This window comes from Chiloscyllium plagiosum, unplaced genomic scaffold (genome assembly GCF_037043375.1).
Source record: "Chiloscyllium plagiosum isolate Xiang-an unplaced genomic scaffold, Cpla_swu_hap1 HiC_scaffold_29, whole genome shotgun sequence".
Lineage (NCBI taxonomy): Eukaryota > Metazoa > Chordata > Chondrichthyes > Orectolobiformes > Hemiscylliidae > Chiloscyllium > Chiloscyllium plagiosum.
Window position 1 is genome coordinate 42,607,552 of NW_028270167.1, and position 225,237 is coordinate 42,832,788.

Below are 225,237 nucleotides of genomic sequence, written 5' to 3' on the forward strand. Positions count from 1 at the left end.
AGGGTCATGTCGTTTTATGGCTAGTTGGTGTTCATGTATTTTGGTGGCTAGTTTTCTGCCTGTTTGTCCAATGTAGTGTTTGTTACAGTTCTTGCATGGTATTTTGTAAATGACATTAGTTTTGCTTGTTGTCTGTATAGGGTCTTTCAAGTTCATTAGCTGCTATTTTAGTGCATTGGTGGGTTTGTGGACTATCATGATGCTAAGGGGTCTGGGTAGTCTGGCAGTCATTTCTGAAATGTAAGGGCGAATGGCTAGGGTTTCTGGAAATGTTTTGTCTGATTGTTATTTCAATGAGCCACCACAAACTGCAGAACAGAAGAACTATGCAGAGCAGAGGAAAATCACCTAAACAGTATATTCAAAAAGAATGGGTACCCAATGAACACAGTCCGCCGATTTCTCAGCAACAAACCCAAACAAGCAGACAAAACATGGTGCCATTATTTAAGGAAGGTGGTAAGGAAAAGCCAGGCAACTATAAACCAGTGAACCTGACATCAGTGGTGGATAAGTTATTGAAGGACATTCTGAGGAACAGGATTTGCCTGTGTTTGGAAAGTCAAGAACTGATTAAGGATAGTCAACATAGCTTTGTGCATGGGAAATCACATCTCACTAACTTGATTGAATTATTTGAAGAAGTGTTAAAACAGACTGATGAAGGCAGAGTGGTGGACTTTGTCTATATGGACTTCAATAAGGTTCGACAAGGTTTCATATGATAGTTTGGTTAGAAAGGTTAGAAAATATGGAATACAAGGGAGAACTGGCTATTTGGATACAAAATTGGCTCAAGGTAGAAGACAGTGGATGGTGGTGGAAGGTTGTTTTTCAGACTGGAGGCCAGTCACCAATGGTATGCCATAAGGATCAGTGCTGGTTCTACTACTTTTTGTCATTTATATAAGTGGTTTGGATGTGAATATTGGAGGTATGGTTAGTAAGTTTGCAGAATGGCACCAAAATTGTAGTGGATATGGAAGAATGTTACCTTAGAGTATAACAGGATCTTGATCAGATGGGCAAATAGGCCGAGGAGTGGCAGATGGAGTTTAATTTAGATAAATATGAGGTGCTGCATTTGGTAAGGTAAAACAAGGCAGAACTTATACACTTACTAGTAAGTTCAGGAGATTGTTGTCAAACAAAGGGACCTTGGAGTGCAGGTTCATAGTTCCTTGAAAGTAAGAGTCACAGGGAGACAGGATAGTGAAGAAGGCATTTGGTATGCTTGCCTTCATTGGTCAGTGCATTGAGTACATGGCTTGAGAGGTCATGTTGCAGCTGTGCAGGATATTGGTTAAGCCACTTTTGGAATACTACATTCAATTCTGGTCTGGAATGATCTGCTAGAGAAGCTGGTGGAGGCTGGTACAATTACAACATTTACAAGACATCCGGATGTGTATATGAATAGGAAAGGTTTCAAGGGATATGGGCCAAATGCTGGCAAAATTGGACTAGATTAATTCAGACTATCTGGTTGGCATGGATGAATTGGACCAAAGGGTCTGTCTCCATCTCCATTACTCTATGACTCCCAAAGAGAAAAAGAAATCAGATAACCTGTGGGCGGCACGGTGGCACAGTGGTTAGTACTGCTGCCTCACAGCGCCAGAGACCTGGGTTCAATTCCCGCCTCAGGTGACTGACTGTGTGGAGTTTGCACGTTCTCCCCGTGTCTGCGTGGGTTTCCTCCGGGTACTCCGATTTCCTCCCACAGTCCAAAGATGTGCAGGTCAGGTGAATTGGCCAGTCTAAATTGCCCGTAGTGTTAGGTAAGGGGTAAACGTAGGGGTATGGGTGGGATACGCTTCGGCGGGTCGGTTTGGACTTGTTGGGCCGAAGGGCCTGTTTCCACACTGTAATGTAATCTAATCTAAAAAAAAACCTAACTTGCTAGAGTAAAGAAAGAATATGTAGTAGCTGAGAGTATGATTCTGATTTCAGAGGAATTTAGTTTAAACAGACTCCATACTTTGTTTCCAAATTTACAAAGCATGGAGTTAAAAGATGTTTCACCTCATTTGAAAAGGTAGCTGGGCAGATGAACTGTCCAAAAGTTGTTTGGATCATAATATTATTAAGAGCTTTCACATTTATAGCTGTATGCCAATTTGTCAGAAGAGCAATCTGCTACTAAGATGTAAAAGCAGTGCTCAATGTTTTATGATATCTCCAGCTCAACTTCCTTATTTCTTAAGTTTACCAACTACAGCCTACAACAACAAGAAAGAAATTGAATAAGCTATATGTAGAACTTGCAAAAAAGATGTGCTATAAGATCCATGATGAAAATCACTTAAGTTAGAGAAAACTTTTGACAACAAACCTGAAATCGTGATTTTAGAAAAATCAGAAATAGCATTCCTGATGCTTAAAACCTTAAAATTTATTTAGATGTGTATTAAGTATCAAATATCCCAGGAGCCACAGTTCTGGTAGAGAGCCAATTCAAACAGTTACATGTGGGGAAATGGTCAAATAAGAATCCACAAGAAACTTGGAAAAATGGAAAATCTGCAGATGAAAGAGACACTAGTTTTAGAAAACAAATAAAAGGATTTCTAAACAATTAAGGAGAAAGGCTAGAATCTAAAAATGATATTGATAAATGTTTACAAGAAAGCCATACACACTGACCTGATACTCAACTACAGGAGCAATCATCCCAACACCCACATGCGGAGCTGCATCAGAACATTATTTAAACAAGCCACAACATACTGCACGTATTCAGGAACATTGGGTACCTGATAAATGCAGTCCGCCGATTCCTACACAACAAACCTAAACAAGGAGATACACACGCCCAGAAACTGTAGCCACCCTGCCATACATTAAAGACATCTCGGAGATGATGACCAGACTACTCTGGCCCTTAGGCATCATGGTAGCCCTCAAACCTACCACCGCACTGAAACAGCTCCTAATGAATTTACAGGACCCTGTACCAATAATCAGCAGAACCAATGTCATATACAAATATTAGGAAAGGATCGACAGGCTGGCTCTCTTCCATCTTGCAAAGGGTGATATATTGAAGTTCTTTAAAATTATGGAAGGTTCTGAGAAAGTGGATTCAGAGGGAATGTTTCCTCCTTTGGGGCAGCACAGTGGCTCAGGAGTTAGCACTGCTGCCTCACAGCGCAAGGGACCCAAGTTCGATTCCATTTTCAGGAGTCTGGATATAAGTTTGCTTGCTGAGCTGGAAGGTTTGTTTTCAGGCATTTTGTTGCCATGCTCGGTAACATCATCAGTGAGCCTCCCGATGAAACACTGGTGTTATGTCCTGTTACGTGTTTTGGATTTCCTTGGGTTGGTGATGTCATTTCTGGTTCTTTTTCTCACGGGGTGGTCGATGGGGTCTAACTCAATGTGTTTGTTGATAGAGTTCTGGTTAGATTGCCATGCTTCTAGGAATTCTCGTGTATGTCTGTTTGGCTTGTGCTAGGGTGGATGTGTTGTCCCAGTGTGGTATCCTTCCTCATGTATGTAAGGATACGAGTGAGAGTGGGCCATGTTAGCGAGGTTTGAGATGTTTTGTAGCTCAGGTTGAGGTTTTGGATGTAGGTTTGCTCGCTGAGCTGGAAGGTTCACTTCCAGATGTTTCGTCACCTTACAAGGTAACATCTTCAGTGGGCTTCCGGGCGAAGCACTGCTGATGATCCCTGCTTTCTATTTATATCTTTGGATTGGTGATGCCATTTCCGGTGATGATGTCATTTCCTGTTGTTTTGCTCAGGGAGTGGTAGATGGGGTCTAACTCGATGTGTTTGTTGATAGAGTTCTGGTTGGAATGCCATGCTTGTAGGAATTCTCGTGCATGTCTCTGTTTGGCTTGTCCGAGGATGGATGTGGGTCATGTCTTTTTGTGGCTAGTTGATGTTCATGTATCCTGGTGGCTAGTTTTCTGCCTGTTTGTCACAGTTCTTGCAACTTATTTTGTAAATGATATTTGTTTTGTGTTGGTTTCCTGTATACGCTGATTTGAATTTCCCCAATAAAGACCTTCAAGACCATGAACAATACTCTTACTGGCATAAAATGCACTAAAGAGGAGGAAAACAACAACAAACTGCCATTCCTAGATGTCACAGTAGGACAATCAGCCAATGGGAAACTTCAAACCAGTGTCTACAGAAAAGCAACACATACAGATCAAATATTGAACTACAAAAGCAATCATCTCAACAACCATAAATGAAGCTGCATTAGAACATTATTTCAATGAGCCACCACGCACTGCAGCACAGAGGAACTACAAAGAGCAGAGGAAAATCACCTATACAGCATATTCAAAAAGAAGGGGTACCCAATGAACACAGTCTGCCAATTTCTCAGCAACAAACCCAAACAAGTAGACAAAACACATCCAGAAACCCTAGCCACTCTCCCCTACATCAAAGATATCTTGGAAATGACTGCCAGACTACTCAGACCCCTTGGCATCATGGTAGCCCACAAACCCACCAACACAGTAAAACAACAGCTAATGAACTTAAAAGACCCTATACAGACAACAAGCAAAATGAACATCATTTACAAAATACCATGCAAGAACTGTAATAAACACTACATTGGACAAACAGGCAGAAAACTAGCCACCAGGATATATGAACATCAGCTAGCCACAAATAGACATGACCCTCTCTCATTAGTATCCTTACATTCAGATAAGGAAGGACACCACTTTGACTGGGACAACACATCCACCTGAGGCCAAGCCAAACAGAGACACGCATGAAAATTCCTAGAAGCATGGCATTCCAACCGGAACTCTGTCAACAAACATATGGATTTGGACCCCCATCTACCACGCTCTGAGAAAAACAACTGGAAATGACTTCACCACAGGAAATGACATCACCAACCCAAGAAAACCTGAACACATAAGTAGAAAACAGAACATAGCACCAGCGCTTCACCAGAGGCTCACTGATGATGTTAACTAGTATGGTGATGAAACATCCGAAAATGAACCTTCCAGCTCAGCGAGCAAACTTACATCCAGAACCTCAACCTGAGCGACAAATCTTCTCAAAACTCGCTAGCTGTGTGGCGTTTGCATATTCTCCCCATGTCTGCACGGGTTTTCTCCTCTAGTACAAAAATATGACTTTTGGCGGGATGTTACTCATGTCCCCCCGACATATTAACAGCACAGAGGTGGAACGAGTGGAGAATGTCAAGCTCCTGGGAGTGGTCATCAACAACAACCTTTCTTGGACTCTTCATGTGGACGCACTGGTTACAAAGGCCCAACAAAGCCTCTTCTTCCTCAGGCAGCTGAGAAAATTTGGCATGATGGCGAATACCCTTTCCAACTTTTATAGGTGCGCCATTGAGAGCATTCTGTCTGGTTGTATCACTACCTGGTATGGCAACTGTACCATTCAAGATCAGAGACAGTTACAGAGTGGTGAGCTCAGCCTGGATGATCACAAAGGCCAACCTTCCATCTATAGGATCCATCTACCAGGCCCGGTGTCAAGGAAAGGCTGCCAGCATTCTCAAAGATCCATCCCACACTGGCAATGATTTTCTACAACTTTTACCATTGGGGAGAAGGTACAGAAGCCTGAACACACGCGTCAGCTGGTTTTAGAACAGTTTCGAGCCTACTGTTGTTAGAATATTGAATGGACTCACAAACTCTGAGCATTCGCCTATACCTGTGTTTTAATTTTGCCGCTGTTTACCTGTTATTTACTTATGTGGGCAGCATGGTGGCACAGTGGTTAGCACTGCTGCCTCACAGCGCCAGAGACCTGGGTTCAATTCCCACCTCAGGCAACTGACTATGTGGAGTTTACACGTTCTCCCCGTGTCTGCGTGGGTTTCCTCCGGGTGCTCCGGTTTCCTCCCACAGTCCAAAGATGTGCAGGTCAGGTGAATTGACCATGCTAAAATTGCCCATAGTGTTAGGTAAGGGGTAAATGTAGGGGTATGGGTGGGTTGCGCTTCGGCGGGTCGGTGTGGACTTGTTGGGCCGAAAGGCCTGTTTCCACACTGTAAAGTAATCTAATCTTATCTATGTTATTTAACTCTGTGATCTACCTGTATTGCTCACAAGACAAAAGTTTTCATTGTGCATCTGTACACGGGACAATGAATTCAATTCAATTCAATGCGCAGCTTAGATGAATTGGCCATGGGAAATGCAGTTACACAGATAGAGTAGGATGATCTTTAGACTTGATGGGCTGAATGGCCTGCTTCCACACTATAGGGATTCTATGAATGTGGGAAAGAGCACATCTTGAAACCAATAATATAAGACAGTCACCTCAAAACTGAATGGGGAATTCAGGAGAAGCCCAGAAAGCGAGAATGTGTAAGTTACTGCAGCTGGAGTGCTGGAAGCAAATAGTTTTAAGGGGAAGCAGAATTTCAAAGGAGAAGGAATATGGTTATGAAGCTCGATTCAGATCAGGAAAGGTGGAAAGAGGCTGGTTGGGCTGAATGGTCTTTTTCTGTAGTGTATATCCAAGACTATCCTGTTCACCCAACTTCTCAGGTTGTTCAAGACAGTGCCAATGCGTTAGTTCGGGAAGCAGCACAATTGGTGTCCAAGTCCCTTGTTAGAATCACAGGCAGGCTTTCCTCAGGACTCACTGGAGAAAAATCTGCAATCTTGGCTCCCCATCCACCCATCACATTGCCACAGAAAGCTCTTCAACATGAAGTCTCTGGTCTGCTTCCATTGAGAAAAGGAATGATCAGCCAGCCCAGAAAAACAGGGTGCACAAAGGAACCTCTGGGCCGCTTCCCCTCCTCCCACCGAGCGCAGCTTCCACATGCAATGGGACAGCACCCGGGTAATGTCTGCCCATTCAGTGTCCAGGTGGGAGCAAGCAGTACCCGGGTAATGTCTGTACGGTCCCTGTCCCAGGTTAGCAAGCAGTACCCGGGTAATGTCTGTACGCTCCCTGTCCCAGGTGAACAGGTAGTACCCAGGTAATGTCTGTACGGTCCCTGTCCCAGGTGAACAGGCAGTACCCGGGTAATGTATGTATGCTCCCTGTCCCAGGTTAGCAACCAGTACCCGGGTAATGTCTGTACTCTCCCTGCCCCGGGTGAACAGGCAGTACCCAGGTAATGTCTGTACGGTCCCTGTCCCAGGTGAACAGGCAGTACCCAGGTAATGTCTGTACGCTCCCTGTCCCAGGTGAACAGGGAACATCCGGGTAATGTCTGTATGTTCCCTGTCCCAGGTGAGCAGGCAGTACCAGGGTAATATATGTACACTGCTGAAAATGTGTTGCTGGAAAAGCGCAGCAGGTCAGGCAGCATCCAAGGAACAGGAGAATCGACGTTCGGGCTTGAAGAAGGGTTATGCCCGAAACTTTGATTCTCCTGTTCCTTGGATGCTGCCTGACCTGCTGCGCTTTCCCTGCAACACATTTTCAGCTCTGATCTCCAGCATCTGCAGTCCTCACTTTCTCCTCGAAGATAATGTCTGTACACGCCATGCCCCAAGTGAACTGGCAGTACTCGGGTAATATCTGTATGCTCCCTGTCCCAGGTGAGCAGGAGTACCCGGGTAATGTCTATACGCTCCCTGTCCCAGGTGAACAGGCAGTACCAGGGTAATGTCTGTATGCTCCCTGTCCCAGATGAACAGGTGGTACCCGTCTAATGTCAGTACTCTCCCGGTCCCAGGTGAACAGGCAGTACCGGGGTAATGTCTGTACGCTCCCTGTCCCAGGTGAACAGCCAACACCCAGGTAATGTCTGTACACTCCCCGTCCCAGGTGAACAGGCGGTACCAGGGTAATCTCTGTACACCCCCGGTCCTAGGTGAACAGGCAGTACCCGGGTAATGTCTGTACGCTCCCTGTCCCAGGTGAACAGGCAGTACCTGGGTAATGTCTGTATGCTGCCTGTCCCAGGTGTACCGGCAGTACTAGGGTAATGACTGTACGCTCCCTGTCCCAGGTGAGCAGGAGTACCCGGGTAATGTCTGTACGCTCCCTGTCCCAGGTGAACAGGCAGTACCAGGGTAATGTCAGTATGCTCCCTGTCCCAGGTGAACAGGCAGTACTAGGGTAATGACTGTACGCTCCCTGTCCCAGGTGAACAGGCAGTACCAGGGTAATAGAACATAGAACATAGAAGAATACAGCGCAGTACAGGCCCTTGGGCCCTCGATGTTGCGCCGATCCAAGCCCACCTAAACTACACTAACCCACTATCCTCCATATACCTATCCAATGCCCTCTTAAATGCCCATAAAGAGGGAGAGTCCACCACTGTTACTGGCAGGGCATTCCATGAACTAACGACTCGCTGAGTGAAGAACCTACCCCTAACATCAGTCCTATATCTACCCGCCCTTAATTTAAAGCTATGCCCCCTTGTAATACCCGACTCAATACGCGGGAAAAGGTTCATACTGTCGACCCTATCTAACCCCCTAATCATCTTGTACACCTCAATCAAGTCACCCCTAAACCTTCTTTTCTCTAGTGAAAACAGCCCCAAGTGCCTCAGTCTTTCCTCATACGATTTTCCTTCCATACCAGGCAACATCCTGGTAAACCTCCTCTGCACCCGTTCCAATGCCTCCATATCCTTCCTATAGTATGGCGACCAAAACTGCACACAATATTCCAGATGCGGCCGTACCAGAGTCTTATACAACTGCATCATGACCTCAGGACTCCGGAACTCAATTCCTCTACCAATAAAAGCCAGTACGCCATATGCCTTCCTCACCGCACTATTTACCTGGGTGGCAACTTTCAGAGATCTGTGTACATGGACACCAAGATCCCTCTGCTCATCCACACTACCAAGTATCCGACCATTAGCCCAGTACCCCATCTTTTTGTTATTCTTCCCAAAGTGAATCACCTCGCACTTAGCTACATTGAATTCCATTTGCCACCTTTCTGCCCAGCTCTGCAGCTTCTCTATATCCTGCTGTAACCTGCCACATGCTTCCTCACTGTCAACAACTCCTCCGACTTTCGTATCATCCGCAAACTTGCTCACCCAACCTTCTAACCCCTCTTCCAGGTCATTTATAAAAATGACAAACAGCAATGGTCCCAAAACAGATCCTTGCGGAACACCGCTAGTGACGGCACTCCATGAAGAAACTTTGCCATCAACTACTACCCTCTGTCTTCTTCCATCCAGCCAATTCCTAATCCAAACCTCCAACTCACCCTCAATGCCATATCTCCGTATTTTCTGCAGTAGCCTACCATGGGGAACCTTATCAAACGCCTTACTAAAATCCATATATACCACATCTACCGCTTTCCCCTCATCAACCTCCTTCGTCACCTTTTCAAAGAATTCAGTAAGGTTTGTGAGGCACGACTTGCCCTTCACAAAACCATGCTGACTATCCTTGATCACATTATTCCTATCCAGATGTGCATAAATCCTATCCCTAACAATTCTCTCTAAGACTTTGCCCACAACAGAAGTGAGACTCACCGGCCTATAGTTACTAGGGCTATCCCTACTCCCCTTTTTGAACAAGGGAACCACATTTGCTATCCTCCAGTCTTCTGGGACTACTCCTGTAGACAAAGAGGACATAAAAATCAAGGCCAATGGCTCTGCAATCTCCTCCCTTGCTTCCCAGAGAATCCTAGGATAAATGCCATCAGGCCCAGGGGACTTATCTATTTTCACCTTTTCCAGGATTTCCAACACCTCTTCTCTACATACCTCAAAGCCATCCATTCTACTTATTTGTGCCTCAGTATTCTCATCGACAACAATGCCCTGTTCCTGAGTGAATACTGAAGAAAAGTATTCATTCAGTGTCTCCCCAATCTCTTCCGCCTCCACACGCAACTTCCCCCTACTATCCTTGACTGGACCTATTCCTACCCTAGTCATTCTTTTATTCCTAACATACCTATAGAAAGCCTTAGGGTTTTCCCTAATCCTATCTACTAAGGACCTTTCATGTCCCCTCCTTGCTGCTTTTAGCTCTCTCTTCAGGTCCTTCCTGGCTACCCTATAACTCTCAATCGCCCCAATTGAACCTTCACGTCTCATCTTGAGATAGGCCGCCCTCTTCCATCTAACAAGGGATTCCAATTCCTTATTAAACCACGGCTCCCTCGCACGGCCCTTTCCTTCCTGCCTGACAGGTACATAATTATCAAGGACACTCAATAGTTGCCCCTTGAACAAGTTCCACATATCATTTACACTCTTGCCTTGGAGTCTACTTTTCCAAGCCACACATCCTAAGTCATGCCTCACCGCATCATAATTTCCCTTACCCCAGCTATAATTCTTGCCCTGTAGTACACACTTATCCCTCTCCATCACGAGTGTAAAAATCACCGAATTATGGTCACTATCCCCAAAGTGCTCACCTACCTCTAATTCTAACACCTGGCCTGGTTCGTTACCCAGAACCAAATCCAGTATGGCCTCACCTCTTGTTGGCCTGTCTACATATTGTGTCAGGAAACTCTCCTGCACACATTGAACAAACACTGACCCATCTAACGAACTTGAGCTATAGCTTTCCCAATCAATATCAGGAAAGTTAAAGTCCCCCATAACAACCACCCTATTACTGTCACTCATCTCCTGAATCACCTTCCCAATCCTTTCTTCAATGATTCTAGGACTATTAGGAGGCCTGTAAAAGACTCCTAACAGGGTGACCTCACCTTTCCTATTCCTAACCTCAGCCCAAACTACCTCAGATGGCAAGTCCTCATCCATCGTCCTTTCCACCGCTGTAATACTATCTTTGACAAGCAATGCCACACCTCCCCCTCTTTTACCCCCACCTCTGACCCGACTAAAACATTTAAATCCCGGAACCTGCAACAGCCAATCCTGTCCCTGTTCTAGGTAATGTCAGAATGCTCCCTGTCCCAGGTGAACAGGCAGTACTAGGGTAATGACTGTACGCTCCCTGTCCCAGGTGAACAGGCAGTACCAGGGTAATGTCAGTATGCTCCCTGTCCCAGGTGAACAGGCAGTACTAGGGTAGTGACTGTACGCTCCCTGTCCCAGGTGAACAGGCAGTACCAGGGTAATGTCTGTATGCTCCCTGTCCCAGGTGAACAGGCAGTACCCGAGTAATGTCTGTATGCTCCCTGTCACAGGTGAACTGGCAGTACCAGGGTAATGTCTGTACTCTCCCTGTCCCAGGTGAGCAGGCAGTACCCGAGTAATGTCTGTACACTCCCTGTCCAGGTGAACAGGCAGTACCAGGTAATGTCTGTATGCCCTGTGTCCCAGGTGAACAGGCAGTACCCAGGTAATGTCCGTATGCTCCCTGTCCCAGGTGAGCAGGCAGTACCCGGGTAATGTCTGTATGCGCCCTGTCCCAGGTGAACAGGCGGTACCTGGGTAATGTCTGTATGCTCCCTGTCCCAGGTGAGCAGGCAGTACCCAGGTAATGTCTGTACACTACCTGTCCCAGGTGAACTGGCAGTACCGCAGTAATGTATGTATGCCTCATGTCCCAGGTGAACAGGCAGTACCCGGGTAATGTCTGTATGCTCCCTGTCCCAGGTGAATAGGCAGTACTAAGGTAATGTTTGTATGCTCCCTGTCCCAGGTGAGCAGGCAGTACCCAGGTAATGTCCGTACACTCCCTGCCCCAGGTGAACAGGCAGTAGCTGGGTAATGTCTGTACGCTCCCTGACCCAGGGGAACAGGCAGTACCCAGGTAATGTCAGAACTCTCCCTGTCCCAGGTGAACAGGCGGTACGAGGGTAAGGTCTGTACACTCCCTGCCCCATGTGAACAGACAGTACCAGGGTAATGTCTGTATGCTCCCTGTCCCAGGTGAACAGGCAACACCCAGGTAATGTCTGTACACTCCCTGTCCCAGGTGAACAATCGGTACCAGGGTAATGTCTCTACACTCCCTGTCCCAGGTGAACAGGCAGTACCCAGGTAATGTCTGTATGCTCCCTGTGCCAGGTGTACCGGCAGTATCGCAGTAATGTATGTATGCTGCCTGTGCCAGGTGAACAGGCAGTACCAGGGTAATGTCAGTACACTCCCTGTCCCAGTTGAACAGGCAGTACCCGAGTAATGTCTGTACACTCCCTGTCCCAGGTGAATAGGCAGTACCAATGTAATGTCTGTACACTCCCTGTCCCAGGTGAACAGGCAGTACCCAAGTAATGTCTGTATGCTCCCTGTTCCAGGTGAACTGGCAGTACCGCAGTAATGTATGTATGCCCCCTGTCCCAGGTGAGCAGGCAGTACCCAGGTAATGTCTGTCCACTCCCTGTCCCAGGTGAACAGGCATACCAGGGTAATGTCTGTATGCCCCGTGTCCCAGATGAACAGGCAGTACCCAGGTAATGTCTGTACTCTCCCTGTCCCAGGTGAGCAGGCAGTACCCGGGTAATATCTGTACGCTCCCTGTCCCAGGTGAACAGGCAGTACCAGGGTAATGTCTGTATGCCCCCTGTCCCAGATGAACAGGCAGTATCCAGGTAATGTCTGTACTCTCCCTGTCCCAGGTGAGCAGGCAGTACCCGGGTAATATCTGTACGCTCCCTGTCCCAGGTGAGCAGGCAGTACCCAGGTAATGTCTGTCCACTCCCTGTCCCAGGTGAACAGGCATACCAGGGTAATGTCTGTATGCCCCCTGTCCCAGATGAACAGGCAGTATCCAGGTCATGTCTGTACTCTCCCTGTCCCAGGTGAGCAGGCAGTACCCGGGTAATATCTGTACGCTCCCTGTCCCAGGTGAACAGGCAGTACCCAGGTAAGGAGGTGGACTACTTCAAAAAATACGGAGGTATGGCATTGAGGGTGAGTTGGAGGTTTGGATTAGGAATTGGCTGGCTGGAAGAAGACAGAGGGTAATAGTTGATGGTAAAGGTTCATCTTGGAGCGCCTTTACTAGCGGTGTTCCGCAAGGATCTGTTTTGGGACCATTGCTGTTTGTCATTTTTATCAATGACCTGGAGGAGGGGCTAGAAAGTTGGGTGAGCAAGTTTGCGGATGATACAAAAGTCGGAGGAGTTGTTGACAGTGAGGAAGGATGTGGCAGGTTACAGCGGGATATAGATAAGCTGCAGAACTGGGCAGAAAGGTGGCAAATAGAGTTCAATGTAGCTAAGTGTGAGGTGATTCACTTTGGTAAGAGTAACAAAAAGATGGGGTACTGGGTTAATGGTCGGATACTTGGTAGTGTGGATGAGCAGAGGGATCTTGGTGTCCATGTACACAGATCTTTGAAAGTTGCCACCCAGGTAAATAGTGCGGTGAAGAAGGCATATGGCGTACTGGCTTTTATTGGTAGAGGAATTGAGTTCCGGAGTCCTGAGGTCATGTTGCAGTTGTATAAGACTCTGGTGCAGCCGCATCTGGAGTATTGTGTGCAGTTTTGGTGGCCATACTATAGGAAGGTGGCACTGGAACGGGTGCAGAGGAGGTTTACCAGGATGTTGCCTGGTATGGTAGGAAGATCGTGTGAGGAAAGGCTGAGGCACTTGGGGTTGTTTTCATTGGAGAAAAGAAGGTTTAGGGGTGACTTGATAGAGGTGTACAAGATGATTAGGGGTTTAGATAGGGTTGACCGTGAGAACCTTTTTCCACGTATGGAGTCAGCTATTACGAGGGGGCATAGCTTTAAATTAAGGGGTGATAGGTATAGGACAGATGTTAGGGGTAGGTTCTTTACTCAGCGAGTCGTGAGTTCATGGAATGACCTGCCAGTAGCAGTGGTAGACTTTCTCTCATTATGGGCATTTAAGTGGGCATTGGATAGGCATATGGAGGATAGTGGGCTAGTGTAGGTTAGGTGGGCTTGGTTCGGCGCAACATAGAGGGCCAAAGGGCCTGTACTGCGCTGTATTCTTCTATGTTCTATGTTCTATGTAATGTCTGTATGCTCCCTGTCCCAGGTGAACAGGCAGTACCCGGGTAATGTCTGTACACTCCCTGTCCCAGGTGAACAGTCAGTACCAGGATAATGTGTGTACACTCCCTGTCCCAGGTGAACAGGCAGTACCCGAGTAATGTCTGTATGGTCCCTGTCCCAGGTGAGCAGGCAGTACCGAGGTAATGTCTGTACACTCTCTGTCCCAGGTGAATAGGCAGTCCCAAGTTAATGTCTGTATGCTCCCTGTCCCATGTGAACAGGATGTACCCGGGTAATGTCTGTATGCTCCCTGTCCCAGGAGAACAGGCAGTACCAGGGTAATATATGTACGCTCCCTGTCCCAGATGAACAGGCAGTACCCAGATAATGTCTGTATGCTCCCTGTCCCAGATGAACAGGCAGTACCCAGGTAATGTCTGTATGCTCCCTGTCCCAGGTGAACAGGCAGTACCGAGGTAATGTCTGTATGCTCCCTGTCCCAGATGAACAGGCAGTACCAAGGTAATTTCTGTATGCTCCCTGTCCGAGGTGAACAGGCAGTACTCAGGTAATGTCTTTTAGATTACATTACATTACAGTGTGGAAAGAGGCCCTTCGGCCCAACAAGTCCACACCGACCCGCCAAAGCGCAACCCACCCATACCCCTACATTTACCCCTTACCTAACACTATGGGCAATTTTAGCATGGCCAATTAACCTGACCTGCACATCTTTGGACTGTGGGAGGAAACCGGAGAACCCGGAGGAAACCCACGCAGACACGGGGAGAACGTGCAAACTCCACACAGTCAGTCGCCTGAGGTGGGAATTGAACCCGGGTCTTTATGCTCCCTGTCACAGGTGAACAGGCAGTACCAGGGTAATGTCTGTACGCTCCCTGTCCCAGGTGAACAGGCAGTACCAGGATAATGTCTGTGCACTCCCTGTCCCAGGTGAACAGGCAGTACCCGAGTAATGTCTGTACACTCCCTGTCCCAGGTGAACAGGCAGTACCCGAGTAATGTCTGTATGCTCCCCGTCCCAGGTGAACAGGCGGTACCAGGGTAAGGTCTGTACATTCCTGCCCCATGTGAACAGGCAGTACCACGGTAATGTTTGTACGCTCCCTGTGCCAGGTGAACAGGCAGTACCAGGGTAATGTCAGTACACTCCCTGTCCCAGGTGAACAATCGGTACCAGGGTAATGTCTCTACACTCCCTGTCCCAGGTGAACAGGCAGTATCAGGGTAATGTCTGTACACTCCCTGTCCCAGGTGAACAGGCAGTACCCAGGTAATGTCTGTATGCTCCCTGTCCCAGGTGTACCGGCAGTATCAGGGTAATGTCTGTACACTGCCTGACCCAGGTGTACCGGCAGTATCGCAGTAATGTATGTATGCTCCCTGTGCCAGGTGAACAGGCAGTACCAGGGTAATGTCAGTACACTCCCTGTCCCAGTTGAACAGGCAGTACCCGAGTAATGTCTGTACACTCGCTGTCCCAGGTGAACTGGCAGTACTGCAGTAATGTATGTATGCCCCCTGTCCCAGGTGAGCAGGCAGTACCCAGGTAATGTCTGTACACTCCCTGTCCCAGGTGAATAGGCAGTACCAATGTAATGTCTGTACGCTCCCTGTCCCAGGTGAACAGGCAGTACCCAGGTAATGTCTGTATGCTCCCTGTTCCAGGTGAACTGGCTGTACCGCAGTAATGTATGTATGCCCCCTGTCCCAGGTGAGCAGGCAGTACCCAGGTAATGTCTGTACTCTCCCTGTCCCAGGTGAGCAGGCAGTACCCAGGTAATGTCTGTCCACTCCCTGTCCCAGGTGAACAGGCATACCAGGGTAATGTCTGTATGCCCCCTGTCCCAGATGAACAGGCAGTACCCAGGTAATGTCTGTACTCTCCCTGTCCCAGGTGAGCAGGCAGTACCCAGGTAATGTCTGTCCACTCCCTGTCCCAGGTGAACAGGCATACCAGGGTAATGTCTGTATGCCCCCTGTCCCAGATGAACAGGCAGTATCCAGGTCATGTCTGTACTCTCCCTGTCCCAGGTGAGCAGGCAGTACCCGGGTAATATCTGTACGCTCCCTGTCCCAGGTGAACAGGCAGTACCCAGGTAAGGAGGTGGACTACTTCAAAAAATACGGAGGTATTGCATTGAGGGTGAGTTGGAGGTTTGGATTAGGAATTGGCTGGATGGAAGAAGACAGAGGGTAGTAGTTGATGGTAAAGGTTCATCTTGGAGCGCCTTTACTAGCGGTGTTCCGCAAGGATCTGTTTTGGGACCATTGCTGTTTGTCATTTTTATCAATGACCTGGAGGAGGGGCTAGAAGGTTGGGTGAGCAAGTTTGCGGATGATACAAAAGTCGGAGGAGTTGTTGACAGTGAGGAAGGATGTGGCAGGTTACAGCGGGATATAGATAAGCTGCAGAACTGGGCAGAAAGGTGGCAAATAGAGTTCAATGTAGCTAAGTGTGAGGTGATTCACTTTGGTAAGAGTAACAAAAAGATGGGGTACTGGGTTAATGGTCGGATACTTGGTAGTGTGGATGAGCAGAGGGATCTTGGTGTCCATGTACACAGATCTTTGAAAGTTGCCACCCAGGTAAATAGTGCGGTGAAGAAGGCATATGGCGTACTGGCTTTTATTGGTAGAGGAATTGAGTTCCGGAGTCCTGAGGTCATGTTGCAGTTGTGTAAGACTCTGGTGCGGCCACATCTGGAGTATTGTGTGCAGTTTTGGTGGCCATACTATAGGAAGGTGGCACTGGAACGGGTGCAGAGGAGGTTTACCAGGATGTTGCCTGGTATGGTAGGAAGATCGTGTGAGGAAAGGCTGAGGCACTTGGGGTTGTTTTCATTGGAGAAAAGAAGGTTTAGGGGTGACTTGATAGAGGTGTACAAGATGATTAGGGGTTTAGATAGGGTTGACCGTGAGAACCTTTTTCCACGTATGGAGTCAGCTATTACGAGGGGGCATAGCTTTAAATTAAGGGGTGATAGGTATAGGACAGATGTTAGGGGTAGGTTCTTTACTCAGCGAGTCGTGAGTTCATGGAATGACCTGCCAGTAGCAGTGGTAGACTTTCTCTCATTATGGGCATTTAAGTGGGCATTGGATAGGCATATGGAGGATAGTGGGCTAGTGTAGGTTAGGTGGGCTTGGTTCGGCGCAACATAGAGGGCCAAAGGGCCTGTACTGCGCTGTATTCTTCTATGTTCTATGTTCTATGTAATGTCTGTATGCTCCCTGTCCCAGGTGAACAGGCAGTACCCGGGTAATGTCTGTATGCTCCCTGTCCCAGGTGAACAGGCAGTACCAAGGTAATGTCTGTATGCTCCCTGTCTGAGGTGAACAGGCAGTACTCAGGTAATGTCTTTATGCTCCCTGTCCCAGGTGAACAGGCAGTACCAGGGTAATGTCTGTACACTCCCTGTCCCAGGTGAACAGTCAGTACCAGGATAATGTGTGTACACTCCCTGTCCCAGGTGAACAGGCAGTACCCGAGTAATGTCTGTATGGTCCCTGTCCCAGGTGAGCAGGCAGTACCGAGGTAATGTCTGGACACTCTCTGTCCCAGGTGAATAGGCAGTCCCAAGTTAATGTCTGTATGCTCCCTGTCCCATGTGAACAGGATGTACCCGGGTAATGTCTGTATGCTCCCTGTCCCAGGAGAACAGGCAGTACCAGGGTAATATATGTACGCTCCCTGTCCCAGGTGAATAGGCAGTACCAGGGTAATATATGTACGCTCCCTGTCCCAGATGAACAGGCAGTACCTAGATAATGTCTGTACGCTCCCTGTCCCAGATGAACAGGCAGTACCCGGATAATGTCTGTATGCTCCCTGTCCCAGGTGAACAGGCAGTACCCAGGTAATGTCTGTATGCTCCCTGTCCCAGGTGAACAGGCAGTACCGAGGTAATGTCTGTATGCTCCCTGTCCCAGATGAACAGGCAGTACCAAGGCAATTTCTGTATGCTCCCTGTCCGAGGTGAACAGGCAGTACTCAGGTAATGTCTTTTAGATTACATTACATTACAGTGTGGAAAAAGGCCCTTCGGCCCAACAAGTCCACACCGACCCGCCAAAGCGCAACCCACCCATACCCCTACATTTACCCCTTACCTAACACTATGGGCAATTTTAGCATGGCCAATTAACCTGACCTGCACATCTTTGGACTGTGGGAGGAAACCGGAGAACCCGGAGGAAACCCACGCAGACACGGGGAGAACGTGCAAACTCCACACAGTCAGTCGCCTGAGGTGGGAATTGAACCCGGGTCTTTATGCTCCCTGCCGCAGGTGAACAGGCAGTACCCGAGTAATGTCTGTATGCTCCCCGTCCCAGGTGAACAGGCAGTACCAGGGTAATGTCTGTACGCTCCCTGTCCCAGGTGAACAGGCAGTACCAGGATAATGTCTGTGCACTCCCTGTCCCAGGTGAACAGGCAGTACCCGAGTAATGTCTGTACACTCCCTGTCCCAGGTGAACAGGCAGTACCCGAGTAATGTCTGTATGCTCCCCGTCCCAGGTGAACAGGCGGTACCAGGGTAAGGTCTGTACACTCCCTGCCCCATGTGAACAGGCAGTACCACGGTAATGTCTGTACGCTCCCTGTCCCAGGTGAACAGGCAACACCCAGGTAATGTCTGTACACTCCCTGTCCCAGGTGAACAATCGGTACCAGGGTAATGTCTCTACACTCCCTGTCCCAGGTGAACAGGCAGTATCAGGGTAATGTCTGTACACTCCCTGTCCCAGGTGAACAGGCAGTACCCAGGTAATGTCTGTATGCTCCCTGTCCCAGGTGTACCGGCAGTATCAGGGTAATGTCTGTACACTGCCTGACCCAGGTGTACCGGCAGTATCGCAGTAATGTATGTATGCTCCCTGTGCCAGGTGAACAGGCAGTACCAGGGTAATGTCAGTACACTCCCTGTCCCAGTTGAACAGGCAGTACCCGAGTAATGTCTGTACACTCGCTGTCCCAGGTGAACTGGCAGTACTGCAGTAATGTATGTATGCCCCCTGTCCCAGGTGAGCAGGCAGTACCCAGGTAATGTCTGTACACTCCCTGTCCCAGGTGAATAGGCAGTACCAATGTAATGTCTGTACGCTCCCTGTCCCAGGTGAACAGGCAGTACCAGGGTAATGTCTGTACACTCCCTGTCCCAGGTGAACAGGCAGTACCCAAGTAATGTCTGTATGCTCCCTGTTCCAGGTGAACTGGCAGTACCGCAGTAATGTATGTATGCTCCCTGTGCCAGGTGAATAGGCAGTACCAAGGTAATGTCAGTACACTCCCTGTCCAGTTGAACAGGCAGTACCCGAGTAATGTCTGTACACTCGCTGTCCCAGGTGAACTGGCAGTACTGCAGTAATGTATGTATGCCCCCTGTCCCAGGTGAGCAGGCAGTACCCAGGTAATGTCTGTACACTCCCTGTCCCAGGTGAATAGGCAGTACCAATGTAATGTCTGTACGCTCCCTGTCCCAGGTGAACAGGCAGTACCAGGGTAATGTCTGTACACTCCCTGTCCCAGGTGAACAGGCAGTACCCAGGTAATGTCTGTATGCTCCCTGTTCCAGGTGAACTGGCTGTACCGCAGTAATGTATGTATGCCCCCTGTCCCAGGTGAGCAGGCAGTACCCAGGTAATGTCTGTACTCTCCCTGTCCCAGGTCAGCAGGCAGTACCCAGGTAATGTCTGTCCACTCCCTGTCCCAGGTGAACAGGCATACCAGGGTAATGTCTGTATGCCCCCTGTCCCAGATGAACAGGCAGTATCCAGGTCATGTCTGTACTCTCCCTGTCCCAGGTGAGCAGGCAGTACCCGGGTAATATCTGTACGCTCCCTGTCCCAGGTGAACAGGCAGTACCCAGGTAAGGAGGTGGACTACTTCAAAAAATACGGAGGTATGGCATTGAGGGTGAGTTGGAGGTTTGGATTAGGAATTGGCTGGATGGAAGAAGACAGAGGGTAGTAGTTGATGGTAAAGGTTCATCTTGGAGCGCCTTTACTAGCGGTGTTCCGCAAGGATCTGTTTTGGGACCATTGCTGTTTGTCATTTTTATCAATGACCTGGAGGAGGGGCTAGAAGGTTGGGTGAGCAAGTTTGCGGATGATACAAAAGTCGGAGGAGTTGTTGACAGTGAGGAAGGATGTGGCAGGTTACAGCGGGATATAGATAAGCTGCAGAACTGGGCAGAAAGGTGGCAAATAGAGTTCAATGTAGCTAAGTGTGAGGTGATTCACTTTGGTAAGAGTAACAAAAAGATGGGGTACTGGGTTAATGGTCGGATACTTGGTAGTGTGGATGAGCAGAGGGATCTTGGTGTCCATGTACACAGATCTTTGAAAGTTGCCACCCAGGTAAATAGTGCGGTGAAGAAGGCATATGGCGTACTGGCTTTTATTGGTAGAGGAATTGAGTTCCGGAGTCCTGAGGTCATGTTGCAGTTGTATAAGACTCTGGTGCAGCCGCATCTGGAGTATTGTGTGCAGTTTTGGTGGCCATACTATAGGAAGGTGGCACTGGAACGGGTGCAGAGGAGGTTTACCAGGATGTTGCCTGGTATGGTAGGAAGATCGTGTGAGGAAAGGCTGAGGCACTTGGGGTTGTTTTCATTGGAGAAAAGAAGGTTTAGGGGTGACTTGATAGAGGTGTACAAGATGATTAGGGGTTTAGATAGGGTTGACCGTGAGAACCTTTTTCCACGTATGGAGTCAGCTATTACGAGGGGGCATAGCTTTAAATTAAGGGGTGATAGGTATAGGACAGATGTTAGGGGTAGGTTCTTTACTCAGCAAGTCGTGAGTTCATGGAATATCCTGCCAGTAGCAGTGGTGGACTTTCTCTCATTATGGGCATTTAAGTGGGCATTGGATAGGCATATGGAGGATAGTGGGCTAGTGTAGGTTAGGTGGGCTTGGTTCGGCGCAACATTGAGGGCCAAAGGGCCTGTACTGCGCTGTATTCTTCTATGTTCTATGTTCTATGTAATGTCTGTATGCTCCCTGTCCCAGGTGAACAGGTAGTACCCGGGTAATGTCTGTATGCTCCCTGTCCCAGATGAACAGGCGGTACCCGGGTAATGTCTGTACTCTCCATATCCCAGGTGAGCAGGCGGTACCAGGGTAATGTCTGTATGCTCCCTGTCCCAGGTGAACAGGCAATACCAGGGTAATGTCTGTACACTCCCTGTCCCAGGTGAACAGGCAACACCCGGGTAATATATGTACGCTCCCTGTCCCAGGTGAACAGGCGGTACCCAGTTAATGTCTGTACGCTCCCTGTCCCAGGTGAACAGGCAGTACCAAGGTAAAGTCTGTATGCTCCCTGTCTGAGGTGAACAGGCAGTATTCAGATAATGTCTTTATGCTCCCTGTCCCAGGTGAACAGGCAGTACTAGGGTAATGTCTGTACACTCCCTGTCCCAGGTGAACAGTCAGTACCAGGATAATGTGTGTACACTCCCTGTTCCAGATGAACAGGCAGTACCCGAGTAATGTCTGTATGGTCCCTGTCCCAGGTGAGCAGGCAGTACCCGAGGTAATGTCTGTACACTCTCTGTCCCAGGTGAATAGGCAGTCCCAAGTTAATGTCTGTATACTCCCTGTCCCATGTGAACAGGATGTACCCGGGTAATGTCTGTATGCTCCCTGTCCCAGGAGAACAGGCAGTACCAGGGTAATATATGTACGCTCCCTGTCCCAGATGAACAGGCAGTACCCAGATAATGTCTGTATGCTCCCTGTCCCAGGTGAGCAGGCAGTACCCGGGTAATGTCTGTACACTCCCTGTCCCAGGTGAACAGTCAGTACCAGGATAATGTGTGTACACTCCATGTTCCAGATGAACAGGCAGTACCCGAGTAATGTCTGTATGCTCCCTGTCTGAGGTGAACAGGCAGTACTCAGGTAATGTCTTTATGCTCCCTGTCCCAGCTGAACAGGCAGTACCAGGGTAATGTCTGTACACTCCCTGTCCCAGGTGAACAGTCAGTACCAGGATAATGTGTGTACACTCCCTGTTCCAGATGAACAGGCAGTACCGGGTAATGTCTGTATGCTCCCTGTCTGAGGTGAACAGGCAGTACTCAGGTAATGTCTTTATGCTCCCTGTCCCAGCTGAACAGGCAGTACCAGGGTAATGTCTGTACACTCCCTGTCCCAGGTGAACAGTCAGTACCAGGATAATGTGTGTACACTCCCTGTTCCAGATGAACAGGCGGTACCCGGGTAATGTTTGTACTCTCCATATCCCAGGTGAACAGGCAATCCCAGGGTAATGACTGTACGCTCCCTGTCCCAGGTGAACAGGCGGTACCCAGTTAATGTCTGTACGCTCTCTGTCCCAGGTGAACAGGCAGTACCAGGGTAATGTCTGTATGCTCCCTGTCCCAGGTGAACAGGCAGTACCAGGGTAATGTCTGTATGCTCCCTGTCTGAGATGAACAGGCAGTACTGAGGTAATGTCTTTATGCTCCCTGTCCCAGGTGAACAGGCAGTACCCGAGTAATGTCTGTATGCTCCCTGTCCCAGGTGAGCAGGCAGTACCGAGGTAATGTCTGTACACTCTCTGTCCCAGGTGAACAGTCAGTACCAGGATAATGCGTGTACACTCTCTGTTCCAGATGAACAGGCAGTACCCGAGTAATGTCTGTATGCTCCCTGTCCCAGGTGAGCAGGCAGTACCGAGGTAATGTCTGTACACTCTCTGTCCCAGGTGAATAGGCAGTACCAGGGTAATATATGTACGCTCCCTGTCCCAGATGAACAGGCAGTACCCAGATAATGTCTGTATGCTCCCTGTCCCAGGTGAACAGGCAGTACCGAGGTAATGTCTGTATGCTCCCTGTCCCAGATGAACAGGCAGTACCCAGTTAATGTCTGTACGCTCCCTGTCCCAGGTGAACAGGCAGTACCCAGGTAATGTCTGTACGCTCCCTGCCGCAGGTGAACAGGCAGTACCAAGGTAATGTCTGTATGCTCCCTGTCCCAGGTGAACAGGCAGTACCAAGGTAATGTCTGTACGCTCCCTGTCCCAGGTGAACAGGCAGTACCAGGGTAATGTCTGTATGCTCCCTGTCCCAGGTGAACAGGCAGTACTAGGGTAATGTCTGTACGCTCCCTGTCCCACGTGAACAGGCAGTACCAGGACAATGTCTGTCCACTCCCTGTCCCAGGTGAACAGGCAGTACCCGAGTAATGTCTGTATGCTCCCTGTCCCAGGTGAGCAGGCAGTACCGAGGTAATGTCTGTACACTCTCTGTCCCAGGTGAACAGTCAGTACCAGGATAATGCGTGTACACTCTCTGTTCCAGATGAACAGGCAGTACCCGAGTAATGTCTGTATGCTCCCTGTCCCAGGTGAGCAGGCAGTACCGAGGTAATGTCTGTACACTCTCTGTCCCAGGTGAATAGGCAGTACCAGGGTAATATATGTACGCTCCCTGTCCCAGATGAACAGGCAGTACCCAGATAATGTCTGTATGCTCCCTGTCCCAGGTGAACAGGCAGTACCGAGGTAATGTCTGTATGCTCCCTGTCCCAGATGAACAGGCAGTACCCAGTTAATGTCTGTACGCTCCCTGTCCCAGGTGAACAGGCAGTACCCAGGTAATGTCTGTATGCTCCCTGTCCCAGATGAACAGGCAGTACCAAGGCAATTTCTGTATGCTCCCTGCCGCAGGTGAACAGGCAGTACCAAGGTAATGTCTGTATGCTCCCTGTCCCAGGTGAACAGGCAGTACCAGGGTAATGTCTGTACGCTCCCTGTCCCAGGTGAACAGGCAGTACCAGGGTAATGTCTGTATGCTCCCTGTCCCAGGTGAACAGGCAGTACTAGGGTAATGTCTGTACGCTCCCTGTCCCACGTGAACAGGCAGTACCAGGACAATGTCTGTCCACTCCCTGTCCCAGGTGAACAGGCAGTACCCGAGTAATGTCTGTACACTCCCTGTCCCAGGTGAACAGGCAGTACCAAGGCAATTTCTGTATGCTCCCTGTCCGAGGTGAACAGGCAGTACTCAGGTAATGTCTTTTAGATTACATTACATTACATTACAGTGTGGAAAGAGGCCCTTCGGCCCAACAAGTCCACACCGACCCGCCAAAGCGCAACCCACCCATACCCCTACATTTACCCCTTACCTAACACTACGGGCAATTTTAGCATAGCCAATTAACCTGACCTGAACATCTTTGGACTGTGGGAGGAAACCGGAGCACCCGGAGGAAACCCAGGCAGACACGGGGAGAACGTGCAAACTCCACACAGTCAGTCGCCTGAGGCGGGAATTGAACCCGGGTCTTTATGCTCCCTGCCGCAGGTGAACAGGCAGTACCAAGGTAATGTCTGTATGCTCCCTGTCCCAGGTGAACAGGCAGTACCAGGGTAATGTCTGTACGCTCCCTGTCCCAGGTGAACAGGCAGTACCAGGGTAATGTCTGTCCACTCCCTGTCACAGGTGAACAGGCAGTACCAGGGTAATGTCTGTCCACTCCCTGTCCCAGGTGAACAGGCAGTACCAGGGTAATGTCTGTCCACTCCCTGTCCCAGGTGAGCAGGCAGTACCAGGGTAATGTCTGTACACTCCCTGTCCCAGGTGAGCAGGCAGTACCCAGATAATGTCTGCATGCTCCCCCTGTCCCAGGTGAGCATTTGGGAGGAGCGTCAAGTACTTCCTGTCACGTGAGGCCCATACCTGATGGACAGAGAGAGCCGCACCCCCCAGATACCGAGACACCGTCAGAGAGCCGCACCCCCAGATACTGACAGAGACAGAGACAGAGACAGAGCTGTATCTCCAGGGATCGAGCGCTGGTATCTCCGCCTGACAATGATCGAATCCAGCCTGAAGTTCGACCCGAAAAGAGATGTAAGTTTCCGGATTGTAGTCCACACTTTCTCTCCGTTCCCTTTCTGTTTCTGAGTCGGTTTAAAAGAACTGAGCTCCACAGATTAATATTTAACCAAGGTCTTCCGTGCCAGGTTGGTGCTCAGGATTGGAGAGTGCAGAATTCGGTTTGGCGCTGAGCACTCGGAAACTTCCTCGAGGCTCTGGACTGGGCACAAGTTTCACCTTGGAATTAAAAAAAGTTCAAATCGGCAGTAGCACACCGCTGGGGAGTCAGGCAGCAGGCTGACTAACAGCCAAATCGAGATTACCTTGTAAAAGCAAAGTATTAGGGATGCTGGAAATCTGAAATAAAAACAGCAAGTGCTCGGGATACTCAGCAGGTCTGCTGCATCTGTGGAGAGAGACTTAAGAGTTGATGTCTCGAGTTCCCTATTATTCTGCTTCAAAACTAAAATATAATGGAAAACAATGTCCCTCTTGCCCTGTCAACAGCATAAAAAAACGAGTGGAGGGTGCTCAGAGTCAAAAAAGTGGTGGTGGTAAAGGAGTAATTCAAAGGTGTAAATGTTAGGTTTGAGAAGGAGAAAATTTGTCCACTTTGCTGACAACAAAACCAACAACGTACAAACCAGACATGGCTGGAGGTTGTAATCAAAATGGAGGACAGAGGTCATTCTATGAAGTTATTGCACTTCAGTTGAGGACTGGAGGCTGTAAGTTGACCAAGCAGAAACTGAGGTGGTATTGTGTTGAGCGTTACAGGAGCAGTGTAGCAGACACAGTACAGAGATGTTAGCAGCATGTGAACAAGGTAGTTCATTAAAATGGCAAGCAACTTAATGATGTCCATATTGTATATTGAAATATTGTAAACTCTAAACTCAGAACAATGCCTGGTTTAAAGGTTCCTGTTTGAGGTCACATGGAAAATATACAAAATGAATTTTGAATCTTGTTGGAATCAGATTGGGAGGAGACATGTTTCGTAGGAGATATCCAACGCCTGTAATGCAACTAATGTTTACTGTTGCACTTTGGTTCTGATGGAAAGAATAATTTTGGAATTATAGAACTGGTTATTCAGCTTTGACTCATGAGAGAGAATATTTTCCTCTGTCAGAAAATTGTGGATTTAACTTATGCCAGAGACTTGAATAAATAATCCAGGCTGACACTCCCAGTGCAATACGGAGGAAAAACTGCACTGTATCGTCTTAAAGATGAGATGTCTGCCCTTGGAGCTTAATATAAAAAGTCTGATGGCACTTTTAAGAACTGTCACTTTTCCTACATTATATCAATGACACTATTTCTGCATTGGAGCACTGGTTGTGAAAAAAAAATTCAAGGAATGTAGGTTGAAACACAAAACTCAGAGTAGGAGATTTTATTTAATCACATGCATGACCTCACTGAATGAGCGATTAATGCAGGCAGTCATTGCTGTGCAGGACTTGTATCTATGGAACATAGTGTCCATACCAGTCATGGTTCTGAATTTTTGTTCTCTGACCCCAACAAGATGAAAAAAATCTTGTTATTCCACTACTTAAGGTTACCGGATACTCTCCATTATTCCCAAATGTTATGAATTATAAACAATCACAGAATGCTGGAGAAACTTGGGTCTCTCAGCATCTGTGGCGAAAGAAACAGCATTTTCAGACCTGTTAAGTTCCTTCAGCATTCTGTTCCAGATTTCTAACATCTGCAGTATTTTGTCTTTATTACAAATTTTAGGATGGGCAGAATCTCCAGTAACACCATGCTGTTTCTCAGTTCCAGTGGGCAAATGTAGAGCAACGTGCTGGATTTATAATAGCTGCTATATTATGGCAGTCATTGTGCCATTTGATATTAGTTTCCTGTCTCGTGTATTTTTAGGGAAGGAATAAAGTGGAGAGAATTCTGCCTTGGCTGGGTGGTATAAAACCTGTCATAGTTCTGTGCAAATTTTAAAAGTGAGGGGTTTGTTTTTGAGTGAGATGCATCACTTCAAATGGATAGTTTACTCATGTATTCCATAATAGTTTTGAGTTAGGGTAGAAGAGATTTTGAACCGTGGAACCATATTTGTTCTGTAGTCTGTGAGCGGCACAGTGGTGGCTGAGTGGTTAGCACTGCTGCTCCACAGCGCCAGGGACCTGAGTTCGATTCCATCTTCAGGCGACTGTCTGTGTGGAGTTTGCACATTGTCCCTATGTCTGTTTGGGTTTCCTTCCACAAACCAAAGATGTGCAGGTTAGGAGAATTGACTGTGCTAAATTGCCCATAGTAGTTAGGTGCATTAGTCAAGGTTAAATAACAGGTAGGGGAATGGGTCTGGGTGGATTACTCTTTGGAGGGTCAATGTGGACTTGTTGGGCCAAAGGGCTTGTTTCCATACTGTAGGGATTCTAATTCTAAATTCTGTACTCTCATTTTGTGTATCACCCAAGTATCGAAGTTCTCTAACTGCTGAAAGGATGGGAGAACATCGGTGATCTAATTTGCAAGAGTTCAGAGAATAAATCCAGATTTATACTATTTGAATAGAAAGTGATGTAAATCTGAAGCTTGAATGTGAGAATTTTGTTTAGCATTTGGCATTCATTAATGTTATTAGCTTCTCCTGGTTGTGGATATTGTTGCTAGCTTTAAGTTGTTTTGTGTTTATTACTCAGGATAGGTTTCAGGCTTTCTGGATTTAGGAAGCCTGGGGAATTTTTCTCGAACTGCTGAACAAGGTCCTGTTTCGATACAGTTACTATTGTTGAGAATACAAGATACAGGGCATAACTGAGGCCTCATAAGGTACAGCAGAAAATGGTTGCTAACTTAACTGAGATTTGATTTTTAGAAGTGGGAGATTATAGGAGGGAAACTGAGCAAAGCAGAGAAGGTTACAGCATTCTGGGAATGAATGAATTATATTGCAATATAATTAAAGGACAGAGCATTTGTAACTTAAGAAAAAAAAAACTCCCAAGATGTCCCAAATTGTTGTGTGCTTAATTGAGTTCAATTTTAAAGAGAACATAGTAACCTATCTGCATATAGCAGGGTCCCATAGACATCAATGAGATGATTGAGCAGTTTTGAGGTAGTGTGTGGAATAGTGGGATTGAAGAAATGGACAGTGAGCTTTTCAAATTAAACTTGTGCATTCTTAGAAATCATTCAGTTTCAAATATTTGAAATCTGAAACCATAGAGGTCCAGCACCAATTCTTGTGTTAAAGATCAACAGTCTACTTCCCAACCTGACTGCTTCTAATAATTAAGTCAATGCTCATTTAAGAGGCAACAGCAGTCTTAAAAGATTGTGGACGAGTGATTCTATACTTTAACATAGTTTAATTTGTCCTTGTTCCTCCCCTGTTGTGATGACTCAGGACATGACGGAATGGATGCGCTGTAGATACTCACCAGTTTTGCCTGTGTTGCTTTGAACTGATTAGTCATGGCTGTGAATTTATTCGAGTTTATTTTAAGATGTGGGCGGGTATTACGTTTCTCTGAAAGTAAATGAGTAATCAGAAACTCCTAGATATGACCGGGACTCATCCATCATTCGCAAAAAGCAACTAAAAAAAGATGCAACGTTGAAAGATTTATTTTCCCCATTTGGATAGATTAGGATTCAGTTGTTGCTGCTCTTACTGTGGTTATAGTCCGAGGTAAATGGTCAGTGTCTTCTCACTGGTAAAACGGTCTCAAACAGAGGCAAAAAATGGTAGAAAAGTTGAGTCAGCTCCAACATTGTGTTATATATGTTCTGAGGAAGCTTCACTTGAACTGAAACATTAACTCTGATTTCTCTCCACATATGCTGCCAGATCTGATGAGCTTTTCCAGCATTTTGTTTTTATTTCTGATTTACAGCATCTGCAGTTCTTTTGTTTTTTTATTTTGTTATATTTGTGTCAGTGGTAGCTCAGTGACTAGCAGTTTTGGTGCTAAATCAGTTGGTTGTATTCAATCCTGACTTCAGAGTCCTGAATACACAGCCCAGGCTGGATATTTGCTGCTGTACAGCAGGAGTGTTGCACTGTCTTTTGGACAAGATATTAATCTGAAGCCTTATTAAGTGAAAGTTACACTTCAGCTGTGATTGGACTTTGTAAGTACTTCACTCATAGCAAAGCTTTTGGGGTTGGTCTGAGCTTGTAAAAATCACCCCCTCCTCTTCCTCCAGGACCTGACATCAACGCTCCTACCCTGCCAAACGTGATCTCCCAATCCTCCCTAAAAATCACCTTCCTTCTAGTAAGGAGCTCCTTTTGCAATTATTGTTTGTAGTGTTTAATAATTTTACTTTAGAACTCTTTGGTATGTAGCTCTATAGATGACTGCATCTTGCGTGTATCCAGACATTCCTTATAGTGCATTGAGGGTTTCTGGCTCTACTATTTTTTTTTTCAAGCATGAGGATGAGATCCCCACTATCCTGTGGATGAAAGCATTCCTCCTTGATACCTCTCCAATATTTCTGACCACTACCTTGCCAGTATTTCTGACCATTACTTCAAATCTGTATACGCTAGTTATTCATCTTTCTGGTAAGGGAAATGGGTTCTTCGTATCCGTCTATTCAGGCTTCTCATAGTTTCTCTACTACAATTAAATCTCCTTGCAACCTCCTCTGTTCCATTTAAAAATAAATGCCCCACTTATCTAGTCTTTCCACATAACTGAAATTTTCCTCGTGTGGTTACATCCTCCTAAATATCCCATTTCTCTTTTGTGACTGGATCTTTCCTGGAACGTGGATCCGGATTTTCCTTTGGCCAGATAGATGTTTCTGCAGCATAGATGGTATTATCTATCAGGATCCCGCAGAGTTCCCTGTGAAATTGCTTGGGAAATTGAAGATTCTCATGGGCAATTTACTTAAACCTGGAACCCTCTGAATCCATTTAAATCTGAAAATTCAGAGGGCTTTTCTGCAGCTAAGTAAGTAGTTACCCAAGAAATGCAAAATGATTTAAAAATCTAGTGTAACCCTTGGATAACTATTATACTGTACCCCCACCTCACTTTGTGACACTGCAACACCTTTTCTTGAGGCCCCACTGCCTTGGGACTGAAAGCCCCTTCCCAACCTGGCAGTCCTCCCCCTCCTCTTCCTCCAGGACCTGACATCAACACTCCTACCCTGCCAAACGTGATATCCTAATCCTCCCTAAACAGTGGAATACTTATTTGGCCTCATTTCCACATGGCACCCTACCCTCCTGGAACTTGCCCTTTATGGGATCTGTTAAAGTTCATCTGTTTAATGATGAACTATAAAATCACAAAAGCTGGCAACCAATGTTGTGATGTGGTTTGACTTCCCCTAACTGTCCTACACTTTGAGGATCCTATCAGATTTAAAGTGTGGTTCCTCATTTCCGAAGGAGTTCTGATTGAGAAAGAACTTCACACTTCAGTTCAATGTAAAACGCAGAAGTAGAATAGCAGTCTGACTGTGATTGTTACTCTTCAGAAAATCCTGCCCGTGGTGACCCGAATTGTATGCAGTCATGTAGCTGTATCTAACTACTGTTATATATTTCTAGTATAACCTCAGCAAATAAAGAAAAGCATTTCAAATGCTGTCTTAACTACCTTATCTATCTGTCCAGCCATTGACTTGTATCTGTGGACATGCACTGTGTGATTTCTGTACACATTTCAATATCTTACCATTTATTATCCATTCCATTGCCTTGTTTTGTTCCCCAAATGCATTACTTCTGAACTGAATTTTATTTGCCTTTTTTCTGTTGACCTAGTTAGCCCAATGGTATCTTTTCCAGTCTACAACTTTCTTCCTTATTCTTAACCACAATCAATTTTTTTCAACTGTGAACTTATTGATCTCAGGCTTTTACATTTAGGTGGCATAGTGGCTCAGTGGTTAGCACTGCTGCCTCATAGCACCAGGGACCTGGGTTTGATTCCAGCCTCGGGTGACTGTCTGTGTGGAGTTTGCACATTCTCCCCGTTTCTGCGTGGGTTTCCTCTGGGCGCTCCGGTTTCTTCCCTAATCCAAAAATGTGCAGGTTAGGTGAATTGGCCATGCTAAATTGCCCTTAGTGTTCAGGGGTAAATATAGGATAATAGAGTACGGAAATGGATTACTCTTCAGAGGATCGTTGTGGACTTGTGGGCCAAAGGGCCTGTTTTCGCACTGTAGTGATTCTGTAAGTGTAAGTCATTGATATAAGCCTCCTTAGATTCCATCCTTTGATTTCAACCACTGAGCTAATTATAGATCCAAATTGTACCTTTCTGCTGGATTCAGTATGTTTTTACTTTCTGACCAATGTATTTGTGGGACTTCATGCAACATCTTGCTGAAATACACATGGACTATATAAATAAACATTAACCGACATCTTATTTCCTTCTCAAAACATTCAACCAATGTCGTCAGAAACAATCGTCTGCTAACAAATCCATCCTGGCTGTTCGCAATTAATTGATGCTTTCCTAAATGATCATTAATGCTGTCCCTCAGAGTTTTTCCAGTAATTTTCCAATCGCTACAACTGAACTGATTGGGCTATTGTTTCTTGATTATTCCTCGCTTAATCTTCACTCCTTCCACCACCGCCACGCAGTGTACCAGATACGAGAGACACTGGGAACTCAGCTTGGCTCCTTTAACAGCATCTTCCAAACCCACGAGCTCAACCACTTGAAAGGATAATGGCAGGAAATGCATGTATGATCCCTATGTTACAGCTTCCCTTGGGCATCCCGTTGCCTTCGTGATAGAACTCAAAGGGCAGTGATGTTAAAAATAGATATGTGCATTTATATTGCACCTTTTACAACTTGAGGACAATTTTGTATTTAAGTAGTAGTTACTGTTAGTGACTAGTAAATGAAAGCTTGTCGAGAGTTGCACAATGGTTTACATGCCATTCATTTCTGCACTGTAAGTTTCTATGACTTCTATGTATTTCTGTTATTGGTCAGATTTGAGAGATGTTTATCATTTTGATTGAATTGTGAATTTAGATCATGTGATGTAATCTTGATTATAGTATCCTATGGCAACGATCAGCTTTTACAGCAATTTAATGACGTGGAAATTCTGGCACACCTTGCCCTTAAGCAGGTCGCTGCTGGGAAATGCAGGAGCTGTACTTTTACATAAAATAGTCACAGCAATTGCTGCTGCTTCAAGTGAAACTAAGAAATCATAACTATAGTCAGCCAAGTAATGTCCTTTGAAAATGTTGTTGCCGCTATGGCACAGCTAGAACCTCCTAACGAAAGCCTTTCAGTTTGGAAAGCTCTGGATTCAAAGCTGATTCCAGGACTTCAGCACAGGATTGCTACTTTATTGTATCAATCTGGAGGACATGCTGCTTTGTGGAAGGTCCTTTGAACAAAGAACAATGAAAATTTACAGCCCAGGAACAGGCCCTTCGGCCCTCCAAGCCTGAGCCGATCCAAATCTATTGTCTAAACCTGTCGGTCAATTCCTAAGCATCGTAAATGAATCTTCCGTGCCTGCCTCTACCACCTCTACTGGTAACGTGTTCCAAATACCCACCACCCTCTGTGTGAAGTACTTACCATGTGTATCCCCCTTTAAATTTTCCACCTCTCACCTTGAAAGCGTGACCTCTCATTATTGAATCCTTCACCCTGGGAAAAAGCTTGTCTCTATCCACACTGTCTATACCCTTCATGATTTTGTAAACCTCAATCAGGTCCCCCCTCAATCTCCTTTTCTCTAATGAAAAAATCCTAACCAACTCAACCTCTCTTCATAGCTAACACCTTCCATACCAGGCAACATCCTCGCAAACCTTCTCTGCACCCTCTCCAAAGTGTCCACATCCTTTTGATAATGTGGTGGCCAGAACAGTACACAGTATTCTAAGTGCGGCCGAACCAATGTCTTGTACAATTTTAACATGACTTGCCAGCTCTTATACTCAATACCCTGGCCAATGAAGGCAAGCATACTATATGCCTTCTTAACCACTCTATCCACCTGTGCAGCAACCTTCAGGGTACAATGGACCTGCACTCCCAGATCTCTCTGCCCATCAACTTTTCCCAAGGCTCTTCTGTTCATTGTATAATTCGTTTTAGAATTAGACTTGCCTAAATGCATCACCTCACGTTTGTCTGGATTGAAAACCATCTGCCACTTTTCTGCCCAACTCTCCAGTCTATCTATATCCTCCTGTATTCTCTGACAGTCCGTTATGCTTTCTCCTATTCCACCAATCTTCGTGTCATCTGCAAACTTGCTGATCATACCAGCAGTGCCCTCTTCCAGATCATTTATGTATATCACAAACAACAGTGGCCCCGATACTGATCCCTGTGGAACACCACTGGGCATCTTTCTCCATTTCAAGAAACTCCCTTCAACTACTACTCTCTGTCTCCTGTTGCTTAACCAGTTCTTTATCCACCTAGCTAGAACACCCTGCACACCATGTGACTTCACTTTCTCTTAGTTTATCATGGGGAACCTTATCAAATGCCTTACTAAAGTCCAAGACTTTGAGACCTAGTATTTAATCTGCATGGATCTCTGAAGGTGACAGGATATACTGAGAGAGTAGTCAGCAAAGTATCTTAGATTTCGTAAAAGTATTGAGAATCAAATCAGTGACATTATGCTGCACCTTTCTGAAACTCTGGTTAGGTCACAGCTAAAGTATTGTGTCCAGTTCTGTCATCAAACTTGAAGGATGTGAGGGTCCTTGAGGGAGTGCAGAGGAGAGGTAAGGGCGGTAAGAGAGTGGTAAGGGCATGGTAAGGCTGTGGAATGCTCTACCTGCTAATGTAGTCAACTCAGCCACATTCGGGAGATTTAAACAATCCTTAGATAAGCACATGGATGATTTTGAGATAGTGTAGGGGGACGGGCTGAGAATAGTTCACAGGTTGGCGCAACATCGAGGGCCGAAGGGCCTGTTCTGCGCTGTATTGTTCTATGTTCTGTGAGATGACTCCAGGGTTGAGAGATTTCAATTAAAGGTTAGATTGGAAATGCTGGGATGGTTGTTCTTGGGGCAAAGAAGTTAGAAGGTAGATTTGCCAGAGGGCTCTTTATTATCCACTCTAAACCTTTGCAGGTTAGTGTAACCTTCGGGATTTCTCCACTTCCATGCAAGTAAGATTAATTTTGTTGGTAACCCCATGAATATTGCACTAACCATTTCCTCACTGTAAGCTTGATGCTGATAAAGGGCAGACCAAAACTATTCTGTGTGGTAATGGCCAATCTGATCAAAACATACCACACAAACTCAGAAAGAGCCGATGGTTACAACTTTTGACTCTGAGTCTACCTCAGATGACCCTGGAGTGGTAGGTTTTTCAAAAATATGAACAGTGGGTGGAGCTAGGTCCTTCAAGCTCTTAGTTTGCAAATGGCTTTTTTTATAGATATTTTTATTGGAAATTTAACATTTTTACAAGTTTACAAAAATAAAAAGAATCCCAAGTGCACACATTGATCTACAATTAAATCTTAAATAAATAATAACCAAAATTTAACAAAAGAAAAATACCGAGGGAAAAAACAAAACTCAACTAACTACTAATCCAACCTACAGCTAACCAGAGTGTATAATTAAGTCTCTTATGTTATTCAAATAAGAGAAAGAAAAAAAAACAACAGATAACACAGAAATTGGATAGTGAGATACATGCTCGGAATGTATTAACATCAAATGTAACAAAACCCGTATTCGTGCAGGATTCCTCTCCCAAGGGGCCCCGGATCAGCTACGTTCGCAATCTCAATTAAATAAAAGCCCTTGTTAGGATAGCCGAAATATCTGTATTTATGTAATTCAAGAAGGGCTGCCATATTTTATGAAATAATTCGGTCTTTTGGTGCACCATATTTGTAAGGAAGACAAGGGGAATACATTCCATAATTAATCTGTGCCAATTTGAAAGTCCAGGGGGGCCCTCAGCTCCCAGTTTACCAAAATATGTTTCCTTGCACAGAAAGAGAGAATAGAAAATAATCTCTTCCCGTGCATATCCAGGGAGGGTAAGTTCGAAAAGCCCAAAAGGAGAGATACAGGGTCCATTCTAATTTCCGTTCCTAAGATTTCTGTCAGGGTATTTGCTATTTTAGTCCAATATCTACAGATCTTATGACAGGTCCATAGGCAATATACAAGAGTGCCCACCTCTATTTTACATTTGGGACACATTGGAGATGCTCTTGCCTTGAATTTTGCCAATCGATCTGGTGCTATATGGGCCCTATGAAGTATCTTCAGTTGGATAGCCTGAGTTCTGTTACACGTGATTCTTCTGGCGTTTTCCCAAATGTAATTCCACATTTCTATAGAGATTTCTAGTCCCAATTCCTGATCCCATGTTTTAAGCAGATTGTCCATATCTCCCGATACTTCATCATGTAGTAAATGATAAATAGTACTGATGGAAGATACCCCCATTGGTCGTAGTACTCTACATTCTCTATCTAATTTATAAAGACTATCTAAAAACGTAGTCTTCTTCTGTATGTAATCTTGAATTTGGAAGTATCGAAAGAGGTCTCCATTAGGTAATCCAAAATTTCTGACGCAGCTGTTCAAAAGACATCAGGACTCCTTTAAATAGGTCCCCTAAACATGAGATACCCCTGGATCTCCAGAGTTTAAAAGTGGCATCTGTAAACCCCGGTTGGAATCCCCATGCTCCCACTATCGGAGCATAGGGGGATGTTTTATGTGAGTTGCCCTCATTTTGCTGCATTATATTCCAAGCTTTAATTGTGTTTAGGGTTTTTACAGTAATCCGTAATGATTTTCCTTTGTCTGAAAATAAAAGGTTAATAAGTGGGCATTTTACTTGAGAAGCCTCGATGTCCAGCCAAATTGATTGCGGGTCAGACAAGACCCAATCAGCTATGTAACTTAATAGGGAACTTCCCAGATTTTAGGAAATATCAGTTAAGTCCAATCCTCCCCTTGCCTGTGAAAGCTGTAGTTTCCTCAGCTTAATGAGGGGCCGTCTATGATTCCAGATAAAGGAACCCAACCAGCCATATAATTTATGTAGTGCCAGCCTCGGCAACATCACCGGAAGCATTCTCATAGGGTATAGGAGATGGGGCAGGACATTCAATTTAATTAGTGCTATTCTACCCAGCCAGGAAATTGGAAGGTCTCCCCATTGCTGGAGGTCCTGCCTTATCCTTTCCAGTAAATGCACAAAGTTAGCCTTGTATAACTGACCAAATACTGGGGTAATAAAAATGCCTAAATATAAGAAACCCTCCAGGGACCACCGAAAGGGAAAGTGGGATCCGTCCACTAAGTGGGGTATCATAGCAAGGCCATTGGCATAGCCTCCGATTTTGAGAAATTAATTTTATAGCTAAATGTATTAATAACTTGGATTAAGCGAGGTACGGACATCAGAAGATTACTGAGGAATAGAAGAACATCATCTGCATAAAGAGTAATTTTATGTTTACCTGTACCAATCCTCGGGGCCGTTATATTAGGGTCAGCCCGCATTCTGCTAGTGGCTCAATTATTAGCGTAAATAACAGTGGCGAGAGAGTACATCCCTGACGGCAGCCCCTACCCACACTGAAGCTATCCGAACCTAATCCATTGGTAACCACAACTGCTTTGGGATTACTATACAATGTTGAGATCCATTTGGTAAACACCTTTCCAACGCCAAACCTTTCCATTGTGTAAAACAAATATGACCATGCAACCCTATCGAATGCCTTTTCTGCGTCTAATGAGACTACTACTCCTGGTATCTTTCTTTGATGGCAGGCTTGGATCATATTCAAAACCCTTCTAATATTATTGGATGATCTATGGCCCTTAATAAACCCCGTCTGATCCTCCTTTATAATATGTGGCAGTACCCTTTCTAGTCTCATTGCTAATGTTTTAGAAAGGATTTTTAAATCTACATTTAGCAAGGATATTGGTCTGTATGACGCACAATCTTCTGGGTCCTTTCCTTTTTTAAGGATAGGAGAGATATTTGCCTCTTCCAACGAAGGCGGGAGACAGCCCTGACTGTATGTGTAGTTATACATGTCCATAAGTGGACCAGCCAATATTCCTGTAAATTCTTTATAGAATTCAGCTTGAAAGCCATCTAACTGTTCTAATCCTGTTTTCCAGCACTTGGGCCAAAACCTTTTTGTTTTAGTATCCCAACTGCACCTTGTAGTGAATTCCAGATTCCCACCACTCTTGGTGAAAAGTGCATCACCTCACATTTATTTGGTTTGAATTTCATTTGAAACTGATTACCATTCTACATATTATTGAATCATCTGCAAACATAATTGTCAACTCTCCTATATTCAATTCTAAATCATTTATGTAAACCCCAAGTAACAAGCACTCTAACATTGACAGCTGGACACAGATTTCTGGTTGGAGATACACCCTTCAACCATCATTCTCTTTTTCCAGCTGCCCAGCCAATTGTGGTTATGAATTTTCTCAATTTCCTTGAATCCCACAAAGGACTGGATTACTGTCTTACTGAAAGGCAAAGTGGTAAGAATGGAGGTTGACATGAATGCTGCTCTCATTAATGCCTGGAAGTGTACATCAGAAACAGCTGAGTGACATTGCAATCCTCAAAGATTCTACTAAACACATCTACAGACGAAGTGGTGTTTTGAAGGAGTTGTATCAGTTTGAATGTTCAGCAATGCTATCACACTCACACATTATCAAAGGAAATGTTTGTGCTTCTTGGGAAGAATGTGGTTGGGGAAAATCAAACTCAACTGGACTGAAGTAAACTGCTTGTCAGGTTCTGAGACTGAACTATCATAAATTCTAAAGAAATGTCATTGTTTTCATGGGGATTTGGGAACATGAAATAGATTTCTGTTAAATCAAGGATGAGGATCGAGCAAAATGTTGCAAGACTAGATCAATGCATTATGCAATCAGATTAAAGGTCAAGGCAGAATTAGATGCTAGTCAAAACTCATATCCTTGAAACGATAAATGAATTTAATTGGGTCACACCTATCATACTAGTGATGAAAAAAAGTTTGAATTGGCATGTATACACTGATTTTAAAGTCACTATTAATCTGGTAGTGTGCGCCTCATTCCCCAATGAATCATCATTTCACCACAATTAAGAAAATGTCCATTAAATCAACCACATGATGGTCACTGTACTAATCTCAGAATGAAGGAGATAGCTAGGGTTTGACTTCAAAATTGAGAAGATGGAAATATGTACAGCTTGCACAAGTGTTCTCAAACTATCTCCATGACTGCCAACACAGTGGGAATGGTCAGAAAGGCTAGATGAAGAATCCATATTGACTATGCTGAAACGTTTGAAGGGAGAATGTTTTTCAGTGTTTGACATGCATACTAAACAGCCTGAATTTGCCATTGTGAAGACAGTGTCTTTGGAGAAAACTATTGGGAGCTTAGGGAAGATTGAGGTTTGGTTATCTAGAACAACTTGTTAGTGATAATGGTCCACAGTTATTATATCACAAGAGATTATGGACTATCTAATGCAGAATAGAATTCAACATATCCACCTATCAGCTCCTTATCAGCCAACCACTAATGGTTTAGTAGCAAGGTTTGTTTAGGTATTGAAACATTCCTTGAAGGTAACTAGTGCCAAGGATCATTATCCAAAAGACTGAACCAGTGTTTGTTTACGTACTAGAGTTTTCCGGCATTGCTCGTGGTAAAGCGCACAGCATTTGATTTGTTGAAAACACCCATGACAAAGGACATATTGACAAGAAACAACAGATTTGGGTTTTTGAACATGAGAACAAGGCCAAATGCAATGTTTTCCAAAGATGTCAAGGCACATTGGTGAAGAATTACATTGCTGATAAGGAGTGAGTGCTAGCCATTGTTGTAGCATAGACTGGGCCAGTCAGTTACCATATAGACAAGTGAAGATTTAGTACAGAGAAGAAATGCACATCAGCTGTTAGAAACCAGATGGCTGCATTAATTCAAGATCCATAAATAACTCTGGACAAACCTAAAGACAGAACAGAAACTGGAGCATCTGAGGATACCTTATTGTACATTAATGGAGAACACTGTGAGAGCCTCTGAACATTCAGTTATCTCAGGAAAAGGCAATAATGGATAATTTTCCTAGCACTGTACACCCTAAAGTTAAAGATAGAAATAGATGCCTGAGGTCCACCTGAAGCCACATAGGAATCTACTGACCATTGTATACGTGATTGTAAATATTTTCATTGTGGATGTAGGTTTGCTTGCTGAGCTGGAAGGTTTGTTTCCAGACATTTCGTCACCTTACTAGGTAACATCTTCAGTGGGCCTCTGGGCGAAGCACTGCTGATAATTCCTGCTTTCTGTTTATATGTTTGGGTTTCTTTGGGTTGGTGCTGTCATGTCCTGTTCTTTTTCTCAGGGGATGGGAGATGTGTTTGTTGATAGAGTTCCGATTGGAATGCCATGCTTCTAGGAATTCTTGTGCGTGTCTCTGTTTGGTTATCCTAGGATGGATGTGTTGTCCCAGTCGAAGTGGTGTCCTTCCTCATCCATATGTAAGGATACTAGTGGGAGAAGGTCATGTCGTTTTGTGGCTAGTTGATGTTCATGTATCCTGGTGGCTAGTTTTCTGCCTGTTTGGCCAATGTAGTGTTTGTTACAGTTCTTGCATGGTATTTTGGTTGTGAAATAGTTTTGTCTAACCTTGCTGCCTGCGGAATGAACACTACCTTAAAGCTCCTGCTGGACCTTCTTGGAATGTAACAGTATATTTCAAGTTTCATCTGCTTTTGCTGGCTTTTTGCTAAAATACCTTTATACTTTATTATGTTCTTTGCCACATTTAATACTTTCTCAATCTAAAACTATACTTACTTTCCTTCACAAGCCATGGATATGTCTTTCTTACTAAATCTTGTTTTTCAGTAGTATGTGTTTGTGTTGAATATTTTGAAATGTTTCCTACTGTTCATTGCCATCCAAACACTCTTGGGCAGCTCTTCCCTCATTGATGTATAATTACCTTTAAAATTCCATTTCAGTTTTATGATGCTCACTTTTTTACAGAAAAATTACAAGATTTTCTACGACCTCCACCCCACCCACCCCCATAGCCCTGTACATCTTTTTCCAATGACATTCAATTCCCCTTGATAATTTCAATTGAATCTGCCTCTATCATGCTCTCAGCACATTCTAGATCTTAACCACTGTGCAAAAGTTTTCTCATGTACCTATTCATTCTTTTGCTGATTTAACTTAAATCTTTGCCTACTAGTTCTCAATTCTTCCGCCAATGCCTCAACCCCTTGCAGTTTTAAATAGCTCAATCAAATCTTTCAAAGATCTTTTCTCAAAATGATTTTGTTTTCCAATTGGTCCATATGACTACAATTCCTGAGTCCAGGACTATTCTTGTGCATTTCTATTTAATCTTTTCAAACTTAATCTTTAGTGCACTTGCTAGTGCCTTCACATCTTTTCTGAAGTGTGGCACCCAGTACTGGACACAGTACTCCAGTTCAGGCAGAACCAGTGTTATTCGCAAGTTTAACCTGCTTACTTATTTATAAACCATGCAGCAATTTAAGGTTTATTAACTATTCTCTGAACTTGCCGTGCAGCCTTCAGTGAAGTTCTGCATTATCTTTCTCATAGTCCAAAGTTCCGTTTTGTTCAGAAACCTTGAGATTGTGCCCTTTATACTTAGATTCAAGTCATGAATAGAAATCAGGAAGATTGACTTTGACCACAGGGGAACTCCTCCATGAACCTTCACCCACTGCCTGAGAAACATGAGCTCCTCACTGTTTCTTTTCACTCAGCCAATTCCGTGTCCATGTTGCTACTGCTCATTTTATTTCATGAGCTCTGACTTTGCTTATATGAAGCGATATCTTTTCTCCCAGTGGATCTTTTACAGTAAAATTACTTATTAATCCTGGTTTGTTGCACAATACTTGATCTAAAATACTTTAGTAATTTCTATCATATTGTCTTGGGTACTTGTCACAAAACAATTTAGTACAAGAAAGGATGAGATTGAAGAGAGACACTTATTTACAAATGTTTGTAGACTTATACTTAAATTATAATTCATGCATGATAATCTCATGGAACTGTGTAATAATACACACAGAACCCCTTCACTGAATATTTCGAAGGTTGCCCAATTAATTCTCTCTCTCGCCTCCTTCCCTACAGTCCTGAAATTTCCCTTTTCAAGTATTTGACCAATTCAATTTTGAAGGTTATAATTTTATCTGCTACTCGCATACTTCCAGTCAGAGTGAATTTTAAATCATAGCAACTTGCTGCATTAGAATGTTGCCAAGTCTTGATTCAGTTCTTTTCTCAGTTATTTGTTCTCTTGTTCTATTGTTTTCTTGTTTTCTTGTTCTCTTGACCCTTAGTTTTCTCTTATTTTGTGACACCCTTCATGATTTTGAACACTGTTACATGTTTCTTTAATTCTTTTTGCTCCATGGAGAACAATCCTAATTTCTCTAGTCACCACGCAACTGAAGTTTCAAATCCCTTGTACGATTCTCTAAGGCCTTGACATCTTCTTGAATGCAGTGTCCAGTATTCAATATAATACTGCAGTTTGGGGCCTAAGCAATGGTTTATAAAGAGTTATGAAGGTAAACAACTCACTTGCTTTATTAACTTGTCCAGCTACTTCCAAATGTTTAGACAAATATAGTCGCAGGTCCCTCTGTTCAATTGTTCAATTTAATTTGTCTCATTTCGATTGCCTTTCTTCACTCTTCCTTACCATATGCGTTGTTTTTTTCCTTCACAGCATAGGATTGCATCTTTTCCAATCTTCGAGGAGAAAGTGAGGACTGCAGATGCTGGAGATCAGAGCTGAAAATGCGTTGCTGGAAAAGCGCAGCAGGTCCGGCAGCATCCAAGGAGCAGGAGAATCGACGTTTTGGGCATGAGCCCTTCAGGAGCTGAAGAAGGGCTCATGCCCAAAGATTGGTTCCCTGAAGAAGGGCTCATGCCCGAAACGTCGATTCTCCTGCTCCTTGGATGCTGCCTGACCTGCTGCGCTCTTCCAACAACACATTTTCAGATCTTTTCCAATCTGAAATCTACTGCTATTATCCTCAATCTTTACTACATTGTGTTTCACCTGTATTTGACTTTATGCTGTTGTGTCCAGGTATCATTTATTAATATATTGAAAAAGAACACTGATCGTGGTACCAACTCCAAAAGAAACCCTTGTACATAGGCCTCCCACCTGCATCATGAGCTCCAACATTTTGTCCCTCAGCCAATTTTGTATCACAGTTACAATTTTATCGTCAGACTTTGTTTTGGAAACAAGCCTGATATTTGTTACTTTGCAAAAAAATCTTTAAACATCACTTGTGCAATTTCACCATGCCTTCATTAATTCTTAGATGAAGTCAGAAGTCACATGACACCAAGTTATTGTCCAACAGTTATGTGAAATCACAAACTTTTGGACTGCTACTCAATGGTTAGGTGAAACTTCACCTGACTAAGGAGCAGCACTCTGAAAGCTTGTGATTTCGGATAAACCTGTTGGATTATAACCTGATATTGTGTGGCTTCTACTTTGTCCCACTCCAGTCTAATATTGGCGAAGCCACATTGCAGCTTCCATGAGATGGGTCCGATTAGAGTTGTCATTAGGAGAAAGTGAGGACAGCAGATGCTGGAGATCAGAGTCAAAAGGTGTGGTGCTGGAAAAGCATAGCAGGTCAGGCAGAGTCCAAAGAGCAGGAGAGTTGGCTTTTTGGGCATCAGCCCTTCATCAGGAATGATTGCAGCTGGTTGTCAGATGTTAGATGCGTTGTTGTCATACTTTATTTGTTAGTAAGAAGTCTTGCCTTTGCATTGTGTTTGACATGATTACCAGACAATCTATAGCAGCTTACAACTAATAAATTATTTTTAAAGTGGAGTCACTGTGATAATATAGGAAATGAAGTGGCCTTTTCTGCACAGAAAGCTCCCACAAGCGTCAATATGATATGACCAATAATTTGTTTTTGTGATGTTGATTCAGGGATAACTTCATTGCTTGTTCGGGTATCAAGATTCTGAGCGTTTGATTTTGCTCTTCAGTTATGAATGTGCTGACTTGATGCGTTGAATCGCCTTTTGTGCTGTGCTACTCTGACTGATTAGGGATAGTCAACATGGCTTTGTGTGTGGGAAATCATGCCTCACTATGTAGAGGTTTTTGAAGAAGTAACAAAGAGGATGAGAGCAGAGTGATCTATATGGACTTCAGTAAGGTGTTCAACAAGGTTCCACATGGTAGACTGGTTAGTAAGGTTAAGTTACATGCAATACAGGGAGAATTAGCCATTTGGATACAGAACTGGCTTGAAGGTCGGAGGCAGAAGGTGATGGTGGAGGGTGCTTTTCAGACTCACTGGGCCTATGACCAATGGTGTGCTACAATGATCGGTGTTGGGTCCACTGCCTTTTGTCATTTATATAAATGACATGGATGTGAATATGGAGGCATGGTAAATAGGTTTGCAGATGACACCAAAATTGGAGGTGAATGGTAAAGGTTACCTCAGAGTACAGTGGGATCTAGATGAGATTGGCCAATAGGCAGAGAAGGCCAAATGGATTTTAATTTAGATATATGTGAAGGGCAGCATTTTGGAAAGGTAAATCAGGACAGGACAATTTCACTTAATGGTCAGGTAAGGACTTCTACACTTCATGATAAGGTCCTGGGGAGTGTTACTGAACAAAGAGACCTTGTTGGGGGGGATGGCCTAGCAGGGGTAAGCTGCAGTGACCGGGTCTCTGGCACAAGGTCCGGCTCTGAGGCCCAGAAGGGTAAGGGGGAGAGGTGGAGAGCACTCTATAGTTAGAGGGACAGACAGGTGGTTCTGTGGACATGGGCAAGACTCTCGGATGGTTTGTTGCCTCCCGGATGCCAGGGTCCGAGACGTCTCGGACCGTGTGTTCAGAATCCTTAAGGGGGAGGGTGTGCAGCCAGAAGTCAGGTTGCGCATTGGCACCAACGACATAGGTAGGAAGAGGGGTGGGGAGGTCATTCAGGAGCTCAGGGAGTTAGGCTGGAAGCTAAAAGCTAGGATGGACAGAGTCATCATCTCTGGGTTGTTGCCAGTGCCACGTGACAGTGAGGCAAGGAATAGGGAGAGAATAGGCAGTTGAACACATGGCTGCAAGGATGGCATAGGAGGGAGGGCTTCAGGTATTTGGACGATTGGACTGCATTCTGGGGAAGGTACATTCTGTACAAGCAGGAAGGGTTGCACCTGAACCAGAAGGGCACCAATATCCTGGGCGATAGGTTTGCTAGCACTCTTCAGGGGGGCAGAGTTTAAACTAATTTGGCAGGGGGATAGGATCCGGACTTGTAGTCCAGCAAGTAGGTTAGCTGTTTTTCAGGATGTCCAAGAATATAGGGAGACTGTGGAGAAGGTAGCACTGACAGGGAATACTTGTGGACACAGAGATGGGCTCAAGTGTGTATATTTCAACGCAAGGAGTATCAGAAATAAGGTGGGTGAGCTTAAGGCGTGGATAGGTACTTGGGACTACGATGTTGGTGGAGTTGTGGATAGTGAGGAGGGCTGTTGTCTGCTGCAAAGGGGCTTAGATATGATGCAGAGCTGGGCTGAGGAGTGGCAGATGGAGTTCAACCCTGTCAAGTGTGAGGTTCTCGACCTCGACACGGTCCTGTCCCCCTTAGTCCAAGAACTCCCCACGTATGTTCGGGACACCACCCACGCCCTCCACCTCCTCCATGATTTTCGCTTCCCCGGTCCCCAACGCCTTATCTTCACCATGGACATCCAGTCCCTGTACACCTCCATCCCCCATCACAAAGGACTCAAAGCCCTCCGCTTCTTCCTTTCCCGCCGTACCAGTACCCTTCCACTGACACCCTCCTTTGACTGACTGAACTGGTCCTCACCCTGAACAAATTCTCTTTCCAATCCTCCCTCTTCCTCCAAACCAAAGGAGTAGCCATGGGCACCCACATGGGCCCCAGCTATGCCTGCCTCTTCGTAGGATATGTGGAACAGTCCATTTTCCGCAGCTACACTGGCACTACCCCCCACCTTTTCCTTCGCTACATCGATGACTGTATCTGCGCTGCCTCGTGCTCCCACGAGGAGGTTGAACAGTTCATCCACTTTACCAACACCTTCCACCCCGACCACAAATTCACCTGGACCATCTCAGACTCCTCCGTCCCCTTCCTAGACCTTTCCATTTCTATCTCGGGCGACCGAATCAACACGGACATTTACTATCAACCGACCGACTCCCACTGCTACCTAGACTACACCACACCCCACCCTGCCCCCTGTAAAAACGCCATCCCATATTCCCAATTCCTTCGTCTCCACTGCATCTGCTCCCAGGAGGACCAGTTCCAATACCGTACAACCCAGATGGCCTCCTCCAAGGACCGCAATTTCCCCCCAGATGTGATCGACGATGCCCTCCACTGCATCTCCTCCACTTCCCGCCCCTCCACCCTTGAGCCCCGCCCCTCCAAGCGCCACCAGGACAGAACCCCACTGGTCCTCACCTACCACTCCACCAACTCCATAGACATCGTATCATCTGTCGTCATTTCCGCCACCTCCAAACGGACCCCACCACCAGGGATATATTTCCCTCCCCTCTCCTATCAGCGTTCCGAAAAGGCCACTCCCTCCGTGACTCCCTCGTCAGGTCCACACCCGCCACCAACCCAACCTCCACTCCCGGCACCTTCCCCTACAACCGCAAGAAATGCAAAACTTGCACCCACACCTCCCCCCTTACTTCCCTCCAAGGCCCCAAGGGATACTTCCATATCCGCCACAAATTCACCTGCACCTCCACACACATCGAGTGCAGCGGATGCAATAAATGATGTGGCCTCCTCTATATTGGGGAGACAGGCCGCCTACTTGCGGAACGTTTCAGAGAACACCTCTGGGACACCCAGACCAACCAACCGAACTACCCCGTGGCTCAACACTTCAACTCCCCCTCCCACTCCACCATGGACATGCAGGTCCTTGGACTCCTCCATCGCCAGACCATGGCAACACGACGGTTGGATGAAGAGTGCCTCATCTTCTGCCTAGGACACCTCCCACCACAAGGGATGAACTCCGATTTCTCCAGTTTCCTCATTTCCCCTCCCCCCACCTTGTCTCAGTCAAATCCCTCGAACTTAGCACAGCCTTCCTAACCTGCAATCTTCTTCCTGACCTCTCCGGCCCCACCCCCACTCCGGCCTATCACCCTCACCTTGACCTCCTTCCACCTATCGCATTTCCAACACCCCTCCCCCAAGTCCCTCCTCCCTACCTTTTATCTTAGCCTACTGGACACACTTTCCTCATTCCTGAAGAAGGGCTCATGCCTGAAACGTCGATTCTCCTGCTCCTTGGATGCTGCCTGACCTGCTGCGCTTTTCCAGCAACACATTTTCAGCTCAAGTGTGAGGTTGTCCATTTTGGAAGGACAAATAAGAATGCGGAATACAGGGTTCTTAGTAAGGTGGAGGAGCAGAGGGATCTTGGGGTCTATGTTCATAGATCTTTGAAAGTTGCCACTCAGGTGGATAGAGCTTGTAAGATGGCCTATGGTGTATTAGCATTCATTAGCAGAGGGATTGAATTCAAGAGTCGCGGGGTGATGTTGCAGCTGTATAGGACCTTGGTAAGGCCACATTTGGAGTACTGTGTGCAGTTCTGGTCGCCTCATTTTAGGAAAGATGTGGAAGCTTTGGAGAGGGTGCAGAGAAGATTTACCAGGATGTTGCCTGGAATGGAGAATACGTCGTACGAGGATAGGTTGAGAGTGCTAGGCCTTTTCTCATTGGAACGGCGAAGGATGAGGGGTGACTTGATAGAGGTTTATAAGATGATCAGGGGAATAGATAGAGTAGACAATCAGAGACTTTTTCCCTGGGTACAACAGAGGACATGGTACAACAAGGGGACATAAATTTAAGGTGAAGGGTGGAAGGTATGGGGGGATGTCAGGGGTAGGTTCTTTACCCAGAGAGTGGTGGGGGCATGGAATGCGCTGCCTATGGTAGTGGCAGAGTCAGAATCATTGGTGACCTTTAAGCGGCAATTGGATAGGTACATGGATGGGTGCTTAAGCTAGGATAAATGTTCGGCACAACATCGTGGGCCGAAGGGCCTGTTCTGTGCTGTACTGTCCTATGTTGGAGTGCAGATTCATGGTTCCTTGAAAGTGGAGGCACAGGTGGGCAGAATAGTGAAGAAGACGGCCACTGCACTTCACTACTTCTCTTTACCATTTCAAAATGCTCCTTAAAATCAACCTCTTTGACTCCAACCTTTTGTTCATTCACCCTAATATCTCCTTATGCGGCTTGGTGTCAGAATTTGTGTGACAATCACATCTGGGATACAACTTAGTATGTTTTATGTGAGCATTAAAGGTTCTATATAAATATATATTGGTGAGAGTGATTCTGTGTACGATTTCTGAACAAGATATCGAATGAGATGAGAAACTGCATATTGTAGCTTGGACTCTGAATCTGAGTCCCGCCCTCTCACCGTGATCAAATGTGAGACTGTACAAAGTTACTGGAAAGACTTCACCCCTTTTTGTGAAACTAACCGATTTGTTCAGATGCTCTTAACAGGCTGTAGTTGTGGGAAGATGTGCCACTGTGGGACAGAATGAAACACTTTTGGAACACTGGAAAAGAAAATTTGGGTATTGTAGACTGCAAATGTAGTGCAATTTTAACAGTGTTCAGTGACCAGAATCCATCACTGAACACTTGCTTCCTTGTTGTTACACCAACATAACATCATTTCCAGCACGCAGCAGATCCTGGCTTGGAAAGCTGATTGAGTTTTCTTGTTGGGTGTGAGCAAGTGTGGTGTAATGAGTTTTGGTGTAATGCAAGTGTGGGAGCTGTGCTTTACTCATGACCCAAGTTATTTTTATCATGTCCTCTGGTGACTCACTGTCTGCAGGGAACAATATCTTTGTAAGATTCCCTGGATCAGGAACTGAGGACTCATCCTGAACACTTATAATTTTCAGCAAACGCAGGTCATCTCGTGACTTCCTTGGCATTGCTACAGTGCAGCCCAGGGATAATAGTTCTTCGGGGTGTATATGATAGCTGCAATAGGTTCCCTGTTCAATCAGTGTGCAAGTCATTCTGTTTTGTTATTTAAAGAGTCATGCCTGTTTTTACTCACTAAACCCAAGGTGCTCAGGCTTGCCACGACTCACTGCCTCATCAAACCACAATTTGATTTTGTATTGTTCTTGTTCACCAGTTCAGTGTTTGAACCTGGTATACTTGTCAAGCCACTTCATAAACCAAGTCCTTACAGGTCTGGTCTCGATATTCATGAATCAACCTGTGCAGAGTTATTACACACCTTTTGCAGCAGGTGGGACTAGATCCCAGGTATGTAAATAAAGTGTAGAACTGCAGATGCTGAAGATCTGAAACCAAAAGGGGCGGCACGGTGGCACAGTGGTTAGCACTGCTGCCTCACAGCACCAGAGACCCGGGTTCGCTTCCCACCTCAGGCGATTGACTGTGTGGAGTTTGCACATTCTCCCTGTGTCTGCATGGGTGTGCTCCGGTTTCCTCCCACAATCCAAAAATGTGCAGGTTAGGTAAATTGGCTATGCTAAATTGCCTGTAGTGTTAGGTGTAGGGGTAAATGTGGAAAAATGGGTCTGGGTGGATTGCTCTTCGGAGGGTCGGTGTGGACTTGTTGGGCCGAAGGGCCTGTTTCCATACTGTAAGTAATCTAATCAAAATGAAAATTACCAGAGAAAGCAGAGTTAACGTCCAGGAGAAAGTGAGGACTGCAGATGCTGGAGATCAGAGCTAAAAAATGTGTTGCTGGAAAAGCGCAGCAGGTCAGGCAGCATCCAAGAAGCAGGCGAATCAATGTTTCAGGCATAAGCCCTTTTTCAGGAAAGAAGGGCTTGTGCCCGAAACGTTGATTCTCCTGCTCCTTGGATGCTGCCTGACCTGCTGCGCTTTTCCAGCAACACATTTTCCAGAGTTAACGTCCAACCTTCTTCAGTACTGCATTTTGAAAACAAAAGTAATGATGGTGAGCAAGAAGAAAGGTTAGAATAGAAATCCTGTTGGAGAGAGGAGCAGAATTTCAAGGTGGCATACCTGGAAGAGATGTGGCAGTAAATTAAACACTAAACTAAAATAAAGAAGTTCCGATGCTGGAGATCTGAAACAAATCCATGGTCTCCTGGTTCAGATATAGAGACAATACCACTATGCTGCAAGAGCATTCAGGTCTGGCGTATACTGAAATTAGGATGGAGAGAGTTAATGGGAAACAGCTGTTTCTGGCCTGTCGCTGAATGATAATCGTATGTTAATTCTTTAAAATTTCAGTAACCTGACCTTCCTCCTTCTGACGTAAGTTATGTTGAGAGTGGATGCGATTTGAGGGTGGGGTGACAGGACAGTTTTGTCCTGCTAGTGGAAACTGTTCCTCCTGAACTACTCTATTGAAGCCATTTTTTTTTCCCAAAGTATTTTGAAATATTGTGTGCAATTCTGGCCTCCCTCCTATAGGAAGGATACTTGAAAGGGTTCAGAAAAGATTTACAAGAATGTTGCCAGGGTCGGAGAGTTTGAGCTATATGGAGAGGCTGAATAGGCTGGAGCTGTTTTCCCTGGAGTGTCGAGGGGTGACCTTCTAGAGATTTACAATATCATGAGGGGCTTGGATAGAATAAGTAGACAAGGTCTTTTGCCTGGGGTGGGGGAGTCCAGAACTAGAGGGCATAGGTTTAGGGTGAGAGGGGATGGAAGGGCCTAATGGGCAACGTTTTCACGCAGAGGGTGGGGCATAAATGGGATGAGCTGCAAGAGGAAATGGTGGGAGACTAGTACAATTACAATATTTAAAAGGCTTCTGGATGGGTTTATGAGTAGGAAGAGTTTCGAGGGATATGGGCTAAATGTTGGCAAATGGGTCTAGATTAATTTAGGATATCTGGTCAGCATGGATGAATTGGACCGAAGGGTCTGTTTCCATGCTGTACATCTCTATGGCTCTGTGACTTTTCTGCACTGAGGCTGACAATTCTAATTCTTCAACTTGTCTTGTTTGCATCTCTATCCAGTAGTTGTTACTAACCCACTGACTCTTAGTTACCTTGATGATATTCCTTCACACCTTGGATTCTGTGAGGACTTTATTTCATTCTCTCAGTTTCTATGTCTCTGCTACGTTGGTTATGATAGTACCAATTCCACTGAGTCCCACCAACATGTTCTCCCTTTTCCTCAACTGAGGATTCCTCCCACTGTAGTTGACAGGGCCCTCAGCCATATCCAACCATTTATTGCACTTCTGTCCTTGTGCCTCTCCTCAGTTCACAAAAAGATTCCCCTTATCCTCAGTCTCACTCCTTCAGTCTCTGCATTCAAAAGATCTTTCCCTGCCATTTCCAAAATATGCAACAGAATCCACCAAAGAACACAGAGTCATATACTCCGAAACTGGCCCTCCAGCCTAACTCGCCCATGCTAACCAGGTTTCCTAAACTAAATGTAGTCTCATTTGCCTGTGTTTGGCCAACATCCCTCCTAAACCTTTCCTATCCATCTACCTGCCCAAATAGCTCTTAAATACTGACCTCTACTGTGTCCTCTGTTTCATATATGCTCCACTCTATGTCTACAAAAGTTTCCCTCTGGTTCTTTTTAAATCTTTGCCCTCTCACCTTAAACCTATGGCCTCTAGTTTTGGACATCCCTATCGTGGGGACAAGACCCTGGCTCTTCACCTTCTCTATGCCCCCCATGATTTTGCATTATATAAGGTCACCCCTTGGCCTCCTATGCTCCAGGGAGAAAGGTCCCAGCTTATTCAGCCCCTCCTCAGGACAACACTGCCCAGGACACTATCATTAATTATGTAAGTCCTGCTCTGGTTGTCTTGCCAAAATGCAACACTGCATATTTATCTGAAGCTCCAGTGATTATAATTCTATTAGTTTTAAAGTGGTTATGGAAAAGAATGGGCCTGCTCCACAAGTTAAAATTCTAAATCAAGGCAAAGCCAATGTTGATGGGATTAGGCAAGAGCTCCACCTCCCATTCCTTTGCCCATTGGCTCAGTTGACCAAGGTCCCATTTTGTTTCTAATTGGCTAGCTCTGCCTGCATCTCATGTGATCTAACCTTACTAACCAGTTTACTTGTGGAACCTTGTTGATGGTCTTGTTAAAGTCTGTGTAGATAGCATCTACCACTCTGCCTTGGTCTACCTTCATTTTCACCTCTGCAGAAAATTTAATGAAATTTGAGAGGCGCAATTTCCCACAGAAACGTCGATTTCGAAGCTCCTTGGATGCTGCCTGAACTGCTGTGCTCTTCCAGCACCACTAATCCAGAATCTGGTTTCCAGCATCTGCAGTCATTGTTTTTACCACCTAGATGAAATCATGCTGACTATCACATGTCTTTCCAAATGCTTCCTACAATGTTCTGGGATATATTTGATCAGGGTCCAGGGATTTATCTACCTCCAGCACCCCAAATTCTGTAATGTAGATTCTTTTCAAGATATCACTATTCATCTCCCCAAGCTCCCTTTCTTCCATGGGAGAAAGTGAGGTCTGCAGACGGGACATTGGTGAGGCCTCTTCTAAATACTGTGTCCAGTTCTGGTCTCCCAGTTATCAGAAGAATATTATCAAGCTGGAGAGGGTTCAGAAGAGATTTACCAGGACGTGGCTGAGTGTGGAAGGTTTGAGTTATAAATAAAGGTTGTGTATGCTTTTTAACTAGAGCATAGGAGGTTGAGAAGTGGATAGAGGTTGGATAAGCTAGGACTTTTTCTTTAGAGCGTAGGAGACTGAGGTGGGATCTTATGGGGGTGTATATGATCATGACAGACATGGATAGGGTGAATGTATTCAGTCTATTTCTCAGGGTTGGGGAATTGAGGACTAGAGGGCATCATTTTAAGATTAGAGGGGAAGGAATAAAAGGGAACTTGAGGGGCAACTTTTTACAATGGTTGTTTTGCATATGGAATGGGCTGCAAGTGGAAGTGGCAGGTGGATACATTAACAACATTCAAAAGGCATTTGGACAAATACGTGGATAGGAAAGGATTAGACAGAAATGGGGTTAGCATGGATGGACATTTTGGTTGGCATGGACAGGTTTGGGCTGAAGGTTCTTGTTGCTGTGCTGTAGGACTGTACAACTCTAAGTGACCTGATAGAAGTTTATGAAGTAATGAGAGGGATCGATAGAGGTAATGGTAGTTGTCTTTTCCCTAGGATGGAGGATTTCAAAACCAAGATTTCCAAATGTGAGAGCAGAGATATTTGGTTAGATGCATGAATCGGAAAAGTTTGAAGGGATATGGGGCAGGTCATAGCAAGTGGGGCTAGTTTAGTTTGGGATTACGTTCAGCGTAGACTGGTTGGACTGAAAGGTGTGTTTTCATGCAGTATGACTCTGTGACTCTACCTGGTGCTAATCAAATGGGCTGCTTTGTCTTGGATGATGTCAAGCTTCTTGGGTGTTGTTAGAATTGCACCCACCGAGGCAAGTAGTGAGTATTCCATCACACCCCTGACTTATGATGTGCAGATAATGGTGTTGGACTGGGGTGGACAAAGTCCGAAGTCGCGTGACACCAGGTTATAGTCCAGCAGGTTAATTTGAAATCATAAGCCTTCTAAGTGGGCTTCACCTAATGAAAGAGCAACGCTTCTGAAAGCTTGTGATCTCAAGTAAACCTGTTGTGTTATAACCTGGTGTCACGTGACTTCTGACTCACTCCTGACTTACGCCATGTCAATGGTGTATGGGCTTTGGGGAGGTGGAAGCTGTTTGCAATATATCTGCGGTTTTGGGATGGAGTTCAAATAAAATGTATCCAAATATACGGATGACACAAAAGTAGGTGGGATCATATGCTCTGGATATAAAATGGCTTCAACTGGATTTGGAACGTTTTACAATCAAATATAGTGTTGAAAATGAGAAGTTGTCCACTTTGGCAGGAGGATTGGATGTGCAGAAAGTTTCTTGATTGGTAAGAGGTTAGAAGGAGATCTACTTGTCCTTGTCAATAAGTCACTGAAGGTATAGCATGCAGGTATAGCAAACTATTAGCAAGAGGATTTGAATACAGGAATAGTAAAACAAAAACAAATAGCTGGCGAAACTCAGCAAGTCTGGCAGCATCTGTGGGAAGAAAGCAGAGTTATCATTTCGAGTCCAGTGACTCTTCATCAGAATTGTTAGCAGTTAGGAAAACTGGGATTTATGCTGAAGTTGGGAGTTGGTAAAGAGAGAGGTGGAGACAGAACCTAGAGAGGAAGAGAGATATGAAAGGAATAGGTGTGCTTGGAGATTATGGATAGCAGGCCATAAGTTCCAAAGATATAGGAGCAGTATTAGGCCATTCGGCCCTTCGACAGACCATGACAGAAGAAAAGCTGAATAAGTGATAAGTGAGCCAAGAAAGCACGAGCCAGTGGCAGTCAGGAAGGTAAATTGGAATATTAACTACTTAACCCGTGAACCTGCAGCCTCCATTTCAGCAGCAGGAGTCAAGAGTGTGTGAGCCAGGGGACAGCCGGGAAGGGAAGTTAGAGTATTAACTACTTACCTGGCGAATCACAGGAGCGGAAACAGACACGGGGTAACTGACTAATGTATTCAGGCAAAACCCGAAACTCTACACATGTAGAGTCTCCCACCCCCTCCCTCTTCAAACCAAATAAAAAGACTCTGTGTGTAGGGTTGGTAAGGTAACATTTTTTTTTAATATCTTTTGGCAATTTAGAACAGAAAGATGGAAGTTGGGACAGTTGCATTCTTCTCTTGCAGGATATGGGAGGTCAGGGTCACCACTGATGTCCCTGCTGACTTCACCTATGTGAAGTACACCCAACTCCAGCTCCTCACAGACCACGTTAGGGAACTGGAGCTGGAGCAGGAGCTGGATGAAATTTGGATCATTTGGGAGGTTGAGGGTGTGTTAGAGAGGAGTAATAGGCAGGTAGTCACACCTAAGCTAAAGGATAAAGTTGCTGGGTGACCATCAGGAGACGGAAAGGAAATAGGCAAACAGTGCAAGGGTCCCCTGTAGCTGTTCCCCCCAATAATAAGTAAACCGCTTTGGATACCGTTGGGGGATTGGGAGGGGAAGACCTAACAGGGGAAAGCCACAGCTGCCAGGTCTCTGGCGTTGAGCCTGGCTCTGTGGTTCAGAAGGGAAGGGGGTGAAAACAGGAGAGCTATAGTGATGGGAGGTTTAAAGGTTGGAGGAACAGACAGGTGATTCTGTGATTGCGAACAAGACTCTCCGATGTAATGTTGCCTCCTGGATGCCAGGATCAGGGATGTCTCGAATCGAGTCTACAGGATTCTTACGGGGGAGGGTGAGCAGCCAGACATTGTGGTATACCAATGACATAACTTGAAAAGGGATGAGAACCTGAAAAGTGAATATAGGGAGTTAGGTTGCAAGCTAGAAGGCAGAGTAGTAATCTCAGGATTGCTACCAGTGCCACCGGCTAGGAACAGAGAGCAAGTGCATCTGAACATATGGCTCAGGGCTGGTGTAACAGGGAGGGCTTCAGATATGTGGCTCATTGGGATACCTTCTGGGGAAAATGAGTCCTGTACAAGAAGGACAGGTTGCACCTGAACTGGAGGGGTACGAATATTCTGGTGGGACATTTGTTAGAGCTCATCAGGAGACTTTAAACTAGTTTGACAGGGGGATGGAAACGAGCTATGGATCTGGAGGAAGGGGAAGATGGCAAACAGGCAGTTACAGCGTGCAGAGTCTGTGAGGCAGGATAGACAGTTGATAGGGCAAAGTTGCAGTCAGTGTGATGGACTGAAGTGTGTTTATTTTAACACAAGAAATGTCAGGAATAGGGTGATGAACTTAGAGCATGGATCAGTACTTGGAGCTACAATGTTATAGCCATTACAGAAACTTGAATGTCATGGGCAGGAATGGTTGTTGGATGTTCCAGGGTTTAGATCTTTCAGAAGTAATAGGGAGGAAGGTAAAAGAGGGGAGGAAGGTAAAAGAGGTGAGGGAGGCGCATTGCTAATCAGGGATAGTATAACAGCTGAAGGAAGGGAGATCACCAAGGAGGGTTTGTCTACAGAATCATTATGAGTAGAAGTCAGAAACAGGAAAGGAACAGTCAATTTATTGGGAGTTTACTATAGATTCTCCAATAGCAATAGAGATATGGAGAAGCAGATTGGGAGACATATTTTGGACAGGTGCAGAAGTAACTGGGTAGTTGTCCTGGGTAACTTCAACTTCCCTAATGTTGATTGGAACCTCCTCGGTGTAAATAGTTTGGAGCAGATTTTGTCAGGTGTCCAGGAAGGATTCCTGACTTGATATTCCTGATGAAGAGCTCATGCTCGAAATGCTGATTCTCCTGCTCCTCAGATGCTGCCTGACCAGCTATGCTTTTCCAGCGCCACACTTTTTGACAATATGTAGGTAGGCCCACTAGAGGGGAGGCCACATTGGATTTGGTGATGGCAACGAATCAACTCAGGTGTCAGATCTCTCGGTGGGAGGCTCCCATGCTAGGCTCATTCAGAAAGTAAGGAGGCATGGGATACAGGGAAATTTGGCTGTCCGGATACAGAATTCACTGGCGTATAGAAGAGAGGGTGGTAGTAGATGGCAAGTATTCAGCCTGGAGCTCAGTGACCAGTGGTGTTCCGCAGGAATCTGTTCAGGGACCTCTGCTCTTTGTGATTTTTATAAATGACTTGGATGAAGTGGAAAGGTGGCTTAGTAACTTGCTGATGACACAAAAAGGTTGGTGGAGTGGTGCATGTGTGGAGGGCTTTTGTCAATTACAGCACAACATTGACAGGTTGCAGGTTGGGCTGATAAGTGGCAGATGGAGTTCAACCTGAAAAAGTGTGAATTGATTCATTTTGGAAATCAAATTTGAATGTAGATTACAGGGTTAAAGACGGGATCCTTGGCCATATGGAGGGATCTTGGAGTCCACATTAATAGATCCTTCAAAGTTGCCACCCAAGTTGATAGGGTTGTTAAGAAGGCACGTGATGTGTTGGCTTTCATTAGCAAGAGATTGAGTTCAAGAGCCGCAAGGTTATGCTGCAGCTCTGTAAAGCCCTGGTTAGAACACACTTGGAATATTGTGTTCAGTTCTTGTCAGGGGAAGGATGTGGAAGCTTTAGAGTGAGTGCAGAGGAGATTTACCAGGATGCTGCCTGGACTGGGGCGCATGTCTTATGAGGAGAGGTTGAGGAAGCGAGGGCTTGTCTCATTGGAGCGAAGAAGGATGAGAGCTGACTTGATAGAGGTATACAAGATGATGAGAGGCTCAGATAGAATGGATAGCCGACCTTTTTTCCGATGGCGGAAATATCTATCATGAGAAACATAATTTTAAGGTGATTGGAGGAAGGTTTTGGGGAGATGCCAGAGGTAGGTTCTTTACTCCCACCGCTGGCAGTGCATTCTATGCACCCACCACTCTCTGTGTAATGTTAGATACATTAGGGACATGTTAGTGAGTTTTGGATAAGCACATGGATAATAGTAAATTGTAGAGTATGTGGGTTAGTATGATGTTAGAGTAGGATAAAAGGTCAACACAACATCAAGGGCCGAAGGGCCTGTACTATGCTATACTGCTCTATCTTCTTCATAAGAGCTAAGCTGTACTGAAAGCAACCTATATAATGTGATACAAAGATAGAAGTTGTTGGAAAATCAGGGCCAAAGGATGAAATCGGGGCCAAAATTGATTGAACTCTGCGTTCAGCCGTTGGAACTGCAGGTTCTTCAAGTGGAAAATGACAAGTCCCTCTTTGAGCTTGCACTGAGGATTGCTGGAATACTGCATCAGGCCTGTGACAGAAATGTTGATGTGGCACTTCTCATTGAAGTGGCAAGCAACTGGAAGCTCAGGGTTCTTTTTGCAAGCAGAATGGAGGTGTTCCACAAGGCAGTCACCCAGTCTCTGTTTGTCTCCCCTGTGTAGCAGAGACCACATTGTGAACTGCAAATACAGTAATCGAGGTTGAATGAAGTACAGGTAAATTGTTGCTTCACCTGGAAGGTCTGCCTGGGGCCTTGCATGATGAGGGTCCCATTTCTGTGGATAGGCTGGTCACCATATACACTGCAAACCCACCGACTCCCACAGTTAACTCAACTACACCTCCTCATACTCTGCTTTCTGTGAAGTCTCCGTTCCATTCTCCCAGTTTCTCCATTTCTGTCACATCTGTTCTGATGATACCACCTTCCGCAAGGAGGCCTCAGAAATGCGCACCTTTTTCCTCAACCAAGGATTCCCTACCAATGTAGTCGATATGGCCATGTTCAACCTATTACTCTTTCCCTTCCACGAAAATGATGTGTCGCTAGTTCCTCTCTTCGTGCTCCACTAGCCTCTGCTTTTAGTGTGATGTCACAATCAGACACACATTCCCCTGTCCACATTCCACAGGGACTATTCGTACCAGGACACCCTGGTCTACACCACCTCCTCCATTCCCAAAGTCTCCTCTCACCACCTTGGCACCTTTCCTAGCAATTGCAGAAGGTGTCTGACTGTCTACTCTATCTATTCCCCTGATCATCTTATAAACCTCTATCAAGTCACCCCTCATCCTTCGCCGTTCCAATGAGAAAAGGCCTAGCACTCTCAACCTATCCTCGTACGACCTATTCTCCATTCCAGGCAACATCCTGGTAAATCTCCTCTGCACCCTCTCCAAAGCTTCCACATCTTTCCTAAAATGAGGCAACCAGAACTGCACACAGTACTCCAAAAGTGGCCTTACCAAGGTCCTATACAGCTGCAACTTCACCTCGCGACTCTTGAATTCAATCCCTCTGCTAATGAATGCTAATACACCATAGGCCTTCTTACAAGCTCTATCCACCTGAATGGCAACTTTCAAAGATCTATAACATAGACCCCAAGATCCTTCTTCTCCTCCACCTCACTAAGAACCCTACCATTAACCCTGTATTCCGCATTCTTATTTGTCCTTCCAAAATGGACAACATCACACTTGACAGGGTTGAACTCCATCTGCCACTCCTCAGCCCAGCTCTGCATCATATCTAAGACCCTTTGCAGCCGATACCAGCCCTCCTCACTATCCACAACTCCACCAATCTTTGTATCGTCTGCAAATTTACTGACCCACCCTTTGACTCCCTCTTCCAAGTCATTAATAAAAATTACAAACAGCAGAGGACCCAGAACTGATCCCTGCGGAACTCCACTTGTAACTGGGCTCCAGGCTGAATATTTACCAATACCACCACTCTCTGACTTTGACCGGTTAGCCAGTTTTCTACCCAACTGGCCAAACTTCCCACTATCCCCTGCCTCCTGACTTTCCGCATAAGCCTACATGGGGAACCTTATCAAAATCCTTACTAAACTCCATGTACACTACATCCAATGCTCTACCCTCATCCACGTGCTTGGTCACCTCACAAATCTGTGCTGGCTGTCCCTAATCAAGCAGTGTCTTTCCAGATATTCATAAATCCTATCCCTCAGTACCCTTTCCATTACTTTGCCTACCGAAGTAAGACTAACTGGCCTGTAATTCCCGGGGTTATCCCTATTCCCTTTTTTGAACAGAGGCACAACATTCGCCACTCTCCAGTCCCCTGGCATTGACAGTGAAGACGAAAAGATCATTGCCAACGGCTCTGCAATTTCCTCTCTTGCTTCCCACATAATCCTAGGATATATCCCGTCAGGCCCGGGGGACTTGTCTATCCTCAAGTTTTTTAAAATGCCCAAAACATCTTCCTTCCTAACAAGCATCTCCTCTCACTTACCAGTCCTTTTCATACTCTCCTCTTCAACAATACGGTCCCTCTCATTTGTAAATACTGAAGAAAAGTACTCATTCAAGACCTCTCCTATCTCTTCCGACTCAATACACAGTCTCCCACTACTGTCCTTGATCGGACCTACCCTCGTTCTCGTCATTCTCATGTTTCTCACATATGCATAAAAGGCCTTGGGATCATCCTTGATCCTACCCGCCAAAGATTTTTCATGCCCTCTCTCAGCTCTCCTAATCCCTTTCTTCAGCTCCCTCCTGGCTATCCTGTATCCCTCTAACGCTCTGTCTGAACCTTGTTTCCTCAACCTTATGTAAGCCTCCTTCTTCCTCCTTACAAGACATTCAACCTCCCTCGTCAACCAAGGTTCCCTCACACGACCATCTCTTTCCTGCCTGACAGGTACATACATATCAAGGACATGTCGTTTCTGTTCCTTGAAAAAGTTCCACATTTCAACAACATCCTTCCCTGACAGCTCCTCAGATCCTGTCTTGCAGCATCGTATTTACCCTTCCCCCAATTGTAAAACCTGCCCTGTTGCACGCACATATCTCTCTCCATAACCAAGGTGAAAGTCACAGAATTGTGGTCACCATCACCAAATGCTCACTCACTAACAAGCCCATCACTTGTCCCAGTTCGTTACCAAGTACCAAATCCAATATGGCCTCCCCTCTGGTTGGACAATCTACATACTGAGTTAGAAAAGCTTCCTGGACACACTGCACAAAGACCGTCCCGTCCAATCTACTTGATCTGCCTTTCCTCTTTGTAGAAATTTACTTGTATTTAACTTTCTCCTCTTTCAAGTCAGCTCATTTTATTTTTAAAACAACCAGTTTAAACATGTTCTAACACCTTCGTGTGGCAGGTAGAACTTGAACCTGGATCTTCTGGCTCAGAGGTACAGACGCTAACACCGTCTTATAAAAGCTGCCTTAACTATTTTTAGTCAACCTGCTTTGATATGCCATCAATCACCTCTGGGGCATTTGGGACTTAAACCTGGATTGCCTAGCCAAAGTAGGGACATTACCAATGTGCCGCAGAACCCACAATGCACACATGGATTATTATGTTCAGCTTTGCTATAGGAAGGATGTTATTAAACTGAAAAGGATGCAGAAGGAACTTACCAAGAATGTTGCCTGCACTCAACAGTCTGAGTTACAGGGAGAGATTAGTCAAGCTAGGACCTCTTTCTTTCGAGCATGGGAGACTGAGCAGGGATGTTATAAAAGTATATACGATCATGAGAGGTATGGATAGGGTGAATGCACTCAGTCTTTTTTGGAGAATCGAGGATTAGAGAATATCAGTTTAAGGTTAGAGAGGAAAGAATAAAAGGGATCCTGAGGGGCAACGTTTTTACACAGAGGATGGTACTCATATGGATGAACAGCCAGTGGAAGTGGCTGATGCAGGTATATCAACAAAGTTTAAAATACATTTGGACAAATACATGGATAGGAAAGATTAGAAGGATATGGGCCAAGTGCAGGGAAATGGGGTTAGCGTGAATGGACATTTTGGTTGGCATGGACCAGTTTGGGCTCAAGGTCATGTCTCTGTGCTGTAGGACTGTATGATTCTAATTTATCTGTTCATAGGCCTCTGAAATTGTGTCCCTTTCACTCAATTAATTAATTTTGCCCTGGAATATTCCTTGTCCTCTTCCACAGTCAACCTAAACCTTTATGATACAATGATCTCTGCCCCTTAAGCTTTCATCCTTTGGTCCATTGCCCCATCTCATTCCCTAGAACCAGATCCAGCAAAGATTCTTCATCCTTTGCACCGGAGAAATATTAAAATCATTCTTAACACACTTTAAAAAACTTTCCGGTCTCTGCCCTTTAACTCAATATCAAACAGACAGTAATAGTATAAAGTCCCCCATTATAATTTTTCACTTTTCTGTATTTTCTTTGCAATATTTTTTGATATATTTTATTTTGTGATATGTAGAATACACCCAGCAGTATAAATAATACTGTTAGTGTTCCTTGGCTCCAATCAAATAGATTCTGCCCTTGACCCTTGCTTTTTCTCCAGCACTACAATATTCTCCTTAATCAAGACTATGATTTCCCCACACCTTGGGTCTTGCCCTTTTTAAGCCAGGTCTCTGTTATAGAACATGGAACAGTACAGCACAGAACAGGCCCTTCAGCCCACGATGTTGTGCTGACCACTGATCTTCATGTATGCACCCTCAAATTTCTGTGACCATATGCATGTCCAGCAGTCTCTTAATTGTCCCCAATGACCTTGCTTCCACAACTGCTGCTGGCATGCTCTCTTTGTGTAAAGAACCCGCCTCTGACATCACCTCTATACTTTCCTCCAACCAGCTTAAAACTATGACCCCTCATGTTAGCCATTTCTGCCCTGGGAAATAGTCTCTGGCTATTGACTCTATCTATGCTTCTCATTATCTTGTATACCTCAATTAGGTCCCCTCTTCTCCTCCTTTTCTCCAATGAAAAACGTCCGTGCTCAGTCAACCTCTCTTCGTAAGATAAGCCCTCCAGTCCAGGCAACATCTTGGTAAACCTCTTCTGAACCCTCTCCAAAGCATCCACATCTTTCCTATAATAGGGCGACCAGAACTGGATGCAATATTCCAAGTGCGGTCTAACCAAAGTTTTATAGAGCTGCAACAAGATCTCACGACTCTTAAACTCAATCCCCCTGTTAATGAAAGCCAAAACACCATATGCTTTCTTAACAACCCTGTCCACTTGGGTGGCCATTTTAAGGGATCTATGTACCTACACACCAAGATTCCGCTGTTCCTCCACACTGCCAAGAATCCTATCCTTAATCCTAACTCCGCTTTCAAATTCGACCTTCCAAAATGCATCACCTCGCATTTATCCAGGTTGAACTCCATCTGCCACCTCTCAGCCCATCTCTGCATCCTGTCAATGTCCCGCTGCAGCCTACAACAGCCCTCTATACTGTCAACGACACCTCCAACCTTTGTGTCATCTGCAAACTTGCTGACCCATCCTTCAATCCCCTCATCCAAGTCATTAATAAAAAATTACAAACAGTAGAGGCCTAAGGACAGAGCCCTGTGGAACACCACTCACCACTGACTTCCAGGCAGAATATTTTCTTTCTAATACCACTCGCTGTCTTCTGTTGGCCAGCCAATTCTGTATCCAGACAGCTAGGTTCCCCTGTATCCCATTCCTCCTGACCTTCTGAATGAGCCTCCCATGGGGAACCATATCAAATGCCTTGCTGAAGTCCAGATACACCACATCCACAGCTCGACCCTCATCAACTTTTCTAGTCACATCCTCAAAGAACTCTATAAGGTTTGTGAGGCATGTCCTGCCCCTCACAAAGCCATGTTGACTGCATTTAATCAAGCCATGCTCTTCCAGATGGTCATAAATGCTATCCCTCAGAATCCTTTATAACACCTTGCAGACGACAGACGTGAAACTTACTGGTCTGTAATTGCTGGGGATTTCCCTATTTCCTTTCTCGAAGAGAGGAATTACGTTTGCAAATCGTATCATATTTCCATGCACTGACCTCATCTGCAGCTCACTAACCTATTTATCATGCTCTGTACTTTCGCATGCTTAGAGGTAAACCCAATTTGTAGTTTACTGTACTGGAATTTACTTTGATCCCACCTAATTCCTTACTGTTTGTTACTACAATACTACCTGTCTCTCCCAGTTCTTTCTTCAGCTTGGTATTAATCTCTGATATTATCTTCTGGTTCTCACCTCTACTGAGTTAGTTTCTATCCTCCGCAGTATTATTAGCAATTTTTCTGCAAGGATGTTGATCCTGGCTTTGTTCAGATACAACCCATCCAGACTATACAGGTTTGTACTCCCCAAACCTAGTTCCAGTACTCCAGGAAACTAACGCCCTCCCTCCTCCACTGTCTTTTCGGACTTAGCGCTCATCTGTTCTAACCTTCTCTTGCTGTACTCGCCACAGCATGACATCAGGATTCATCTGCAGATTATTATCTCTGAGCTCCTGCAACCAATTTGTAACCTCCTGCGTACAGAGCCTTCATCAGCATTTGTCGGTATCAATTTGGACAATGACCTCTGCGTCCATCCTTTCAGAGGAGACAACATGTCACTGTGGATTTAGGAACCACATGGAACATCTGCCTGTTCCCTTCATGATTCCCCCATTACTACTACCTTCCCTATCTGCTCCCTTGTAGAGCTGAGAGGTCAATGAGGCTATAGGTACTCAACAATATTTTAAATTGAATACTGTTTGGAAGGTACGATTCACCTGCTACTCTTACAGTGCATAGCTGGCTCCCCTTGATTGCCTACAGGGTTTCAGTTGTCACATGTGATCTGAAACTTGGAGCTCAAGCTGCTCCGACTGATGAGCCTTCCTGCATATGTGGTTATTCCACATAGTGTGTCAAGGAACAGGATGTGCACTCCATGGTACAAAGATAGTCTGCCATGCCTTTATTCATTAATAATTTAACTGACGTAACTAAAATAAACTTAAATAAATGCAGATCCACCAGCTACTCCACAATCAGCTGTTTTTCGTGTATTGATATCACTTTTCCTGCACTTTTCATTCAGTTTTTAACATTATTATGCATATAAAAGTGTCACTTTTCTATATTGTCATGAGTTTGGTCATTACACGACCATTTTGCACATTTAATAATGTCTTGTATTTTGTTGCATTCCTCCTCAGAACTGACTAAATCCTCTTGCTCTTTTTAGGCCAATTTTGTGCCAATGTTTCTCCCATCTTTCGAAATTTAATTATACTGCAAGATTGACATTTTTCAAAGTTCGTGTTGATGATGTAAAAAGTGGGAGCCTGAGGAATTGTGGAAAAGTAGCATAGTGCCCAGGTCCTGGTTGTATTTAACTTTAATTTCTTGGCTTTTTCAGGAAGTCAATGGTTTGGCTGAGGAAATGGTCTTTCTTCCAGCAAGTAACCAGAAGGAACTGGAGAAACGCAACCCAAAAGAGGTGAAGCTAATCGTGGGGCTGGTAATTGGGGCTGCTCTCCTCTCTCTGATGATTGGACTTCTTGTTTGGCATTTTCACTGTAAGTATAACTCATAGCGCATACAAAACAGAGTTGAATATTCAGAGCATAAACCTCTAAGTATTAAGTTACAAGGAACTCGATCCTAACAACAACCAGTCTGTATTTAATCTCAGCAAACATTCTGAAATGCTTAACTGGGATGTTACCAAACAAATTACGACACCAAGTTTCAGAAGGAGATATTAGGCCAGCTGACCATAAGAAAAGGCAGCTTGGGTATCTCATTGGGAAGCATGTTTAATTGTTGGAGCTCTTGAAGAAGCAACAGAAAGATGCATGGATTTCATAGGTAATCAATACAGTACCACACAGGCTAACGAGAATCTATATAGTTCATGGAAAGAAAAGGACAGTGGCAAATTGGATACATAATTGACTGAGTAATAGGAAACAAAATAATAGTGAATTTTTTGTTTGGCAAGAGGAAAGTTTCTAGGTCTTGAGACTCTTGCTTTTCCTGGTGTACAAATTATCTTGGTGTGCAGGGTACAATTTCAATTTGCTGCTAATACAAAATCTGAAAGCAATATAACTGAGTGGAGAACAATGCACAACTCCAAAAGGACTTTGATAAGTTGGTGGAGTGGGCAGTATGGTGGTATCTGAAATTCAGTGTGGATAAGTGAGGTGCATTTACCAGCATGTTGGTAGGAAGAACAAGGACAGACAAATAAAATTAAGACTTACAGTTCAAAAGTGCTGCAGGAGCTGATATGTATAGAGCAGGATGCATATAAATGTAGATTATTGAAGTATAGGTGGAGAGAGCAGTTAATAGGATGTTTAGTATCTGGGTTTTTTTAATAGTGGCATAGAACAAGAGATTAAGGTTGAATTTATAAGATACTTGTTGGACTTCATAGAATCACCACCGTATGGAAACAAGCCATCTGGCCTAACAGGTCCACACCAACCCTCTGAAGAACATCCCACCCAGACCCATTACCCACCATTCTTCCCTGACTAATGCACCAAACCTGCATATCCTAAAATACTATGGGCAATTTAGCATGGCCAATTCACCTAAACTGCACTTCTTGGGTTGTCGGAGGAAACCGACGCAGACATGGGGAGAATGTGCAAACTCCACACAGACTGAGGCTGGAACCTAACCTGGGTCCCTGATGCTGAGAGGCAGCAGTGCTAACCACTGAGCCACCATACCTTCCTTGAGTATTGTGTATGGTTCTGAACACTGAAGATAAGAATGTAAATACATTGGAGAGACTGCAGTAGTGGTTTGCAAAAATAGTTCCAGAGCTGAGGATGAAGATAGATTGGAGAGGTTGGGACTGTTCTCCTTGAAGAGAAGGTTAACAAGAGATCTGATCCAAGTTTTCAAAATCATGAGTGGTCTGGACAGAATAGATGGGAGGTAACTGTTTGCTCACTTAAATGGATTGGGACATAAGGGCACTGTGACCAATTGTGCGTCTTTTATTTAAGATAACACCCACTGGCATTGGAAGCAATCCAGAGATGTTTAATTATGTTGACTCCAGGTATGGAGGAGTAGCTTTATGAGGTGAGGTTGAATAAGTTGGACCTGAATTCATTGGAGATACAAGATTCTTAGTGGACTTAGAATCACAGATAGAGTCATAGAGATGCACAGCATGGAAACAAACCCTTAGGTCCAACTTGTCTGTGCCGATCAGATATCTCAACCTAATCTCGTCCTACCTGCCAGCACCCACCCCGTATCCCTACAAATCCTTCCTATTCATATATGACTCCGGATGTCTTTTAAATGTTGCAATTGTACTAGCCTTCACCACTTCCTCTGTCAGCTCATGCCATACACATATTACCCTCTGTGTGAAAACGTTGCCCCTTATGTCGCTCTCATATCTTTCCCCTCTCACCCTAAACCCATGCCCTTTGGTTCTGGACTCCCCAACCCCAGGGAAGAGACTTTGTCTATTTATCCTATCCATGCCGCTCATGATTTTATAAACCTCTATAAGGTCACCCTTCAGCCTCCAACGCTCCAGGGAAAACAGCCCTAGCCTATTCAAATCCTCCAACCTTGGCAACATCCTTGTAAATCTTTTCTTGACAGGATTGATGCAAAAATGTCAATACCCTTTGTGGTAACATTAGATGTAATATATTTTTATGCACAACTGTGCAGATTCCACGCAGGAAATATTGCTTATGGGAGAGTCTAGGACCAGAGGCTATAATCTCAGAGTAAGGCTCATCCATTTAAGACAAATGAGGGGAGATTTCTTCTGAGGGTGTTACGTCTGTGGAATTCTTTACAACAGAAGGCTGTCAAGGCTGGGATATTCGGTAAATTCCATGCTGACATACACAGGTTATTACTGTGTAGGTGAACCTTGGGTTATTGGGGGAAAAAGCAGGAAAGTGGTGTTCAGGATTATCAAATCAGCCATGTGGAGCATACTGAGTGGCCTAATTTTGTTGCTATGTCTTGTGGTCTTATGGTGCACACTTAATATGATCTAGGAAAAAGGCTTTCATATAGCGAGTGGGATGGGTCTGGAAGGCACTGTCAGGAAGTGTTAGAGACAAAAAAAACTGCAGATGTTGGAATCCAAAGTAGACAGCAGGCGGCTGGAAGAACACAGTAGACCAGGAATGGAGGCATGAGTCATTCCTCCCATTGTACCTAACCACCTGTGTTCACCTCACCATTCTGTCCCTCTCCCCACCTGAAACTGCAGCACCCCCCCCCCCCCCCCCCCCCCCCGCCCCTATCTGCAGCTCCCCCTATCCCACCTCCATTCCTGAAGAATTATATCTGAAACATTGATTTCTCCACCATCTGATGATGCCTGGCTTGCTGTGTTCCTCCAGCCTCCTGCATGTCTACTGTCTGGAAGTGTGACAGAGGCATGACCAATTAAGGCATTCAAAAGGACATTTGATAATCATTTTAACAAAAACAACATGCAAGTATACACAGAAAAAGTAGGTGAATGATAGAGTCAGTGAAGAAATGAAGGATAGAAATGGCTGAGAAGAAGGCCAAACACTTTTAGGATTGCAAGAAGTTGAGGTCACATGGTGACTGAGTGGTTAGCACTGCATCATGAACCTGGGTTCAGTTACACCCTTGGAAGACTGTATGTGTGGAATTTGCACATTCTCCGTGTCTGCATGGGTTTCCTCCCAGGTGCTCGGGTTTCCTCCCTGTCCAAAGAAGTGCAGATAAGGTGAATTAGGCTTGGGAAATGCAGGGTTATCGGGTAGAGGAATGGGTCCGGGTGGAATGCTGTTTGGAGGGTTGGTGTGGGTCGAATGGTCTGCTTTCGAGCTTCCATGATTTCTATAAAACTCAGTGGTGGCAAGATGAATGTCGATCAGTATGCTGTAGAAAACAGTAGAGGAGAGTTAGAGACTGAAGGAGGAGCAGTTGAGATACCCTGGATATGAATTATTCTTATTGCTAACTATTTGTTTGCATCTCTCAGTTCGCCCAGATAATCGAATTAAGAAAATGTACAGTGGCTATCTTAACATCAGCAACCACCAGTTCACGGAAGAGCTAGAGGATTCAGATTCTAAAGAATTTAAGAAACTTGCAGCCACAGTGGAGGAAATGGTGAGTTTGTGCTTATGTATCAACTACTCGCAGGACAGGAACAGCATGGGATTAGATGCAGGGTAAAGCTCTTTCTACACTGTCCCCATTAAACACCCATGGGACAGAAATGGCATAAATTGCTGTTACACACACAGCCCTTACGTTATGAGTTCCAGTCACCCCACAGCAGTACTCATTGCCTGCCTGTTTAAACGATTTTGGTGTAGATTAAATCTTTGCAGTAAAAATACACAAGGTTCCGGACTCTCGAGCAGCGAGTCCGGACCTTGGAAAATCATATTGACGACCTCGATAATCGAGGTCGTCGAAAAAATATTCGTTTGCTGGGCCTTCCCGAGCAGGAAGAGGAAGGCCAGCTTACAGCATTCCTGGAGCAGTGGCTGCCACAACTTTTAAATCTGCAAGCTGGATCAGGCCAGGTAAGGGTGGAATGGGCCTACCGGGTAGCAATACGCGGGCCCGGCTCGAACCAGCGCCCACGCCCGGTCCTGTTCCGGCTGCAGAGCTACAGGGAGAGGCAGATACTCCTAGAAGCCTCTAGAAATCTCGGAAAAGACCCCCAAGCTATGATCTACAAAGGATCCAAGATCATGCTATTTCAGGACTTTTCCCCGGCTCTGGTTCGAAAGAGGAAGGCATTCGACGAGGCGAAGAAGCGTTTAAGGGACTTAAGTGTTCAGTACTCCTTACGCTACCCAGCGATGTTACGCTTTAACCATGAAGGTTCTGTATATAACTTTGGATCACCAGAAAAGGCTAAGGAATTCTTGGACTCTCTTAGATAAACTGTAGGACATAATGGATGTTGGTCTGCCTTCCCCCCCCCCCCCCCGTTTTGGTTTATATCCCCTCCCTTTTTTTTTTCTTACCTTATTGCTTAATATTATTATGGGGGGAGGGGAGAGGGATTTGATTTTCTCCCCCCCGCCCCCCCCTTGGAGTTGTTTTCTGTTATTATTTTATGTATATATGAGGGGTGTATGTATATGTGTGTGTATGTATGTATGTATATATATATGTATGTGTATGTATATATATGTATATATATATGTATGTGTATGTATATATATGTATATATAAGTTGGGGGATTTGGTTAATGTTGGTGGGGGGAGGTGGTTACCTTATTCGATTTTACCTCTGTCTTTAGGAGCGGGGTTGTTTTTCCCTTCGTTATTTTGTATTATCATATTTAATTATTATTTGTTGAACTGGTAATTTTATAGTTATATGTTTATATATGGTATTAACATTACCAAATATACCCAGGTGTTGGTAGGGGTGGGGTGCTCACTGTTAACTCTAGCTTTGTATTATATTTGAATTTTCCTCACTTTATTGAGGAGTGCCTGGGTCAAGGGTGGGGCATTGGTTGGGAGAGGATATGAGGGATTTTTGGAGAGGAAGTGATGCCCCCTGGGAACAAGGGGGAAAGTCTCCACTTAGATACGTTTTATATTTTTTTTATTTAGAAATAGTTTTTTACTGTATTGTTGTGGGTGTATTAAAGAGGGTTTATTTTTGTAAATTTTACATGTTCCATGCTCGGGATGTTTTGGATAGGGTTCCCCCTCCCGAGGGGTCTCGGATTGGCCCAGAGGATTATGGTTGATCAATCGGTTAAGTGGTGCACCTGGAATGTCAAGGGGAGTAATTCGCCACTTAAAAGGAAGAAAATATTATCAAATCTTAAGAAGGAAAGAGTTGATATAGCTCTCCTACAGGAGACGCATCTGTCAGATAAAGAACACTTGAAATTACGACAGGGCGGATTTGATCAGGCCTTTTTTTCTTCTTTTAGCTCAAAAAGCAGGGGAGTTGTTATTCTTGTTCGGAAGAATTTCCCTTTCAAAATCCTAAAGCAGATAAAAGACGAATCTGGACGATATATCTTGATTAAAGCTCTCATAAATGGAGAGGAATATGGGATTTTAAATTTGTACTGCCCCCGGCACACCCCTTTAAATTTATAACAGAAGCCTTCTCAAAATTGATGGCTTTTGATGCCCGTCATATAATTATAGGGGGAGACTTTAATTGTATTATGGATCCGGAAATAGACAGGATTCCCAAGAGTACTGCAGGAGTATCTCCCAGATCTAGACAATTGATGGATCTGAACAAAGAATTAGGATTAGTAGATGTATGGAGATGTCTTCATCCACAGGGTAGAGATTTTTCTTTCTACTCTAATCCACATAAATGTCATACCAGAATTGATATGTTTTTTGCCCCCTCAATTTTTTTAAATTCCATATCATCCTGTAAAATAGGTAATATAGCAATTTCTGACCACGCTGCTGTATATATGGAAACTAAGGCGAGGAACAGTGGGACATCCCCTCGGCATTGGCGTATGGACCCCTTCTTAATGAAAGATAGTAAATTTGTAAAGTACTTCTCTCAAGAATTTAAAACTTTTTTAGAAATTAATTCAGGTACAGCTAGCAACCCGTCAATGATGTGGGAGACCATCAAAGCTTACACGCGAGGCTTGATCATCTCCTACTCAGCGACCCAGAAGAAATTAAAAGGAGAACAACAGCGTTTGCTTGAAGCCCGCTTAAAAGCGGCTGAAACAGCATACACTGATAGACCCTCTATTATTAAATTGCAAAGGATTACAGCTCTTAGGACAGCTCTAAATACTACACTTACTCAAACGGCTAAGAGGGAAATATTATTTGCAAAGCAAAGATTATATGAATATGGCGACAAACCGGGTAGATACTTAGCATTTCTTGCAAAGAAAAAAAAGGCCCCTCAGACGATTATGTCTATTAAGGAAAGTACGGGTATTTTGACTCATGATCATAAAAAGATTAATGCGACCTTTAGAAAATTCTATTCTGAGTTATATAAATCACAGGATTGTGAAGATAGGGCGAAGAGGATGCAGTCATTTTTTAAAAATTTGACTTTTCCAGACCTAACTCCGGAACAAGTATCGGTCCTAAATGCTCCTCTTACACCCCAAGAAATAGTTGATGCAATTAGGCACCTTCAAAATGGCAAGACGCCGGGCCCAGATGGCTTTCAAGCTGAATTCTATAAAGAATTTACAGAAATACTGGTTGGTCCACTTATGGACATGTATAACTATGCATATAGTCAGGGCTGTCTCCCACCTTCGCTGAAAGAGGCAAATATCTCTCTTATCCTCAAAAAAGGAAAGGACCCAGAAGATTGTACATCATACAGACCAATATCCTTGCTAAATGTAGATTTTAAAATCCTCTCTAAAACGTTAGCACTGAGATTAGAAAGGATACTGCCACATATTATAAAGGAGGATCAGACGGGGTTTATTAAGGGCCGTAGATCATCCAATAATGTTAGAAGGGCTCTGAATATGATTCAAGCTTGTCATCAGGGAAAGATACCAGGAGTAGTGGTTTCATTAGACGCGGAAAAGGCATTTGATAGGGTCGAATGGTCATATTTGTTTTACACATTGGAGAGGTTTGGTGTTGGACAGGTGTTTACCAAATGGATCTCAACATTGTATAGTGATCCCAAAGCAGTTGTGGTTACCAATGGATTAGGCTCGGATAGCTTCAGTGTGGGTAGGGGCTGCCGTCAGGGATGTCCCCTCTCGCCATTGTTATTCACGCTAATAATTGAACCACTAGCAGAAGCTATACGAGCTGATCCTAACATAGTGGCCCCAAGGATTGGTACAGGTAAATATAAAATTACCCTTTATGCAGATGATGTTCTTCTATTCCTCAGTAACCCTTTGATGTCCATACCTCGCTTAATCCAAGTTTTTAATACATTTAGTGCATTCTCAGGCTATAAAATTAATTTTTCAAAATCGGAAGCTATGCCAATGGGTGGCCTTGCTGTGATACCCCGCTTAGCGGACGGTTCCCTTTTTCCCTTTCGCTGGTCCCTGGAGGGTTTCTTATATTTAGGCATTTTTATTACTCCAGTATTTGGTCAGTTGTATAAGGCTAATTTTATGTATTTATTGGAAAGGATAAGGCAGGACCTCCAGCGATGGGGAGACCTGCCAATTTCCTGGCTGGGTAGAATAGCATTAATCAAAATGAATATCCTGCCCCGTCTCCTATATCCTATGAGAATGCTTCCGGTGATGCTGCCGAGGACAGCTTTATGTAAATTATACGGCTGGCTGAGTTCCTTTATCTGGAACCATAGGCGACCCCTCATTAAGCTGAAGAAGCTACAGCTTCCACAGGCAAGGGGTGGATTGGACTTCCCAGATTTTAGGAAATATCAATTAAGTTCCCTATTAAGTTATATAGCTGATTGGGTCTTGTCTGATCCACAATCAATCTGGTTGGACATCGAGGCTTCTCAAGTAAAATACCCACTTATTAACCTTTTATTCTCAGACAAGAGGAAAATCATTACAGATCACTGTAAAAACCCTATAATACTGAATACAATCAAGGCTTGGAATATAATGCGGCAAAATGAGGGTAATTCACATAAAACATCCCCCTATGCACCGATAGTGGGAGCATGGGGATTCCAACCGGGGTTAACAGATGCCACTTTTAAACTCTGGAGAGCCAGGGGTATCTCATGTCTTGGGGATTTATTTAAAGATGGGGTCCTGATGTCTTTCGGACAGCTGCGTCAGAAATTCGGATTACCCAATGGAGACCTCTTTCGATACTTCCAAATTCGAGATTTTATACAGAAGAAGACTACGTTATTAGATAGTCTTTATAAATCCGATAGAGAATGTAGTGTCCTACGACCAGTGGGGGTATCTTCCGTCAGTAATATTTATCATTTGCTACATGATGAAGTATCGGGAGATATGGATAATCTGCTTAAAACATGGGATCAGGATCTGGGACTAGAAATCTCCACAGAAACGTGGAATGATATCTGGGAAAATGCTAGAAGAATTACTATTTGTAACAGAACCCAGGCTATCCAGCTGAAGATACTTCATAGGGCCCATATAGCACCGGTTCGATTGGCAAAATTTAAGGCAGGAGCATCTCCAATGTGTCCTAAATGCAAAATAGAGGTGGGCACTCTTGTACATTGCTTATGGACCTGTCATAAGATCCGTGGATATTGGACTAAAGTAGCAAGTACCCTGACAGAAATTTTAGGAACGGAAATAAAAGTGGACCCCGTATCTCTCCTCTTGGGCTTTTCGAACTTCCCCTCCCTGGACACGTACGGGAAGAGACTATTTTCTATTCTTTCTTTCTGTGCAAGGAAAAATATTCTGATGAACTGGGTGGCGGAGGGCCCCCCTGGACTTTCAAATTGGCACAGACTAATTATGGAATGTATTCCCCTTGACTTCCTTACAAATATGGTGCACCGAAAGACCGAATTATTTTATAAAATATGGCAGCCCTTTTTGAATTACATAAATACAGATATTTCGGCTATCCTAACAAGGGCTTTTATTTAATTGAGACTACGAACCTGGCTGGTCCGCGGCCCCTCGGGGGAGGAATCCCGCACGAATACGGGTTTTATCATATCTGATGTTAACACATCCCGAGCATGTAAGAGACTTAAATATACACCCTGGTTAGTTGTAGGTTAGATTAGTAGATAGTTGAGTTTTGTCTGTTTGTTTTTTTTTGTTGTTTTTTTTTGGGGTTTTTTTTTTTTTGTTGTTGTTTTGTTTTGTTTTGTTTTTTTTTTGTTGTCAAATCTTGGCTATTGTATATTTGAGCTAATTGTATATCAATGTTTATATCTGAGAGTTTTGTTTATTTTTGTAAACTTGTAAAAATGTTAAATTTCTAATAAAAATATCTATAAAAAAAAAAAATACACAAGGTGATTTAATTCAATTTTCTCTTCTATACTTCAGCTTCAGGAAACCTATACGGGAGTAGAAGGAATAGCTCCATACTACGTTCGTTCCACAATCACTGCATTCAGGTATGCTCACGTAGACAGATAATTCCCAGCTGGGTTGGGTGGCTCAGTCACAGAACAGGTTCTTAATGTGTATGGTTGCTGGTCCTGACCCTCTGGGTGTGGTTTGCCAGGCCATTGCCAGTTGGCAGACTCCTGTTTTTAGTGTGACATTACAGGCTAATCTGATGAATTCTGTGCCTTTTGCACCAAGGGCCACTGAATCCTGATGAACAACCTGAACCTGGGTTGATTTCTGTTCTTGGAGAAAGTGAGGAGTATCCTGCTCCTTGGATGCTGCCTGACCTGCTGCGCTTTTCCAGCAACACATTTTCAGCTTTGATTTCTGTTCTTGCCAGCTGGGTGCTGAGGTTATTCAGAATTAAACCTGGGGGCTTTACAATTTGTTGCTGCTCTTCAGTTGGGTTTCTGTTCTCTGTTCTTTGGACTTTGTTTCTTATTATTGCATATTATTAGGATGTCTGAGCTAACTGTTTCTGTTCTTCTCTGCAGCGAAGGCTCTGTGATTGCTTATTACTGGCTTGAATGCCGAGTCCCACCAGAGAATGAGGCTGAATTTGATGCAGGAATTGAAGCTTTATCAAAGCAGAGGAACCGCAGGTTTAAAACAAACATGCATTCTAGTTCATTAAGGATTTCCCAGTTGGTGGTTGATCGTAAGTACTGGGTTTTTTTTTCTAGTGTATTCAGTGGAATGCAAGTGACAGTGTTTGAATGAAGGTCCTGCAACTGGCCCTGCATTTATAACATTTAATTGTAAATTTGCTTGAATAGAAGTGAGGAGCGAAATTGTTAAATTAAAACTGTTTTTTATTTTCTTGTACCAATCTCTCCTTCCAGTAGATCTCTCTGATTTACCATGTTTGCCTTTACTTCACCCCATGTTCTCTCCATCCCTTCTCTTCCTAAATCAAACATTTGGTCTCAGAATCATCAACTTCTGTCATTTCAGTTGTCCATTTCAATTCCTCTTGAACTCTCCTGGGTTCTGTGCTGTCATCGCCTCCCTAAAACTGTATACAAATTAACCTCATGTTCATGGGTACGCCCTGAATTTATCTGATGTGACCTCTCCATTCCCATGATCCAACCACTTCTTGTATCCCACACCTACACTGCAAGCACCCCGAGCCTCTTTTCTTCTGTACTTCCTCTGTTTGCCCATAATATAACTGGCTTCTTCAAGTCACTTTCAAATTCCAGACAGTCTAACCTATGGCTCTGCTTTGACCACAATGCTGCTCCTAAACTGCAATCATATCTGTGCAACCTTTCCCACACCTGAGCATTTTTTTTCTAGTACAGCCCTCAATTTCATTTCCTCATTTGTAAAAGGTGCTGTACTATGTGTCTGGTATATGACTGCTTCAACCATTAATCAGCAGCTCAGGCTGCACAACAGCAATGACCATCAGACTCCTTTGGGAATTATTCACTATTCTACTATGATGGGCTATCGGTTCTCTTTCATTTCTCTTAGTGGTCTGCTACCGCTCTCTCTACCCCTGCATCCTCGTCTCCAACCAAGATCTCATGGAGATTTTTTTCATACTTTTGTGGAATGCAAGCATCACTGGTGATTTGTTGCCATACCTAATAAACTTTGAACTGATTAGCTTGCTAGACCATTTCAAAAAACACTTAAAAATCTGGAGTCCACAGTAGGCCAGACCAAGTAAAGACAGCAGATTTCCTTTCCAAAAGGACAGTTGTGAATCAGATGGTCAATCAGCAACTGATAGTTTAATAGCTGCTATTACAGAAGCTAGCTTACAATTCCAGATTTATTGAATTTAAATTTTCACCAGCTACTGTAGTGTGATGTGAAAACCCATATTTCCAGAGCATTAGCCTAGGCCTCTGGATTATAGTTGGGGACACAGATCTCAAGAAGTTTTCTCATTTGAGTCTTAGATGGCCTATTGTGCTGCTTTCCTCTCTTCTTGCTTACCTCTCCAAGATCACTTAATTCACCTCACTTAATTCATCTCAGCACCGAAACGATATAATCAAATTCTCAAACAACATCTTCTGTGACCAGGGTTGACTGACTCCTCTTTTTATTTCCTGAAAGCCACGATTGACTCTTTGTCTTGTCGTTAGAGTCATATGGCATGGAAACAGACTCGACGGTCCAACCATGTCAATCATGTTCCCAAACTGAAGTAGTCTCACCTGCCAGCGGTTGGCAAATAATCCTTCAAACCTTTTCAAATCATGAAATTATCCAAATGTCTTTTAAACATTGTAACTGTACCTGCAACCACCACTTTCTCTGGCAGTTCAATCCACACATAAACCGTTGTGTGATTAAAAAAGAAGTTGCCCTCATTCTTTTTGAAATCTTTCTCCTCTCACCCTAAAAGTATACCCCCTAGTTTTGAACATCCGACCCTAGGGGAAAGAGTCTTGTTATGCACCTCATGATTTTATAAACCTCAATAAAATCACCCCAAAATTGCCTACACTCCAGTGAAAGAGTCCAAGTCTACTTTTATTTCTCAAACCATCCATTCCTGGCAAATCTTTTCTGAACCTTCTCCAGTTTAATAATGTCCTCCCTATAACTGTGCCATGGTGCCTCACAGTGCCAGGGACATGGGTTCAATGCAGGCGAAGTGGATTGGCTATGGGAAATGCAGGGTTACAGGGATGGGGTGGATCTGGGTGAAATGACTTTTGGTCAGTTGGTTTAGACTCGATGGGCCGAATGACCTGCTTCTACACTGTAGGGATTCTATGGTGATCAGAACTGCCACAGTACTCCAAGAAGAGGCTTCACCAGTGTCCAGTACAACCTCAACATGATGTCCCAACTCCGATACTCAAAAGTTGTGAGCAATAAAGACAAACATGCTAAATGCCTCCTTAACCACCTTGTCTACTTGTGATGCAAGTTTCAAAGAATTCTGTACCTGAAACTCTAGGTCTCTCTGTTGTATAACACTAGAGAGAAACTGAGGGCTGCAGATGCTGAAGATCAGAGCTGAAAATGTGTTGCTGGAAAAGCGCAGCAGGTCAGGCAGCATCCAAGGAACAGGAAAATCGACATTTCGGGCATAAGCCCTTCTTCAGGAAGAAGGGCTTATGCCCGAAACGTCGATTCTCCTGTTCCTTGGCTGCTGCCTGACCTGCTGCGCTTTTCTAGCAACACATTTTCAGCATTGTATAACACTACCCAGGCCCCTAACATTAATTGTATAATCCTGTCCTTGTTTGCAATACCTCCATTTTATCCAAATTAAACTTTATCTGCCACACCTTAGCCCATTAACCAAATTGATCAAGATCTCTTAGTGAAGGTGGCTATCTAAGAGTACTATTTACTTTACCACCAATTTTGGTGTATCTGCAAATTTACTAAATATGCCTCCCAAATCCTTATCCAAATCATTTATATAAATGACAAAAGTGGATCCAGTGGAGCACCCCTGGTAACAGGCCTTCATTCTGATAAATAACTCTTCATGAATACTGTCTGTTTCCCACCATAAAGCCAATTTTGTATCCAGTTGGCAAGCTCACCCTGAATCCCATGTAATTTAACTTTACTAATTAGTCTACAGTGTGGAATTTTGTCAAAGACTTTACTAATGTCCAAGTAAACAAGGTCTACCGTTCTGCTCTTAACAATCTGATTTAATTTAAATTATTTTTTGTCACATGTATCTTGTCACAGAGTACAGTGAAGTGGTGTATAGTGTCGCCACTCTATACGGTGCCATCTTAAAACACAGAAAAATAAACCAGAACACAATATAAAGGCAGAAAAATGAAAAAATGTACAAAGTATCCAACTTTGCAGTCCCTCTTAAGTCCTCTGCCATAGGCCTGATGGCCCTTTGCTGCAACACTGCTGGTGGAATGAAAACCACCCCTCTTCAGCTCCATCTCACCTCCACTGACCTAACCAGTACGAACTTCGTTATACACCTGAGGAGTTCCTGGAGGGATGTCCTGGAGCTGAGATGACTCATCTCCAATAACCACAGCCAGCATCCTATATACATTGTCCTCCACACTAGAAGTATTTTCCCTCCGACTTAAAATATGAAAGACTTTCCTGCCACAGTCAAAGGATGATGATGAAAGGAGAGGCTTTCAGATGTCTGAAGCTTCCTCTCTGAAAATCCTTCCATCTTTCAATCTCTTTGGTTACTTAATTAAAAGAAAACTCAGTCAAGTTTGAGACACATGATTTTCCTTACCCAAAACCATGCTGACTATCCCTAATCAATCCTTGCCCCTCCAAATGCATGTAAATCCAATTTCAGAATCACCTCCAACAACTTACCCTTCACCAATGTCAGACTTAAAGGTCTATAGTTTTGAGGTTTCTCTTTACAGTCTTTCTTAAACAATGGCACAATATTAGCCGTCCTCCAGTACTTCACCTGCATTTATAGACATTACACATATTTCTGCTAGAGGGACTGCAATTTCCTCCCTAACTTTCCATGACATCTTGGAATACACTTGATTAGATTCTGGAGATTTATCTACCTTTGATTTCTAAGATCTCCAGTACTTCCTCTTCTGTAATGTGAGCTGCTTTCACAACATTATTTATTTCCCTGAGTTCTCTAGCCTTCATTTCTTTCTCAACAGTACAAACTGATGCAAAATATTCATTTACCATGTCTGCCATTTTCTGAGGTTCAACACACAGACAACCTCGATGATATTTTCAGGTCTTACTGTCTCCAGTTGCTCTTAATATATTTATAGAATCATGCTGGATTTTCTTTTAACCTTATCTGCCAGGGCTATGTCATATCTCCTCTTTGCTGTCTTGATTTCCTCCTTAAGAACACCTTTACACATTTTACACTCTAGATTTGAATCCAGTTTTCCAAATGAATCTCAAATGTATGATTGGTTCATTTTTGACTAGAACTTTAATAACTTTATTCATTCATTGTTCCCTAATCTTACCAGCCTTGCCTTTCGCTCTGACAGGAACATAATGCTTCCGAACGCTCACTATCACACTTTTGAAGCCTGCCACTTGTCAGTTGTCCCTTTACCTGTGAACAATCTACTCCAATCAACTTTAGAAAGTTCTTGTTTCATAATCTTAAAATTTGCCTTACTCCAACTGAAAACTTTTAACTTTTATGGATGACTTTTTAAAACTATTTTAAAACTAACAGTATTATGATCACTAGTCCCAAAGTGTTCCCCAACTAACACTTCAGTCACTTGCCCTGCCTTATTTCCCAAGAGAAGGTCACATTTTGCTCCTTTTGTAGTAGGAATATTTTCATATCAATAATGAAACTTTTCTTGAATACATTTCACAAATTCTTCACCATCGCAGCTGTTAACACTCTGACAGTCCCAGTCCATGTTTGAAATGTCAAAATCCCCTATTATTGCAACCTTATTATTCTTACATATATTTGAGATCTTTCAACATGGTTGCTTCTCAATTTCCCTCTGACTATTGGGGAGCCTATAGTACAGTCCCATCAAGGTGATCATCCCTTTCTTATTTCTAATTTCAACCCATATAATTTCAGTAAATGATTCCTCAAGAATATCTTCTCTAATTACAGTAGTAAGGTTTTCCTTAATCAACTCCCTCTCATAGAGCCTTAAGAGATATAAAACATGGAAACAGACTCTTCGGTCTATGCCGACCACATATCCTGAATAAATCTAGTCCCATATGACAGCATTTGGCCCATACCCTTTAAACCCTTCCTATTCATATGCACAACCAGATGCCTTTTACATGTTGTAATCGTACCAGCCTTCACCACTTCCTCTGGTAGCTGATTCTATCACCCTCTGTGTGAAAAATTTGGCCCATAGATCCCTTTTAAATCTTTTCCCTCTCACCTTAGACCTATTCTCTCTAATTTTAGACTCCCCCAACACAGGGAAAATACCTTGTCTATTTACCCTATCCATGCCCCACATGATGTTCTCAACCTCAATAACCTCAGCCTCTAATACTCCAGGGAAAATAGCCCCAGTCTATCCAGGCTTTCCCTATAGCTCAAACCTAGCAACACTCTGGTGAAATTTGAAAGCATTCAGAAAAGATTTACAACATCCTTCCGATAGCAATGAGCCCAGAGCAGCATGCGGTATTTCAACAGTGGCCTAACCAATGTCCTGTACAGCCACAACATGACCTCCCAAATCCTGTACTCAATGTACTGACCAATAAAGGCTTCACTATCCTGTCGACCTGCGACTCCACTTTGAAGGAAATATGAACCTGCACTCCAAGGTCTCTTTGTTTAGCAACACTCCCTAGGACCTTATCATTAATGGGCAGCACTGTGGCTCAGTGGTTAGCACTGCTGCCTCACAGCGCCAGGGTCCTGGGTTCGTTTCCACCCTCTGCTGACTATCAGTGTGGAGTTTCTGTGTGAGTTTCCTCTGGGTGCTCCGGTTTCCTCCCACTGTCCAGAGATGTGCAGGTTGGGTGAATTGGCCATGCTAAATTGCCCGTAGTATTCAGGGATGTGTAGATTTGGTGCATTAATCAGGGGAAATGTAGAGTAATAGGGGTAGGAGAATGGATCTTGGTGGGATACTCTTCAGAGGGTCGGTAATGACCTGTTTCCACACTGTAGGGATTCTATGATGATTAAGTGCATGTGTCCTGCACTGATTTTCCATGCCAAAATGCAGCACCTCACATTTATCTAAATTAAACTTCATTTGGCACTCCTCAGCCCGTTGGCCCATCTCATCAAAATCTCATTGTAATCTGAGGTAACCTCCTTCACTGTCCACTACACCTTTAATTTTGGTGTCATCTACAAACCTAGTAACCATACCTCCTATGTTCATATCCAAGCCCTTTATATGTATACATAACAAAAAGCAGTAGACCCAGCACCGATCCTTGTGGCATACCGCTGGTCATAGGCCTAGTGAGTTGGAAAAGTAAGCCTCCACCACCACCCTCTGCCTCCTACCTCTTACCCAAATGATGAGTTATCCCTGTATTCCACGTGATCTAACCTTGATAACAATCTACCATAAGGAACCTTGTTGAATGCCTTACTGAAGATCATGTTCACTGATTTGACCTCATTGACTCTCTTCATTACTCCTTCAAAAAACTCAGTCAAGTTAGTGAAACACAATTCTCTGGCACAAAACCATGTTGACTATCCCTAATCAGTCCTTGCCTTTCCAAATTCGTGTAAGTCCTGTCCCTCAGGAGTCCCTTCAACAACCTGCCCACCACCAATGTCAGGCTCACTGGTGTATAGTTCCCTGGCTTTCCTTATCACCTTGTATTAAATAGTGGCACCACATTAGCCAATCCCCAGTCTTTCAGCACCCCATGTAGCTATTGATGATGATACAAATATCTCAACCAGCAGCCTGGCAATCACTTCCGTAGCTTCCTACAGAGTTCCAAGGTACACTTATCAGGTGCTGTGGATTTATCCACTTTTATGCATTTTAAAACATTCAGCACCACCACCTCTGTAGTTTGGACATTTTGCAAGATATCACCATTTGATTCCCCACTTTTTTTTATGTTCCATATCCTTCTCCACAGTAAACACTAATGCAAAATACTTATTTAGTATTTCTCTCATCTCCTGCAATTCCACACATAGATGGTCTTGCTGATCTTTAATGGGTCCTATTCTCTCCCTAGTTATCTCTTGCCACTTTTTCTATCCTTCCTATAACATCTAAAACTTGGAACATGAGCTGCTGGTCCTGATCTTCCCTCAGCCAAGCTTCGGTAATAGCAATGACAGCCTAGCCCCATAGATGTCGTGAGTTCATCAGCCTTATCTATAAGACCTCTTGCATTGAAATAAATTCAATTTAATTCTTAAGAGTTGCTTTGTTCTCTGACTTGCCATCATCTGCTTTTTTCTGATCAACTTGCTCTTTTCTGAATCAGAACCATCTTTTATCTATCTATCTTTTTATTTTCACTGTGGCTATCTGGGTGGATCAATCTCCTACAGTTTACTGATCTGCTCATTGTCAGATCATCTCCAACAATAGCTTTCATAGAATAGAGTAGAATTGCTACAGTTTGGAAACAGGCTTTTCAGCCCAACAAGTCCACATAGAATCTCCGAAAAGCATCTCACTCAGACTTTTCCCCCATACTCTATCCCTGTAACTTTTCATTTCCCATGGCTAATCCACCTCACCACCTCCACATCCCTGGACACGAAAGGCAATTTTAGCATGGCCAATCTACCTAACTTGCACATCTTTGGATTGTGGGAGGAAACTAGAGCACCTGAAGAAAACCTACGCAAAAACGGGGAGAAACTGCAAACTCCACACAGGGTGGAATAGAACTCAGGTCCCCGTTGCTGTGAGACAGTAGTGCTAACCATTGAGCCACCTTCCCTTCCTACTGGCCTGTCCTGAGACCTGGTCTGTCAAAATCTCCCATTTAAAATGCAGTGATGATATAATGCCTTATCCAATGTGATATTCCAGATGAGAGAGCAGCTGTCAGTGACTCTTCAGAGAAAGAGGTTTGGCAGGATTGCTGCCACAGGGAAGTCAGGACAAAGAAGTAAGTGGGTCAGTCAATACTCTAGTCCTCGATTGTTGGGTATGGACAGTCAGAAGGTTGGCTGGAGGAGAGAAGGTGGTATTGTGGGGCTGGGCAGGGCAAGGATTGTCATGGAGGGGATTTGGGAAGCAGAGAGGATGCATGGATACTATTGCTGATGGGCAATGTGGGGTTTGATGGTTTGGAGAGGAGGGAGGGCAGTAGTGGGGGGAGTGTTTGGACAATGTTGTCTGCGAATATGAAGTGTGGTGGAGGTGGGACAGCTTTATTTCCCAGTGTTGATATTTACACTTTGTATTTTCAGGTGCTGATCCAAGAAAGGTGAAGCCTCCAAAGGACAGTAAGTTCTCCGAACACTAACTCTGAGTAGAAGCTGTAGTTCATGTTATCAATTCTATTGGCAGTGGTTGAGGCGTTGGGTTAGAGATTTTGATGGAGGAGTAGGGAATGTGGGCAGAACTTTTGGTGTTTGGTTGTGGGGACTGGATTTGGATCTAATATCTGCTGTTCTTTGGTGATATGGGAGGAGTGGGCCAGTGCCAGTGTTTTATAATTCTTTCATTTTCTCTGACAGAAAGCTGCTCTTTTGACCTGCATGCAGTACCTGGAAAGATTGGCACATTCACTTCACCGGGTTTTCCAAATTCTCCCTACCCTGCCAACTCCTGGTGTCAGTGGGCAATACGAGCAGATCCTGACCATATCCTGGAACTCAACTTTGTGACCTTTGACCTGGAAAAAACCTGCCAGAATGACTTTGTCACAGTTTATGACTCACTGAGTCCAATTGAAAAACGTGAAATAACAGAGTAAGTATAGAGTTGCAGGCTGCATGGAAGCTCCCCTAGTTAAGACATACCTTTATTGCCTACATGCAGTTTTGAATTTGTATAATCCATTATTTCCTGACTGGTTTTAGACTACAACTCATCCTATATCTCCTTCAATATGGCAAACCTCTCTTGGACTAGAAAAGGATGTCCTTGGTGAGGGACATCCTTCATTGAGTGATTTCCATGCTCATGTTTTCAGGGAATTTTGGACTTAGATTACTATTTGAGAAACTTTTACCGACAATCTGGGTCAGGGGCATCTTTAGCGTCAACATAATCCAGATAAGACACCAGGGTTAGTGTTGCAGATGGGCTGCACTGTTGATCGGTACTGAAGGGAATGCTGCACTGTCAGAGGGTCAGTTCTGAGAGATTTTGCACACTGTTGGAGGGCTGGTGTGGAGGGAGTGCTGCACGGTGGAGGGTGGGTATTGAGGGAGTGTCATACTGTCAGAAGTCCAGTGTTATGGGAGTGCCGCACTATTGGACGGTTGGTACCTTGGGTGCACCACACTGTTGGAGGGTCAGTGCTGATTGATCACAGCACTGTTTGAACTTTGTGTGCAAATTAGCTGTATGATTATTTCCAGCACGTTAGTGACTATTTCAAAAATATTTCAGCATCTGCACAATGCTTTGAGACATCCTGACATCACAGTATAAATCCCATTGATTAATTTCTTGTGAATACCTATGGCTTGTGAGCATACCTGGTGTCATGCTTTATATAAACGAGAGTGTTGGGGTGTGAAACTGACAGTGTGGTGCACCCAAGGTACCAACCATCCAACAGTGCGGCACTCTCATAACACCGGACTTCTGACAGTATGACACTTCCTCAACACCCACCCTCCACCGTGCAGCACTCCCTCCACACCAGCCCTCCAACAGTGTGCCACTCCCTCAGAACTGATCCTCCAACAGTTCAATCTACTGGTGGAGTCTTTTTTTTTTCAAAGCTAGTGTGATAGAAAGCTCCACAGTTGATGTCACTTACAGGCAAAACTGGTGCACGAACTACAAAACAAATGAGATGTATCAGAGACATTAATTAAACCTGTACTTTTATTATTCTTGCTAACAGGCGCTGTGGTATCTATCCTCCAACAAATGCACTCAAGTTGATGTCCTCTCGCAATGTGATGCTTGTAACTCTGATAACTGATGAAGATGAGAATTACCCAGGATTTAAAGCAGAGTTCAAACAGATTCCAGAAACTAAAGGTAAGAAAAATGCCATAATTTAATTGGGGAAGAGGAAACTATGATGCGATTAGACATGAGCTAGGAATTATGGACTGGGAGCGATTGTTCCATGGTAAAGGCACTATAGACATGTGAAGACTGTTTAAGGAACAGTTGTTGCAAGTGATGAATAAATATGTCCCTGTGAGACAGGCAAGAAGTGGTAAGATAAAGGAACCTTGGATGACGAGAGCGGTGGAGCTTCTCGTCAAAAGGAAGAAGGTAGCTTACATAAGGTGGAGGAAGCTAGGGTCAAGCTCGGCTCTAGAGGATTACAGGCAGGCAACGAAGGAGCTCAAAAATGGTCTGAGGAGAGCCAGGAGGGGGCACGAGAAAGGCTTGGCAGAACGGATTAGGGAGAACACAAAGGCATTTTACACTTATGAGAGGAATAAGAGAATGGTCAGAGAAAGAGTAAGGCCGATCAGGAATAGCTTAGGAACTTGTGTGTGGAGTCTGAGGAGGTAGGGGAAGCCCTAAATGAGATTTTTGCTTCTGTCTTTATGAAAGAAATGAACTTTGTTGTGAATGAAACCTTTGAAGAGCAGGTGTGCATGCTGGAATGGATAGAGATAGAGGAAGCTGATGTGCTGAAAATTTTGTCAAACGTTAAGATTGACAAGTCGCCAGGCCCGGACCAGATTTGTTCTCGGCTGCTTTGGGAAACGAGAAATGCAATTGCTTCGCCACTTGCAAAGATCTTTGCATCCTCGCTCTCCACTGGAGTCGTACCTGAGGACTGGAGAGAGGCAAATGTAATTCCTCTCTTCAAGAAAGGAAATAGGGAAATCCCCGGCAATTACAGACCAGTAAGTCTCATGTCTGTTGTCTGGAAGATGTTAGAAAGGATCCTGAGGGATAGGATTTATGACCATCTGGAAGAGCATGGCTTGATTAAATGCAGTCAACACGGCTTTGAGGGGTAGGTCATGCCTCACAAACCTTATAGAGTTCTTTGAGGATGTGACTAGAAAAGTTGATGAGAGTGTAAATGGACTTCAGCAAGGCATTTGATAAGGTTCCCCATGGGAGGCTCATTCAGAAGGTCAGGAGGAATGGGATACAGGGGAACATAGCTGTCTGGATACAGGATTGGCTGGCCAACAGAAGACAGCGAGTGGTATTGGAAGGAAAATATTCTGCCCGGAAGTCAGTGGTGAGTGGTGTTCCACAGGGCTCTGTCCTTGGGCCTCTACTGTTTGTAATTTTTATCAATAACTTGGATGAGGGGATTGAAGGATGGGTCAGCAAGTTTGCAGACGACACAAAGGTTGGAGGTGTCGTTGACCGTATAGAGGGCTGTTGTAGGCTGCAGCAGGACATTGACAGGATGCAGAGATGGGCTGAGAGGTGGCAGATGGAGTTCAACCTGGATAAATGCGAGGTGATGCATTTTGGAAGGTTGAATCTGAAAGCTGAGTACAGGATTAAGGATAGGATTCTTGGCAGTGTGGAGGAACAGCGGAATCTTGGTGTGCAGGTACATAGATCCCTTAAAATGGCCACCCAAGTGGACAGGGTTGTTAAGAAAGCATATGGTGTTTTGGCTTTCATTAACAAGGGAATTGAGTTTAAGAGTCGTGAGAACTTGTTGCAGCTCTATAAAACTTTAGTTAGACTGCACTTGGAATACTGCGTCCAGTTCTGGTCGCCCTATTATAGGACAGATGTGGATGCTTTGGAGAGGGTTCAGAGGATGTTGCCTGGACTGAAAGGCAACATCCTCTGATAAAGAGGATGAGGTTGACTGAGCTCGGACTTTTTTCATTGGAGAAAAGGAGGAGGAGAAGGGACCTAATTGAGGTATACAAGATAATGAGAGGCATAGATAGAGTCAATAGCCAGAGACTATTTCCCAGGGCAGAAATGGCTAACACAAGGGGTCATAGTTTTAAGCTGGTTGGAGGAAAGTATAGAGGGGATGTCAGAGGTGGGTTCTTTGCACAGAGAGTTGTGAGAGCATGGAATGCGTTGCCAGCAGCAGTTGTGGAAGCAAGGTCATTGGGGACAATTAAGAGACTGCTGGACATGCATATGGTCACATAAATTTGAGGGTGCATACATGAAGATCAGTGGTCAGCACAACGTGGGCTGAAGGGCCTGTTCTGTGCTGTACTGTTCTATGTTCTAATCCAAATTCAAGTGTGACCTAGAAATAGGGCAGTGGACTGGGACCTGAGGAAAGACATTTCTCTGAATCTAGAGTTTTTTCGAGTGAGTGCCTAGCTAATGCTATTGCAACTAGGATTCAAATCTAGTTTGTGTTATTTCTCTGTCCCTGAAGTGAATGGTGGATGTATTATAATTTGTGTTGAAAATGAGGGTGAATATTTCACCAATGTATTTTTCCTAGATATGTTCAGCAACATTTGGCACCAGACATCAGAGAGTTCTGTTAAGTAGTTGCTGAGCAGTACTGTTCTGGAGCTACATGATGGCCAATAGTTTTACCTGTGTGGGCATTTACAAAGTATTTTGTGTGTTAGGTGAAACTAGCAGGGGTTTATTCTTCAATTTTCCTGTCATCCTGTCAGATTGTGTATGTTGGAGTGAGATTCCTTCATCTTTCGATTCCCTTTCATCATTGAAGTCTTTCCCTGAGACAGCAGCACTGATTCCACATTCCTGTAACCATTTAATTTGTAAGTTTTGATGTGGTACTTTATTGGTAAAAATATGTTGCATCACATTTGACTGACGAAGTGGAAGCATTCGCAATCATCTTCAGCCAGAAGTGCCGAGTGGATATTCCATCTCTGTCTCCAGCAATGGTCCCCAGTATCACAGATATCAGTCTTCAGCCAATTCAATTCACTCCACAGAATATCAAGTAACAGTTGGTGGCACTGGGTACTCCAAACATTATGGGACCTGACCAGCATTTCCAGCAATAGTATTGAAGACTTGTGTTCCAGTACTTAACACTTCTCTAGTCAAGCTGTTCACAACTACAACGCTGGCTCCTACCTGATGTAAAAGCTTGCTCAGATATGTCTTGCGTGCACACAGCAGAATGAATCCAATCTGGCCAATTACCCCCTCATCAGTCTAATCTCGATCATCAATAAAATGAGGAAGGTGTGGATAATAGTGCTATCAAGCAGCACCTGCTTAGCTATAACTTCACTTAGACCCAATTTGGGTTCTGCCGGAGCCATTCAGCCCCCGACTTCATGACAGCCTTGGTTCAAACATGGTCAAAAGCTCTGAATGCCAGATGGAAAATGAAAATGACAGCCTTAACGTCAAGGCTGCATTTGACCAGATGTGGCATCAAAGAACTTTAGCAAAACTGGAGTGAATGGGAATCAAAGGAAAAAGTAAACTCCACTAGTGGAAGAATTTTTTTACCCCAAACAACCTGTTCAGTGTATTATTACACACCTCTGGAGCAGGAGGGATTTGATGGTTGTTCTTGCAGTTCAGTTATCTCAACTCAAGGAAATCTCTGCAGGAGTTCCTTGGTAGTGTCCCAAGCCCAGCCACCTTCAACTGCTCTATCAATGACATTCCCTCCATCATGAGGTCAGAAACAGAGATGTTCACTGTACACTTTTTAGCACCAGATACTGAAGCAGTCCATGAAGCAGCAAGACCTGGATAATAGCTAAGTTTGGGCTGACAAGTAGGAAGTAACATTCACGCCATACAGGTGCTAGGCAATGACCACCTCCAAAAAGAGACCACTTAATCAATGACTATCTCCAAGATAGACCAGTTTTGTTCTATGTTCTATAGGAATAATGCCAGAAGACTGGAGGATAGCAAATGTTATCCACTTGTTCAAGAAGAAGAGTGGAGACAACCTTGGTAATTATAGACAAGTGAACTTTACATTGGTTGTGGAGGGTTAAGGAAGAGAGGATTTGTAATAGTCTAGAAAGGAATAAGTTGATTAGGGATAGTCAACACGGTTTTGTGAAGGGTAGGTCATGACTTACAAACCTTTCGGGTTCTTTGAGAAGGTGACCAAAAATGTTGATGAGGGTAAAGCAGTTGATGTGGTATATATGGATTTCTGTAAGGTGTTTGATAAAGTTTCCCATGGTAGGCTATTGCACAAAATGCAGAGGCATGGGATTGAGGGTGATTTAGTGGTTTGGATCAGAAGTTGGCTAGCTGAAAGAAGATGGAGGGTGGTGGTTGATGGGAAATGTTCATCCTGGAGTTCAGTTACTAGTGGTGTACCGCAAGGATCTGTTTTGGGTCCACTGCTGTTTGTCATTTTTATAAGTGACTTGGATGAGGGCATAGAAGGATAGGTTAGTCAATTTGTGGATGACACTAAGGTTGATGGAGTTGTGGGTAGTGCAGAAGGATGCTTCAGGTTACAGAAGGACATAGATAAGCTGCAAAGCTGGGCTGAGCGGAGCAAATGGAATTTAATGTGGAAATGTGGGAGGTGACTCACTTTGGAAGGAGCAACAGGAATGCAGAGTACTGGGCTAATGGTAAGATATTTGGTAATGTAGATGAACAGAGAGATCTGTGTCAATGTACATAAATCCCTCAAAGTTGCCACCCAGGTTGATAGGGATGTAAGAAGGCATATGATGTGTTAGCTTTTATTGGCATAGGGACTGAGATTCAGAGCCATGAGGTCATGTTGCAGCTGTACAAAACTCTGGTGGGGCCGCACCTGGAGTGTTGTGTACACTTCTGGTCACTGCATTGTAGGAAGGATGTGGAAGTGTAGGAAAGGGTGCAAAGGAGATTTACTAGGATGTTGCCTGGTATGGAGTGAAAGTCTTATGAGGAAAGGCTGAGGGACTTGAGGCTGTTAGAGAGAAGGAGGTTGAAAGGTGACTTAATTGAGACATAAGATAATCAGAGGGTTAGATAAGGTGGACAGTGAGAGCCTTTTTCCTAGGATGGTGATGGATAGCACAAGGGGACATAGCTTTAAATTGAGAGGAGATAGATATAGGACAGATATCAGAGGTAGTTTCTTTACTTGGAGAGTAGTAGGGGCATAGAATGCCCTACCTGCAACAGTAGTAGACTCGCTAACTTTTGTGGTATTTAAATGGTCATTGGATAAACATATGGATGAAAATGGAATAGTGTAGGTTAGATGGGCTTCAGATTGGTCTTCAAAGTTGCGTCAACCTGTGAAACCAAAGGGCCTGAACTGCACTGTAATGTTTTAACCACCACCCCTTGATATTCAATTAAGTTACCGTCACTGAATCTCCCACTATCAACATCCTGGGATTTACCATTGGTCAGGAACTGAAGTTGATTCTTGATATAAATGCAGTGCTACAACAGCAGGTCAGAAACTAGGAACACTGCAGCAACTAACTCTCCCCCTGACTCCACAAAGCCCATTCACCATCTACAAGACTCAAGTGAAGAGTGTGATGGAATGCACCCCACTTGCCTTGACGTATGCTGATCCAAAAACACTCCAGGAGCTTGACGCTACCTCAGACAAAGAAACCTCGCTTGGTTGGCACCACATCTACCAACGCTGTCCTCACTCTCTGGACTGCCGACACTCTGTAGCAGCAGTGTGTATTATCTCCAAATGCGCTGCAGAAATTCCCCAAAGGTCCTTAGACAGCACCTTCCAAACTCTCAACATTTACTATCTAGAATGACATGGGCATGTTGCCATGACTTGGAAATATTTAACTGATTCTTCAGTGTCATAGAACATAGAGTAGAATAAAAGGTTAACATAACATCAAGGACCAAAGAGCCTGTACTGTTCTAAGATCAAGCTAACCTACATCTCCTTCATTGTACTATCATCCATGTGCCTATCCAAGAGCCACTTAAATGACCTTCATGTATCTGACCCTGTTACCAACACTGGCAGACGCACCCACCATTCTGTGTAAAGAACCAACCTCTGACGTCTCCCATAAACCTTCCTCCAAACCCCTTAAATTATGACCCCCTTGTGATCGGCATTTCTGCCCTGGGAAAAAGTGTCTGACTAATCACTCTATCTGTGCCGCTCATCATGTTGTACACTTCTATCAAGTCGGCACTCCAATTAGTAAAGCTCCAGCTCTGTCAAGCTTTCCTCATAGGACCTGCCCTCCAGCCCAGGCAGCATCCAGGTAAATTCCTCCGCACTCTCTCTAAAGCTTCCACGTCCTTCCCATAATGAGGCAACCAGAACCGGAAATAATATTCCAAGTGTGGTCTAAACAGGGCTCTATAGAGATGCAGCTTAACCTCACGGCTCTTAAACTAATTCCCCTGCTAATGAAAGCCAACACACCATATGCTGCCTTAACAACCCTATTCACTTGGCTGGCAACTTTGAGGCATCTACAGACATGGACCCCAAGATCCCTCTGATCCTCCACACTGCCAAGAATTCTGCCTTTAACGCTGTAATCCGCATTCGAGTTCAACCTTCCAAAATGAATCACTTTGCACTTTTCCAGGTTCAGCTCCATCTGTCACTCTCAGCCCAGTTCTGCATCCTGTCAATGTCCAGTGGCAACCTACGACAGCCCTCCAAACTATTCACAACTCCTCCAACCTTCACGTCATTGGCAAACTTACTAACCTACCCTTCCACTTCCTCATCCAAGTCACTCATAAAATTCACAAAGAGCAGAGGGACCGCAATAGATTCCTGCGGACCACCATTGATCACTGAGCTCCATCAACTACCACCCTCTTGTCTTCTATGGGCCAGCCAATTCTGTATCCAGACAGTCATATCTCCCTGTATCCCATGCCTCCTTTCTGAATGAGCCTACCGTGGGGAACCTTATCAAATGCCTTGCTAAAATCCAAATACGCCACATTCACTACTCTACCTTCTTTAATGTGTTTTGTCACATCCTCAAAGAATTGTTGCTTTATTAAAATTCTGGAATTACCTCCATAATGGCATTGTGGGCCTGCCTGCATCATGTGGACTGCAGCTCTTCATCAGCTCACGCTCGAAACGTTGACTCTCCTGCTCCTCGGATGCTGCCTGACTGGCTGTGCTTTTCCAGCACCACATTCTTCAACTCTGATCTCCAGCATCTGCTGTCCCCATTTTCTCTGAGCAGAAACATAACCAAATTTCAGGAAAGTGTTAGGGGAATTCAACTTCCCCTACATTAACTGGGATAATCATTATGTGAAAGCTTTGAAGAGAATGGAATTCTTAAAATCCAATCTTTTTAGTACATGGAAAAGAGGGTGTGATTCTGGCCTTAAGTTTAGGTAATGAAGCTGGACAAGTGACTGAAGTATCAGTAGGGGAGCATTCTGTATACAGTGATCATGACTCCATTAGATTCAAGATTATTGTGAAAAAAAGGATGAGCCTGAAATTGAAGTTCTAAACTGGACGAAAGCTGATTTCATTAAGATAAAATAAGGTTTGGTCAGAGTGGAATGGGAGCAGTTACTTTCATGTGTGTCTGTCTCAGAATACTGGGATACTTTAAAGAAGGAAATATGGAGAGTACAGTTCCAATATGTTCCAAAAAAGAAAAAGAATGGGAGCATGAAATCCTGGATATCAAGGGCCATACAGCATTGGATAAGAGAAAATTGAGGCATATAGTAGCCATCATGGGCTTAAAATAATAGAACCTCCAGAGGAAGAGAATGTGCACGAGGGAAATTAAACTGGAGATTAGGAGAGCTATAAGGGGTTATAAAAGGATACTGGCAGATAAAATAAAGGAACATTCTAAGTTGTTTTACAGATATATTAAGGGGTAAAAAGGGCCCATAAAGGACCACAATGATAATACGTGTGTGGAGCCAGAGGATATATGTTGTATTCTAAATGATTACTTTGGTTCAGTGCTCACTAGTGAGAGGAATGATATGTGGATAGAAATCAGGGTGAAGATCGATGATATAATTGAAGAAATTAGCATAGATGGAGAGGAGGTGGTGAGTGGTCTGGCAGGTTTAAAGTAAAAATCTTCAAGGCCAGATGAAATGTATCCCAGGTTGTCGATTTATGAAAGGGAGGGAATAGCTGGGGCATAGAACTTAGAACATTACAGCGCAGTACAGGTCCTTCGGCCCTCAATGTTGCGCCGACCTGTCATACCAATCTGAAGCCCATCTAACCTATACTATTCCGTGTACGTCCATATGCTTGTCTTTTTTTTTTAAAGATTTTTATTAGAAATTTAACATTTTTACAAGTTTACAAAAATAAATAAAACTCTCAAATACAAACATTGATATGCAATTAAATCAAATATACAATCGCCAAAATTTAACAAAAGAAAAAATACCGAAAAAGAAAAGAAACCTCAACTGTCTACTAATCTAACCTACAACTAACCAGAGTGTATAGTTAAGTCTCTTACATACTCGGAATGTGTTGACATCAAATGTAATAAAACCCGTATTCGTGCGGGATTCCTCTCCTAAGGGGCCCCGGACCAGCCAGGTTTGTAATCTCAATTAAATAAAAGCCCTTGTTAGGATAGTCGAAATATCTGTATTTGTGTAATTCAAGAAGGGCTGCCATATTTTATAAAATAATTCGGTCTTTCGGTGCACCATATTTGTAAGGAAGTCAAGGGGAATACATTCCATAATTAATCTGTGCCAATTTGAAAGTCCAGGGGGGCCCTCGTTGCACAGAAAGAGAGAATAGAAAATAGTCTCTTCCCAGGGAGGGAAAGTTCGAAAAGCCCAAAAGGAGAGATACAGGGTCCACTTTAATTTCCGTTCCTAAAATTTCTGTCAGGGTACTTGCTACTTTAGTCCAATATCTACGGATCTTATGACAGGTCCATAGGCAATGTACAAGAATGCCCACCTCTATTTTACATTTGAGACATTGGAGATGCTCCTGCCTTAAATTTTGCCAATCGAACCGGTGCTATATGGTCCCTATGAAGTATCTTCAGCTGGATAGCCTGGGTTCTGTTACAGATAGTAATTCTTCTAGCGTTTTCCCCAAATATCATTCCATGTTTCTATACAGATTTCTAGTCCCAAATCCTGATCCCATGTTTTAAGCAGATTGTCCATATCTCCCGATACTTCATCATGTAGTAAATGATAAATAGTACTGACGGAAGATACCCCCATTGGCCGTAGGACACTACATTCTCTATCTGATTTATAAAGACTATCTAATAACGTAGACTTCTTCTGTATATAGTCTCGAATTTGGAAGTATCGAAAGAGGTCTCCATTGGGTAATCCGAATTTCTGACGCAGCTGTTCAAAAGACATCAGGACCCCATCTTTAAATAGGTCCCCTAAACATGAGATACCCTGGATCTCCAGAGTTTAAAAGTGGCATCTGTAAACCCCGGTTGGAATCCCCATGCTCCCACTATTGGTGCATGGGGGATGTTTTATGTTAATTACCCTCATTTTGCCGCATTATATTCCAAGCCTTAATTGTGTTTAATATTATAGGGTTTTTACAGTGATCTGTAATGATTTTCCTCTTGTCTGAAAATAAAAGGTGAATAAGTGGGTATTTTACTTGAGAGGCCTCGATGTCCAGCCAGATTGATTGCGGGTCAGACAAGACGGCACGGTGTTACAGTGGTTAGCACTGCTGCCTCACAGTGCCAGAGACCCAGGTTCAATTCCCGACTCAGGCGACTGACTGTGTGGAGTTTGCACGTTCTCCCCGTGTCTGCGTGGGTTTCCTCCGGGTGCTCCGGTTTCCTCCCACTGTCCAAAGATGTGCAGGTCAGGTGAATTGGCCATGCTAAATTGCCCGTAGTGTTAGGTAAGGGGTAAATGTAGGGGTATGGGTAGGTTGCGCTTCGGCGGGGCAGTGTGGACTTGTTGGGCCGAAGGGCCTGTTTCCACACTGTAAGAAATCTAATCTAATCAATCAGCTATGTAACTTAATAGGGAACTTAACTGATATTTCCTAAAATCTGGGAAGTCCAATCCTCCCCTTGCCTGTGGAAGCTGTAGCTTCTTCAGCTTAATGAGGGGCCGCCTATGATTCCAGATAAAGGAACCCAGCCAGCCATATAATTTACGTAGAGCCATCCTCGGCAGCATCACCGGAAGCATTCTCATTGGGTATAGGAGACGGGGCAGGACATTCATTTTAATTAGTGCTATTCTACCCAACCAGGAAATTGGAAGGTCTCCCCATCGCTGGAGGTCCTGCCTTATCCTTTCCAGTAAATGCACAAAATTAGCCTTAAACAACTAACCAAATACTGGGGTAATAAAAATGCCTAAATATAAGAAGCCCTCCAGGGATCAATGAAAGGGAAAAAGGGATCCATCCACTAAGTGGGGTATCATAGCAAGGCCACCCATTGGCATAGCCTCCGATTTTGAAAAATTAATTTTGTAGCCTGAGAATGCGCTAAATGTATTAATAACTTGGATTAGGCGAGGTACAGACATCAGAGGATTACTGATGAATAGAAGAACATCATCTGCATAAAGGGTAATTTTATGTTTACCTGTACCAATCCTCGGAGCTGTTATATTAGGATCGGCTCGTATAGCTTCTGCTAGTGGTTCAATTATTAGCGTAAATACCAATAGTGAGAGAGGACATCCCTGACGGCAGCCCCTACCCACACTGAAGCTATCCGAACCTAATCCATTGGTAACCACAACTGCTTTGGGATCACTGTACAATGTTGAGACCCATTTGGTAAACACCTGTCCAACGCCAAACCTTTCCAATGTGTAAAACAAATATGACCATTCGACCCTATCAAATGCCTTTTCTGCGTCTAATGAAACTGCTACTCCTGGTATCTTTCCCTGATGACAAGCTTGAATCATATTCAAAACTCTTCTAATATTATTGGATGATCTACGGCCCTTAATAAACCCCGTCTGATCCTCCTTTACAATATGTGGCAATACCCTTTCTAGCCTCCATGCTAACGTTTTAGAAAGGATTTTAAAATCTAGATTTAGCAAGGATATTGGTCTATATGATGTACAATCTTCTGGGTCTTTTCCTTTTTTAAGGATAAGAGAGATATTTGCCTCTTTCAGTGAAGGCGGGAGACAGCCCTGACTATGTCAGACAGCCCTGACATAGTTATACATGTCCATAAGTGGACCAGCCAATATTTCTGTAAATTCTTTATAGAATTCAGCTTGAAAACCATCTGGGCCTGGTGCCTTACCGCTCTGAAGTTGCCTAATTGCATCAAGTATTTCTTGGACTGTTAGAGGAGCATTTAGGACCGATACCTGTTCCGGAGTTAGGCCCGGAAAGGTCAAATTTTTAAAATGACTGCATCCTCCTAGTCCTATCTTCACAATCCTGTGATTTATATAACTCAGAATAAAATTCTTTAAAGATCGCATTAATCTTTTTATGATCATGAGTCAAAATACCCGTACTTTTCTTGATAGACGTAATAGTCTGAGGGGCCTTTTTTTTCTTTGCGAGAAATGCTAAGTATCTATCCGGTTTGTCGCCATATTCATATAACCTTTGTTTTGCAAATAATATTTCCCTCTTAGCCGTTTGAGTAAGCGTAGTGTTTAGAGCTGTCCTAAGGGCCGTAATCCTTTGCAATTTAATAATAGAAGGTCTATCTTTGTATGCTGTTTCAGCTGCTTTTAAGCGAGCTTCAAGCAGATGCTGTTGTTCTCTCTTCAGTTTTTTCTGGGTCACTGAGTAGGAGATGATCAAACCTCACATGTAAGCTTTGATGGTCTCCCACATCATTGACGGATTGCTAGCCGTACCTGAATTAATTTCTAAAAAAGTTTTAAATTCTTGAGAGAAGTACTTTACAAATTTACTACCTTTCATTAGGAAGGGGTCCATACGCCAATGCTGAGGGGATGTCCCATTGTCCCTCGCCTTGATTTCCATATATACAGCAGCGTGGTCGGAAATTGCTATACTACCTATTTTACAGGATGATATGGAATTTTAAAAAATCGAGGGGGCAAAAAACATATCAATTCTGGTATGACATTTATGTGGATTGGAGTAGAAAGAAAAATCTCTGCCCTGTGGATGAAGACATCTCCATACATCTACTAATCCTAATTCTTTGTTCAGATCCACCAATTGTCTCGATCTGGGAGCTACACCTGCAGTACTCTTGGGAATCCTATCTATTTCCAGATCCATAATAAATTAAAATCTCCCCCTATAATTGTATGACGGGCACCAAAAGCCATCAATTTTGAAAATGCTTCCGTTATAAATTAAAGGGGTGTGCCGGGGGGCAGTACAAATCTAAAATCACATATTCCTCTCCATTTATAAGGGCTTTAATCAAAATATATCGTCTAGATTCATCTTTTATCTGATTTAGGATTTTGAAAGGGAAATTCTTCCGAACAAGAATAATAACTCCCCTGCTTTTTGAGCTAAAAGAAGAAAAAAAGGCCTGATCAAATCCACCCTGTCATAATTTCAAGTGTTCTTTATCCGCCAGGTGTGTCTCCTGTAGGAGAGCTATATCAACTCTTTCTTTCTTTAAGATTTGATAATAATTTCTTCCTTTTGACTGGCGAATTACTCCCCTTGACATTCCAGGTGCACCACTTAACCGACTGATCAACCATAATCATCCGGGCAAATCCGGGACTCCTCGGGAGGGGAAACCCTATCCAGAACATCCCGAGCATAGAGCATATAAAATTTACAAAAATAAAGGCTCTCTAATACACTCACAACAGTATAATAATAAATTATTTCTAAATAAAAAAAAAACTTATTTAAGTGGAGATTTTCCCCCTTGTTCCCAGGGGGTGTCACTTCCTTTCCAAAAGTCCATCATATCCTCTCCCAACCAATGCCCCACCCTTGACCCAGGCGCTCCTCAATAAAATGAGGAGAATTCAGATATAGTACAAAGCTAGAGTTAACAGTGAGCACCCTACCCCGACCCATACTAACACCTGGATATATTTGGTAATGTTAATACCATATATAAACATATAACTATAAAATTACAACCTCAACAAATAATAATTAAATATAATAATACAAAATAACAAGGGAGAAACAACTTGTTTCTCTGTCCTAAAGACAGAGGTAAAATAGAATAAGGTAACCACCTCCCCCCACCAACATTAACCAAACCTCCCAGCTTTTATATATACACACACACACACACACACACACACACACACACACAGTTTGGGTGAAGATTTGTAGCTCGGGTGCTCGTTGTTGTGGTTCTGTTCGCCGAGCTGGAACTTTTTGTTGCAAACATTTCGTCCCCTGTCTAGGTGACATCCTCAGTGCTTGGGATCCTCCTATGAAGCGCTTCTGTGGTGTTTCCTCCGGCATTTATAGTGGCCTGTCCCTGCCGCTTCCAGTTGTCAGTTTCAGCTGTCCGCTGCAGTGGCCGGTATATTGGATCCAGGTCGATCTGTTTGTTGATGGAGTTTGTGGATGAGTACCATGCTTCTAGGAATTCCCTGGCTGTTCTTTGTTTGGCTTTCCCTATAATGGTAGTGTTGTCCCAGTCAAATTCATGTTGCTTGTCGTCTGCACGTGTGGCTACTAAGGATAGCTGGTCGTGGCGTTTTGTGGCTAGTTGATGTTCATGGATGTGGATCGTTAGCTGTCTTCCTGTTTGTCCTATATAGTGTTTTGTGCAGTCCTTGCATGGGATTTTGTACACTATATTAGTTTTGCTCATGCTGGGTATCGGGTCCTTCATTCTGGTGAGTTCTTGTCTGAGGGTGGCTGTTGGTTTGTGTGCTGTTATAAGTCCTAGTGGTCGCAGTAATCTGGCTGTCAGTTCTGAAATGCTCCTGATGTATGGTAGTGTGGCTAGTCCTTTGGGTTGCGGCATGTCCTCGTTCCGTTGTCTTTCTCTTAGGCATCTGTTGATGAAATTGCGCGGGTATCTGTTTTTGGCGAATACCTTGTACAGGTGTTCCTCTTTCTCTTTTTGTAGTTCTGGTGTGCTGCAGTGTGTTGTGGCCCGTTTGAACAGTGTCTTGATGCAACTTTGTTTGTGTGTGTTGGGGTAGTTGCTTTCATAGTTCAGGACTTGGTCTGTGTGTGTGGCTTTCCTGTGTACCTTTGTGGTGAATTCTCCGTTCGGTGTTCTCTGTATTCCAGAACTGGGGAAAAGTCCTGGAATAACATGAACTTGGATCCGTTATAGATCATAGCTTGGGGGTCTTTTCCAAGATTTCTGGAAGCTTCTAGGAGTATCTGCCTCTCCCTATAGCTCTGCAGCCGGAACAGGACCGGGTGTGGGCGCTGGTTCGAGCCGGGCCTGTGTATTGCGACCCGCTCGGCCCATTCCACCCTTACCTGGCCTGATCCAGCTTCCAAATTTAAAAGCTGTGGCAGCCACTGTTCGAGGAATGCTGTAAGCTGGCCTTCCTCTTCCCGTTCAGGAAGGCCCAGCAAACGAATATTTTTTCGACAACCTCGATTATCGAGGTCGTCAGTGTGATTCTCTAAGGTCCGGACTCGCTGTTCGAGAGTCCGGACCTGATCTACGGCCATTTGCGCTGTAGTTTCGGAGGTCGCGGCCTTTAACTCCGCCCCTCCAACTCGGCGCTCGATTTCCCGGATGTCTCGGTTGTGCTTCTGCAGTGCGGCCTAGAGTGAGTCCCATCGATTTCGGGATTCTTCAGTAAAAGCATCGATCTTCGCATCCAGTTTGGAGATCATTTCCACAAGGCTTGTCACTGTAGGTAAGTCCCTCGGGGCGGCTGCGGATGCCTCAGCTGCAGCTGGAGAGGGTGGGGGAGGAGTTCCTGCTTGCTGAGAGATGCGGGCTCCCTTCCCTTTGGTCATTTTTACTAAATATTAGATTGTTTAAATTTAATACTAAGCAACTAATTAAATTAAACAGCTATTATAAATGATTTAGTGAGTGTGGTGGGGGTGGGTGACCCACTTTACCCAAGTCTTGGGAGGAGCACTATAGAGTCAGACTTGCTGGGTCGCCGCAATCTTGGATCTAATGGCGACTTAAATGTACTTAAATGTGGCGAATCTACTACCATTGCAGGAAAAGCATTCCATACCCTTACTACTCTCTGAGTAAAGAAACTACCTCTGACATCTGTCCTATATCCATCACCCCTCAATTTAAAGCTATGCCCCCTCAGGCGCGCCATCATCATTCTTGGAAAAAGGCTCTCCCTATCCACCCTATCTAACCCTCTGATTATCTTATATGTCTCTATTAAGTTACCTCTCAACCTTCTTCTCTCTAACGAAAACAGCCTCAAGCCACTCGGCCTTTCCTCGTAAGACCTTCCCTCCATACCAGGCAACATCCTCGTAAATCTCCTCTGCACCCTTTCCAAAACTTCCACATCCTCCTTATAATGCGGTGACCAGACCTGCACACAATACTCCAAGTGCGGCTGCACCAGAGTTTTGCACAGCTGCAGCATAACCTCATGGTTCTGGAACTCGATCCCTCTATTAATAAAAGCTAAAACACTGTATGCCTTCTTAACAACCCTGTCAACCTGGGTGGCAACTTTCAAGGATTTGTGTACATGGACACCGAGATCTCTCAGCTCATCTACACTCCCAAGAATCTTACCATTAGCCCAGTACTTTGCCTTCTGGTTACTCCGACCAAAGTGAATCACCTCTCACTTGTCCGCATTAAACTCCATTTGCCACACCTCAGCCCAGCTCTGCAGCTTATCTAAGTCCCTCTGTAACCTACAACATCCTTCGTCACTATCTACAACTCCACCGACCTTAGTGTCGTCTGCAAATTTACTAACCCACCCTTCTACGCCCTCATCCAGGTTGTTTATAAAGATGACGAACAGCAGTGGATCCAATATCGACCCTTGCGGTCCACCACTAGTAACTGGACTCCAGGATGAACATTTCCCATCAATCACCACCCTCTGTCTTCTCTCAGCAAGCCAATTACTGATCCAAACTGCTATATCTCCCACAATCCCATTCCTCCACATTTTGTACAATAACCTACTGTGGGGAACCTTATCGAACGCCTTGCTGAAATCCATATACACCATGTCAACTGGTTTACACTCATCTACCTGTTTGGTCACCTTCTCGAAGAACTCAATAAGGTTTGTGAGGCATGACCTACTCTTCACAAAACCGTGCTGATTATCCCTAATCAAATTATTCTTTTCTAGATGATTATAAATTCTAGCTCTTATAACCTTTTCCAACACTTTACCAATAATTGAAGTAAGGCTCACTGGTCTACAATTACCAGGGTTGTCTCTGTTCCCCTTCTTGAACAGGGGAACCACATTTGCTATCCTCCAGTCTTCTGGCACTATTCCTGTACACAATGACAATTTAAAGATCAATACCAAAGGCTCGGCAATCTCCTCCCTGGCTTTCCAGAGGATCCTAGGATAATCCTATCTAGCCCAGGGAACTTATCTATTTTCACACTCTGCAGGATTTCTAATACCTCTTCCTTCTGAACCTCAATCACACCCCCAGTCTAGTAGCCTGTATATCCGTATTCTCCTCGACCACATTGTCGTTTTCTAGAGTGAATACTGTCGAAAAATATTCATTTAGTGCCTCCCCTATCTCCTCTGACTCCACACACAACATCCCACTACTATCCTTGATTGGCCCTAATCTTACTCTCGTCATTCATTTATTGCTTAAATACCTATAGAAAGCCTTCGGGTTTATCCTGATCCTATCCGCCAACAACTTCTCATGTCTCCTCCTGGCTCTTCTGAGCTCTCTTTTTAGATCTTCCCTGGCTACCTTGTAACCCTCAAGCGCCCTAACTGAGCCTTCACATCGCATCCTAAGAAAAGCCGTCTTCTTCCTCTTGACCAGAGATTCCACTTCCTTCGTAAACCACCGCTCCACCGCTCCCCCGCTCCACAGCTTCCTCCCTGCCTGACAGGTATATACATATCTAGGACACACAGGAGCTTTTCCTTGAATAAGCTCCACATTTCTAATGTGCCCATCCCCTGCCGTTTCGTTCCCCATCCTATGCTTCCTAAATCTTGCCTAATCGCATCATAATTGCCTTTCCCCCAGCTGTAACTCTTGCCCAGTGGTATACACCTATCCCTTTCTATCACTAAAGTAAACTTAACAGAATTGTGATCGCTATCGCCAAAGTGCTCACCTACTTCCAAGTCTAAAACCTGGCTGGGCTCATTACCCAGTACCAAATCTAATGTGGCTTCGCCCCTTGTTGGCCTGTCTACATACTGTGTCAGGAAGCCCTCTTGCACACACTGGACATAAACTGACCCATCTATAGTACTCAAACTATATTTGGAATATTTGGAAAGTTGAAGTCCACCGTGACAACTACCCTGTCTCTCTCTCTCTCTCCTGTCGAGAATCATCTTTGCTATCCTTTCCTCTACATCTCTGGAACTATTCAGAGGCCTATAGAAAACTCCAAACAGGGTGACCTCTCCTTTCCTGTTTTTAACCTCAGCCCATACTATCTCAATTGACGAGTCCCCAAACATCCTTTCTGCAACTGTAATACTGTCCTTGACCAACAATGCCACACCTCCTCCTCTTGTACCATCTTCTCTGTTCTTTCTGAAACATCTAAATCCTGGAACCTGCACCAATCTTTCCTGCCCCTGCTCCAACCATGTCTCCGAAATGGCCACAACATCGAAGTCTCAGGTACCAACCCATGCTGCAAGTTCACCCACCTTATTCCGGATGCTCCTGGTGTTGAAGTAGACACACTTCAAACCAACGTCTTGCTTGCCATCTTGTGTCCCTGAAACTTGATTTCGGACCTCCCTACTCTCCACCTTTTCTATACTCGAACTACAATTTTGGTTCCCATCCCCCTACTGGATTAGTTTAAACCCACCCCAATAGCCTTAGCGAATCTCCCCCCCCCCCCCCCCCCCCAGGATATTGGTAGCCCTCTGGTTCAGATGAAGACCATCCTGCTTGTAGAGGTCCCACCTACCCCAGAAAGAGCCTCAATTATCAAGAATCCAAAACCCTCCCTCCTGCACCATCCCTGTAGCCACATGTTCAACTCCTCTCTCTCCCTATTCCTCGCCTCGTTAGCATGTGGTGCAGGCAACAAACCAAAGTTTTTCGAATTCTCTATTGGAAACTATTGGAAGCAATTCTGAGGGACAGCATTAAACTTCAAATGGAGCAACAGGGATTAGCCAGGAGTAGTCAGTATGGTTTTATTAAGGGGAGGTCAGGTCTGACCAACATTTGAATTTTGAAGAGGTGACCAGGTGTGTAATGGGAGCACTGCTTTTAATGCCTTCTTGGACTTCAGCAAGGATTTTGATAGAATCTCACATGTAGACAAATAGCAAAAGTAAGAGGCTAGAGGATTCGGCAAAATCTGGCAAATTAGCTTCACAGTTGGCTGAGTGACAGGACGTACATGATGATGGTTGAGGGGTGTTTTCCGATGTGAAGTCTGTATGTAGTGGGATCCCATGGGTCAGTGTTGTGGCCCTTGCTATTTGTGCTTTGCATAACTGACTTAGATTTAAATGTAGGAAGGTTGGCCAGTAAGTTCACACGTAACACACAAAAATTGATGGAATAGTAAATAGTGAGAAGAATATATTTAGATTAGAGGTCTGGGGACTGGTCATATGGGCTTATCAGTAGCAAATAGAATTCATTTCAGATAAACATGAGGTGATGCATTTAGGAAGAACAAACATGGCAAGGGAATACATGATGGATAGTAGTATTATGGGAAGCACCAAAGGGACCTTGGTGTGCATGAAGAAGAATCCCTTAAGGTCTCAAGATGGTTGGAGAAAGTGGTTAAGAAGTCATAAGGGGATATTTGCCATTATTAGTAAAGATACCATAGAGTTTAAGAGGAGGGAGGTTAGGCTGGAACTGTATAAAATGTAGGTTAGGCCATAGCTAGAGGTATTGTGTGCAGTTCTGGAGTCCAGATTGTAGGAGGGGTGTGGTTGCACTGGAGAGGATGCAGAGGAGATTTATCAAGAAGTTATCTGGGCTGGAGAGTTTCTTTCATGAAAAGACATTGAATAGATCAGAGTTCTTTTCTTCAGAACAGAGGAGATTGAGAGGGGACATGATTGAGATTTGTTAAATTATGAGTAGTATTTGTTAAATTATGAGGGTAGACAGGAAGAAGTTTTTTCCTTATGGAGGGAATAATAATTAGTGGCATAGATTTAAGCTAAGGGTCAGAAGGGTTGAAAGGAGATGTGAGATAAAGGCATTCTGACCCAAAAGGTGGTGGGATTTGAAATTCATCACCTGTAAGGGTAGTAGAGGCAGAAACCATCATATATGTGCTGGCATTCTTAAACATTTAAGGCTATGGACCAAGTGTTTGAAAATGGAATTAGAATATTTAGATGTTTGTTTTTGAGCATCAGATACGCAATGGACCAAAGGCCTTTATCTGTGCAATAGTTCTCTATCACTCAAATAGAATATGCACAGTATTCCAAATGTGGTCTCATCTGTATCCTGTATAATTGAAGTATTCAGTCAGTGTTTCTGTTACAAACTCTGCTTTTGATGTTTCTCTCTTGTCCTGTCAATCCCAGAGTGTCTGTGTTTTTACAAATGTTTATCAGCTACCCCGTTGACCAAAAAAGGTGTTTTGTTTCCGATAGAGTGTGGAAAAATTCTGGAAGGATCTGGGAACTTTTCTTCCCCATACTACCCTGCCTATTATCCACCTCGAGCAGACTGTACCTGGACCTTAAAGGTAAGAAAATACCATTTGGTTTGTTCTGTCACATGTTCTTCCTATTGAGATGCATTACTTCACACTTCACTATTACATTTTAGTGATTGTGAACATTTTGCCAGGCAGTTATCTTTTAGCCCTTTGACCATTGTTTCCTAATTTTTTTTGGTTTTGTCATCTACAGTATCTACAATACTGAAACAGCTCTCGTCAAAGTCTCAAATTTCATCCTATGTGATCGTAAGAGAGAGTGACTTTGCTACCTGGGCCTTCTTGACCTGATTGGAGCCTTTGATTGGGTTGATGAAAACATCATCTAGGGACTCTGCTTTGTCATCCAGCTATGTCAGACTGCTCTCACTTGTTCCATTCTTATCTATTCTGATCCCATTTCTTATCTACAAAAACATAGACACTCTGGGATTGACAGGACAAAAGAGAAACAAGTGGGCGGCACAGTGTTTAGCACTGCTGCCTCACAGCGCCAGAGACCCGAGTTCAATTCCCGTCTCAGGCGACTGACTGTGTGGAGTTTGCACATTCTCCCCGTGTCTGCGTGGGTTTCCTCCGGATGCTCCGGTTCCTCCCACAGTCCAAAAATGTGCAGGTTAGGTGAATTGGCCATGCTAAATTGCCCGTAGTGTTAGGTGAAGGGGTAAATGTAGGGGAATGGATCTGGGTGGGTTGCACTTCGGCGAGTCTGTGTGGACTTGTTGGTCCAAAGGACCTGTTTCCACACTAAGTAATCTAAACTTCATATTAACTTAATGGTACTGAAACTAAGTGTGCTTTTATGCAGACAATGCACAGCTTCACCTTCTCACGCACGACTGTTGAAGAGACCTAAACCGTCAGACTGCCTGACTGAGCAGAAATTTACTCCCAACTAAATATCAGGAAGATGAGACCTATTGTTTTTGATGGTGGCTCCTTGCTCTGTTGCCTTTGTACGGGATCCATATCTTTCCCTGACCGCAGTCTGAGACTAAACCAGTCCATTTGATCTTTGGGTTCACTATCACTGAAGTCACCTGTTTCCAGATCCGCAATGTTGTCAGACCTTGCTCCTTTCTCAGCTTATTTCCTGCTGAAATCCTCTTTTGTGAATTTGTCATCTCTCGACTTAACTATTCTAATGCACTTGTGGCCCAACTTCTGCCCTCCTTTTTGACCGAGCTTTTCTAATATCACCTGAGGCCCAGGTCATATTTTGTTTTATAATTACTGCTTGTGAGATGTTTAATTATATAAATGGTGGTATAAACACAAATTGTATTAAAGGTCTCCTCACCATTGACTGCAACCTGACAGGCTTTTAGTTGTTAAATTTATCCCTGTAATATGTTTCAAATGGGATGTGTAACAACTGTTATCCTCCAGTCTTCTGGCTCCACTCATGTCTTATTTTAATTCTTTGACAAACTACAACCATCATTGGCATTTATTACCCATCACCAAAAGTTCAAGGTTGTGGACAGGCTGTTATTCAAACAGGTTGCTGTGTCCTCTTGTTGAGCTGCAATCATCTAGGCAAGTGGAGAATATCCCATCATAGTCCTAACTCCTAACATGCAGATGGTGAACAAGGTTTGGGGAGTCAGGAGGGAAGTTCCACAGGATACTAAATGGAACAGACTTTGAACAGAGCTAACAACTCAGGACTGGGTTTTCCATGAGGTGCAGTGGATAATCAGTGGCAGCAGAATCATACTCCAACAGAACCTGCCACCTCATGGCCCTCCACTCTACCACGGGGCAGCACAGTGACTGCTCTTAGCACTGCTGCCTCACAACGCCAGCAACCTGGGTTCAATTCCACCCTCTGGCAACTGTGCAAACTCTACATAGACATTCTCCCTGTGTGTCTGGTCTGGTTTCCTCCCACAGTCCAAAGATGCGCAGGTTAGGTGGGTGAATGATCAGTGCTCAGTAAAGGTCATCGAATTTGGTGTGTGTTGCACCATTTGAACTTTTCTTCCACCAGTGCCTCCTCGGTGTTTACATTTTCATTCGTGACTCCCATCCACCCGGCGAAGACCCCCTTCCCCAACCTCCAACATACTTGTAGACACCCTTCTTACCCTCCCTCAACCTTTTTATCTTGAACTGCTGTTGTGACATTGACCGTCTCAACCTGTCTACCCATCTCATCCACACCAACCTCTCACACTCGCAATGCGCAGCCCTCCACTCCCTCTGCTCCAACCCCAACCTTGCCATCAAACCAGTGGATGGGGACGGGGACAGTGTGGCGGCGGGGGGGGGGGGGGGGGGGTGTTCAGCGGTAGTGTGGCATACTGAACTCTACCTCACCAAAGCTAGATGCCAAATTGCTGACACCTCCACCTATTGTGCCCCCTCAACCACAACCCCACCCTTCACAAAACCATCATCTCCCAAACTGTCCACAGCCTCATCACATCAGGGGATCTCCCATCCACAGCCTTCAATCCTGTACCACCTGATTCTATCTCTTACCCAAAATCCACAAACCTGATTGACCTATTGTCTCCACCTGCTCCTGTCCCACTGAACCCATCTCCTCATATCTCGACTCCGCCCTGTTCTCCTTGTCCAGGAACTCCCCACGTACATTCAGGACATCACTCATGCCCTCCACTTCCTCCATGACTTTTGATTGCCTGGCTCCCAACACCTCATCTTCACCGTGGACATCCAGTCCCTGTACATGTCCATCCTCCTGGTGGAGGCCCACATGGACTCCGTTTCTTCCTACCGACCTAACCATGCCCCCTCCACTGACACACTCACTCGATTGGCGGAACTGGTCCTCACCCTCATCAACATCTCCTTCAAATCCTCTCACTTCCATCAGACCAAAGGGTAGCTATGGGTACCCGCATGGGCCCCAGCTATGCCTGCCTCTTCGTAGGGTAAGTGGAACTGTACATCTTCTGTAGCTACACCAGCACCTTTTACTCTGCTACATCGATGACTGTATTGGTGCCACCTCGTGCTCCCATGCGGAGGTTGAATGGTTCATCAACACTTTTCATTCTGACCTCAAGTTCACATGGATCATCTCTGACAACTCCCTCCCCTTCCTGGACCTCTGACTCCAATTCTAGCAACCAACTCAACACTGGCAACAATTTCAAACCCGGTAGAAGTGGGTACTGCAGACGCTGGAGATTAGATTCCTGATGAAGAGCTTTTGCCTAAAATGTCTATTTTCCTGCTCCTCGGGTGCTGCTTGACCTGGTGTGCTTTTCCAGCACCACTCTAATCTTAGCTCTGAGAGTCAATGGGTTTGAAATAGAGTTATCTTGACTACACCTCCTCCCAACCAACCCCCCTGATTAAAAACATGATCCCTTGCTCCCAATTCCCCGACCTCCACTATATCTATCCCAGGAGGAACAATTCCAATCCAGAACATCCCAAATATCCTCCTATTTCAGGGACTACAATCTCCCCTCCCACATGATCAATAATGCCCTCCAGTGCATCTCCTCCACTTCCCGCACCTCTGCCCTCGAACCCCACCCCTCCCTCCGCAACAAGGATAGAACCTCCCTGCTCCTCATCTTCCACCCCACTAATCTCCGGACAAACCTCTGCATTTCCATCACCTACAGTCAGATCCCACCCCAAAAAATATATTTCCCTCCCCATCCCTACCTACGTCCCACAGAAAGCATTCCTTCCACGACTCCCTTGTTCGGTCAATAACCCTCACCAACCCACCCTCCACACCAGTGCCTGTCTTTGCCACCGCATGAGGTGTAAAACCTGCACCCTCACCTCCGTCCATGGCCCCAGAGGATCTTTTCACATCTGGTAAAGATTTTCCTGCACATCCACCCACCTCATCCACTTGATGTGGTCCCCTCTACATGGGAAATAGGGTGCTATTGCATGGAGCTTTTCAGGGAATATCTCTGGGACACACACACACCAAACAACCCTATCGCCCTGTAGCTAACCACTTCAACTTCCCCTTCCACTCCAGGAGAAAGTGAGGACTGCAGACCAGAGTCGAGTGTGTGTTGCTGGAAAGCACAGCAGGTCAGGCAGAATCCGAGGAGCAGGAGAATCGACGATTCGGGCATAAGCCCTTTCCTCCCCTCCCACTCCCCCAACAATATGCAAGTCCTGGGCTGCCTCCACCATCAAATCAAATCCATCAATGAAGGAAGAACTTCATCTTCCGCCTTTGGATCCTTCAAGCACGTGGCATCAACATTGGCTTCACCAGTTTCTAATTCTTTCCTCCACCAACTCATCTCAGATCCAACCCTCCAACTTGGCACTACCCTGTTGACTTGTCCTACCTCTTCTTCCCACAGACCTATCAGAATTACCCCCCACCTGTATCCACTTATCATCTATCAGGAATTCCTGATAAAAGGCTTATGCCCGAACGTCGATTCTCCAGCTCCCAGATGCTGCCTGACCTTTTGTGCTTTTCCAGCACCACACATTTTGACTCTTCAGAGAGTGACCCTGGTTCCACACTCAACTGCCATCAGGAACATCCTTCCTGCTTCTGCTGTCTAGTCCTGTTTGAGTTTTATAAGGTTCTGAGATCCCCCTCATACTTCTGACCTCCGGTGAATATTATCCTCACTGTTTCAAAATTTCATCACGTGTCAGTGCTGCCATCCCAGGAATCAGACTGATACACCTTGCTGTACTCCCTCAGCAGCAAGAACATCCTTCCCCAGATGAGACCCGAACTGTACACGTGTGGTCTCACCAAGCCCCTGTATAATTGCAGCAAGAAATCCCTGCTCCTATACTTCAGCTTGCTTGCTAAGAAGGCCAATATACTATTTCCTGCCTTCTCCACCTGTTGTACTTGCAAGCTTGCTTTCAGCGACAGGTGAACAAGGACATCCAGGTCTCATTGCACATACCCCATCTCAAGTTATAGTCATTTAGATAATCTGGCTTCCTGTTTCTGTTGCCAAAAACACATCTCACGTGTTTTAAAAAAAACAAGATTCCCTTGTCTAGTCACAGCACATATATGCCATTCTCTCATCAATGGGAATCACAGGATAATGATAGTGGGGGATTTGATGATGGAAGTGTCAAAAAAGGTCAAGAGGCGATGGTAGATTTTCTCCTCCTCTGGGGTTCGGTGTAATGATGTTGTCTATTACTAGTGTTGTCTCCATCTTTTCATCTGTGAAAGTGTGTTGAGTGTGGACCATTTTTCTCTTCAGGTGTCTCCTTCCATGCGGGTAAAAGTGGAGTTCAAGATGTTTCTTCTTCAAGAGCCAGTGAATGGAGTCTGCAACGATTATGTGGAAATAAATGACCAGAAGTGAGTTATTCAAACTGAGAGGCCATAGATATAGGAACAGGAGTAAGCTGTTCAGCCCCATGAGACTCTGCAATTCTGTCAGATCATGGCTAATCTGACATTCCTTGCATTCATTTTTCCTGTCCTTTCGCACAACCCTTGATTCCCCTATAGATTATGAATCTATCTCAGCCTTAAATAAACTCAGGCACTCTGCCCCCACATCTCTCTGTGGCAAGGTGTTCCAAAGAGATGCAACCCACTGAGAGAAGAAATTCCTCCTCGCATTTACCCAGACTTAAATTGGCACCTTTTTATTCAGAGACTGTGCCCTTTGGTCTTAGATTCCCATGACAGGAAGCATCCTCTCAGGATTTATCCTATCAGGTGCCTTAATAATCCTACATGTTTCATTAAGACATTCTTCTAAACTCCTGTGAGTAGAGTCTCAACATTTATTCATACAGCAAGAAAACAGACACTTCAGTCCAACCAGTACATGCTGAACATAATCCCAAACCAAACTGGTCCCACCTGCCTGCTCCTGGCTCATATCCATCCAAATCCTTCTTATTCATGTAGTTTTCTCATTTTCTTTAAAATGTCATGATTGTATCTACATCCACCTTCATGTTCCAAGTGAACCTCGCTCTGTAAAAATTTCTGCCATCATGTCTTTTTACATCTTTCTCTTCTCACATTAATAATTTGCCCCAAGTCTTGAAATCTACCCATTCCAGGGAAGTGACTACAATGAACTCTATTTATACCCCTCATTATTTCATGAACTACTACGACTTCGCCTCTCAATCTCCTACACTCCAGTCAAAGAAATCCCAGCCTATCCGGCCTTTATTTATAACTCAAACTGGTAACATTCTGATAAATCTCTTCAGAGCCCCCTTCAGCTTACAAAATTCCTTCCTATAACTAGGCGATCAGAAGAGGCCTCACGAATGTCATGTACAACCTCAACATGATTTCCCAATTCCTATAGTCAAAAGACTAAACAATGAAGGCAAGCGTGCCAAATGCCTTTTCAACCACCCTGTCTGTATGTGACACAAACTTCAAACAGATATGTACCTGCGCCCCTCGGTCCCTCTATTCTACAACCCATTACTCAAGGCCCTATCATTACCTCGCAATACCATGCATTTATCCAGATTGAATTCCATCTGCCATTTATCAGTTGATTTACCCATTTGATAAAGTTCTTTTTGTAATATTAGAAAACATTCATTGTCTACTATGCCACTAATTTTGGTGTCAATCACAAACTTACTAACCAGGTCTTCTATGTTCTCATCCAAATCATTTATATAAATGACAAACAAAAGAGGACCCAGAACCGATCCCTGTGGACCTCCAGTCTGAAAAGTAGCTCTCCAGTACCACGCTGTCTCCTGCCATTAAGCCAATTATGTATCCAATTGGCAAGCTCGCCCTGAATTCTATATGACCTAACTTTATTAAAGTCATTGACTTTACTAATTAGTCAACCATGCAGAACCTTGTCAAAGTAAACAACATCTACTGCTCTGCCTCATCAATCTTTTTGATAGCTTCTTCAAAAAATCTCCAAGTTTGTGAATCGATTTTCCTCTCACAAAACCATGCTGGCTATCCCAAATTAATTTTTGCCTCTCTAAATGTTCAAAAATCCTATCTTCTTCAATTACCTCAAACAATTTAACCACAACTAAAGTTGGGCTCCCAGGTCTAGTTCTCCAGTTTGTCTTTACAACCTTTCTTCAACAAACGTACAACATTAGCCACCCTCCCATCATCAGACACCTCACCCATATTTGTAGATAATGCAAATATTTCTGCAAGAGATCTTTCAATTTCCTTCCTTATTTCCTACAACATTCTGGGATAAATTAGCGATTTATCTAAGACCTCTCGAATAGACCTTATCTATTCTCCAGGACCTCCTGAACTTCCTCTTCTGTAATGTTAATTGTTTTAAAACATCACTTTTTTTCTCTACATTCTCCAGACTCCATTTCTTTTTCCACAGTAAAAACAGATACAAAATTTTCATTTAATATCTCTCCCAACTCCTGGCATTTAGCACAAAGAAACCTCCTTGATCTTTAAAGTGCCCTACCCTCTCTAGTTACCTTCTTACACTTAATATATTTGCAGAATATCTTTGGAGTATCCTTAACCTTATCTGCCAATGCTATTTCACATCCCCTCTTTGCCTTCTTGACCTCTTAATCTATATGAACACTGCAGGGGCATTCTGAAGAGATTTAATTGAACCAAGTTGTCTATGTCTAAAATAAGATTCTCTTTTTAAATTCTTGACCAGGACCTCACTATCTTTATTCATCCATTGTTCCTTAATCTAACCAGCCTTACTCTTCACTCTAACAGAAACATAATGCCTCTGAACTCCTGTCACCACATGTTTGAAAGCCTCCCACTTGTCAGACATCCCTTTCCTACAAACAATTACTCCAATCAACTTTTGCAAGTTCTTGTCTTATATCGTTAAAATTTGCCTTACTCCAGTTAAAAGCTTTAACCTTTATTGGAAGGCTTATCTTTTTCCACAACCATTTTGAAGCTAATAGAATTGTGATTGAGGAGGCTTGGTGGTCTCCTACTTTTATTTCAGTCACCTGCCCTGCCCTATTGTCCAAAAATGGTCTAGTTTTGCTCCTTCTCTTGTAGGAGCATCCACATATTGATAAAGAGACTTTTCTTGAACACATTAGACAAATTCTTCACTATGGTAGCCCAAATCAATGTTTGGAAAGTTAAAATTCCCCCATTATTACAATTTTATTATGCTTACATATATCTGCGATCTCCCTACATCTCTGTTTCTCAATTTCTCTCTTACTATTGGGGGCCCTATAGTAAATCTCATCAAGGTGATCTTTCCTTTCTTATTTCCAATTTGTACTCATATATTTTTACAGGATGCTTTTTCAGAAACATCTTCCCTAGTTACAACAATAATATATTCTTTAATCAAAAAGCACCCCCCCATCTTTCTTGCCAACTATCTTGCCTCCTTTCTCATCCTTTCTATAGCTTCTAAAACCCAGAACATTGAGCTGCCAGTTTCTGTAATAGCTAGCTGTCCCAATTCCATGTTCCTAACGTGCCCTGAGTTCATCAATTTTACCTGTAAGACTCCTTACATTGAAATTAATGCAATTTAGCTCTTCAAAGTTACTTTATACTCTGAGTCTCTCATCTTCCTTTTCTAACTGACATGCTCTCTTCATGTTCAGAACCTTCCCCATCAATCTTTCGGTTTACCTTGCTACTTAGAGTTCCTCCACACCCCCTCTGCAGCAGTATAAAGTCTCCCTTAATGGAACTTAGCATATCTGCTAAGATATCGGTCCCTTTCCAGTTCAGGTTAGACCCATCTGTTTTAAAAAGGTCTTTTCTAACCCAAAACACATTCCAATTGTCCAAAAACCTGAATCCCTGAACAACACATCACCTCTTCAGCCATTGATTTATCTCCTTTTATGTTTAGCCTTTACTCAAGACAGTCCCTCAATACCATGGATCATTCTAGTGAACCTTCTCTGAATTGTCACTCTCAATACTTTAGACGTGATCTCACAGTTGCAGCAAGACAGCCGTACCCTTAAACTCCAACCCACTTAAAGTAAGGGCCAACATTCCATTAGCCTTCCTGATTACCTGCTGCATCTGTGTTTCATGCAGAACTACTCAAAGCTGTTTCTGTTGCAGCTTTTTGCAGTTTTTCTCCATCTCATTATTTGGCAGGTTTCCCTATAATCTGCAAACTTATTTTCTGTATTTCCAATGCTGCAGGTTATTAATGAAAATCCAGAAAAGTATCAGGTCTAAGACCAATCCAAGGAAGACACTATCAATAACTTAAGGTTAACGGATGTAGTTGAATTTAAAGTTAAGTTTTGTTTGTGAGAGTGGAGCCAATTTTTAGTTGCCCTATCAATCTTTGCACAGATACCAGAAGGTTCTGTCTTGTGAAGAAGAAACCAAGTGAAAGTTAACTTTACAAAGGCATTCTGAGTACCCTGGTGATGATGTTTACTGGACTTCCCTCATGCAACTTCTCCAAAAAAAAAAATATTTTGTTCATGTTTGTTAGACGTGACCTTTCCTTTTTGCGGAATCCCAGTAGCCTGATTTTAATTCTGAACAAGAAGGTTTGAGTAGGTTCATGCGCATATTCTGAATTTCTAATGAATCTTTCCCTTTCCAATTGAATATTAAGTGCATCCTTCTTCCCTCCTTACTTATTTCCAATAATGACAATCAGGTTGATAGGCCTGTATTCTTTGTCTCTGCTTTGTCCCCTTGTTGGAAAGTAGGAACAAGGCGAAACCAGCTTCCAGTCTCAGGAAACTATATTTGTCTCAATTGATTTAAGATGATATGTGATAAAAGCTCACAGGACACCTGTCTCAAATGCTTCATTGCCCTTGGTGAATATCATCTGGGCACACAACCAATTAATTTTGATCTTCCCTCACCTATCTGAGGTGACATTGCCTAAAGGAGTTTGGTTTGAAATAGCCAGTTAGCAGCTTTCCTCAGCTCCTTTTCTCAGTTTTTTTTTATTAAATGCAAGACATTACTAACAAAAAAATCCATCAGAATGTGCAAATTGCATGGACTCCCCAACTTGCAAATGTCTGACTTGTGATCACTTGTACTTCTGAACATGATCCCATAATTTTAAAGATGTGATCTATGAATGTTTCTTGTACTTATTTTCTATTGTTCTGTGTATGTGTTCCAACTTGTGAACTAAGAACAAAGAAAATTACAGTACAGGAACAGGTCCTTTGGCCCTCCAAGCCTGTGCCGATCCAAATCCTCTAGCTAACCCTGTTGCCTATTTTATAAAGATCGGAATGCTGCTCTGAAAGCTAGTGCTTCCAAATATACCTGTTGGCCTATAACCTAGTGTGCAAGTTTTAACTTTGTCCACTCTAGTCCAACATTGGCACCTCCACATCACGAACTTGATAGACTGAATGGCCATCTCCTGTAATATAATAACTGACTACATCAAAGACTTGCTCAAATATTGATTGTGAGATTGTCATGTAAGCTTTTGATATGTTTCGACCTGAGTAGGTAAGAATATTGCACAAAGAGGTGTAGGTTTGCTCGTTGATATCCAGACGTTTCATTACCTGGCTAGGTAACATCATCACTGGCGACCTACAAGTGAAGTGAAGCTGTTGTCTCCTGCTTTCTATTTATATTTTTGACCTGGATGGGGTTCCTGGGGTTTGTGGTGATGTCATTTCCTGTTCGTTTTCTGAGGGGTTGATAGATGGTATCTAGATCTATGTGTTTGTTTATGGCGTTGTGGTTGGAGTGCCAGGCCTCTAGGAATTCTCTGGCATGTCTTTGCTTAGCCTGTCCCAGGATAGATGTGTTGTCCCAGTCGAAATGGTGTTTTTTTTCATCCGTGTGTAGGGCTACGAGGGAGAGAGGGTTGTGTCTTTTTGTGGCTAGCTGGTGTTCGTGTATCCTGGTGGCTAACTTTCTTCCTGTTAACTACACCAGCAACCATCCCAACACACACAAACGAAGCTGTATCAGAACACTATTCCAATGAGCCACTAAACACTGCAGCATAGACGAACTTCGGAAACAGAGGAGAACCACCTATACAATGTATTCGAGAAGAACAGATACTCAAAAAATACAGTCCGCAGATTCCTCAAGAAAAACCACGACAAGCAGACCAAACACAGCCAGAAACCCTAACCACCTTACCATACATCAAAGAAGTTTCAGAAATGACAGCCAGATTACTAAGACCCCTCGGAATCCTAGTAGCACACAAACCCACCTACACTCTCAAACAAAAACTAACAAACTTAAAAGACCCAGTACAACCCATGGACAAAACCAACATCATCTACAAACTTCCATGCAAGGACTGCCACAAACACTACGTAGGACAAACAGGAAGAAAGTTAGCCACCAGGATACACGAACACCAGCTAGCCACAAAAAGACACAACCCTCTCTCCCTCGTAGCCCTACACACGGAGGAAAAAAAAACACCATTTCGACTGGGACAACACATCTATCCTGGGACAGGCTAAGCAAAGACATGCCAGAGAATTCCTGGAGGCTTGGCACTCCAACCATAACGCCATAAACAAACACATAGATCTAGATACCATCTATCAACCCCTCAGAAAATGAACAGGAAATGACATCACCACAAATCCCAGGAACCCCATCCAGGACAAACATATAAATAGAAAGCAGGAGACAACAGCTTCGCTTCACTTGGAGGTTGCACTGATGATGATACCTAGCCAGGTAATGAAACGTCTGGACATCAAACCTACAGCTCAGCGAGCAAACCTACACCCTAAACCTCAACCTGAACTACAAACCTTGCAATATTGCACAAAATACATTCTCGGGTTAAGTATTGAAATTTCATTTATCAGCTGAAAACAAAAGAGTTTCACGGTTATAAAAATTACACACTTTTCAGTGTGACAACAGAAACCAAACTATAATGCTTTATGTCAGTTCTTTGGTGACACCTGCTGCAGAATGCTAATGACTATGAAATCCAGGAACCCTGGTGCTACTGGAGTTGAAAGATATCTGCCAAGCTGCTCTGTCTAACTGACTGTCAGCATGTCATTGTAGGCATTCCTTAGGCCTAGTGTTTTGTCCCAATCATCATAAACTGCTTCATCCTCTCCTTCCATCATAATGTCAGAAGTGGGGATGTTCATTAATGATTGCATATGTTCAATACTATTGGTGACTCCTCAGATACTAAAGCAGCCCATGTTCAAGTGCAACAAGACCCAAACAACTCAGGTTAGACTGACAAGTGGCAATTGATATTCATGCCACACAAGTGCCAGGCAATGACCACCACCAACAAGACAAACTCTAGCCACTGTTCCTTGATTTTTAATGGAATCCCCCACCGTTTATATCCTGGACGATTACTGTTGACTAGAAACTGAACACAAATAGTCATATACATATTGCGACTACACAATCGGGTCAGAGTCAAGGAATACTATACCAAGTAATTTGTCTCCTGCCTTCTTAATGCCTGAAGTCACATGACTGCAGAGTATAGTCCAACAGCTTTATTTAAAATTATAATCTTTTGAAGTGCTGCCCCTTCAGGTGATACGTATGCAGAGAATTTATAGCAGAGATATCAAAAGATCATACAAATGACGTGAGTAAAGTGTCAACATCTAAATAGCAAATGAAGGGGATAACCTAAAATCCAAATAATTGAGGCAGAGAGAAAATCACAAAAAATTAATGGGGAGAATTGTGCAAACTCCACTCGAGGCTAGAATCGAAGCCGGGTCCCTGGTGCTGTGATGCAGCAGTACTAAACACTGAGCCTCCAAGAATTTTTTCTGTCAGCTCTGTTCCAGCCCCACGTCCCCCTCATGATTTTTAACACTCTATAAGATCTTCTGTCACTCTAGAGCTTTTTCTCCAAGGAGAATTATCCCAGCTTCTCTAATCCATCTTAACAACATAACTTCCTCATCTCTTAATCATTCGTATAATCATTTTGTGTCCTCTGTCCAATGCATACATACTTCCTAGATTGTCATGCCCAGAAAATGTGCACAAAGCTGAGACCAAACTAGTTTTAGATTAGATTACATTACAGTGTGGAAACAGGCCCTTCGGCCCAACAAGTCCACACCGACCCGCCGAAGTGCAACCCACCCAGACCCATTCCCCTACATTTACCCCTGCCCCTAATACTACAGGCAATTTAGCATGGCCAATTCACCTAACCTGCACATTTTTGGACTGAGAGAGGAAACCACAGCACCTGGAGGAAACCCACGCAGACACAGGAAGAACGTGCAAACTCCACACAATCAGTCGCCTGAGGCAAGAATTGAACCCGGGTCTCTGGCGCTGTGAGGCAGCAGTGCTAACCACTGTGCCACCGTGCCGCCCAGAACTAGTATCCCGTACTAGTTCTGATTTTGCTTCTGAAATTTTTATTTTTGATCTCTCAATAGCCTTGACCATGTCCTCCTGTCCCTTGACCCTCTGCACCTCCAGTTCGAAGTTTTTGAGCTTACTCCGGTTTAAGTGCTCCACTATTGATGGCCCTGCCTTCAGCTAGCATTCCTCCACCTCCCAAACTTCTGTTTTCCTATTTATATATCTCTGTACCTTTAGGAAAGTTTTTTTTAAAATACAAATTTGACAAGTTGGTCAAATACAAGAGAGTTGGCTAGCTCAGTTGGCTGGATGGTTGGTTTGCAATGCAGAGAGGCCAACAGCGTTGGTTCAATTCCTGCACCTGCTGAGGTTACCATGAAGGACTCTCTTCAACATTCTCCCTGACCCCGCACCCCCTTCACCTTAGACATGGTGACCCTCTGGTTAAATCATCTCTAGACATCTCTTTTTAATGGGAGAACATCCCTAGGACTATACTGATTTTACCTTTTTTAACCTGTCTCAATGGTCTTCATTATTATGTCGTAATTTCTTTTTAGTATCCAGACTAGTTTTACTGTGTTTGAAGGCCCTCTACTCGTTGCTGTTGGATTACCTGTATTCTGTGCATGTTTCAGGATCTGTGGAAAGCAATCAACACAAATTAAACTGGGCCATGGAAATGAGATGACAGTGAGATTCCACTCTAATGAAGCGGAGTCAGATCGGGGATTTTTTGCTACTTTTGAACCTTACGACCCGAGTACATGTAAGTTGCAGAGGGATGATTAAAGGTGTGGGGACAGGTGAGAGAAATGGTGGGAGGTTACAAGGAGGTAATGCATAGAATGATTAAAGCAGCCCAAACTCACTCTGATATGTCTCTTCAGCTTCATTTCATGTAACATGCACATGCTCACAGGTGGTTGTTCTAAATCTATCTGTCTGTCTCGACTCCCAGTGTGTGTCTCCCTGATTTTAATTGCTCCACTACTGGTGACTGCTTTGAAATGTAACTTTGGTTATTTATCTACATCTGCTCTAATAATGCTGCTAAAGAGTGCTTTGCGTTTGCTTACACATCAACAATGAGTAGCATTAACAGTTTGCGAAAATCTAAGAACTAATCGATCTTGTCTGTCTCTGTCTCTCTCTTTCTCTCTCTCTCTCTCTCTCTCTCTCCCCACCCTCCCAAAAACAGCCTGTACCGACAAGTTAGCTTGCAAGAACGGCAATTGTATTGGGAAGGACCTGAAGTGTGATGGCTGGAACGACTGTGGGGACCACAGCGATGAAATCGGCTGCAGTGAGTGTCCTTTTTACCAAATGTTTTCTTTTGGTGAGGGTGGGCTTGTGCCTGTGTAATAATGGGTGTTGTAGGTGTCTTATAATTAGAGAAATGTACTATACGTGCCCTATCCTGAATGAGAAAAGAAAGCTCTGGGACAGCATCTGCTGAAAGATTGACAAAAGCCACCGAGCAGGAAGAGTGCATGAGAAAGTGTATACAATGAAACAATGCTCTATAAAATGTAACAGCATGAGTCTGGGTATCTTTAGCTCCAACCAAAAGATAACAACCTGAGAGAATTTAATTTGTACAAGTGCTACATCCCAAGTAATATTAATTATTCAGCTCCCTCTTTGAAGGATGATCCTCTGAGTGTGTGATGTGAAATCAGGAACAGATTCTATGAAGTGGCAACAGTTGTAATAGAAATGTTGCTGGACTGAGAGAGTTTTTTTTCATAAATATCTCTGCAATTATTTGGCTAGTAAATTGAAACATGCTTCTCCCTGTATCTCCATTGATTCCAGTGCTTTAGTAGTTTTCTAGAATAAATTTAAAAACTATTATAATGAGGTTGCAATACAGGAATAGGCTCACCTTGTCAGTGGCTCGTACTCTTAACTCTGAAAATGAAAATTTGTTTTGCTGTTCCTTAAAACTATACCTCTTCCTGCTTTCAACAATTCAGAAGACTAACGCAAAGCTGCTAACTTTCTGTGCTCCAGTCCAGTCATCAACATTCCTTCACTGTTACTGACTTAAAATTCTGAAACTACCTCCCTAATTGCACTGTGTGTGTATCTGAACCACACACAGCAGCAGGTCAAGAAGGCAGCTTGGCACCACATTCTCAAGGACAATTAGGGATCCAGCCAGGAAACATCACTTTTTATTCATTCATGGCATGTGGGTCCAGCATTTCTAGCCCATCCCTAATTGCTGTTGAAAATCTGATGAGGTGCTACCTTAAACTGTTGTAGGTTGGTTCACAATGTTGTTGGGTGGGAGGGAGGGAATTCCAAGATTTTGACCAATGACATTAAAGGAACAGCAATATAGTTCCAAGACAGCATGGTGCGTGTTTTGGAGGGGTTTTTAGCAGGTGGTGTTCTCATGTGTCTGCTACCCTTATCCTTGTAGATGGTAGTTGTCATGGTTTTGGATGATACTGTTTTAGGAACTCTGAATGTCAGCAGTACATTTTTGAGTGTAGTTGATACTGCTGTAAGGTGGGAGGAAGTAACTATTTGCAGATGTGGTGACTATCTAGCGGGCTGCTCTGTCCTGGATAGTGCCAACTTCTTGTGCTGTTGGAGCTACACTCATCCAGGTAAGTGGAAAGTATTCTATCACACTCATGATTTGTGTTTTGTCAGTGATGAATAGGTTTTGGGACGTGAATTACACACTGCAGAAATTCTCGCTTCTGACATATTGTAGCCATACAATAGGACTGAGGCTGCGCTGATGACATTCCTCACCTCTATTTTCCTGCCCTTTCCACATACCCTTGATTTCCCTATTGATCAAGAATTTGTGCATATTTAAGGCTGAGACAATGACTCTGGCCCTATAGCACTCAATGTGGGAAGGAGTTGCACAGGCACTCAAGCCCCTGCGAGAAGAAATTCCGCCTCACATCAGAATAAAATGGGTGGCTATTTAAATCTAAGAATATGCCCTTTGGTCTGAGACTCTCCCATGAAGGGAAAATATCCTCCTCTCCTGTCAAGCCCCTTAACAATCGTTTATGTTATAATGAGATCACCTTTCATTATTCTAGATTATAATTAGATTTTGAATCAGTTCAACTTTTACTGAAGGCAATCTCTCCATGGAACATTATAGCACAGTACAGGCCCTTCGGCCTCAATGTTGTGCTGACCTGTGGAACCAATCTGAAGCCCATCAAACCTACACTATTCCATTTTCATCCAAATGTCTATCCAGTGACCATTTAAATAACCTTAAAATTGGCGAATCTACTACTGTTGCACGCAGACCATTCCATACCCCTTCTACTCTGAGTAAAGAAACTACCTCTGACATCTGTTCTATATCTATTAGCCCTCAATTTAAAGCTATGTCCCCTTGTGCTAGCCATTATCATCCGAGGAAAAAGGCTCTCACTGTCCACTCTTTCTAAACCTCTGAAACGTGACTTAATTGAGACACAAAAGATAATTAATCACCTTCTCTCTAATGAAATCAGCCTCAAGTCTCTCAGTCTTTCTTCATAAGATCTTCCCTCCATATCAGGCAATTTCCAAGTAAATCCCCTCTGAACCCTTTCCAAAGCTTCCACATCCTTCCTATAGTGCAGTGACCAGAACTGTACACAATACTCCAAGTGCGACCGCACCAGAGTTTTGTACAGCTGCAGCATGACATCGTTGCTCTGAAACTCAATCCCTCTGCTAATAAAAGCTAACATACTGGCGGCCTTCTTAACAGCCCTAAATCCGGTGGCAACTTTCAGAGATCTATGTACCTGGACACAGAGATTTCTCTGTTCATTAACGCTACCAAGAATCTTATCACTAGCCCAGTACTCGGCTTTCCAGTTGCACCTTCCAAAGTGAATCACCTCACATTTTTCCGCATTAAACTCCATTTGCCACCTCTCAGCCCAGCTCTGCAGCTTATCTATGTCCCTCTGTAACCTGCAACATCCTTCAGTAATGCATCCACAACTCCATCGACCTTAGTGTCACCTGCAAACCCTCGTCCAGGTCATTTATAAAAATGACAAACAGCAGTGGACACAAAACAGATCCTTGTGGTACGCCACTAGTAACTGAACTCCAAGATGAACATTTCCCATCAACCACCACCCTCTGTCTTCTTTCAGCTAGTCAATTTCTGATCCAAACCACTAAATCACCCTCAATCCCATGCTTCTGTATTTTGTGCAATCGCCTACCATGGGAAACCTTATCAAATGCCTTACTGAAATCCATATATACCACATCAACCACTTTACCCTCATCCACCTGTTTGGTCACCTTCTGAAAGAATTCAGTAAGGTTTGTGAGGCACGACCTACCCTTCACAAAACCATGTTAATTATCCCTAATCCTGGTCACCAGTAATATTGTGTCCTTTTGATCTCCCTTCCAAAATTAACAAGTTCACATTTTCTAATATTATGCTCCATCTACCAATGTTTTGTCCTCTTATTTAACCTAACAAAATCTCTCTGTGAACTGTTGTGTGGAGCAAATGTAACTTGCCACTTTGTAGCCCAAATCATGGATATTGCTAATTGAGAGTTCAGAACTGGGGTGGTAATCGGCCAGGTTAAATTGTTCTGCTTTTTGTCACAGGACATGGAATCATACCACACAGAAAAGGCTCTTTAGTGCACTTTCAGTGGTAGCTATGTAGGTAAATACTTGATGGGCTAATCTCAATTTCCTGCATTTGTCCCATATCCTTGAATATTATGATATTTGAAGTACTTGTCAAAATATTTTTAAAATGTTATATGAATACCAGTGTCCACTACATTCTCAGACAATGCTTTCCAGATTCCCACCACCTGCTGAGTAAGAATGTTTTTAGCCAAATCTCCTCTGGATTTCCTGCCCCTTATCCCAAAACTTTGCCCTCATGATTGACCCTTCAATCAACATGAATAGCTGCACTCTAGTTACCCTGTCCATAACCCCCATAATCTTATACACCTCAATCATGTCTCCTCTCAGTCTTCATTGCTTGAAAGAAAACAGTCAAAGCCTATCTAGTTTCTCCTTATAGCTCAAATTCTCCATCCCAGGCAACATTCTGGTGAATCTTCTTTATATCCCTTCTAGTGCTATCACATCCTTCCTGCAGTGAGGTGACCAGAACTGCACACAAGTTCTCCATTTGTGGCCTAAGCAACGCTCTGCACATTATATCCTTGCTCCTATACTTTATGCCACAATGTCTAATATGCCACCTTAACTGTCCTATTCACATGCTGTGCTGACTTCAGGGATCTGTGAATAATTTCTCCATGATCCCTCTGTTCCTCTAAGCTCCTCAGTGCCCTGCCATTCATTAAATACTCCCTCATCTTGTTTCTTCTACACTTTGGCTTATCGGGGTAAATACCATCTGCCACTCGTTTGCCCACCTGACTAAACCATTTATATCTTCCTATAAACTATAATTCTTAGTGTCCCCTCCAAATTTGCTTAACAGTTCCCTCACAGTTTCATCTATATCATTTATGTAAATATCAAACTTTAAGGGCTCCAGTACTGACCCCTGTGGTATACCACTGGAAACCGGGCTCCAGTCACTCACACAGCCTTCTACCACTATCCTTTGTGTCCTATTCCTAAGCCAGTTTCTGATCCATCTCTCCAAGTTTCCCTCAATTCCATGTGCTTTAACCTTCTTAATCAGTCTCCCATGAGGGATGTTGTCGAAAGCTTTGCTAAAATCCATATACACTACCTCAACTAAACTTCCCTCATCCACACACTGGTTTGCATTTTCAAAAAATTCTAACAAATTGGTCAGTCATGACTTCTATCTGACAAAATTATGCTGACTATTGTGAATTAACCCATGCCTGTCTAATTGGGTATTAATTCACTCTTTCAAAGTTTTCTCCAGTAGTTTTCCTACCATTGATGTGAGACTCACCAGTCTGTAATTTCCTGTTTTTTCTCTACCACCCCTCTGAAAAAGGGGAACCACATTACTTGTTCTCCAGTCTTCTAGCACTTCCCCTGAGGCCAAAGAAGAATTAAACAGAGATCTGCCTCAGCAAGTTTCCACATTGTCACGTAAATGCCAATGTTGGAGCAGCTTGGGCATAGTAAGTTGAATAAGGTTTCATAAAAAAAGGAAAAGGAGCTTGTGTTTATGTAGAATACTCATGAAATGTTCCAAAGATGAACTGTAAAGCAAACTCAAGGAGAAATTGGATGAGATGACCAAAAGCTGAGCAAAAAATAAAATACTTTCTTCAAAGATATTCTTAAAGCGAGATAGAAAGGGTTTTAGGGAAGGATTTTGAGAGTGAAGTGCTCATGCAGTGAAGATCCTCAGTGGTGCAGTGATTATAGTTGTGTGATCAAATTTGGATGTCAGCAACTAGTTCCTTTTGTTACTTCCTTTATATTGAGTAATGTGTGCAGTTTTGGTGTTATTAAAGTTTGACCAATGTCCTGTACAAGTGAAGCTTAATATTCTTATTTTTATATTCAATTTCTCTTGTAATAAAGGATAGCATCCCATTAGCTTTTTTGATTTCCATGCTGTACTTGCAACTAACTTTCTGTGACTGCTGCACTAGAACCCCAAAATCCCTCTATAATCTCAGAATTTTACAGTTGTTTTCTGTTTCAGTAAGGCCTTTGATAAGGTTCCACATTTTGGTCTGCTCTGGAAGGTTAGATTGCATGGAATCTAGGGGGAGCTGGCAAATTTGACACATAATTGGCTTGATGGTAGGAGGCAGAGGGTAATAGCGGAAGGATGCTTGTCGGACTGGAGATCTGTGACTAGAGGAGTGCCTCGGGTTGGTGCTGGGCACTTTGCCGTTTGCTATCTGTATCAGTGATTTGGTTGAGAATATACAAGGCATGATTAGTAAATTTGTGGATGACACTAAAATTGGCGATATCGTGGACAGTGAGAAGGTTACCAGAAATTGCAACAGGACCTTGTTCAGCTGGGAAAGTAAGCTGAGAATTGGCAAGTTGAGTTTAATATAGATAAGTGTGAGGTCTTGCATTTTGCAAAGTCAAATCAAGGTAGGAGTTTCATGGTGAATGGTAGGGTCTTAAGGAGCGTAGTGGAACTGAGGGATCTTGGAGTTCAGGTGAAAAGTGAGTCGCAGGTAGTCAGCTCAGTGAAGAAGGCTTTTGGCCTTCATCAGACAGGGCTCTGAGTATAGAAGTTGGGAAGTTATGTTGCAGTTGTACAAGACATTGGTAAGGCCGCACTTTGGAGTATTGTGTTCAGTTTCAGTCACTTTGCTATGCGAAGGATATTAAATTGGAAAGAGTGCAGAAAAAATTTACAAGGAGTTTGCCAAGACTCAATGGTCTGAGTTATAGGGAGAGGCTGGACAAGCTAGGACATTTTTCTCTCCAGCTTGGAAGACTGGAGGGGGGATCTTTATTAGAAGTGTATAAGATCATGGATAAGGTAAATGCACTCAGTCTTCAGGGTTGGGGAATTGAGGACTGGAAAATATCAGTTTAAGGTTAGAGGGGAGAGAATAAATATTTTCTGAGGGTGGTATGAATATGGAATGAGCTGCCAGTGAAAGTGTTTGAGGCGTTAACAACGTTAACAACATTTAAAAGGGATTTGGACAGATACATGGATAGGAAAGGATTAGAAGGATATGGGTCAAGTGCAGGGAAATGGGGTTAACATTGGTGGGCATTTTAGAACATAGAAAAGTACAGCACAGAACAGGCCCTTTGGCCACGATGTTGTGCCGAGGTTTAGATTAGATTACTTACAAGGTGGAAACAGGCCCTTTGGCCCAACAAGTCCACACCGACCCTCTGAAGAGCAACCCACCCAGACCCATTCTCCTAACACTATGGGCAATTTAGCATGGCCAATTCACCTGACCTGCACATTTTTGGACTGTGGGAGGAAACCGGAGCACCCAAAGGAAACCCATGCAGACACTGGGAGAATGGGCAAACTCCACACAGACAGTCACCTGAGGAGGGAATTGAACCTGGGTCTCTGGCGCTGTGAGCCAGCAGTGCTCCCACAGTCCAAAGATGTGCTCCGGTTTCCTCCCACAGTCCAAAGATGTGCAGGTCAGGTGAATTGGCCATACCCCTTACCTAACACTACAGGCAATTTAGTAAATGTAAATGTAGGGGTAGGGGTATGGGTGGGTTGCGCTTTGGCGGGTCGGTGTGGACTTGTTGGGCCGAAGGGCCTGTTTCCACACTGTAATGTAATGTAATCTAATCTAAAAACAACATGAAAGCCTTCAGAACAATCACATGACAATAGTGTCCAACATAAATTTTTTTGTCATTTAATGGCTTCAGCATTGAGCGAAGTTGCAATTGAATAGACAAAAACATTATCAGTAATATAGAATGTGGTTTATATCACGGCCTCTCCCTTCTAGATTGTTTTAATAGTGTGATGTTCTTCATTCCAACATGAGGCAAAATCTTATGCATGCTGGAAATTTGATATAAAAATAGTGCTGAAAACTGTATGTTCATCAGCAGCATCTATGCCAAGAGAAACAGGGCTGTTGTTTCAAGTGGAAAAATCAGTTATTTAGCATGGGCTCTTCCATCTTTACAACAAACTACTCTGCCTAATTGTGAGGTAATCCACTTGGTCAGGAAAAACCAGGCAACAGAATCAATGATGAATGGTAGGAACCTAAGAAGTGCTAGATCGATCTTCATGTGAATGTCCACTGATTCCTTAAGGTGGATACAGGAATTAAGACTTATAGTATACTTGAATTTATTAGCTGAGGCTTCAAGTTTAAAAGCAGGAAGATTATGCTGGAGCTGTACAAAATGTTGGTTAGGCCATGGCTGGAGTATTATGTGCAGTCTGGAATCCACATTAAAGGAAGGATGTGATTGCACTGGAGAAGTGACAGAGGAGATTTACCAAGATGTTGCCTGGGTTAGAGAATTTTGGCTATGAAGAGAGATTAGGTTGGATTGTTTTCCTTCGTTAAAATTCACACAACACCATGTTGTCCTTCCAAATAAATCATAAGCTTTCGGAGTGCTCCTTTGTCAGGTCATACTCTGAAAGCTTGTCCTTCCAAATAAACCTGTTGGACTATAACCTGGAGTAGTGATTTTTAACTTTTCCACTCCAGTCCAAAACCGGCACCTCCACATCATGTTTTCCTTCGAGCAGAGGAGATTGAGAGGGCACATGATTAGACAGGGTGGATGTTCCTGATGGTGGGTGTGCCCCAGTGTGAGGATTTGGGTGGACCGTTTAGGGTGGAGATTAGCGAATATTTCTTCACCCAAAGAGTGGTGAGCCTGTGGAATTCATTACCACAGGAAGTAGTTGATGCCAAAAGAGTGACTGTATTCAGGAGGCGAAGAGTGTGGTGCTGGAAAAGCACAGCCAGTCAGGCAGCATCCGAGGAGCAGGAGAATCGATGTTTTGAGCAAAAGATCTTCATCATAACTGCATTCCTGATGAAGACCTTATGCTCGAAACGTCGATTCTCCTGCTTCTCGGACGCTGCCTGTCCAGCTATGCTTTCTCTGCATCACACTCTTCGACTCTGATCTCCAGCATCTGCAATTCTCACTTTCTCCCTGCATTCAAGAGGTGGCTAGATATAGCACTTGGGACGAATGGGATCAAAGGTTATGGAGAAAAAGCAGGATTAGGTTATTGAGTTGGATAATTAGCCATGATAGTGATGAATGGCGGAGCAAGCTTGAAGGGCTGAATGGCTGCCTTCTGCTCCTATCTTAATCGAGGGGCATAGATAGGCTAGACAAAGAACAAGTTTTCCCCTTGACAGGAATCATTGATCTGGAGCATAGATTAAAGGTAAGGGGCCAGACGTTTAGAGGAGATGTAAGGGAAAGATTTTTCACCCAGAGGGTGTTAGGAATCAGGAACTGTCCCTGTAAAAATGGGAGAGGCAAAAACCCTTGAAGATTTAAGAAGCATTTAGAGTGCACTTGCAATGCCAAAGCATACAAGACTAAGGAATTAGAATAGGTAGTTTGTTGTTTGAATTGTACATCCACGATAAGCCAAAGGTCTCTTTCTGTGCTGTGCACTTCTATGACCCTATAACAAATATAATAAGAAAAGTGTTTCCTTTTATTTGAGATATCTGTTCCAACTGAGAAGATATATCGTAATTCAAGATGCAGTTTTGGAGCTGAAACATTTTCAATGATGTTGGTTGCTTTTGTGCATCTATAAGTTTTCTTGTCAATTTTTAAATCTTGTTGAAAATTTAGTAGCACCTAATCATTGCAGTCCTGATTGAAGTGGCTTAAACATTGAGTCCCACCATTGATACATTTCAATTTTTGCTGCTGTGTAAAGAGATGTCTTGATTTTTTTATCATTATAGCTGTTACACAGAATCTTCAAAATGCTTGTTGGCATGAAATACATTCAGCCGTGAATTCATCAACTTTGCAAAGTCAATTGATATTATTCTTCCTTCTGTCGTCTTAAGAATAATTGTCCTTGAATAATTCCTTCAAAGGTGCAGAAGTTCTGCAGATCAATGGTGAGATTTTCCATTGAAAATGGGATTAGCATAGGATACTCCAATTTCTCTCTAAACAGAGTTTGACTTGGTTTATAATGATGAATTAAAGTATCACAGATATTACTAAAAGAATAAATTGCATTTATATGGAACATAGTATGGTACAGCACAGAGACAGGCCCTTCAGCCCACAACATTGTGCCAAACATGTCACCAAACTAAATTAATCCTTGCTGTCTGCCTTGCTCCATATCCCTCTATTGCTTGCACATTCATGTAGTTATCTAAAAATCCCTTCGACATCCTTATCATATCTACCTTCACCACCACTATCTCTGGCAGTGGGTTGCAGATTTCTACCATACATTGTGTAAAAAATAAACTTACCCCTCACATCTCCTTTGAACTTCTCCCCTTACCTTAAATACATGCCCCCTGGTTTTAAACATTTCAACTCTGGGGAAAAATGATTCTGACAGTCAACTCTATTTAGGCATCTCATAATTTTATAGACTTCTGTCAAGTCTCTGCTCAGCCTCTGTTAGTCCAGAGAAAACAACCCAAGTTTTTCTAGTCTCACCTTATAGCTCATACCCTCTAGTGCTTCAGCAGAATAAATCCCAAGGTATTTCATAACAGACTTTGCAAACAGAAATTAACACAGTTAGGACAGTTGACCAAATGTGATCACTATAGATTGACTTTAGAGTGGCTAGACAGATTTAGGGTGGAATTTCAAAGTTTAGGGAATTAGCAGTCGAAAACTAATTCACTACTTCTGTGAAAATGGAGGGTTGGCCACTGTGTAGATTCCTAGTATAGGCAGATAGCTCCATCTGTCGGCCTAAACGAGACAGTCATGATCTCTGCGTGACCTTTAATCAATCCACAAGCTGTGCCTGCCTTTTCCTCTTTCCCCTGGTTAGGAATGGTTAATTTAGCTGAACGTTCTGGAAAAACTGCTAAAAAGAGAAGGCAATTGAACTTGACAGATCTTAAGTGGCTTCTTCTATTGATTACCGATTTAATTCTGTATATTAAATCAAACTAATGTACATACACTGCTCCTTATGACCTGAACCAACAGGGCTTTGTAGCTTTTTTTTAATCAACCAGATCAGGTATGTTATGACACAATTCTTGAACTCAGGCTCTCGTGATGCAGTGATACTGTACCTACGTTTGTGCTAGATAGTCTAAGACAGGGCTGGGCACTGTGTATAGAAAGAGATCATCTGTTTTGAATCTGAGACAAATTCGAATATATTCTGACTTGTGACAAACCAGTAACTGGAGTAGCAAAGAGGTTTAGTTGGCCATGTACACACAATGTACACTTACAAGAAATAATCAGTCAGCAATGGTGCAGAACAGGTGAGATTTATCAAAGCAAAAAATATGATTCAAATTGTATTTGAAGAACTGTTCCATTCTGGACACACCTAAGTTACACATTAAAAAAAAAACTTGAAGATCAGATTATGAGGATATGCTGTACAAATTCAATTTGTCTTACCTTGAGATTTTAATATAATTCAAAAGTTTAAAATGTTAGATTTTAGTATGGTGGAAATTCTTCTGCAGAAATCAAGAACAAAGTAAGAATCTTAAAATCAGAGCTGTCACTTGGGAATGACGTCAGAAAACACTTGTTTGGCGCAACAGATTGTTCTTTTGTGGAATTGATTTCTAGATTTTGACAGTGAGGTAACCCTGGGTGAGGTTGATGGATCCACACTGTTATGTTACTGATTTCTTCTCCCTCCATCGCAGTTTGCAGCAAAGACCAGTTCAGGTGTAATATCGGTCTGTGTAAATCCATGTTCTGGAGATGCGATGGTGTTGACGACTGTGGTGATAACAGTGATGAGATGAATTGCGGTAAGTACTTTGACCCATTATAGCTACAATAATTCCTTGATCTGTTCTCCCACCTGCCATTCTCTACCACATTTCTCATTAGTTCAGTAACTTCCTCACCCCACCTCTTCCATTGCCCCTCCCTCTAACTTCTGTCGTCTTCTGTGGGATGTGGCCATTCTTGGTTCAGCTAGTTTATTTATTTATATTGCCCATCCGAAAATTCCTTTTGGTGCCTTTTGGAACTACCCATCGAGTAACCACTTTTACTTTTCTCTCTCCTATTTTCTTCCACATTTCTCTCCACATAAGGCTACAGGGTGTACTTTTGGATGGAGAATGATATTGGAATAACTTCATGCTTGGTCATTTCTGTATTTTTCAGAGTGTGATGGTGAAGAGATGAAATGTGCAAATGGAAAGTGTATCCCGAAGGAACAAAAATGCAATCAGGTTAATGAGTGTGGAGACGGAAGCGATGAGAAAGATTGCAAGAATGGTAAGCAGCAACAAGATCTCACTCCTGAGTTGTGCCTTCCCTGAAAATGTTTGGGGACAGCATTTGTCTAGTCATCTGTTGTACCTGTGCCAGCAGTGCTGGGCATTGTTTTCTTCTTCTACCTTGTTGCAAACTTTTAAAAGAAGTTTGCAGTGATTGGTGAGGCAGTATTGAGTTATGAAACTGATTAGCTTCCTGATGAATAGTTGGATGTTTATTTTCTCTTTGTAGAACAAGGTTCGGTCCCCTGCACCTCTAATACCTACAGTTGTAAGAATGGTCTCTGCATCCAAAAGAAGAATCCAGAGTGTGATGGAACAAAGGATTGTGAAGATGGTTCAGATGAGCAGAACTGCAGTAAGTATTTATTGCTGCATCACAGCCTTTTCTGTGTGCTTGATACTTAAGTTTGAACTGAATCTTTCCCGTTCCCTTGAGCCTGCATCACCATTTAATAAGGTCTGATTGTGGTATTGGATATCATTGGACCAATAATCCAGAGGAAATGCTCCGGGACATGGATTTAAATTTCACTATTGCAGCAGTTTGTAAGTTTGAAGTCAGTTAATTACATTTGGAATTCAAAGCTAGTGAGGGTGACCATGAAGCATAGTTATTAAATAAGAGGGTCATAGAGTCCTGCATGTCCTATTGTTGCATCGCCATAGTCTTACCAGTTTTTGAAAGAAGCGACTGGTGGTGATTTAACCTGAGGGTCACTTCAAGCAGTGGAAGAGATTGAGAAGGAGAGTCCTTAATGGTATCCTCAAACTGGTGATGGGAATTGAACCAATGCTGTTGGCGTCCCACTGCTCTGTAAGCCAACAACCCAGCCAACTGAACTAAACCAATTTCCCCCTGCATGTCTACGCTGACCAACAAACACTAAACTACACCAATCCATCTACCTACACTTGGTCCACAGCCTATTACATTTTCAGTGCTTATCCAGATGCCAGTTAAATGTTGAGACTACCTGTTCTACCACTGTCTCAGGCAGTGTGTTCCAAATTTCCACTACCCGCTGGGTGAAAAAAAAATTCTCAGATCTCCTCTAAACCATTTACTCCTCACCTTAAACTTATGCCTTCTGGTCTTAGACATACCTGCCATGCATAAAATATTCTCATGATCCACACTCTCTATACCCTTCATAATTTTTATTTACCCCAGTCAGATCCCCCATGTCAGCCTCCCCTGCTCCAGGAAAAACAAACTCAGTCTATCCAATCTCCCCTCATAACTGAGTCTTTTAAAATTCTACTTGCTAATCCTTGGGGAAGGAAATCTGTTTTTACCTGTTCTGGATCACAGCAATATGTTTGATCCTTAACTCGAATCATAGAATCCTACAGTGTGGAAACGGGCCATTTGCCCCAACAAGTCCACACCAACCCTCCAGAGAGAATCCCACCCAGACCCATTCCCCTACCCTATTACTCTGCATTTACTCCTGACTAATGCATCTAACCTACACTATGGATAATTTAGCACGGGTTCTGGATCAGTGGTGCTGGAAGAGCACAGCAATTCAGGCAGCATCCGAGGACAGGCAAAATCGACGTTTCGGGCAAAAGCCCTTCATCAGGAATAAAGGCAGAGAGCCTGAAGCGTGGAGAGATAAGCTAGAGGAGGGTGGGGGTGGGGAGAGAGTAGCATAAAGTACAATAGGTCAGTGGGGAAGGAGATGAAGGTGATAGGTCAGGGAGGAGAGGGTGGAGTGGATAGGTGGAAAAGGAGCTGGGCAGGTCGGACAAGTCCGGACAAGTCAGGGGATCGAGTTGCTGGAGGTTAGAAACTAGGATGAGGTGGGGGAAGGGGAAATGAGGAAACTGTTGAAATCCACATTGATGCCCTGGGGTGAAGTGTTCCGAGGCGGAAGATGAGGCGTTCTTCCTCCAGGCGTCTGGTGGTGAGGGAGCGGCGGTGGAGGAGGCCCAGCACCTCCATATCCTCGGCAGAGTGGGAGGGGGAGTTGAAATGTTGAGCCACGGGGTGATTTGGTTGATTGGTGCGGGTGTCTCGGAGATGTTCCCTAAAGCGCTCTGCTAGGAGGCGCCCAGTCTCCCCAATGTAGAGGAGACCGCATCGGGAGCAACGGATACAATAGATGATATTAGTGGATGTGCAGGTAAAACTTTGATGGATGTGGAAGGCTCCTTTAGGGCCTTGGATGGAGGTGAGGGAGGAGGTGTGGGCACAGGTTTTACAGTGCGGTGGCAGGGGAAAGTGCCAGGATGGGAGGGTGGGTCGTAGGGGGGCGTGGACCTGACCAGGTAGTCACGGAGGGAACGGTCTTTGCGGAAGGCGGAGAGGGGTGGGGAGGGAAATATATCCCTGATGGTGGGGTCTGTTTGGAGGTGGCGGAAATGTCGGCGAATGATTTGGTTTATGCGAAGGTTGGTAGGGTGGAAGGTGAGCACCAGGGGCGTTCTGTCCTTGTTGCGGTTGGAGGGGTTGGGTCTGAGGGCGGATGTGCGGGATGTGGATGAGATGCGTTGGAGGGCATCTTTAACCACGTGGGAAGGGAAATTGCGGTCTCTAAAGGAGGAGGCCATCTGGTGTGTTCTATGGTGGAACAGATACGGCGGAGGTGGAGGAATTGGGAATACGGGATGGCATTTTTGCAAGAGGTAGGGTGGGAAGAGGTGTAATCCAGGTAGCTGTGGGAGTCGGTGGGTTTGTAGAAAATGTCAGTGTCAAGTCGGTCGTCACTGATGGAGATGGAGAGGTCCAGGAAGGGGAGGGAGGTGTCAGAGATGGTCCAGGTAAATTTAAGGTCAGGGTGGAATGTGTTGGTGAAGTTGATGAATTGCTCAACCTCCTCGCGGGAGCACGAGGTGGCGCCAATGCAGTCATCAATGTAGCGGAGGAAGAGGTGGGGAGTGGTGCCGGTGTAATTACGGAAGATCAACTGCTCTACGTAGCCAACAAAGAGACAGGCATTGCTGGGGCCCATACGTGTACCCATGGCTACCCCTTTGGTCTGGAGGAAGTGGGAGGATTCAAAGGAGAAATTGTTAAGGGTGAGGACCAGTTCGGCCAAACGAATGAGAGTGTCGGTGGAGGGGTACTGTTGGGAACGTCTGGAGAGGAAAAAACGGAGGGCTTGGAGGCCCTGGTCATGGCGGATGGAGGTGTAGAGGGATTGGATATCCATGGTGAAGATGAAGCGTTGGGGGCCGGGGAAACGGAAGTCTTGGAGGAGGTGGAGGGCGTGGGTGGTGTCTCGAACGTATGTGGGGAGTTCCTGGACTAGGGGGGATAGGACAGTGTCGAGGTAGGTAGAGATGAGTACAGTGGGGCAGGAGCATGCTGAGACAATGGGTCGGCCAGGGTGGTCAGGCTTGTGGATCTTGGGAAGGAGCTAGAACCGGGCAGTGCGGGGTTCCCGGACTATGAGGTTGGAAGCTGTGGGTGGGAGATCTCCTGAGGTGATGAGGTTCTGTATGGTCTGGGAGATTATGGTTTGGTGATGGGGGGTGGGGTCATGGTCAAGGGGGCGGTAGGAAGAGGTGTCCTCGAGTTGGCGTTTGGCTTCAGCGATGTAGAGGTCAGTGCGCCAGACTACCACTGCGCCCCCTTTGTCCGCTGGCTTGATGGTGAGGTCAGGATTGGAGCAGAGGGATTGGAGGGCTGCGCGTTGTGAGGGTGAGAGGTTGGAGTGGGGGAGGGGGGTCGACAGGTTGAGGCGGTTAATGTCCCGGCGGCAGTTGGAAATGAAGAGGTCGAGGGCAGGTAATAGGCCAGCGCGGGGTGTCCAGGTGGATGCAGTGTGTTGGAGGGGGGCGAAGGCGTTCTCGGAAGGCCCTAAAGGAGCCTTCCACATCCATCAAAGTTTTACCTGCACATCCACTAATATCATCTATTGTATCCGTTGCTCCCGATGCGGTCTCCTCTACATTGGGGAGACTGGGCGCCTCCTAGCAGAGCGCTTTATGGAACATCTCCGAGACACCCGCACCAATCAACCAAATCTCAACATTTCAACTCCCCCTCCCACTCTGCCGAGGATATGGAGGTGCTGGGCCTCCTCCACCGCCGCTCCCTCACCACCAGACGCCTGGAGGAAGGACACCTCATCTTCCGCCTCGGAATACTTCAACCCCAGGGCATCAATGTGGATTTCAACAGTTTCCTCATTTCCCCTTCCCCCACCTCATCCTAGTTTCTAACCTCCAGCAACTCGATCCCCTGACTTGTCCGGACTTGTCCGACCTGCCCAGCTCCTTTTCCACCTATCCACTCCACCCTCTCCTCCCTGACCTATCACCTTCATCTCCTTCCCCACTGACCTATTGTACTCTATGCTACTCTCTTCCCACCCCCACCCTCCTCTAGCTTATCTCTCCACGCTTCAGGCTCTCTGCCTTTATTCCTGATGAAGGGCTTTTGCCCGAAACGTCGATTTTGCCTGTCCTCGGATGCTGCCTGAATTGCTGTGCTCTTCCAGCACCACTGATCCAGAATCTGATTTCCAGCATCTGCAGTCATTGTTTTTACCTCATAATTTAGCACGGCCAATTCACCTAACCTGCACAACTTTGGACTATGGGAGGAAACTGGAGTATCCAGAGGAAACCCATACAGACAGTTGCCTGAGACTGGAATCGAACCCAGTCCCCTGGCGCTGTGAGGCGACAGTTCTAACCACTGAGCCACCTTGCTGCCCATTAACTGTCCTCTGAAATAGCTGAGCCTCGCAAGCACCCCTTGGTTCAACAACAGTTATGGGTGTAGCAAAAAAATCCCTTGCCAGTGTTGCCTGGTTACCACCCTTAGCAACAGTTATTGGCTCAGTGCAAAGAGGAAAAGAGTTAAGTCTGAATCAAATTTATTCGTTAGTTAAAACAGACGAAACGGTTAAAAGCAGGCATGCAGTTCATACAAAACTCAAATCTATGTGCACACCCACTAGCTTTTTCAAACGGTCCACTTAACAGTCACTGAAAGTAAAGGCTAAAACTCAAGAACAGGAGCTCAGGCTGACTAGGCAATTCCCAGATTCTCTGTGTAATCTCTACGCTTCCAAGCAGAGGGTCCTCAACTTCAGTCAAGGTTGGTCTCCAAAGTTTTCACTGATAGAATGCCCAAAATTCTTTGTTCTAATCCTTTTTCATTATCTTACCCAATTGGCTCTTTTCCTTTGGCTCATCTGGTGATCCTGTGTCTTCCCGCTATAACCTCACTCCAAAGACACTCTCTTAGAATTACCTCATTACTTTTCCACCAGATAAGGATATACACCTTGTGTCATTCCCCTGAACTGTCTAGATTTGAACTTGTTCCAGCCAGCACAAGACAGGGGCTAGGGCTCCAGTAACTTGAGTTCACAAGCTGCTGTTTTTGTGTGAGCAGCCACTGGCCAACATCTCCCTCTTATCAATCCAAAGGTATCTATCTTAGCAGAATGAAAGGAAAATGACCTTAACTGCTCATGGGATCACCATCAATCCCAGTGGGTGTGTTACATCTGCATTATGTGTGTGTATATATATATATATATATATATATTTAAAAAGTCTAATGACTTGATTGACATGATCCCTTTTATAATAACAATCATCCCTTCTGTTTTGTTACAACTTCAACTTCTAACCTTGATATAATTTAATTTTTCCGCCTTCTGAGCTGATACTTATTGAGTATTACAATCAATATTACGGCTGCAGAGTCTCACAAAATTCCATTTACATTATCAACACGCATTCTAATTGTTTTTGTGTGTTTAGTTTGATGGATTGCCTTTTGCCTCTTCCGCAATTTGTGTCCAGTCTGCTGTTATGTTTGGAATTGGAAGTAGCAACTCGATGGCAACATGCCTTGACAGATCTTGATTAGTATTGGTGCATTGAATCGTTAGAGATTTTCCCTCATTACCACTTGTGTTATTGGCCAAGGCAAGGTTTGTCTCCCAATAACCAGGTCTGAGGTCACATTTTCGACGGCTACATTATGTTGCTTCAAAGGGCACTGTTTCTGTCCCATGGTATAGTTCATGGCTGCTGTCGCCATGTAGTGCATCTGTCCCACAGCAGAATATTGCAAAAAACAACTGATTATTCGCAGGCAAATAGATAATGACTAATTTTCACAAGAACTGAAACCACAATTTTCAAGTTTCTGTCTTGTGATGACATTTAATATTAAGTTCAACACCTTCAAATTGTGAACCAACTCCCATTTTTTCCCTTTCTTTTAGTGTTACTTGTTACATTCTCTGTCACCATGTCCTCTATCCCTGCCCCCCCACCCCAGTGGGTACTGTCTGTATTTACAAGTCAGGCAGTTCGACACATTCTCACATTCTAGTCACTTAATCTGAACTATCAACATCTTTTCTCCATCAGCACCCTACACCAACACCCAAACCTCCTCAACACACACATCCCCCCCCCCCCCCCCCCTCCCCAACAACCCCCACCCGCACCCCCCGTGCACCTCCTCCCCCCCAGGCACCTCCCCACCCCCCCAGGCACCTCCCCCCCCACACCTCCCCCCCCCCCCCCCCCCCCCACATCATTGTGGGTGCCCAGTACTCAATTGGTTAGCGTCAGACTTCTAAGATAACAGAGGGAGAGCTTGTCTCCAACCACTTTTTTTTTTAAAAAGTTGCTTACCATACATCCAATTTGGTACTTGGTGTGCTTCAAGTTGCAAGAAATTGTACTAATCATGGTCAATGTTCAGCTAGTGTATCTCAGCCTCATGTGCCTCCTTAAAAGTGGTGGCTGTACGGTCAATGATCAGGTTTGTCATATCCTGAAGGTGCTTCATAAAATTAATTGCATTTAGTGTCACCTGGGATGCGTCCTGACTTATCTGGCCTAATCGTATCTGATCCTGCTAACTATTTCTACTAATAACTTGCATTTTCTGATGGAGGGACTGTATCTGGTTTTTTAACTCTATGTCTAAGGTGTTGACCATTGCTGGTCTTCTAGGTTGTGAAGGGTCCTGGGGCCTGTCAGAAGCCTTCATCTACTCTTAGTAGTGCTGTTTTTACTCTACCCACCTCCTGCACTGTATCCTCCTGTGTCCAGTTAATACTCATCTGGGCAATTTCTTGACATAACGTAACCCCCCTTCAACCGATATATCGCCTGTCAGAGTCCCCGCCCCTGTCAATATTCACATAAATGTGATCCCAATTAACCATAATTTTACTGTGGCCATCATTACCTGACAGTCACGCGATCAGTGGCCATACAAAATGATCACTTTCTCTGCAGTATTGTAAAATACATCTCTACTTAAATTATTTTCTGTTTGTTTTCAATGTTTTCATGCCAAAGTGGACAACTTCACACTTTCACATATGGTGCTACCAAATTTTTGAGGCTCACTTCTCTATGTCCCATTTCAGACTCAATGTATTCTCCTAAGAATTTGATTTCGTACGTAGCTTTGTGCTGTCACCAAATCTGGCAACAACATGGTTGGCCCTTTCAGCCATGTTGTGACTACACGTTGGAAAATGTTAAAGCCCCATCAGTGATCCCTGCAGCATTCCACTAGCTATAGTTTGCCTACCTGAAAATAAACTAGTTATACTGGTTCTTTATTTCTTGTTAGCTAATCAATCCTCTATTTATTTGATATATTATCCCTCAACATCACAAGCTCTTTGCCTGTGTGGTAGCCTTTTATGTGACATCTTTTGAAAATCTAAATGCTTGTTACATCCTCAAAGAACTCTCATAAATTTATCAACTTCGCTTAAAGCCTTGTTATCTCTCCATGATAGTGTTAAGACCATATAAATGCCCCGTTGTTTTTTATATCCTTTTATAAATAAGAGTGCAGCACAGAAACAGGCTCTTTGGTCTGTGCTGACGCATGATCTCTTTTACCCTAAGAACCTTTTGCGTCTGCACAGTCTGTACCCAACTGCCTATTGAGAGGCATCTTAACAGATATATAAAGTGTTGCTATTGTACTTGGCTCCAGCACCACCCTCTGGCAGTGCATTCGAGGCACTCTGTATGAAAAAAACTTGCTTCTCACATTTCGTTTGATTTAAGGTAAAAGACAGTAAATTTAATGTCCCATAGTAATTGACATTTATACCCTAGGCAAAAGACTCCAACTATTGACACCTCTAATAGAACATAGAACAGTACAGCACAGAACAGCCCAAGATGATGTGCCGACCACTGATCCTCATGTATGCACCCTCAACTTTCTGTGACCATATGTATGTCGAGGAGTCTCTTAAATGTCCCCAATGACCCTGCCTCCACAACTGCTGCTGGCAACGCATTCCATGCTCTCACAACTCTCTGTGTAAAGAACCCACCTCTGACATCCCCTCTATACTTTCCTCCAACCAGCTTAAAACTATTTCCCAGGGCAGAAATGACTAACACGAGGGGTCATAGTCTCTGGCTATCGACTCTATTTATGCGTCTCATTACCTTGTATACCTCAATTAGGTCCCCTCTTCTCCTCCTTTTCTCCAAAGAAAAAAGTCCGAGCTCAGTCAACCTCTCCTTATAAGGTAAGCCCTCCAGTCCAGGCAGCATCTTGGTAAACCTCCTCTGAACCCGCTTCAAATCTTTCTTATAATAGGGTGACCAGAACTGGACAATAATGTTATGATTTGGAGGTGCTGGTGTTGCACTGGGGTGTACAAAGTTAAAAATCACAACACCAGGTTATAGTCCAATAGCTTTCAAAGTGCTGCTCCTTCATTAGGTGGTTGTGGAGTAAAATATCGTAAGACACTGAATTTGTAGCAAAAGTATACAGTGTGATGTAACTGAAATGATTTATTGAAAAAGATATGGATTGTTTAAGTCTCTCATCTTTTAGAATGATTTGGAGATGCCGGTGTTGGACTGGGGTGTACAAAGTTAAAAATCACACAACACCAGGTTATGGTCCAACAGGTTTAATTGGAAGCACACTAGCTTTCGGAGCGACGCTCCTTCATTAGGTGATACCGAACTATCACGGTATTCTAACAGATGAAAGGTTTAACAGACAATCAATTTTTCAATGTATAATTTCAGTTACATAACACACAGAATTTATAGCAAAAATTTACAGTGTGAGGATTGAGCCCTCCACTACCACCTGTGAAGGAGCGTCACTCCAAAAGCTAGTGTGCTTCCAATTAAACCTGTTGGACTATAATCTTTTAGAATGACCATGCTAGTTTCAGTTCTGAAGGAGCAGTGCTCCAAAAGCTAGTGCTTCCTAATAAATCAGTTGGACTATAACCTGGTGTTCTTTAATAATGTTGTAAACTTCTATCAGGTCACCCTCATCCTTTGATGTTCAAGTGAAAACAAACCAAATTTGTCTAATCTCTCCTCATAGCTTACACCCTCCAACCAGACTATAGACTGTTTCTATACCCACTCCTAAGCCTCCACATCCTTCTTGTGGTGTGGTGACCAAAACTGTGTACAATATTCCAAATGTGGCCTAACTAAAGTTCTACACAGCTGCAACAAGACTTGCCGATTTTTATACTCTTTGCTCAGACCAATGAAGGCAATCAGCCTATTATATTTGCACTGGCTTTTTAAGTATTTGAACTTAATTTCAATTTCCTGCCTTTCCTTGTAACTCTACATATCAGATGATTATTTAACAAAAATAATGCCCTCTTGAATGCTAATTGCAATTACCTTAACTGCACTTCAGGCAGTGTCCCCAAATTCTCACTACTCACAGTGTGAAGGTTTCTTTTCCGTCTGTGTTTGTTTGCCCTCTATGCCCTCTGGTTTCTGATCCATTTAAGAGTGTAAACAGTTCCCCCAGTCCACTGAAACAGGATGGTCCACCTGGCATCGACCAAGGTACTAGAAATGACAAAGGCAAAAACAACAGTGTAGACTCTGCAAAGTCCGTATAAACATCTGGAGCTAGTGCCAAAATGTCACATACAGCCTGACGTAGCCTGTATGGCATGATTCCATGAATATGACGCCACCATCACCGTCCCTGAATATGTTCTGTCCCACCAGCAGGATGGACCCAGCAGAGGCAGTGACACAGTGGTAGAAAATTGGAACGGAATTCCTTTGGAATTCCTCAACATTGACTCCAGACCACATGAGGTCTTCATGGCTTCAGGTTAAACATAGGCAAGAAAATTTCCTGCTGATTATCATGTACCATCCTCCCTCAGTATAGTTATGAACCAGACCAAACCCCCTCAAGGAGATAGCCTAGACCCTAACCTTTAAAATAAGAAAAAGGCGTTGTGTTGTGTTCCAGATGCAATTTGATTGGTTAAACTACAAGGCTTGAAGCAAAGGACACGTTATTTATAAACTATCATTGAAATATAGACAAAATAAAACAAAAGAATTAACTTAACTGTAACTCTAATGAAATACGTAACAAAATAATGAACTACTCATCTGCTGTTCTAATATAGTAAGATTCTGTAAGCATACCCTTTTAGAATCCTTGTGAAGTGTGGCCCTTTGTGATTGTTATCGTTAGTTTTTCTGCCTTCCACTTTTACCTTTACTGCCCTTTGTTTTTGTCCCATTTCACTTCCCTGTGACTGCCTGCATTGGTTCCTATCCCTGTACCGTATTGGTTTAAATCCTCCCCAACAGCACTAGCAAATCCTATTCTCACTCCTATCCTACTTCTGCACTTGATCAGCTGTGTTCACACCCTTCCTGTGGTGGGGCCCCAGAAACTGTACACAATATTCCAGCTGAAATCAAACTAATGTCTTGTCCATGTTTATCACAGCCTCCTTGTTTTTGGTCTCTCTGCACCTATTTATGAAATCTTTGGAATTATGAAAATTCTTTGGAAGATTTTTGTGCCTTCTATTGAAAAGGATATAAGTGAGAAAGGGAGTTGGATGGGGTTCAGTTTTTGAGAGAGGATGCAGTCATAAATGGTGTTCAGTATGAGAGATAGAGGATGGCAACATATATGGGGTACAGTGAAAGTATGTAGTACAGTGAGAGAAGGGGAATGTTGAGCTGACATTTAAGCAAGCCATTATCCAATTTGTTGTTTTTATATTTCACAACTGCATTTTAAATAGCTTTATTTTTGTTCATTTTAAAGTTAACCAGAAAGCATAATTGTTGAATTAAACCTTCCTGTTGTCTTATAGCTTGATATGAATGAATCTGAGCTACACAGACGGGAGCAGAGTGTTATCCCAAACCGATTCTTAAAGTCCGAGTTTTGTTTCTGCTTATTTTCACAATGCTTAGGAGGGACAGCATATCATTGCCATTACATCAAGAATTGTCTTGACTTGATTGGGGAAGGAGCTTGTGATCCAGCTCTGTGCAGAAGAATTGAGATCTTTATACCATTAGGTCATGTGCCGTGATGTGGAAAATATTACATCTGCTGCAAATGTAACTCAGCAGTGTACAGAAGCTGTGAGCTCTGATCGCTCAAACTCTGATTTCTGATTTGTCAACAGGTTGTGGATATCGGCCATATAGGCACTCTCGTATTGTGGGAGGTGTGGCAGCTGAGCCAGGTGAATGGCCATGGCAGGTCAGCCTCCATTTGAAGAACAAGGGAAACGTATGTGGAGCCTCAGTGATATCTAATCGCTGGCTTGTATCAGCTGCACATTGTTTCCAAGACACAAGGGATATCAAGTAAGTCCTCAACTAATTGCTAAGATAGAGAATCTCTGTCAGTGCAGCAAATTGAGAGTTCTTTGTTTAGAATTATGGATTTTCTCATTTCTGGGTACAGAATTGGGGAAGGCGAAGTAGAGGATATGGAGGGAGGTGGAGACAAAGTGATAGTGGGGTGAGGGAAGAAATGGAGAATAACTGAATGTGAGAGCAAGGGGACAAGGTACAAATTCTGGTCTTACCAGCGATGCCTATATCTTACAAAAGAAATAGCAAAAAAAAGTTATTCATTTTGTTTGAAGTAGTTTTTAAGATCTTTCCTGCCGTTGAGATTGAACTGACTGGACTTGCCAGTTACTCATCCAATTTCCTCATGAAAGCCTCAATTGAATGCCCCATGCTTCAGACAGTGCATTCCAATCCTAATTCACTCACTATATCATTTTTTTAATCTCATGGTTGCCATTGCTTATGTTAACAGTTACCTTAAACTCTACATGCCCTCTGGTTATTGATCCTTCCATCAATGGGAACAATTTCTCTCTATATATTCAGTCCAGATCTGTCATGATTTTTGAACACCTCTGCCAAATCTCCTCTCAATCTTTTGTTCTTCAAGGAGAATGATGAAGCCAAGCAAGTCAAATGCTTGTGCTCTCGCAACCTGACCTGCTATGTTCAACAATTTGTGCATATCTACTCCGAGATCACTCTGCTTCTGTGCTCCCTTTATATAATTTCACATTTCTTTGCATAAAATGTAATATGCCTCATTTCCAACCATTCTACCAACTTTTGAGATTCCACACTATCTTCCTCACGGTCTATAATGCTGCCAGGTTTTGTACCATATACACATTTGGAATTGTGCTCTATACACCAAAGTCTAGAAAATTAATATAGCTGAGGAGAAAGTTCAGAGATCTGTGAGGAACTCCACAGTAAATGTTCATCCTGTACAAAAAATGTTTTCTCACTACTTTGTTTCCTACCACTGAGACACTTTTGTGCCCATGTGGGTACTATTCCTTTCATTCTGTGAGCTACAATTTCACTCTCAAATCTGCAACTTGACATTATCAAATGTCAAAGCCCTTTGAAAATCTTTGTAGACCACAACAACTGCACTACCTTCATCAAACAAAAATCCAAGTAATCCTGATTTGCCCTAAACAAATCCATTTTTGCTTGTTTATCCCACATTTTCTCACATGACTTATCTTGAATTATCATTTCCAAAATTAAGATTTTCACCACACTAAGATAAAATTGATAGCCTGCAGTTGTTTCCTTGAGCAGTTGAATGCAAGGAAGGTTTGAAAATTACAACCAATGTCTTTGCAGTTTCTATCTTTCATTACCTCTGGATGCAATTTCATTAACTCCCAGTGTCTTATCAATGTTGAACTATCAACAGTTTATTGAAAACCCATATCATCAATTTTTAGCACTTCATTGCCTGAATATCCGTTTTTCACTTGGCTTGGGTGATATCATCTTCCTTGATAAATGCACATTAAATATTCATTTAATACCTCTATTAAGCTGCATGCCACTTCTGATCCCTCAACAGGTCCACTCCCCCCCCCCCCCCCCCCCCCCCCCGCGCCTACCACTTTATTCCTTGTACATATATGGAAAAATGATACCAGTATGAAAGGGAAGAGTGGGCAAGTCAAATGAGGTGAATTGATTTTCAAAAGGGTCAGCATAGACTTAATGGGCCAAATGACTTTGTGCTGAACATTTTAGTCTACAGCTAAAATCACATTCTAATTGTATGCTACTGCTTCTGTGCCTTTCGATCTAAGACCAAAAATGTTAATTCTGTTTGGTGCCAGCTACAACAGATATTTTCACATTACCAATTAGTTTATCAGGTCCCTCTGCTCCACACAACATTTAAAAGTTTTTTTTAAAATCTCTTAAAACATTATAGTACATGAGACTGCAGGAAAAGAGCTGGAAAATGGGACTAGAGTAGATAGGTGCTTGATGATCAGTGTAGAGGTGATGGGGTAATTTCTGATTCTGTGATCTCATTTGAAATATTTCAGCTCTAAGGGCACCATTGTCCTTGACTAATCGGTTCATTGTATTTGTGTCTCATAGATATTCTGATCCTAATATCTGGGTTGCTTACCTTGGCCTGCATGTTCAGTTGCAGTTGAATGAACAAGTAGTGATGGGAAATATCAAACATATCATTGTTCATGAGTCTTACAGTCCACAGACATTTGATAATGATATTGCTCTGTTGGAGTTGTCTAGTCCTGTAACCTTCTCGAGTGTCATTCAGCCCATCTGCCTCCCAGATGCATCTCATAACTTCCCCGTTGGGAAAACTGTCACGGTCACAGGCTGGGGGAGACTGAAGGAAGATGGTGAGTTAAACAATCAACTTGCAACACTTGAATCTGTTACAATTCTCTTTCATTTGTGCTGTTTGATCTAACTTGATGATCTGCATTAAAGCAGAAATGTTGATGCCAGCAATGGGCTATACCACATATATGTTCTGAGATTTGGGTTGTAGTATTGCCTTGTAATACTGATGAGAGTTAAACAATCCCTTGGAAGGTGGAGAAGTTTCAGAGAGATGGATAATGGGAGGTTTTTCCCTATCCATCATATCATAAACTTTGCAATAAGTTACCGGCTCATAAATGAATGTAAATATTGAAATAGGAGAGCTGAACAAATTCAAAAGAGATTCACTAGGCTGGTTCCTGGGACGGTTGGCTGATCAAGTATGGCTGAACATGTTAGGCCTTTATTCATTTGAAGAATGAAGGGGTCATCTTACTGAATCATACAAGTTTCTGAGGGGCTATTTTTGACAGGGTGAACATTGAAGATAAAGGCAAAATACTGCAGACATTGAATATAAGTGAATTTCAATAGGTCTGGCAGTGTGTTTGTTTCAGACTTTTATCTGCAGAGGGAGAAACAGGTCAAAGTATTGAGTCAAGCATTACTCCTCTTCAGAGCTTGAAGAAGAATCAGACCAAATTTGAAACATTAACTCTGTTTCTGGGATATTCTACACAATAATGGAGCAGAAATTTCAAATCCGGATGCAAAGGAATTTCTTCTGAGAGAGTAATGAATGTTTGGAATTCCCACCAGAGAGTTGTGGATGCTAAATTACAAAGTATTTTAAAGAGGAGGTAATGTGAAATATGAAGCAGCAGAAGGCTGAGGAGTTGGTATAAGAAAGGAGTTGAGGCCTGGGGCAGTTCAGTCATGATCTTGAGGAGCCACAGAGCAGGTATGAGGGGCTGAATAGCTCACTTCTGCTCTTATTTCTTAGGTTCTGGAACAGGCTGATATCATTGCTTATGGTTGATAGATTTACTTTCTTGGAACCCTGATTAAATGACATGGTGCATTACTACTACGAACCTGGAAGAATGATGTGTAATATCCTCCCTCTTCCCTTCTCTTGTAGGTCCTGAGGCCACAGTCTTGCAGCAAGCTGACTTACGAATCATAAAGAATCAGGTCTGCAATAAGTTTCTGAGCACTGTTGTGACCTCCCGCATGTTGTGCGCTGGATTCTTGAGTGGAGGCATCGATGCATGTCAGGTAAAGTGACCTCCAGCACTCTGCCAGTCTCTTTCACATGCAGTGGGTTAGATATGGCCAGTCCCTGGCAACAACCACATCTGGGCTTGGTCACTCTAGAACACTAATCCCACAGAAATTTCCCCCATTGAGGCCATCAGCATACGTTTCCAATACTTCATTTCATCTTGCAACAGTAAGTCTGAGAAGGGCACATTTCAAACATTCACGTGTGATCCTCTGGCAGCCCATTCTTCTTTTTGATCTGAATGTTGGAACATGCAAATAATTATTGCCGTCGGTACTAATTTTGCTTTGTTATTTTCTGAACAATTATATACACAGTTATTCCCTTTCTTCCTCATTGAACCATTTTCCAAACTTAAAATCCATCATTTAGAATTTCAGCAAAATATTGTATTGGATACTGGAAATCTGAATTAAAAGCCAAACCGACTGGAGACACTTGGAAGGTTAAGCAGTATCTGTGCAGAGAAAGTAACTAAATTTACATTTTGGATCATTGCCCATCAGCATGAATTTCACCAGGTGATGGTCTTTATCTTTTGTTTGTTCCCTACACGTGAGCCCCTCTGGTGGGGCCAACATGTGTCACCCAGCTTTAATTGCAGAGCTAGTGGTGAGCCACCTTGTTAAACTGCTGCAGCGCTCTGAGGGAGGGAGATCCAGGATTTTGACCTACTGACAGTGAAAGTTCCTTCACCTTCAGCACCCTCTCTAAAGCATCTACATCCCTTCCAATAATGAGGCGAACAGATCTGGACACAATATTCTAAGTGTGGTCTAAACAGGGCTTTATAGAACTGCAGCATAACCTTGTGGCTCTTAAACTCAGTCCCCTTGCTTAATGAAAGCCAACACACCATATGCCTTCTTAACAACCCTATTAACTCAGGTGGCAACTTTGAGGGATCTACGGACATGTACCCCAAGATCCCTCTGTTCCTCCACACTGCCAAGAATCCTACCTTTAGATTGAATGTAACTTGCATTCAAATTCGACCTTTTAAAATGAATCACTTCACACTTTTCTTGGTTCAGCTCCATCTGCCATTTCTCAGCCCAGCTCTGCATCCTGTCAATGTTCAGTGGCAACCTACAACATCCCTCCGCACTATCCACAACTCCACCAACCTTTGTGTTGTCGGCAAACTTACTATCGCACCCTTCTGTGATATTTATAATAGCTTGGATGAGGAAGCAAAGAGCAGAGGTCCCAGAATGGATCCCTGTGAAACACCACTATTCACTGAGCTCCAGACTGAATACATTTCATCTACTGCCACCCTCTGTTTTTGTGGGCCAGCCAAGTCTGTATTCAGACAGCCAAATTTCCCTCTATTCCATGCCTCCTTACTTTCTGAATGAACCTACTGTAGGGAACATTATCAAATACCTTGCTAAAATCCAAATACACCACATCCATTGCTCTATCTTAAATGTGTTTTGTCACATCCTCAAAGAATTCAATAAGGCTTGTAAGGCATGGCCTGTCCCTCTCAAAGCCATGCTGTCTTTCAGAGAACACCTCTGGGACACCCGGACCAACCAACCCAACCACCCTGTGGCTCAACATTTCAACTCCCCCTCCCACTCCACCAAGGATATGCAGGTCTTTGGACTCCTCCATCGCCAGACCACAACAAAACGACGGTTGGAGGAAGAGCGCCTCATCTTCCGCCTAGGAACCCTCCAACCACAAGGGATGAACTCGGATTTCACCAGTTTCCTCATTTCCCCTCCCCCCACCTTGTCTCAGCCAAATCCATCGAATTCAGCATCGCCTTCCTAACCTGCAATCTTCTTCCTGACCTCTCCGCCCCCACCCCAGTCTGACCTATCACCCTCACCTTGACCTCTTTCCACCTATCACATTTCCGACGCCCCTCCCCCAAGTCCCTCCTCCCTACCTTTTATCTTAGCCTGCTGGACAAACTTTCCTCATTCCTGAAGAAGGGCTTATGCCCGAAACGTCGATTCTCCTGTTCCCTGGATGCTGCCTGACCTGTGCTTTTCCAGCAACACACTTTCAGTTCTGATCTCCAGCATCTGCAGACCTCACTTTCTCCTCTAATCAGGCTATGCTTTTCTAAGTAATCATAAATCTTGTCTCTCAGAATCCTGTCCAATAATTTGCCCAGCACCATAAGACCGATTGACTGATTGTAATTCCCAGGGTTATCCCTATTCCCTTCCTTGAACAAGGGAAGAACAATTGCCACTCTCCAGTCATCTGGTACTACTCCAGTGGACGATGAGGGCGCAAACATTGTTGCCAAAGGTGCAGCAATCTCTTCCCTCATTCCCGTAGTAACCTTGGGTATATCCAATCTAGTCTCGGATTTTTCTATCCTCATGATCTTTCAAAATTTCCAGCACATCTTCCTTAACATCAACCTGTTTGAGAGGACAGCATGAAATAGACTGCTACATTCAAACGACAAGGTCCCTCTCACAATGAATACTTTGCTTCAGTATTCACTAAAGAATCTCCCCTACATACCTCTCAATCCAGCCACAAGTTTCCTCCACTATCCCTGATCGGCCCTACCCTCACTCTGGCCATCCTCTAGTTCCTCGCATAAATTTAGAACTCCGTGGGGGTTTTCCATAATGCTACCCACCAAGGCTTTTTCATGCCCCCTTTTAGCTCTCCTGAGTCTATTCTTCAGTTCCTTGAGAGAAAGTGAGGGCTGCAGATGCTGGAGATCAGAGCTGAAAATGTGTTGCTGGAAAAGCGCAGCAGGTCAGGCAGCATCCAAGGAACAGGAGAATCAACGTTGATTCCTGAAGAAGGGCTTGTGCCCGAAACGTCGATTTTCCTGTTCCTTGGATGCTGCCTGACCTGCTGCGCTTTTCCAGCAACACATTTTCAGCTCTATTCTTCAGTTCCTTCCTGGCTACCTTGTAACCCTGTAGAGCCCTGTCCGATCCTTGCTTCCTCAATCGTTATTAAACTTCCTTCTTCCTCTTGACTAGATGTTCCACATCCGCAAGTTTGCGGATGATATGAAAGTCGGTGGAGTTGTTGACAGTGAGGAAGGATGTGGCAGGTTACAGCAGGATATAGAGAAGCTGCAGAGCTGGGCAGAAAGGTGGCAAATGGAATTCAATGTAGCTAAGTGTGAGGTGATTCACTTTGGGAAGAATAACAAAAAGATGGGGTACTGGGCTAATGGTCGGATACTTGGTAGTGTGGATGAGCAGAGGGATCTTGGTGTCCATGTACACAGATCTCTGAAAGTTGCCACCCAGGTAAATAGTGCAGTGAGGAAGGCATATGGCGTACTGGCTTTTATTGGTAGAGGAATTGAGTTCCGGAGTCCTGAGGTCATGATGCAGTTGTATAAGACTCTGGTACGGCCGCATCTGGAATATTGTGTGCAGTTTTGGTCGCCATACTATAGGAAGGATGTGGAGGCACTGGAACGGGTGCAGAGGAGGTTTACCAGGATGTTGCCTGGTATGGAAGGAAGATCGTATGAGGAAAGATTGAGACACGTGGGGCTGTTTTCATTAGAGAAAAGAAGGTTTAGGGGTGACTTGATTGAGGTGTACAAGATGATTAGGGGGTTAGATAGGGTTGACAGTGTGAACCTTTTCCCGTGTATGGAGTCGGGTATTACAAGGGGGCATAGCTTTAAATTAAGGGGGGGTAGATATAGGACTGAAGTTAGGGGTAGGTTCTTCACTCAGCGAGTCGTAAGTTCATGGAATGCCCTGCCAGTAGCAGTGGTGGACTCTCCCTCTTTATGGGCATTTAAGCGGGCATTGGATAGGTATATGGAGGATAGTGGGTTAGTATAGGTTAGGTGGGCTTGGATCGGCGCAACATCGAGGGCCAAAGGGCCTGTACTGCGCTGTATTCTTCTATGTTCTATGTTCTTGTCATCTAAGGTTCCTTCTCCCTCTATCCCTTCCTTGCCTTAGCGGGACAAACCTATCCAGCATTTGCAGCAAGTGCTCCCTAAACAACCTTCCATTCTGTGTCGATATGCTTGATCTTCTTGAATTTGACCTGGCAGCTTCTGGTGTCGATGGTGGCCATGGTGTGGAGGTACCAATGTTGGACTGGGGTGGGCGAAGGCAAAACTCACACAACACCACCAGGTTATAGTCCAACAGATCAGAAAGCTTGTACTTTCAAATAAACCTGATTCTTAACTTACAATCTTAGCTATTGCCTTCAGAAATCTGGGTTGTAGTCCATCCTGTCCGTGTGATTTATCCACCTTCAGACTTTTCGGCTTCTCCAGTATCACCTTCTTCATGATTACCACTATACTCAACTCTGGCCCCGACTCTCTTGAAGGTCTGGGTATGTTACTGATGCCTTCCACCGTGAAAACTGACACAAAGTACATACTTGGTTCCTCTGCCATTTTTGTTCCCCATTATTATTTCTCCAGTGGTGCAATGTCCACTCTTGCCTCTCTTATCTTTTAGGTATCTTTTAAAAAAAAAACATTTTGCAATTTTCTTTTGTATTACTGTCTAGGTTACTCTAATATTTTGTCACCACCGGCTATTGCTTTTTAGTTATCTTCTGGTTTTTAAAGACTTCCTAATCCTCTGGCATCCTGTGAATTCTCAAAACATGTGATGCTTTTTCTTTTGCTTTATGCCATCCCTAACTTTCCTCATCCTCCCCTTAATATGTTTGCCACCCAGGTAAATAGTGCGGTGAAGAAGGCATATGGCATTCTGGCTTTTATTGGTAGAGGAATTGAGTTCCGGAGTACTGAGGTTATGTTGCAGTTGTATAAGACTCTGGTGCGGCCGCATCTGGAGTATTGTGTGCAGTTTTGGTCGCCATACTATAGGAAGGATGTGGAGGCACTGGAACGGGTGCAGAGGAGGTTTACCAGGATGTTACCTGGTATGGTAGAAAGATCGTATGAGGAAAGGCTGAGGCACTTGGGGTTGTTTTCATTGGAGAAAAGAAGGTTTAGGGGTGACTTTATAGAGGTGTACAAGATGATTAGGGATTTAGATAGGGTCGACAGTGAGAATCTTTTTCCACGTATGGAGTCAGCTATTACAAGGGGGCATAGCTTTAAATTAAGGGGGGGTAGGTATAGGACAGATGTTAGGGGTAGGTTCTTTACTCAGCGAGTCGTGAGTTCATGGAATGCCCTGCCAGTAGCAGTGGTGGACTCTCCCTCATTATGGGCATTTAAGCGGGCATTGGATAGGCATATGGAGGATAGTGGGCTAGTGTAGGTTAGGTGGGCTTGGATCGGCGCAACATCGAGGGCCGAAGGGCCTGTACTGCGCTGTATTCTTCTATGTTCTATGTTTCTTCTTCCTTGAGATAAATTTATGCTGTACCTCCCAAGTTACCCCAGAAACCCGTGACACTGCTGCACTGTCTTTTCCGCCAGACTTCCATTCCAATCCACTCCAGCCAGCTCCTCCCTCATGTCTTTGTGGTTACATTTACTCAATTATAACATTGTTAACATCTAATTCTGTCTTCTCTCTCTGAAACTGCTTGGTAAATCATAATATGGTCATTGACCCTTCGGGGTTCCTTCACCTTCAGCTCCCTAATCAAATTTGCCTCATGACACATCACTAAATCCAGAATTGCCCCTTCCCTACTCTGCTCTACTATAAGCTCCTCTAAAAAGCCATTTCATAGACATTCCTTTTCTTGAGATTCACAACCAACCAGATTTTCCCAGTCCCCCGAACATTGAGGTCCCCCATGATTATGGTGAGTCTCTTTCTTACACACCTTTTCTATCTCCAGATTTATTTTCTTCCCCACACCCTGGCTACTGCGAGGAGGCCTGTAGACAACTCCCATCATGGTCTTTTTTCCTTTGCAGTTCCTCAACTCTATATTACTTATTGCTAGAGTCAGAAGGTGTAGAATCTGCATGGGTAGTGATTTAATTTTATTTCTTACTCACAAGGCAACCTAGCCCCCCACCTCGGCTTTGTCTATTTGCCTGTCCTTGCATACAACAGGTACACTTGGATATTTAATTCCCAATCGTAATACTCTTGCAGTCATGGTTTTGTGATACCACAATATCATACCTGCCAATTTCAATCTGCGCCACAAGCTTATTTAATTTGTTTCAAACACTGCATGCATTTAAGTACAACACCTCAGTTCATTGGAATCCCTACAGTGTGGAAACAGGCCATCCGGCCCAAGAAGTCCACACCAACCCTCCAAAGCGCATTCACCCAGTCCTATCCCCTTACCCTGTTCCTATCCCTATAAAAATCCCATGGTTAACGCACCTCACCTAGATGTCACTGAACACTACGGGCAACTTAGTGTGGCTAATCCATCTAACCTGCACATCTTTTGAACTGTGGGAGGAAACCGGTGCACCTGGTGGAAACCCACGCAGACATGGGGAGAATATGTAAACTGCACATAGATTGTCAACTGAAAGGTGGAATTGAACCCAGGTCACTGGTGTTGTGAGGCAGCAGTGCTAACCACTGAGCCACCATGCTGCCCCTATAGTAGTTGCCTTATGTGATATACCTGAGGTTAAATTCCTGACTCTTTCCATACTCTTTGTCCTATTCTAGAAACTTTAAGCCCACTATTTAGTTGAAAGCCCTAACCACAGCCCTACTTCTGCTATTTGCAAGGACAGCATGAAAGAGGTGGAGCCTGTCTCATCAAAACATCTCCTCTGATGCCAATGTCTCTTGAATTTGAACCCACTTTTCCCATGCTGACCTGAGCCATGTGCTTACTTCTTTAGTCTTATTGACCCAATACCAATTTGCTCATGGTATAGGTAGTAATAAAAGTTTATTACCTGATTTGGTTCTACTCTTTAATTTAGCCTGTAGCTGCTTATATTCCCTCAGCAGAACTTCTTTTGACCTATATTGTGGACCATGACAAATGGATCTTCCCTTCCAATTCCAAATTCCTCTGCAGTCCCACTGAAATATTCTGAACTGGGGCAGGGGGAAGGCAACACATCCTTTGGGACTCTTGATCATGGACGCAGAGGCGATTGTCTATTCCCCTGACTGTACTATTCCTGATTATAGCTGCAGTTCTCTTTTCTCCGCCCCCTCTTGAGTGGCTCCCATTACCACAGTGATATGAACAGTTTGTTCAGCCTCCCTACAGCCCCCAGTCTCATATACACAGGGAGCAAAATTTTCTAACCTGTTTGATAAGCTCCTGGATCCCCCTACCTGTGTTGCTTATCCTTACACCCATCGAGTCATAGAGTTTATAGCCTGGAAATAGACCCAACAGCCCCATTTGTCCATGTCACCCAGTTTTCACAATTGAACCAGTTCCATTTGCCTGAATTATTAAACTAGTCCCATTTTTCTGGACATGGAGATATGTGCGGAGTGAGTAGGGAGCCTGAGTAAGGTTCAGTTGCTGGATCACCTGCGCCCCTGGCTAACGGGAATTGCTGTTGATAGCCAATCTGGAGGCAACAGATTTGTAAAAAGCTGGACGTGAATTAGCATTTCTTCACATTCTGAGATCATTTAATCCTTGCTAACTGAAGCACTAAGAAGTTCTAGAAATGGAGAATTTAGCGGACAATGCTGTGAAACCTGAGTTTTCACAGTGGTTTGTTTGGTTTAGTAACGAGACTTTTATTCAGTTGTTGTTTCTTGGCCTTGATGCTAATTGTTTCATGTGTATTTTCAGGGTGACTCTGGAGGACCCTTGTCCAGTGTGGAGAGTAATGGAAAGGTGTTCTTAGCTGGAATTGTCAGCTGGGGAGATGGTTGTGCGAGAAGGAATAAACCAGGAGTCTACACTAAGGCTGAAAGATTTCGGGAGTGGATCAGGAAACACTCTGGAGTTTAGTTTGTGCTGAATATCACTCAATCACATGCTGAGTATTTGGAATCTCACTCCGCCCTGCGTCACCAGCTGCACTGATCCATCTGAGGACTGAAGTTAAGAGCACACTTTCACTTTTGCCTGTGCCAATTGATTTCTGGTATTGAAGTTCTTTTCCAACTTGTAGATAATGTACAAAATTCCATGAAGGCATCCCCATGAGTGATGATATTCTGTGGGACGTTTGGCTACTTAACATGTTAATGAACCAGTAAATACTCTCTGTGTGTAATGGGCATATAGACAATGAGAAGATCGACCTGGGATATTCCAGAATGCCCACCCTCCCACTTCCACACAACTCCCTCCATAAATCAATGGAATTCATGGAGTGCACTAGCCGATGTGGGCAAGGACAGATGGACTGACTGGGCGGGTGGGATAGATGTACTGTGCTGGGTGGTGTAGGATGTATGGGATTGTGTTGGTCAGGGGGAAGCAGACTATTGGGGATTGAAGGACACACAGGCAGACACCACATTGGGGAAGTGTGTCAGCCTGCAATGCCTTAAAATCTCAACTTTGTAAAATAATTAGATTCTCTGATGTAACAATATTTTCCATTTGTTTTAATGTTTATTTACATTCGATTGTATGTGGTACACTTGATCAGAAAACATCTGGAACCCAGAATTATTTTCTGAAGATTAAATACTGGCACCTCCTGGCAATTCCTGAAGAATTCTACCAATTCTGTGATGAGGATATGATGGTTGATTTTTCTAACTTTGTTTGTCTAGATTGACACAAATAACAACAGTGAGAATGAGTAACTAGGGTTGGCCTCATCACTGTTATGATTTATTAATTCAAGATAAACATTCTACTCAAATTTCAGCTATTTTGCACAATGGAACTTTGCCCATCTCTTAATATGGAAATACGTATAGCAGGCTCCTACTCTGCCTCCTTTAAAAGTCTCTTTACTGGTGTTGGACCACTTTGGTGCTCCCTGGAGAAAGAACTGGCATCAGTCAGACCTCAAGCTGTAACTTGCTTCTCTGACTTTTGACTTCAGACAGGAAGCATGGAAGGAAAGGTCTGGAAAGAGTAGAGTGCTTGTGTTAGGTTAGTCAGTGTTTCCAATGTATGAATTCTGATGATCATCCAGGTCAGATAACTAAGTATGCTGACAGTGACTGAGGAGTTCTTACAGTCAAAGCATCTTCCTCAATCGAGTTAGAAAAAGCAAAACTGACCACTTGCATAAATCAGACTCTCATGAGATGAGTTGATTTAGCAGCTCAATAAACTCCTTTATCGGCACAGGGCTATGTTGGGTCTGTGTGAAAGATGTGGATCAAAGAAATGGAAGTGTCTTCTTTATACAATGTGTCTGTGTTTTAAATCTTGCTCTCTGATTTCACATTACAGGTTCTTGCTCAGCACTCTTTTTTTTAAAATATATTAAATTTTTTCTACGTAAAATAAACAATAATCAACTGTTTTATCTTATTTGATGTCTGGAATATTTCACAATGTGTTATGTCTGATCATTTCCATTCATGGAATTATTGAATCCCTACAGTGTGGATTTTTGGGCCATTGACTCCACACTGACCCTTGAAACAGCATCCCACTTCAACCTACCCCATCTCTGTAACTCTGCATTTCTCATGGCTGGACACTATGGGCAATTTAGCATGGCCTATCCACCTTACCTGAACATCCTTATATTGTGGGAGGAAACCAGAGCACCTAGAGGAAACCCACATAGACACAGTGAGAATGTGCAAACTCCACGCAGACAGTTGCCTGAGGCTGGAATCAAACCTAGGTACCTGGTGCTTTTAGGCAGTAGTGCTAACCACTGAGCCACTGTTATTTAGCAGGATGCTATTGATTCTAATAAAAGTGCAGCTGTATCAAGTCTTCTGATGTTAAGAAGACTTTCTTTTCCTTTTCTATCATGGGATGTGGGTACCGCAGAGTAGGCCAACATTTATTGCCTATACTTAATTGCCCAGAAGGCTGTTAACTGTTAGCCACATTGCTGTAGGTCTATGGTCACGTATAGGCTGACGAAGGAAGACAGATTTCCTTCCCTAAAGCCTCTTAGTCAATCAGATGGGTTTTTATGACAATTGACAATGGTCACTATTAGATTAACTTTTCATTTTCAGATTTTTATTGAAATTCAAATTCCACTGTCTATCATGGAAGCATTCAATCTTGTCAATATCTGTTGCCAGCTTAAAAATAATCAAGCCTGTAAACTTCCCAAAATTGATTTGGGGTCTGAATGACTTGCCTAGTGACATTACCACACTGATCAGAGATGCCCAGCCACCATCCCAGTAATGGACTACAATTCAAATCACCTCTCTGGTAAGGAGGTCTGTAATGACATATTAGTGAAGTAATGAATTGATTAATTATTGAAGGTGCAATGCCTGATTGATGTTAAATTATGATCCTGAATTGTTTAGCTAGTGTTATCACTGCAGCAAATTGTCAAATCAATTTTGGGACATTCACAGGCTAGAAAATTTGCAAGCTGATAACAAACAGAAATATGTTGGATAATTGTTTTTTTAGAAAAAGCAACAATTCACGAACATCCGCCAGCATCTAACTGCACCCTTCTTTGACAACCCCTTCACAGGGCAGCAGATATAGGGGAACACCACCACCAAGTTACCCTCCAAACCACACATCCTCATGACCTGGAACTATACTGCCATTCCTATGCTGTCACTGAATTAGGATTTCCTTCCTAACAGTTCTTTACATGTACCTGCATCATATGGACTGCAGTAGTTCAAAAAGACAGCTCACCATCACCTTGTCAAGGGAACAAACATGAGAACACACTTGAGCACCCACATCCCATGGAAGAATTTTTTTAAAATTCCGGCAAAATATTAACTTAGAGTCATATAGTACTGAAACGGACCTTTCAGTCCAACTAGTCCATGCCAACTGTAATCCCAATCTAAACTAGTCCCACCTGCCTAACCTTGGCTCATATCCCCCCAAACATTTCTTATTCATGTATTTATCTACATGTCTTAAATGTTGTAACTGTAGCTGCATCCACCGCTTCCTCAGGAAGATCATTCCACATATGAGCAACTCTTTGCATAAAAACATTGTCCCTCATGTCTTTCTTTAGAAATATGTCCCCTAGTCTTGAAATCTCTCACCTTCGGGAAAAGTCACTTACCATTCACCTTATCTGTACCCCTCATTATTTTATAATCCTTAATAAGGTCACCTCTCAACCTCCTACCCTCCAGTGAAAATGGTTTCAGCCTTTCCTAGAACTCAAACCCTCCATTTCCAGCAGCATCCTGGTAAATCTCTTCTGAATCCTCTCCACCTTCCAGGTTGCTCTGCTATAACACGCATTTTGTTAACACAACTTCACCATAACATGATTGACCAATTGGGGACACCATTTCTAAAGCGTGACCTTTTAAAATGTGTGTTGGTTGTAACGTGATTACATCACCAACATTTTTAGCTCTGTTTCTAAAGCACGAATTTTCTATAATGTGGAGTTGCACAAGAACATAATCATCACATTATAGAAGAAATACCTGTAATGTTGTCCTTCCTGTAACAGGATGACCAGAACTGGATACAGTACTCCAGAAAATGCCTAACCAATGTATAATATATAACCTCTACATATCGTCCCAACTCCTAATTTCAAAGGTCTGAGCAATGAAAAGCAGGCATGCTAAATGTTCTCTTAATCATCTTATATATGTGTGATGTAAACTTCAAAGAATTATGTAGCTGAACCTCTCAGTCTCTCTGTTCTACATTACTGCCCAAGGCCCTACTTTTAATTGTCTTTGTTTGTTTTACCAAAATGTCATACCTGCCATTTACTCAAATTAAACTCCATTTGCCACTCTTTAGTCTATTCACCCAACTGATCAAGATCTCTTTAATAAATGTAGGGGAATGGGTCTGGTTGGGTTGCTCTTTGGAGGGTTGGTGTGGACTTGTTGGGTCCAAGGATTGTAAGTAATCTAAAAAAAATCTAATAAAAAATCTTTGTAATCTTACATCATTCTTTACTGTCCACTATACCACCAATCTGAATAAATTATAATAATATTATATTAAATTAAACTCCAGTGAGACAGGCATTGGTTAGGGGAATAGAACATCAGCCTGGTCATTTAATATCATTTCAATGAGCCAATATCCCAGCTTCATTAATCACAATTACAGGTTTTATTCTGTGTTATTCCTGGTAGTCAAATGATCTGGGAATTCTTATCAGATATTTGTTTCTGTGTCAATGTTATGAAACAAAAAACTGAAGATATGAAATATAAACAGAAATTGCTGGAGAAACTCCAGTCTGGCAGCATCTGTGGAGAAAAAGCAGAGTTCTGAAGGAGGCTCACTGGATTTGAAATGTTAACTCTGCTTTTCCTCCACAGATGCTGCCAGACCTGGGTTTCTCCAGCAAATTCTATTTTTGCATCAAATACTTAATGTTGAGCACATGGTGGAAAATAGGAAAAAGTCTATTCTGGAGGTGTAGGACTTCAAAGGCAACCAAAATTGGCTCTGTACTGGCTGCAGTCTGAAGGCTACTATTGCTTAAGTAAACATGCAGCAGGTAGTGAGTGAATCAACAGAGTTAATTCAACAGAGTTTGGTCACCATGTAGCCCTGTTATATCTACATTTTCCCTTGTATGGTACTGTGCTAAATAAGTCAAAAAGTGTGGTGTTGGAAATGCACAGCCGGTCAGGCAGCATCCAAAGAGCAGGAGAGTTGATGTTTTGGGCATAAACTCTTCATCTTCCTGATGAAGAGCTTTTGCTCAAAACATTGTCTCTCCTCCTCCTCAGCCTGAATTAGAGATGCATTGAGTGTAGGGGAGGAATGTATTTATGGTTATTCCAGAGCAGAATCCTATCACAGAAGAACACTTAGTGCAGTCCATGGGCTGAGAGACTTTTGGTCAGCAGGGAAGTAGTAGTTGCAGACGCTCAACCAGTTCAAAGGACTTCAAATTCTAGGGCCAGAAGCAAAGTGGTTAGAAGGGATGTTGATGGAAGGATTGAGGATCAGAAAGTACTGATGGGTAAATGAAACGAGGAAAGGCTTTTTTAAACAGGAAGTGATCTGAGCTATCTGCATGTGAAAGACAATTCAATTGTAGCTTTGAGGAAAGAACAGTAGATTGGGATGAGTTAAAGTGTTAATGAGAGGTTGAATAGACACCTCCTGTGCTGGGGTTACTTCCATGTTGTAAAGTAGTTGGTTGTTAATATTTTTAATTTGACAATGTTCAGGATGACCGCACTTAGCATGGACTTGTTAAAAGGAAATAATGTTTCTCATCAATGTGAAGTACTTCTTTGAAGTATGGAGAGAGATTGGTGAGAAAAGTGCAGTTTGATGTTGCATGCTTTGGATAGATTGTCAAAAGGCATTTGATAATAGGCTTGTTAGTAAAATTAAAGTCTTTAGAATTAAAATGACTGTGGCACAAAGGAAATAAAATTGATCATGTGACTGAAACCAGAGATTAAGTAACGAATACTAGTTTCACAGACCGAGAGAAGGTATAAATGATGTGTACTATGTTCCACCGCTTGGAACTAAACCTTCACAGAACTGTCTTTTCCTGTGAAATGTCTGGATCCTTCTCACTCTGCGTGTAAACTGGGAAAGAGTGTATAGTTTTTCTAATTCTTAAAACTCTTACATCTCAATTGATCACACATCACTATAAAAACAACTGGAGCTGTACAACCCCCTTCCATAGGGGTTTAACTACTTTTAATTTCAGGATGAAAGGTGTTGTGGTATTTTGCCATGTAGACATTTAGATGAAAGTCTAAATTTTGATTAATCATTGGATCCTTTAGAGAACTTGAAGTGATGATGGAAGTTGTGAATAATCTAAGTCATCCCAAATGTAACCTCAATCCCAATCCGTCTCTGAACCCCTGATGTTGGTCCTCTCCTCTCCACCTTGTCTCACCAGAGATTTCTTGCCCTTATTGCATGCCTCTTGACCCTAGTCACTCTCACATTGCTCCTCAGCCAGACTGTCTCCCACAGTAATGCCAAGTTTTGATTGTTTTATCATAAACCAGCTACTAAACTGATCAAACCTATTAAAAACCATAACTATCAAAGCATGGTTAACACCATCACACTAACATCCCATAACACCATCAAGTTCTATCAAACCCCTCCCCTTTCCAATTTATTCATGATAAATTAACTTATTTACATGGCCTCATGAAACAGACTGGAAAGAGCATGTTTACTGGGAGTCCTTTAGTGCCAAGGGCTTGGTTAGGGAGGGAATTTGTTAGGTATGTCAAGGAGGGTTTCTTGAAGCAATATGTAAATAGTCCAATTGGGAAGGGCTATACTAGATCTGATATTGGAGAAAACCAAGCCAGACGATTGAAGTTTCAGTAGTGGAGCACTTTGGGAGCAACGACCATAATTCTGTAAGTTTTAAATTGCTTATGGATAAAGATAAGAGTAATCCTTGGTTGAAACTACTAAAATGGGGGAAGGCCAACTAAGACTAAATGAGGCAAGAACTGGGGAATATAAAATGCAGGTGGCTGTTGAAGGTAAATCCACATGTGGCAGTGGGAATCTTTAAAGGCCAGTAGATTAGAGTTCAGGACAAGCATGTTTCTGTGAAGGATAAGGATGGCAAGATTATTAAATCTTGGATAATGAGAAATTGTGAGCTTACTGAACAACAAAAAAATCATACGTCAGGATTAATAAAAATGAAAACTGACTGGGCCCTCAAAGAATATATGGAAAACAAAGAACTTAAAGAAGGTTTTAGGGTAAAAGGAACCATGACATCGAGCCATAGAGGAAAACATTACGGAAACAGACCCTTCAGTCCAACCCGTCCATGCCAACCCGTTCATGCTATCCCAAATTAATCTAGTCCCATTTGCCAGCAGTTGGCCCATAACCTTCTAAACCCTTCCTATTCATATATCCATCCAGATGCCTTTTAAATGCTGTAATTGTACCAGCCTCCACCACTTCCTCTGGCAGCTCATTCCATACACGCACCATCCTCTCCGTGAAAAGGTTGCCCTTTGGGTCTCTCTTATCTTTTCCCTCTCGCCCTAAACCTGTGCTCTGTAGTTTTGGACTCCCCTAACCCAGGGAAAAGACCTTGTCTATTTATCCTATCTATGCCTCTCATGACTTTATAAACCTCTATAAAGGTAACCCCTCAACTGTCAACACTCCTGGGGAAAATAGCCCCAGCCTAGTCACCCTCTCCTTGTGGCTAAAACCCTCTACCCCTGGCAACATCCTTTCTGAATTTTTTCAAGTTTCACGTATCCTTCCTATAGGAGGGAGACCAGAATTGCACACACTATTCCAAAAGTGGCCTTACCAATGTCCTGTACAGAAGTAAAATGACCTCCCAGCTTCTTTTCTCAATGCTCTGATCTATAAAGGAAAGCATACGAAACACCTTCCTCACTGCCCTATCTGTGACTCAATTTTCAAGGAAATATGAACCTGCACTCCAAGGTCTTTTCAGCACAACTTCCTAGAACCTGACCATTAAGTGTCTAAGTCTTGACCTGGTTTGCTTTACCAATATGCAGCACCTCATACTTATCTAAATTTAACTCCATCTGCCACTCCTTGGACCATTGGCCCATCTGATCCAGATCCCGTTGTACTCTGAGGTAATCTTTTTCGCTGTCCACTGCACCTCACATTTTGGAGTTATCTGTTATCTGCAAACTTACTAACTCTATCTCCCATGTTCACATCCAAATCATTTATATAAATGACAAAAAGCAGTGGATCCATCACTGATCCTTCTGGCAGACCACTGTTTACAGGCCTCTAGGCTGAAAAGCAACCCTCCACCATCAGCCTGTGTCTTCTACCTTTGAGCTAGTTCTGTATCCAAATGGTTAGTTCTCTCTGTATTCCATGTGATCTAACCTTGCTAACCAGTCTACCATGAAGAATCTTGTCAAACACCTTACAATGATGTCTGTGTAGATCACGTCCACTGCTCTGCCCTCATCAATCCTCTTCGCTACTTCTTCAAAAAACTCAGTCAAGTTAGTGAGACATTATATCACACACACAAAGTTATGTTGACTATCCCTAATCAATCCTGTCCCTCAGGATTCCCTCCAACAACTTGCCAGTCACCGATGTCAGGCTCACCAGTCTATCGTTCCCTGACTTTTCCTTAGCACCTTTTTTAAACAGTGGCACCACGTTAGTCACAGACGAAGTGCCGGAAGACTGGAGGTTTGCTATCGATGATACAAATATCTCAGTAAGAGGCCCAGCAATCACGTCCCTAGCTTCCCACAGAGTTCTAGGGCATATTTGATCAGCTCCTGGGATTCATCCACCTTTTGGCGGTGCTGGATGTCTTAAACTGCATACTCTGTAATCTGGACATTTTTCAAGATGCCACCATCTATTTCTGTACATTCTGTATCTTCCATGTCCTTCTCCACAGTAAACGCTGATGCAAAATACTCATTTAGATCTCCCACATCTCCTACAGTTCCACACATAGGCCACCTCTCTGATCTTTGAGAGGCCCTATTCTCTCCCTTGTTATCCTTTTGTCCTTAATGTATTGATAAAATCCCTTTCGATTCTCCTTAACTCTATTTGCAAAAGCTATCTCGTCCCCTTTTTGCCCTCTTACTTTCCCTTTTAAGTATATTCCTGCTGCCTTACTCTTCTTAGGATTCACTCGATCTCTGCTGCCAATGCCTGACAATATGCTTCCTTTTGGATGTAGGTTTGCTCACTGAGCTGGAAAGTTCATTTCCAAACGTTTCATCACCCTACTAGGTAGGGTGGGCCTCCAGGCGAAGCACTGTTGATAATTCCTGCTTTCTATTTATATGTTTGGGTTTCTTTGGGTTGGTGATGTCATTTCCTGTGGTGACACAATTTCCTGTGGTGATGTCATTTCCTGTTCTTTTTCTCAGGGGGTGGTAGATGGGGGTCTAACTCAATGTGTTTGTTGATAGAGTTCTGGTTGGAATGCCGTGTTTCTAGGAATTCTCATGCGTGTCTCTGTTTGGCTTGTCCTAGGATGGATGTGTTGTCCCAGTCGAAGTGGTGTCCTTCCTTGACTGTATGTAAGGATACTAGTGAGAGAGCATCATGACGTTTTGTGGCTTGTTAATGTTCATGTATCCTGGTGGTTAGTTTTCTGCCTGTTTGTCCAATGTAATGTTTGTTACAGTCTTTGTGCAGCACTTTATAAATGACATTAGTTTTGCTTGTCGTCAGTATAGAGTCTTTCAAGTTCATTAGCTGCTGTTTTAGTGTGTTGTCATTTACAAAATACCATGCAAGGACTGTAACAAACACTACATTGGACAAACAGGCAGAAAACTAGCCGCCAGGATACATGAACATCAACAAGCCACAAAACGTCATGATGCTCTCTCAACTAGCCACAAATAGACATGACCCTCTTTCACTAGTATCTTTACATACAGATAAGGAAGGACACCACTTATCCTAGGATGGATGTGTTGTCCTAGTCAAAGACAATAGGTGCAAGAGTAGGCCATTCTGCCCTTCAAGCCTGCATCACCATTCAATATGATCATGGTTCCAGAGACTGGGCTCCACTGCCCTCTGGGGTAGAGCATTCCACACAGCCACCACTCTCTGGGTGAAGAAGTTTCTCCTCATCTCTGTCCTAAATGGTCTACCCCGTATTTTTAAGCTGTGTCCTCTGGTTTGGCACAAGAAACTGTGAGTGTAAAGTATATCTGTAAATGCTACAAGCCAAAAATAAAGTTTGTTGAATTCTTCAGTACTATGTGACATCGCTCTCATATTTATGTCGCAGGAGTTTTTACACAAATAGTCCAAGAAAACAATGTGGCTATGAACTGAAAATGAGAAAAATGTTACCTAGTAGGGTGATGAAACATTTGGAAATGAACTTTCCAGCTCTGTGAGCAAACCTAGCAGAGACAAGCATGAGAATTCCTAGAAGCATGGCTTCTAGGAACTCTATCAACAAACACATTGAGTTGGACCCCATCTACCACCCCTGAGAAAAAGAACAGGAAATGACATCACTAACCCAAAGAAACCTAAACATATAAATAGAAAGCAGGAATTATCAACCGTGCTTTGCCCCTCATTATACTAGAGCCTTATATTACCTTATATTAGAGCTTGTCTTGCTCGTGCTACATTCCTCTGAGAATCCATTACCCCCCTCATTTTCCAAAACAGCATACTGGTTTGAAAAAGGGATAGCCACAGGAGACTCCTGCACTACCTACCTTTCCCTCCTACCTTTCCTGGAGTTAACCCATCTACCTGACTGTACCTGTGGCTTTTCTCCCTTCCTTTCACCACCATCCATCACACCCCTTGCTCTTGTAAATTCCTCATTGCCTCTAACTGTCGCTCCAACCGATCCGTTCGATCTGATAGGATTCACAACCAACAGCATTTATTGCAGATATAATGCTCAGAAACATTTAAACTCTCCCTAAACTCCCACGTCCAACAAGAAAAGCATATCTTCTTGTCATTTTTGCTTCTTCCAAGCTACAGACCCAGAAAATAGCACCGTCTTATTCCTCTACAAAACACTGCTCCAGGCTAACTTAATACTTAAGACTTAAGAGACGTATCTCAATAAAACATACAATCTAATCTAAAAAAAATCTACAATAGTGAGTAGAGTGAGTTCTTTCTTGATTATAATTGCTACTCCTGGAATTCGAGGAAAACACCTCCAACACCTAAAATATCTCAAAAAAGAAGCAGCCTGTTACAGCCAGATATTTTTTCCATTCTCCATCTTGGATTGCACAGTTCTTTTGGCTTTTATTCCAAAGTTGGCACTAGAGAGGAAAGTCAACTTAAAAGGGCGGAGGCGAAGGTAGAATGTAGGCTTAGTGAGGAGGACATTGGATATGATGGGTTTGCTCGTTACCAAAGGCGTGGTGAGGATCTGTTTCAATATGCTTCAATATCTGTTTCAAGCATTGCTTATGTTTAATGAGGAGGATGAAGAAGCCTTTTTCATTTCATTTGAGAAAGCAGCTTATCAAATGCAATAGCCAGTGACCATATGGGTATTCTTGATCCAAACAAAGTTGGTAGGTAAAGCTAATGAGGCATTTGCATCGCAATCAGAAAATGTACTTCAGTATAATGAGGTGAAAAATGCCAGCTTAAGTGCATATGAGCTAGTACCAGTAGCACACAGACATTTCAGGATGTACCCCTCAGTACATTAGAGTCTGTCTCAGTACCAGACACTTGGCTGTTCATGCTACATTTCCCTGAGAGTCCATCACCCCTACATTTTCTAAAACAGTGTGTCTGTTTGCGATGGGAATAGCCATAGGAGACTCCTGAACTACCTGCCTCCCTCTCCTGGATTAGTGGTGCTGGATGAGCACAGCAGTTCAGGCAGCATCCAAGGAGCTTCAAAATCGACGTTTCGGGCAAAAGCCCTTCATCAGGAATAAAGGCAGTGAGCCTGGAGCGTGGAGAGATAAGCTAGAGGAGGGTGGGGGTGGGGAGAAAGTAGCATAGAGTACAATGGGTGAGTGGGGGAGGGGATGAAGGTGATAGGTCAGGGAGGAGAGGGTGGAGTGGATAGGTGGAAAAGGAGATAGGCAGGTAGGACAGGTCCGGACAAGTCATGGGGACAGTGCTGAGCTGGAAGTTTAGAACTAGGGAGATGGAGGAAGGGGAAATGAGGAAACTGTTGAAGTCCACATTGATGCCCTGGGGTTAAAGTGTTCCGAGGCGGAAGATGAGGCGTTCTTCCTTCAGGCGTCTGGTGGCGAGGGAGCGGCAGTGAAGGAGGCCCAGGACCTCCATGTCCTCGGCAGATTGGGAGGGGGAGTTGAAATGTTGGGCCACGGGGCGGTGTGGTCGATTGGTGCGGGTGTCCCGGAGATGTTCCCTAAAGCGTTCTGTTAGGAGGCACCCAGTCTCCCCAATGTAGAGGAGACCGCATCGGGAGCAACGGATACAATAAATGATATTAGTGGATATGCAAGTAAAACTTTGATGGATGTGGAAGGCTCCTTTAGGGCCTTGGATAGAGGTGAGGGAGGAGGTGTGGGCACAGGTTTTATAGTTCCTGCGGTGGCAGGGGAAAGTGCCAGGATGGGAGGGTGGTTTGTAGGGGGGCGTGGACCTGACCAGGTAGTCACTGAGGGAACGGTCTTTGCGGAAGGCAGAAAGGGGCAGGGAGGGAAATATGTCCCTGGTGATGGGGTCTGTTTGGAGGTGGCGGAAATGTCAGTGGATGATTTGGTTTATGCGAAGGTTGGTAGGGTGGAAGGTGAGCACCAGGGGCGTTCTGTCCTTGTTATGGTTGGAGGGGTGGGGTCTGAGGGCGGAGGTGCAGGATGTAGACGAGATGCGTTGGAGGGCATCGTTAACCACGTGGGAAGGGAAATTGCGGTTTCTAAGGAAGGAGGCCATCTGGTGTGTTCTGTGGTGGAACTGGTCCTCTTGGGATCAGATCCGGCGGAGGCGGAGGAATTGGGAATATGGGATGGCATTTTTGCAAGAGGTAGGGTGGGAAGAGGTGTAATCCAGGTAGCTGTGGGAGTCGGTGGGTTTGTAAAATATGTCAGTGTCAAGTCGGTCGTCATTAATGGAGATGGAGAGGTCCAGGAAGGGGAGGGAGATGTCAGAGATGGTCCAGGTAAATTTAAGGTCAGGATGGAATGTGTTGGTGAAGTTGATGAATTGCTCAACCTCCTCGCGGGAGCACGAGGTGGCGCCAATGCAGTTATCAATGTAGCGGTGGAAGAGGTGGGGAGTGGTGCCGGCGTAATTACGGACGATCTGCTGCTCTACGTAGCCAACAAAGAGACATGCATAGCTGGGGCCCATAAATGTACCCATGGCTACCCTTTTGGTCTGCAGGAAGTGGGAGGATTCAAAGGAGAAATTGTTAATGGTGAGGACCAGTTCGGCCAAACGAATGAGAGTGTCAGTGGAAGGGTGCTGTTGGGGACGTGTGGAGAGGAAAAAACAGATGGCTTGGAGGCCCTGGTTATGGCGGATGGAGGTGTAGAGGGATTGGATATCCATGGTGAAGATGAGGCATTGGGGGCCCGGGAAACGGAAGTCTTGGAGGAGGTGGAGGGCGTGGGTGGTGTCTCGAACGTATGTGGGAAGTTCCTGGACTAGAGGGGATAGGACAGTGTCGAGGTAGGTAGAGATGAGTTCAGTGGGGCAGGAGCATGCTGAGACAATGGGTCGGCCAGGGTGGTCAGGCTTGTGGATCTTGGGAAGGAGGTAGAACCGGGCAGTGCGGGGTTCCTGGACTATGAGATTGGAAGCTGTGGGTGGGAGATCTCCTGAGGTGATGAGGTTCTGTATGGTCTGGGAGATGATGGTTTGGTGATGGGGGGTGGGGTCATGGTCGAGGGGGCAATAGGAAGAGGTGTCCTCGAGTTGACTTTTGGCTACAGCGGTGTAGAGGTCCGTGCGGCATACTACCACTGCGCCCCCTTTATCCGCTACCTTTCCTGGCAGTAACCCATCTAACCTGACTGTACCTGTGGCTTTTCTCCCTTTCTATAATGACCATCCATCACAACCCCTTGCTCCTGTAAATTTCTCATTGCCTCTAACTGCTGTTCCAATCGATTCGTGCAATCTGATGGGATTTGCAACCAAACACACTTCCTGCAGACATAATCATCTGTAACATGGAAACTCTCCTGAACTTCCCACATCTGACAGGAAGAGCACATCTTACTGCTTTAAAAAAAACACTGTTCCAGGCTAACTTAGTACCTACATTTTATATTTTAAAATTTTAATTAAGAGACAGATCTCAATAAAACATACAGCCAGAAAGAACTCTACTCTTTTTTTAATAGAGAGAGCAAGGTTACACTTGCACTTATCTGCTCCTGGGCTGTGAGCTGTCCCAAAAAGATCCCTTCAAGGTCAGCTGTGAATTTCACTGTTTGTTAATTTTCCTTAGATGCACTCTGATGTCCAGAAATACTTGAACTCAAACAGCAAAGGAAGTAGCTATGCAGATTCACTGTTGTGTCAGACAGCAGTGTAGGTTTCTTTCTCTTTCTCTCTCTCTCACTGACCATGTGGCCTCTGCTTTGCTCTCTTCCTTTTTAAAGAGCTGTTGTTTTAATCCTTCATTTCCCCAAAGTTCCAAAACAATGCAACAGTTTATAAAACAGTAATTACTGCTCCTGGTATTCAAGAAAATCACGTCCAACACCTAAAATACCTCAAAAATGGAGCAGCTCTTACAGCCACAATTTTTTTCCCATCCTCCATCTTGGATTACCCAGAATCCAAATGTCCTTGGTAAACAGGATTAAGGAAAACTCCAAGGTGCTTTATATGTACATTAATGGACAAGAGAGTAGCTAGAGAAAAGGTAGGTCCATTCAAGGACAAAAGAGGGAATTTGTGTGTGGAGTTAGATGAAGTGGGTGAGGTCCCTAACAGATATTTTGCATCTGTATTCATAAAGGTGGATATGGTGGATGGTAAGTCTCAGTAGGGATATGTTGATATTCTAGGGCATGTTGATATAAAAAGTTGGTGGTGTTTGTATTTTGAAAAGCTTTAAGCTGGACAAGTCCCTAGGACTTGATGGGATCTATTATAGAATAAAGAGGAAGGCCTTTGCTAGGCTCTTGTATAAATTCTTTGTATCCTCTTTAGTCACTGTAGAGGTCCCAGAGGACTGGAGATTGTTCTTTTGCTTCAGATGATCAACAGGGATAATCCAGGAAATCACAGATGGGTCAGCCTTAGGGACAGGATTTACTCATTTGGAAACACATGAATATTTTAGCATTAGACAGCATGGCTTTGTATGGAGGAGGCTGTGTCTCACAAACTTGATTAAGTTTATTGAGTAAGTGGCAAAGATGATTAATGAGAGTAGGTCAGTAGATGTTTTCTACATGCACTTTAGCAAGACCTTTGACAAGGTCCCGCATGGCAGGCTGATCGAAAAGGTGAAGTCACATGGGATTCCAGTGAGCTGGAAAGATGGATACAGAATTGGCTTGGTCATTTAAGACTGGGAGTAGCGGTGGGTGTTTTTCTTTCTGGAGGCCTGTGGCCAGTGGTATTCTACATGGATCAGTGCGGGGACCCACATTGTTTGTAATATATATAAATGATGAAAGAGAACGTAGATGGTCTGTTAATAAGTTTGCGAATAACACAAAAATTGGGGGAGCTGTGGATAGTGAGGACAATTGTCAGAGGATACAGTAGGATATAGGCTGGAAACAAAGCCAGAACAACAGCAGATAGAGTTTAATCTGTAGAAGTGTGAGATGATGCATTTTGGAAGGTCTAATGTGGATGGAAGTCTACAGTAAGTGGCAGAATCCTTTGAGGTATTAACATACAGAGGGATCTAGGCATGCAGGTCTAGTTCCCTGAAAGTGCAACACGAGAGGATAAGGTGGTCAGGAAAGTGTATGGCATACTTGCCTTCAATGGTCAGGGCACAGATTACAAAAAATGGCATGTCATCCTGCAGCTGTATAGAACTTCAAGTAGGCCATGTTTGAAATATTGTGAACCATTCTGATCAGCACATGACCTGGAGGGCGTGGCAATTTTGGAGACGTTACAGAAATGGTTTATCAGGATGTTGCCTGGCTTTAGAGGGAACAAAACTGAGAGACGGGATAGAAGGAATAATCAGAGTCTTTTTCCAATGTAGAAATGTCAATTACTAGGGGTCATACTTTAAAGTAAAAGGAGAAATGTATAAATGAGATGTGAGAGACAAGCTTTTTTACACAGAGACGGTAAGTGCTTTGAATGTGCTGGCAGAGGAGGTGGCAGAATCAGATACAACAGCAATGTTTAAGAGGCAAAGACCATCAAGCACTTCCTCTTCTGTAATGCGAATGCTTTCCCTGACCTATCTCCTATAGTTTGGCACATAAAAATCAACAAGGCTATCTAAGGGGCCCTATGTTCTCCCTAGTTATTCTTTTGCTTGGAGACTCTCTTTGGATTCTCCTTAACCTTTTCTGCCGAGGCTAGCTCATGTCCCTTTTTTTGCGCTCCTGATTTCTCTTTCAAGTGTTTTCCTACACCTTGGTACTCCTCAAGGGAATCATTCAAACTCAGCTGTCTATACTTGACATTTGCCTACTCTTTCTTGACTACAACATCAATATCTCTAGTCATCCAGTGGTCTCTATTCCTGTCAACCTTGCCCTTCACACTAGTAGGAAATACTGTCCCTGAATGCTTCTTATCTCTCTTTTGAAAGCCTCCCACTTGCCAGATGTCCCTTTATCTGCAAATAACCACCCCCAATTGACTTGTGAAAGTTCCTGTCTCACACCATCCACATTAGCCTTCCCCCAATTTAGAACTTTAATTTGTGGAGCACGCCTGTCCTTTTTGAGAATTATTTTAAAACTAATAGAATTAGTGATACTGGTCCTACAGTGCTCTCCCCACCAACATCTTAATCACTTTCCCTACCTTATTTCCTAAGACAAGGTTGAGTTTTGCCCCTTCTGATGGAGTTTAATTTAGATAAATGTGAGGTGCTGCATTTTGAGAAAGCAAACCTTAGCAGGACTTAGACACTTTAATGGTAAGGTCTAGGGAGTGTTGCTAAACAAGGAGACCTTGGAGCGCAGGTACAAAGTTCCTTAAAAGTAGAGTCACAGGTAGATAGGATAGTGAAGAAGGTGTTTGGTATGCGTTCCTTTATTGGTCAGAATATTGAGTACAGGAGATGGGAAGTCATGTTGCGGCTGTACAGGACATTGGTTAGGCCACTTTTGGAATATTGTGTGCAATTCTGGTCTCCTTCCTATCGGAAGGATGTTGTGAAACTTGAAAGGGTTCAGAAAAGATTTACAAGGATGTTGCCAGGGTTGAAGGCTTTGAGCTATAGGGAGAGGCTGAACAGGCTGGGGCTGTTTTCCCTGGAGTGTCAGAGGCTGAGGGCTGACCTTATAGACGTTTACAAAATTATGAGGGGCATGGATAGGATAAATAGACAAAGTCTTTTCTCTGAGGTTGGGGAGTCCAGAACTAGAGGGCATAGGTTTAGGGTGAGAGGGGAAAGAGACTTAAGGGACAACTTTTTCGTGCAGTGGGTGGTACATGTATGGAATGAGCTGCTAGAAGAAATGGTGGAGGCTGGTACAATTGCAACATTTAAAAGGCATCTGAATGGTTATATGAATAGGAAGGGTTTAGAGGAATATGCGCCAGCTGCTGGCAGGTGGGACTAGATTGGGTTGGGATATCTGGTCGGCATGGATGGGTTGGACCGAAGGGTTTGTTTTTGTGCTGTACATCTCTGTGATTGTATGACTAGGGCCATCTACATATTGATTAAGAAAGTTTTCTTGAACAATTGACAGAGGTATTGCTGACTGACTAGCATTTATTGCCCAGGACTGCCCCAGTGGCTCACTAAAGCATTTTAGAGGGCATTTAAAAGCTAACCACATTACTCCAAACCCGCAGCAATGTGCAGGCCAGACCAGGTGAAGATGACCGATTTCCTTCCCCGAAGGACATTAGTGAGCCTGATGGGTTTTTTTTTCGATAATCAGTAGATTTTCACTTCCAGTTTTTTTTATTGAATTCAAATTCTACTATCTACCATAGTGAGATTCAAAGTCAGATCCTCAGAAGATTAGCTGACTTTTCCTGATGAAGGGCTTTTGCCCTAAACATCGATTCTCCTGCTCCTTGGATGCTGCCTGACCTACTGTGCTAATCACTACCACAAAATGACCTGTGTTTTCCAATTGATTCATTTACATACAACCCTTTTAAGACCAATGCAGACCACCGAAAGGTGAGGCAGAGGTCAGGCGAGAGGGTAGCTGCTAAATCAGTAGTTAGATCTGAACACTCTAATCTCCTTTGTTTCCTTACTCCATTTAGAGTTGTAATATTTTTTTCAAAAAAAGCTTCTTGTTCTTTTAGCCAAAATGGACCACCTTATCCAAATACAAGCTTTACTTTGACAACCAAAATCCTGTGAACATGTTTATTCATGTCTTCTCGTTTGTCCCACAACCAATTTGTAATCATGTGTGAATTTTGAAATCAAACTTCCAATTCCTGACGATTGCAAATGTTGACACTACTGTCAGAGTGGAGAGAATAAATCTGCAGACTATTACAGGTCGATCAGCCTATCAGTGATAGAGTTAATCAGAGAAAATTGAAAAATTTTCAATTGAAAATTGAAAACTTATGGTTCAGTAAAGGAAAGCTTTGTGTAGTTAATCTCTTCATAACATGTTCTAAACCTGTTGGATCTCTTCTAGTAGTTATAACACTGGCATTTACCTGACGATGTGGAAAATTGCTCAGATATCTCCTTTATGTAAAAAGCAAAGCAAATCCAACCCAACCAATTGTCGCCCTATCAGCTTACTTTTGACAATTAGTGAAGTGATGGAAGTTGTCATCACAATGCTATCAAGCAGCACCAGCTCAGCAATAAGCTGAACTGTGATGGCTTCTGTAAAGGCCACACAACTCCTGATTTTATTACAAGCTTAGGTCAAACATGGACAAAAGCTGAATTCCAGAGATGACGCGAGACTGACAGCCCTTCAACTGACTGCGGCATCAAGGAGCTCAGGTAAAACTGGAATTGATGGTCTCAGGGGTCAAACTCTCCACTGGTTAGAGTCATACCTGGCACATAGGAAGGTGGTCATGGTTGTTGAATGTAGGTTATCTCAGCTCTAGGATATCTATGTAGAAGTTCTTCATGCTTATGTCATTGTCCCAACAATCTTTTGCTGCTTCAGCAACAGCTTTCCCTCCATCATAGATCATAAAAAAGTATGGCACAGGAATGGACCCTTTGACCCATGATGTTGTACTGAACATGACACCAAATAAAATTGATTTCTTCTGCTTGCACTTGGTCCATAGCCCTCCATTCCTTACATATTCACATGCTTATCTAAAAGTCCCTTAAACACCTCAATCATATCTGCTTCCATCACCACCCTTCTCTATGTATCTCATAATTTAATAGACTTCTATCAAGTCTTCCCTCAACCTTTGCTGCTCCAGAGACAACAATCAGTTTTTTTTAGCCTCTCTGTGCAGCTCACACCCTGTGATCCAAGTGGCATCGTAGTAAACAACTTTTGCGCCAGTCTCCACATCCTTCCTGTAGTGTGGTGACCAGAATTGAATGCAATACTCTAAGTGTGGTCTAACCAAAATCTTATAAAGCTGCAACATGACATCCTGACCCTTTTACTCAATTTCCCAACCAATAAGGTTGACACATCTTCTTTACTACCCTATCTACTTGCATGGTCACTATCAGGGAGTTATAGACATGAACTCCAAGATCTGTTTGTACAACAATACTATTCAGGGTCCTGCTATTAACCATATATTGTGGCACAGTGGTCAGCACTGCTGCCTCACAGAGCTAGAGACCCAGGTTCAATTCCTGCCTCGGGCAACTGTCTGTGTGGAGTTTGCACATTCTCCCAGTGTCTGTGTGGGTTTCCTCTGGGTTCTCTGGTTTCCTCCCACAGTCCAAAAATGTGCAGGTTAGGTGAATTGGCCATGCTAAATTGCCCGTAGTGTTAGGTGAAGGGGTAAATGAAGGGGAATGGGCCTGGGTGGGTTGCTCTTCAGAGGGTCGGTGTGGACTTGTTGGGCCAAAGGGCCTGTTTCCACACTGTAAGTAATCTAATCAAAGTGCACCTACTGGATTAAACCCCATCTGCTAGTTCTCCGCCCGTATCTGCAATTGATCTGTATTCTGCTGTATCCTTTGATAACCTATCATCTGCACACTACCCTCTGCTTTGTGTGAATCCAAGTGGCCAAGTCACCATAGATCCCATGCATCTTAAGCTTCTGGATGAGCCTACCATGTTGAATGCCATACAGACATGTAGACAACATCTACTGCTCTACCCTTTTCAATCACCTGTTTTACCTGTTTGAAAAATTTCAAAACGTATGTAAATCCTATCCCTAAGAATTCTCTCCCATAGCTTCCCAATCACCATTATAAGACACAGAGGTCTATGGTTTCCTGCATTATCATTATAGGCTATGGGTTTGGAAGGTGCTGTTGAATGAGCTTTGGATAGTTACTGTAGCTAATCTTGCATATAATATATTTCTGCTGCTTTGAGCTGGTAATGGAGGGAATGTGCATTTAAGAGTACACAATTAGCTGTTTTGTCCTATAATCTTCAGTTTCTTTCAAGATCTATCCAGGTCAGTAGAGACACTCGTGACTAGTGCCTGGAAGGCAGTGATCAGTTTTTGGGGAGTCAAATGGTGAGTAACTACTCACAGCAGAATTCCTAACTTCTCATCTGTTTTTGTAGCCACAGTATTTATAGAGGTGTCATGAATAGACCATATGAAAATTTACCTTTAAAATTCAGTGTTAACCAGGCTGTGTGATACCCTCATTCTGCTTATAGCCTGACAATGGGTATTGACCTCAAAGATCAACTACCCTCTGATACAAATGTTAAATTCTGTCTAGGTGGTGCAGGAAATAAATACATATTTATGTGGACAATGGAAAATATTGAAGTATTTGACCACTACCTGGAAATGATTGATTACCCCCAGTTATTGGAAAATCTGCATCTGTGCAGTTGGTTATCTAACAGCCTTGGCTGAATTTGATGTCAGTGTCGACCACCTGGGGAGTCAGAGAAGAAGCAGGGGTAAGAATTAGAAGGCTACAGGATCTTCTTTCCCTGGTTGAAACTCAAGAATTTGGTAAAGTAAATGCCACAGTATGCTTAGTACTTTGCAAACATGGAGAAGCTGAGCTCTGGCACCTTCCCAAAGACTTGGAACCAGCTGATTTCCAAGTAAAGCTGAAGCTTTATTTAAAAGATTTTCCAGTGGTATATAGAGTCATAGAGATGTACAGCATGGAAACAGACCCTTTGGTCCAACCCGTCCATGCTGACCAGATATCCCAACCCAATCTAGTCCCACCTCCCAGCGCCCGGCCCATTTCCCTCCAAACCCTTCCTATTCAAATGCCCATCCAAATGCCTCTTAAATGTTGCAATTGTATCACATCCTTTGGCAGCTCTTTCTATACACGTACCACCCTCTGCGTGAAAAAGTCGCCCCTTAGGTCTCTTTTATATCTTTCCCCTTTCACCCTGAACCTATGCCGTTTAGTTCTGGACTCCCCGACCCAAGGGAAAAGATTTTGTCTATTTATCCTATCCATGCCCCTCATAATTTTGTAAGCCTCTATAAGGTCAGCCCTCAGTCTCCGATGCTCCAGGGAAAACAGCCCCAGTCTGTTCAGCCTCTCCCTGTAGCTCAGATCCTCCAACTCTGGCAACATCCTTGTAAATCTTTTCTGAACCCTTTCAAGTTTCACAACATCTTTCCGATAGGAAGGAGACCAGAAATGCATGCAATATTCCAACAGTGGCCTAACCAATGTCCTGTACAGCCACAACATGACCTCCCAACTCCTGTAGTCAACACTCTGACCAATAAAGGAAAGCATACCAAACGCCTTCTTCACTATCCTATCTACCTGTGCATCCACTTTCAAGAAGCTATGAACCTGCACTCCAAGGTCTCTTTGTTCAGCAACACTCCCTAGACCTTACAATTAAGTGTATAACTCCTGCCTGTAGGCAATTTGATTTTGTCAACAAGTAGCTTAGTGGACAAAGAAGAATCATCAGCTTATATCCATTGGTCGAGAAAGGTATTTTTCACTTTTGTTCTTTTGTAAAAGTAGCATCACTGCAGAGCTGTTATTGCACTGTGTAAGAGTTGCATTAGTTCAGGATTAAAAGAGGATATAGTTCTAATTATGCATTGCAGCTTAGATACTTTACATCTACTTATTATAACACAAATCTAAGTCAGATGACAGAGTTTAAGAAGAAGTTTGGTGAAAGTCTCTTTTTTTCCTCGATAGCAGTAACAAGGAGAAACAGTGGCCATTTTAGAATAAATTTTTAATTTTAAATTTGCAACTTGAGGAGTAGCGGGGTTTGATTTTCAGTGCATTCCTTCTACCACAGTCATAACATGGAAAATGCTTTTAACTTCAGTCACCTCTGCACCAAAGCTAAATGTGACCACCATCGATATACATAATTAAAAATAAAGTTTATGGATGACTGCACCACATTTGAAAGACACCTTCAATTTATTCAATTCTGCCTATAGGAAGCACTAACCTGCCTTTGAGTGTTGACCAAAAAATATTCAAATCATTGCAGATCTAGTCAGCCAAATATTTCACATTTCATCTTGTTGAAGGAGAAAATCTGGAGAACATTGAAGACTTCACATACATTGGCAGGCACCTCTTTGAAAAGGTAACCAATTCCCTTCGGAGATTTCATCCGGAGGCTCACTGAAGATGTTACCTAGTATGGTGACGAAACATCTGAAAACAAACCTTCCAGCTCAGTGAGTAAACCTACATCCAGAAGGTGACCAATGATGATGATATACAATGCGGCATGGTGGTTTACTGGTTAGCAATACTGCCTCACAGCACCAGAGACCCAGGTTCGATTCCAGCCTCAGGCGACTGTGTGGAGTTTGCACATTCTCCCCATGTCTGTATGGGTTTCCTCTGGGTGCTCCGATTTCCTCCTACAATCTAAAGATGTACAGGTCAGATGAATTGGCTGTACTAAATTACCCACAGTGTTCAGGGATGTGTAGGTTACGTAAATTAATCAGAGGTAAATGTAGAAGGATGGGTAACGGGTTTGGGTGTGATACTCTTCAGAGGGTCAGTGTGGACTTGTTGGGCCGAAGGGCCTGTTCAACACTGTAGGGATTCTAAAAAAAAAAATCAGCTGCATCAGCCCACAGTGCAGTAGTGATTATTCCACAAAGTCCTCTGCAAGTCAACAAAAGACTAGTGTAGTGTATAGAACACTACAACTCTGTACTATAGTGAGGCCTGAACTATATAACAGACACAGAGCAGCACAGGATAAATTCCATCGGCTGCATCTTCTGCATTCCGTGGGATGACCACAAAGAACTTGTACCCTTGAAGCAAGTTTCACTAGAATTCAGGCAAAGTTCCTGAAAAATTCAACTTCATGGATCTGGGTATTCTGTTTGAAACATCGCAAAGTGTTTGGCTTTAAGAGGTTGTTAAAGCCATAGCATAAAAGAGATTGTTTTATCCTGGTTTCTCTTAGATAGAAATTGGGGGATAGGCGAAAAGTAGTCCATGAGAAGATAAATAACTCGTAAAGCCTTGGGGTGTTTTTTTTTTAAAAGTCAGAACAATAGAAGCACCCCAAATGGGTGTGGTCAAATTCCCACGCACAGAACAAGGATTTTTAAGTTTAGCTCTCTGCAGAAGCCACTGGGTTTGTGAAACGATGCCACATTTCTTCTTGTCACAGCTGGAAGCTGGAATTCTCTACCTCTTCAATTCTCTATTAATGTTCTTTCTTCTTGCATTGGAGAACTGCTTGTAACGCAATCTGTCTTCTGAATTTGCCTTTTTCCAAGGGTGCATTTATGGGATGTTACTATATTGGAGCAATTAATTAGTAATAGTTACTGTGCTTATTATTCTGTTAAGTTTCCAATTAAGTTAAACTATTCCAATTCATTTTTTTCTTTTGTTGTATTTTAACTGAAGTGGATGATAGAGTGTGTTTTGCTTTAAATCTAGTGGTTTGACCAATCGAATTGCATCAGGAACACAACACCTTACATTTACATGTAAAATAAGAAAAAGTCTAGACTATTTTCTCAATATTCTGGATTAGTGGTGCTGGAAGAGCACAGCAGTTCAGGCAACATCCGAGGAGCAGCAAAATCGATGTTTCGGGCAAAAGCCCTTCATCAGGAATCTTCTCAATATCTTAAGGGGGTTTTGTCTGGTCCGTAACATGTCTCAAATGGCCACCGTTCCAAGGGAGATCAGGGAATGAAAAGAAAGGAAATCCATTGTGAATAAGAGTTCATAGTTTTAGGATAAGGGGTAGCATATTTGAAACAAATAGATTAAGGAGAAATTACTTCTCCCAAAAGAGTTTGAATCTGTGGAATCCACAACTCCACATATTATGCAAGTAAAAGGAGGAGATAATTAACAGTGGGTTGAAGGATTATAGAATAGGAGCAGGAAAGTGGCGTTGAAGCCAAGAAGTGATCAGCTATGATCATATTAAATGGTAGACCAGGCTCAATGGGCTGACATTCCTTCACCTGTTCCTGTTTATGTTATACACTCAAAGATCTGTGGGTCAATAATCAGCCTGTTCAGCAACATAATGTCCCATTGCAGAAAATTGAAACAGAATAGATATCATCCTCAAATTAAAGAACAACTGATGATAATGTTGAAAGCTGGTCCAAACATTGTTTGGTCAGTGATGAGGCCCAGGTTGTTGATACTGGGCTTTTGATGATAGTAACGCTGTTGAATGTCAAAAGAAAAAGAAATGCCAACTCTTTTGTTGGCATTGGCCATTGCCTGGAATTTGTTGGTGTGAGTATTACTTGTCACAATTTGCTCATGCTTGCATGTTGTCTAGGTATTGATATACAAGGACACAAACTGCTTCAGTAGCTGAGGAATAACAAAAAGGTCTACAGAGCATCCCAACTTCTGACTTTATAATGAAGGCAAGGTCATTGTTGAAGCGAAAGATAATTGGGCCTAGAAAATTGCCTTAAGGAACACCTGCAGCAATGTCCTGAAATTGAGATGATTGGTCTCCAACAAGTCAATGGATATCATAAGTTAGCTCTATTTGAGCTGCCTCAAGACTTGATTTTATATTTCTGGAGCATTAATCTAGACTAATAAAGTATTATTATCATATTTTCCATTTAGTCTTCTCAGTGACAACACCTCCTCTCCTATCTCTCAGCCCATTCTAACCCCCACCCACAATTCAGAGTATCTGCCTTAATCAGGATCCAGTTGGTATTAATGATGAACATAGAACACAGAACACAGAACATAGAACATTACAGCACAGTACAGCGCCGACCTGTCATACCAATCTGAAGCCCATCTAACCTACACTATTCCATGTTCGTCCATATGCTTGTCCAATGATGACTTAAATGTATTTAAAGTTGGCGAATCTACTACCGTTGCAGGCAAAGCATTCCATTCCCTTACTACTCTGAGTAATGAAACTACCTCTGACATCTGTCCTATATCTATCACCCCTCAATTTAAAGCTATGCCCCCTCGTGCTCGCCGTCACCATTCTTGGAAAAAGGCTCTCCCTGTCCACCTTATCTAACCCTCTGATTATCTTATATGTCTCTCTTAAGTCACCTCTCAATCTTCTTCTCTCTAATGAAAATAGCCTCAAGTCCCTCAGCCTTTCCTCATAAGACCTTCCCTCTATATCTGGTAACATCTTAGTAAAGCTCCTCTGCACCCTTTCCAAAGTTTCCACATCTTTCTTATAATGCAGTGACCAGAACTGCACACAATACTCCAAGTGCGGCCGCACCAGAGTCTTGTACAGCTGTAGCATAACCTCATGGTTCTGGAACTCGATCCCTCTATTAATAAAAGCAAAAACACTGTATGCCTTCTTAACAACCCTGTCAATCTGGGTGGCAACTTTCAAGGATCTGTGTACCTGGACACCGGGATCGCTCAGCTCATCTACACTACCAAGAATCTTATCATTAGCCCAGTACTTTGCATTCCGGTTACTCTGACCAAAGTGAATCACCTCTCACTTTTCCGCATTAAACTCTATTTGCCACCTCTCAGTGCAGCTCTGCAGCTTATCTATGTCTCTCTGTAACCTACAACATCCTTTGTCACTATCCACAACTCCACTGACCTTATTGTCATCTGCAAATTTACTAACCCACCCTTCTACGCCCTCATCCAGGTCATTTATAAAAATGATGAACAGCAGTGGACCCAACACCGACTGTTGCGGTACACCACTGGTAACTGGACTCCAGGATGAACATTTCCCATCAATCACCTCCCTCTGTCTTCTTTCAGCAAGCCAATTACTGATCCAAACTGCTATATCTCCCACAATCCCATTCTTCTGCATTTTGTACAATAGCCTACTGTGGGGAACCTTATCGAACGCCTTGCTGAAATCCATATATACCACATCAACTGGTTTACTCTCATCTACCTGTTTGGTCACCATCTCGAAGAACTCAATAAGGTTTGTGAGGCATGACCTACCCTTCACAAAACTGTGCTGACTATCCCTAATCAAATTATTCTTTTCTAGATGATTATAAATCCTATCTCTTATAACCTTTTCCAACACTTTACCAATAACTGAAGTAAGGCTCACTGGTCTATAATTACCAGGGTTGTCTCTACTCCCCTTCTTGAACAGGGGAACCACATTTGCTATCCTCCAGTCTTCTGGCACTATTCCTGTAGACAATGACGATTTAAAGACCAATGCCAAAGGCTCGGCAATCTCCTCCCTGGCTTCCCAGAGGATCCTAGGATAAATCCCATCCAGCCCAGGGGACTTATCTATTTTCACACTCTGCAAGATTTCTAATACCTCTTCCTCGTGAACCTCAATCACACCTAGTCTAGTAGCCTGTATCTCAGTATTCTCCTCGACCACATTGTTGTTTTCTAGAGTGAATACTGTCGAAAAATATTCATTCAGTGCTTCCCCTATCTCCTCTGACTCCACACACAACTTCCCACGACTATCCTTGATTGATCCTAATCTTACTCTCGTCATTCTTTTATTGCTTAAATACCTATAGAAAGCCTTAGGGTTTACCCTGATCCTATCCGCCAACAACTTCTCAAGTCATCTCCTGGCTCTTCTGAGCTCTCTCTTTAGGTCTTTCCTGGCTACCCTCAAGCGCCCTAACTGAGCTTTCACATCTCATCCTAACATAAGCCTTCTTCTTCCTCTTGACCAGAAATTCCATTTCCTTTGTAAACCACAGCTCCCGCGCTCTACAGCTTCCTCCCTGCCTGACAGATACATACTTATCTAGGACACACAGGAGCTTTTCCTTGAATAAGCTCCACATTTCTAATGTGCCCAACCCCTGCAGTTTCCTTCCCCATCCTATGCTTCCTAAATCTTGCCTAATCACATTGTAATTGCCTTTCCCCCAGCTGTAACTCTTGCCCAGTGGTATACACCTATCCATTTCTATCACTAAAGTAAACATAACAGAATTGTGATCGCTATCGCCAAAGTGCTCACCTACTTCCAAGTCTAACACCTGGCCGGGATCAATGGTGCGGAATTCCAATGACAATGAGGGAAAGGAGAATGGCCTATAAATGGAGTTTCACACAACTGGTTTAAACTAGAATCCCTCACCTGCACTGAGACACTTATATGCTTCACTTCTCTTCTGGTGAAAACACCCACAGTTCAGCATACAGTCAGTTTACAGCCACTCGGTCAGCCCTGGAAGGAATTGAAAGGAATTGCTGCCAGTATATTAGAGAGTTGGAAGGCTGATATTGGTGTGATGTCCAGGGTATATTTTAATGAACTGCAGATTATTATTAGTTGCTAGGAGGAGGGGAAGCAGAAAATATAATCTGGCAGACGTCTAAGATTCTGGAATCAAATAATTTTAAAAGCTTTTCAGTTATGTCCGGAACCAAGTTTGATTATGTGATGTAATCCCCAAGCAGTAAAATATCTTTTTTCCAACCTGTAAGGATTGGAATGTGGATTCATTTTCTTTTACAAGACAGATTCTCATTACATTTTGCAGGTAATAAACTCATCTTCCTTTCTGAGGTGTTATGAAGCTGATAGTTAGGAAAAGAGCAGCTGGTCCATCAAGAGTGTGGGAGACTTGTGATTGCATGGAACATCATGATTAAACACTCTTTCCCTGACCATTCAACACTCCAGGACTCCATAACACCACACACCTTTCTCCCTGTTATTTCAACTCTTGGAAGAAGCAAAAATATAGAGAGCTAAACCAAGAGCCAAAAAGAACGACTTGTATTTATTTAGGACATCCTGAGCCGATGCCTCAGGAAGCTTTTTCACAACCAATGAATGACTGCAGTGGTCAATTTTCTGACACAGAAAGCTCCCACAAGCAGTAATGTGATAATAACCAGATAATCTGTATTTGTGATGGTGCTGGTTCTATATTCCTCATCACAATGGATGTTTCAGCATTCTACACCAGCACCGCCCACAACAACGGCATTGCTGCAACAGCCTGAATACTCAATACCAACAACTGCTGATTTCTTGGCGCCATCCTACAACTCATCTGTTACGTTCTCAACCACATCTTCGACAACCAGTTCTTCATCCAGACACATGAAACAGCAACGAGCCAAACTTCTACACTAATATGCCAACATTTTCATGCACACGTTTTCATGCATTTTGACAGAGTGGTGAGAGAAGGTGAGGTGAAGCGAGGGCTGCCAGGAAGGTAAGGGTTTAATTTATATTTGGGCAGTGGCTACACCCGAGATACTACACGTGTAGTATCTCCCTCCTGCCACCCTCCTCTAACTGGAAGAAAGAGACTCTGTAAGGTAAAGCTTTTATTGCTTTCTTATCTTTCCTTTTTCATATATTTAAGTTCATTGGTTTTAGTTAGTTCATATAAAGCTAAGCTTACAATGGCAGGGGACCTCAGACCCCATGGCATGTGCCTCTGGCTTGATGTGAGAGCTCAGGGACGTGTCTGATATTCCTGACTCTTACACTTGCAAGAAGTGTGTCCAGCTGTAGCTGTTGTTTGACTGCATGACTGTTCTGGAGCTGTGGATGGACTCACTTTTCCTAACTGTGGAGCATCCGCGATGCTGAGGAGGTCGTGGATAGCACGTTTAGTGAACTGGTCACACCGCAGGTTAGAATTACTGAGGGAGACAGTGAATGGGTGACCAAAAGACAGAAAATGAGTATGAAGGCAGTGCAGGTGTCCCCTGTGGTCACCTCCCTCCACAACAGGTATACCGTTTTGGATACTGTTGGGGGAAATGGCTCACCGGGGGAGGGCATTAGTTGTCAAGATCATGGCACTGTGGCGGGCACTGCTGTTCAGAAGGGCGGGAAAAAGACTCGTAGGGCCGTAGTCATAGAGGATTCTATTGCAAGGGGAGTAGTTAGGCAGTTCTGTGGCTGAATACAAGACTCCTACTTGGTATGTTGCCCCCCAGGTGCTCAGGTCAGGGATGTCACTAATCGGCTGCAGAGCATTCTAAAAGGGGAGGGTGAACAGCCAGTTGTCTTGGTGCATACAGGCACCAACGATATAAGTAGAAAGCGAGATGAGGTCCTGAAAGAAGAATTCCGGGAGCCAGGAGAGAAGTTAAAGAGGAGGAACTCAAAGGTAGTGATCTCAGGATGACTACCAGTGCCACGTGCTAGCCAATGTAGAAATGAAAAAATAGGCAGGATGAACACGTGGCTTGAGAGGTGGTGTGGGAGGGAGGGGTTCAGATTTGTTGGACATTGGGACCGGTTCTGGGGAAGGTGGGACTATTACAAAATGAATGGTCTAAATCTGAACCAGACCAGAACCAATGTCCTTGGGGGAGATTTTGCTACTGCTGTTGGGGAGGTTTTAGACTAATGTGGCAGGGGGCTGGGAACCAGAAGAGAAAACAAGTAGGCAGCAAGGTGGAGACTGGAGACTGTAAGAATAATGAAGATAGCACTAATAAAGGGAAGAATAGGCAGAGAGTGGATAAGCGAAAAAAAAATTGGTGGCCTGAAATGCATCTACTTTAATGCAAGGAGTATAGTGTGTAAGGCAGATGAACTTAGGGCTTGGATTGGTGCCTGGGAGTATGGCGTTATTGCAATCACAGAGACTTGGTTGAAGGAAGGGCATGATGATTGGCAACTAAATGTTCCAGGATATAGACACTTCAGACAGGACAGGGAGGGAAGTAAAAGTGGGCGTGAAGTTGCATTGCTGGTCAGGGATGATATCACGGCTGTGCTTAAAGGAGGACATTATGGAGGTCTTGGGTAGTGAGACATTATGGGTGGAGATGAGAAATAAGAAGGGTGCAGTTACATTGTTGGGGCTGTACTACAGGCCTCTCAACAGTGAGCGTGAGGTAGAAGAACAAACAGGTAAACAGATTATGGAAAGATGTAGAGGCAGTAGGGTAGTGGTGATGGGAAATTTTAATTTTCCCAACATTGATTGGGATACACTTAGCCTCAGAGGTGTGGATGGGGTAGAATTTGTAAGAAGCGTCCAGGAGAGTTTTCTAGAGCAGTATGTCAATTGTCCGACAAGGGGAGGGGCCATATTGGACCTGGTATTGGGGAATGAGCCAGGACAGGTAGTAGAAGTTGCAGTGGGGGGAACAGTGACAACAATTCTGTAAGTTTTAGAATATTTGTATATAAAGATGAGAGTGGTCCTAAGGGAAGAGTACCAAACTGGGCCAAGGCCAATTATATCAAAATTAGGAAGGAGCTCGGAAATGTGGATTAGACAAAGCTATTTTAAGGGAAGTCTACATTTGATGTGTGGGAGGCTTTAAAATTTAGGTTAAAGATCGTGCAGGATAGGCATGTCCCGTTGAAGGCAAAGGATAGGGAGGGCAAGATTCGTGAACCGTGGATGACAGGAGAAATTGTACGACTAGCCAAGAGGAAAAGGGAAGCCAACACACCATATGCCTTCTTAACAACCCCATCAACCGAGGTGGCAACTTTCAGGGATTTATGCACCTGGACACCGAGATCTCTCTGTTCATCTACACTGCCAAGAATTTTGCCATTAGCCCAGAACTCTGCATTCCTGTTAATTCTTCCGAAGAGAACTACTTCACACTTTTCCGCATTGAACTCCACCATCCCACCATCAGACTTACTATGGACTATTCTTCAGAATCAGTCTCATTCTTGGACACATACATCTCCATCATGGATAGACACCTCAGTACCTCATGCTACTGCAAGGTCATGGATAACCTCACAATGCTGCAGCTTCCACCCTAAATATGTTTTAAAAAGCCACCCCTACGAACAATCCCTGTGTATATACAGGAACTGCTCAGATGAGGAGAAACACAACAGATACCTAAAGATTTTGAAGAATGCTCTCATAAGAATGGGATCCAATGATCAACTCATCAATTGCCAGTTCCAACATACTTCAGCGAAAAACTGCAACAACCTCCTCAAAAGATTAGATTTGATTACTTACAGTGTGGAAACAGGCCCTTCAGCCCAACAAGTCCACCCTCCAAAGAGCAAACCGCCCAGACCCATTCCCCTACATTTACCCCTTTACCTAACGCTATGGGCAATTTAGCATAGCCAATTCACCTAACCGGCACATCTTTGGACTGTGGGAGGAAACCGGAGCACCCGGAGGAAACCCACACAGACACAGGGAGAATGTGCAAACTCCACACAGACCGTTGCCTAAGGCAGGAATTGAACCCAGGTCTCTGGCACTGTGAGGCAGCAGTGCTAACCACCGTGCCGCCTAAGACAAACACAAGATATGACTGACAGAGTACCCTTTGTCATCCAGTACTTCCCTTGAGCAGAGAAACTACACCACGCACCATTTAATCAATGATGACGAGTATCTTGCTAAGACCATCCCTACATCTTCACTTGTCACCTTCAAACGACTGCCAAACCTTAAACAGACCATCGCTCGCAGCAAACTACCAAGCCTTCAGGATAACAACCAGGCAATCTTTGCAAGACATATCAGATCATCAACATGGATACTACCATCACATGTGGGGACACCACCCATCACATGTATGGCAGATACTCATGTGACTCAGCCACTGTTGTCTACCTCATATGCTGCAGGCATATGATGTGCCGAGGCATGGTATATTGGTGAGACCATAAAGATGCTATGATAATGGATGAATGGACACCATGCAATAATCACCAGACAGAAATGTTCCCTCCTCGTTGGGAACACTTTTTCAATATTCTTTTTGGGAATTCAGAACAGTGGGAATGGATGTTAGCGCAGTTGCATGCTCCTCCTGTAGGATGTGGGAGGTAAGGGTCACCACTAGTGTTCCCATTGACTTCATCTGTGGGAAGTGTACCCAACTCCAGCTCCTTGGAAACTGCGTTAGGGAACCGGAGCTGGAGCTGGATAAACTTCGGATCATTTGGGATACGGAGGGTGTAATAGAGAGGAATTGCAGGGAGGTAGTCCCACCTCAGATACAGGAAAAAGGTAGATGGGTTACAGTCAGGGATGGATAGGGATCAGCGCAGGGATCTCCTGTGACTGTTCCCCTCAATAATAAGTACACCGTTTTGGATACTATTGGAGGGGATGACCTACCAGCGGAAAGCCATAGTGGCCAAGTCTCTGGCACTGAGCCTGGCTCTGTGACTCAGAAGGGAAGGGGAGAGAATAGAAGAACGCTAGTGGTAGGAGACTCAATAGTTAGAGGAACAGACAGGAGATTCTGTGGTCGCAAACAGGACTCCCATAAAGTATGTTGCCTCCCAGGTGCCAGGGTCCGGGATGTCTCTGATTGAGTCAATTAGATTCTGAAGGGGGAGGATGAGCAGCCAGAAGTCATGGTGCAAACTGTCACCAATGACATAGCTAGGAAAAAGGATGAGGATCTAAAAAGTGATTTCAGGGAGTTAAGTTGGAAGCTAAAGAGCAGCACAAGCAGAGTAATAATCTCAGGATACTGCTGCCACTTGCTAGTGAGGCAAGGAACAGGGTGCGAGTGCAGTTAAACACGTGGCTACAGGGCTGGGACAGGATGGAGGGCTTCAGATACGAAGATCATTGGGGTACCTTCTGGGGAAGGTGGGATCTGTACATAAAGGATGGGTTGCACTTAAACTGGAGGGGCACCAATGTCCTGGATGGGAGATTTGCCACAGCATCTGGGCAGGTTTACATTAGTTTGGCAGGGGGATGGGAAGCAGAACTACAGATCAGAGGGTAGGATAGTTGTTGAAAAGGGAAAAATAGAATGCAGATAATCTGTCAGGAAGGATACACAATTGATAGAGCAAAGGGATGGACTAAAGTGTGTCTGTTTCAATACAAGGAGTGTCAGGAATCAGAGTGACAAACTTAGAGCACGGATCAGTACTTGGATCGACAATGTTGTAGCCATAACGGAGACATGGAATTCACAGGGGCAGGAATGGTTGCTGGATGGTCTAAAGTTTAGATCTTTTAAAAAGAACTGGGGAGGGAGTGAAAGAGGGGGTGGGGGGGGGGGGGTAGTATTATAGTTTATTAGAGAGTACAGAACAACTGTAGAAAAGGAGATTGTTCAGGAGAGTTTGTCTACTGAGTCAATTTGGGTGGAAGTCAGTAACAGGAAAGCAGCAGTCACTTTATTGGGTGTTTTCTATGGACCCCCCTCCAATTGCAGCAGAGAGAGAGAAGAACAGATTGGATAGCAGATCCTGGAAAGGTGCAGATGTAACAGGGTTGATGTTATGGGTGACTTCAACTTTCCCAATATTGATTGGAATTGATTGATTGATCTCCTTAGTGCAGATGGTCTGGATGGAGCTGATTTTGTCAGGTGTGTCCAGGAAGGATAGGCCGACAGGGGGAAGCCATATTGGATTTGGTGCCGGGCAACGAGCCAGGCCAGGTGTCAGATCGCTCGATGGGAGAGCATTTTGGTGACAGTAACCACACTGCCTCACATTTACCATAGCCATGGAGAGGGATAGGAACAGACAATATGGGAAAGTATTTAAGTGCGGGAGGGGAAGTTATATTACTATTAGACATGAGCTGTGGAGTATAAATTAGGAACAATTGTTCTACAAGAAGTGAACAACAGAAACGTGGAGGCTGTTTAAGGAGCATTTGTTGCGAGTGTTGGATAACTTTGTCCCTTTGAGACAGGCAAGGAATGGTAAGGTGAAAGAGCCTTGGATGACGAGAAGAGGAACTTCTCATGAAGAGAAAGAAGGAAGCTTACTTAAGGTTGAGGAAGCAAGGATCTGAAGGATTACAGGGTAGCTAGGAAAGAACTCAAAAATGGACTGAGGAGAATTAGGACGGGGCATGAAAAGATTAATATTAAGAAAGTGAATGTGCTGGAAATTCTGGGAAGCATCAAGATAGATAAGGGCTAGAGCAGATATATCCAAGGTTATTACGGGACGTGAGAAATGAGATTGCTGTGCCTCTGTGATGATCTTTGCAGCATCAGTCTCCGTGGGAGTAGTAGTGGATGATTGGGGGGAGGTGAATGTTGTTCCTCTGTTCAAGAAAGGGAATAGTGAAATCCCTGGGAATTACAGACCAGTCAGTCTTATGTCTGTGGTAAGCAAGGTATTGGAAAGCATTCTGGGAGATAGGATTTATGACTATTTGGAAAAACATAGTTTGATTAAAGATAGTCAGCGTGTCTTTGTGAGGGGCAGGTCATGCCTCACAAGTCTTAATTAATTCTTTGAGGATGTGACAGGACAAGTTGACAAAGGCTGAGCAGTGGATGTGGTGTATATTCATTTCAATAAGGCATTTGCTAAGGTTCCCCACGGAAATTAGGAGGTATGGTATGCAGGGAAATGTGGCTGTCTGGATATAGAATTGGCTGGCTGAAAGAAGACAGCAAGTGGTAGTGGATGGAAAGTATTCTGCCTGGAAGTTGGTGACCAGTGGTGTCCTGCAGGGATCTGTTCTTGGACCTCTACTCTTTGTAGTCTTTATAAATTGAATGAAGAAGTGGAAGGGTGGATTAGTATGTTTGTTGATGACATAAAGGGTGATGGTGTTGTAGATAGTGTCGAGGGCTGTTGCAAGCTACAAGACATTGGCAAAATATACAGTTGGGCTGAAAAGTGGCAGATGGAATTCAACCTGGATAAATGTGAAGTAATTCATTTCGGAAGGTCAAATTTGTGCGCTGAATACAGGGTTAAAGACAGGATCCTTGGCAGTGTGGAGGAACAGTGGGATCGTGCACATACATTGCTCCCTCGAATTTGCCATCAAAGTTAATAGAGTTGTTAAGAAGGTGTATGATGTTTTGGCTTTCATTAACAGGGGGAATTGAGTTTAAGAGTGCAATGTTTTGCTGCAGGTCTGGAAAACCCTTGTTAGACCACACTTGGAATATGGTGTCCAGTAGTGAGCTAGGGCTTTTCACACTGGAGGGAAGAAGGAGGAGACTTTATTGAGGTGTACAAGGTATTGAGAGGCATAAATAGAGTAGATAGCTAGATACTTTTCCCCAGGGTAGAAATGGCTGTTACAAGGGGACATCATTTTAAGGTGGTTGGAGGAAGTTTCAGCGGAGATATCAGAGGTAGGTTCTTTATGCATGGAATGCATTACTAGCAGTGGTAATAGAGTCAGAGACATTAGGGACCTTTAAGCGACTCTTAAAGGACACATGGACAGCAGTAAATAAGTGGTGCGTAGGTTAGTTGATCCTAGGTTTAGATAAATGCTCGGCACAACATCGTGGACCGAAAAGGCATGTACTATGCTGCACGGTTCTAGATTCTATGTATTTCATCAGTGAAGGTCATTCAGCCTCCAATCTTCAGGTAAGCGTCCTCCAAGGCGGCCTTTGTGATACACAACAACACAATTCCCGTGCAGAAACTGATAACTCAGTTCCGTACCCATGAAACAGCCTCAACTGTGATCTTAGGTTTATGTCGCACTACATGTGACCCCACCGTACTGTTCTGTGCCTGTAAATCTTCCTTACTGTCCTGTTTAGAACATAGAACAGGCCCTTCGGCCCTTGATGTTGCACTGTGAACTATTCTCAGCTCGTCCCCCTACACTATCCCAAAATCATCAATGTGCTTATCACATCACCTTGATAAATTATGATCTCTCTACCTTAATTAATTTGTCCACTTTTGGGTTGCTTATTACTTTGGTTAGGCCCTCGGCCTGCGACTCCTATACCTATTATGTTATTCTGGTCACTTGGTTTGTCTCCAGTACCACCATGTTTTAAATTTTTTGTAGTTATTCTCTGCCTCATTTAATTGGATTCTAGGTCATCCCTTCACTGATTATTCAGCTGTTGACACTTTACTCAGGCTGCCAGGGGTAGGAAAGGGAACCTGCAGGCAGTGTCGGGATCTTGTGTGGTGGTTCCCCTCAACAACAACAAGAATCTATCAATCTCGGCCTTGAAGACATTTAGCGTCCCGGCTTCCACTGCACTCCGTGGCAATGAATTCCACAGGCCCACCACTCTCTGGCTGAAGAAATGCCTCCGCATTTCTGTTCTGAAATGACCCTCTCTAATTCTAAGGCTGTGTCCACAGGTCCTAGTCTCCTCGTTTAACTGAAACAATTTCCTAGCATCCACCTTTTCCAAGCCATGTATTATTTTGTACGTCTCTATTAAGTCTCCCCTTAATCTTCTAAACTCCAACGAATACAATCCCAGTATCCTCAGCCGTTCCTCATATGTTAGACCTGTCATTCCAGGGATCATCCGTGTGAATCTCCGCTGGACACGTTCCAGTGCCAGTATGTCCTTCCTGAGGTGTGGGGACCAAAACTGGACACAGTACTCCAAATGGGGCCTAACCAGAGCTTTATAAAGTCTTAGTAGTACATCTCTGCTTTTATATTCCAACCCTCTTGAGATAAGAGACAACATTGCATTCGCTTTCTTAATCACGGACTCAACCTGCATGTTTACCTTTAGAGAATCCTGGACTAGCACTCCCAGATCCCTTTGTGCTTTGGCTTTATTAATTTTCTCACCATTTAGAAAGTAGTCTATGCTTTTATTCTTTTTGCCAAAGTGCAAGACCTCGCACTTGCTCACGTTAAATTCCATCAGCCATTTCCTGGACCACTCTCCCAACCTGTCAAGATCCTTCTGCAGCCTCCCCACTTCCTCAGTACTACCTGCCTGTCCACCTAACTTCGTATCATCGGCAAACTTCGCGAGAATGCCCCCGGTTCCCTCATCCAAATCGTTAATATATAATGCGAACAGCTGTGGCCCCAGCACCGAACCCTGCGGGACACCGCTCGTCACCGGCTGCCATTCTGAAAAAGAACCTTTTATCCCAACTCTCTGCCTTCTGTTAGACAGCCAAACCTCAATCCATCCCAGCAGCTCACCTCGAACACCATGGGCCCTCACCTTGCTCAGCAGACTCCCGTGTGGCACCTTATCAAAGGCCTTTTGAAAGTCTAGATAGACCACATCCACTGGGTTTCCCTGGTCTAACCTACTTGTTACCTCTTCAAAAAATTCCAACAGGTTTGTTAGGCATGACCTCCCTTTACTAAATCCATGTTGACTTGTTCTAATCAGACTCTGCTCTTCCAAGAATTTAGAAACCTCATCCTTAATGATGGATTCTAGAATTTTACCAACAACCGAGGTTAAGCTGATTGGCCTATAATTTTCCATCTTTTGCCTTGATCCTTTCTTGAACAAGGGGGTTACAACAGCCATCTTCCAATCATCCGGGACCTTTCCTGACTCCAGTGACTCTTGAAAGATCTCAACCAATGCCTCTGCTATTTCCTCAGCCACCTCTCTCAGAACTCTAGGGTGTATCCCATCGGGGCCAGGAGATTTATCAATTTTAAGACTTTTTAACTTTTCTAGCTTTAACCTAACTTTTAAAATTTAGGTTAAAGATCGTGCAGGATAGGCATGTCCCGTTGAAGGCAAAGGATAGGGAGGGCAAGATTCGTGAACGGTGGATGACAGGAGAAATTGTACGACTAGCCAAGAGGAAAAGGGAAGCCAACACACCATATGCCTTCTTAACAACCCCATCAACCGAGGTGGAAACTTTCAGGGATTTATGCACCTGGACACCGAGATCTCTCTGTTCATCTACACTGCCAAGAATTTTGCCATTAGCCCAGAACTCTGCATTCCTGTTAATTCTTCCGAAGAGAACTACTTCACACTTTTCCGCATTGAACTCCATCATCCCACCATCAGACTTACTATGGACTATTCTTCAGAATCAGTCTCATTCTTGGACACATACATCTCCATCATGGATAGACACCTCAGTACCTCATGCTACTGCAAGGTCATGGATAACCTCACAATGCTGCAGCTTCCACCCTAAATATGTTTTAAAAAGCCACCCCTACGAACAATCCCTGTGTATATACAGGAACTGCTCAGATGAGGAGAAACACAACAGATACCTAAAGATTTTGAAGAATGCTCTCATAAGAATGGGATCCAATGATCAACTCATCAATTGCCAGTTCCAACATCAGCGAAAAACTGCAACAACCTCCTCAGAAGATTAGATTTGATTACTTACAGTGTGGAAACAGGCCCTTCAGCCCAACAAGTCCACCCTCCAAAGAGCAAACCGCCCAGACCCATTCCCCTACATTTATCCCTTTACCTAACGCTATGGGCAATTTAGCATAGCCAATTCACCTAACCGGCACATCTTTGGACTGTGGGAGGAAACCGGAGCACCCGGAGGAAACCCACACAGACACAGGGAGAATGTGCAAACTCCACACAGACCGTTGCCTAAGGCAGGAATTGAACCCAGGTCTCTGGCACTGTGAGGCAGCAGTGCTAACCACCGTGCCGCCCAAGACAAACACAAGATATGACTGACAGAGTACCCTTTGTCATCCAGTACTTCCCTTGAGCAGAGAAACTACACCACGCAACCTTCAACATTTAATCAATGATGACGAGTATCTTGCTAAGACCATCCCTACATCTTCACTTGTCACCTTCAAACGACTGCCAAACCTTAAACAGACCATCACTCGCAGCAAACTACCAAGCCTTCAGGATAACAACCAGGCAATCTTTGCAAGACATATCAGATCATCAACATGGATACTACCATCACATGTGGGGACACCACCCATCACATGTATGGCAGATACTCATGTGACTCAGCCACTGTTGTCTACCTCATATGCTGCAGGCATATGATGTGCCAAGGCATGGTATATTGGTGAGACCATGAAGATGCTATGATAATGGATGAATGGACACCATGCAATAATCACCAGACAGAAATGTTCCCTCCTCGTTGGGAACACTTTTTCGATATTCTTTTTGGGAATTCAGAACAGTGGGAATGGATGTTAGCGCAGTTGCACGCTCCTCCTGTAGGATGTGGGAGGTAAGGGTCACCACTAGTGTTCCCATTGACTTCATCTGCGGGAAGTGTACCCAACTCCAGCTCCTTGGAAACCGCGTTAGGGGACCGGAGCTGGAGCTGGATAAACTTCGGATCATTTGGGATACGGAGGGTGTAATAGAGAGGAATTGCAGGGAGGTAGTCCCACCTCAGATACAGGAAAAAGGTAGATGGGTTACAGTCAGGAATGGATAGGGATCAGCGCAGGGATCTCCTGTGACTGTTCCCCTCAATAATAAGTACACCGTTTTGGATACTATTGGTGGGGATGACCTACCAGCGGAAAGCCATAGTGGCCAAGTCTCTGGCACTGAGCCTGGCTCTGTGACTCAGAAGGGAAGGGGAGAGAATAGAAGAACGCTAGTGGTAGGAGACTCAATAGTTAGAGGAACAGACAGGAGATTCTGTGGTCGCAAACAGGACTCCCATAAAGTATGTTGCCTCCCAGGTGCCAGGGTCCGGGATGTCTCTGATTGAGTCAATTAGATTCTGAAGGGGGAGGATGAGCAGCCAGAAGTCATGGTGCACACTGTCACCAATGACATAGCTAGGAAAAAGGATGAGGATCTAAAAAGTGATTTCAGGGAGTTAAGTTGGAAGCTAAAGAGCAGCACAAGCAGAGTAATAATCTCAGGATACTGCTGCCACTTGCTAGTGAGGCAAGGAACAGGGTGCGAGTGCAGTTAAACACGTGGCTACAGGGCTGGGACAGGATGGAGGGCTTCAGATACGAAGATCATTGGGGTACCTTCTGGGGAAGGTGGGATCTGTACATAAAGGATGGGTTGCACTTAAACTGGAGGGGCACCAATGTCCTGGATGGGAGATTTGCCACAGCATCTGGGCAGGTTTACATTAGTTTGGCAGGGGGATGGGAAGCAGAACTACAGATCAGAGGGTAGGATAGTTGTTGAAAAGGGAAAAATAGAATGCAGATAATCTGTCAGGAAGGATACACAATTGATAGAGCAAAGGGATGGACTAAAGTGTGTCTGTTTCAATACAAGGAGTGTCAGGAATCAGAGTGACAAACTTAGAGCATGGATCAGTACTTGGATCGACAATGTTGTAGCCATAACGGAGACATGGAATTCACAGGGGCAGGAATGGTTGCTGGATGGTCTAAAGTTTAGATCTTTTAAAAAGAACTGGGGAGGGAGTGAAAGAGGGGGTGGGGGGGTAGTATTATAGTTTATTAGAGAGTACAGAACAACTGTAGAAAAGGAGATTGTTCAGGAGAGTTTGTCTACTGAGTCAATTTGGGTGGAAGTCAGTAACAGGAAAGCAGCAGTCACTTTATTGGGTGTTTTCTATAGACCCCCCTCCAATTGCAGCAGAGAGAGGGAAGAACAGATTGGATAGCAGATCCTGGAAAGGTGCAGATGTAACAGGGTTGATGTTATGGGTGACTTCAACTTTCCCAATATTGATTGGAATTGATTGATTGATCTCCTTAGTGCAGATGGTCTGGATGGAGCTGATTTTGTCAGGTGTGTCCAGGAAGGATAGGCCGACAGGGGGAAGCCATATTGGATTTGGTGCCGGGCAACGAGCCAGGCCAGGTGTCAGATCGCTCGATGGGAGAGCATTTTGGTGACAGTAACCACACTGCCTCACATTTACCATAGCCATGGAGAGGGATAGGAACAGACAATATGGGAAAGTATTTAAGTGCGGGAGGGGAAGTTATATTACTATTAGACATGAGCTGTGGAGTATAAATTAGGAACAATTGTTCTACAAGAAGTGAACAACAGAAACGTGGAGGCTGTTTAAGGAGCATTTGTTGCGAGTGTTGGATAACTTTGTCCCTTTGAGACAGGCAAGGAATGGTAAGGTGAAAGAGCCTTGGATGACGAGAAGAGGAACTTCTCATGAAGAGAAAGAAGGAAGCTTACTTAAGGTTGAGGAAGCAAGGATCTGAAGGATTACAGGGTAGCTAGGAAAGAACTCAAAAATGGACTGAGGAGAATTAGGACGGGGCATGAAAAGATTAATATTAAGAAAGTGAATGTGCTGGAAATTCTGGGAAGCATCAAGATAGATAAGGGCTAGAGCAGATATATCCAAGGTTATTACGGGACGTGAGAAATGAGATTGCTGTGCCTCTGTGATGATCTTTGCAGCATCAGTCTCCGTGGGAGTAGTAGTGGATGATTGGGGGGAGGTGAATGTTGTTCCTCTGTTCAAGAAAGGGAATAGTGAAATCCCTGGGAATTACAGACCAGTCAGTCTTATGTCTGTGGTAAGCAAGGTATTGGAAAGCATTCTGGGAGATAGGATTTATGACTATTTGGAAAAACATAGTTTGATTAAAGATAGTCAGCGTGTCTTTGTGAGGGGCAGGTCATGCCTCACAAGTCTTAATTAATTCTTTGAGGATGTGACAGGACAAGTTGACAAAGGCTGAGCAGTGGATGTGGTGTATATTCATTTCAATAAGGCATTTGCTAAGGTTCCCCACGGAAATTAGGAGGTATGGTATGCAGGGAAATGTGGCTGTCTGGATATAGAATTGGCTGGCTGAAAGAAGACAGCAAGTGGTAGTGGATGGAAAGTATTCTGCCTGGAAGTTGGTGACCAGTGGTGTCCTGCAGGGATCTGTTCTTGGACCTCTACTCTTTGTAGTCTTTATAAATTGAATGAAGAAGTGGAAGGGTGGATTAGTATGTTTGTTGATGACATAAAGGGTGATGGTGTTGTAGATAGTGTCGAGGGCTGTTGCAAGCTACAAGACATTGGCAAAATATACAGTTGGGCTGAAAAGTGGCAGATGGAATTCAACCTGGATAAATGTGAAGTAATTCATTTCGGAAGGTCAAATTTGTGCGCTGAATACAGGGTTAAAGACAGGATCCTTGGCAGTGTGGAGGAACAGTGGGATCGTGCACATACATTGCTCCCTCGAATTTGCCATCAAAGTTAATAGAGTTGTTAAGAAGGTGTATGATGTTTTGGCTTTCATTAACAGGGGGAATTGAGTTTAAGAGTGCAATGTTTTGCTGCAGGTCTGGAAAACCCTTGTTAGACCACACTTGGAATATGGTGTCCAGTAGTGAGCTAGGGCTTTTCACACTGGAGGGAAGAAGGAGGAGACTTTATTGAGGTGTACAAGGTATTGAGAGGCATAAATAGAGTAGATAGCTAGATACTTTTCCCCAGGGTAGAAATGGCTGTTACAAGGGGACATCATTTTAAGGTGGTTGGAGGAAGTTTCAGCGGAGATATCAGAGGTAGGTTCTTTATGCATGGAATGCATTACTAGCAGTGGTAATAGAGTCAGAGACATTAGGGACCTTTAAGCGACTCTTAAAGGACACATGGACAGCAGTAAATAAGTGGTGCGTAGGTTAGTTGATCCTAGGTTTAGATAAATGCTCGGCACAACATCGTGGACCGAAAAGGCATGTACTATGCTGCACGGTTCTAGATTCTATGTATTTCATCAGTGAAGGTCATTCAGCCTCCAATCTTCAGGTAAGCGTCCTCCAAGGCGGCCTTTGTGATACACAACAACACAATTCCCGTGCAGAAACTGATAACTCAGTTCCGTACCCATGAAACAGCCTCAACTGTGATCTTAGGTTTATGTCGCACTACATGTGACCCCACCGTACTGTTCTGTGCCTGTAAATCTTCCTTACTGTCCTGTTTAGAACATAGAACAGGCCCTTCGGCCCTTGATGTTGCACTGTGAACTATTCTCAGCTCGTCCCCCTACACTATCCCAAAATCATCAATGTGCTTATCACATCACCTTGATAAATTATGATCTCTCTACCTTAATTAATTTGTCCACTTTTGGGTTGCTTATTACTTTGGTTAGGCCCTCGGCCTGCGACTCCTATACCTATTATGTTATTCTGGTCACTTGGTTTGTCTCCAGTACCACCATGTTTTAAATTTTTTGTAGTTATTCTCTGCCTCATTTAATTGGATTCTAGGTCATCCCTTCACTGATTATTCAGCTGTTGACACTTTACTCAGGCTGCCAGGGGTAGGAAAGGGAACCTGCAGGCAGTGTCGGGATCTTGTGTGGTGGTTCCCCTCAACAACAAGTATACCGTTTTGGATACTATTGAGGGGGATGGCTTACCAGGGGTAAGCAACAGGGCAGAGGTTTCTTGCGCAGAGTCTGTTCCTGTTGCTCAAAAGGAAGGGGGGGACTCCATAGTTAGGGGAACAGATGGGAGGTTCTCTGGGAATGAGAGAGACTCATGGTTGGTGTGTTGCCTCCCAGGTGCCAGGGTCCGTAATGTCTCTGATCGTGTTTTCAGGATCCTTGAGGGGGAGGGGGGAGCAGCCCCAAGTCGTGGTCCACATAGGCACCAACAACACAGGAAAGAAGAGAGATGGGGATTTAAGGCAGAAATTCAGGGAGCTAGGGTGGAAGCTTAGAGCTAGAACAAACAGAGTTGTTATCTCTGGTTTGTTCCCCATGCCACTTGCTAGTGAAGTGGGGAACAGGGAGAAAGCAGTGCTGAACATGTGGCTGGGTGCAGGAGAGAAGGTTTTGGATTCTTGGATAATTGGAGCTCTTTCTGGGGAAGGTGCGACCTCAACAAACAAGATGGTCTTCACCTGAACCAGAGGAGTACCAATATCCTGGGGGGGAAATGTTTGCCAGTGCTCTTCAGGAGGGTTTAAACTATTTCGGCAGGGGGATAGGAAACTGAATTGTAGTTCCAGTGTATGGGAGGTTGAGGGTAGTGAGGTCAGGATAGGTTTACAAGATCACGAGAGGGCACCGGCAAACAGGATGTTGGTTTGAAATGTATGTACTTCAACGTCAGGAGCATCCGGTATAAGGTATGTGAACTTGCAGCATGGGTTGGTGCCTGGGATTTCAATGTTGTGGCCATTTCAGAGACATGGATGGAGCAGGGATAGGAATGGTTGTTGCAGCTTCTGGGATTTAGATGTTTCAGCAAGAATAGAGAAGATGGTAAAAGAAGCATGGTTGTGGCATTGTTAATCAAGAGTAGTATTACAGCAGCTGAAATAACGTTTGAGGACTCATCCACTGAGTTAGTTTGGGCGGAAGTTAGAAATAGGGAAGGAGACGTCACCCTATTGGGAGTTTTCTATAGGCCTCCGAATTGTTCCAAGGATGTAGAGGAAAGGATAGCAAAGGTGATTCTCAACAGGAGCGAGTGTAACAGGGTTTTGTTATGGTGGCTTTAACTTCCCCAATTTTGACTGGGAATACTATAGTTCAAGTAGTTCAGATGGATCAGTTTCTGTTCAATGTGTGCAGAAGAGTTTTCTGACACAGTATGTAGACAGGCCAACAAGGGGCGATGCCATATGGATTTGGTACTGGGGAATGAACCCGACCAGGTATTGGAGGTAGGTGAAGACTTTGGCGATAGGGACCATAATTCAGTTATGTTTACAATCACAAGGGGCAGGGATAGCTGCATACTGCACAAACTGGGGAAAGGCAATTATGATGCAATTAGGCAAGATTTAGGCTGCATAGGATGGAGAAGGAAACTGCAGAGGATGGGCACAATAGTAATGTGAAGCTTATTCTAGGAACAGCTACTGCAGGTCCTTGATAAGTATGTACCTGTCAGGAAGGGAGGTAGTTGTCAAGGAAGGGAGTCATGGTTTACTAAAGAAGTTGAAGCTCTTGTCAAGAGGAAGAGGAAGGCTTATGTGAGGATGTGGAGTGAAAGCTCAGTTAGGAGGCTTGAGAGTTATATGTTAGGCAGAAAAGACCTAAAGAGAGTGCTAAGAAGAGCCAGGAGGGGACATGAGCAGTTGTTGGGCAGAAAGGATCAAGGAAGACCCTAAGGCATATCAGGAATAAAAGAATGACTAGAGTAAGATTAGGGCCAATCAAAGATAGTGGTGGAAACTTGGGTGTGGAATCTGAGAACATAGGGGAAGCGTTTAATGAATAATTTTCATCAGTATTCACATTGGAAAAGGGCAATGTTAATGAGAATATGGAGATACAGGCTACAAGATTATATGGGATTGAGGTCGACAAAGAGGAGGTTTTAGCAATTTAGCAAGGGAAACGACGGAGGAGATTGCAGAGTCTTTGGCTGCGATCTTTACGTCATCATTGTCAACAGGAGTAGTGCCAGAAGACTGGAGGATAACAATTGTTGTTCCCTTGTTTAAGAAGGGGAGTCAGAATAACCCTGGTAATTATATACCAGTGAGCCTTCCTTCGGTTGTGGGTAAGGTGTTGGAAAAGGTTATAAGAGATAGGATTTATAATCATCTGGAAAGGAATAATTTGATTAGGGATAGTCAACACAGTTTTGTGAAGGGTAGGTTGTGCCTCACTAACCTTATTAAATTCTTTGAGAAAGTGACAAAACAAGTGGATGAAGGTAAAGCAGCTGATGCAGTGTATATGGACTTCATTAAGGCATTTAATAAGGTTCCACATGGTAGGCTATTGCACAAAATAAGGAGTTTTGAGATTGAAGGTGATTTAATGTTTTGGATCAGAAATTGGCTAATTGAAAGAAGACAGAGGGTGGTAGTTGATGGGAAATGTTTATCCTATGCTCAGTTACCAGTGGTGTGCCACAAGGATCTGTTTTGGGGTCATTGCTGTTTGTCGTTTTTATAAATAATCTCGAGGTGGACGTAGAAGGATGGATTAGTAAATTTGCAGATGACACTAATGTAGGCAGAGTTGAGGATAGTGCCAAAGGATGTTGTGGGTTACAGAGGAACATAGATAAGATGCAGAACTGGGCAGAGAAGTGGCAAATGGAGTTTAATGTGGAAAAGTGTGAAGTAGTTCACTTCGGAAGAAGTGACAGGAGTGCAGAATACTGGGCTAATGGTAAAATTCTTGGCCGTGTAGATGAACTGAAAGATCTCAGTGTCCAGGGTGCATAAATCCCTGCAAGTTGCCACCCAGGTTGATAGGATTATTAAGAAGGCATATTGTGTGTTGGCATTTATTGACAGGAAGATTGAGTTTTGGAGGCACAAGGTCATACTCAGCTGTACAAGATATTGGTAAGGCTGCACCCGGAGTATTGCATGCAGTTCTGATCACCGCATTATAGGAAGGATGTGGAAGCTTTGGAAAGGGTTCAGAGGAGATTTACTAGGATGTTGCCTGGTATGGAAGGAAGGTCTTATGAGGAAAGGCTGAGGGAACTGAGGCATTGGAGGGAAGAAGGTTGAGAGGTGACTTAATCGAGACGTATAAGATAATCAGAGGGTTAGATAGTGTGGGCAATGACAACCTTTTTCCTTGGATGGTGAAGGCTAGCATGAGGGAATGTAGCTTTAAATTGAGGAGTGATAGATTTAGGACAGATATCAGGGGTAGTTTCTTTACTCAGAGTAGTAGGGGCATGGAATGGCCTGCCTGCAACAGTAGTAGATTCGCCAACATTAAGGGCATTTAACTGACCATTGGACATACCTATGGATAATAATGGAACAGTATAGGTTAGATGGGCATCAGATTATTTTCCCAGGTCGGCGCAACATCGAGGGCCGAAGGGCCTGTACTGCACCGTAACGTTCTATGTTCTATGTCTAACACTCTTGATCACCTGCAGAGACTTATTATTCAGGTTGTCAATACTCCACTCATACCATTTGTATAATATTTTGATCTCTCTGGCCGTAAATTCTGTGCCTGTGTGCTGCTCTCTCACTATACCTGAAGAAGCAGCAATGCTCCAAAAGCTTGTGATTTCAAATAAACCTGCTTGTCTCAAACCTGATATCATCTGTCTTCTGACCGATTCACCCCACTCCAATATGGGCACCTTCACATCTTGGAATTATGGGTATAGTCGTTTTAAAAGCCAATTGTTAATTCCAAACACACAAACATATTTAACTTAAAAATTTAAGAAGTCAAACAGTATTAAAATACAGTAAACTGTATTAAAATACAGATTTATATTTTGCAGTTTCATCACAAAATTCCCATGAAGAGAAAGAGTAGGAAACAAATCCAGCATTCTCTGGATGAAAAACAGAAATTAAGTTGAAGAAGGAAAAGTCTGCTTAAAACAGATTTCATACAGCGAGAAACAGATAGAATATCATAAGGGGGGATAATTGAGGTTCAAAGGGAAATTGAAAAAGTAAATAAAGGAGAGAGCATGAGAAGAAACTGACAGCTAACAAATCGTAATCCAAATATCTTTTCTTGGCATACTGTTACAACTCAGGAACATACCTAAATTGATTACAGTTCCAGGTATTATACCTCAACCATTAAGGTCCCAGGTGAGATGGGGCTAAATTGAATTTAAGGGATTGTTCACCCATCCCCTTGGTTGATCACAACAAGTTTAATTTTGAAAAAAGGTTCCTTCCTTCCCCTCAGATCAAAATGATCTAAAGTTTCAAAAGGAGCTAATTTATCAAAGCTTTCTTAAATTAAACAAAAATACTATAAGTTTATTAGTTACTTACGGCAAGAATTTGGGTGGTACAGTGGCTCAGTGGTTAGCAGTGCTGCCTCATAGCACCAGGCACTTGGGTTCAATTCTTGCCTTGGACAACTGTCTGTGTGGAGTTTGCTCAAACTGACATGGTCATTCTGAAAGATGAGAGACTTAATAAATAATCTGTCTTTTTCAAGATATAATTTCAGTTACATCACACTGTAAACTTTTGTAATAAATTCCACGTCTTACAATCTTATTCCCCACAATCACCTGATGAAGGAGCAGTGCTTCGAAAGCTAGTGCTTCCAAATACATCCACCCAAATCAGGACTGAAGCTTACTTTTGAGCTCTGTCTCGTTGTACTCTTCAAAGGTGAGTAATACAAATGTGTCCTTTGTCCATACTGCTGTCTGTTTTCAAACCATCATGATCATAGTCTGAAATACAGCAGGTGATTACAAGTTCAGCTTGTCTTTTCATTTTCTCGCTTGAATCATTTTTGACACTACATACAGTGTAACATTCCAGACATTCTCTCCAGTCAGATGCTGAATTTACAACTCCGTTTGTCTCCGTATTCTAATTAAAATTTGATATTATTGGTGATCTGCAATTATGATTATGTTAATGGCAGTATTAATAGTTTAAAAAGTGTGATAGAAGGAGTACAATCTATTAAGGGCTAAAGTCAGAATTCATGCATAGAGTATACATAGTTGAGTATTAAATTACTACTTTGCTTTGATCTTTAACAAAGAAGATCTGTGTGTGTCATAGTGAAAGAAGTAATAGTTCAGACTGCTGGCTGTTCACCCTCCCCCTTCAGATTGCCTTGCAGTCTGTTATGGTTGAAACTTTATTGCTGGAACAGCACAGCAGGTCAGGCAGCATCCAGGGAACAGGAGATTCGACGTTTCGGGCACAGGCCCTTCTTCAGGAATGAGCAGAGAGTGTTCAGCAGGAGAAGATAAAAGGTAGGGAGGAGGGACTTGGAGGAGGGGCGTTGGAAATGTGATAGGTGGAAAGAGGTCAAGGTGAGGGTGATAGGTCGGAGTAGGATGGAGGCGGAGAGGTCAAGAAGAAGACTGCAGATCAGGAAGGCGGTGCCGGGCTGGAGGGATCCAGCTGAGACAAGGTGGGGGGAGGGGGGATGAAGAAACTGGTGAAGTCCAAGTTCATCCCCTGCGGTTGGAGGGTTCCCAGTCGGAAGATAAGACGCTCCTCCTCCGACCGTCGGGTTGTTGTGGTTTGGCGGTGGATGAGTCCAATGACCTGCATATCCTCGGTGGAGTGGGAGGGGGAGTTGAAATGCTGTGCTACAGGTTGGTTGGGTTGGTTCGTCCGGGTGGCCCAGAGGTGCTCTCTGAATCGCTCCGCAAGTAGGCGGCCTGTCTCCCCAATATAGAGGAGGCCACACCGGCTGCAGCGGATGCAGTAGATGATGTGGGTGGAGGTGCAGGTGAATCTGTGGCGGATATGGAAGTTTCCTTTGGGGCCTTGGAGAGAAGTGAGGGGGGAGGTGTGGGCGCAAGTGTTGTACCTCCTGCGGTTGCAAGGGAAGGTGCCGGGAGTGGAGGTTGGGTCGGTGGGGGGTGTGGATCTGACAAGGGAGTCGCGGAGGGAGTGGTCTCTACGGAAAGCTGATAGGGGAGGGGAGGGAAATATATCCTTGGTGCTGGGGTCTGTTTGGAGGTGGCGGAAGTGACGGCGGATGATGCGCTGTACATGGAGATTGGTGGGGTGGTAGGTGAGGACCAGTGGGGTTCTGTCCTGGTGGCGGTTGGAGGGGCGGGGCTCAAGGGCGGAGGAGCGGGAAGTGGAGGAGATGCGGTGGAGGGCACCGTCGACCACGTCGGGGGGGAAATTGCGGTCCTTGAAGAAGGAGGCCATCTGTGTTGTACGTATTTTGAACTGGTCCTCCTGGGAGCAGATGCGGCGGAGACGAAGGAATTGGGAGAATGGGATGGCGTTTTTACAGGGGGCAGGATGGGAGGAGGTGTAGTCCAGGTAGCTGTGGGAGTCGGTTGGTTTGTAGTAGATGTCCGTGTTGATTCGGTCGCCTGAGATAGAAACAGAAAGGTCTAGGAAGGGGAGGGAGGAGTCCGAGACTGTCCAGGTGAATTTGAGGTTGGGGTGGAAGGTGTTAGTGTAGTGGATGAACTGTTCAACCTCCTCGTGGGAGCACGAGGCAGCGCCGATACAGTCATCAATGTAGCGAAGGAAAAGATGGGGGGTGGGGCCAGTGTAGTTGCGGAAGATGGATTGTTCCACATACCCTACGAAGAGGCAGGCATAGCTGGGGCCCATGCGGGTGCCCATGGCTACTCCTTTTGTTTGGAGAAAGTGGGAGGATTGGAAAGAAAAGTTGTTCAGGGTGAGGACCAGTTCGGTCAGTCGAAGGAGGGTGTCGGTGGAAGGGTACTGGGTGGTACGGCGGGAAAGGAAGAAGCGGAGTGCTTTGAGTCCTTCGTGATGGGGGATGGAGGTGTACAGGGACTGGATGTCCATGGTGAAGATGAGGCGTTGGGGACCGGGGAAGCGGAAATCCTGGAGGAGGTGGAGGGCGTGGGTGGTGTCACGAACGTAGGTGGGGAGTTCTTGGACTAATGGGGACAGGACCGTGTCGAGGTATGCCGAGATGAGTTCGGTTGGGCAGGAGCAGGCTGAGACGATGGGTCGTCCGGGGCAGTCAGGTTTGTGGATTTTGGGCAGGAGGTAGAAACGGGCGGTGCGGGGTTGTGGGACTATGAGGTTGGAGGCGGTGGATGGGAGGTCCCCCGAGGTGATGAGGTTATGGATGGTCTGGGAGATGATGGTTTGGTGGTGGGGGGTGGGGTCATGGTCAAGGGGACAGTAGGAGGAGGTATCTGCGAGCTGGCGTTTGGCCTCAGCGGTGTAAAGGTCAGTGCGCCAAACTACTACTGGGCCTCCCTTGTCAGCTGGTTTGATGGTGAGGTTGGGATTGGAACGGAGGGAGTGGAGGGCTGCGCGTTCCGAGGGTGAGAGGTTGGAGTGGGTGGGAGGGGTGGGAGAGTTCGGGTAGCGGTTAATATCGCGGCGGCAGTCGCGCTTCCTTCACGCTTTTAAAGGGGGAAAAAACTAACCCAGCTAAGCTTACACTAACTGCTTCCGGGTCTCGGCTGCCCCTCTGCTTGCCGTCACTTCCTCTGCTGCTCCCGCTCTTTCTGTGAAGGAGAGAGAAAACAAAAACACCGATGCCCGCTACAGGTAAGTAATTTTGAAAAAAACTCTTACCTTAGCTGTAGTCTCCCGGGTTCACCTCAACTCGGCCGCTGCTCCCACTCAAATGACCGTTGGTGGTGAAACAGTGAGTATTTATACTCACAGTTCTCCTTCCCGGCTGCCCCTCTGCTTGCCGTCACTTCCTCTGCTGCTCCCGCTCTTTCTGTGAAGGAGAGAGAAAACAAAAACACCGATGCCCGCTACAGGTAAGTAATTTTGAAAAAAACTCTTACCTTAGCTGTAGTCTCCCGGGTTCACCTCAACTCGGCCGCTGCTCCCACTCAAATGCTGGGCTTTTGATGATAGTAACGCTGTTGAATGTCAAAAGAAAGTGGTTAGATTCTCTTTTGTTGGCATTGGCCATTGCCTGGAATTTGTTGGTGTGAGTATTACTTGTCACAATTTGCTCATGCTTGCATGTTGTCTAGGTATTGATATACAAGGACACAAACTGCTTCAGTAGCTGAGGAATAACAAAAAGGTCTACAGAGCATCCCAACTTCTGACTTTATAATGAAGGCAAGGTCATTGTTGAAGCGAAAGATAATTGGGCCTAGAAAATTGCCTTAAGGAACACCTGCAGCAATGTCCTGAAATTGAGATGATTGGTCTCCAACAAGTCAATGGATATCATAAGTTAGCTCTATTTGAGCTGCCTCAAGACTTGATTTTACATTTCTGGAGCATTAATCTAAACTAATAAAGTATTATTATCATATTTTCCATTTAGTCTTCTCAGTGCCAACACCTCCTCTCCTATCTCTCAGCCCATTCTAACCCCCACCCACAATTCAGAGTATCTGCCTTAATCAGGATCCAGTTGGTATTAATGATGAACATAGAACACAGAACATAGAACATTACAGCACAGTACAGGCCCTTCAGCCCTCGATGTTGCGCCGACCTGTCATACCAATCTGAAGCCCATCTAACCTACACTATTCCATGTATGTCCATATGCTTGTACAATGACGACTTAAATGTATTTAAAGTTGGCGAGTCTACTACCGTTGCAGGCAAAGCATTCCATACCCTTACTACTCTGAGTAATGAAACTACCTCTGACATCTGTCCTATATCTATCACCCCTCAATTTAAAGCTATGCCCCCTCGTGCTCGCCGTCACCATTCTTGGAAAAAGGCTCTCCCTGTCCACCTTATCTAACTCTCAGATTATCTTATATGTCTCTCTTAAGTCACCTCTCAATCTTCTTCTCTCTAATGAAAATAGCCTCAAGTCCCTCAGCCTTTCCTCATAAGACCTTCCCTCTATATCTGGTAACATCTTAGTAAAGCTCCTCTGCACCCTTTCCAAAGTTTCCACATCTTTCTTATAATGCAGTGACCAGAACTGCACACAATACTCCAAGTGCGGCCGCAGCAGAGTCTTGTACAGCTGTAGTATAACCTCATGGTTCTGGAACTCGATCCCTCTATTAATAAAAGCAAAAACACTGTATGCCTTCTTAACAACCCTGTCAATCTGGGTGGCAACTTTCAAGGATCTGTGTACCTGGACACCGGGATCTCTCAGCTCATCTACACTACCAAGAATCTTATCATTAGCCCAGTACTTTGCATTCCGGTTACTCTGACCAAAGTGAATCACCTCTCACTTTTCCGCATTAAACTCTATTTGCCACCTCTCAGTGCAGCTCTGCAGCTTATCTATGTCTCTCTGTAACCTACAACATCCTTCGTCACTATCCACAACTCCACCGACCTTATTGTCATCTGCAAATTTACTAACCCACCCTTCTACGCCCTCATCCAGGTCATTTATAAAAATGACGAACAGCAGTGGACCCAACACCAACTGTTGCGGTACACCACTGGTAACTGGACTCCAGGATGAACATTTCCCATCAATCACCACCCTCTGTCTTCTTTCAGCAAGCCAATTACTGATCCAAACTGCTATATCTCCCACAATCCCATTCTTCTGCATTTTGTACAATAGCCTACTGTGGGGAACCTTATCGAACGCCTTGCTGAAATCCATATATACCACATCAACTGGTTTACTCTCATCTATCTGTTTGGTCACCATCTCGAAGAACTCAATAAGGTTTGTGAGGCATGACCTACCTTTCACAAAACTGTGCTGACTATCCCTAATCAAATTATTCTTTTCTAGATGATTATAAATCCTATCTCTTATAACCTTTTCCAACACTTTACCAATAATTGAAGTAAGGCTCACTGGTCTATAATTACCAGGGTTGTCTCTACTCCCCTTCTTGAACAGGGGAATCTACATTTGCTATCCTCTAGTCTTCTGGCACTATTCCTGTAGACAATGACGATTTAAAGATCAATGCCAAAGGCTCGGCAATCTCCTCCCTGGCTTCCCAGAGGATCCTAGGATAAATCCCATCCAGCCCAGGGGACTTATCTATTTTCACACTCTGAAAGATTTCTAATACCTCTTCCTTGTGAACCTCAATCACACCTACTCTAGTGCCTGTATCTCAGTATTGTCCTCGACATCATTATGGTTTTCTAGAGTGAATATTGTCGAAAAATATTCATTTAGTGCTTCCCCTATCTCCTCTGACTCCACACACAACTTCCCACGACTATCCTTGATTGGTCCTAATCTTACTCTCGTCATTCTTTTATTGCTTAAATACCTATAGAAAGATCAGGGTTTACCCTGATCCTATCCGCCAACAACTTCTCATGTCATCTCCTGGCTCTTCTGAGCTCTCTCTTTAGGTCTTTCCTCAAGCGCCCTAACTGAGCTTTCACATCTCATCCTAACATAAGCCTTCTTCTTCCTCTTGACCAGAGATTCCATTTCCTTTGTAAACCACAGCTCCCGCGCTCTACAGCTTCCTCCCTGCCTGACAGATACATACTTATCTAGGACACACAGGAGCTTTTCCTTGAATAAGCTCCACATTTCTAATGTGCCCAACCCCTGCAGTTTCCTTCCCCATCCTATGCTTCCTAAATCTTGCCTAATCACATCGTAATTGCCTTTCCCCCAGCTTTAACTCTTGCCCAGTGGTATACACCTATCCATTTCTATCACTAAAGTAAACATAACAGAATTGTGATCGCTATCGCCAAAGTGCTCACCTACTTCCAAGTCTAACACCTGGCCGGGATCAATGGTGCGGGATTCCAATGACAATGAGGGAAAGGAGAATGGCCTATAAATGGAGTTTCACACAACTGGTTTAAACTAGAATCCCTCACCTGCACTGAGACACTTATATTCTCTTCTGGTGAAAACACCCACAGTTCAGCAGACAGGCAGTTTACAGCCACTCGGTCAGCCCTGGAAGGAATTGAAAGGAATTGCTGCCAGTATAGTAGAGAGTTGGAAGGCTGATATTGGTGTGATGTCCAGGGTATATTTTAATGAACTGCAGATTATTATTAGTTGCTAGGAGGAGGGGAAGCAAAAAATATAATCTGGCAGACGTCTGGGATTCTGGAATCAAATAATTTTAAAAGCTTTTCAGTTATGTCCGGAACCAAGTTTGATTATGTGATGTAATCCCCAAGCAGTAAAATATCTTTTTTCCAACCTGTAAGGTGTGGATTCATTTTCTTTTACAAGACAGATTCTCATTACATTTTGCAGGTAATAAACTCATCTTCCTTTCTGAGGTGTTATGAAGCTGATAGTTAGGAAAAGAGCAGCTGGTCCATCAAGAGTGTGGGAGACTTGTGATTGCATGGAACATCATGATTAAACACACTTTCCCTGACCATTCAACACTCCAGGACTCCATAACACCTCACACCCTTCTCCCTGTTATTTCAACTCTTGGAAGAAGCAAAAATATAGAGAGCTAAACCAAGAGCCAAAAAGAACGACTTGTATTTATTTAGGACATTCCACAACCAGCCGATGCCTCAGGAAGCTTTTTCACAACCAATGAATGACTGCAGCGGTCAATTTTCTGACACAGGTGGGTGGCACGGTGGCACAGTGGTTAGCACTGCTGCCTCACAGCGCCAGAGACCCGGGTTCAATTCCCGCCTCAGGCGACTGACTGTGTGGAGTTTGCACGTTCTCCCCGTGTCTGCGTGGGTTTCCTCCGGGTGCTCCGGTTTCCTCCCACAGTCCAAAGATGTGCAGGTCAGGTGAATTGGCCATGCTAAATTGCCCGTAGTGTTAGGTAAGGGGTAAATGTAGGGGTATGGGTGGGTTGCGCTTCGGCAGGGCGGTGTGGACTTGTTGGGCCGAAGGGCCTGTTTCCACACTGTAAGTAATCTAAAAAAAAAAGCTCCCACAAGCAGTAATGTGATAATAACCAGATAATCTGTATTTGTGATGGTGCTGGTTCTATATTCCTCATCACAATGGATGTTTCAGCATTCTACACCAGCATCGCCCACAACAACGGCATTGCTGCAACAGCCTGAATACTCAATACCAACAACTGCTGATTTCTTGGCGCCATCCTACAACTCATCTGTTACGTTCTCAACCACATCTTCGACAACCAGTTCTTCATCCAGACACATGAAACAGCAATGAGCCAAACTTGTACACTAATATGCCAACGTTTTCATGCACACGTTTTCATGCATTTTGACAGAGTGGTGAGAGAAGGTGAGGTGAAGCGAGGGCTGCCAGGAAGGTAAGGGTTTAATTTATATTTGGGCAGTGGCTAAACCCGAGATACTACACGTGTAGTATCTCCCTCCTGCCACCCTCCTCTAACTGGAAGAAAGAGACTCTGTAAGGTAAAGCTTTTATTGCTTTCTTATCTTTCTTTTTCATATATTTAAGTTCATTGGTTTTAGTTAGTTCATATAAAGCTAAGCTTACAATGGCAGGGGACCTCAGATCCATGGCATGTGCCTCTGGCTTGATGTGGGAGCTCAGGGACGTGTCTGATATTCCTGACTCTTACACTTGCAAGAAGTGTGCCCAGCTGTAGCTGTTGTTTGACCACATGACTGCTCTGGAGCTGTGGATGGACTCACTGTGGAGCATCCGCGATGCTGAGGAGGTCGTGGATAGCACGTTTAGTGAACTGGTCATACCGCAGGTTAGAATTACTGAGGGAGACAGTGAATGGGTGACCAAAAGACAGAAAATGAGTAGGAAGGCAGTGCAGGTGTCCCCTGTGGTCACCTCCCTCCACAACAGGTATACCGTTTTGGATACTGTTGGGGGAGATGGCTCACCGGGGGAGGGCATTAGTTGTCAAGATCATGGCACTGTGGCGGGCACTGCTGTTCAGAAGGGCGGGAAAAAGACTCGTAGGATTCTATTGCAAGGGGAGTAGTTAGGCAGTTCTGTGGCTGAATACAAGACTCCCACTTGGTATGTTGCCCCCCAGGAGCTCAGGTCAGGGATGTCACTAATCGGCTGCAGAGCATTCTAAAAGGGGAGGGTGAACAGCCAGTTGTCTTGGTGCATACAGGCACCAACTATATAAGTAGAAAGCGAGATGAGGTCCTGAAAGAAGAATTCCGGGAGCCAGGAGAGAAGTTAAAGAGGAGGAACTCAAAGGTAGTGATCTCAGGATGACTACCAGTGCCACGTGCTAGCCAACGTAGAAATGAAAAAATAGGCAGGATGAACACGTGGCTTGAGAGGTGGTGTGGGAGGGAGGGGTTCAGATTTGTTGGACATTGGGACCGGTTCTAGGGAAGGTGGGACTATTACAAAATGGATGGTCTAAATCTGAACCAGACCAGAACCAATGTCCTTGGGGGAGATTTTGCTACTGCTGTTGGGGAGGTTTTAGACTGATGTGGTAGGGGGCTGGGAACCAGAAGAGAAAACAAGTAGGCAGCAAGGTGGAGACTGGAGACTGTAAGAATAATGAAGATAGCACTAATAAAGGGAAGAGTAGGCAGAGAGTGGATAAGCGAAAAAAAAATTGGTGGCCTGAAATGCATCTACTTTAATGCAAGGAGTATAATGTGTAAGGCAGATGAACTTAGGGCTTGGATTGGTGCCTGGGAGTATGGCGTTATTGCAATCACAGAGACTTGGTTGAAGGAAGGGCATGATGATTGGCAACTAAATGTTCCAGGATATAGACACTTCAGACAGGACAGGGAGGGAAGTAAAAGTGGGCGTGAAGTTGCATTGCTGGTCAGGGATGATATCACGGCTGTGCTTAAAGGAGGACATTATGGAGGTCTTGGGTAGTGAGACATTATGGGTGGAGATGAGAAATAAAAAGGGTGCAGTTACATTGTTGGGGCTGTACTACAGGCCTCTCAACAGTGAGCGTGAGGTAGAAGAACAAACAGATAAACAGATTATGGAAAGATGTAGAGGCAGTAGGGTAGTGGTGATGGGAGATTTTAATTTTCCCAACATTGATTGGGATACACTTAGCCTCAGAGGTGTGGATGGGGTAGAATTTGTAAGAAGCGTCCAGGAGAGTTTTCTAGAGCAGTATGTCAATTGTCCGACAAGGGGAGGGGCCATATTGGACCTGGTATTGGGGAATGAGCCAGGACAGGTAGTAGAAGTTGCAGTGGGGGGAAACAGTGACAACAATTCTGTAAGTTTTAGAATATTTGTATATAAAGATGAGAGTGGTCCTAAGGGAAGAGTACCAAACTGGGCCAAGGCCAATTATATCAAAATTAGGAAGGAGCTCGGAAATGTGGATTAGACAAAGCTATTTTAAGGGAAGTCTACATTTGATATGTGGGAGGCTTTAAGACCATAAGACCATAAGACATAGGAGTGGAAGTAAGGCCATTCGGCCCATCAAGTCCACTCCGCCATTCAATCATGGCTGATGCGCATTTCAGCTCCACTTACCAGCGTTCTCCCCGTAGCCCTTAATTCCTCGAGACAACAAGAATCTATCAATCTCGGCCTTGAAGACATTTAGCGTCCCGGCTTCCACTGCACTCCGTGGCAATGAATTCCACAGGCCCACCACTCTCTGGCTGAAGAAATGCCTCCGCATTTCTGTTCTGAAATGACCCTCTCTAATTCTAAGGCTGTGTCCACAGGTCCTAGTCTCCTCGTTTAACTGAAACAATTTCCTAGCATCCACCTTTTCCAAGCCATGTATTATTTTGTACGTCTCTATTAAGTCTCCCCTTAATCTTCTAAACTCCAACGAATACAATCCCAGTATCCTCAGCCGTTCCTCATATGTTAGACCTGTCATTCCAGGGATCATCCGTGTGAATCTCCGCTGGACACGTTCCAGTGCCAGTATGTCCTTCCTGAGGTGTGGGGACCAAAACTGGACACAGTACTCCAAATGGGGCCTAACCAGAGCTTTATAAAGTCTTAGTAGTACATCTCTGCTTTTATATTCCAACCCTCTTGAGATAAGAGACAACATTGCATTCGCTTTCTTAATCACGGACTCAACCTGCATGTTTACCTTTAGAGAATCCTGGACTAGCACTCCCAGATCCCTTTGTGCTTTGGCTTTATTAATTTTCTCACCATTTAGAAAGTAGTCTATGCTTTTATTCTTTTTGCCAAAGTGCAAGACCTCGCACTTGCTCACGTTAAATTCCATCAGCCATTTCCTGGACCACTCTCCCAACCTGTCAAGATCCTTCTGCAGCCTCCCCACTTCCTCAGTACTACCTGCCTGTCCACCTAACTTCGTATCATCGGCAAACTTCGCGAGAATGCCCCCGGTTCCCTCATCCAAATCGTTAATATATAATGCGAACAGCTGTGGCCCCAGCACCGAACCCTGCGGGACACCGCTCGTCACCGGCTGCCATTCTGAAAAAGAACCTTTTATCCCAACTCTCTGCCTTCTGTTAGACAGCCAAACCTCAATCCATCCCAGCAGCTCACCTCGAACACCATGGGCCCTCACCTTGCTCAGCAGACTCCCGTGTGGCACCTTATCAAAGGCCTTTTGAAAGTCTAGATAGACCACATCCACTGGGTTTCCCTGGTCTAACCTACTTGTTACCTCTTCAAAAAATTCCAACAGGTTTGTTAGGCATGACCTCCCTTTACTAAATCCATGTTGACTTGTTCTAATCAGACTCTGCTCTTCCAAGAATTTAGAAACCTCATCCTTAATGATGGATTCTAGAATTTTACCAACAACCGAGGTTAAGCTGATTGGCCTATAATTTTCCATCTTTTGCCTTGATCCTTTCTTGAACAAGGGGGTTACAACAGCCATCTTCCAATCATCCGGGACCTTTCCTGACTCCAGTGACTCTTGAAAGATCTCAACCAATGCCTCTGCTATTTCCTCAGCCACCTCTCTCAGAACTCTAGGGTGTATCCCATCGGGGCCAGGAGATTTATCAATTTTAAGACTTTTTAACTTTTCTAGCTTTAACCTAACTTTTAAAATTTAGGTTAAAGATCGTGCAGGATAGGCATGTCCCGTTGAAGGCAAAGGATAGGGAGGGCAAGATTCGTGAACGGTGGATGACAGGAGAAATTGTACGACTAGCCAAGAGGAAAAGGGAAGCCAACACACCATATGCCTTCTTAACAACCCCATCAACCGAGGTGGAAACTTTCAGGGATTTATGCACCTGGACACCGAGATCTCTCTGTTCATCTACACTGCCAAGAATTTTGCCATTAGCCCAGAACTCTGCATTCCTGTTAATTCTTCCGAAGAGAACTACTTCACACTTTTCCGCATTGAACTCCATCATCCCACCATCAGACTTACTATGGACTATTCTTCAGAATCAGTCTCATTCTTGGACACATATATCTCCATCATGGATAGACACCTCAGTACCTCATGCTACTGCAAGGTCATGGATAACCTCACAATGCTGCAGCTTCCACCCTAAATATGTTTTAAAAAGCCACCCCTACGAACAATCCCTGTGTATATACAGGAACTGCTCAGATGAGGAGAAACACAACAGATACCTAAAGATTTTGAAGAATGCTCTCATAAGAATGGGATCCAATGATCAACTCATCAATTGCCAGTTCCAACATCAGCGAAAAACTGCAACAACCTCCTCAGAAGATTAGATTTGATTACTTACAGTGTGGAAACAGGCCCTTCAGCCCAACAAGTCCACCCTCCAAAGAGCAAACCGCCCAGACCCATTCCCCTACATTTATCCCTTTACCTAACGCTATGGGCAATTTAGCATAGCCAATTCACCTAACCGGCACATCTTTGGACTGTGGGAGGAAACCGGAGCACCCGGAGGAAACCCACACAGACACAGGGAGAATGTGCAAACTCCACACAGACCGTTGCCTAAGGCAGGAATTGAACCCAGGTCTCTGGCACTGTGAGGCAGCAGTGCTAACCACCGTGCCGCCCAAGACAAACACAAGATATGACTGACAGAGTACCCTTTGTCATCCAGTACTTCCCTTGAGCAGAGAAACTACACCACGCAACCTTCAACATTTAATCAATGATGACGAGTATCTTGCTAAGACCATCCCTACATCTTCACTTGTCACCTTCAAACGACTGCCAAACCTTAAACAGACCATCACTCGCAGCAAACTACCAAGCCTTCAGGATAACAACCAGGCAATCTTTGCAAGACATATCAGATCATCAACATGGATACTACCATCACATGTGGGGACACCACCCATCACATGTATGGCAGATACTCATGTGACTCAGCCACTGTTGTCTACCTCATATGCTGCAGGCATATGATGTGCCAAGGCATGGTATATTGGTGAGACCATGAAGATGCTATGATAATGGATGAATGGACACCATGCAATAATCACCAGACAGAAATGTTCCCTCCTCGTTGGGAACACTTTTTCGATATTCTTTTTGGGAATTCAGAACAGTGGGAATGGATGTTAGCGCAGTTGCACGCTCCTCCTGTAGGATGTGGGAGGTAAGGGTCACCACTAGTGTTCCCATTGACTTCATCTGCGGGAAGTGTACCCAACTCCAGCTCCTTGGAAACCGCGTTAGGGGACCGGAGCTGGAGCTGGATAAACTTCGGATCATTTGGGATACGGAGGGTGTAATAGAGAGGAATTGCAGGGAGGTAGTCCCACCTCAGATACAGGAAAAAGGTAGATGGGTTACAGTCAGGAATGGATAGGGATCAGCGCAGGGATCTCCTGTGACTGTTCCCCTCAATAATAAGTACACCGTTTTGGATACTATTGGTGGGGATGACCTACCAGCGGAAAGCCATAGTGGCCAAGTCTCTGGCACTGAGCCTGGCTCTGTGACTCAGAAGGGAAGGGGAGAGAATAGAAGAACGCTAGTGGTAGGAGACTCAATAGTTAGAGGAACAGACAGGAGATTCTGTGGTCGCAAACAGGACTCCCATAAAGTATGTTGCCTCCCAGGTGCCAGGGTCCGGGATGTCTCTGATTGAGTCAATTAGATTCTGAAGGGGGAGGATGAGCAGCCAGAAGTCATGGTGCACACTGTCACCAATGACATAGCTAGGAAAAAGGATGAGGATCTAAAAAGTGATTTCAGGGAGTTAAGTTGGAAGCTAAAGAGCAGCACAAGCAGAGTAATAATCTCAGGATACTGCTGCCACTTGCTAGTGAGGCAAGGAACAGGGTGCGAGTGCAGTTAAACACGTGGCTACAGGGCTGGTACAGGATGGAGGGCTTCAGATACGAAGATCATTGGGGTACCTTCTGGGGAAGGTGGGATCTGTACATAAAGGATGGGTTGCACTTAAACTGGAGGGGCACCAATGTCCTGGATGGGAGATTTGCCACAGCATCTGGGCAGGTTTACATTAGTTTGGCAGGGGGATGGGAAGCAGAACTACAGATCAGAGGGTAGGATAGTTGTTGAAAAGGGAAAAATAGAATGCAGATAATCTGTCAGGAAGGATACACAATTGATAGGGCAAAGGGATGGACTAAAGTGTGTCTGTTTCAATACAAGGAGTGTCAGGAATCAGAGTGACAAACTTAGAGCACGGATCAGTACTTGGATCGACAATGTTGTAGCCATAACGGAGACATGGAATTCACAGGGGCAGGAATGGTTGCTGGATGGTCTAGGGTTTAGATCTTTTAAAAAGAACTGGGGAGGGAGTGAAAGAGGGGGTGGGGGGGGGGGGGGGGGGTAGTATTATAGTTTATTAGAGAGTACAGAACAACTGTAGAAAAGGAGATTGTTCAGGAGAGTTTGTCTACTGAGTCAATTTGGGTGGAAGTCAGTAACAGGAAAGCAGCAGTCACTTTATTGGGTGTTTTCTATAGACCCCCCTCCAATTGCAGCAGAGAGAGGGAAGAACAGATTGGATAGCAGATCCTGGAAAGGTGCAGATGTAACAGGGTTGATGTTATGGGTGACTTCAACTTTCCCAATATTGATTGGAATTGATTGATTGATCTCCTTAGTGCAGATGGTCTGGATGGAGCTGATTTTGTCAGGTGTGTCCAGGAAGGATAGGCCGACGGGGGGAAGCCATATTGGATTTGGTGCTGGGCAACGAGCCAGGCCAGGTGTCAGATCGCTCGATGGGAGAGCATTTTGGTGACAGTAACCACACTGCCTCACATTTACCATAGCCATGGAGAGGGATAGGAACAGACAATATGGGAAAGTATTTAAGTGCGGGAGGGGAAATTATATTACTATTAGACATGAGCTGTGGAGTATAAATTAGGAACAATTGTTCTACAAGAAGTGAACAACAGAAACGTGGAGGCTGTTTAAGGAGCATTTGTTGCGAGTGTTGGATAACTTTGTCCCTTTGAGACAGGCAAGGAATGGTAAGGTGAAAGAGCCTTGGATGACGAGAAGAGGAACTTCTCATGAAGAGAAAGAAGGAAGCTTACTTAAGGTTGAGAAAGCAAGGATCTGAAGGATTACAGGGTAGCTAGGAAAGAACTCAAAAATGGACTGAGGAGAATTAGGACGGGGCATGAAAAAGCCTTCGTGGGAAAGATTGGGGAAAACCCAAAGACATTTGGGTTTTCCCCAATTACGTGAAGAATAAGACAATGGTCTGACAGAGGGTAGGGCTGATCAGGGATAATAGAAAGAACTTGTGCCTGGAGTCTGAGGTAGTGGAGGCCCTAAATTTTTTTCTTCAGTATCCACTAGAGAGAGGGACCTTGTTGATAGTGACAACACCATGGACCAAGTTAATAGGCTTGAACAGATTAATATTAAGAAAGTGAATGTGCTGGAAATTCTGGGAAGCATCAAGATAGATAAGGGCTAGAGCAGATATATCCAAGGTTATTACGGGACGTGAGAAATGAGATTGCTGTGCCTCTGTGATGATCTTTGCATCATCAGTCTCCGTGGGAGTAGTAGTGGATGATTGGGGGGGAGGTGAATGTTGTTCCTCTGTTCAAGAAAGGGAATAGTGAAATCCCTGGGAATTACAGACCAGTCAGTCTTATGTCTGTGGTAAGCAAGGTATTGGAAAGCATTCTGGGAGATAGGATTTATGACTATTTGGAAAAACATAGTTTGATTAAAGATAGTCAGCGTGTCTTTGTGAGGGGCAGGTCATGCCTCACAAGTCTTAATTAATTCTTTGAGGATGTGACAGGACAAGTTGACAAAGGCTGAGCAGTGGATGTGGTGTATATTCATTTCAATAAGGCATTTGCTAAGGTTCCCCACGGAAATTAGGAGGTATGGTATGCAGGGAAATGTGGCTGTCTGGATATAGAATTGGCTGGCTGAAAGAAGACAGCAAGTGGTAGTGGATGGAAAGTATTCTGCCTGGAAGTTGGTGACCAGTGGTGTCCTGCAGGGATCTGTTCTTGGACCTCTGCTCTTTGTAGTCTTTATAAATTGAATGAAGAAGTGGAAGGGTGGATTAGTATGTTTGTTGATGACATAAAGGGTGATGGTGTTGTAGATAGTGTCGAGGGCTGTTGCAAGCTACAAGACATTGGCAAAATATACAGTTGGGCTGAAAAGTGGCAGATGGAATTCAACCTGGATAAATGTGAAGTAATTCATTTCGGAAGGTCAAATTTGTGCGCTGAATACAGGGTTAAAGACAGGATCCTTGGCAGTGTGGAGGAACAGTGGGATCGTGCACATACATTGCTCCCTCGAATTTGCCATCAAAGTTAATAGAGTTGTTAAGAAGGTGTATGATGTTTTGGCTTTCATTAACAGGGGGAATTGAGTTTAAGAGTGCAATGTTTTGCTGCAGGTCTGTAAAACCCTTGTTAGACCACACTTGGAATATGGTGTCCAGTAGTGAGCTAGGGCTTTTCACACTGGAGGGAAGAAGGAGGAGACTTTATTGAGGTGTACAAGGTATTGAGAGGCATAAATAGAGTAGATAGCTAGATACTTTTCCCCAGGGTAGAAATGGCTGTTACAAGGGGACATCATTTTAAGGTGGTTGGAGGAAGTTTCAGCGGAGATATCAGAGGTAGGTTCTTTATGCATGGAATGCATTACTAGCAGTGGTAATAGAGTCTGAGACATTAGGGACATTTAAGCGACTCTTAAAGGACACATGGACAGCAGTAAATAAGTGGTGCGTAGGTTAGTTGATCCTAGGTTTAGATAAATGCTCGGCACAACATCGTGGACCGAAAAGGCATGTACTATGCTGCACGGTTCTAGATTCTATGTATTTCATCAGTGAAGGTCATTCAGCCTCCAATCTTCAGGTAAGCGTCCTCCAAGGCGGCCTTTGTGATACACAACAACACAATTCCCGTGCAGAAACTGATAACTCAGTTCCGTACCCATGAAACAGCCTCAACTGTGATCTTAGGTTTATGTCGCACTACATGTGACCCCACCGTACTGTTCTGTGCCTGTAAAATCTTCCTTACTGTCCTGTTTAGAACATAGAACAGGCCCTTCGGCCCTTGATGTTGCACTGTGAACTATTCTCAGCTCGTCCCCCTACACTATCCCAAAATCATCAATGTGCTTATCACATCACCTTGATAAATTATGATCTCTCTACCTTAATTAATTTGTCCACTTTTGGGTTGCTTATTACTTTGGTTAGGCCCTCGGCCTGCGACTCCTATACCTATTATGTTATTCTGGTCACTTGGTTTGTCTCCAGTTCCTGAAGAAGAGCCTGTGCCCGAAACGTCGAATCTCCTGTTCCCTGGATGCTGCCTGACCTGCTGTGCTGTTCCAGCAATAAAGTTTCAACCTTGTCTCCAGTACCACCATGTTTTAAATTTTTTGTAGTTATTCTCTGCCTCATTTAATTGGATTCTAGGTCATCCCTTCACTGATTATTCAGCTGTTGATACTTTACTCAGGCTGCCAGGGGTAGGAAAGGGAACCTGCAGGCAGTGTCGGGATCTTGTGTGGTGGTTCCCCTCAACAACAAGTATACCGTTTTGGATACTATTGAGGGGGATGGCTTACCAGGGGTAAGCAACGGGGCAGAAGTTTCTTGCGCAGAGTCTGTTCCTGTTGCTCAAAAGGAAGGGGGGGACTCCATAGTTAGGGGAACAGATGGGAGGTTCTCTGGGAATGAGAGAGACTCACGGTTGGTGTGTTGCCTCCCAGGTGCCAGGGTCCGTAATGTCTCTGATCGTGTTTTCAGGATCCTTGAGGGGGAGGGGGGAGCAGCCCCAAGTCGTGGTCCACATAGGCACCAACAACACAGGAAAGAAGAGAGATGGGGATTTAAGGCAGAAATTCAGGGAGCTAGGGTGGAAGCTTAGAGCTAGAACAAACAGAGTTGTTATCTCTGGTTTGTTCCCCATGCCACTTGCTAGTGAAGTGGGGAACAGGGAGAAAGCAGTGCTGAACATGTGGCTGGGTGCAGGAGAGAAGGTTTTGGATTCTTGGATAATTGGAGCTCTTTCTGGGGAAGGTGCGACCTCAACAAACAAGATGGTCTTCACCTGAACCAGAGGAGTACCAATATCCTGGGGGGGAAATGTTTGCCAGTGCTCTTCAGGAGGGTTTAAACTATTTCGGCAGGGGGATAGGAAACTGAATTGTAGTTCCAGTGTATGGGAGGTTGAGGGTAGTGAGGTCAGGATAGGTTTACAAGATCACGAGAGGGCACCGGCAAACAGGATGTTGGTTTGAAATGTACTTCAACGTCAGGAGCATCCGGTATAAGGTATGTGAACTTGCAGCATGGGTTGGTGCCTGGGATTTCAATGTTGTGGCCATTTCAGAGACATGGATGGAGCAGGGATAGGAATGGTTGTTGCAGCTTCTGGGATTTAGATGTTTCAGCAAGAATAGAGAAGATGGTAAAAGAAGCATGGTTGTGGCATTGTTAATCAAGAGTAGTATTACAGCAGCTGAAATAACGTTTGAGGACTCATCCACTGAGTTAGTTTGGGCGGAAGTTAGAAATAGGGAAGGAGACGTCACCCTATTGGGAGTTTTCTATAGGCCTCTGAATTGTTCCAAGGATGTAGAGGAAAGGATAGCAAAGATGATTCTCAACAGGAGCGAGTGTAACAGGGTTTTGTTATGGTGGCTTTAACTTCCCCAATTTTGACTGGGAATACTATAGTTCAAGTAGTTCAGATGGATCAGTTTCTGTTCAATGTGTGCAGAAGAGTTTTCTGACACAGTATGTAGACAGGCCAACAAGGGGCGATGCCATATGGATTTGGTACTGGGGAATGAACCCGACCAGGTATTGGAGGTAGGTGAAGACTTTGGCGATAGGGACCATAATTCAGTTATGTTTACAATCACAAGGGGCAGGGATAGCTGCATACTGCACAAAAGAGGTATAACTGGGGAAAGGCAATTATGATGCAATTAGGCAAGATTTAGGATGCATAGGATGGAGAAGGAAACTGCAGAGGATGGGCACAATAGTAATGTGAAGCTTATTCTAGGAACAGCTACTGCAGGTCCTTGATAAGTATGTACCTGTCAGGAAGGGAGGTAGTTGTCAAGGGAGGGAGTCATGGTTTACTAAAGAAGTTGAAGCTCTTGTCAAGAGGAAGAGGAAGGCTTATGTGAGGATGTGGAGTGAAAGCTCAGTTAGGAGGCTTGAGAGTTATATGTTAGGCAGAAAAGACCTAAAGAGAGTGCTAAGAAGAGCCAGGAGGGGACATGAGCAGTTGTTGGGCAGAAAGGATCAAGGAAGACCCTAAGGCATATCAGGAATAAAAGAATGACTAGAGTAAGATTAGGGCTAATCAAAGATAGTAGTGGAAACTTGTGTGTGGAATCTGAGAACATAGGGGAAGCGTTTAATGAATAATTTTCATCAGTATTCACATTGGAAAAGGGCAATGTTAATGAGAATATGGAGATACAGGCTACAAGATTATATGGGATTGAGGTCGATAAAGAGGAGGTTTTAGCAATTTAGCAAGGGAAACGACGGAGGAGATTGCAGAGTCTTTGGCTGCGATCTTTATGTCATCATTGTCAACAGGAGTAGTGCCAGAAGACTGGAGGATAACAATTGTTGTTCCCTTGTTTAAGGGGAGTCAGAATAACCCTGGTAATTATATACCAGTGAGCCTTCCTTCGGTTGTGGGTAAGGTGTTGGAAAAGGTTATAAGAGATAGGATTTATAATCATCTGGAAAGGAATAATTTGATTAGGGATAGTCAACACAGTTTTGTGAAGGGTAGGTTGTGCCTCACTAACCTTATTAAATTCTTTGAGAAAGTGACAAAACAAGTGGATGAAGGTAAAGCAGCTGATGCAGTGTATATGGACTTCATTAAGGCATTTAATAAGGTTCCACATGGTAGGCTATTGCACAAAATAAGGAGTTTTGAGATTGAAGGCGATTTAGTGTTTTGGATCAGAAATTGGCTAATTGAAAGAAGACAGAGGGTGGTAGTTGATGGGAAATGTTTATCCTATGCTCAGTTACCAGTGGTGTGCCACAAGGATCTGTTTTGGGGCCATTGCTGTTTGTCGTTTTTATAAATAATCTCGAGGTGGACGTAGAAGGATGGATTAGTAAATTTGCAGATGACACTAATGTAGGCAGAGTTGAGGATAGTGCCAAAGGATGTTGTGGGTTACAGAGGAACATAGATAAGATGCAGAACTGGGCTGAGAAGTGGCAAATGGAGTTTAATGTGGAAAAGTGTGAAGTAGTTCACTTCGGAAGAAGTGACAGGAGTGCAGAATACTGGGCTCATGGTAAAATTCTTGGCCGTGTAGATGAACTGAAAGATCTCAGTGTCCAGGATGCATAAATCCCTGAAAGTTGCCACCCAGGTTGATAGGATTATTAAGAAGGCATATTGTGTGTTGGCATTTATTGACAGGAAGATTGAGTTTTGGAGGCACAAGGTCATACTCAGCTGTACAAGATATTGGTAAGGCTGCACCTGGAGTATTGCATGCAGTTCTGATCACCGCATTATAGGAAGGATGTGGAAGCTTTTGAAAGGGTTCAGAGGAGATTTACTAGGATGTTGCCTGGTATGGAAGGAAGGTCTTATGAGGAAAGGCTGAGGGAACTGAGGCATTGGAGGGAAGAAGGTTGAGAGGTGACTTAATCGAGACGTATAAGATAATCAGAGGGTTAGATAGTGTGGACAATGACAACCTTTTTCCTTGGATGGTGAAGGCTAGCATGAGGGAATGTAGCTTTAAATTGAGGAGTGATAGATTTAGGACAGATATCAGGGGTAGTTTCTTTACTCAGAGTAGTAGGGGCATGGAATGGCCTGCCTGCAACAGTAGTAGATTCGCCAACATTAAGGGCATTTAACTGACCATTGGACATACATATGGATAATAATGGAACAGTATAGGTTAGATGGGCATCAGATTATTTTCCCAGGTCAGCGCAACATCGAGGGCCGAAGGGCCTGTACTGCACCGTAACATTCTATGTTCTATGTCTAACACTCTTGATCACCTGCAGAGACTTATTATTCAGGTTGTCAATACTCCACTCATACCATTTGTATAATATTTTGATCTCTCTGACCATTAATCTCTCTGGCCGTAAATTCTGTGCCTGTGTGCTTCTCTCTCACTATACCTGAAGAAGCAGCAATGCTCCAAAAGCTTGTGATTTCAAATAAACCTGCTTGTCTCAAACCTGGTATCATCTGTCTTCTGACCTATTCACCCCACTCCAATATGGGTACCTTCACATCTTGGAATTATGGGTATAGTAGTTTTAAAAGCCAATTGTTAATTCCAAACACACAAACATATTTAACTTAAAAATTTAAGAAGTCAAACAGTATTAAAATAAAGTAAACCGTATTAAAATACAGATTTATATTTTGCAGTTTCATCACAAAATTCCCATGAAGAGAAAGAGTAGGAAACAAATCCAGCATTCTCTGGATGAAAAACAGAAATTAAGTTGAAGAAGGAAAAGTCTGCTTAAAACAGATTTCATACAGCGAGAAACAGATAGAATATCATAAGGGGGGATAATTGAGGTTCAAAGGGAAATTGAAAAAGTAAATAAAGGAGAGAGGATGAGAAGAAACTGACAGCTAACAAATCGTAATCCAAATATCTTTTCTTGGCATACTGTTACAACTCAGGAACATACCTAAATTGATTACAGTTCCAGGTATTATACCTCAACAATTAAGGTCCCAGGTGAGATGGGGCTAAATTGAATTTAAGGGATTTTTCACCCATCCCCTTAATTGATCACAACAAGTTTAATTTTGAAAAAGGGTTCCTTCCTTCCCCTCAGATCAAAATGATCTAAAGTTTCAAAAGGAGCTAATTTATCAAAGCTTTCTTAAATTAAACAAAAATACTATAAGTTTATTAGTTACTTACTGCAAGAATTTGGGTGGTACAGTGGCTCAGTGGTTAGCAGTGCTGCCTCATAGCACCAGGCACTTGGGTTCAATTCTTGCCTTGGACAACTGTCTGTGTGGAGTTTGCTCAAACTGACATGGTCATTCTGAAAGATGAGAGACTTAATAAATAATCTGTCTTTTTCAAGATATAATTTCAGTTACATCACACTGTAAACTTTTGTTATAAATTCCACGTCTTACAATCTTATTCCCCACAATCACCTGATGAAGGAGCAGTGCTCGAAAGCTAGTGCTTCCAAATACATCCACCCAAATCAGGACTGAAGCTTACTTTTGAGCTCTGTCTCGTTGTACTCTTCAAAGGTGAGTAATACAAATGTGTCCTTTGTCCATACTGCTGTCTGTTTTCAAACCGTCATGATCATAGTCTGAAATACAGCAGGTGATTACAAGTTCAGCTTGTCTTTTCATTTTCTCGCTTGAATCTTTTTGACACTACATACAGTGTAACATTCCAGACATTCTCTCCAGTCAGATGCTGAATTTACAACTCCGTATGTCTCCGTATTCTAATTAAAATTTGATATTATTGGCGATCTGCAATTATGATTATGTTAATGGCAGTATTAATAGTTTAAAAAGTGTGATAGAAGGAGTACAATCTATTTAGGGCTAAAGTCAGAATTCATGCATAGAGTATACATAGTTGAGTATTAAATTACTACTTTGCTTTGATCTTTAACAAAGAAGATCTGTGTGTGTCATAGTGAAAGAAGTAATAGTTCAGACTGCTGGCTGTTCACCCTCCCCCTTCAGATTGCCTTGCAGTCTGTTATGGTTCCAGGGAGGCCATATACTATTTAAGACTCTCGTTTGCTACCACAGAACTGCTTACCAGTTCCCCATGCAATCGAGCTCCCTATCACGAAAGCTATCGATGCTGTGCAGTAGAGCCCACCATGATGCCATAAACTTGGCTTTTGCTGCTTTCCCCTGAAAGGCCAACGTCCCAATAGTATCCTTTAAATTATAGAATCCCTACAGTGTGGAAACAGGCCCTTCGGCCTAAGAAGTCCACACCGACCCTCCGAAGAGTAACCCACCCAGACCACTCTACATTTACCTGGACTAATGCACCTAACCTACATGTTCCTGAACACAATGGGCAATTTAGCACAATCAATTCACCTAACCTGCACATCTTTGGACTGTGGTAGGAAACCCATGTAGATGTGGGGAGAATGTGCAAATTCCACTCAAACAGTCACCTGAGACTGGAATCAAACCTGTGCCCCTGGCTCTATGAGGCAGCAGCACTAACCACAGAGCCACTGGTATATCTGCTTGAGAAGGGGATAACCTCATCCTGCACTGCTTGTCTACTAGTGGTCTTTCCTGGTGGCCACCCAACACTTTTCTGCCTGTGCAGCCCATACTTGTGGTTTGGCCAACTTGCTAAACATGCTATCCATGATATCTGCAGCAATACAGATGCTCCACAGTAAGTCCTTCTGCTGCTGCTCCATGCGGTCAATCAGTAGCACAGCTGAATGCATTTCCTTCATATGTGGTTACCATGGCCACTGGAAGTGTCTCTGATTTGTCACATATTGCAGGAGAAGCATTCATGGAGCACAGTCTTCCTGGCAGTGATCCTGGTCAACTACAAACATTAAACAAGGACAAATTACTCAATTTTACCCACTACTCACCAAATCAGATTTTTTGTGTCTCTCTCACTCTCTCTCTATTCCTAGCAAACTACAAATAACAAGAAATAAAGATTTTACACTCTGTCTCCCTCCAGTAGTTCTCTCTAGTCCCTAAAGCTGTTCCGAAGTAGCCAATCACCTCACAGCTTCCCTGTGTCTTCATGCTGATTGTTTCTCCCTGATCAGATGGAGTTTTATAAAACATTTTATCACTCATTGCTCAGTACATGCTCTTGCCCAACATGCTTCACTGCGGGACTCCAATTCCCAAAACTGTCTTCACAGTGTGGCCTACCTATGATGAACATATGGGATAAGGAACTCAGTCCTTCAGGCTTGATCCATCATTTAATAAGATTATGGCTCATCTATTTTCTTTCTTTATTCATTTGTGGGATGTGGGTGTTGCTGACTGGGCCTAGTATTTATTGCCAGTCCTGGGAGAAGATTGCCCCTTGGGAAAGTTGTGGTGAGCTGTCACCTGTGGCAGTTTATCTGAGGGTGGTAGTGTTCCCATGTACCTGCTGCCTTTGTCCTTCTAGATAGAAGTGGTCATGGGTTTGGAAGGTGCTGTCTGAGGATCTTTGGTGAATTTCTGCAGTGTATCTTGTAGATAGTACATTCTGCTGCCAGTGAGATATAGTGGTGGAGGGAAAGGATACTTGTGGATATTGTGCCAATCAAGTGGCTGCTTTGACCTGGATGGTGTCAAGCTTCTTAAGTGTTGTTGGGGCTGTACTCATTCAGGCAAGTGGGAAGTATTCCATCACACTCCTGACTTGTGCCTTGTGGTTTGGGGAGTGCAGTATTCCGACCTTCTACTTGCCCACGTAGCCACTGTTTATATGGTGAGTCCAGTTGAGTTTCTGGTCAATGAATACTCCCAGGATGTTGATAGAGGGGGATTAAGTGATGGTAACACCGTTGAATACCAAAGTGCAGTGGTTAGATTGTCTCTTATTCGTGATGGTCATAGTCTGGAATTTGTGTGGTGCGAATGTTACTTGCCTATTGTCATTCCAAGCCTGTTGCATTTGAACACGGACTGCTTCACGATCTGAGGACTCACGAATAGCACTGAACATTGTACAATCATTGCTGAACATCCCCACTTCTGACCTTATGATAGATGGAAGGTCATTGATGAAGCAGCTGAAGATGGTTGGGCCAATCATATTGCAGAGATGTCTTGGAGCTGAGATGACTGACTTACAACAACCATGACCATCTTCCTATGCGTCAGGTATGACTCTAACCACCAGAGAGTTTGCCCCCAGTACCCACTGAGTCCTGTTTTGCTAGGGGTCCTTGATGAGCTGAAAAATGTGTTGCTGGAAAAGCGCAGCAGGTCAGGCAGCATCAAAGGAGCAGGAGAATCGACGTTTCGGGCATAAGCCCTTCTTCAGGGGTCCTTAATGCTACATTCGGTCAAATGCAGCCTTGGTTGTCAAGGACTGTCACTCTCACCTCGATCTCTGGAATTCAGCTCTTTTGCCCATGTTTGGACCAAGGCTGCAATGAGGTCCAGAGCTAAGTGGCCCTGGCAGAACCCAAACTGAGCGTCACTAAGCAGGTTAGTGCTGAGCTGGTGCTGCTTGATAACACTGATGACACCTTCTCTCACTTTACCGATGATTGAGACTGATGGGGTGGTAATTGGCCAGGTTGGATTTGTCCTGCTTTTTATCTGATTTTAATCTCATTCCTGCATATCCCCGATAATCTGTTTGCCCTTTGATAATGGGAATCAGTTTAGCTCAGTTGGCTGGATTGTTGGTTACAGAGTAGTGTGATGGCACCAGTGTGGGTTCAATTCCCACCACTGGTTTGAGGTTACCATGAAGG

General features: G+C 43.9%; 1 protein-coding gene across 1 annotated transcript; it reads left to right on the forward strand.

The window, feature by feature from the left end:
* The first annotated feature begins 24,601 nt into the window (after nucleotides 1-24,601).
* Nucleotides 24,602-153,851, forward strand: LOC122540761 (suppressor of tumorigenicity 14 protein-like). The gene is made up of 19 exons (XM_043676959.2): nucleotides 24,602-24,723; nucleotides 63,500-63,659; nucleotides 67,103-67,233; nucleotides 73,056-73,126; nucleotides 73,616-73,779; nucleotides 81,955-81,990; nucleotides 82,225-82,459; nucleotides 83,568-83,707; nucleotides 103,208-103,302; nucleotides 108,477-108,577; nucleotides 117,151-117,281; nucleotides 117,714-117,818; nucleotides 128,788-128,895; nucleotides 129,260-129,373; nucleotides 129,605-129,730; nucleotides 140,793-140,976; nucleotides 143,071-143,342; nucleotides 144,410-144,546; nucleotides 152,207-153,851. The coding sequence occupies exons 1-19, from the start codon at nucleotides 24,685-24,687 to the stop codon at nucleotides 152,366-152,368; spliced, it is 2,511 nt and encodes an 836-aa protein (XP_043532894.2). The 5' UTR covers nucleotides 24,602-24,684; the 3' UTR covers nucleotides 152,369-153,851.
* The last annotated feature ends 71,386 nt before the right edge of the window (nucleotides 153,852-225,237 follow it).

Coding starts and splice junctions, on each gene's coding strand:
- LOC122540761 (XM_043676959.2), top strand. CDS start 24,685: ATGATCGAATCCAGCCTGAAGTTCGACCCGAAAAGAGAT. Junction 140,977..143,070: donor CAAGACACAAGGGATATCAA/GTAAGTCCTCAA, acceptor TGTGTCTCATAG/ATATTCTGATCCTAATATCT. Junction 143,343..144,409: donor GGGGAGACTGAAGGAAGATG/GTGAGTTAAACA, acceptor CTTCTCTTGTAG/GTCCTGAGGCCACAGTCTTG.